The sequence below is a fragment of the Rhodamnia argentea genome, chromosome 9, assembly GCF_020921035.1.
Source record: "Rhodamnia argentea isolate NSW1041297 chromosome 9, ASM2092103v1, whole genome shotgun sequence".
In the NCBI taxonomy this organism is placed as follows: domain Eukaryota; kingdom Viridiplantae; phylum Streptophyta; class Magnoliopsida; order Myrtales; family Myrtaceae; genus Rhodamnia; species Rhodamnia argentea.
Genome location: NC_063158.1, coordinates 15,709,736 through 15,998,093, shown reverse-complemented (window position 1 = coordinate 15,998,093; position 288,358 = coordinate 15,709,736). Strand labels below are relative to the sequence as shown.

The 288,358-nt window shown below is 39.2% G+C and overlaps 9 protein-coding genes and 7 pseudogenes across 12 annotated transcripts; 6 read left to right on the top strand and 10 right to left on the bottom strand.

The window, feature by feature from the left end:
* Window positions 1-30,666: 30,666 nt before the first annotated feature.
* LOC115732040 lies at window positions 30,667-32,139 on the bottom strand (annotated as a pseudogene).
* Window positions 32,140-52,444: 20,305 nt separating this feature from the next.
* Window positions 52,445-58,181, top strand: LOC115731358 (putative E3 ubiquitin-protein ligase LIN). The gene is made up of 8 exons (XM_030662016.2): window positions 52,445-53,241; window positions 53,674-54,755; window positions 54,861-54,996; window positions 55,091-56,052; window positions 56,141-56,288; window positions 56,410-56,661; window positions 57,158-57,467; window positions 57,767-58,181. The coding sequence occupies exons 1-8, from the start codon at window positions 53,101-53,103 to the stop codon at window positions 57,904-57,906; spliced, it is 3,171 nt and encodes a 1,056-aa protein (XP_030517876.2). The 5' UTR covers window positions 52,445-53,100; the 3' UTR covers window positions 57,907-58,181.
* Window positions 58,182-65,842: 7,661 nt separating this feature from the next.
* On the bottom strand, window positions 65,843-81,637 carry LOC115729877 (CBBY-like protein). Of its 3 annotated transcripts, XM_030660501.2 has the most exons (12): window positions 81,282-81,632; window positions 81,152-81,201; window positions 80,967-81,030; window positions 80,544-80,592; window positions 80,354-80,422; window positions 79,861-79,922; window positions 78,174-78,254; window positions 75,765-75,919; window positions 74,319-74,403; window positions 73,608-73,751; window positions 71,718-71,919; window positions 65,843-66,041 (listed from the first exon to the last, which is right to left on the bottom strand). In XM_030660501.2, exons 1-11 carry the CDS (start codon window positions 81,575-81,577, stop codon window positions 71,817-71,819), a joined length of 1,158 nt encoding a protein of 385 aa, XP_030516361.1. In that variant the 5' UTR covers window positions 81,578-81,632; the 3' UTR covers window positions 65,843-66,041; window positions 71,718-71,816. The 3 variants fall into 3 exon arrangements, with proteins under 3 accessions (XP_030516361.1, XP_048141269.1, XP_030516364.2); XM_048285312.1 differs by lacking the exon at window positions 78,174-78,254 and having other exon boundaries at window positions 81,282-81,634; XM_030660504.2 differs by lacking the exons at window positions 65,843-66,041; window positions 71,718-71,919; window positions 73,608-73,751 and adding an exon at window positions 73,758-73,895 and having other exon boundaries at window positions 81,282-81,637.
* Window positions 81,638-84,168: 2,531 nt separating this feature from the next.
* Window positions 84,169-86,217, bottom strand: LOC115729878 (patatin-like protein 7). 2 transcript variants are annotated; one of them, XM_048285775.1, is made up of 5 exons: window positions 85,130-86,217; window positions 84,987-85,049; window positions 84,560-84,889; window positions 84,493-84,503; window positions 84,169-84,407 (listed from the first exon to the last, which is right to left on the bottom strand). In XM_048285775.1, exons 1-3 carry the CDS (start codon window positions 86,036-86,038, stop codon window positions 84,590-84,592), a joined length of 1,272 nt encoding a protein of 423 aa, XP_048141732.1. In that variant the 5' UTR covers window positions 86,039-86,217; the 3' UTR covers window positions 84,169-84,407; window positions 84,493-84,503; window positions 84,560-84,589. The 2 variants fall into 2 exon arrangements, with proteins under 2 accessions (XP_048141732.1, XP_030516365.2); XM_030660505.2 differs by having other exon boundaries at window positions 84,169-84,889; window positions 85,130-86,216.
* Window positions 86,218-98,516: 12,299 nt separating this feature from the next.
* On the top strand, window positions 98,517-104,512 carry LOC115726030 (vacuolar protein sorting-associated protein 2 homolog 2). Its single transcript, XM_030655738.2, has 11 exons — window positions 98,517-98,847; window positions 99,216-99,260; window positions 100,055-100,089; window positions 100,168-100,218; window positions 102,269-102,373; window positions 102,472-102,543; window positions 102,841-102,912; window positions 103,223-103,303; window positions 103,379-103,414; window positions 103,518-103,576; window positions 104,073-104,512. The coding sequence occupies exons 1-11, from the start codon at window positions 98,802-98,804 to the stop codon at window positions 104,131-104,133; spliced, it is 663 nt and encodes a 220-aa protein (XP_030511598.1). The 5' UTR covers window positions 98,517-98,801; the 3' UTR covers window positions 104,134-104,512.
* Window positions 104,513-109,802: 5,290 nt separating this feature from the next.
* Window positions 109,803-281,581, top strand: LOC115726033 (putative F-box protein At1g49610). Its single transcript, XM_048285195.1, has 4 exons — window positions 109,803-110,747; window positions 111,164-111,337; window positions 111,845-112,333; window positions 281,565-281,581. Exons 1-3 carry the CDS (start codon window positions 109,821-109,823, stop codon window positions 112,175-112,177), a joined length of 1,434 nt encoding a protein of 477 aa, XP_048141152.1. The 5' UTR covers window positions 109,803-109,820; the 3' UTR covers window positions 112,178-112,333; window positions 281,565-281,581.
* Window positions 113,760-120,914, top strand: LOC115726036 (guanylate-binding protein 3-like). Its single transcript, XM_030655748.1, has 12 exons — window positions 113,760-113,981; window positions 115,650-115,766; window positions 115,911-115,958; window positions 116,053-116,181; window positions 116,278-116,391; window positions 116,910-117,008; window positions 117,110-117,295; window positions 118,132-118,221; window positions 118,292-118,426; window positions 119,061-119,183; window positions 120,071-120,156; window positions 120,248-120,914. Exons 1-12 carry the CDS (start codon window positions 113,760-113,762, stop codon window positions 120,912-120,914), a joined length of 2,016 nt encoding a protein of 671 aa, XP_030511608.1.
* LOC115726037 lies at window positions 124,419-132,899 on the bottom strand (annotated as a pseudogene).
* On the top strand, window positions 181,456-183,061 carry LOC125316560 (putative protein TIC 214 N-terminal part). Its single transcript, XM_048285193.1, has one exon. It carries the CDS (start codon window positions 181,487-181,489, stop codon window positions 182,594-182,596), a length of 1,110 nt encoding a protein of 369 aa, XP_048141150.1. The 5' UTR covers window positions 181,456-181,486; the 3' UTR covers window positions 182,597-183,061.
* On the bottom strand, window positions 198,787-201,134 carry LOC115730278 (annotated as a pseudogene).
* LOC115730279 (berberine bridge enzyme-like 8) lies at window positions 203,555-204,287 on the bottom strand. Its single transcript, XM_030660904.1, has one exon. It carries the CDS (start codon window positions 204,285-204,287, stop codon window positions 203,673-203,675), a length of 615 nt encoding a protein of 204 aa, XP_030516764.1. The 3' UTR covers window positions 203,555-203,672.
* On the bottom strand, window positions 215,285-216,990 carry LOC115730280 (annotated as a pseudogene).
* LOC115729778 lies at window positions 238,066-239,744 on the bottom strand (annotated as a pseudogene).
* Window positions 245,752-247,452, bottom strand: LOC115729776 (annotated as a pseudogene).
* LOC115729777 lies at window positions 250,762-262,120 on the bottom strand. The gene is given in 7 exon segments (XM_048284791.1): window positions 250,762-251,188; window positions 251,253-251,514; window positions 253,170-254,646; window positions 254,648-254,713; window positions 256,491-256,615; window positions 256,793-256,927; window positions 261,688-262,120. Coding segments are annotated over 7 exon segments (2,925 nt in total).
* LOC115756028 lies at window positions 278,444-280,845 on the top strand (annotated as a pseudogene).
* Window positions 281,582-288,358: the final 6,777 nt, after the last annotated feature.

Below are 288,358 nucleotides of genomic sequence, written 5' to 3'. Positions count from 1 at the left end.
AGGAAAAGAAGTTTGACATACCACGAGACAATTCCTCCTCGTTGGGACAAGATATACTAACTAATAATCCATCTTCTTCCCTGTTCCTAAGGAAAAGAGAATGATGTTGACACATTGCTCGAATGGTTATCTCCATGCTTTTGGTCTAGGGCATTTAAACAGGCCTAGATGACCTTTTCCTGCTAGAGTGTTCGCAAGATGAAATTTATAAGATTGATTTATGAACATCCATTAAATCGTTGCATATAACTATATGATAAGTTGGCTTAGATCAAACGGCCGACATTTGGAAAAGAACTATTATCATGATCCGCAACCAGTTACCAGACCACCGTTTGAGAGATGGCTTCAAAACAAAAAAGAAAGTGCTAAGCTTTTCATTATCGAAAGAAGCACCTGATCTGAGGCCTCAAAATGGCCAAGAGAACAGAAGCACGACAACGCTGAAAGAGGCTCAGTTTCCTTTTTGGACATCATCAATACGTTGTCCCAACCACCCAATGTCCTGAGTTAAATCAATACAAGTAAATTATCCGACAATGACAATTCCACAAATCGTGAGACATCATCTTCTCTTAAAAATTTTTTCAGTCTGCTACAGATGATGACTCCCACGGACTTTCACGTCGTTTTAGGCTCTGCTCGTGCTCAAACCTTTCTCTTTCAGTTTTCCCATCTTTAGGGGCTTATACGTCAGACTGTAGATTGATTACTTAAACAAAACTTTCAGAAAAGACTCCAGTAAGGAAAAAACAAAAAAGGCAAAAGCGACTAGACAATAAAAAAAGAAGATTTAAACATGGCCGAAGCAAGAGATGGTGAATTACCCCAAGGGAAAACCTAAATTATAAAGAAATGGTGAGCTAGGATTCTTCCCAGTCTTTTTGAGGATTGTGATTAGGGATAGAATATCCCATGACGAAACCGTAGTGGGACTCATAATTCCATGTTATTTTGCATTACCATTAGAGTATTTAACGAAATCCGAAAATGATTTTATTAAGAATAACGGATATCATGTCAATTCTTCATAATATTCACTTCAACTTTATCACGCCACATCGTGCCGAATCTGAAGTTTTTCTCAATAAATGCATGTTACATTTGAATTATCATTCATGCTCGTGATTCTCTCTCTTTATAGGTTTTTTTTTAGGGTTTTTCTCAGCTTTTTCCTAGGGCTTAATTGTAGTTTCAATCATTTTTCATTTCGTTTGCAATATCATTCATCTCAAAGAATGCCCTAGTGTCTACTATGATCGCGACATTCTTTAAAAAAAAAAAGGGTGAGAAAACGAGTTTTGCTTAAATTGAGAATCACAAAGAAGAATAAAGAAAATATATAATAATGTGGTAATCAACAAAACGATGCACTTTTGAAATGATCAATAATTTGCCCAATGACCCTTTTGGGGTCCAATGGACTGGTCTTGTAAGTTTCCGATGCATTTTGCAGTTCCGGAAGAAGGAAGAAAGAACCAAGAGAATGGTAATCTTACGGCTTTTTCCGATTCTTAGGAACTGCAGTCCTGATCCCGAGGGTTGGCAATGATAGAGACTTCTTGCTCCAAAGAAGAAAAACAAGTTCAGCTTTTTAGCGTAGGCCACGAAAAGTCCTTGACGGTCTGCTTTCCCTCGTTTAAAACAATAACTATGTTTTCGAAAGATGACACTAATTAATTCACCACTTCTTTGCAGAGAATCCTCTAGAACGACGATTGTGAAATTTTCATAAAGTTGAATACAGTCGAATCCGAGAAAAGCGCGAAAGGGGCCATAAGCCTATGGAATTCATAATTACAACTCCTAAAACTTATCACGAAATTATAATTGAGTCTTCAAATTTATAAAAATGCAATCAAATTTTAAGACTTGTCAAGTCAGTGCAACCGAGCCATTTCATTAAATTTTAAAAAGTGACTAAAATATAAACGAAATTAACGGAAGGACTTGATTACACTAATTTAATAAGTTTTAAAACTTAATTACGCTCTTTATAAGTTTTATAACTCAATTACACTTTCGTGACAAGTTTTAGGATTTCCGGTGCACATATCCATAAATTTGTTGCATTGGTGTTAATTCACTCCTAAATCTTTCAATTGGACCAATTTAATCATCAATCTTTTGCATTTATACCAACTCACTCATTCTTACTAATTTAGGCCTGAAATTGCTAACGTGGACACTAGTCGTTCTATCGACACTAACGTGGACATTTTCTAATAATTTTTGCATGATTTTTTTCTTCTTCTTTTTTTGCCTATTTTCGTCGGCAAGGGTCACTTGCTCAGAGTTGGTGGGGCTACGAAAGACCTGGGCTAGGGCCTTCATGCCCTCCCCCGTGACCGGTAAGGCCACAATGGCCCTATAGGAGGCTATCAGGGCCATGGGCAATGACACGAATGCCCACACCAAAGTGCCTTTGCAGCCCTGCCAGTTGCGGGTGAGACCAGGGCGCTCGACCTTTGCCGGCCAAAATGGAAAGAACAAAAGAAACAAAAAGATTATAAAAAAAATATCCATGTCAACAATAACCTTCTTCTTTTATAATTTTTCTAATCTTCTTCCTGATCACAGCTTTGCCAACTGTGAGCGAGGGCACAAAGGTCCTCGCCTAGGTCCTTCGTGGCACTGCCCTCACTGACCAAACGTGAGGAAAAAAATGATAAAAAAAATTACAAAAATATATATTTTAAAAAAAAAATTTGCATTAGCGGAGGTCATGCCGCGTAGGCCGTTGAGCATCCACGTTAGCGATTTCGGTCAAAATTAGCCAAAAGGACTCAATTGGCAAAAAAAACGTAAGATTTAGAACTTAATTGGTCCAGTTGAAATATTTAGTATTGAGTTTGACACAAATTAATGTTGTCATGACTTGATCAATTTTTGTTGGGGAGTCCTACCAAAAACATAAACACTTTTTAAGTGTTGGCAGAGTACATGTAGAGAGGACTCATTAAAGTAAAGTATTCAAGCGGTGAGATAAAACTCAAAAGTCCATGAGCGCTAAATTGAAGAACAAAGAGTCACGATCACAAAATTAACTCAAGGTATGAAGCATGCAGAACTATACTCTGACAACGTCCCATCCAAGTTCAAGTTATTCGTGTAGGAAAGGACATGCATTTCTACTGTGAATTCTTTTGGAGAATGAATGGATATAAAGTCGAATATTTACTATCTCGGTACAATTAATTTCGGTTTTGGTATTGGTCCTATATAGATTAGTAGCGGGGCCAATATTCGAAATCTAATATATGAAAAATTATCCTGTTTGAAGTCAGATTATACATTTCACAATCCGAAGGACACTAAAAAGGAACCTTACGACTACGACGTCCATGCCTGAGCTCGCATCTGCAACACTAACCTATAGGTGCTCATGGGGTTGTTGAGAGAGAGAGAGAGAGATGATTTAATATAGAGATAATGACACAAATGGTTTCTAAACTTTGATCTAATGTGTAATGTGATTCTTGGACTTTTAATTTGACCATTATGGTCCCTGAACTTTAACCCAATGTTCAATATGGTCCCTAAACTTTTCATCCGACCAATATGGTATTTGAAGTTTTGGAGCATGTTTAACTTAGTTCTTGAATTATAGAAAGATGTTTAATGTAGACCTTTCATTAGTTCAAGTTTAGGGATGATTTTGAATATTTTCTTATAGTTCAGGGACTAAGTTGAACATGCTCCAAAAGTTCACGGACGACATCAAACATATTGAAAGTTCAAGGATCCTATTGCACACTAGGCTAAAGTTCAGGGACTGCATTACATATTGAATTAAAGTTAGGGATAATTTGTGTTATTTTCCCTTTAATGTCCAACGTTATTTTTCTATACGTCTACTTCAGACCTTTTGTGGCCGGAAATCAAGAGAGATAATTGTGACGCGGCATAAAGAAGTTTGGACAGAAGCTCCGGGTCGTTTGATATTAAAAACCAAATGGAAAACAAGGAGAGTAATGCGAAACATTTGATGGCCCAAGATAAGGAAACTAGAAAAAGTGAAAAAGAAAAACTGGCTTGGTAAATGATTATTTATTCTTTTTGGAAGTGATTAGTATTTCTACATAGGGCTGGGCATAATGAATATTCAGGCCAAAATAACGATATTTTAGCCTTAATTTTCTTATTTTAGCTACGTCATCGTGACGCATGAGAGAGAAAATATTTAAAAAGTTACGTAAGCATTTTTCGTTAGTCTAAACAGATAGAATTCGCTTGATGGCTCGATTGCACTAACTTGACAAATTTCAAAATTTGATTGTACTTTTTATAAATCTATTGCTTTGGTGTTAAAAAAAAATTTCTTCTTCTTTGTTGTCCATTTTTGTCGGCGAGGGTCGCTCGCCTAGAGCCGGTGGGGCTGCGAAAGACCTAAGCTAGGACCTTCGTACCCTTGCTTGGGACCGTCAAGGCTACACTGGCCATGTAAAAGGCTATCACGGCCACGGGCAATGACGTGAATGCCCTCACCAAAGTGCCTTTGCAGCCCTGCTAGTTGCGGGCAAGGCTGTAGCGCTTGCCTAGATCTAACGAGGGCCTGGGCAATGAGTGCTATATGAAAAACCAAATGGAAAACAAGGAGAGTAATGTGAAACAATTGATGGCCCTAGATTAAGTAAACTAGCAAAAGTAATAAATTATTTATTCTTTTTGGAAGTGGTTAGTAGTTCTTCGTAGGGCAGAGCATAATGAAAATTCAGGCCAAAATAACGATATTTTAGCCTTAATTTTCTTATTTTAGCCACTCATCGCCACGCAGGAGAGAGAAATATTTAGAAAGTTAGGTAAGCATTTTTCGTTAGTTTAAATGGACATAATTAACGTAATGGCTCGATTGTACTAACATGATAAATTTTAAAATTTGATTGTACTTTTTATAAATCTATTGCATTGGTGTTAAAAAATATTTCTTCTTCTTTTTTGTCCATTTTCGTCGGCGAGGGTCACTCGCCTAGAGCCGGTGGGGCTGCAAAAGACCTGAACTAGGGCCTTCGTACCCTCGATTGCGACCGGCAAGGCCATACTGGCCATGTAGGAGGCTATCACGGCCACGGGCAATGACGTGAATGCCCTCACCAAAGTGCCTCTGCAGCCTCGGCAGCTGCGGGCGAGGCTGCGGCACTTACCCAGATCTAACAAGGGCTTGGGCGAGCAGTGCCGTACCAAAAACCAAATGGAAAACAAGGAGAGTAATGCAAAACAATTGATGGCCCAAGAGTAAGCAAACTAGCAAAAGTAATAAATTATTTATTCTTTTTGAAGTGGTTAGTAGTTCTACGTAGGGTTGAGCGCAACGCAAATTTAGACCCAAATAACGATGTTTTTTAGCCTTAATTTTATATTTTAACCACGTCATCGGGACGCAGGAGGGAGAAAATATTTAAAAAGTTACGTAAGTATTTTTCATTAGTCTAAACGGATTGAGTTAACGGAACGGCTCAATTGCGCAACTTGATAAGTTTAAAATTTGATTGCACTTTTATAAATTTTATAGCTTAATTACACTTTTGTGACAAATTTTAGGATTTTCAGTGCACATATCTATAAATCTATTGCATTTTTGTTAATTCACTCATAAACCTTTCAATTGGACCAATTTAGTCCTAAAACTTTTGCATTTATACCAACTAAGTCATTCTGACTAATTTCAGACTAAAACCGCTAATGTAGACACTAGTCATTCTAAGTTGCACGATCGACACTAACATGGACATTTTCTAATAATTTTTGTATGATTTTTTTCTTGTTCTTTTTTGTCGGGGAGGGTCGCTCGCCCGGAGCCGGTGGGGGCCGCCAAAGACCTGGGCTAGGACCTTTGTGCCCTCGCTCGCGACCATCAAGGCCATAGTGGCCTTGTAGGGGGCTGTCATGACCCCCGGCGACGACGCAAATACACTCACCAAAGTGCCTTCGCAGCCCAGTGAGTTGCAGCCGAGGCCGTAGCGCTCCCCCGGATCTAGCAAGGGCCTAGTCGAGGTGCACAACCCTTGCCGACCAAAATGGAAAGAAGACAAGAAATAAAAAGATTAGAAAAAATATTCACATCAACACTAACCGTCTTTTTTATAATTTTTTATATCTTTTTCTTGATTGTGGCTTCGCCAACTTCGAGCAAGGGCGCGAAGGCCATCACCCAAGTCCTTCATGGTTTCGCCCTCACCAACTAAAATGGGAAGAAAAAAATAAAACAAAAAATAATAAAAATTATAAAAAAAATATTTAAAAATATCTACGTGGCTGTTGAGCATCCACGTCAACGATTTTGGTAAAATTTGGCCAAAAGAACTCAATTGGCATAGAAGTAAAAGGTTGGACTTAATTGGTTCGGTTGAAATATTTGGGACTGAATTGGCACAAATGCGATATGTTTAAAACTTTTTTGGTACTTTCCTTGTCGAATCTGTTAATGCCCGATAAGAAAGAAAGATGAAGAGAAAATAGTATTTATTCTCTTGATAAAGGTGTGTGTAACAATGTACAATAAGAGCCTTTATATAGGCTTAGAAGAGGTGAAGAGTTTAGTACTCTTCCTATGTGGGACCAAAGAAAAAGAAGAAAAGATAAACGGGAAAGAAGAAAAGCCTATAAGTCTATATGTTCTAACACTCCCCTCTCAAACTCAAGGTGGATCAAACAACGAGACTTTGGAAAGAAGAAATAGAAAGTGTTGTGATGTAAGAGCCTTTGTAAAACAATTTGCAAGCTGATTCTCGGTTCCAACAAAGGGAAGAGAAATGGTGTGAGCTTGGAGATGATGACGAGTTAAATGACAGTTGATCTCAATGTCTTTGGTAGGCTCATGAAAGACTGGATTCGTACCAATATAGATGACACTCTCGTTGTCATAGTGTAGAGGAGTGGGATCTGGAATTGAAACACCCATGTCAATGAGTAAGTGGCAAAGCTAAACAATCTCAACAATAGTGTCGGCCACAGCACGATACTCGGACTCCATAGAGGAGCGTGAGATAATATATTGTTTCTTGGCATGCCAAGAAATGAGAGAATCGCCAAGGAAAATGCAATAGTCAATGACAGACCTACGATCGGTCACATTGGAAGCTCAATCAGCATCAGAATAGGCACGTAACTTGAGAGTAGAAGAAGATGGCATAAACAAGAAACGCGTCAAAGTGCCCCGAATATAGCGCGGGATCCTCATAACAGCAGCATAATGAACCGAACGAGGAGTGGCAACAAACCGACCGACAACATGAATAGCATAAGCAATGTCGGGTGGGGAGATAGTAAGATATACAAGACTGCCAACCAAAGTCCGATAGTTGGTCACATAAAAAAGAGGTTCCCTATTGTTCGGGGCAAAGCCTTTGATTCAATTCAATAGGAGTAACAACAGTGCATGAATCCGAGAGAGCAGCCCAGGAGAGAATATCGGCAATATGCTTCTGCTAAGAAATAAGGATTCCATGCGAACTCCGAGCAATCTCGGGCCCAAGAAAATAGCGTAGCAGGCCAAGATCCTTCATGGCAAAATGTTGCTAAAGGTGCCTCTTGGTATGCTCAATATGAGCATGATCATCTCCGATGATAACCATATCATCCACATAAAGAAGAAGAATAGTGCAACCAGCATAAGAGGTATGAACAAACATAACATGATCAGGCTTACTTTGAGCAAAACCAGCAGATCAAATAGCAATAACTTCTCAAACCAAGCACGAGGGGCCTATTTGAGACTACAAAGAAGAGCGCCCCCCCCCCCCCCAATAAAGACCGGTGGCCCGGTCCTCGGGTTTTTGTATGACAAACCCAGACCGGATAATATATAATTATTTATATATAAATATATACAATCAAAAAAATAACAACAATAACAACCCCCCATTTTCCAACCTCCCCCCCCCAAACTTAGTCTTTTCATCTTTTGCATCTTTCCTAGGCTTTTATTGCGTGGTATGTTTTATCATGTATTTTTTGTATTAAACACATTTGTAAGTGCACATAAACAAGTAAATCTATTTTTTACACATAGTTTATTAAGTTCACTACTTTTCAATAAGGAAAGGGGGGGGTTTGACCCCCCCCCCAGAGAATGCCCGGCTCCGGTCCGACGGTCCCAAAACCGGACCACCCGGTCCCGGCCATGCCGTGGAGGTTCGTCCCCCAACAGCGGAAACTGTCTAAAAAAGATGAGGTTCTATAAAGATATTTTGAAGATTCCCATGAAGAAAAGCATTCTTCACATCAAGCTGAAAAAAGGGGCCAATGGTGAATTGAAGCAACAACTAGTAACACTCGGACATATGTTATCTTTGCTATGGGAGCAAAGGTCTCCTCATAATCAAAACCATACTCCCGCCAAAACCCCGGGCAACTAGAGGCGCTTTATAGCTCTCAATGCTGCCATCAAAATAGGTATTTACTTTGTATATCCACCAACGGGATACCAAGGATCGACTTGGAGAAAGAGGCACAAGCTCCCAAGTACTAGTACTTTGCAAAGCCGAGAGTTCCTCAAACATAGCCTGACGCCACTCAGCATGTTGAATTGCCTTGCAATATCTAGGGGGTTCTTGTATAGCATGAACAGCAACCAAAAATGAACCAAGCTCGGTAGAATAAGAAGTAGCAACAACATACCGTGTTGATCCCGAGGAAGATTACGACGTGCCTCTAGATGTGTGGAATTGTTAAGGGCAAGCGGAGTAGGAGGTGCAGCAAAGGGACAGGCAAAGATGGGGAAGGTGGCGATATATCTAGATCCGGGGTGGAAATGGGAATGGGCGGAGATGATGAAGGTGTAGAGATGACTAGATCCATAGTGGAACTAGGACAAGGAGGATCGGGAAAAGGATCAGTGGGAAGTCCATAAATGGAACATGAGATGGCACGGGAGGTGTGCCATTTGTAGGGAAGAAAGGGACATGCTCATGAAACGTAACATTGTGAGAGATACGTATATGTCGCGCATTTGGGTCATAACAAAGATAACCCTTATGCTCAGTGTTATATCCCAAGAATGCACACCGAGATAGAGCGAGCGATGAGCTTCGCACGTTCGGTGGTGGACGAATTACAAAACAAGTGCACCCAAAAACTCGCAAATGAGTACAAGTAGGAGATCGAGAACGAAGAAAGCTGAAAAGGGATGTCCTAATAAAAAAAACGGATGAGGCTAGGCGGTTAATGAGATGAACAGCTGTGAGAAGGGCCTCAACCCAAAACTCAGTAGGAACAAAGGTGGCAAGTAAGAGAGCTCGAGTGGTCTCTAGAATATGGCGGTGCTTGCATTCAGCAACCCCATTCTAAGCTGGAACCCCAAGATAAGATAGTTGAGGAAGCGTGCCATCACTAGCCAATAGAGAACAAAAAACACCCGAAAGATATTCTCCCCCCTAGTTAGACCAAAAAACTTTGATTTTTGTGTTAAACTGCGTGGAAATCATGGCGATAAAAGATTGATAAATGAAAAGGAAATCATTGTCGTTGTTGCATAAAATAGACTCATGTATAATGAGAATAATCATCAATAAAAGCGACATAATATTTGAAACTACTCTTGGAAGAGAGTGGAGCAAGGTCCCATACATCAGAATGACCAAGATCGAAAATAGCACTAGATCTAGAGTTACCGACGGGAAAAGGTTTAGCGGATTGCTTGGCCAAAGGACAAATTGAACAAGGAGGAAGACTACTAGAAGAAACAGGACCCAGAGTACCTTGTTGATGAATGACGGTGAGATGAGAGGAAGGAATATGCCCGAGACGTTGATGCCATTGAGCAAGATCGAGGGTAGCCAACATAGGAACAGGAAGGGAGGAAGACGAAAGATGGAGATGTTGCATATTATAGAGTCCATCCCGTTTACTGCCCCTACCAATCATTTGGCCACTCAAACGATCTTGTACAAAGCAGCAAGAGCTGTCGGTAAAGCTCACAGTACATTCGATATTGGTAAGTTGTCCAACAAATAATAAATTAAGAGCTAGAGAAGGAACATGTAACACATCGGGGACACCGAAATCCCGAGAGATGGTGAGAGTACCCCCGCCGGGTAGCTAGGAGAGGAGAACCATCGGCTGTAAAGAAATGTACTGGATGCTTGAACTCGGATATCCGAGTGAGATAAGCAACTAAAGCAACCATATGTCTAATAGCTCTTGAGTCAAGTATCCAAGTTGCAGAAGTGTCACCCGAAGAAGGAGTAGCTGCATCGGTGCTTCCAATAGATGAAATAGTTGTAGGAAACCCGGAGCTGGGAAAAGAACCAAGCGGAGAAGGACTCAACCAAGCAAGTTGGGCCTCAAGAGTAGCAACACGGTCATCCGTAGAGGAAGAAGCCAAAGTAATAGGCCAAACCAGTAGAGATGAGGTAGAGTCTTGAATAGGACACGGTGGCGCGGAAGGGCGCGAAGCATCCTTCTTCTTTTGCCAACAGTGTGACTCATCATAACCAAGATGGTGATAATATGTACATGGAGGGCGGCGAGAGCCACAAGTAGGTGGAGCACGTGGTGGAGCAACCAAAACAGCAACGAAATTAGAAACTACATAAGAGGAAAGCGGACCCAGACGAGTTTCCTCGGATCGTAATTCCTTGACAGCATCAAGTAGAGATGGTCTAAGAGAGCAATGGAGAAGCTGCCCACGAATACCTTCAAAAGGAGAGCTAAGCTTCATAAGGAAAGCATGCAAACGGTGCCTATCTTGAGTTTGAAGCCGAGTAGACGGGCACCGAGTACAACCCAAGCATGTCCGGTAGGGAGCAGGAGCAAGAATATCCAATTGACTCCGGAGGGAATGCATGTAATTATAGAAATCCCGAATAGAGCGAGACCCTTGAGTAGTACAATAAATCTCTTACTCCAAGCGATAGACTTGAATATCCCTAGTCCGAGTGAACATCTCAACGAGCTGATCCCACAAACACTTCGCTTCCACAATATGAGAAAATTGCAGGTAAAGGGCGGGATCAATGAACCAAAGAGAATAGCCTATGCCTTCCAATCAGTAGTTGTCCATGCCCAAACTTCAACGGCACATTGTTTAACCGCCTCAAAAGATGGTTTGGATGAGTCGGTGTCCTTGAGAGCAACATGGCAAAGATGGAAACCCTCAACATGCTCAAATAAATCGCGGTAAACAAGTGCAGCCATGGCCAATGATTTCCAAAGTGGATGGTTGGAACCATTGAGCTTGATGTCAATGCGAGCATTAGAATCGCCCATGATGATCGTCATGAACCCTAACAATATATTGGCACAAGTACGTGGAAGCTTGACTAGGGCAAGCAAGACCGGCGGCTCAATAGCCCTAAACTCATTATCTTAATTTCTTATGTGGAAGATCCAATTTATGGCAACCGCAGAGCATATCTTTATCACAATGAACTTGGCTATGATACTATGATAAGAAAGAAAGATAAAGAGAAATTAGTAGTTATTCTCTTGATAAAGGTGTGTATAACAATGTACAAGAAGAGCCTTTATATAGACTTAGAAAAGGTGCAGAGTTTAGTACTCTTCCTATGTGGGACCAAAAAGAAAAAAAGAAATGCCTATAAGTCTATATGTTCTAACAATGCCAAAGCTTACTAGTTACCTAAATACTCGGGGAAAAAATAAAACCGAATTGCATATACATTCTGGTTCGGGTTATAATGACAATAAAATGCACCAATTTTCTTCTTGGGATTGAATAGTTGTCTCCATTTCATGGGAAATTGAATAGGTGCAGTGAAGTCAGATTATCATGCAAAACAGTCTTGAAATTTGGGGTAGTACGTAAAGATTCTTGAACTTTGAATGATTGCACGACACTCCCTTCCCTCTTCCCATTCACTAAAGAAGAACCTTACGACTACGACGTCCATGCCTGAGGTCGCATCTGCGACGGTCCACCTTTGTGATAGATGGTTCGGGACCCACACACCTTTTGATCATAATTCGGTTAGGTTCATTTTATTACTATGGCCTGTAGGAGCTCTGGGGGTTGTTGAGTAGAGATGATTTAATACAGCACGTGATTTTTTTAAGGCTAATATCACAAAAAATTTTAAATTTAAATATATAATAAACTTATTTCAGAATTAATTCTTTGACAAAAAAAAATCTCAAATTAATACACATGTGACAAATTTATTTCAAACTAAATTTTTATTACCAAAATATCAAATTGGTACAACTGTGATATATTTATCCTCTATTAGTTTCTATTAAATTTGGTTAATACCACAAAAAAATCTCAAATTAATACACATGTGACAAACGGAGAGTAAAAATCCCAAATTGGTACACCTTTAACTGCCACGTATCATCTAAGTCAGCAATTTAATGGTAAAATCTAATGAAAACTAAGTGAGGAAAAATTAATCACAGATGTATCGGTTTGAAAGTTTTTTGTGATAAAAAATTTAGTTTTGAGTAAATTTGTCATAGGTGTACCAATTTAGAGTTTTCCGTAATATTAACCTATTTTTCTATTTGTCTACTACAGACCTTACGTCGCCGGTAGTCGAGAGATAATTGTAACATGGCATAAAGAAGTTTGATAGAATTAAGCTCACCAAATGGAAAACAAAGAGAGTAATGCAAAACAAATGAAGGCCGAAGACAAGGAAACTAGCAAAAGTAGTAAGGAAAAACCAGCTTGGTAAATGACTATTTGTTCTTTTTGGAAGTGGTTAGTAAGTTCTAGGAATGCCTAGTAAATGAGAAGACGGGTTATTTATGGCTGGGGGTGAAACAGTTAGGATACAATGACACTGTCATGCTATCTGAACAAAGGTTTCATTTGGGTACTTTACCTAGGTTTATTAATGTCGAAGCGATTAAGATAATCACATCATGTTTGAGAAGTGGAATAAGAAAAGCTTATTAACTTTCGAGTTTCGACACATCCTCTTTCTTCTGTGTCTGGTCTGAGATTTTGGGAGTTGCATGCATTTTCATGTTGCGTCTATGTGCCTCTATCGTTGCTGCGCTCTTGTAACGATGATTACGTAAATGACAATTTCTTATGACAATGTCATCCTCGCCCAAGGCCATTGAGGCTCGAGCTTGCCGGATCCCAATGAACCGAGCCGAGCCGAGCCTCGCTAGCCTCAAGTGAGGCTCTACCTTGCCAAATCCGGCGAGGTCTAGCTTGCCCGATTCCAGCGAGCTTGAGCCTCGCCTAGCTCCTCAGCGAGGCTGAGCTTTGCCATATCTGACGAGCTAAGTGAGGATCGAGCTCACTAGAATTTGGCAAAGTCGAGCCTTGCAATCTAGGGATAGCTAGTCCCTCCCACGTGGCCGGTTGAGGAAGAAGCAAAAAGAAAAATATATAAAAGAAAAAAAGAGAAAGTATTCTTTTCATTCTTTAAAAAGAATAAAAATAATTTAAATTTTTCATTTTTTTTGCAGGGCGTTTTTATAAAAATGAACTTTCATTCACCAACGATCCAAGCGAGCATCGATGACCCGCACACGGCCTTTGTGGATCTGAGTGTAAGTGTTGGGGACCAAAGCTTAAGCGTCGTTGAAGACCCGAGCCCGACCTTTATTGATTCGGGCTCCGCTGCCAGGGCATCAGGCACGGGCACCAAAGGGTTCATTGCCTAGCCTTGATGGACTTTGGTGTGGGTACTAGGGGCTCGAGCGCTGGAGACTTGGTCCTGAACACTAGAGACCTAGGAACTAGTGTTAGGATTTTCAGATCCAAGTGCCGATACCTAGTCATGGCTTCAAAGATGTCTTCCACTTTTTCAAAGAAGAAAATATATTTTCTTGAATGTAAATATAGATTTTCCGTTGACTCATTTTCTTAAGCGAATCAAATGATGGAAAATGAGAAAAATGCTTTCTGCAAGACAAATGGAGCCTAAGATCAAATGCAATTTCAGTGAGCAAAACTATTCACTCCGAATTCCCTAATTTGCAGTACAAATTACCCATCTTCGTGAAATTTAAAAGAGGGATTCTACGTGGGATATCCAAACTTCAAGATAATCTTGTGATTTATTTAGCAATTACTCGGATACTAGATCAACTGCGAGACAATGTGATTATGGTAACTCCAGATATTAACAAATTTTCTATTGTCTATTGTAAATCATTTCCTAACACGTGACATTTGGTTCCTCTCCTTACATTAGAAGTGATCGAATAAAAAGTTAATCAAAATGAGAATTTCTATTCATCACCCATTTCCTTTAACGGAGGCACACAAACATTTTTACCTTAGGCGAACTATGGAAAAATTATCAAAAAAGTCTGAAACCTATTACAATTGTGCAAATTTAATCTTAATATTATTATTTTTTGCCAATTGAATCGTAAACCTTTTGCAATTGTACTAATTCGGTTCATTTGGCTTGCCGGCGCCGACATGACAAATTTCTAATAACATTTCAATTTTTTTCAAATTTTTATATTATTATTTTATTTTTTTAATAACGTTTTGGTCTCTCTTTTTTCTCTTTTATAGGGTTTGGGCCGACCGAGGGCCATGAACCCTCGCCGCGGCCGGGCGAGGGTCGCAAACCCTCACCCAAGGGCCGGCAGAAGTCGCAGGCCCAAACCCTAATTAAAAAATTTGTCACATCGGCGTTGACCCGTCAAATGGATGAATTGGCACAATTGTAAAAGGTTTAGAATTTAATTGGCAAATAAAAAATGAGAACTGAATTGACACGGTTGCAATAGGTTTAAGATTTTTTGGTAATTCTTCCGGCGATTTATTCCATCCAAACGTGAATTGAAAAAGATTCTATCCATAGGATAAGGAGTAAATTTCAAGATTAGGGATTATCTATATCTTTTTTCCTTTTCGAGAATTAAGTCCCAATTTTGTTGTAACTAGCAAATGGGCACAAGCGCTGCGAGTAAACAAAAAATTAACGCTTGAAAGACCAAGCAAAATTACTTCTTTATTAAATATTTGACTCATTACGTAATGAAAAAAAAAAAATAATGATAAAACTACACAAAATATGTAGAAACATTCAAACATTAACAAAGATTCGAATTTTTTTTATAGAAAGATCGTTTTTCATTGGTAAAACAAATGGGATTGGGCGACCGGTGCTCACGACTCCTATGAGCATTATCATGTCCCGCACTCATTATGGAATGTTCCATTTGGGCATAGCTTCTCTACAACACCCACTCCGCAAATGTTCGAATTTGGCGCACCCGTTAGCACGGCTTTACTAAGATAATAGCAATCTAAGGCAATACGGCATGAGCTATTCAAAGTATACTTTGGGAAGAAAAGATCGATGTTGTTCAATATTGTTTGATGAGTCTTACATATTTTTTATATAGATGTTATGTTTTTATATAGATGTGGCTTGAGGGACAATATTTTGACGCCATTTCACATGCGCAAGGAATAGCATTGCCTCCGATGCCATGTTAGATTTTATGGAACTACTGTTAATTTCAGTTGACATCTTCTATGCACACATACACACATATTGAGATTGAGGGAATGTTAGAGATCTATGTTAATAATATGTTGGAGATTATGCGCATATATCTCCTTTAATAATATGTTGGATTAAATAGTTATCTTGTAAAGTCTTGTTGACACCTAAATTTTGATTTTTAGGAATTTGTTCATTTAAGCATAAAATGAGAATTAGTCATAATTCTCACAAAAATGATTTCTTATGCATTGCATGTTTATTTTTTGTCAGTCATTACATTTAAAGCCGAGGATAAGTCGGTTGAGCTTAATTTGACAAGCAACTGGACCAGGCTTAGTCTAAAATTTTCGACTAGGACATTGGGAGCGTGCGCCAAACTTTTGTGAGCTAAGTGAACTTATTTTCAAGCTCAATTTTGTTCATTCAAGCCTTAATTAAGCCCGAGAATATGAGACGAGCCCATGATTTGGACTATAAAAGTCGGATGGGTTATGGATATGAGAGTGCCAAAGTTTTATATTAGTTTAGACCTAATTCAAGCTCAAATCAGCCCCATTTTAGCTCTTATAATTGTAAAAGGGCCTTAGTTAATTACCCATTTGATTAGTTAAGGTCCAATTAGGTCCGGAATCATTGAGAAGACGGCCATTTCATCCTCCTCATCCATTTGGATGAAAATTGGTAGAGTCCTAGTGAGATTGGACTCTCAAATTTTCAAATCAGATTCGTAATTTTCATTCGGTTAAAAATTCCTATCTTAAGAGGTGATTTAAGAGATTAAAACCCTATCATTATACTGGAAATAAAAGAGAGTTTTAATGGATTAGGACTCCTCTAAATCCAATTGCTATTATCAAATCATATTCTAGCTAGGATTAGTGATCCAACGGTTTCTAAAGAGTCCTACTCTTATTAGGATTCTTAGGGACGAGCTCTATATAAACATGTCTTCGTCACAAGCTCAAGGGGTTGGCAGTTTGTGAGTCTCATAAAAAAATCAAAGAAATTTCGTGAGATTGAGAGGTGATCAGCTGAAGTGCCATCCCAACGGTAGGCTAAAGCAATTCTGTGCCAATTGACCTTACGTCACCATCCATGCTCCGATGGACTCGTTCCAGGTACCACAATGTTCAGCATTCGACAACCTATCACCAGCCGCTGACGATGCGTCGATCCGACTCCTGGAGCTTCCCGTCCAAGCCTGCAAAGTCACTACTGAATCTGCCCCTCTGTTCTGCCAACCAGCCATTGTTTCGTTTCTGTTCAGCCCCATTCGAGATTGATTGGACCTTGTTTTTTATTTGAATAAAGTCACTAAATTCATTGCTACGTGGTGTTAAGATCCCTTGAAAGTTTAGAGCTTAAATTCGATCAAAAGGGCGCGTTGTCGGACGAAATTGCTAGGTCGCGCACTGCTGGAATTTGCTTGGAAAAGGTACTTTTGTTTTTCACTCTCAATTGCAATTCACACATTGTTTTACTTGGAAAACATGTGTGTATGTTCTATGGTGTTGATGAACAAATTTGATTTCTAATTGGAGTGAAAATTTAGTCCTTTTTATCAAACTTTGCAAGAACCAAAGGTTGATCTTCGTGCCATAAAGTTCTGGTTATTTGCTAAATAATTTAACTTGATCTTGAGATTTGATGAATCAAGTTGAATTGCTCATGGATTGATTGAATCTCTTCTCAAATTAAAATTGGTACAAATGTTTTTCTAAGATCAAATTAAATCATAATTTTTGCACATCAAATCTGGAATATTCAGAATATACTTCTCTTGGCCGAATTGCTTATGGATGATCCATGCTTCGAACTTTATCCATTATTGGTTAAATGACATTATCCTTGATTATTTGATATTATCTCTATGCTATGGATGAGGTTTATTGACCTAAACTTTATCTAAACTTTTTGAGAATATTTGAATTGGATGATATCAAGTCCATTGTAGATAATTTTTGGCTCCGAATGTTTATCTTTAGCATGCAATTTGTTTGATTGAATTTAGGATTGCTATCTTATCTCTTATGAACTTTTATGATAATTTGGATTGTTGGAGATAAGATTGGTGTTTAATTGAATGTTTACTTTTGAGACTTATCTAAAATAAATTTTCCGATCCTTAAAGATAATTTTTCAAATTAAAATTGGATTGAATTTTTGGATGAGGAAAGGTGGATCCCCAATCTCATATTTTTGGCCACCCCTCTTATATTTTCGAAAATCCAAAATAAATTGACTCATTTTTATTTTATTTTTGTCGTGCTTGTTTGTTTTGGTTGTTATAAAGTTTGCATAATTTTAAACAAACATGCCCATAATATATGCTCCCATATGCGCCTAAACCCATCGAAAAAAATAAATCACACGCCTTAGCCACGATCTCATGGAATGAGATGGTGATTTAGTATAGAAATTCATGTTCTGCCCTTTGGCGAAAGGGATGTTGTTTTTTATATACATATCCGCATACCGGCTCGAATTCTCGAGGATGTAGGGGATAAAATCTCGCTCTAGCCCGGATCTTTGAGGAATGAGACGATTTTCGGAAATATCGAAAATTAAAAGGTATATTATGCGTATTTTTGTTTATTTTTATTTAGATTTTTGATTGTTTTTGAATGTTTTCTTTTATTTACCAAAAATACCAAAAATCATCCTCTAGGCGCTTAATATATGGTCTTCATGTCACATTTTTTTTTTCCAATTAATCAAAATCGTTCAACTCACATTGATCAATCGAAGAGGCTTTTTCATGAAATTGATACCGAAAGAGCGTTAATTTTTCAATTAGCGTAACCAAGTCCCCGAAACCATTTTTTCTGGTTCGTAGAGATAAAATAGTTCTTCTACTATTTTATATAGGTTCCTAATCAACCTACCGTAAATAATTAGTGGCGGCTTCGATTAAATATTTTCTCATGAATAAACCTAAGTTGCGAATCGGTAGGGCTTAGGAGGGTCCGAATTAGGTTAGTTGATTTAATTAACCCGATAATCCGTTAGCCTAATTTTAGGTTGCGACAAGTCTATAAATAGGGTTATGTTGTTTTCAGTCTTTACACCCCGTCAAATATGCAGAAATGTTATATTCCGCTTATCCACGTGTTTCTTGTCTAAGAAGGTTGCATCTTCTTCGTTCAAGTCGGAAATCCCACGACAAAATGCTCAAAAGCCAACATTTATTGGTCAAGTTGGGCAATAGAAAAAGGGGCAGTGCTCACAAAACACAATCCGCGTTAATAATTGTTCTAAACAGTCGTTCCACCATAAGTGTTAAAGTAGCAAAAGTGATCGTATAAATGGATTACGGAGAAAGTGTGTACGAGATCGATCGTGATTACATTAAGACTGAATTGAAATAAACGTTGACATTAACACAAAATGGATTAATTCATGATGCATCAGATTTCTACTTAGTGCATGCTTGTTTCAATCACTGTTTTTACATAATTTAATAAGTTAATATGATATTTCTGTTGGAGAAGAGAAATTGAGGTAAGCTAACTACACATACCAACAGGTTAATTCCACAAAAAATCCCAAACTAATACATTAATGACAAATTTACCCTAAACTAAGTTTTCAATCACCAAAAATCACAAACCGATATACCTATGACAAATTTATCATCCGCTAGTTTCCGTTAAATTGGTTAATACCATGGAAAAACCCAAACCAGTACCACATGTGACAAACGAGGGGTAAGAACCTCAAACTAATACACCCATTAATTACCACGTATCATCCAACTCAGCTATTTGATGATAAAATCTAGTGAAAAGTAGCAGAGGGTCACAGGCATATTAGTTTGGGGTTTTTATGGTAAAAAAATTAAATTGAATTAAATTTATCATATGTGTACAAATATAGTATTTTTCGTGATATTAACCTTGCCAAAAAGAGTCAACCTTTTGGAAGGAATTTTCTTCCATTTTCGTGGGCACCTTTTATGAGGGTGTACTTGCGTGTATTGGATGCAAAAGGAAACGCATATGTTGGAGAGAGATGGGTGGGACCATAAGCAATTACTGGGTGGTGATTTTTTGCGAGGTTCCATGAGGCCTAGTCCCACGTAAATAACACTTGATATGTGTAAGATTGTGACTCTGATCACACGCTAAATTGGTGTAAATTCATGTATCGTTCCATTTCTTGTTTGCCTAACCAACATGGATTGATTGATCTCCTTCAAGGACGAAATTTGTGTACCTCACTTATACGAACAGCTGCGCCGTGAAAATGTCGTCTTTCACTCATTATTTCCATCACCAATGTCCTGTTTATAAAACCTAATTTGGTGAAGAAATTCAACATAAGATGTGCTAGGACGGACGGGTAAATTGTGTTAGAGAAGTCTCACATTGTAGAATTAATATGGTGGAGCAATTAATATATCCAAATTGACCTATAACTCATTAACTTAAGCTTTTAAGTAAAAGTGGGTTCAACTAGATATGTTGATAGGTTTTGACTTGGGCTCCCTCTTGACGATCTCCTCGGGAGAAGATATTGGGCTTCTGCTGCACGCTCCCAATAAGATGCATGTGCTATAACATGAGAACGATTGTCACTGTCACCCATTTCTCCAAGTGGTAGCTAATTAACGCATTCACTACAATTTCCAATCCCATTTGGCTCATTGCGTCCTCGCATTAAGGTTGAATATGCCATAGCTTCGGTCATCATATCCTAAGTCCTAGGTACATGCAATGTAATGATACAACAGAATGGACTGTCACCAAAACTCATCCTTGTAATTATCGAAGAATGGCCACAAAGAGTTACTATGTTTTAAGCGTAATTTACAACAGATCGCTTTCGAAAAGGAAGATAAAAAGGCACTGAGAGCATGTGATGAATGGACTTACTGGGACATCATCTTTTGTAGATGGTACTCACACAGATGACGATTTCCCCGGAAATGTCGATAAAATACCTTTCATAACGTCGATAAATTGACGGGGGATTCGACAAAAATTGTGAAGGATCCTTTGTTTATTTTAAATAGAAAAAATAAATGGCAAGAAAAATTAGAGGTACTAAGACTAGAGACAATGTCAATAATGGCTAGCATATAATTTTGGGAAAGTGAAGGTAAAGATAAATTTGTAGAATAATGTCCGTTCTTTGATTGATGGAGATCCTTCTCAAAGAGTACTTTTGAGGTATTTATACCCCGATATCGGCAGTTATAAATTTTGAATTCAAATAAACTTGCTAATCATTTCGGTGGTTACAAGAAGTGACACTATCCACCATCTCCTATTATCTAGTAACACTAATCCACAAGAAGTCATGAAATAACCACCCTATGGATATATTCTTGTGTCGATTCATCATTGCTGCCTTCAAGTTCCAACACTAAGTAATCTCTACAATTGTTGTTGATGACCTCGTTGACTGGTGAACGCTCTCATCAATAACTGGTGATGTCTGTTACAAATAAATCTACTAGCTTGCTGTCTTGTCGATTGTTCAAGTTATCGATTGTCCCGATTAAATTGTCTTTATCAATCAATTAGGCCACTTGACGATAATGAGCAAAAGTTGACCAATTTTTAGTGTCAATAATATTTAAAAGTCAAAACGTTTTGCTAATTGCTAGCAATGTGATCCATGAGATCCTTGGAACTAGGCTTAACTAAAGCTTATAGATCCAAATACTAACCAACAAGAGTTTATTATTCCCTTAAGTGAGTTAAGGGAATTGAGTCTCCAACATGTACATTTGATCGGGCTTGGGCGGGCCAGGATAAGTGGACCAAGCCCAGAAAGGGAATGGTTTGCCCAGGCCTTCCGTTGAGTACATAGTTTAGAAATTTTTTACCAGTGCAAGAATTTTCGTGAACTCTTTTTGAGACATAGCTTCTAACTCGTTGCACCTCTCAAGAGTGTTGATGAAGCTACTAAGTTTCAGATTTTAATGACGAGGAATTAGGTCTATTACTGGAAGCATCATAGTCAAACATAGAAGACAACTCAGTTAAGCCTCTTCCAAAACTGAAGGATGGTGTTTTGGCATTTTTTTTTTTCTTAATTTTGGCCTATCAAAGATGCCATTGCAACATGAAGTGAAACCAGCTTTTTGTGAAGAGGAGCCCAGGAGGCCTTGATGGGGGAGACATGAAGAGTGAGAGATGTGCACGTACGGTATAGGATGAAATAGGTGTTCAAGAATCAACTGGTATCAGAGTTTGTACGGATAATGAATAACGTTTATGCATCAGGACTTAGCAAATAGTAGATAAGGACGTTAGCCATCTTGGAAATAAGGGGAAGGAACATAGCCTCTCTCTCAGCCTGGGGTTCACCTTCATGAGGCTTCGATTTCGCGTCCGCCGCAGCTCAGGATGATGAAATCTGAAGCATGGGCGAAGAAGGGACCCCGTTCTTCAAGCTTGGAGGAGGAAGAGGAGGCCTTGCAACCATCGTTTCTGCTGCCATTCACCACTTCTCATTGTATCGCTCTGTTTCTCAATCAGGAAACTTGTTTCGCTCTGTTTCTCGAACTGCGAACTGATTGCCTTTAACCAAAATAGAGCAAGGCGGTGTTGGCCTCGAATCGGTGTTCAAACTAGAGAGCAAGGATCCTGGAAGTGTGCTCTGGGTTATCGCTTTTGCACAAAGCATAATTCTTTTCCTATGCATGATACTCCTTTTCTCATGCCTCAGAATTCTTATGCGGGGGGCCAAAATGTGGTTGCGCAATTTTGTCCTTTTATATTTGTGTAAAATAAATATATTAGTCCCTCGTACAATTTTCTCAATTTACTAACAAATGTCATTATCAGAGATTCATGGCAGGTTTATTTCACATGGGCATTGATCAATGACAGAATGACTTGAGACAGATGGCAGGATCCTAAACTATTCTTATCCCTTTTGGTTGTTTTCTAGAGTTTGACTTGATAGGCTTGGAGCAGGAATCGTCAGGAATAGCTCGGCCAATTTCCCAACTGTTTCTAATGGGTTCGATTTCGGCTGCGTTTTCTTGACACATGGCAGTCCCTGATTAGGCATTTTCTCCTAACTTGTGGCAGCCTAGTTACCGCGATTTTCCCACGCCAGGATTGGCACATGGAAGGATCTTTTTCGATCAATCCTTTCGACCTTCTCAGTATAAATATCCTATCAGTTCACTTATTATTAGGGAACTTTTGTATCCTGTGTTACTTTTGGCAATACCAACCATTCCGCAAGGCCAATAGATCTCAACATCAAACCTCCTCGACGGTGTTTCAATTGTGAAAGCCAGGTCATGTTTCAATTGTGAAAGCTAGGTCATTTTACTATCAATACAATTGAAATTTCTGCTATTTTTACCTCATAAAATTAAGTAGTAACTCATTTTTGACATGCAATTGTTGCTTTCTATCTATATGAGGATATTGTATAGCGAAGGTTTGTGGATTTTGAATTGAACTTTCGCACTTGCCAACTTATTTGGTATGCAAGTGTATAGCTTGACCAATATGAGAAAAAATAAATGATAATTGAAGAGGAAAGTACAAAGTGTAATATTTCGACATAAATATATTAAATGAAAAAATTAATTGTTTCATCAATAAATGAAGTAAATACAATTAATTACATTTTCTTGAGAAATTAAGTACTGAATGAAAGATAAATCTTTGAACTGAAAGTTTAGATCTATCTCATGGTGAGTAAAAAACTTTTTGGTCAAACATGTTGGGTACTTTCGCCATGAAAGCGAAATACGTGGCCAAAGTCAACCCACAATCACCAAAACAAATTTTTTCGATAATTTAATTGACGACGTATTAATTATTATCATGACCGTATTAACGTGTAATTAAATGTATATTAAGGCATTTCTATAATTATATTTATTTATACTCTTACTATAATTAGCTACTCATATAAATACATATTATACAACCCTAGTTTGGGTTGAGCTACCATAAGCACTCTATCGTTATTTTCTCTCGACTCTAAACATCAACATGGTATCGGAGCAGGAAAACGCATCACGTTCTTCAACTTCTTTGCTCCAAATCAACACTTCATTAGCTCTAATTTCTGCTTCAACAATGTTCAATACATCTGCGAATTTTTCTTCTTCTCTACCATCTCTTTGGCCATCATCTTCTCTTTATGTTAATCCCAATTTCTCATCACCTCTCAATAATATACCACTCACTTTCACCTCTTCTTCTCTTTTCTCTACTGCTCTGATTTCTACTGTTGCTCAAATTACCGCCGTGCAATTAGCCTCGCCATCTCTCATTCTTCCCAACATCACTAATATCGTCTCCATCAAACTTGATGCAAACAATTATCTTTTGTGAAAATCTTAGTTTTAACCGATTTTTATCTATAACAATATGTTGGGATATGTAGGTGGATCTTTTTCGTGTCCGCAGAGGCTTATCAATGATCAGAATATTACTGTTGTGGCCAATCCCTCTTATTCCACTTGGGTCAAAACGGATCAATGCATTCGCAGTTTGATTAACTTAACCTTGAGATTTTCCCATGAAATTCATAATCTTCGGACATCTTGAGAGATTTGGCACGCTCTCGGGTGACGCTTTACCGATCGATGCATGGTCAAGGAAATTGGATTAAAGCTTGATTTTCAGAACACTATTAAGAAACCCGATTAATCAATGTCTAATTATCTTCAGCATCCCAAGTCAATTGCGGATTCTCTCAACACAATCAATTGCTCCGTCTCCGATAAGGACTTGGTGATTCAAGCCCTCAATGGGCTCCCATTAGAGTATGTTGCTTTTGTTACAACGGTCACAAATGGCCCTACTATTCTTTCCTTCAGTGATTTGCGGTCACGCCTCCTCATACAAGAAACCCGATTAGTCAATGTCTGATTATCTTCAGCATCCGAAGTCAATTGCGGATTCTCTCAACACAATCAATTGCTCCGTCTCCGATAAGGACTTGGTGATTCAAGCCCTCAATGGGCTCCCATTAGAGTATGTTGCTTTTGTTACAACGGTCACAAATGGCCCTACTATTCTTTCCTTCAGTGATTTGCGGTCACGCCTCCTCATACAAGAAAAACGATTTCTCCGAAAATCGAATGCTTTGTCTTCATCCGATATTTATCATGTTTTGATTAGTCATTGCGTCACGCCTCCTTATAGTTTTGCTATGAACTTGGTTAGCCAATTCATGCATCAACCCATATTTCCTCATTTACAAGCTGTTAAGAGTATATATCGGTATTTAGATGGCACATCCATCCATAGGTTACTCATTGAGCGGCGTTGTCCCACTTCATTGACAGTTTATGCATTGCAGACTAGGCTGGGTGCTCCGATACTCGACGTTCCACGTTAGGTTTTGTGTATTTCTAGGCACCAATCTTGTTTCATGGTGTGCCAAGAAGCAACCCACTGTGGCTCGTTCTAGTACAGAGGTTGAGTAACGTGATGTCGCTCATTGTGTTGCTGAAACTACTTGGATTCGACATTTACTTTATGAGCTTGAAATCCCACTTTCTACTCCTCTCACTGTTTATTGTGACAACGTCTCTACCACATATCTTGCTCTCAATCCCGTATTTCATGGTCGCACCAAACACATTGAGTTGGACTTTCATTTTGTTCAAGAACGGGTTGCTTCCGGTGATCTACGTGTTCGCTATGTACCTATCATGGATCAACCGCGAGACATATTTACAAAGGGGTTACCTAGTCTGCGTCATGCGTTATTGAGATCCAATATCTCGCTTGTTACACTTACTTCGAATTGAGGGGGAGTATTAACGTGTAATTATATGTATATTAGGATATTTCTGTAATTGTGTATATTTATACCCTTATTGTAATTAGTTACTCAAATAAATACATATTATACAACTTTAGTTTGGGTTCAGCCACCATAAACACTCTGTCGTTATTTTTCTCTAATTCTAAATATCAACAAACCATGTCATCCACTATGGTTTTAGAACAGTATTTTTTAATTTACTTATAACTTCTAATGTAAAGTATTTTATTAAACATATCAAGGTCTAGGGGTGTCAAAAAAGCCCGCGGCATATGGGCCACCCGGCCCAACCTGAAAATTCACTTAATTTTCGAGCCTTTTTTGTCGCTTGATTTTTTTTTAACACCAATGTTTTCTTTTTAATTTATTTTATTTTTATTTTTTATTTTTATATTCTTTCATTTGATAGGTTTGTTAATTGATTTTGATTCCAAAAAAGAAAAAAAAAAAGAATCGGACCAGAATCCGGCCCCACCCGACCCAGCTCGGCCCGTTAACACCCCTATTAGGGTCGATGCTCCACTCCACTTTAACGGTATTGCTTCTATAACTAAAACAAAATTCGTCGCATTCCCCATTTGTAAATGTACCAAATAAACAGGTTTGTTCTATTCTATTTCTTCATATGAAGAATAATACCGGTGAAATTAAATTAGCATTGACATTTTTTCGGATGGTTTAGGGGTGACACATAATCAATTTCATGAAGGACAAAACCAAAGCATACGTGGTGACTGTTTATGTAAAGGAAGGCGAAATTTTGGTTTAGTCATTCAACTCCGTTTTGGCACCCCCAAGGAAAATGCATACACATATGATGCAAAGTAAAATAGAATTATGACATGTGGGCAACGATAATTGATCATGTAGATCACGCCATCACTGTCACGTGACGTATTCATCACATGAAATACTTTCTCGTAGGATACTATTGGAGAGCATTTAGGATGCTCGCAACTCTGCGAGGATAACCATTTGCGAAGAGGAATGTCGGTGGAAAAGGATAAAATGGGACATAATAAAACTCACGTCCCGTAAACATTATACTTTTTTGGAGTGTTTTAGGTTCAGGTTAAATGTACATTTATATTTACACAATAGTTTATCTATTTTAAAACTATAGAAAATAGAAAGATCTTCCTCATGGTATATCCTAATATTGGAATAACTACATAAATGGTTCTTGAACTTTAGTCCAATGTGCAATGTCACCCATGAACTTTTAATTTCTTTATTGTGATTCCCGAACTTTAACCGGATATGCAATGCCGCCCATGCACTTTAGATTTGTTTGATGTGGTCTCCTAAACTTTAGTCTAATGTGCAATGTCATCCCTAAACTTTTGATTTGTTTAATGTAGTCCCTAAAATTTTGATAAATATTCAATATAGTCCCTAAACTATATGAAAATATTGAAAGTTATCATTTCATATATTGACCATTTTCATATAGTCCATGGACTAAACTTAGCATATACCAAAAATTCATAGACTACATTATATATTGGGCTAAAGTTTAAGGATCACACTAAAAACTAAACCATATAGACGACATTTTAAATTCTGTCAATGTTCAGGAATCATTTGTATCATTTTTCCACTAATACTAGAGTTGTTATTTTAGGATTTGGGTCTCGTAACAAACCTTAGTTCCTTTTGCTTCGGGTAACGTTCACCAGTTTTTCTTTTTACATTATCTTAGCATATCACACTATTATTTGATACGTTCTTTTTCGTAGTTTCCACGATGTTAGGTTCACAATACTATCTTATTCGAAACTCGGACACACAATGACTCAAAATAGGATGTCGGTTGTACCTACCTGTTTTAACTCATCAATAAAAGGAGAGAGAGAGAGAACACAAAAAACCATCATCACTTTTCTCAAGGCCTAATACCCTAAAACATCTCAAACCGACTCTCATCCAAATTTTACCTTTTGTCTCAAAAACAACCTCTAACCTTTGAGTCTAATATCAATTTTAGATTTTTTCCCAATTTTACGGTTCAGTCCCAATTTTATCCTACAAGTTTTATAATCTCATAATTAATCATAAAATTTTACTTGAGTAAAAAGTCTGTCTCATTAACCCTCCGTTCAAAATTTCTCGTTGATAGCCCAAAAATGAAAAATTCTCAAGCACGAGCTATTTGAGTGTTTGGAATACGAGCTCTCCAATAGTGAGAGATGGAACATTCCCAAGCACGAAAGATCAAAGACCGAGCGCAAACTCACTAAAGGCGATTTTGACATAGGGTTAATGAAAACAGATTTATGGCTCACATTAAAAGTTGTTGATATTTATGAGACAAAAACAATTTGAGTAATATTGAAATTGAACCTAAAGATGGGATTTTTTTATAAGACGAACAAAATTTAGAATAGAATTAGTACTGGACCTAAAGCCGAGGGTTTGTTATGAGACAAAAAAATGTTTAATGTAGAATTGAGATTTGACCTAAAATCGAGGGTTCTTTATGGGAAAAAAATTATGGTTGAATTGGAACTATATCTAAAATTGCAAGTTTTTTTATGAAATAAAAGATAAAATTGGGATGAATGCTAAAGTTTAACGTTTTTTAAAGGTATTAGACAATTTTCTCGGTAATACCATCCTATTCTACGTGACATCGCTTAGACTTTATTTACGAAATTGTCATTTTTCTTTCCCAAATGCCTCCACCAAAATCGTTATGTCCTTAAACAACCGAAAACAAACAAATCAACCCAACCCCTAAATGAGTAACCAGCGGTACCATCGCCATCGCATCACCCGGCTTGTCGTCGTGAGGCTCCGTCCTCAACTCTTGCATCTCGTACTCATATCCTCCCTCTCGTTCTCTCTCTCTCTCTAAAACAATTTTATGCCACTGCACCGACAAACTCAATGGCGGGGTCTCTAGCAATCGTTGATGACTTTATATCAAGGTTGAGAGCCCCGCCGAGCGAGGTAATCAACTCTCGATCCGATTCGATCCGATACCACTAAAGAATCGCGAATCGGACGGGATGATTTAGAGATCGGTCCAATCGATCCGGTTCAATTTTCAAGCGCTTCAATGGAACCGATGAATTATGAGTAGGGATAAGCAACACGAATTTTAATTTTAATATATTAATTAAAATTAAATCACATTCAAGAAATAAAAAATAATAATGGATGGAATATTAGGTTTACATTTACAAATAAAATAAATAAATAATAATTATCAAGTCCAAACGATCCGATTTTCCCTAAAATCGGGAACCAGTCAATTCGATTGTTTCGTCTTGCTCACCCCTCCTGCTCTTGTGTGTGTGTGTGTGTGTGTGTGTGTGTGTGTAGAGAGAGAGAGAGAGAGAGAGAGAGAGAGAGAGAGAGGCAATGGCGTTGAGATAGTGATAGGAGGTGTTGGGATGACCGCAAAGGCTATGGGTGGTTATGGATGGAGCGAGGTCAGGGTGTACAATGATAGTTTTTGAGAAATTAGGGGTAGAGAATGAATGCAGGGTAATAAAGTCTTTCTAATTTGGGAGGCTTTATCCTAGGATGCCAAGTAATGGTTTGGGGGAAAAAAAAAAGTGTTGTTAAATTTAAAAGTGAGGATGACAATTCATTAGGGGTAGACTAGTCAAACGGATTGGTTGGGTTAGACAACATATGATCCAACTCAAATTGACTCATTTAACTCGTTTGAATCAATTTTCATACAATACAAATTTAGCGACCTAAATACTATCCAAGACATACAAAACATCTACCCGACTCATATTGCTAAAATACTTTCACATTTAACCCAATCCAGAAAAGTTTGTTTCTTTTGAACTTCTAAGACTTATATTGGTTAAAGTATTTTGGATAATTTTTTATAAATTTTTTAAAAGAATTCTTTTTTTGTTTTTTTTTCTTTTCTTTTCCTTTTTTTTTTTTGTTTAAATCAGGCGAGAGCCGACAACCCCTCGCAGGCAACAAAAAGTTTTTAGACCCATTTTACCACCTCTAATTGGAGGGAAGGTCATATATGCAAAAAAATTTTTTGAACCTCATGCATTTGTGTTTGGCCAAATAAAAAATATATATATGCATAACCAACTTGCGGGAGCTTATTTCAGTCCTAATGGATCAAGAGAATTCGAGCAGGGACAATGACTTCCAACTCCATCTTACTTCTATCAAGAAAGGAACTAAATCAAGGTTCCAAACCAACCATACTCTCAAAAATGTAAAGGAAAATTTCAAAAAAAGGGCCCAAAGTCCTTATTTTTTCAAATAAGGGCCCCAAACGAATCATGTTTTAAATAATGGTTCGAAGTAGTATAGTATGTTTTAAATAAATGCATGAAGTGGCCATAATGTTTGAAAAAAGGGTTTGACCTGAAGGATATTTTCGTCATTTCTCATTTTGCTTTTTTTTTTTTTTTCATTTTTTCCCTTTTTTTTTTTTTCTATTTTTTAAAAGTTAAAAAAAATGAGCAGGAAGATACAAGCGGGAGGGGGCTGCCCTCCCGCCTATGGTTGCCTCCCCACCGCCAGCGGGGTCTCCTGCCTACCGACGGTGGGGCGACGGGTCCTCCCACCTTTATTTGTGTCTTTTTTGTCTTTTTAAAAAATTTTGGCTAATTTTTAAGGAAATAGAAAAAAAATAATTCTAATAAAAAAGAAAAAAATCAAATAGGCAAAAAGACGAAAATGTCATTGAAATCAGGCCCTTTTTTTATATTTTGTGGTTACTTCAAACCCTTATTTGAAATAATATTCACTTCAAGTCTTTATTTGAAAAAATAAAGATGCTTCAAGTTCTTTTTTGAAACAAAATTCATTTACAATTCTTATTTGAGAAAACGAAGGGATTTCGAGCCTTTATTTAAAATTTTTCAAAATGTGACACTAGCTAGTAATAATAGTCGGTCCACTGTACTTGGCCCAAAAAAATATTTAAAAAATTGAAGAATTCAGGCCCATGAATTTACCAGAGTACCCACAAAATCCAGGCTGGCTCTCTCCTCTAAGGGGGCAAAATGGGCAAACCGTGGCTCAGCCTTTTGTCAGAAACCACAGAGCCAGGCTACCCAATTAGCCAATAATGACCTCCCCATTTCCTCAGAGAGTAAGAAAAAGGAGGGACCAAGAGCTTTTTGCTCCACCTCCTCCGCCAGACCACAAGCACAAGGGGATGCAAATAACACAACAAGACAACACCCCACCACACAAAAAAAGTAAAAAAATAAATTAGTCAATGGCAATTCGGTAATTACGAGCGAAGGCATCATCAGAGAGTCATTGACCGGTCGCCTTTGACCAGTCCTTTTTGTAAGTGCCATACCTGTTTTTTGCCAGAGTACTCCGTCAGTCCTGCTCAGTAGTAGCAAAATATTTCTCATATTTGCGCGTCATAAATGATGGATGAGCCCCAGCCCTCCCTCCCTCACCCACGCGCCGATGCCGGCGCGTGCCGTGCAATTTAGGGTGTAGGAACTCTAAACCAAGATGCGGAAGCGGATTGATTAACACCGAATCAAATTTCTTGCTCCAAAACTTGCAAAACACCAATATTGCAATCTCTCCAATTGATTCACTCCACTTAGGAAAATAAAAATAAAAATATCTCCCGCTAATGAAACATCATAGGACGCATTCTCGTACGTGGGAGTTCCATTCATATTAGGAAAAAAAAAATGTTACATACGAAACCGGCCGGACTAATCGCGATCAATAATGGAATCGAGTTGGTGGAGATCATCATCATCATCATCGATCACCATCATCATAATCAATGGACGATGATGATCTGAGACATTTTTTGTGAATTTTTCCTTATGTACAGAACCAGATTTGAATGTGGGGGGGCTGGCTCATGAAGAGGATTGGTTCTTACTACTACTGGAAGCTAGAGCGTGGATGGAACTGGCGAGCTTGTTGATGGCGCTCGCGAGGCCGTCGATGCCTTGCCGGCTGATCTCCGTCTTGGACTCCTCCAGCTTGAGCCGCCTCTCGTGGAGGTCGACCAGGTCCCTGTGCCGCCGCTCTTCTCTCTCGTCGCAGGCCTGGAGGGCCTCCGCTATTATGGAGGCGCTCCTCGAGATCGCGGTCCCGACGTCGCCGCGGCGATCCTCGCTCCCGGCTCTCCTCCACCGTGATCTCCGCCTCTCCTCCTCCTCTTAGCGGGCGAGTCCGAATGCTCCTCGCTCGGTTCGGATTCTGCGGCGATTTGGAAAGGAAGAACAATTTATGGTTTGGATAGAGTCTCTGATTATATTTACAGAGAGATACCTGGTGTTGGAAGTGGCTGAGAAGTGGCGGCGGAAGGAAGCTGAGGCGGAGCCTCCGGCGTCTGAGAACGAAGAGGCAATGCGGGCACGATGGGGCCCAGGAAGACATGCTGCTGCTGCTGCTGCTGCGGAGGCAACGGAGGCTGAATGGGCGTTTCCGCCAAATAACCAGTGGTAACAATGATGTCGGGATTCGGGTGGCTGATAGAATAGGCGGCGACGGAGGCGGAAGGAGCGGCAGCGGCCCCCTGAACTCCTCCTCCTCCTCCTCCTCCTGCTTCTGCTCTCCTCTCCACCACATCCACCAGGGCCTCGTATATCTGGGGCATCATGTTGGTGGGCAGGTTCCTGTCCTTCCTCTCGCTCTTCTCCATCTTCCAGTACGAGGCCCCCGCCTCCGCCTCCTCGCCAGCCCTCCGCCGCTCGTACTCCCTCACCTTCTTGTAGTCCCTCATGAGGTTGTCCCACTTGTCGTTGCACTGGTTCTGGCTCCTGAAGCAAGCCCTCCTCCAGCAGTAGTCTTCCACCCACTTCCACCTCGGCTCCGAGGCCCTGGCCCCGCCGCCTCTCCCGGCCCCTCCTTCGCCGCTCTCCTCGGTCCGCTTCGTCCGCCTCTCGTCGTCCATCTTCTTCGCCTCGATCAGTACCATGGTCTCGTTCACGTTCCAGTTCCCTTTCCGGTAGTCCCTCATCATCACATTGCCGCCGCCGCCGCCGCCACACCACTTTGATCGGCCATTTCACCATGCCAGTGCAACTTTGAGAGAGAGAGAGAGAGAGTATTTGCCTGCCCAACAAGTGTTACATGGACATGAGTTCGTTGTTGCTTGCTTCCCCTTTGAAGGGGCTGTGGAGGGTGGGTTGAGACCGGTCAAAATCTTTTCTGGTGCGAGGGAGACTAATAAGTGCTAACTTTGGTGCAACGAGGTCGGGTCGGGTCGGGTCCGGTCGGGTCTGGTCTGGTCTTCCTCGGTCAACAACAGGATCAGGATTTGCAGTAGAGTCGGGAGTGGAGTGGACGGTGGGGCTGTGCCTGCCTCATCCACTGTATGTGCATACCATTCCAACGGAGCACTGTGATAATAAGGTCCCCTTCCTTTGAGGCGCTTTCATTTCTTTTATGCTCCCTTTGGTTTTTTACGGGAAAAAAGGAAGTAATTTTCACGAGAAACAACTTAATTTTTCCATAGAATTTGGCTGTAACGACATATGGTATGGAAGTCATTTTCTCACATTAGTTACGATGGGAATTACGAATCCATATTTGAGAACCGAATCTCGAGCGCAATCTCGGGTATCCGACCACGGGAATCCTCTTTCTAGGTCGGGGTGGGGATGTCCAAGAGACCCCTGCCACCGTCGACCTGGCCGTTAGGGACTCAAGCACAGGTGTTGGATTCTAGTTGCGTGCCGGAAAATGACTATGATAAGACTTTCTATGGCTCCTTTTTCTAAGTGATCGAAAAACAAGAAAATCAGGAAAATATTTCCTAGAAGAAAAATTTTCACCAAACAAACGAACTTATATTGATGTAATGCTTTCTTAATTGAAAAAACTCTTCACTGCATACGACCCTCGCCCGGTAGCCAATGAGGCTTGGCCGGCCCTCGCAAGATGAAGGTTGGCCGGTGACCCTCGTCGGGCTTTGGAGAAAAAAAAGAAAAATATCATAAAAATTTGAAAGTTAAAAAAATAAAAAATAAATGTCCATGTCAACGTTGCCCATGTCACATAGGATGCACAACGTCCACCTCAGCATTTTCCACTTGAAATTCCACGGATTGACTCATTTGGCAAAATGCAAAAAATTTAAAAATGAATTAACCAAATTGAAAAGATTTAGTACCGAATCAGCCAAAATACAATATGTTCGGTACTTTTTGGACAATTTTTCTTTTAAACAACAGCTTATGTTTTGTGGACTAGTTGCCAGCTTGTGTTCTAAATAAGAAATGGACTCAGATAAAAATAAAACTACCCACTCCCGTACGACGGTCTAACAACAGACCTCATCCATGCAAAGGTGGTTAATGGAATCGAGTCTTCTTCCATCTTTACCTGCCAAAAAAAAAAAAAAAAACACTATCCATACCGAAATGAGAAAAATATTGCAAGCTCTTTGAGACTTGTTCATCGAGACCTCATGCCCTAGGAATTCGATACCCATCGTCTTTTGTTGCCTTCTTGAGCTGACGATGGTCTCTACTCGTTCTGTGTTTGGGTCAAAAACCCATTTCATATGTGATGGGATGAGTTGTTATACGAAAAAGTTATAATCAATAAATGGGTCTAAACATAATATGAGTGTCAAATGAATCATAAATATATCGTAAATGAATCATAAATGGATTTGCAATTTACGTAGATCGAACTCACCTCTATGATTCTCTTTTCATTCTTTCTTTATCTCACGCTTACTCACTCCGCACTCTTACCTCAATTTCGATATGGGTTTTCCATAGATTGGATTAAATATGTTATTGTTTTAAAAATATTAGTCAAGTCGGGTATTGGTTTGATATCGGTCAAGTCAAGTGTTGGTCACTAGATTTGCATTGTAAGAAAATAGGTCATAAACGTGTTAAAATGGGTTTATTTGGGTCGGATCACTTATAATCTGTCAAACCCGACCCTACCCACCCATTTGATGTGTCTAGCCATCTCCACTAGTGTATATTATAGTTATTGCCCGAACGATGGTACTCAAGACAGAATCTGTAACGAGTGTTTTCAAGAATTTTTATTGTTACACCTGCTATAGTATTCGTGGTGTTACCTTTGCACAAAGTGCTTATCTTCATTTTGTCCCCTTATGAATGCATTGGCGGGAACGAACATCTGCCTCTGGTGTCGAGAAAGTAGATCCGTCCGACGACAGACCTTTGTTCTCCAATAAGGACCGGAGCACTGAACGGTCGATGAAATGTTATGATCTCAAATAGAAAAGCATGAGACTTGGATCCCATGTACGAGGTATTGGAACTTTAATACATGATTTGTGTGGTCCTGGGCTCCCCCATCTTAATAGCTAACTTAGGTGCCGTAATCCTCTCAAGGTGTCTATGATAACACACTCATAGTGCTATCATGAATTGATTAGTGCCATAAAAGATAAATTAAATCGTAATTCCATACTTCGCAATTCTCGAATAGAAGACTTTCAAGTTTTTCTTCTTATTTTTTTGACAACGAAATCATGAAAACTACGGGTGTGCTTAAGTGAAAGAGGAATTTGCTAAACCGCTCAAAAAAAAAAAAATAAAAAAACTAAAAAATTTAAAAATTTAAACTATTATTTGTAATTGTCAGTCAAAATGTTTACATCAACGATTTCAAGTCAAAATTAGCTAGACGGAGTAATTGACAACACATGAAAAGTTACACCAATTGATAAAATTAAATTTCAGGGTTAATTACAAAATATGTAGACCTTTTTGAACAATTTTCTTGAGTCATAACTATAGTTTTATCTTATATCAACCATTAGTAGAGAAAAGTTTTATGTTTAGTGAGAAAAGTGATCTAATTAATAAATTTCCAAAAAAATTTAAAACTCTTATAATTTAATCCAAACTTTTTGGTCCTGTCTTTTTCTATTCTTAAATTTTTTTTTAGTAATATCTTAATATTTTCCAATTATTTATTTAGTTTTTTTAACTCTTTTAATAAATTTTTTCCTGTCTTTTTTTCTATTCTTTTTTTTTTTTGTTAGGGTAGGTAAGAGGCCACCGGCTGAGGCCCACCAACCTCCGCCGGCCATTGGGCAAGGGCAAGCAAGCCCTCACCCTCTAACAGAAAAAAAAAAAAAAAGAAAATGAAAGACAAGAAAAAATTTATTAAAAAATTCAAAAAATTATATCTAAAAATTATCCACGTCAGCACCGATCATGTCCATCAGCAATTCCCGTCAAAATTGACTAGATGTATCAAATTAACATAAATGTAAAAGGTTTAGGTATGAATTAAAAAAAATCTATAACTAAATTGACATAATTGTAATAAATTTATATAATATATATTGGATTTTTCCAATCATTTTGGCAGAGAAGGTTGTTTGTGGAGAATTTGTCTTCTAGTAACTGGTGTATATAATATAATTAATTAAAATTCATCCACAATTCGATATGTTTTGGGAAAAGAAAGGATGGGTTTTTGCATCTTCGAGGGACTGGCAAATGATGAAATGCAACTGGGAAGGAGGAGGAGGAGCTCAGGAGAAGGAGGAGGATGCTTTCCCCTTCCTCTCTCGCTGCGCTCCACTTTTTCTGTCCTAAAAAACATCAACCCTTTTCGACTTAAAAAAAAGAAAAGAAAAAACACATGTGGAAGCCATATTTTCTTAAAGTCTTCGAAGATCTCCAAAGATTAAAGTCAAATCTAAATCCACTTATTCCAACCACTGCTCCCCCACGGAGGAGCTGCATGTGCGACTGCGACGGAAAGGGAGGGACGAGGGAGTAATCAAGCCCAGCGTCGTTATAAGAAAATGCCAAACGAATCCGCACTGGCAGATTTACAAAACCCTAGAAATTGCAGAGAGAGAGAGAGAGAGAGAGAGAGAGAGAGGGGGGGGGTTTTGAGTACATTCAAACTATTTTGTAGGTATATCTGTACCAAATTCACAAAATGGATCCCGACAAAATAGCTGAAGTTTGGCCCTAGGAGTGTAACGAGCAATCTGAAAACACACTTCTTCTATGAAAGGTAGAGAGCTTAGAGGAAGTAATCTGTTGATCTAGACCAAGACCTCGCAGGAAGAGGAGTATCATCAAGTCTGCTTCTCGTTGCTGCATTAGAGTAATTGTGGAAGCCGGTGAGAAATAAGAGACGATAATACAAAGACGAAAACCAAGCATAATACTCTGCCAACCCAACATCACTAATTTTATCTTCAAATAAAGCCTCCCATATATCGTAAACTCGACTCATATTATTATGTTCGGAGTAGAGTAAAGCACATTTAGTCCACACCTCACGGGTTATTGCGCAATCCATGAAAAGATGGAGAACAAATTCAGCCATACTTCCCCATGAAAGAGTACGCAACGCATCATTAGTGACCTTCCATTCTTCTAGATTAGTTGGATCTGCAGATGGTAATTTTTCAAGCCATCTAGACTGGCAATTAGCATAAATAAAAGTAGAAAGAGCCATTGACCAAGTAGGATAATTGATACCATCCAACTTGACCAAGGCAGTGTGTAAACCTGTTATGCCATAAGTACCACTAAGATAGGTACCAAAAGATTTCGAACTAGGAGTAGCATTAGAGGGAATCACCCTCGAAACAACATACGGAGAGCTAACCGGCTTAGTACACGTATCCACAAACCAATAAACACAGTAAACACAACACTGGATAAAAACTTTTTTTTAGACTACTTAGTCAACTATAAGTGTCTAATCGACTACCTGGAACATAGTCGACTAGTCAGGAACCACAAGACAAAAACCACTACGAACATATACGAATCTCACCTATACCACCACAACTTGTGATCCAATTATCGTATCACCAAAAACAACTCAACACCAATCAAAACACATCTTTAAGAAACAAACTCATGGAATTGATGGCGAAAACCAGAGAAATCGCTTGGGGGCTATGGGCGCAACTGCAAGAGTAGCAGCTGTGGGAGGCAGCACTGTTGGAGACAAAATCATGATGGAGCCAAAATACTCTTTTCTTACTTGCCGGTGATCACATCAAGGGAAGGAACCCTAGAGGCGGTAGTGTGGTTATATATGTCTTCTCTCCCGTAGGAAGGTTGTGCTCCAATACCATGTTATTGGTAAAAGAGAGAATTATATTATGGTGATCAAAAGAAGTATTTATTAGCTTAGGATTAAGCCATGTATAATTACATAAATAATTCCAACTTGCTAGCACTATAGAATAACAAGTGATATACCCAAGAACCTCTTTCTTCAGTATTAATAAGTAACAGTTGGCAGCCTGCAGGACTTCTTGATAATATATACTTATAACAAGGGGAAAATTTCGTGTTTTGTTTAATTTTATTTCGGCAGTTCAGCTTCGTACCTTACAATAATATTTGACATGTGTCGTATTGCAGGACCTTAAAAATCTCCTTTCACGTCCACTGCGACCAAGGACAATCTCACATCGGTTCTTTGGCAGGCTATGCTTTTGTAGATTGATTTATTATTAATTGGATATAATGTCTTTTTTCTGGAAATCTCCGTCCTTCTTCTGTGATGGATAGTAATAGAAAACTAAGATCTAAAAGGAGTTATAAAAATGGATACATAGCTATTCCACAAAACCATAGCCTTGATGGCGAACAACTCGAACGGAAGAGCTACCATTGAATTTTATGAAAATGTGCACGTTTCTTCTCTAAATGAAGCGCAGAAAGGATATTCTTTTGACATGTTAGAATTATTTACGACCCCTTTTGGGGCTGAAATATTACGAGGGGCAATTTGCAACAATTTGAAAGATTGGGTGTGCATGGGTAATTTCAAAGATTAGAAAGTGCAACAGATCCTGTGAGAGGGTTTTTCTGCAACCAACCAATGTTTATGTACGTGGGATCTTATACCAAAGCTATTTTCAACTCTGATCAGATATGTTACTTCTATTTATTGTTATGTTTTTCACCCCTTAGAAACACAAAAATTGAGGACTTACACGAGCTAGAAGGCATTTATTTACCATTTAGGCTGTTTCACCTCTCCTCCAACATCAATTTGAACAAATAGCGGAGGCGAGGTGAGCAGCGACAGCGACGGGTTACTCGAGAGGGGAGGTGTTGGTTGTTGCGGGCGACCAAACTTTTATTTTGTTATGTAAAGGAAAAAAGAAAATATTAAAATTACAGTTTAAAAAAATTCAGAAATTAAAAAATATACAATATAAAATTATTCAAAAGAGATGGGATGATTCAATTAATAACCTTTATAAACTAAATGGATTGTAAATGGGATAAAATGTGAATTTGTCTTTAAACCCATTTACAACCCAAATATAATTAAGTTTACGACCCAAACCCATTAAAAATCCATTTATGAAAACTTAAGGGCCTATATGGCAACTATTTTGATTCTCTGATTCTGTTCTCCAAAATAAAATAAAAAATATGAGAATCATGTTTGATAACGTAAATGATTCTGATTACGTTTCCGAAAACAGTTTTGGAGCAAAAACAAGAACAAAAAAAAAGTTAGTTCTAGAAACAAAATGAAGTCCCACACTCACCTTTTCCTTTCAGTTCTCTAGTCATTTTTTCCTCGACCTAAAATAGAACGAGGTCTCATTGTCAAAGAAAAATATATAAGTTAATAAAAATAAAATTCAAAATTGAAAAAAATTTTAAAAATCTTAAAAATAGAAAAAATTTAGAAAATCCCTAAAAATAAAAGAAGCTTAGATTGGGCTAGTTTGACCTCATTTTCATAAATTTGGACTTAGGATTCCCTAGATTTCATAGATTTTGTTCCTTTTTAGGAAAATCATAAGCACCTTTAAAATTAAACTCAAATCACATTTATCTAAGCCCCTAGGGCTTCGTTATGGTTTTATGATGCGATTTATCAATGCTATGATTCATTGATTGTGCAGTTGATTTTATTGGTTGTGATTTGCCTAGGTTCATGTACTTTAGACTTAGTCTAGTTTTAGAAAATTTTGGAAAAAGACAAAAATAACCGGGGTAAACACTTAGCAAGCTCTCGTTCCTAAGTTTTGGATGAATTAAGACTTAGATTTGATTTCCTATAACCAAAAATGCATACCAATGCAAAGCGGTGCAGGGCCTTTTCCTTGTAGAAACGAAGGTATTGCTCATGTCGGTTGTCCGTTCGCTCAAAAGAGTTGGATGAAATCCCACAATATAAGGCAAAAATGACTCGTAATGATTGTTGATATTTATTTTTATATTTTAATATGCAATATGTTGTATAAAAGAATCAATATGAATTAATCTTCAATTAATTCAAAATGTAGGATGAAATTTCATAAAGTAACTACGTAATTATTTGACTTAAATGGAAAAAATTGGGAAGAGAATTTGTTCTCGAGAATAGAAATTATGTGTAGTTACCGAACGCGTTTCTGTTCTAAGAACAAAAATTTTATACGGTTACCAAATACGTTCTGATTCTCTAAAACTCATATAGAGAACAAAATCAGAAAAAGTTATTTTAATTAAAATCACTTTTTGGGATTAGAATGGTTGTCATATAGACCCTAGCTAACCCATATTCGACCCATCTTATTGAATATGGGTTAAAATGTGGGTCTTCAACCTACACAGAGTAATGCATTCCTTGTCTTCCATCCTGATAGAAAATTGATGATGTTGAGTGGGCATTTTTCTGATTGCTCGTGTGTATCTTGAGCGCAAGTTCGCCATTGTCGCATGCTGATTGAATTTTCTTCTCCTACTTTGTGCCTTCATGGGATTATGCTATCGTTTGGCCATTTGAATGTTCTAAGCTTCTCTCATATTCACATTGATGTGAAGAAGAAGAAGAGAAAAGGCATTGAAACTTGGAAGAGAGAAACTTGTCACGAAAGTGCAATGAAGTCCTAAAACTTGCAAATTTTTTGCCCCTATCTATTGTAGTGGTACCATATGTATCCCAAATCTTTCAATTGTATTATTTTAATCTAAAACCTTTTCATATTGGTACCAATTCAGTTCATTCGGCCAATTTACGTCGAAAATTACTAATGTGGACTCCGTCCATTTTATGTGGCACAATCCACACCGACATAGACAATTTTATAATTTTTTTAAAATTTTTCTGAATTTTTTAAATTTTTTTAGTTTTTTTTCTTTTCTATCCTTTCTTTTTTTTTCTCAACCGTGGGCCGATAGGGCCATGGGGGCCCTCATCCAAACTAGGCGAGGGTCATCGACCCTTGCCTATAGTAGGACCAGAGCGTAAAAAAAAAAGAAAAAAAAAGAAAAAAGAAAAGAAAAAGATTACTAAAATAATAATAATAATAATAATAATAATAGAACATACACTAATTTGTCTACATCGGCTTTGGTCATGCCATGTAGCACGACCAACATTAACGTTAGCAATTTTGGTATTAAATTGGTCGGATGGATTGAATTGGTACCAATGTAAAAATGTTTAGGACTAAATTGGTCCAATTGAAAGGTTTATGAGTGAATTAACATCAATACAATAGATTTATGACTTTTTTTGTACTTGTATCTCATTTTTGGTCTTTTCATGTTAAATAGAAAGGTAATTTTGAAAAAAGGGGGGGGAGGGGGGGCAGGAGACATGATTGGCTCAAGTACATAGATATAGATCGGATCGAATTGTTGAAATGATGAAATCATAATCCGTTCGGAAAAGTATAAAAACCAACTTAAAATATTAAAGCTGAGGGATGAAATTTAACATCGACCAAATGCAGAGGGATCATCGAGGCTTTGTCCCGATCATAAACTATCAAACCCTTAATGACTAATAAACAAATAAATTATAAATGGAAAAAAGATTATATCAACTAATGAAGATTAAATAAAAAGTTAATTTATCAAATTGTTTACATTCTATAATTGTGAATGTTAATGGTTATCAATTTAAAGATAATTATAGTAGGTTGTTATTAAAAAAAATTAAATGCTTTTACTGTCATCTGGGATTATGGACAATTATTATGAATATTGTACTATTTTTAAATTATTATTTTAAGACCCAAATAAACTTAACAAGTTTAAGGATTTGGTTGCACTTTTTGAAATTTTTACAACTCAATTACACTTTCGTGATAAGTTTTAAGACTAGATTTCATTTATTGAAAACTTTTTGACTTAATTGCACTTTGGTGATAACTTTTAGGACTTCCGGTGCACTTATCCATAAAAATAAGATGAATTTTTTTACCGATGTAAAGATCTTACTTTCAAAAATTATTTCTCTCTCTATAATTATGTTTGCTTTTAATGTAAGATATAAACATGCTATCAAAATCTTTGTCTAGGACATGATCAATATGTGAAGTATAAGGCAATTGGATGCCACAAAAAATAATCGAAGATGAAAAGAATTAGCAAACTTAGTCTCTTAATGGTCATGAAACTTCACTCGAGAATGGTTCTCTACTCTGCGTGAGCATGCGTGTTGGAAGGTAGTTTGGGAAAACGATTTCTTCTTTTCGGGAAGGAGAATAGGATAATTTTTATCTCGATTGCGTAACACAGCCTAAGAACTTAGAATCTCTTGCTTCAAATAATGTACAATTATCTTAGTAAAATATACCTTAACCAGTCTATGACTAATGTGATATCAAGTTTTATAATTTCTTAAAAATACTAATGAGACAAGTGATATCCTATTTTAGAAATAAGTTAGAAGAATTGGATTGAATTGATGACAAGCATGCATACACTCTAGAAGAGGAGAGCTGCAAATTTTAGATCATATGTGAAAAATAGCAACAAAATTGAACTAAGTGAATCGCGGGACATCTTACTTTAAGAAAAATACCCTACTTATCTATTTTGGTGACACATAATCATTTATGAGTTTTATTTTCAATTCTTCAGTTGCGTGGCACGAGTACAAAAACTACTTTGATGAAATTTCTTATCGTTGGTAGTAGTCAATAATATAGTTGCTAATATATAGAGAGAGATAGTTGCTAAAAAGTTGGAGAAGGACGACCAGCTGCCTCCTCTAGATGTTACCACTAAAGAGTCACAATGAGCGATGACTAGCTGCACCACTCACTACGTGAAGACTCGTGACTTATTGTTTGACAATTGGCACTATAGATTGTTAAAAAAATGTTTTTGAACAAGACTGCACTAGCTCTTAATTGCAATTTGATTTTTACGAAGAGGGGGGGGGCGCGGAGGCGGAATTTTCCGCAATGGACGAAAGCCTGATGAAGCAATGCGTGCGGCGGAAGACCTATGGCAAGGAGTAAAGTTGGTTGCCGAAGGTCCATTTTTATTTGCCAAGAGCTACTTGTTTGAGCCACGAACCTCCTTCTGGAGGTGAAAAAATAGGCGGGTGCCACTTGGCCCACTCAGGCCTTAGAGATAAGCGAGAGGTACATGGGCCGGGTTGGCTTGAGATAGTCTGATCCGCCCTAGTTTGCTCAGAAGGGCCTAATATTCTTCATGTTATAGACAGATTTGGTCAATACATTTGGCGAAAGACGCTTGGTCCCGCCTGATCTCGCCAATGTTAGGATCAGGCACACAAATTTGACGAAAAAAAAGTAAAAGCGATAAAGACACAATGTTTATCATGGTTCACTTTTAAATTTAGAGTTATGTCCAATAGATGATTTCACTAAAATTAACACCTCCCACCTTTTTGGTACCACTCTCAATTACAAGAAAAAGGAAAGGAAGCAAAGATAAGACTAAACCTAAAATAAGTATGCTATCCCCAACACCAGGCTCTTGGCCAATTTTCATTTAGGGTACTGCCTTTTAGCTTCCAGGCTTAATTTTGAAGCTCAACCCTTAAGGTGCTAGAAATTTCTAATTCACAGGTTCCACCAAGGTGGCAAGTGAAGAGCATGTTGAACCACATTGTACTGTTGAATTAACAAGAGGATTCTAGGAGTCGAGGAACCACGCTTGGATGAGACGAGGAGAGGAAAGTTTAGGGATTCATAGAGAAAACTTCACACCGATATTAGAAGTAGGCACGTTACGCCTCATAACATAACACTAAGGGCCTTATATAGGCAATAAACACACAACATGACAAAGACTTTGGATTCTTAGATCCCATAATACAACATAACAACTTGTGGACCACCATGGGCCAATTGGAAGGAAAATACATGTGACACTAACATAAAAGACTTCACATCTAGAACTTATGGAACCCTTCTTCGGTATTATCAAGTGAGCATTTTGAGCTATCTCTTCCATCCTTTTGCTTTCTCAAAGCTCTCCAAAGGAATTCTTCATCATCCCATGATTTAGTGAAATTATTGTCCTAAGAACTGGAGGAGACATCTTGTAGTGGGGTGAAATTGTTACCTCTAGAACTGGAGGGAACATCAATTATCCTAAGAACTCTGAGCATATGGGTCTTGGAAAAGAGGTCCTCTCCATTGGTCTCGGGAATCTGTGTCCATCGAATATTGACCTTGCTGACCTTGGTCAAAAATCTCCAAAGCTTCTTGGATGACTTCTCTTGAGTGGATGTAGCCAACGTAACGATCCCATGAAACATCATCTGTGTCCCAAGGCCATACTTATCGAGAAATAGTGCGATTTTCCTGGCATAGGATGCTCCGGAGTTCTCTGTATTCACAAGGAATGGATGCAATATAACTTGGAAAAGTCCTATAAACACGAGCAACTTCTAAATTATATTGGGACTTGTATGTGGTTGTACCAAGCAAATTTGGTTCAAATCTCACATCTCTAGCAGAACCGACAAATTTCATGGTCCGTGAAAAAGCATGACAATGTGTCTTTTAGGTCCTCCTGGTCTACCTACACGGTTTTGAATCCAAAACAATTCTTTCCAAGCACCGAACGGTTGGAACCATAGTAACACATCAATTATAATTTTCTAGTTAGAGCAATCTCCTACAAGTACTCTGGACAAAACTTTAACAATCTTCTCAATGGGGAACTCAATGGCAATAGTACATAGATTGAATATATACCAAAACATCCATTTTAGTTCCTCGGGGAAATCTTGGTCATGTGACCATAATAAAGGATGAATGAACGGGTATTCGGGATGAAGGGCACTCGGTTTTAACATCAAGTCACCATAGTCTCTAAAGATTCTTATATGGTATTGCCAAAAGAGATCTTTAAGAATTGGAGTTAGTTTATTAGTACAAATCGGGCTTGGAACTTCTAGAGGATATTTGTTGGTGTTCCAATTGTTTTCTCTCATATCAACCACAAGGTATATATCAAGTAGAGGTTCCTTGCTCATAAACATGTTGATAGAGGCGACTAGCTGCTTTGGCATAGACAGGAAATCTATAAGAATATTTTTGTTTCCCGCAAGATGCTTAGTGTTAAAAGAATATTTTGAAAACCACTATGCCCACCTTAGCAACTGAGGATGAGGAATATGCTTCTGCTTGAATTTCAGCATCTAGGAAAAAGAGGACATGTCCATTTCCATATATGACTCCCTTGACACTTTGCTTGATGGCAAGATTTAGCAAAGTGTTATTTCTTGTTACAAATGTAACATCCGTCAGACTTGGATCTCTTCTTAGAAGAATGAGAGGAATGATGCCTTCATTTGCGGAGAAACTTCCATTTACCTTTGCCTTTTTTCTTCTTGAAGGAAAATTTCTTGAAATGTCTCTTCTTCTTATGATTGGAATAGGAAGGGTCATTACAATCTTTGGAACATTTGATTTGTCATCCCGATTTAACACGGGCTTTATCAAGCTCTTTGTTCTCTCGAAGATAACATCTAAAAAGTTCTTTCCGTTGACATAATTCTTCAAGTCCTATGTGGACCGCCCGCTATATTTCTCCAAGGGTGGCTTGTACTATATACCTCTGCTTTACTTGAAAGTACTTTTCAGCCGCTTAACCGACTTCTTTGAGAATGGAAACCAAGAAGGTTGGTTTAAGATTCCGATCAACACCTAGTAGATAAAAGTGCTTAACCATTTCTTTAAAATATCGAGCAAGGTCTTTTCTGGTTATAGAACAACACTTTCGTTCAAAAAACTCTTTTCTCTTGAGTTCAATAGTACTGTCCGGCTTGATGACAAAGAACAAGTGAATTAGTTGGATAGCAGTATCCAAACTTTGAGTCGGGAATAATATCTGATCTTGTTCTAGGGCAACCTTCCACTAGTCCTTTAAGTCTCATGTGCACCTACTTGAGAACTCAAGAAGCACTTCACAAGTGTTGTGCTTCGTAAGGTGCCTAGTAGTAAGCCAGGCATGAAATTCTCGAAGTCAATCGGACCATTTATTATATGGAATGTCATCCAAGATGAAGTATGCTTTGGATGAAGAAGTACTTGAAGTGTCGGTAGAAGAAGGAGAACCACTTCCGATTCTGAGGCCATTTCTACATCCGGTGCGGATGCTGGTACTAGATCGGCTATCATGACATTGTCAAAATGGGATGTGTCATCAAAAGACTCCGAATCAGATGATGATTCACTCTGGTGAAGATTTGGTGAATTTATAGTGGAAATAGTAGGAATTTGAACTTGGTGCTCGGAGAAAATTCTCCAGGGGGTTTGACACCATGCATGATGAGGATGGATTTTTGGGTGAGGGTGGAGGGGGAGGTACTAAAGGTAGTACTTTTCTTTTCCTCGAGATGCTTTTATCTTTTTCTAGTTTTTTCAAACGTTCTCCGAGAGATAACAAATTAGATTTAGGTGGAGGGGTGGCTAAGTCACGAATAGCTACAAATGAGGAAAATGATCCCGGTTCTGTTCTTGGAACCGAAACAATAGGAGGGAATAGAAAAGATTCGGGAGATGAAAAAGATTTCTAGTTCTCAACAATTTGGATCCGATGCTTGGGTTCTCAATTTCAGGGGTCCGATCTTCTAGATAGTGACTAGGGGGAATATGCTTTGTTTTCAACAGGTGAAGCCTCTTCTGAAAATCTTCTAACATCTTTTTGGACACACTAGTTGTCCGATCTACGGGTTTAAGAATAGTATCAATCGTGCCAAGGACTCCATTTTGAGCAAAGGCATTTTCTATTTGCCAATTCAAGAAGTCTTAAAAGAAGTAGGTCCTTTACGACGTCCATAAGAATCCACATCATTAGGAGCAGGTATCTTTGGTGCATGATAATACTTATGGTGTGGATCTAATAATTTTTCTAACGGAGGGAATTTGACTTCACTAGATTTGGGATTCGAAGTCCGGAGTGGAGGAAAGTCCTCAAGTTAGAACATACAGACACTATGTAAAATCGGAGGTGGTTCCCGCTTGGGAACACATGTGTATGGTCGAGGTAATTCAATGGGATAAGAATTTTTCTTTACCCATTTATGAATTAGCTTATGTAAGGGAGAAGTAATAGACTTCTTTGGTGACGGGGGTGAATGTGGTGGAGGTTTAGGTTCATCTGGACAAGAAGGCTATGGAGAAGAAATATGAGGAGGTTTGGGAGATCATTACTCAACCATGAACTGCCATCTTCCACCATCTTCTCCAAGTGGTCCCACCGTAGGGTCACCATTAAGATATCTCCGGTAAAGAGAATCTTTCTTCTTTTTCTTCTTGGAGGAAGGTTTGTCATCTTTTTCTTCTATTCGAGAACATGACGAACAAGCACGCTCAATGTCCAAAAAGTAGTGTCCTCTAGGACCCTTGAAATAATGAACAAGTTGCCTATTTGAGTCGAAGGATTGAACGAACTCTTTAGGATCAGAACATTCCATACTGACCGGATCAGTTGGACATGGGGTAAAATACATAATGGTAAGGAAAGAAGGAATAACAAAAGGAGAATCTTCTTTTTCTTTTGTGAACTTGATGATAACAATACTATCTTTTTTCTTAGTGAATCGAGGTTCAAAGGATTGGGCTAGTCTAGTATTCTAGTAGAGTTTTTCATAGTTGGTTACCCAACTATCGAGAAGAAGTTTGACAAACCGATCTATGAGAATTTGACAAAACACATGGACGCATAAAGTCCGGTCATGATGAGCAGAGATGAATAGGGCATGTTCCAAGCTAGGAAGGTTAAGGTCAATAGTATGATTTTAACCCTATAAATCATCCGGTAATGTAAAGTAGTAGATATAGATCCAAGAGTCCGAGTAATCGATAACTGTACCTCAAGGGCCGAAAGAATGCTAGAATCGGTAAGGACCACGTTAAAATTTGGAAAAAGGGTGACAAAGATAGTGCCAAGATTCAGAATAGTCCGAATTGTTCCAATGCGAGCATGTTGATAGTCGATGAAGCAAGTGTCGAGTAAGGCCAATCTTGCCACAATAGGCAACCCTTTATGTCCATGAAAAGAGAGAACAAGTTGGACAGCTCCAAAATGGATGTGTGTGTAACCTTGTTGAGCCCACTCAAGAGGGAACTCTTGAGGGATTTGTAGAGTGATGAACTGCTCTTCTTGGGTGGACAGTATAAGATGTTGATCGAATTTGGAGGACTGAATATATTCCTTAACAGTACGAGAAGTATGTTTTATGAGATATGTGATGGATTTGATAGGGGAGAAAGATGAGGGTTTGGAAAAAGCCAGAATAAGGATTCATTGAAGGAAGCTGAGTTTTTGAAATCTTACTTTCTTCAATAAGATAGGCTACTTCATAGAGATAATCCATCTTACTTGCTGTAGATTTTTGGAGTTCGGGAGGAGAGGCGAGGGACATTGGAGAATCTATGCAAATAGGTGAAGATTCTATACGGGTTTCCATGAGAATTGGGTTCTTCCCATCATGGAGGTCCTAACTTAGAATCTTAATCTTAACTCGGTTTCAACAATGAATGGCTCTGATACTAGGAAGGAAGTGGAGACAAGCCTAAACCTAAAGCAAGTATGATATCTCCAACACCAAGCTCTTGGCCAATTTTCATTCTAGGCTATTCATAGCCATAAATTCGAACTACCAATAAAATACGAGCTCAAACTATAAAAGCCTTGAAGCAAGACACGGTGCATTTCTATCGATTGACGGTATGAATCACACCCCAACAGTCAAGTAATCTCTCTAGCTAGCTTAATGACCTCATTGCTAGAGCTTAGTTTTTGGTCACACTAGTTACATGTAGGAAGTGCTTTCCTTCCGTTCAAAAGTGGAGAGGAAGTTATTTTTAAACACTTTGTTGAACAATCTGATTTATTGGGCTAGGTTTAGCCACATGATGGGTGGTCCAACTTAGATTAAAAAAAGGGTTAATACTACAAAAGATTTCAAATTGATACACTTGTGGGAAATTTAACCCAAATTATTCTTTTGACCATTAAAAATCCTAAATTGATACAACTGTAACAAATTTACCCTAAACTAGTATTTTTACCACAAAAAAATCAAACCAATGCGCTTGTGACAAATTTATCATTCATTAAATTGGGTTGGTACCACGAAAAATCCTAAATGGATACATCTGTGACAAACAGGAGGTAAAAACCCTAAACCGATACACTTGTGAATTGCCACGTGCCATCTAACTCGGCAATTTGACGGTTAAATTTAACGAACACTAACGAATGATAAATTTGTCACAAGTGTATCAATTTAAGATTTTTTATGGTCAAAAAAATAATTTGGGATAAATTTATCACAGATGTACCAATTTAGGATTTTTCGTAGTAAGAATAAAAAAGAAAAATTAGTTGTGATGTTCTCACATAGTTTAGTGCTGATAACAAATTTATCATAATTTGGACTTCTACTGTACTATTCCTTAAACTTTCATGTCGAGATAAAATTAACTCATTATTTCCCCCTCACATTACCTTTAGACAAGACTATTTGAAAAGATAGGAAGGGGTCACGCTTATCACTTGGGTTTGCAGAGGTAAGGCATACCTAGCTATTGTCGGTATAGAATAGATAAGCGTTGGCTCTAATCTTGTTCGATCAATAATATATGAGTAACCAAGTTGCGATGCATGGTTAAAAAAAAAAACAATTTGCAATGCGATTAGCGGGGTTTGAGAGAGCCCGTACAAAGTAGGGACGATCAATTTCGGGCTGCTCAATTCCCACCTTGGAATTAGGAACCGGATCGAAAGGACATGATCCCAATTTGTAGAACCGAGAACTTCCCACTTGATCCTCGACCCACCCGTGAATTGAGCCGATCGGTTCGGTTCGGTTCCCAAGTGTGTCTAGGAACGAGTGGTACACTCCCTTCTTCTTTTTTTCCTATTTCTTGTAAGATTGCAAGTGTTGTTGCATATTGTAAACTACTACACCGGCGATGTTGATAGAACAAGCTCATGATAAAGCAAATGATCATCAAGAACTAAGTATGTGTGCTTGCCACAAAGTTCTTAAGCTTCACTTCAAATTAAGAATGGGCAAATTAGGTTTTCGTTGTGGGAGAGTAAAGATGAAGACTGAAGAATTAGTTATTAGAATTTTTATTATTGTAATAATAAAAATTAAAAATTGAAAAAAGGATCCATTGCGGGTGGTCCGAAAACCCCAAATTAATACACTTGTGACAAATTTACCATTCGTTAAATTGGGTTAGCACCCTGAAAAATCCCAAATTGATACACATGTGACAAACAGAGGGTAAAAATCCTAAAGTGATACACTCATGAACCGTCATATGCCATCTAAATCAGCAATTTGATGGTTAAATTTAACGAAAACTAACAAAGGGTAAATTTGTCACAAGTATACCAATTTGATATTTTTTATGATCAAAAAAATAATTTGAGATAAATTTGTCATAGGTGTACTAATTTAGGATTTTTCATGATATTAACCCTTAAAAAAATTATTAATTTTCTTGACCCACGTCTACGAAGTTCAATAGTCAACTCAATTAATTCCTTATACGTTTGTTGCTCTTCTCCCGGGTGATAAGCGTGACCCCTTCTTATCTTTTCAAATAGTCTTGTCTAAAGGTAATGTGAGGGGGAAATAATGAGTTTAATTTTATCTCGAAATGAAAGTTTAAGGAATAGTATAGTAGAAGTCCAAATTATGGTAAATTGTTATCAACACTAAACTATCTGAGAACATCTCAACTAATTTTTCTTTTCTATTCTAGGGTTTGCAGAGGTACGACATACTTAGCTATTGTCGGTATAGAATAGATAAGCGTTAGCTCTAATCTTATTCGATCAATAATATATGAGTAACCAAGTTGCGATGCATGGCCAAAAAAAAAAAAAAACCAAGTTGCGATGTGATTAACGGGGTTTGAGAGAGCCCGTACAAAGGAGGGACGATCAATTTCGAGCTGCTCGATTCCAATCCTTAAACTAGGAACCGGATCATAAGGACATGATCCCAATTTGTAGAACCGAGAACTTCCCACTTGATCCTCGACCCACCCATGAATCAAATCGACCGGTTCGGTTCGGTTCCCAAGTGGGTCTAGGAATCAATGGTACACTCCCTTTTTTTTTTTTTTTCCTATTTCTTGTAAGACTACAAGTGTTGTTGCATATTATAAACTAATACACCAGTGATGTTGATAGAACAACCTAATGATAAAGTAAATGATCATCAAGAATTAAGTCCGTGTGCTTGCCACAAAGTTCTTAAGCTTCACTTCAAATTAAGAATGGGCAAATTAGGTTTTCGTCACGGGAGAGTAAAGATCAAGATTGAAGAATTAGTTATTAGAATTTTTTGTTTTGTAATAATAAGAATTAAAAATTAAAAAAAGGATCCACTAAGGGTGGTCCGAGTGAGTGGGTCCACACTTGAAACCAGGAACCGCATCAATATTCACCGGTTCCAAAGTTTGGGAACCGGATCGGTAACCATGAGAACCACCTAAAATCGGCTAGTTTTGTCTAGGTTTGAATGATACCCGGTTCCACCCGATTCTTTTGCTCACCCCTAGTGCAAAGCATTAGCGCCATCTATGAAGTTATACACGCTCGTCTAGCAAGTTTAAGAGGGAAAGTGGATTGGGTGTAAATGATTGATTTTAATTTAAGGCTAATACCACTAAAAATCCCAAAGAGATATATTTGCAATAGATCTACTTCAAACTAATTTTTCGATCATTAAAAATTCAAAATTGGTATAAATGTGATAAATTTACTTCAAACTGATTTTTCAAGCACCAAAAACCCAAAATCGGCATATTTGTGACAAATTTATCCTACATGAGTATTCGTTAAATGGGATTATTATCACAAAAAACTTCAAACCGATACACCCGAGACAAACGGGGTAAAAATCTCAAAGTGGTACACCCATCAACTATCACGTGTCATCCAACTCATCAATTTGTTGATAAAAATTAACAAATGATAAAAATTTTCATAGCTATATCAATTTGAAATTTTTTGCAGTCAAAAAATTAATTTATGATAAATTTATCATAGTTATATGAGTTTGAAGGAGCCAATGGTTACTTGACTGTCGAGGATGTCTTCCATAAAAAAGGACACTGAAAATGAAAGAGATAACACACAAATAGAATGAAATATATTTTCATCGGTTGATGTGATTTATTTACCAATTGGTCTCCTCGCGCTTTATTTACAGCCTTGTCAGTCGATACTGCTCTTGTACTTTGGAGTTCTTTGCGTAGTGGATCGGTTTCGACTCAATTAGCGAATTCTTAATTCTTTCTTGGGGTGATTATCTGTCCATCGAATACAAGGACTGTGGTGCGTGTCAAGAATTGTTGCTTAGAACAACATGAAATTAAATTCATCTTCGGTCAACAATCTAATCGGGACGATTTTCCCAGTGAACAAGAGATAAGTACATTATAAGCATCAAAAATTTTATACTTTGACGAAACACACTTAATGCCGCTTAACTACTAAGACAATTAACAACAAACTAAATAACATATTTTCTAATTACGCCGAGTCAACAATCAAACCACGTCACCACATGGTTCCCATAACCAACATTACTCAAATTACCACCCCCCACCACCCCCGGTCAGCACATCATACATCTTCCAACCACGACGGGTTGATAACCAGACAACATTATTATAAAGTCATAATATTATTCCTTTATAAAAACACTAATAATCATTTTATTATACACAAATAAAAAAATTTACCACTAAAATAATACGCCAAAATTAAGACTTTAATATTCTCCATATAATAAATTTTTTTTTCTTTTCAAGGAAAGAAATAGGCTAATCAGCCTAGCTGGCAAAACTTTCATGTTTAAGTTTAATTCTCTAAAAAAATTTAGGAATTTTAATTTTGACATTTGTCTATTAAAAAGATAATCATCAACTTTCACTCAAATTCTAAATTGAACACCTTTTACATCTAATTAAGTTTTAAATGGATGACGTGTTAATTTTACTTATTTTTATTTTCCACATCCTCATCGTATATCTTTTTACTATCTTTTCCTTCTTTTTCTTTTTTCCTTTTTTTTTTCCCCCTTTCTTCGTCTTCCTTTCCCTCCGCCGTGGACGACAAACTCGTCGTCAACTCAATCCCGTGACTCGCCTTCGACCACCGCATCACCGCCGTCCCAGGACTCCCTCCGTCCATCACGACCTCGCGGCCTTCCAACCACCTCACCATCCTCACTTTCGCTCTCAACCGCCTATGATCTCTGTTTTCCCCAATCCCTCGCCCACAGATCTCCACCACTAAAGCCTCTGCTCTAGGCCGATGGCCCATCGCCTCCGATCTTCACCAGCTCGGTCGCGGCTATTCGCCGCCGTCGAGCTCGAGCTCGGCCGGCGAACTTGAGCCTCAGGTTTTTTATCTAAGCTCGAGCGAGCCCTAGATTCGACATCATGAGTCCAGCCCGACCTCGGACCTGGGTTGATTCGAGGTCAACCAGGGCCGTCGTCAATCGCTGGTGGGACGAGTTCTTGCGGCAAGGATGAGTTGGAAGAGAGACATGGGGGTTGGGGCGGTCGGGGGCGTGACGGGGACAGCTGCGAGTCGGCCCTCGCTTGGGAGGGGAGCTGTTGGCCAACCGGCGACGTCCTGGCGCTCGGACGGCGGCGGGGCTGCGTCGGCGGAGTGTGGCGGGGCAAGCGACGGCAAACGACGACAAGTCCGGTGGTGGTGGTGGTGGTGGTGGTGACAAGGTGAGAGGCTTCCACAAGCTTCCCAGAGTCCCCAAAATGGATAGCTCTGTGTTCTCTGCTACAAGTGACGGATGCGGTGGGCCTAAACACGGCGGAGGGTCGCTGGATCTTCGACGGTGGCTGGGTTGCGTAGTCGTCACCCATTCATCACCTCCGACTTCATCTCTTCGACCACAGGTATGCCTCTCTCTTACACATCTATTTGTTTCTTCGTTTCTATTTTGTTTTTGTTTTTTTTTTCCTGTATTTAACGTCAGTAAGCCGAAAAAAAAAAAGTTGCAGTCGGAATCGAAATTCAACCTTAAATGGGTGATTTTTTAGGGAGCTGACTCCGTTTTTAACGTCAGGAACTGGCTCAATAAAAGCCAAAATCAACAAGAAACTGCCATGGCTGGCGGCACTGAGGGTGGTCCAGGGGCGGGGGCTTAAATGACAGATGCACAAACAAGAGTTTGTCCTCTTGTCTTTCCTGACCTCATTCTGTGCTTCCCAAGCTGTCTTTTGTTATCTTCTTCCAAGAATGACAGAACCGGAGCTTCCAACCCTCTCTTCCTCTTCTTCACTCCTTCAAATCTGAGTCTCTGTATCCGCAGAATGGCTTCTCTGCAGGAATTGCTGGCGGAAGAAGGATTCGCGGACGGGCAGCTATTGTCCACCGCCTCAGTGAAGTTCCTGGATATGACGCGAAGCAATGAGCTGAAACAATCGCCTTTGCCCTTCTGCCGCGATCGGACAAGCCTCGAGTTTGCAGATCAGAAACCCATCAGGCCCAATAGGTGGAGGAGTAGTTCGTCGGCTTCGATGTCCAAAAGGGCCGCTTCTATATCAGAGAGATTGAATGCTAGTAAGTCACTGGTGTCAGAGATAAGAGATGAGCCTGCCATCGATATGGTGGCTATCAAAGCAGTGATCTCCATACTAAGTGGCTATGCTGGCCAGTACGTGAAGGATGAGAGCTTCAGGATCAGCATCCGCGAGAAACATGCTTCTTGCTTGGCACGGAAGAAAAAGAATGCCGATGATGAGATCCTAAAGAGCATCGAAATGGGCATCGATGGCATAGAGAAGTTGGTGGACGTTCCAGGCATAAAAAGAAAGGAGCTGAGGATGAAGTCCCTGAGAAATTCCATTAGGCTTCTGAATGTTGTCGCATCTTTGAATTCGGAGAAAACAAGGAACGGTTCCACTTGTGGGATACCCAATTCATATCTCTCAGCTTGCGCTCAATTGTACCTCTCCATTAGCTACAAGCTAGAGAAGAATGATAGAATCTCAGCTAGGCACTTGCTTCAGGTTTTCTGCGATTCACCATTTCTTGCTAGGACTCACTTGCTTCCTGACCTGTGGGAGCATCTCTTCCTTCCTCACCTTCTTCACCTCAAGGTTTGGTACACGAGGGAAGTCGAATTCCTTTCAAGCTCGGATGATGTTGAGGGCGAGAGGAAATTGAAAAGCTTAAGCAAGTTGTACAATGACCAACTGGATATGGGCACTGCTCGGTTTGCGCTTTATTACAAACAGTGGCTTAGAGTTGGGGTTGAGGCTCCTTCAGTTCCCGATGTGCCTTTGCCATTAAAACCGAGCCATGAATTTTCAAGGAACGTGAAACCACAAAGAACACATAGCCACAGATCATCTCGAAGGCAATCGCTGGATTCATATACTACACATACCTCAATTAGTGGAGATCTGTAAGTGTATGAAACTCATGCCTAGTAATTTTTCACGCCAACACTTTAGGTGATTAAGATATGCTGTCTTTCTGATACTCTATGTGCTCTTCTATGTCACTCAAGATACCAAGCAGTGTTTGGCCCCCAACTGGATGAACAATCTATGGACCTCGAGCTTAGAAGTAGAAAATTTGGTTCAGTTGATGAAGGGAATCCCTGTACTAGTGAAGAAAACTGTAGTAGCACCAGAATCATTCATGTATGTTACATATCAGCCTCGAATTTTGCACCCTGTGTGCATCCTTTCTTTACGAGTGACAGTTCTGTAATATATTCAATTTGCCTCAATGCAGAACGAGACTCTTCGAATATCATCAAGAAAATATTGCGAGAATCAGAAAGTTGATCTGTGGCCTAAGACGCAGAAATCAAACTACTTCTCATTGTTTAACTGCCAAAGTGTGCCTATCCAGTGCCTGGTTAGCGGAAACCGCATCTTCAGCAATAGCCAGAATAAACTGGAAGCAATTGATCCTCATGTCTCCGATGATCTAGGTAAAGCCATCTCCCGTTTATGTTGCTCCGATATTCTAAGCGAATGTGAAACTGCTGTCCATGTAATAACAAAAGCCTGGTTGAGCTCGCATGGTGATCACACCATTGAAGCATCAATATCGAAAGCCCCGGTCATTGAGGGGATGCTTGAGGTTTTATTTGCATCACAAGATGATGAAGTTCTTGAGCTAGTGATCTCACTGTTAGCAGAAATGGTGGTGCGAAATGGGAGTACCAGCCAGATAGTTTTGAGCTCTGACCCGCAGCTTGAGATCTTCATAAGGCTTCTGAAATGTTCGAGTGTATTCCTAAAAGCTGCCATTCTGCTTTATCACTTGAAACCAAAGGCAAAGCAGATGATATCCACCGAGTGGGTCCTGCTCATCCTTCGAGTCCTCGAGTTTGGCGACCAACTGCAGACCCTTTTCACCGTTCACTGTGCTCCTAAAGTAGCTGCCTTCTACATGCTAAACCAACTTGTTTTCGGTTTTGACGAGGACAAAAACTTGGAAAATGCTAGAGATGTAGTCTCACTTGGGGGATTGAATCTTCTTATGAAGCTGATCGATGTAGGAGAATTTCATGAGAGGATAAATGCTGTGGTTCTCACATCATGTTGCATCCAAGCTGATGGGACATGTCGCAATTATGTCGCTCAAAATATAAACAAGGCTTCTCTGCTCGAATTGATTGTACTTGAATACCAAACGAAATCTACTCGCGCTTTGAATCTACTTATTGAGTTTCTTTGCCTTAGCAGGTACATTTTTTTCTCGTCTCTACAAACATTGTGCTTTAGCTATATTTGCAAGACCAGATTAATAGCCTCAGCCATGTTATTATAACAGAAGGTCACAGATAAACAAGTTCCTGGATGGAGTAAAAAGTGGATGGGGCGGGCTGAATGCTATGCACCTCTTGCTGATCTACCTCCAGAAAGCTTCACTGGAAAAACGCCCGCTGTTTGCCACCATTATACTGCAGCTTGATCTTCTGGTAATTCTAATTCTGTTTATAAGTACTCGAAAAAATCTAATTGCTGAGCTTTTTATTTTCTGTCGAAATCCCGATTCAAGATCCTAGAACAACCTCCATAAGGAACTGCAGTTTCTTGCAGGGAGACTGCGGGATGTGCAGTTTATACAGAGAAGAAGCACTCGAGGCGATCATTGCAGCTTTGGATTGTCAATTAGTCGGTGAAAATATCCAAGAACAAGTGTCGAGAAGTCTCCTGATGCTCGGAGGCCATTTTCTTTTGACAGGAGAGCCAGTGACTGAGCAATGGCTGCTGCAGAAGTTGGGTTTTCCAGAAGATCCAGACATGGCACTCCACGCCAAAGATACAGCTCTCGTTACTACAACGCCCAGGGTAAGTGCATTATTCAAATTCATCCCCAAAGTAGATTATTTGAGATGTTTCCAGGGAAAAGGGAGTCCAAGGAAAGGGGTTTTTAGTTTGTCTTGCAAGGGAACGTCATTTTGAAGTGGAATTATAGAGTCAGAACTGGTCTGCCTAGCACAAGATTCCTCGATAGTGAATTGCATTAGCATAAAGGTTGGGAGTATACTCAGTTAAGCCTTTAATAGCCATAAGAATGGCATAACATCACTGCTATACATGAATCCTCGACACATTGAGAATTCTGAAGCTAATATGGCATTAACAAGTTGACAATTCCACAACACATTATTCAGCTGCTTGTAGTTGGAAGTTGCAACAAGCCTTGCGAATTCCGTGCTCTTTCAAACTAACAACTCTAACAAATAAAATGTACTTCTTGTCTCTCTTTTTGCGAAAAAGTAAGTTGTGCTCTGACTATAACCCAGGACATTTCTGTGTGGCTAATCAATGCTGCAATTTTTAGGACGAAGAGGAAGAGGAAACCGAGAACTGGCTAAGGAAAACAGCACTCGTCTTGCTCAGGAACGGCAGAATGAGGTTCTTGACTGCCCTTGCGGGTGCAATTGAAAATGGTATCCCTGTATTGGTGCGAGCTGGCATCGTCACTGTGTCATGGCTGAGTGGATTTCTCCATTTGGTCGAAGATGGAGGTCTACGGTTGGAGGCGTGCTCAATTTTAATGCCACTGATGCTAAAGTCATTGAAGTTTGATAGAGCCGTGGAGGAGAGAGTCTTGGCATCATCCTCGCTTCTAAATCTCATCAAGGCTTCAGGTATTTGTCCTGTATCAAACTATCACAGAAATACATCTTTTCCATCCGGGATGACAAAAGTGAATGATTCTGGTACCATCTAATTCTTCAGATTCATCATGGCCGTTTGGTGATAAGTCTTCAATAACTCATTCCTTCATTTTAAAGCATTACAGAATGCCAGAACCTGTGTTCTTTAGCTAAATTTAATGAGGAGGGCGTTCCTTACCAAAGATCTACAGTTTTTTTTTTTTTTTTGGGGTAAAAAGATCTACAGTTTGTTCCTGCTTAAATCTTTAATAATCCATTTCTCTCGTCAGGTTGTTTATCGACGCTCTCTGTGCTGAATGAGGAATCGGTGAGCCTTCTGCGCAACCTCTCCCTAGTGACATGGACGGCCGATGAGCTCTTGTCCTTCATCACCACCCACTCAAGGCACCCAAGTGGCCTGGGAGCTTGAAATGCTGAATACGAGAAATCAGGTTGTACAAGTGCAGAATCGGCAATCAAAAGTCATTAGGTGGACTGGCTTTGTAATGTTTTCATCAGTCTCCTCTTCTATGATGTTCTCTGTAACCGAGCTCTGTAGTTACTTCGATATTATACGGTGAAACCGCGATATACTTAAGGCGATGGCCGCAACCAGTTTCACAACAAAGTAGTAGTCATATTATGTACTGTTCTTATACGTGAGCTCTATCCAAGGTAACACATAAACTACTATGTTTGCGGAAATTCCAACGACAATCGTCTAGGTAACACACAACCAGTTTCGGCTCACTCACAATTATACCAAGTAGGCTCGCACTAAACTAGACCTGTCAATCCTAGCCTTGGAGTGGACAAAGCTTGGATGACAACATAGAATTGCCAAATAATTAAAAGGAAAACCTGACCGTTGGTGGTCACATGAGATTTCCTTCCTCTCTCTATCGCACAATCAAACCTGTGGTAGGCTGCAATCCTTCGTGGGGGTCAACAACCACCACCAGGAGGCGGTCACACCTACTAGTCGATGGCGGCGACATGGTCCCCGGTCACGACAGTTCAGGCACTCGATTGCTTCAGATCTGGCTCGGGCCTGCTCAAGGTAGTTCAGATCTAGTTCCGCAGCTCGAGCTTGTTTAAGATCCATCGGTGGTGATCCACCGTGACATTGGCGACTACTGGTGCCTGGTGGTGGTTGCCAACGACGTTCGACCACGTCAAGGTGGTTGCCAACGACAAGGGTAACCTATGTCGTCGCTATAAAACAGGACGTTGTCGCCAGCTGGAACCTAGTGACCCGTATCACTGGGTTTTTTTCTTAATCCATTTTTTTAATTTTTTTTTTTTTGTATTTTGAAATTTTCGAAGTCACTTGTACCATAAAATGTGTCTTATCCGATCTCATATCCTGTAGGACTCCAAACAGATGATTGGCCACAAAGAGATACGGGGAATTTTTCATTCGCCTTGTCCAATCTAAGTTTTGTCTGGACTGCCTGTTTAAACCAAACAATGAGCACAAGATTTTCAGAATGAAAGGAATATTCCCCTCTGGAAAACATTCGTGGGCAGTTATAGGACAACCATTATAAATATAAACGGGGACTTTTTTATTATTATAATTTCGTTGTTTTAAGTATTCTAATTATTTATACTTATAATATTTAGTTTATTTCGTATTTTTTTAACATGTTTATATTTATTTTATTTATATTTTTTTTCTTGGGAAGCTTATCTTTATAACATAATTAGTAATAATTAATATAAAAATTATTAAGATGTATAATTAATAAATAATATTTAATATGTAATTAATTAAAAATATTCATAAAAAAATGTAAGATAATAAATTAAGGACCCCATTCTTAATTCAATATCTTTATAATATAATCAATCAAAACCCATTTAGACGATCTCGAATAGCAAAAATTGTCATTAATAAATCCCAAAAATACTAGAAAAATAAAAACCCATTTAGACGATCCCGAATTGCAAAAATCCATCGTTGATCATTGCCAACGGCCGATTTGTTTGGGGAAAGGGGAAAGAAGGGTTCGTTCGATATCGAAAGTAGCAAAAGGAAAAAATGCAAAATTGACAAGGAAAACGGCGTTTTTGGGGAAAAAGCCGAGGTCAAACCACCTACAAAGCAGCTTTTCCAATGGATTCGTCTCGAAAAATTACGTGAAATAAAAAATGTCTCAAACGGACACCCGAGCGATGAGATATGCTCTTCCAAAGTTTTGCCCTTCTTTACTCGCTTCCACTCTTTTGTTGGTTTTTAACGATTTTTTTAACTCTTTGTGGTTCCCATCTATATATTATCTGGTTTTCAACATGTTCCCCAACTATATTACATTATATCACAACATTATTTTTTTTATTTATATTTTTTAAAATTTTTTACATTAATTATTGCTAATAATGTTATAAATATAAGCTTACAAAAAAAAATTATAAATAAAATAAATATTAAGTATAAAATTAAAAAATAGAAATTTACAATAAAAAGTGGGTCAAGCTCGAACGCCAAGCAAGGGGTTTGGTGGCCCATCCCTGCCTGTGCCGACGGGCCCTCAATTCAAAACCGAAATATTTATTTTTAAAAATATTTTGTAAATATTTTTTAAAAATTATTTTGAAAAAACCCAAAACATTCGTTTACAAGACAACCATTATAAAAACAAACATTAGGACATTAACGCCATACAAACGACCTCCCCATAACTTTCAAAATGTTCACTTAAATGCCATAACTTTTAAAATCATTCACTGCACTTCACATTTATTTCCCCGTGAATTCGCATCGTCATTTTGAATTTAGCACTAAGTGAACAATTTTTAAAAGTTTATCCTTAAGGATGTTTGCATGGTCGACTAGATTCAGACAGTGATTTTCCAAACTACTTTAGTGTTTTATTTCCAAGCTTTTTTTTTTTTTTTTTTTTTTTTTTATGTTGTTCACGGTCGAATTCCGAAGTGATACTTTAGTGTTTTCAAGCTATTCTAAATTGTTTGTATTAGATCCTATGAAAGTTTGTATTTCTCAAGCCATGATGTCGATTAGATTCCACCTTGGTTTGTGGTTAAATAGTCCTGCTGAAATTCACACGCTGATGATTTATCTAGTACTTGCGGATACTTCCTGTATGGAGTCGTCACGGAACTTGTTTCCCTTTGAGTAAAAGCTGAAGAACAACTTTCGGCGAAAGATATTTCATCAAGGGAGAAATTTCCGATCAATTGAGACCTAAACATCTTGCATTTGTACCCATTGAGTCCAACCAATCAATTTTGGCTGGAAATCACTAACTTGGCGCTACCGGTGCCTACGTAGGCCATTTTAAACGAATATTTTTCAAATTTTTATTTATTTATCTAATAATTTTTCCTTATTTTCTTTTCTTTCTCTTTCTTTTTTTTTTTCCTTCCCTTCCTTCTTCCTCCAACTGGTCATCAAGGTACGGTGACCGATCAGAGGAGAGTGCAAGCGACTTAAACTCGATTTCAATTTCCGCAACTCAAAAGTATTTTAGGAACAGCTTAAGATGGAACTCCGTTTAAAGATCACAAAAGTCTTCAATGCATCATCGAAAGCGATTTGGATAAATTGGAGTTACTCTTCGTACTCCTAATATCCCAAAGTGTTCGGTTCCCTGTTTCGGCAAATCGCATTTTACTAAGATGTGCCGTGTACTGTAAATTGACTAATAATGCCTTCTTCAAGGAGCTAAACATAATGGACCCATCACGTGTCTTTCATCTATGTACCTTTCCGGAAATACTCCATCTTTATCTTACCTCATAATTTGTATTTTCTTTGATGTCATGTCTGTGACCTTTGACGGATGGAGTAAATGGTCTGTTTATTCGAACAACCCTCAAGTTCAACTCAGACTTAGCTGATTGATACAAAACAATCCTTAGTATTGCAAACGAAGATCAATTTTGGCTACAATTTGGTTTGAGGAGTCCAATGAAAATGTCAATTCTACAAGCTAGTTGTCGATTTTATGGTTTTCAATCGATTACCTAGATATCGATATGACAAGTTTGTTATCAACTCTAAGGGTGCTAATTGCTTTCCTAGCCACTGGAGGCGGTTGTAGTCGATATCCTTTGCTGTTTGCTGATCTCCTAAAGTGGTTGTTTGGCTTCCAAGACTGATTTACAAAGGTGGAAAAATCAAAGTTCAAGTTTTTTTTGTGTTTTAATGCATTTTCTAGTTTCTAGGTGTTTAATATGTTTTCTAGTTCCTATGTCTTTGTGCCGTTCTCATGTCTTTAAATGTTGGGGAAATTACCAAAACCATCGTAGACCTATTGCAATTGTGCCAATTCAGTCTCAAACCTTTTTTTTTTTTTACCGATTCAGTCCTAGACCTTTTGCAATTGTGCTATTTCAACCCATCCGGCGAATTTTGGCCGGTCGGCAGGCAATTGAATATTTTAAATATTTTTTTGAATTTTTTATAATTTTTATGTTATTTTCTTTTTCCCTTTTTTTTCTGCCCCCTCCCCTCCCCACCTCCAACCGATCGCCGTAGTCCGGCGATTGGCCAAAGGCACGGCCGGAGAGGCCGAGCCCGGCCCGACCATAGCGGGGGCCGACCTTGCCGTCGCCCGGCAAGGCAACGACGGCGAGGTCAAGCCTCGCCCGGCCATGGCGGGGCTCGACCTTGCCATTGCCGGGCGAGGCAACGACAGGAAGGTAGAGCCCCGTCATGGCCGAGCGAGGCTCGACATCACCGACCCGGATCTGGACTTGTGAGGTCGAGCCTCGCCCGACCATGGCGGGGCTCGACCTCACCGTCGCTGCCTCACCCATGAAGGCGCGGTCGACCCCCGCCATAGTCGGGCAAGGCTTTGCCTCTTCGACCGCACCTCTAGCCGGCCATCGAACTATGGCGATCGGCTAGAGGTGGGGAGGGGAGGGGGCAGAAAAAAAAAATAAAAAAAGGGAAAAATTAAAAATATATATTAAATATTCGGTCGTCAGCCGGCCAAAATTCGCCGGATAAACCGAAATAGTACAATTACAAAAGGTTTAGGATTGAATCAGCAAAAAAAAAAAAAAAAAAGTTCAGGGCTGGATTGACACAATTACAATATATTTATGACTTTTTTGGTAATTTCCCTTAAATGGATATTTCCTATACAATAATTCTTTCATAAATAAACGGAAATTCTCAAATGTAACAGGCAGACTAGAGTATTGATGAATATATGAGATTTTTCTCTCTATGAGCGAATTTCTATCACAGTTCATTATTCTTGGAAGATGGATTTTTCCCTATGGTGAACCAAGTGTTGGGCTAATAGCACAACTAGAGAAGAGAGAACAGGTTGTTTTAAAGCTTTTGCAGAAATCATACATATATGATAGTGCTAGTGTGCAAATATCAGTTAAAAACGGAGGTAAAAGATAGTACATGGCAACGGGGCATCTTGCTCGAGTACAAAAATCGGCAGGAACAGATCGTAGAAATCAAGTGCTCGTGCTGCTGTTTATCAGATGGCGATCATAATCGAATAGATGATGCTAATAGTAAAAAGGCAGGAGATATTGCCAAAAGGTCTGTCCATAACAGCATACATCCACGTGCAAAGAGGCCATTGCTGACCCAAATCAACTTTAGAACAAATGCACATCAACACGTAAACACCAAATAACTGAATTATAAGCACAAATAAAAATCGTGTGCTCCACTTGATTTTCAATATTTCAGTGCTGTCGTTAGCGTGAGTTTGAGAACTCTTCCTCACATTGCCGCTCGTCTTCCTTGGTGGCATCACCTTTGTGCAGTCGCTCCCCTACTCCAGCGGAGTCCTCAAGCTGTCGAGGACACTTTGTCCTAAAGCCCCTTAACATCCTGAAGAGTTTGAGAACTCTTCCTCACATTGCCGCTCGTCTTCCTTGGTGGCATCACCTTTGCGCAGTCGCTCCCCTACTCCAGCAGAGTCCCCAAGCTATCGAGGACACTTTATCTTGAAGCCGCTTAACATCACAGAAGGAAGTGTCGGGGTTGAAATAACACCGTAGGCGGGATGAAATAAAGATCGGCGTGAAAGGATGAGACTTGCAACTCTAGTCGACTGGCATGTTTCCATGTCAAAAATTATTATGTTAGCAAAATCCTATGCTATGTGACAATCTCTGCCACGATAGATAGCCTACTGTGTGTTAGGAGACACGGGCCAATCATGGACTCTTGCATGTTTAAGGGTTAGGGAATAGCCAAACCATCCCTTCCGACCACCCCTTAAAGTTTCCTTAGCCAGAAACACTTCGAAGGAAGAAGAGTAATCTAGGTTGCTGCCACTAATCCTCAGTCATTCTTCGCATGGAGCAATGCTCACATGAAATAAACATGCAACAAATTTCCGATAATGACATATGTTAGTAACTTTCCAAAAATAATATAAATAAGTAATATATTTACTTTTCACAAATATGAAAGGACAAAATTACGCATCTACAAACATTTCACGAGACTTTACCTATTCTTCTTGTTTCCACTTCTCTCTTTTCTTTGTTTTCTTTCTATTCTTCTCGATTTTCCTTTTTCTTATCCCATCAACAAAAGCTGCTTTTTTTGACCAAAAAAAACAACAAAAAACAAAAGGTGCTTTTAAAAAAGGGTTAATACCACGAAAAAACTCAAATTGGTACACTTGTGATAAATTTATCCTAAATTATTTTTTTAACCATCAAAAATCCTAAACTGATACAATTTTGACAAATTTATCCCAAACCGATACACCTATGATAAATTTATCATCCATTAGTTTTTGTTAAATTTTATTGTCGAATTGCTGATTTGGATAAGAAAGTCCTGTCATGTTTAGAAAATAGGAGAAAGTGGAGTCTATACATACATTAATAAAATAAAAATAAAAAAGATAAGTGCACTAAAAATCCTAAAACTTATATGAATGTGTAATTAATCCTAAAATTTTCAAAAAGTGCAATTAAGTTATGAAACTTGTCAATTGATTTTTATTTAACATTTTTCTTTTTGAATTTAGCTTATTTTTAAATCTAGTGTAAACAAGATTTGGATTAAAAAACTATACTTGGACCAAAAAGACGTCATTTTAACATGATGTTTTTCATGTTTTAGTCACGTTAGCGCCATATGCAAAAGAGAAAATAACAAAAAGAAATTACCTCGGTTTTTCCGTTAGCCAAGTTGGACGAAGATAACGAAATGACTTGTTTGCACTAATTTGATAAGTTTTATAAATTGATTACACTTTTTGAAAGTTTTAGATTTAATAATACTTATGTGATAAGTTTTAGGATTTTTTATTACGCTTATTCCGTAATAAACATAAGAGACCTAGCTTTGTACTATGTAAACATCTCTTTCTGGATTTTAAGAACTGCATGTGATAAGTTTTGACACGTGATTGCGACCTTGCATGACTCACAGAGCTTGAAATCACATTTTAATAAGTAGCGAAAGACTGCTTTTGATTCTCAGTATAATGATTAAATTAACTAACAGTAAAAAAGAATTACACACGTGAAATCTATGTATAGTGATTTTATTCCTCTTTCAAACTTAGAATGAGTTTGTTCCACAAAAAATGAATAATGTGATAAATATTTTTTTTTAAAATGACCGTTTGTATCACCTACAAAAATAAATAAAGGAAAAAAATTGCATCGTTCATAAAAATATTTAGGCACAAATTGTTATACATAATAGAAATATTTTTTATTGACTAATTATTTCAACCAATATAAATAATTTCAAAATATTTATTTTTCGCCTTAAAATTTGTGCATCTTGACAATGGCATCCCGTGGATAATGTCCTTAGTTTGTGCACCATTGAAGAAAATATTTATTTTGAAGTGAAACCACAAGTATAAGCATTTCCTCGATGTACTAATTTTATCAGATTAGATTTGTGCTTATGTCAATGAATTTCGTCGATGCGAATCAATGTGAAGATGACATTGAATATATTGAGATATTTCATGGGCTTAATTGAACGAATCAAAAGTTAAAAGCCTATGAACAAAAATTCAAGAATTTAATTGGCCAACTGAAGTGACTGTTGAGCGTTCATGCTATTGTTTAATGTTCTTATGTTATGTGCGGGAATTTATACAAACTGGAAATTACCACAAGGAGATGATGGGAAACGGTTCTTTCTAAGAACATCCTGTGAAAGAAGTGAGACGTTGTTGATTAAAAACACAAATGAAATTAGCATGTGAATATAGTATCAAAGCGCTCTTCTTCTTTACCCTAAATTCAAAGATCTTTTTAACAAATCCAAGCCTACGACACGACTAATCCTTACGAAGGCCCAATGAAACGCCCCATCAATGTACATTGGGTAAAGCTCCGCAGGATAGAGCGGCCTCCAATGTTATTGTTAGTAGGCAACACAGTGATTTGAACACCGGATGTGTAAGCTCGAATCCAAGCAATGAACAACTAGACCAATCCAACAACCCTTGGGGGTCAAAATATATTTATCTATGTATAGGCAGACAGCTTATAGAAAGATGGGTAGTGCACCAACTGATGTTATGAATAATAACAGAGAAAATGAAGCATGGCTTCGCACATATATGCCACGTCCTTCTCTTCTGTTGAGAGTATTTGGCCGATGGGGGGCTTATTTGTTTATTTTTTTATTATTTTATGAATAGTAGCAATAAGGGCAATATTGTAATTCTTGACCTTTTGGCTTTATTATAAATAAATAGTTTAGGGTCACATTGACCTAATCAAGCATTCAACTTAGTTTTTTTTTTTTTTCTCTACATGGTATCGAGCAAGGACCGAACCGAAGCCCCAACCCTAGTTTCTTCTACGCACAATCGTTCTTTTCTCTCTCTCTCTCTTTTCTCGCCCCACCGCAATTCCTTCTCACCTTCTTCTTTGCTCTCTTTCACAGCATAGGGCGGCACTAATGAGGTGACTCTTCAAATCTAGTGTCTGCCCTAAATCTCACCTCTATGAGATAAATTAAAGATTCTTTACGGTTTGCGATAGGAGGTTCAACCACTTCACCGATTTTTTGGATCTTCTTGTTTGAGATAGTTTACGCCTTGCTGCTGGCCTTTCCTCTCGTGTGTGAACTAAAGCCCTAACCCTAGTTTCTTCTACACGCAATCGTTCTTCTCTCTCTCTCTCTCTCTCTCTCTCTCTCTCTCTCTCTCTCCACCGCAGTTCCTTCTCACCTTCTTCTTTGCTCTCTTTCACAGCATAGGGCGGCACTAATGAGGTGATTCTTCAAATCTAGTGTCTGCCCTAAATCTCACCTCTATGAGATAAATGAAAGCTTCTTTATAGTTTGCGATAGGAGGTACAACCTCTTCACCGATTTTTTGGATCTTCTTGTTTGAGATAGTTTACGCCTTGCTACTGGCCTTTCCTCTCGTGTGTGAAAACCAAAGTACTGCAGCTTGTGGACCACCATATTTATTTTTTTCAAGTTCTTTGGGAAAAATCAAAATCATTGGATTTTTTTTCAGGTTTTCATAACCCTGGAAAAATCGATTTTTGTCTTCCCTTGATCTTATTTGGCTGCTTTTTGGAGGACAACTTCAACCTACTACCAAAGGACTTCTAAACAATTTTTGGCCTTTTTTTGGCAACGTTTGGCAATTCTATTGCTCTGTTTACACTTTTCAAATCGATTTTTGAGACACAATGTCTAAGGATTCAACCGTGAGCTCTAAACCTACAAGAGATGGCCATATAGATTATTTTAATTTTTTGCAATCCCTATGAAGCTTGACGGCACAAATTATTTGATATGGTCTCGATCGGCATTCTTGACCATTGCGGGCCGGGGGCTTACATGACATATCAACGGCACTTCAGCGAGGCCGGCTACATCAAGTACTACTCATGAAAAGTGGATCTCGAATGACTCTTTGATAATGTCATTTTTGCTTAACTCGATGCGATCACATATTGCAAAAGGATATCTACTTCTCAATATTGCGGCACAGATTTGGTTGGCTACAAGGGATACTTATGGTCAACTCGGGAATGATGCACAAATGTATAAACTTCGAAAAAGGGTTCCCGACACCACTCGGAAGGAAATGACTATATCTCAATATTATGCTAAGCTTCGGAGTTTGTGATAAGAGCTAGATCATTATGCCAATTATCACCCAACCAATGATGCGGACGTTGCTGCCTACAAGAGACGTGTGGACAAGATCGGAGTTTATGATTTCTTGGCGGGATTAAACGTTGAATATGATCATATACGTGTTCAAGTCCTTAGCCGGTCTCCATTCCTACTCTAGAACAGTTTTATGCCCTAGTTCACTATGAAGAAACCCATAGGACAAGAATGCTTCATCCCTCTACTGTTGATCGATCTGCTTTACAAACCAGGTCTGGCACTATTGCCAAATCTGGTTCGTCCTTTCGGTCCGATACCTCTAAGGAGATCGTGAAGTGTGAACATTATCATAGGCCGTATCACACTAAGGTTACCTATTGGAAGTTACATGGAAAACCTGCAAATTTTGAGACAAAAAGAGCACAAAAGAAGGGGAAAAAACAATGCAAACCATACTACAATTGTTCATGATGCACCTACTATTGATATCGATTTATCCTAAGAAGAACTTCAGGCATTTCGATGTCTATTGAAAGCTTCTGTTGTTGTTGCCTTCTCCACGGTTGCCAATTTATCTTCTCATTTTGCTTCAAACCTAGCCACTTCAAGTATCTTCTTTGGGGGGTCTAATACCTCTCTTGTTTCCAGCCCCTGGATCATTGATACGAGGGCTGCGGATCACATGATAAGTTCTTCTAATCTCTTCCAGCAACATGCCTCTACTTCCGGTGGAGACAAAGTTCGCGTAACCGATGGAACCCTCTCTTCCATTACTGGAAAAGGGTTTATCAATTGTTCCCCCACTCTTCCATTATCTTCCGTTTTACATATCCCATCATTCTCTACTAATCTCCTTTCTATCAGTAGTCCGACTCGAAATTTTAATTGTAAAGTAACATTTTTTCCTTCTTATTGTGTTTCTCAAGATCCGGTAACTGATGGAGATTGGATATTGTCGATTGGATGGTGATTTTTATTTGCTCGAGGGTAGTGGGGTTTCTATTTCTACTTTGTCTTCTATGCCTTATCAAGTTAATTCGGCATTGACGAATCTTCATCAATGGCACTGTAGATTAGGTCATCCCCCTTTAGGAACTTTAGAAAAAGTTTTTCTTAATCTCGTTTCGAATTGTAATAAAGATGAGTTTTTTTGTAAAGCCTATGTTTTGGCTAAACAAACTCATTCAACATATCCATCTTCAAATAATAAAAGTGGTTTCTCATTTCTTGCAATTCATACTAATGTGTGGGGTCCTTCTTGGCATACTTCTATTTCCTGTCATCGGTGGTTTGTCACTTTTATCGATTGTCATTCTCGTACAACTAGGGTTTATTTGTTGAAACATAAAAGTGACGTTTTTCACTGTTTTCAAAATTTTCACAAAATGGTCCGGACTCAGTTCAATGCCACTTTAAAAATTCTTCGTAGTGATAATGGCATTGAATACATTGAGGGTCGGTTTCAACAATATCTCTCCGATCATGGCATTATTCATCAGACTAGTTGTATTGATACCCCAGCACAAAATAGTGTTGCCGGAAGAAAAAGAACCGACATTTGTTAGAGGTCGCTAGGTCTCTTATGTTTGCACGTCATGTCCTAGCTCAATATTTGAGTGATGTTATCTTAACCGCTACCTATTTAATAAATCAAATGCCTACAAGAATTCTTGATTTTCACACACCTATTGATGTTTTGCGAGGATCGACTTTTATTCTTACCCCAAAAATTTTTTGTTGTATTTGTTATGCTCGTAACACCACCTCTAAAAGTAAGTTAGAACCCCGTGATCTCCGCTGTATTTTTCTTGGGTATTCAACTACTCAAAAGGGTTATAAGTGTTATCATCCTCCTTCTAGGTGCACTATTGTATCTATGGATATGCTTTTTCAAGAGTCTAATTCCTATTATTCAGAGTCTAATTCCTATTATTCTGATTCACCTCTTCAGGGAGTGTCCTAGTGTAGAGATGTTGCCCACTCTAGATGTTCCTATAGATATTACTTACCCTTCTTCTTCGATAGTCTCCGATGGTTCTCCTCCTTCCCAAGAGTGTTCTCCTCTTGGTAAGACATTACAAGAAGAGAAGAACAATACAACACAAGAAGAGCATAGTACAAGACTACATGGGGAGATAACAAAGCAACCACTTCAGGGGGAGTCTACTCCCACTCCCGTTAAGCAAACTATTGATAGTAGCAAGACATTGAAAACATATCATCGTAGGGAGCCGACTACCAACAAGCGGGTTAAGACCACTTATACATTGCATGTTCAATCATCATCTCGGAATCCGGATTCTACTGCTCCTTCCGGTAAGATTTCTTCTTTTGATCTTCCTATTGCACTTCGAAAGGGTAGTAGAACTTGTACTCAACACCCTATATCCCAATTTGTCTCAAATGACTCTTTGTCTAGCTCTTGTCGTACTTTTGTGTCTTCGCTATCTTCCGTTTCTATACCACAAAATTGGCGGGAAGCTTTTGCGGATGAAAAGTGAAAGACAGCAATGGTGGAGGAGATGTATGCTTTGAAGAAAATGACACGTAGGATCTTGTTGTTCTTCCTCCCGAGAAACAACCAATAGGATGTGAGTGAGTGTTTGTAGTCAAACAAAAGATGGATGGTGTTGTAGAAACAGATCTAAAGTATGGTTAGTGGCAAAAGAATTTACTCAGACTTTTGGGATTGACTATCAAGAAACATTTGCTCCTATTGTCAAGTTGAATACTGTTCGAGTACTACTTTCGTGTGCTATTAACTAGGGATGGGATCTTCCACAGTTAGATGTGAAGAATGCCTTTCCTTCATGGAGAGCTAAAAGAGGATGTGTACATGGAGATTCCTCTAGGCTTTTCTTGTAACAAAACTCAAGGTAAAGTGTGCAAGCTGAAACATGCACTTTATGGTTTAAAGCAATCACCTCGAGCTTGGTTTGGTAGGTTTCAGAGAGCTATGGTCTCTGTTTGGTATAAATAGAGCAATGATGATCACACTTCGTTTGTGAAAAAATTAGATGCTAAAATTATTATTCTCATTGTCTATGTAGATAACATTGTTGTCACAGGAAATGATAGTGATGAGATCGGCCAATTGAAGAAGTTTCTCGAATAATAGTTCGAAATAAAAGATCTTGGAAAGCTTCGGTATTTTATTGGGATTGAAGTTGCCCGATCTTCAAAGGGTATATTTCTATCCCAAAGGAAGTATGTCCTTAATCTTTTGATAGAAGTTGGATTATTTGGATGTCATCCCTCCGATACGCCTATTGAAGCTAATACTCGTCTTGGAGAAAAAGATGGTGATCCAATGGATAAAAGTCATTATCAACGGTTAATACGCAAGTTGATTTATTTGTCCCACACCCGACCTAATATTGCTTTTGCTATGAGCCTGGTGAGTCGGTTTATGCATGATCCATACTCTACTCGTATGAATGTTGTTCTTTGGATCCTTCGGTATTTGAAATCTACTCCTGGGAAAAGGATTCTTTTGTCTCCTCATGATGGCTTGAAGGTTGAAGCTTTATACAAATGCTAATTGGGTTGGATCTCTAGACCGGAAGTCCATTTTTGGGTATTGTACTTTCTTAGGAGAGAATATTGTGACTTGGCATAGGAAAAAGCAGAATGTGGTTGCTTGGTGTAGTGCTAAAGCAGAGTTTTATGCGATGGCACAAGGAGTTTGTGAACTATTATGGCTTAAAAGATTACTTGAAAATCTTGGTATATCCATTTATCTTCCTATGATGTTATATTGTGATAATAAGGCCGCCATTAATATTGCTCACAATCCAATACAACATAGCCGTATAAAACATGTGAAGATTGATAGACACTTTATCTAAGGAGAAATTGAAGAGTGGATTAATTTGTATGCCCTTTGTTCAATCCGGTGATCAACTTGCTAATGGGTTCACTAAAGGACTATGGAGTAAATCGTTTCATCCCGTTTTAGTCAAATTGGACGTGTGATATTTATGCTCCAACTTGAGGGGAAGTGTCAAGAGTATTTGGCTGATGAGGGCTTATTTGTCTATTTTTTTATATTTTTTATGAATAGTAGCAATAAGGGCAATATTGTAATCCTTGACTTTTTGGCTTTATTATAAATAGATAACTTGGGGTCACATTGAACTAACCAAGCATTCACTACAATTTTTTTCTTTGAACACTTTCCTACTAAAGTGGCAAGTATCAATGTATGAACCACCACTAACTCAATAAACTCAAAGCGTTCTAATGTTGATTAGCAAGAAAACCTTGGTGAACCTTCATGACCAATTTCTGCCCGTCAACTTAGAGATGGTCAGATCTGCACCTCCAAAGCCGTCCATAACTGCCTTAGCTGATGGAAACTCCGCTCTGGAAGTAAAACTGTGAGGGAGGAAAACATAAAGATTAGGACTAGCAAAGACAGCTTCCTTTGAGAACTCAAAACAAGGTGGGCTTTTTGAAAATGTAAGTCCACCTCTGGGCGTGCCTGGGCATTCATTAGAGAAAAACGTCTAGCAATGGACTTGAAATCAAAGAACCAAGGACTCTTTTTTCCATATCAAACTGAAATTCTAACCGGTTTGAGGAAGTAACCAAACATCACTATTGCACAGCTATTCCCAGCATCAACCTAGTCCTACTGGGCCCTTGATTCCTTTGGTTTTCAAGCATCCGCCACTACACTTCCAAAGTAAATAGACAACTTATCTATGGCGTCTTATGTCCTCCCTGAGTGCCAAATTTTTTTTCTTATGGTCCCAATTTTCCAGTGACATGTAAATGTCATCTGAAGGAATCAACAGAGATGAAGGCTCAATACAGCCTAGGAAAAGAGCAAAAACAAACGGCCAAAAGTCTTATCTTTGCAGCCCCGCATATGCATCTTAGCATTCAGAATCAACCACCCTCTAAAATGTTATAAGAGTACCCATGTATGTCTAAACTCTCACACTAAATTATTTTTAATTCACCACTATTAGTTTGTGGCAGAAAAAGGTTTTTCATTGATGGCCATTGGTCTGGAAGAAATCAATGAACGGAAGGGAATCATTGTTAAGACAGCCCGCGATGTTTACTTCATCTGCACACTTTAAGATATATCTAGCAAGATCGGAGTTGGCAAAGCTGTCAACTTACAAAGGTAAAAGATAGATGTAAAAAGTCCAGCCTTTTGGGGGTGCGATTGTGAGAGAGAGAGAGAGAGGTATATACGGTGCGTCAAATGAAGTTGAGTGCAAGTTGAAACACAAGCCAATGAGACTGTCCTGAGTTGTGTGCCAATTGGGCACTCTGAGGGCACGCACATATGAAAGTGAAGAGCGAAAAACGATATGTTGGAGTAAGGGAGTGCACTTAATACTGTTGTCTTAGAATGCTCCCACCATTCTTTTAATTAGACAATAAGGATGAGGTGTTCCGATCTTCATGGTATCAACTGGAGGGACATAAACACATTAGAAAAAGAAGGGGAAAATTGCAAGTTTCTCCCGAAAAGAATTGCCACAAGTTCCATGAGTCAAATAAAAGAAAGACTACTTGTCACTTTAAACTTCCACCAGAAAAGCCCAGGTCATGAAGTTCGCATTTGCAGTTTGTCAAAGTCAAAATTCAGTACAGTATTGGGCACATCTACACGATACACTAATACTCACGATAATTACAATATATTGACACCAAGGTTAAAATTTAGAAGAATTGAGATTGTACTGAAAATAGTGTCCTAGGGTTTAGTAAAGCACTGATGTTAATTAAGAAGGAAGACAACTGATGAGAAGGTGACTGGAAAGGCCTATCTATACCCCAGAAATAACAAGATCTCAACCTTGGATTAGACATAAAATTTCTAATCTCAGCCATCCGACCCCATTAAGGGTCACATGCATATCACATGACTAGCTTTATTATATAACAGCATATAAGAAAAGACTAGAAAAGAAGAGACACTTAAACTCCTAAATAAAACTATGCTCCTGCGTCAGATACACAATGTACCAAGTGCATCTGCAGTAATTCTATTGACAGACAACTTGAAGTGCACATAAGAAATCTGGGCAACACGAGGTGATTACCTGCTCCGTACAACGACACATGGCATCCCGATTCTCTCAGCTGCAGCCACACCAGATTGACTTCCTGCTACAAGGATACATCTGCAGACAGGAACCCCCGCAAATTCGGCACCAGCACGCAATGCAACTACAATCTTCTCTAAGCTGAATCCCAAAGGTGCGACGAAATTAAAAATCAGAAAACCACTGGTTCACGCCAATCATTTTGACTCAGTGAAAAATTCCACAGCAATTCAAGTAACTTGATATTTCCCGAGCTTCCTACATCTGAAGTTTACTGGCATAGATCTGTGAAAACTCAGAAATCATGAATGTATCCCTCGACTTCTTCACATAAAAGCATATCATAGCAAAGGGTAGGCCCAGAACACAATGGTCAAACTCAGATTGTTGCCAAGGACCCAGATAAATCACAAACTGATGGAATACTACTGTGTAAAGAGAGAAATGTCTAAGTTCGAAACATTTATGCACTTTCTTCACAGATTGAGTGATGAAACTACTGCATAAAGTTAGCAATTTCTAAGTTGGAAACATTTATGCACTTTCTTCACAGATTGAAGCAACTTAAAAATTGTACAGCTGCAAATGATAAATAGATATCTCAACATTTTGAGCCACAGGAATGCAAAACCAAGAAATTTGACCATCCATCATTATTCATTGGGAAATACAAGCTTGGGAGAAAAAAAGGTATGCGCACCATATTACCTTTCAGATGAGGTGGTATCAATCTCTACACTCACTTTTAGCATGGAAGCAACCTCCTTTGCTATTCTTTGTTTCTCTGCAGAAGCTGGTCCGAGAAAAGGAGTCTTTTAGAAGCCAGGTTCTTAACTCTAAGGTTCCGTATGTCTCACAGAAAATGAATGATTCAGAAAATATTTTCCTAAAAATAATCGCTTGCATTGCTTATAAAAATGAATGAATGAAAGAAATATGTTCTTATTGTATTGACGTCGGTAATGCATATGTTATTGATTAATTATTTTAAGCGATGCAAGCAATAATTTTTAGGAAAATATTTTTCAAATCATTTATTTTCTGCGAAACGAACAGAGTCTAAGATAAAACAGTAGAACATGATGAAAAACAGTATCTAAAAGCACAGTAATATTCTTTCTCAGACAATTCTTTTCTATTATCCATGTCAATTAGAGAGTAAGAACTTGTTCATGAAGATTGCATGGCGTAATGTACCCTTTTTATAGGGCCGTCAGTACCCAACCAACACTCCTAAACAACTGTTAACAACAGCAAACTACTACTAAAGAGTCAATCGTTACTCAAAACATTCAAATGCTTCAGATATTTAAGTATAAAATACAAGCAAAATGCAATATATACACGTCACAAACTCCACTGCATAAGGAATTCAAAAATGGCAATCTTTACACTCCATCATGCCAATAGATTAATCAAAAGGATGTTCCAATTACGTTTACTATATATCTAGCCGCATCAATGTAGAAGTTGAAAGGAGAAGGAAAAGACCAAAGTGGATAAAGCTTCCCTTGCACTCAAGTAAATAGAAATTACACGGAGAATTGTAGTGTTCACGGACATTTGTCCATGGTTTGGTATTATGTCATAAGAGTAAATCAAACTAGTGTAGGTGAAAATGAGGATACTGGCTTTTTTGTCAGGTTAACCTTTTAGTAAAGTTAACAACAAAGCTGCGAGTTTACTAATGTCAAAGTCAATAGAAATTTAACAAAACTCTTTCAAAATTTACCAGTTGCGTCAAAATTTTCACAGTAAAATTAGTAACTTACATGGAAATTTAGCTCACTGTGGTCAATTACTAACTAGCGTAAGAGTCAACAAATATCTTATTGGGTAAATTACTAATCTTCATTTGAGTAGGTTAAATAGTATTTCGGAACCATTAATTTGAGTGTGAAGCCAATAGATTAACCTACTAAAATGAAGACTAGTAATTTACTCAATGATTCAATCTGATCGTTTTCTCCATCATTGGTGCTGTATGTGAACATAAAGCTCTACATTAGATGATCGTTTGTTGACCTTACATGCATAATTTAAGGATAAAAAAAAAGAATGAGAAGAATTTAAGGAGGAAATCACAAGAAATAGCTGAAAAGCAATAACACAGGAAATAAAATGTTGCAAACTAACATTAAGTGGCAAGTCTACCTGCCTTGGCCACTTCCTTAGCCAGCACCTCATCCAACCCTGAAGACACTCCTTTGCCAAGCACTAGTTGCCCATAGAGACTCTGTTCAACCTCTGCTGGGCCTATAATCTTGACTTTGGAAATCCTTTCTTGGCCAAGCTTTTCAGCAACTGACCTAAAATTTTTTGTACCAAAAGAATTGAAAGGATCCTTACAAACAGTAATGAGTCATTGATCAAGTGATATTGAGCTTGCTAAACTTAAGCTAAAACAGAATATGATTGAGTGACTAATGGGTATTGCATCTTTAATTAGATGGACTTTCCACATGGAAGATATGCTATTTCTTTATCTTTATATAGATCACAATGTGATTGTTGAAGCATAGATCATTTCCATCAGCCAACAATTGTAAATCTTTCACAAGATTATGTTCAAGCCTGAGAGAACATGTGGCAATAAACATCACCAAAGAAAATGAATTTCTCATTCCTGAAGCACAATGACAATGAGTACACTAGTACATAAAAAAAAATCTGAAAAACACTACAAAAAAATCAAAATCTTCTGCAATCTAAGAAACCATGATGACGTGGACATGAATAAGAAAGCCAAGGTTGACAGCATTCATGACGTAATCATTCCTATCACACAATTTGTTTATTTAAAGAGCTTTGGTAGACTAAAAAGCTTACTAAAACCCTCCAAAAAACTCATTTAGAAACAGCATCTCCCTTCTACTGATAAAAGATTTTAAAAAAATCAGCACATCAACGCTAAAGTTTCTAATGGCAATTTGATGATTTTTACAATCATCCATGGAACCACACAAAAATCGTCATCAAAGGAAGACTGAAAGTTTGTAATTTTTCACATTAAATATAAGTGAAATTATGACACAGGAAGTCCTTAAATTTTTTCTCAATGTTCAAAGTGGTCTTTGGATTTTTTTTTTTTTCCAGTCCACTCCTTAAACTTTTGAAAAATTGGCTCAATTTTGTCCTTTTATTAAAATTCCAGATGGTGTTAGCCGACGTGGACGATGATGTCATCAATTTGCACAAGCTAGCATCCACAGTCTGATGTGTCGTCCATGTCACACTGCTCTCTCTCCACAAAAAATAAATAACACCAGCAAACCCCATGACTGCCAGTGCTACCACCAACACCAAACTCACCTCCAAAGCCACCAAACTCGGCACTGCCACTGCTGCCGCCCCAACCAGACTCAGCCGCCGCCGCTGCCGCCACCACTAGGACCCTAAAGTCGGCCACTATCCATACTAGCAATTAACATGACCTGCCTAATTACCTCCATTGAAGAAGCAAGAAGCACGATTTTGGGGAAAGAAAGAACAAAAAAAGATCTCTACAAACAATGCAGAGGGAGCAGCCCATGTTGTATAACTCCTAGTTGCCCTCAAAACACATATTCTAGCTAAGAAATCCATACTCAAATTCACTTGTAAGTTCTTTAGGGTTCTAAAACTGAAGCATTGCGAGGATTGGGCAATTGTAGTTAAAATTCCTTTCTTTAAGGTCCAGTTAAGAGTTGCTACAGCTGAGAAGCAGTCCAAGATACTGGAGATCATGTCTATCTCCAATTTGGTGAAATTGCCGAGCTCAAAGTTGCTTTTCAACTGAGAGAGAGGCAACGAGGGTGGTGATTACAGAGAGAGTACCGATCCAGAGCTTATATTGATTATTAGAGAGAGGGTGGTGCAGCGGGATAAGTTCGACAAAAAGACAGAGGTGTAAGGTCCGCATCAGTGGGGCAAGAAGAAAAAGAAAAACAAGCAAAACAAAAAGAAAAATGAAAAAAAGGCCGAGTTAAAAAAAAGTGGCGTGGCACTCCGTATCCATTATTTTGGTCCAATCACTGCTGAGTTGGCAGTCCATGCAAAAGAAAATACACATGACCTTATGCTCAAACTAAAAGAAGGATGACGTTGAGCTGATTTTGAAAAATTCAAGGACCACATTGAACAAATGGACCACATTGAGAAAAAAAAAATGTTCAAAGACCACATGGAACAATGAGAAAAAAAACGAGAAAAAGTTCATGGACTTGCTTCGTCATTACCCCAATACATGTCAAGAACTGCATTACGTGAGTTACACAAAGCAACGTCAGAATGCTAAAAAGGCCTAGATGATTTATACATGTTTGAGAACTGTATTATGTGGGTTACACAAAGCAATGTCAGAATGCTCAAAAGGCCTAGATGATTTTACTGTGGATAAATAACTTCCTATCACAGTAAAGTACTATGATACTAGGTCAGGTTAAGTGCATATCCCCACTTGTACTATAAGCAGTCCATAAGAAGAAGAAGCAATAGCTTACTGCTCAAGGATGATCAATTGAACATGGAATGTAAATTTAACAAAATTGCAAGACTCCGTAAAGTTTGGTTAGATAAGTGTACCTGGCGATTTTATCCCCACTTTTACTGTATGCAGTCATGATGAGCACTGGTATACCTTCATCCCATGCATTATCAATAAAACTGCAAAATAAATTGGCAGAAGGCATAATTTTTAGGTAAAAGTAGAGAGCAATCATTTTGCAAAATATGCACTGCATAATAGTTTTCAGGAAGAACAACAAAATACTTGAAACTTAGATCTGGCGTGAAGTTCTTAAATGTTCAAAGATAGAAAGACACCGCATGTATGCGTGGATTTAGCTTCAGTCAGATGCATGGAAAGAAGCAGACCCAAGTGCACTTATGGAGCGACGGCAATGGGTTCTTCCCAGTGCAGTATCTTCATTGAATTTCTGCCTCAGAAGTTTGCATTTATGACATTCTTTCCTTTAAATTTGCCCCTAAGGCTGTCTGTACAAAACAGAAGCTATCAATTTCCATGCTAAAGGGAAGATGTCCATCAAAACCTCCCATAAGGAGTTCCAACCACATGCCAAACATGTGCTGAAGCCAACCTTCTATTGGCAGCTAGGAAGAGGAATTACACCACTACATCAAAATGCTAAGAGGACCGTCTACCCATGAGATCAGCATAGGAATAGGTGCCAACAAACACATATTTCCTTGTCACCTCCTCATCTGATGTCAAACAGACTACATTACTTATGAGTGATGACATATAAAACGCATTTGCTTTTCAGTTAGAAAAAAAGATGCAGAAGAAGTGGACCATTCACTAATGCATTAGGATCATGTGGAATTGAGGATGCCACCAAAGAACAAGGACATCTTATGTCACGTAACATGAACTGACATTTTTAGACTTGGCTACTAGGCCTTGACTTATTATGCATACTGTTAGGACTTCAGCACAAGCTAACTGATCCTTTTTTCTATAAAAGGATAACAGTAATCCATTCCAATGAGGGCCAACATTCTGCAGGACATGCAGTTCCAGACTAAAGTGCCCTTCTGTACCGAACTCTAAAAAATACAATAAGACATGAAGCATGTAAATATACCAATTCCTCAGTAGTTTATCACTCAGAAATAAATTAAGTCGCGGAAGTAAATGGCCCTTCATGGACCACATAATTCTCCTACTCCAATTGTAAGGAAATTAAACCCAAAACTTAGGTCTTGCTCGGATAAAACTATACAATAAATAGTCAAAATCCCAACATTGACTTTTTAACTGTTGACAACCTTAAGTGCTCAAGTATGGAAGAGAAATTTGTGCGTTGATGTCTCAAAATCAAATATCGAATGTTATTTATTTTACCCTTACCAAACATGCAATTGCGGATACTGTTGGTAAATTTCAGTAAGATAATTGATAATATGGTTATGTTCTTTGAAACAAAGAATCAAGAAAGATCTAAGCAGTATTGATCAGATCTAAGTAGTATTGATTTTCTTTCTATAACTAAAAGTAAGAGAAGCTTTTCACTTTCTACAACTACAGAATTCAAAGAGCAAGCAAAAATAATATCTCTAATTGAAAGGACAGCCATGTTCATAGAGATACATTTAACAAGCTGTGAGAAAAAGGGTGATTTTGACCGACTATCGTAAAAAGACAAGTGATAAAAAAGAAGGTTTTTTTTTTTATCATACATATAAAGGAAATTATATGCTCAGAAACAACAGATAATTTACTGGCATATCGTTAGATGGAAGAACTTACTCTTGAATTCCAGGTCGTAAAGGTAAATCTTTTGACATCATAAGTTCATCCATCGCATTTTTCTGCAGCAACCAGCTAGGATGATAAGTATCTTATAAGAAAGTTATCTAAGTGTAAGGAAGAGGAAAAATTCCCACCAATAACGTTATAAAATGAAGTACATTAGATGGAATAGACAAAGGATGTGAAGCACAATAGACAAGGACAGCAAAGTCAGGTTCTGGTCCTGACAAGGACGCAGAGCGATAAGCAAATAACAATGGTTGCTCATGTCACAAAGTGAACTTCTACCAACAAATTTCACAGAAATGCAAGGCGTCTGAGGTTTTCCCTAGCTTTTAGCATTCATCGCAAAAAAATGCATATTTTCAGCGAATGAGAATACTTGTCTTGCTCATGGCTTCTAGTAAGGGGACACTTGGAGCATTGCATACTTGTTTTGTACATCTAATGCCAAAGAAGATTGAGCTCAAGAACAAATAAGTCAACTTACCTTCTCTCGCAAGACACTTTTCACAAACGAACTCTTCTCGCTAGTGGGCAATGAAGTAGGCCAACCAATCTATATTTAGAAATAACATCAGGTAAGAAGTAAAACAGGAAGAATATGAAACATGGAAACAGATACACAAGCTCTATTATATTTCCGTAAATGAACAGGAAAGAGAGGAAAAAGAGCTTACACGGTTAAAATATAGAATCAGCATCCTTTCCTCACCAGCGGCACTCTTCCTGGAAGTCATGACAGAATCAATCACAGCAGCCTTAATTTCAGGACAAGATGCTTCACCATTCAATTTCAAACTACTTAAGATGCAAGAATATTCACTGCATCAAGACATTTGAAGTGCATACAATACAGTTCTGAAAGCAATGCAGTTGGAGATAGAAAGGAGAGACTCTGATTGGCTGTAAAACGTGGCCCACTTGCTTCAGGTCTTCCATCTCACTTTATGTACCAGTTTTGCATGCCAGTCTTGATATAGCTATCATTACTCAAGAAGAATATCGACTTTTACAGATAGCCAATGTGTACGAACCCGACATGGGAATATAATTACAGACCAGATGAGAAATGAATGCATGAGTGACTAATTTTTCCAAACCTTACGAGGTCTAGGTAGACAGGCTGAGTCCAATTTGCGCAGTCAAGCCCAAGCTTTCTAAATGCTGAACATACCCAGAACGGAAATAGAGAGTTTAGCGGCATCGCTACATAAAAACATTTTCAAACTAAAAGGAACGACGCTGCGATGTTGTTGACAGACGAGCTCCCTGAAATTGAACTTACCCAAATTGAAGGCCTGGCGATTGGCCTTCCGGTAGGCATCCACAAGGACCCTAGGGAAATCCGAACACAAGAAAAAGATGAGGAGAGAAAAACCCAAAACAGCAGAAAGAAAATGGGAAAATCAGCCCACCCTTCAACTTCAAGAAGGAGAGCGAGCTCTTGAGGTGGGTCTTGCCCAGAAAGCGAGCTCAAAGCGATGAAGTCGCAGGCACGCGAGTTCTTCCGGAAGAAGTTGGAGTAGATGAAGAGAGGGAGAGAGAGGGACGAAGGGAAGGTGCGAAGGAGACGAGGATTCTTCGGCGGAGGAGGAAGACGGAACTTGGACTTCCGGCGGCCCGTTGCACCTGCAGGGGCGTTGGAACAGCAGAAATGGTGGGGAGAGACAGGAGAGAGAGATTCCATCCGCACAGTAGACAGGCTCCGCATTGCCGGTTGTTGGCAAATTCCTCATGCACGCGGGCTAGATAGGCTACTTAGCTAGTCGTCTTGGGCGGGCCGGGCATTTCACGGACCTTGGTCCGGCCCGAACACTTTGGGAAAGTTTGAAGGTCGTGAAAGGCATGCCGTCAATGAACATCAAACTCCATTAAAGATAATCTAATGTTTATGCATGCAAAGAGAGGTTATTTCCTAATTTGAGTTGTTTTGTTCCCTACTTTCCAATTTTAAGGTTTCCTATTTTAATGTTTCGTATTTTGATATTTCCTAGTCTTTTGGTTTTTTCATCAAAGACATTTCCTATTTGCAAGCTTTCCTATTTTGATGTTTCCTAGCTAACTGTCCTAGTCCTTCTATAAATAAGAGGGTGTTTCCCAAGTGAGTGATTCTTTTTTATCATTTATCCAATTCACTTTAATGGTGAACCTTAAAATCCTTCGGTTCTTTATCCAATTCACATTGGTGGTGAACCTTCGATTTTTTATTTTATTTTTATCTTTGGTTGGTCATTGGTGGTGGTCTTTGAGTTGTTTATCTTTGGCTGACGAAGTAATCCTTTATGCTTGGTGTTGAACTCTTCTATCCCAAAGTTCTTTCTTCGTAAACACATCAAACACTTTCATTCCGTTGAACACATTCAGCAATCTCATCCAATCTCACCACGCATCGAATTAGTATCACAACTTCAAGGTCTAACTAGTTGGGTGAGTTTTGCCATTTGTTGGTTCATATTTTCGTTCCGAAAAGATGAGTGATCCAAGCCCTAGAGTGGGTCAATTGATTGGAAACATTGTTGATCAAAGTCGGTCCAGAATTGAATAAGTGGTCTTCATAGCTCTTGTTGATTCTGAAGGTCAATTGGCCTAACTGCATGCTTAATTAAGCTTTGCATTTGATTGCTACATGTGTGATTAAGCTTGTGAGGCATGTTGATCGGCGAGTAGATTAGTGAGGAATGATTAGAGTTAATCGGTGATTGGTGGTATTAGCATATCGCTTTGTGAACACAAGTAAAGGTTAGTTATCACTAATCTTAGTCAATAAACCCTTAGTTATTTAGTAGGTTAAGTTGGGAAAATTGATACGCATGAGTAATCCAAAAGCCGATCCCGAGGCATTTGAATGCCAAATTTTGGGAGCTTTGCTAATCGTTTACCTCGATTGGATACATGTAATGAATTGAATGAATGAATGAATGAATTTGGATCAGATCATTTATGACCCGACCCAAAACCGACCCAATCCACCCCGTTGAACAGGTCAACATGCATATAACATATTTGACTATAATTCCAATTTAAATCATATGTATACATGCAAGTCATCAATCAATCAATCAACGGATCGAGCTCAACACATTCCATGTAACATGTATGACAAACAAGGAAAGTTGAGTTACTGCATCTGCAGAACTAACTTCCTTACACAAAAGCACATTCCCATCCTTCTCGGAAAAGCTTATGACCACCAGTTCACCTCCTCCTGATTGTTGTACTAGTCATTTCAGGAACAATATGTGAAGGTGGGGAGACAGTTAAAAAAAAAAAAATTCTACTTAATGATACTCAATTAATTTACTGTGCATAAAAAGAAAAGTTGCTGCTGTTCGTATCATTATTTTCCAGAACCCCTGATATCATTTTTTTAGTTTAAGAGAGTTACGCTAGCATGTTTTTGTTACTTCCTGTGAAATTTTCATCGGAAACGCGACAAAGGAGACTCAGTTCTTCTACTGTAATTCAAGACTAGTTATAATAATCACCGATGTGACAGCACGTCTGGATGAGGTAATACACTCTCAATTAGTTTCCTTTTGGCGAGTTAGAGGTTTAGATCTTGCGAGAGCCTAAGAGCGTGAACTTTGAGTCAAAGTCAATCCACAACGAAATAGGCTCATGTCTAGCTAGGTCGGCGGGGGTCATATTGACCAATTTGGCCCATCTCAAGAAGACCTCTCCCGAGGGGAGTCTACGACTTTAGAGCATGGGGATCCGGTCAACGCTCACCCATGGCCGTGGTCGGTGTTGTTGGGCCATGCTATTGATTCCCTGGGAGGGATTCTTTTTGAAAGATCTCGCTGGTCAGCTATGGACGACTGGCTCGCGAGCGACGTCTATGCTCACCTATTGTCACCATCAGCATTGTCATCATCTTTGTCATTTTCAATTACGTTGCGATTGCTTGAGACCAGCGGGCTCACGGCTCATCCATGACTGTCGTCCATGTCATTTAGGTAGATCCGGTCGACTTGGTCAACGCCTGCGACGCCGCCGGTGGAGGAGGTCACAGAGGTCGGTCTCAGGTGAGGGAGAGGGCAGATGAACTTCGATGCCCTGTGCAGGTGAAGGAGAGATGGGGGTAACAGAGGAGGAGAGAGAAAAGATTCGAAAAGCGGGCCTTCGAGGCCAGGTGGCGATCAATGGGCGAATTTATGCATGGTCCACGTGGCAAAACAGGTGTAATTAATATTTTCTCGTGGAGTGGAGTGACTACCGGAGGATATAATTACATGATTGTCCCCGCTTACCTATTTTTCTAGAAGTAAAAAAAGAATAGAAAAGGAAGCTTCATACATCTCTGTGGCACGATTACTATCTTGCTGCTTCTCATTTACGAGGATTATAAGAAAGATATCATAGGCTAACACGAATTAATACTAGTGCTTCTAAATTTGCTTGGAACATCGCCCGTAAGTCAAAAGTTCAATGCCAGGATCCATATCGACTGTCCCATTACAAGGTTGGGGACAAAACACTAGGAAGAAAAACTAATCTCCTTGGCCCCTGAACTCATAAAACCAAGCCTTCACCTGATTAATTTAGTTAAAACCAAACCAAGTTGATCGGATGCCAAAGTGACCCCCTTCTTAACGAATTTGCTTCAGCTCGAACTCGGGTCGCGATTTCTGTTCAACCGCGACCAAATGGATCGGTTCGACAAACCAAAATTCCACCAAAAAACCATGTCCAGGAGCGCATTTCTTAGCTTCTCCTTCTCGATCTACACCGAAGACGAAACAGAGAGAGAAGTGGCGGACGACGTTCTTGTCGAATGCGGGGAGCTCCGCTTCAGAACGACGGTCGGCAGTATGCTGGTTTTCCTCCTCTCTTCCTCCTTGAGGATTTCCCCGGAAAACAGCTCCAGTCTGTCTATGTTGGTCCTCTCGCCCATCTTCTTCCCCTGGAACAGTACCGAATCTACGTGCTTCTGCGCTAACATCTCCTCGGCGCTTTCCAATATGTCTCTGGTCTTCTTCTTATGCTTGGCGAGGCCTTGCCTTGCTCCGGCGAAACCGTTCGCCTGCAACGACATGCGCCCCAGAAATCGTCAGACACCGAACGATTATGGAAACGTGAAATTGGAGAAGGGAGATGGACAGAAGAAAGAAAGAACCCACCTGAATGCGGACGTAATTGTGCTTTCCTGATTCACCAAATGCCATGGACACAGCTTGATCCACCTGATCATGGCAGAAGCTCCATCCTATTACATTGTGTATGAATCGAGAAGGGAAAAAATTCGAACATGGGTCAAACGTACCATGGCAGAAGCTCCATCTTCAGTGATCCGGGCGAGCCCGGACCGGCCCGGATCTTCAAAATCCGACCCGCCATTCCCCAAGGAGAGCACCAGCAGGTCCTCCAGGCCGTTGCAGAACGGGAACTCCTGCTTGTTATTCAGCACGTGCGTGATGGCCGCGGCCGTCGGGTTATTCATCGCCACCCGCCCGTCGACTCCCACGATTCTCGTCCTCCCGTCGACGGACCTCAGCTCCATCGGCCTCTCCGCCACCGTCGCCGCGCACACGTCCCTCAGCTTGAAGTCGTAGCCGTCCATCTCGAGCGCGTCCGCGCGCGAGAACACAAAGGGCGCGCGGGACTCGAGGTCGTAGCAAGGGATCAGGACCGGCTTGACCGTGTCTCGCATCGTGAGCTCGTCCGCGAACGCCCTTCTCAGCAGCTTCTTCTCCGCCCCGCCCCCCGGCCACCGACGCCGGAACATTCGCCGCCCCCGGGACGCCTTCCGGCAGCGGGCGAGGAACCTCAGGGCCTCCTCCGCCGCGATCGTGGGAGGGCCGCCTTCTCCGGCGTCCTTCCGGCGCGTGAAGAGCAGCGCGGCCAGGATCCCGCCGGAGCCGGAGCCGGCGGCGACGTCGAAGAAGTCGGCGATGCGAGCATTCGGATCGCCGGACCTCAGGCGGAGAGACGCCTCGAGGTGGACGAGGGACTTGGCGGCGAGGACCCCGTCGGTGGCGCCGCCGCCGTCGATGGAGAGGATCCTGACTTTGCCGGCGGCGAGCTTGCCAGGTTGGTGGGTTTTTGGGGCGGCGAAGTTGGGGGAGTCGTAGCCGAAGAGGAACTTGTTCTCGAGGATGGAGAAGATTTCGTTGGTAAGCTTGTCGACCTCGAAAGCCGAGTCGCGCAGTGGAGATTTTGGAAGTGCCGCCATTTTTTTTTTCGGTGCTCTTGTGCTGGAAGCTATTTTAGAGAGAGAGAGAGAGAGAGAGTTGTCGACGAGGCGAAGAAGTGAGAATGGGTGGCGATTTAAAGAGGCGGGCTGGCGAAACGACAAGAGAGCGACCCACGATCATTTCGTCTGGCGATTAATCGGCGATTCCGCCTGCTCATTTTGTAACTTCCTCCCGCCCATGATGTAACTGCTTTTTTTGACAATTCCCCGGTTTCTTATTTTTCATATGATTCTCTTGCAAACTTTAAAGAAACAAAAATTACAATCTGCCCAACGGTACCAGCACCGATGACGATGATGGTTATTCTCTTTGAAACGGCCAACATTCCGAGGGTTGCTTTCTCGGCCATTGTCTTGCCTTTCCCTATTTCATTTGATTTTTTTTTCTATCGAAAAAAAAAAGATTTCATTAGTTACAAAGAAAAGCTTTCAAGCCTTGTAACTCCCCAAATAACTGCGGAACAAAGCATATCCCGAAAAGTAAATGACAAAACACACTCTGCAACTAAAAGCACGCTCTCATCTCTCAATGATAAGCACACGCCGAGATCTCCCACGCTATTTGTAACGGCTTGCGGCGCACTTCTTGATTGGACACGTGCCTATCACCATCGTGTGAATAAATTTTTGCAAATGATCTTAGGTGAACGTGGAAATAAGTTCGACCATTCGTCCAATCGATAGCCATCGAAGAATATGTTCATGACGTGGCTCCACAACCATTCCGAGATTAGGCCGCTCTCCTCTCCCGATTTAGATTTAGGTTTAGATCCGGAGTTTCGCCATCACAAACTATATCTAGATATGGATATGGGAGTTCCTTACAAATATTTGATATGTGTTCTTTTAATAATTTGATGTTGATGTTACTGTACTTCATTTGGTTCACTTAATGATATCTCGGTTAGTTTGCAATCACCTTTGACCGAAGTGACCACAAAAAAGTTGGGGTCAATTGTCCTACTTATGGTTCACCTTCATGATATATCTACGCCGTTTGCATGTCGGTGACTCGTTTTGATACTTGTTCGAGCGGTGATGGTACGTGATCGATATAGCGTACGATGTTGCGAATCGATGATGACTTACCTCTACTGTTGAGATGCGAGATGAGACCAAACGGGGAAAATTCTAGTAGGACTGGACAAACCAAGGACTTATGTTGTACAACAAGATCTTGGGATTCAAACTTCAATTCATATGCAGGAAACTATGTCCCAATTCAGCTTTTATCATCTTCCCTAAGTTCACTGGGCCCTACGCCAGTCACTATGATTGTACCCATATTTTTTTTTATCATTTTTAGTGATGACATTGCACATCGAGTTAAAGTTCGTGAATCACATTGAATATATTAAAAATTGGCGGCCCACGTTACTTACTAGGTCAAAGTTCTTAGACCATTTGTGTTGTTTTTCCTATTCGCTCGGGCGATATCTTGGTCAATTTCAATTACCATCAACCAAAGTGACCGCAAAAAAAGGTTGTGGCAAGTTGCTCTTGTTGCGAGACTAAATCATGAAATCACCTTTGCCGCTGTCTCCTCTGACCATGCATGACATGATGACGTGAACAACGGCGTCATCTTTTTTTTTTTTTTTTTTGGCACGGTAGAGGTAAAATTCCCATGGACTTTGCGATTCCGACCGACTTGATTCCCACTCTGCAATCCGAACCCGACCCGGCAAACGATGCCATTGTTTCGGCCTGTGGAGTTACTGGTCTTAATTATACGGTTCACCTTCGTGCATATCCCTGCCATCTGCGTGTCGGCAACTCGTTCCGATACTTGTTTGAGGCGAAGGATGTGCATTATCTGTTCGGTATGGTGTTACAACGAATCAATTGAGATCTGAGATGAGACCAAACGGGGAAAATCCTAGTAGGGCAGGGCAAATCAAGGACTTATGTCGTACAAGAAGATCTGGTGGTTCGAACTTCAATCCAAATGTAGGACATAACATTTTTCTTTTTTCCCCCCAATTCAGCTTTTATCATCTTCCCTAAGTTCACCGGGCCCTATGTCCGGTCACTATGGTCGTACCCACATTTTGTATCTACCTATTATGTGTCTTGCCTCTCTCTAAGTAAGAGGAGCCACAACGAGGGACATAATGACATGTTCCCATGCAGTGAGCTCGACTAGACAGAAACCCTTAGATGGGATGGGGCCATGTAGGTCCCGCCTCATCGGACGGTGCAAGTGAACCGGGCTCACGTGCAACCCGAAGCAAGCAATCCGGATGCTTTTTTATTTTTTTGAGGAACGACCGGATGCTATTAATGAGTGGATTTTTCAGGTTTCTTATTTTGCGAGGACAAAGACTAAGATATTGTGCAACACACTCCCAGTTGTACTAGGTCCGTGCAATGTCGTGCTTATTAGCTGATTTAGGAATCATGTCTTTAGATTTGAAGCGTTTCGCAAAAGGATCAAGATTCTCCAAATTTAGGGAATAATTGTAAAAAAAAAAAATCTTGAATTTGTTATTCGAAGGTTAATTCAATCCTAAACTTTTCAATTGTGTCAATTTAATCTTAAATCTTTTGACGATTTTTCATTGTAACCCTTTCGGCCAATTTTGACCGAATATTGCCGACATGGCGCACGATCAGAGGACGCGGTGGATGATTTTTCTGGTTTTTTTTTTTTTTTGGGATTTTCTATTTTTTTCGCTCTTCTTTTCCTTTATGCTTCTCGCCGATATCGGTGATGGCCGTGACGTCCTCACTAGGCCCTCATCGGATCCGGACGAGCATAGCCCTCGCCTGTGGCCGAATTGTTGGCCATAATCGAGATCAACTATGGGCAAAAAGGAAAAAAAAAAAAAAATGAAATAGAAGAAAATGAAAAAAAAAGGAAAAAAATTATAAAGATTGCAAAAACTGTCCACGTCAACCTTGATTGCGCACCACTTGTCGGCAATTTTTGGCTCAAATAGGACTAGATTGGCCGGATTGAAAAGTTTTTTTTTATTGAATTAACCACCAAACAACATGTTTACGATTTTTTAGACAATTTTATACCTAATTTAGTACGCTTTAATTCGAGATGAAGTTACCGCCGAGATCAAATACTTTGCTTTCCTTTTTTCCCTCCACGGTACAACTTTTGCACGAGCACAGCATCTTTGCGAAAAACATCACCGGTCACGCTCTGCGTATGCACCCCCCCCAACTTTTCTCGCATGATTCTTTTTCCTTTGGGAACTTTCGCGCGTAAGGAAGTTGGTGTGGTGCCGGGGGGTCTCCGAGCTTTTAGGTGGGAGGGGAGGCATTTCGTCGAGCAATTAATGGGCAACACTCGATTAAAGCTTGAGAGGGAAGGATGGACCCTTGTCCTTTTCGTGATAATTTCATGCTACGAAGGATGTCATCATTGTTCATGCCCTGGTCCAAATATGTTATCGCGCTTTCGTTTCAAATATTTATGGCGCCCCCACGCGGGAAGTGGGCCCCCCCGGGTTAAATAAATTATCCTCACCTTTTCAAAAGAGAAAAATATATAAACATAGATAAATAAATATATATATATCGTATGCATATAAATAAAGGCGATAAGAAGAAGAAAGTTACACAGCTTAATTCCCTAAAAAATCTCTAACTTTAGATTTAATCTCAAACTTGTTATAATTTTCTTTTGTTTAAAAAAAAATTCCAAACTTTGAATACAGATCAAATTCTAGCCCGAACTTTCTTTTTGTCCGAGAAAAAAAAATGCCAATTTTCATTTTAATATCAGTCCCCGTTAACCCTCTGTTCGAGAATGGCCGTTAGTCGTCCGTGATTTTCATATTTTAGAACGGTTTCATTTTGGAGAATTTCAATACTTTTTTATTGTGTTGAATTTGTTGTCCACGTGGAAATGTCACGTTAATTTGGGATCATATCACGGGGATAGATTTGAGACTAGATTGAATTTTTTTTTTTGTAGACAAAATAAAATTCGGGACAAATTTAAGATTGTCTAAAATTGAAGGGATTTTTTTCTTTTTTTTTTAGACGAGCGGTAGGTTTGAGATTGGACCTAATATGCCTTGCCAATTGTGAGTACAACTCGCCCATTTAAACGCAATTCAGTCCAAGTCAACGAACTTTCTCCTCTCTCCCTGTCTGATACGGATCACCGACGCCTCCAAAGTGCACGTGGCGTATTTTCCTTCAACTCTTGTGCTTTTTGTCGCCGAAGAGATATGAGGAACATAAATAATGTGGGTTTAATTTATCATGTCTTGACGAGTACATTGTACATGTACATGCCATTATCAGTTTAAATAGGACATTGACACCTTAATTTGCTTTCCTTAGAAGCTGTCACATTATGTAGGGACAGACCGAATGATTAAGGACGGAAGAATTAGTTAATTTCTCATAAATATAAGCAAAATCATCCAATGATTAAGGCGCGAATGGACCACGACCGGCGTATATCCACTGTTCATTGACAATTTTTTTTTTTAAATCATCTCATTTTGCATTTACTTCCTAAATCGAAAGGCATACTAGAGAAGAAGAATGGAGATGAACCATCGATTACAATCGCTCCGTAAACATATCAATATCGGCTAGATGATATTACAAACGCGATATTGATCTTCCATCATGTAATAAAACCATGGAGTAGGAATGTGGAAATTGAAGTCTATATCGAATTAATTGATTCTCTCGTCCGAATAAAGCAATTAGGGAATGGTAATTCAAATTTGCAGTCAATGTACGTCACCCGAGAGTGGGGGGGACACCGACCGATTGAAGCGTTAGGTGAAGGGGAAAAGGCCAAAAGAGCCAAAGAGGACTTGCGACTCAAGACATGGCCTCCACGCACTCCATGTCGAGACCACGTCGGTCGTTGAGCAGCATTAATTAGCATAATGATATGGTTTTTCTTCAATCTCTTGTTTAACGGCCAATTTTAAAAGAGATAGATGTATTGGAAGTTCTAAAACTGGTCACGAAAGTACAATCGAGTCCTAAAACTTATCACCAAAATGCAATTGAATCCTAAAATTTGGCAATCCAGTTTTAAAACTTACCAAATCGATTGAGTCAAGTCCTTCCGCCGATTACATTTTCGTGACAAGTTTTCGGGCTTGATTATAATTTTTGAAAATTGTAGAACTCAATTACACCTGCGCGACAAGTTTTGAGAATCCTAATCTACTCATCCCAATTTAAAATCCAAATTGTTCATCCGACAGAAGAATGGTCTCCTTAATCATGGGGTTTATGAGGTTTAATCATTAAAGTTGGGTTTTATTAGTTTAATGTGGGCGGTGTCAAGATGTGTTGGGTGGGTACTAATGTTACTTTGATCCTCCTGTCCGGGGAGGGTTCTTATAAAAGAACATGCGACATCGGTTGGTCTTTGCCGGTGAAAAAGGACGAAGGGGTTGAGTTCTGTCGTTTGCGTTGGAGTGGATGGCGACGGTGGGCTTAACTTCGTCCCAAACCAAAATAAATAAATAAATAAAAATTTGTCCAAATTAAAAATTGGAAAACACGTGTGCGAACCAGACAGGAAGTCAGAAAGAATTGGCTTATTCCCCGAAAGAAGAAAAAATTGTAAACTGGCCACGTGGCCCGTTTTGGGAAATTTCCACGATGGTTGCGTTTGAGGAGAGATCCCCGGTTCGGATCTTTCGGGACCCGCGACCCGCGACCAGCGTTCGTTTTCCTGTCACGGTTTTTTTTTTTTTTTCACATTTTGATCAAAATTTTTGTTTGCATGTCGGGAGTAGTATGATAGTATCGGTAATACTGAAATCACACCTTCGGCCAGCTTTTCGGCATTTCAGTTTGGACAATTTGACACGATGTCGGAAGTTCGAGAATTCATATCCTAATTCTCTCCTTCCAAGCTCGTTGTTTGTGGCGGGTGCACAAATTTGCTAGCTTAAAATAAGGGTCTTCGCCCAATTCACGTCACCGCACCGTGCCTTGCGCGTGTGGGGAATCAATTTACATGTAAGGGGAGTATTGAACATAATATGTATTGCTTAGGGCTCTATTTACTTCGTGAAAATGGATAATTAAAAAAATGTATTTTTAAAAAATCGATTGTTTGTATCGCTTGAAATAATTAGTTACTTTAAAAAGTTTTATTTATTTATAAAATCCAAAAATTTTACATATATTTCTAGGTAATATAGACCATCGTTTATAGGAAATCTTTTTTAAATCACTCAATTTTCACAAAAAAAAAAAAGCCTAAATAATAATTACAATTTGTCCTCCGTACCTCCATTCTCTTTGGGAGAAGAGTTTCAAAATCTCAATTGTGTTCGCACTCTGTAAATTATAAGATGGGGGGAGCCACCCATGATGGGCTTTCCGACCCGGCCCATGATCAATTGTCACGTAGGAAAAGCAATAGACCCGGACGTTTTGTTATACATAATGCAAAACACTCGTTTTTTAGAAGCGAAATAGACGGAAAAATTATCTAAAAAGTCCTAAACCTATTGTACTTTTGCTAATTCACTCTTAAAACTTTTGATTTTGCCAATTGAGTCATACACCTTTTCATGCTTCGCCAATTGAGTTCATTTAGTCAATTTTTGATTGGAAATTGCTAACGTGGACGTTAGCCATCCTACGTGACTACGATCGGATTCTGACGTGGATAATTTTAATAATATTATATCTTTTATTTGACTTTTAAATAATTATTTATTTATTTATTCTTTTCTTTTTTTTCATTATCGTAGCCGGCGAGGGTCGTAGGGTCCTCGCCTAGATTTGGGTAGGGCTGCCTCGCCCGTGGTGGCGAGGGCTCGGCAACTATCGCCGGTCATAGTAAGGAAAAAACCAGAAAAGAAAAAGTGAAACTCAATAAAAGATCGAAAGTATATTAAAATATTATTAAAAAATTTTCCACTTGAGTGATTTTCAATCAAAATTGATCGGATATTCTTAATTGATAAAGGGTGAAAACGATCCAATTTTACGGTGAGAACTTTTCTCATGTGTAATATAATTCATATAAGGTCATTGATAACATCATTTTCAGATTTAATAACCACAAGCCGTTGAATGATGCAGAAAAGACGGGAAAGAGGCGAGTCGTAGAGTTGGCCGCGTACAGCTGGGCGGTGGTTGAATGATGGCGACCATCCGTGCAGATGGACGGTGTATGGTGTATGGTGGCAGCAGACCGTATCCTAAAGAGAATGAGGTTTGCTTTCCAGCCTATTCTGCGGTTAGATTTGATCTTTAATTTATAGTGCTTAGTCTTAATTTGGAAAGTTGCTCGTCAAAGTAGGACAAAACGAAAAAAAGGGCTCAAAACTAAGGGATCAACCTTAGTTATGCTGGATATTTCAAGCTTTAAGATAATTATAAATTATCCACGTCAGGCCGGCCGTTTGGTTGTGCCACGTATGCTATTTTCGATCAAAACTGACCGAATAGACTTAGTTGGTAAAACGTGAAAAATTTTATTATTCAATTAGCAAAATTAAAAAGATTTATGACTAAATTGATAAAAATATAAAAGGTTTATGATTTTTTGAACAATTTTCCCATCATCCCGATGTACATTCTTTTCAAGTTCTCAATTGGGCATCGCATGGAGTTGTCACGTTGGAAGAAGAAAGTAAACATGGATGGAGATACCATTGAGTGTCTCTTTCAACTTCGATATGGGAAAACTCTTTTCAACTCACATTTATGGTCGGTGGATCGCATGTAATGAACATCTCCTGCGTGCAATCCCAACGAAAATTAAGTGGGACTCTTATGGTAATGCTTCGAAAGGCTGCCACATAAAGCATCGTTGTCCTTCCATTAATTCAAGTTGATGGGGGCAATATTGAACACCTTTATACAGTTCAAAGACTAAATTAAACAAAATAAAATAGAAGTTTATATACCACGTTACACATTGGGTCAAAATTCAGATATCATATTGGACAAACTAAAAGTTAAATTTAAAATTCACACGTTCATCCGACAAGAGAATGGTCTTCTTAATCATGGGATTTAGGAGATGCTCATCGTTAACGTTGGGTTTATTAGTTTAATGTGGCTGGTGTCTATATTTTGTTGGGTGGTGCTGACGATACTTTGATTCTCCTGTCTGTGGATAGAAGCGAGTCGTATGAAAAGGACAAAAGGGTTGAGTTTTGTCGTTTGGGTTGGAGAGAATGGCGACGGGGCTTAACCAGGCAGGAAGTCAGAAAGAGACGACTTATTCCCGCGAACCAAAAATTTGTAAACTGGAAAGAAGAGACGTGGGAATTCCAAACCCCTTTTCCCGTTTGAGGTTCTTTCCAAGTTCTTAAACTAGCCGGCTTATGGAGTCGTTGCCGGGAAAAGAAACTAAGCATGGATCGAGATATTATTATCGACCCGACAGTGTCTTCTTTCAAATTGGTCGGAAAAAAAAAAAAAACTCTTTCCAATCACGTTGCTGACAGGTGGATTGCACTTAATACACATCTTCCGCATCTAAAATTAACGAAAATTAACACATTCGTGAAGGGAGGCCCGTGTTGTAAGTATAAACTTAAAATCAAATGGGTATGTCCGTACTTGTAATACACCAATCGGACGTATGGTTGGACGAAGCTTTCTTTAACCCGAACCGGAAAAGGGAATGACCCTCGTCGAACCGGAAAAAAGGGGTTGTTATTAGAACAGTTTTCCGGGTGCTTGTATTATTAAAATCAAACGTTTTGCCTAGAAAGACAAAATGAATTAGAATCCTAGTTACTAGTTAGACAGTGGGCCTTGAAAGTGTGGCTTTGTTTTTGCTCATAATTTAGGCCCATTGCAAAAGGCCCAATAATGCTTAGCTCATTTTTTATTTTTATTTTTTGTTGGGGTCGAACAATGCTTTGTTCATAAGACTAGTGGCAAAATGCTCACGACATGATTTTGATATTCAAAAGTTCTGTGAGACCGAAAAATGGAAAAAGAAGAAGAAACTTGATATTTCATAACTCTTGGGATTTCGCCACCTGCCTCATTCATGCTCTTAGCATGTCCCGTAGGGGTGATCGCTTCCCGATCCGGTCGGGTTCACCTCAAGAATCGAAAACCGGACCCGTAATCCCAGTTTTCAATTTTTCAAAACCGGTTCGGTTTGGTTCATGGGCGGTTCCATTGGATTGGACACGTGCCAAAAAAAAAAAATGCACCATTCCCGGATGGTCCCTGGTCCAAAGAAATATAGAGGCTGGACATAAAAAAATTTCGAATTCATTTCTTGAAACAGGTCTTTCAAGGCAAAGTTGAGAGCTTTTTGCAAGATTGTTTCCAAAATGCATATGGGATTCAAGCGGAATCCATCTTCTTTCGGGTAAAAAACGGACCCGTAATCCCAGTTTTCAATTTTTCAAAACCGGTTCGGTTTGGTTCATGGGCGGTTCCATTGGATTGGACACGTGCCAAAAAAAAAAATGCACCATTCCTGGATGGTCCTGGTCCAGCAAATATAGAGGCTGGACATAAAAAAATTTCGAATTCATTTCTTGAAACAGGTCTTTCAAGGCAAAGTTGAGAGCTTTTTGCAAGATTGTTTCCAAAATGCATATGGGATTCAAGCAGAATCCATCTTCTTTCGGGTAAAAAACGGACCGGTAATCCCAGTTTTCAATTTTTCAAAACCGGTTCGGTTTGGTTCATGGGCGGTTCCATTGGATTGGACACGTGCCAAAAAAAAAATGCACCATTCCTGGATGGTCCCGGTCCAGCAAATATAGAGGCTGGACATAAAAAAATTTCGAATTCATTTCTTGAAACAGGTCTTTCAAGGCAAAGTTGAGAGCTTTTTGCAAGATTGTTTCCAAAATGCATATGGGATTCAAGCGTAATCCATCTTCTTTCGGGTAAAAAACGGACCAAGAATCCCGGGTTTTCAATTTTTCAAAACCGGTTCGGTTTGGTTCATGGGCGGTTCCATTGGATTGGACACGTGCCAAAAAAAAAAATGCACCATTCCTGGATGGTCCTGGTCCAAAAAATATAGAGGCTGGACATAAAAAAATTTCGAATTCATTTCTTGAAACAGGTCTTTCAAGGCAAAGTTGAGAGCTTTTTGCAAGATTGTTTCCAAAATGCATATGGGATTCAAGCGTAATCCATCTTCTTTCGGGTAAAAAACGGACCCGTAATCCCGAGTTTTCAATTTTTCAAAACCGGTTCGGTTTGGTTCATGGGCGGTTCCATTGGATTGGACACGTGCCAAAAAAAAAAATGCACCATTCCCCGGATGGTCCCGGTCCAAAGAAATATAGAGGCTGGACATAAAAAATATTCGAATTCATTTCTTGAAACAGGTCTTTCAAGGCAAAGTTGAGAGCTTTTTGCAAGATTGTTTCCAAAATGCATATGGGATTCAAGCAGAATCCATCTTCTTTCGGGTAAAAAACGGACCCGTAATCCCAGTTTTCAATTTTTCAAAACCGGTTCGGTTTGGTTCATGGGCGGTTCCATTGGATTGGACACGTGCCAAAAAAAAAAATGCACCATTCCTGGATGGTCCCGGTCCAGCAAATATAGAGGCTGGACATAAAAAAAATTCGAATTCATTTCTTGAAACAGGTCTTTCAAGGCAAAGTTGAGAGCTTTTTGCAAGATTGTTTCCAAAATGCATATGGGATTCAAGCGGAATCCATCTTCTTTCGGGTAAAAAACGGCCTAGGAACTAGTTGAGGCAAGATCGAGATGGGGATTTCGTTTGGGGACTAAAAAGTCAAGATCGAGAAAACTCCATGCGCATGGAGTTTTCTTGATTAAAAAAAAAAAATTCGATCGATCCGCATGGAGTTTTCTTGATCAAAATAAATAAATAAAAATTCGATCGATCCGGTCTTGGCGGTCCAGTCCTGACGGATTCTAGGACCAAGAACCGGACCGCACCCTCTAGAATCGGGAATTGGACCACCGGTCCAAGTCTAGTTCGGGCGGTCCAATTTGCTCATCATCCCTAATGTCCCGAGACATTCGCTGTATGTGATTGTGCAGCCTCCTCCTACTAGATACGATGACACGTACGAAGTCTCTTTAAATCCAGGGGCGGGGAGAAGCGTACCGGTACCTGAAACCCTTCTCTTTATCTAACAAAGTCCATTTGTCCAAGCCTCCAAGGGACGGATTTGACTAAGAAATCCAAGAAAAAAGAGTTCCTTCGGTTCATTCACTTTTACAAAGCTTACATAAAGACCGTCACTGAGTATTCGAATAGTGCACAATGACCGCGTGTTGTTACTCCTGATGATTTTGTGGGACGCACGTTGTTTGAAGAAAGACTTAGGTTCCATTTGTGTTTACGGAAAATGTATGATTTGAAAAATATTTTCTTGAAAATGATCATTTATATGTTTTACAAGAATGGATGAATGAAAAATATTCTCATTCGCTTATTTGGACATAAATTATTGAAGATAATGAAAATATTTTTTATTGGTAAATTATTTTAAGCAATATAAGAGATTACTTTTAAGAGAATATTTTTCGAATCACTCATTTTTTTCGAAAGAAACGCACCCATGAAATGAGAAAATCGACAGACATAGTCCTAACTCGGATTAAATATCCGAAGGAAAAGTGATGAGCGGTGGTTGTCCTTTGTTGGCCATAAGTGATCAGCCATTCAAAATAAAGCATTTCCATTTTAGCCGCACATGAAAATTTTTCAATGTAAATTTTTCTTTGAAGGATGTAGGGCTGTGTTTGGCCGTCAGAGTAAGGATTTGAATTTGATAGGATAAGATGAGATTTAAAAAATCTCTGGGTTAGTGAGGGACAAATAATTCTACCTAGTATAGGGTACACTTTCAACATAAGGTTATAAACGAATAACCAAGCGTCGATAATAGTGCCGAACTTCACAAGTAGCAAGCAATATCTTGTTATTCTCGCGTTCTCGTTGATTTATTTCTTTTCTTTACTTTTCCAATCCGCATTTGACTGGCTTTTGCCTCGGATTTGCTAATATTATTATTCACATATTCAATGAATTGCTTTTATGAATGATCAATGTCTAGAATGATTCTTGGGCCCTATACTCGTAACTTGTAAGTACTATGAGTACTAATTTTATAAAATCTTTCGAGTGGAGCTTGTCAACTAGTGGCTCGAGGCATTGACTAACCATACTGTTGAAGGAAAAATTTTGATGTTTTCATTAATTTGATTACGCACCTCATTATAACAATTGGGAGTTGTTATTTGATAGCCTGATAGTTCCATTATTATTTCCGACCCTACGATTTTTCAATTAATGAGTGCTTTATGCAGAATACGTGGTGATATTGTGTGGATTTATGGTAAAAAATAACCGACAATCTTGTCAGATTGATAGGGAAGTATTTTTTTTATAACAATTAATGCATAAACATTCTCAGATGTTTCTTTAATTAATCACGTATACAATATTGGGCACTTAGACCAATAATAATAATAAATAATAATAATATTGGGCACACGAGCAACGGCTAGTCGGCGTGATTACCGTTGGACGCTCGTTCAAGCAGGAGCAGGCTCTCCGAGGGAAAAGTCTCTCTCTCTCTCTTCCCTCTCTCTGGCTTCCCTTCTCCATTATTGCATCAGCCAGCGAGCGTGCGAGCGAGAGACCCACGATCAGCTCAAGACCGCCGTCATTTCTCACTTGCTGGGCATCGCCAGATCGTGTCGGTGGAGAGAACAGGGACAACATCCCGGGGGGGGGAAGCATCGACTGGTGTCCTCTCTTTTCGCGTGTCCGTGCGTGTTCCCTGAAGCGATTTGGGAAGAAGAAATGTCGAAGATCGTCAGCATCTTCAAGAAGAAAACGTCCCCCAAAGGTAGCATTTTTGAGTTTTCCTTCTATTTTCCTCTGCTTTTGGACTAGGGTTTTCTTCTTTTAGGATGAGGGTTTTTGATCGATGGATCTGATCCTCAAATGGTACGTTCGGAACTGTCCCTGATTTCTCGTCCGAGAAGTTGTTCTTGAACTGTCTCTGCTTTTGTTGAAATTTTCATCTGCTTTTGTGGATTTTTCATCATGGGTTATGTGTATAATTGCTAATTTCGCTGCTAGGAACTTGAAAATTCTAGACTTCCGTTATCTACTTGTGTGTGTGTGTCTTTTCCCCCTCTCTGCTCTGTTTTTTCGTGTGAATGTTCAATGCTATAGTGACTTCTGCTTCTTCGTCCTTGCCTACTTTGACAGAAGCCCTCAGGACCAGCAAGAGAGAAATGGCAGTTGCCACGCGAGGTATCACTCTTTGTTCTTTGTAGTTTCTCTTGCACCCAGTGTTGCACATTCAAATTTAGTAGATCAATACAGGATATGTCGTATATGCTAGATTTACTAGTGTGATTGGTGCACTTCTGTTGATATGGAAAATTGTTAAAAAAAAAAAATAGGGTCTTTGCTGTTCCGCCCAAGACTGAACCGACTCGATTTGATCTAGGCCAATTCATCGCTGTTCTGGCCAGGCCTGGTTTTTTCAGAAACTTGGCCTATGAATATTTAACATACAAGCGGGAAGCAAGAATCAACAAATTGAAACTAGAAATCAAAAACTCGTAAATGGCTGAAAGCAGGTCTTCATCATTGAAAGTGCTTACCGAACTTCACTAAGGATATAGAAATTATTTCTCCTTTTTCGTGTTGTGAAATAGTGTATTGTGAGTTATCTGGACAAAACAAAAAGGAAAATAAAAGGAAAAGACAACTATTCAGCTGTGATGGGTACATGGACTTGCTTCTGCGGCCTATTAGATGCCAGTTGATTTCTCACAGACCAAGTTTTATTATGGGCAATAATCCACGTATAGATCTGCCTTGCCTACCCACATTCTTCTAACATGATAAAATAGGAGCAAGCATGCTCTTGTCAATCCTCAGTTGTCTCAGTCACAAGGAGTTTTGCCGGTAGAGTGAGAATATTAGATCAATTCATTTGGTAGTTCCACTTTTGCCTAGAAATTTCCATAATAACTACCGTCGTCTTCTCGCTCATGTTCTTCTCTACATATCCTTAGCCATCTTTTTCTATTTATCAGGTATTGAACGAGAGATAGCATCCCTTCAATTGGAGGTATATTCCTGCTACTTGCAATTGTGAATTGCCATGGTATTCTCTTGCTGAATTTTTTAACTGCTAATGAGCTGTCAGGAGAAAAAGTTGGTGGCAGAGATTAAGAAAACAGCCAAGACTGGCAACGAGGTAAGTTTTTTGCTAATTTAACTATCTGCTCATATATCGGTATTTCTTAATTCAATTATTTTGACTTAAGTGAACTTTTTATGATGGATTATGAGCTGACATTTGACTATATAAACGCGATTACACTGCACCATTTCTGCCCATTAATAGTATACTAGATAAACTCAGGATAGATAGCTGGATCTCCTGAATATTGAGTCATAAGATCAATTTGGACATACTTACTAATATTATTCAGGCTGTAAGTATCATGACTACTTAGCTCAATTTGTATATATTTATTAATATTGTTTGGTCCTTTTCCTATTAGTTATTGAATTTCTTAATTCAATTACTTCGACTTAAGTGAACTTGTTACGATGGATTATGAGCTGACATTCGACTGTATAAACATGATTACGCTACAGCAGTTCTGCCCATTAATGCTATATTAGATATACTTACGATAGACAGCTGGATCTCCTGATTTTTGAGTTAATAAATCAATTTGCACATACTTTCTAATATTGTCCAGGCTGTAAGTATCATGACTACTTAGCTCCAAAATTATATGCAGGAAGTACGACTCACAATACACCAACTGCACTCAACAAGAGGGATTGGTGTTTGATGTTCATGCTTTTAGTGGTCAAACTGCTTGCATGGAGTACTTTCCACTATTTACTTGAGAGGGTAGTTTCTGTTTTTAGGCATCCTGCAAATTTGAAAGGTCAAACTGCTTGCATGGTATACTTTCCTCTCTTTACTTGAGAGGATAGTTTCTGTATTTACACATTCTGCAATTCCGAAAAAAAAAATGAACTGTTAGTTGGTACTCAAAGAGCTGGGGTCCTTTAGTGGTCAAACTGCTTGCATGGAGTACTTTCCACTATTTACTTGAGAGGGTAGTTTCTGTTTTTATGCATCCTGCAGTTTTGAATGGTCAAACGGCTTGCATGGAGTACTTCCCACTCTTTATTTGAGAGGGTAGTTTCCGTGTACGCATTCTGCAATTTCGAATATAATGAAACTGTAAGTTGGTACTCATAGAGCTGATTTCTCCTTTGACCAGTCCGGATTTCTCATTGCACAAATTAAATCACTTCATTTTTCCAAGGGAATAAATGACCCATGTTGTTCTTGAAATATTGCTATTCCAGAGATCTATTTGAACAGCGTTCACTGTAGGACTGTGATATCGATATACATCTTGATCGAACACTACCTTTTGCCTTATCTGTTTCTTGTAGTGTTCGAAATTTGATTTTAATCAATGTAAACTTTCCAAGTATTTCAAAAACAAACAATTATTGACAAATATGCGTGGAATGAGAAGTTTTTCATTTAGACTGAATAATGGCCATCAACTTGTGCTCCAAACCTTTTGAAGCTCTAAAAGAGTAAAATTAAATGATTTGAAAGATCCTAAAAGGACAAGATGTAGCATTACGTAATTTCAATTTACTTTGGTTCCTTACTTAAAATTTCTACCAGTTCACATTGATAATGTCTTTGACAAACATTTCCTTGAGCATTTAGCAATTCAATATGATGAGAGAGAAAAGGAAATATCAAATGTTTAGATTAGTTTTCTTGTATAATTAGGAATTTTAATGATTGATGAGATTATCAACAACTGATCAAATGATTTTTTTCTACAATGGTCAGTTAGAATTTTCTTTGTGGCCATAGATTACAATGAAACAAATTGTTGATCAATTTGTATGACCATCGAGGATAAGTGTATGCAATCCTTATTCAAGCTATGCAGGCCGCAGCTTATGTGAAATGCAAAGCATTTTCACCGTTCCTTCTTTACAACTTTCCTCTTTTATTGCGGCTATCAAATTAATTATAAATCCTAGCTATGGGTTTCAATAGAGAAATTAATTTGGAATGCAAAGCAAATCCTTTGATTTGCTGTCAAGTTCTCCTCATGCTAGCTTTCTAGAGTCCACAGAGCTGCCCATCAGCTAATCCTTTGTTGCATAAAGTTGTTATCTAACGGCACAGTCATCTTGTTTATACTTTTATTGTCTATTTTGGTGAACAATCAACTCCATGTAACCAGGCAGCAACTAGAATTTTAGCTCGTCAACTTGTGCGTCTACGACAACAGATAACTAATCTGCAAGGAAGTCGTGCTCAAATCAGAGGGGTGGCGACTCATACTCAGGTAATAACTCTTGTCTATCTCTTTACATAAATATTACAACTGTTGATGAGAATTTTCATTTTAACATTTTAATTCTCTCTTGCTTTCACGTCTTTTAGGCATTACATGCCAGCACATCTATTTCTAATGGAATGAAAGGTGCAACAAAAGCAATGGTTGCAATGAACAAGGTATGCATATTAGCTGTCGAATTAATGGTTCCATAATGCTACTAGAAGGTCCAACTAGAAGATGTATGGGCTATCTATACTGGCATTTCTTTAATGAAAAACGTGTTGAATTTTGACTGTGATTGATCGTTCGAGAAGCCTTGACTTTTGAAATTTCTCTCAAAAAAGAAACTATGTATAAGTTAGTACATATACTTTTAGTTTTGCAATATCATTTAATCTTTGTTTGCTCAAAACAAAAAAGCAAGTGCCTACTTGTTTGGACTGGTATTGAAATCTCCTGCTTGTACCTTCCAGGAAATGGTTCCTGCAAAACAAGCCAAAGTGATCAAAGAATTTCAGAAACAGTCTGCACAACTGGATATGACGGTAATGCTTTTGTTTGTTTTGCCTATTATTTCTTGTTTCCTTTAACTTGAGGATGTTTTCTGTCCTGAACTGTACATAATTTACTGGCAATTAAATGTGCTACAGCAGAGTAATTCTAAGGAATTTGGCACGGATTTGTGCATTGATGTCATTTGTTGGAGTAACTGTGGGATTTAACTCCCAGTATGGATTTTGAATGAGTAATATGTAGGCTTTTCAATTGATGATTTTTGGATTTCTTTCCCTAACATCTTAGCTTGTGTCCATATATTTCACAATAACTTGTTCGTTCTCATCTCTTTCCCAATAGATTGAGATGATGTCAGAGTCTATAGATGAGGCCTTAGACAAGGATGAGGCTGAAGAGGAAACAGAGGAGCTGACTAATCAGGTAGGTCATGTTTGTTTCCCTATCACTCCTCTCAAAGCCTTTTGGTTGTCACTAATTTAAATTCTTTGCTTGTAGGTGCTTGATGAAATCGGTGTTGATATCGCTTCACAGGTTGGTCTCCTAGACAATGCCCACAAACCTCTAAGCTCCTGATATATCGTTGTTTGGATATTGAAAAGAACTCACTTTCTTCCCTCTTTTTTGTTCCTAACAGCTATCTTCAGCTCCCAAGGGTCGCATCTCATCGAAGAAAGTGGAGACTGTTGTGACTAGGTTAGTATATCTTTCCACGAAACTGTTTATTATGAACACACTGACCTTGAAAGTACTAAGAAGCTGAAGCTTTGCATTGGAATGGTGTATTTTCTTTTTCTTTTTTCTTTTAGTCTTTCCTCCCTTTTGGAGCTAATGGGTACTCAAATTTGAAGACACAAGTATTTCTCCGTAGTTTTCTCCTTGTTCTTTTTAAATGCTTGGTGTGCGCCAATGCCGGCACAAGCCAAACAAGAACACATAAATATAATAAAAAGACGCTGATTTTTCATAATCAGTTATGCTATCAAGTAATAATCAAATTAGTACACTGATTAGTATAAAGTGATGTGCCTGATTTCCTCTGAACCGTAAGATGCATTCTAATCAATTAAGCTAGTTTTCAGTATGATAATCAACATGTTCTTATCCATCAGGCTGCCAAAGAAAAGAAAGAATCAACATCCTTACTGTAATCACTTAATTTCTCTGACTACTTTATTTTACTGCAATGTAGTTCTGAATCTCCAGATGTGGAGGATCTGGAGAAGAGGTTGGCTTCTCTTCGGCGTATTTGATCCATGCAATCGACCCTGCACAAAGTTTCTGCAAAGGTTCTCAAGACAAATCGTGAGTCTTCAAATCGTCGTGGAGATGATCGTAATAAAAACTAGATACTATGATCTGACTTCCCACGATCGGAAACTTTCCTGTGGGGTGTAATTCATTCTAGAGATACAACAATGTGAGGTTTTACAAGAGTTCACTGCCTCAATACTGTAAGATTGCTATTCAGCCTGGGACTGGCAGTCTTCCTGCAACATCTCTAGCATTTCCTCCAGCATGTGGAGCTCTGTTGATATGCATTAGAAGTATCATGGTTTATAATAATGTTGAAGCGCTTGATATAATTGACAATGTCAGAAAAGGAAAAGATGTGATGTGCAAATTGTATTAATTTGTTGTATCTGTCCATGAAGTATCATTTCAGCTTGGTTAAAATTACACCAAATATTTCACATGCGAGCATTGATAAGATTTGATTTGGCCTCGTGTAATTAGCATGATTAATTTCAAAATTTTAATATTGTACATGACTTTATGTTTATTCTCGTTCATATTCCCACCAGAACTAAATATTGTTCCTTTCGTGCTGGTGGGGCCTCCAACCTCTTATTTCTTCATCCAAAAATATTGTTTTCTCCTCAAAGTGGAAGATCTACAGACCCCATGAGGAGGATAATCTAAAGGCCATTCAAAAGAAGCTAATCATGGCCAGACCAGATTAAACCCTGACAAGATAATACAGAGAGCATCAGAAATCGAACAAGCGAACATTTTCGCATAGTTTGAACACATGAAATTAGACAATTGGAATGACACTCGTTCCAGACTGTCTCAATTCTACCATAAGAGAAACAACTAATTTGATAGAACGGCTAAGACCACCAGTACGGAAAAATGCCTCCATGTTTCCTTTCCTTCCGGTCACAAGCTTCAAATGGAAAAAAGCAAAACTCACTCTGTAGAGCTTTCCTCCATCACTTGTGTTACCACACAACCAAACGATGAATCTACTAGACTATTCAAATAGATTTCTTGAAGTCAACCACAAATTGGAGAAACTTTCTTAATACCGGAAAATACAGAGCAATCAAGTAGAACTTGAACAACAACAGCTCATGCCTCTTATCTTTATTCAAATATACAAGATACAAAAAACACAGTCCTTCAATAAAATCTAACTCTTTTTTAACTCTTTACAGAAATCTATGTAACAAAAGGTAAGAACTAGAAGGACACGATAACAGAAAGAAGCCTGATTCGCCTATGCATCATTTGAAAACCAAACCTTGGCCACAAAACACACGCCATACTTCATGTCAACCTCCCCAAAAGCATCCACAAATTTACCATCTCGAATGATTATCTCACAGAACAATTGGAATCTCCCTAAAGAAGCTGAACCCAAGCCGGCGGCATCTGTCCTAATCTTCGCATTATCATCCTCCAGCAACCAAATGCACATCTCCAAACCCGCCTCCTCACTTCCACTCGAATTCTCTCACTATGACAACAGAGCGAATGTAGAGTCAGCAGTGCACATTGAATTGAGAGCGCCATCCTGGCCTCCTCCTTCTTCGTGCCATTCCCATCCCATAGAAGCGAAATGAGAGCACAAATCGCAAGAGGGTACCCACCCATCGTGGCCTCGTTGACTTCCCCGACCGCCAAGCTGGTCATTATCGCTCCGGCGAGGGCCCCGTAATCGGCCGAATCCGCCCTTAACGCGCCGACTACTATCGAAATCGCCCCTTCGGCCACCAATCCCACCTTGCTATCATCGTCCAAGCTGAGATTCAGCAGCAAGCTCAGAGCCCTTTCGCGCAATCACCCATTATCCGAGTCAACGCAGTTGAGAACCACCGATATGGTGCCGGACTCAGCGTAAAGCCGGGTTGCGATTAGAGAGCCTGGTCAAATGGGTTAAAGCTTCGAGCTTGGCGATGATGGGAGCTTGGTGATGGGGCAGGTGCGGTGGCTGCAGCCGAGCCTGGAGCGGTCGAAGGTGGGGACAGAGGAGAGGATCACTAGGCAGCGAAATCGGGCCACCGAAAGTCGTCTGGCACTTGGGTCGTCACTTCGTCGAAAAATTTTAAATAAGAACATAAAATGTCTTTACTTTTAAAATAAAGTTTAAAATGTAATTTTTTTATAAATAAGGGTTTAAAGTCTCCCCATTCTATTTAAAGAAGAGCTTAACTGACGGGTATTTTCGTCTTTTTACTTTTTTGAATTTTATTTTTTTATTTTTCTCTTTTCCTTTTCTTTTCTCTCTTTTTTTTTTCCTCTCCCTTTCTCACCATCTCTTTGGGTCGAACAAGGGTTGCCCGACGCGGGGTGACGCAGGCTCAAGCGAGGGCCACCCTTTCCCCGAGCCTAAGGCTGGCGATGATCGAGGGAGGTGAGGAAAAAGAAAAATAAAAAGAAAAAGAAAAAGAAAAGGGAAAGGGAAAGGGAAAGGGAAAGGAAAAGAAAAAAAAAAGAGAAAGGAAAAAGACAAAAAAAAAAATACAAAAAAAGTAAAAGAAGAAAATACCCTTCGGCTAGGCCATTATTTGTGAAGATTTGAGTACTTCATGTCCTTAATTAATATAAGGTCAACTTCATGCCCTTATTTTAAAAAAATGAGGATATTTTAGATCTTTATTTGAAAATTCTCCAAGACTTAAAGCAAAAGCCTTTGTTTTTTAACTTTCTTTTTGGCCCAATACAGGAAGAAAGCATATTAACAAACGAGTTCGGCTTCTGGCTACTATTTCGATAAACGTTTGAAATGCCCAAATTGCACTTCCTAGCATTAGATTTGTCAATGAGCATTTTGGAGCACGCGCAGGTTGTAACTATGCGATTATATGTTACGACACGGGCGTTTAGCAAAGTTAGGTCATCAAGTTGCTGCAGCATGTTAGAGCTCGGTGGAATAAGGTCGTATTCATTTTCCTTTCACGAATGTAAAAAATGTAAGGTAGTTCATGATTTCGCACTTGTCTAAGAGTAGGTTTATCTCCGCAATTCAAATCTCGGTGTGCGCAGTGAGCGCAGTGAGAACGATTATGCGAAGTGATACGTAATGGCAACTCGCCTATAAAGTTCGGTAGATGGAGCTTGATCCACGTGGATCTAAACCAATTTGTTTTTAAATGCAATGAAAAAAAAGTAATATCAATTTCCATAGCGTGAAGGCTACTTGATAAGGCGTTATATATGTTCCATACAATGTGTGGTATCTTGAGATATGCTAGGTTATCGACTCGCTCGAATGATTAGAACTACCGATGTATGCATGAACAATGCAGTAGTACATGCTAGGTTATAACGCATCAATAAGCTCGAATTCGTTTATCAAGACTACAGTCGTAGGGGCGGTCGGCCCATCACCCCATCACATCTCCTGGTTTTTTCGAGAGCGACAACATTAAATCGTTATCATCGACATTCGTCGTACGGACACAGTCCTTCATCTTCAATAACTGCCCATCTTTGCCGCGAGGGATCTCAACCTTTGGGGAGCAAAACAAGAGAAGAAAACATTAGCAAACCCCACTCTCACTTCCTTGGAAGTACTATCGTGGTTGGCATGGCCTCCCTCATCACTCCAGTGTTTTTTTTTTTTTTGGTCAGAGTCATCACTCTAGTTAAGGAACAAGGAAAAGGACGAAATTGAGGAGAGTTTTCTCGATTTCTTCTTCCAAAACAGTCTCATGAGTCGATCATCAGTCGGTGCTTGTCGGTTACTTTGCCGGAAACAAAGGGAAGGGAAACGAAACGAAACGAAAGTCCTTATCTTTCTCTCAACTTTTTCATTGATGACAAACCAGCAAAAGGACCCAAAAAAATAAATAAATAAATAAAAAGAAGGAAAATAAAATGATGAAGGGAGATGGAGGGACAAAACAGTCATTTCGGTTTGCACTTTCAGTTCATTATGGAAAAAAAGAGTAAGGAAATACTTTATTAACGAAAGTGAAAGTAGGGCCCGCGGCTGTCACAGAGAATAGTCTACAGTCCCAACCGATGAGGAAACGGGACGATCAGAATGCCGGTTTCCCATGAATGACGAGTTTTCTTTTGCGGGGTGGTTCACAAAAACAGCGTCGTTTGAAAATTATGAATCGCTCGTATCACACAAATTCCCTAATTTTTTTTTTGTGAAAGAAAGTAATTGCTTGTATTATTTCGAATGTACTTATAATAGTGAGATTCGATGGGATAAAATCCTAATTTTCCTAAAAGCTTGAGCTCTTAGCCTATTAGATAAAAAGGTTTTTTTTAAAATATTCAATTAACGACATGCTTTTCGATATTTTTCATTGCATACAATATGATCCTTATACATGAAATACGTATAGCGATTCTGTGGTCTAGAAGCCAATCTTTCAAAAAAAAAAAATGCAAATTTATAAAAGGAAAGTTATTTTCTAATGATAAAATGTTCAATTAGTATTGTATCGATATTATTTTCCCCTTGTCTATAAAGGAGTTTCCATTCCACGGCTCCTTCTTGGTGCCTTTACCTCGAGCTACACGCTTCTTCTCTAGTTAATTTAATTTCCTTCTGCCCCATTTTCTTCAAATTGGCTAAATCGCCGACTTAAAGAAATGGGCAAACGAAAATGACATTTGGAGGAAATAAAAGAAAAGAAATTATTTAAGATTGTTGGGTTAATTAGTTCCGTTTGTTTATCAAAAAATGAACGATTTTGAAAACACGTTTTTTTTAAGAATGATCGCTTGAAATAACTAATCAATTAAAAATATTTTTATTATCGATTATAATTTATGCCTAAATATCTTCATTGACCACGAAAATATTTCTCAGCTCGTTCAATTTTTATAAGCGATACAAGCGATGAATGTGTTTTTCAAATCATTTATTTTTTACGAAACCAAACACATGCGAGATAAATGCACTGCTCTTGAAAGTGTCAAAGCTAAAATTAAGATGGAAATAGCGCGACCCATCGACAATCGATCACTTATTAGGGGACGGAACAAAATTTACGTCAAAATAAGTAATTTTTGGTCGGTAAAAACTCATTCCATTCAACTTACAAAAAAATGATAAATACATCAAGTGATGTTGGGTTGGCAACTCAGTTGAGAGGGGTGGTTTTGGGTTTTCACAACCCAATCGGCGGCAACTTTTGTTATGGGCTCGTGAGCAGTGGGCCAACCGGAGGCCTTCCATCTCGATGATAAATATCCCAAGCTGCCGGGTCAAAAGCTCCATTTCCCACTTTTCCCAAACTCAGATTCAAGAACGACGACCGTTCAGTCGACCACCGCTACGGTTTCCTCGACCTTCATCGAGCGACCTCGCAGCTCCGTCGATTAGCTTCCTACCTAATTGATTCCCGGCACACCCAGCTCGGGGAACCCTAGAATTTCCAAATCCATGGCGGCGACCTCCTCCGTCGACCGGCCGAATCTCACCAAACGAAAACGTTCTCCCCCTCCTTCGCAACGAAGCATAAGCCCTAGGGATCGAATCAGCGCCTTGCTGGACGACGTGATCCCCAGCTCGGGGAACCCTAGAATTTCCAAATCCATGGCGGCGACCTCCTCCGTCGACCGGCCGAATCTCACCAAACGAAAACGTTCTCTCCCTCCTTGGCAACGAAGCATAAGCCCTAGGGATCGAATCAGCGCCTTGCTGGACGACGTGATCCCCAGCTCGGGGAACCCTAGAATTTCCAAATCCATGGCGGCGACCTCCTCCGTCGACCGGCCGAATCTCACCAAACGAAAACGTTCTCCCTCTCCTTCGCAACGAAGCATAAGCCCTGGGGATCGAATCAGCGCCTTGCCGGACGACGTGATCCCCATCATCTTCCAATCTCTGCCATTCGAGGACGTTGTCAAGACCAGCGTCCTCTCCAAGAGCTGGCGGTCCGCTTGGACCACCACCACCCACCTCGCCTTCGATGAGCAGTTTCGGGATTTCTTTGACTTCATGTCCTTCGTCAACAGCATCCGGAAGCGTTTCACCTCGCCCACGGTGAAGAGGTTGCACGTCACCAACTTAAGCTACAATGAGGGCGTCCGCTCCGTGCTCGACTCCTGTCTCCGCTTCGTCAAGGAGCGCCACGTAGAGGAGATCTGCCTGTCGTTTTGCCCGTTCTTCCTGTATTGGCTGCCGACGTCCTTGTTTTGCTCGAGTTCGTTGGTGAGGCTGGAAGTCACTTCGTGCCGCTTCTCCTTGGATGGGACTACTGTTAGCTGGCCTCGTCTCAAGGTCTTGTCGGTCAAAAATGCGGACTTGAGTGACGATGTCCTCAAGGAAATTCTTAGGGGAAGCCCTCTTTTAGAGTCCCTTAAGCTGTGCGGGTGCTCGTGGCTGAAGAACATTACAATAGATGCGACAGGTTTGAAAGAGTTGGTGCTCGTCGGCATTAATTACTTGAGCGCCCAGAAAATCTGGGCTCCGCATTTGCTGTCATTGCGGGTATCTGGTAACTTGTGGCCTAATTCCAAGTTCAGACTTGAAAATGTATCTTCTTTGGTGGAAGCCCAGCTGGATCTTGTCTTTGAAGCTGATGACACGAGGATACTCCGCGACTTTGTGGAGGAACTTTTCGAGAAGCTGCTTGGAGTTCGTACAATCACCATTAATGGTTGGTGTTTGCAGGTACAAGCTTGATCTTTTCACCACTTGAATGTTGTTTGTCATTAGCACCGTTTATTGGTATCTGTCTCTCTGTGGCATACTCGTGTTTCCACGCGGGATCCGGAATTCATGCATCATTTATTACTGGCAGACACGAAGATTCAAAACGTTTTGTTCCAACTCATGAGATAAGAACATATAGTGAACAAACGAATGCCACTAGATGTTGCAAATCATTATGGATCATATGTAAATAGTCTCTAGTCTTAAAGTCATTCACTTGTTCATTTCTAAACTTGTCGGTCTTTTCCTGGCTGGGAGACGGGGTTAAAGGATATTGCATCTGGATGGATTGTAATTTTGTTATTCTTTAATCATGTTAAACAGGGAAAGAAATATTAATTAACTTTTCTATGTTGCTTGCTGAATGTGCTTAGGCTCTGTACGTCCTGGAGATGGAAGAAGCGCCATCTCTGTTGTCAAAATGTCAAAATCTGATACTACATGCTGGTGTTAGTCAATGGGACCTTCCCGGGATAGCATACATGCTACGAAGTTCACAGTGCCTGGAAAAATTAGATATACTCCTGACTGGTGACGGCCATTTGAAGGTTTGTTCCGTTGCTATGATATTTTCAGTTTGCTTCTTGTGCTGAGTTATCTTTCGCGTGAATGTTTAAACAATGAGTTAAAACTCCTGAAGCACCTAAAGATGATCAATCTCCAGCTCTTATTTGTTCCAGCAGTGGAAAGTTGCCCTTGGATCTGTCAGTCGACTCAAAATTTGTGCAGGGCGATTTTAAGCTTTTTTGTTCATGCCGTAAACTAACTGCAGTGTTGTACTGGAGGGAGGTTCTTTTGCTGCCATGTAGCGTTAGGATCTTGAGCTGAGAGTTTAGCGATGAGCACTTACGAAGGGAACATGTTTTATATGCGTGGTTGAGTTTGAGTGCTTAAATTGATTCAGACTCGATATGAAGTAAACCTAACTAGCATCTGCAGTGGGCATATGACAGTTAGTTGTTTGGAATTTTGGCAAGGAAATTATTTTTCATGTTATACCAGTGGATCTGCATTTAATGCGAAGTAAGTTTCTTAAATGAGGTATATATGTGCAGCTTGAGCTTGACGAACAATCTGAAGGATATTTTGACTTTGACGAAGAAGATTTTCTGTGGACACGGAAGGGATGTTTCTTGAAACATCTCAAGAGAGTTGAGATCGCCGGTTTGGAAGCCCATAGTTTTGGGTTGAAATCTCTGCTTGCCCTGATTGGGTTTATTCTTGGCAATGCACTTGCACTGGAGAAGATGACTATCAAGGTTGATCAGCGCAGGCGAGATAGACAAGAATGTCTTCAAGCCGATGTTCCTTCGGAACTACTTGGTGTGAGCCAAAATATACTCAACTATCGAAGAGCTTCGAGAAATGCCGAAGTTATTATTATATAGGTGTTTTGTTAATCTTATGGCAGGGGTATGTTGCCCTGGGCACTACTTTGCTCATTCTTATTCGCTCTCTTTTGACAGTAAAGTTGCATCAACTGTGACATTATTAGGTTTGTAACCGGTATCTAATTTACACTTTCAAGTTTAGTTAAATTGTGAGTATCTATGTTGCACGGACACGCTCTCTGGAGTTTTTCGCGTGTCGGTGGCGGACAAGCGTTGGACATGGTCGGAAACGCTCAGACACTCGGTCAACGCGTGTCCAAAAACGTGAGCCCCAAATCGCTAGCCTAATTTGTCGTCCTCTGTCTCTGTGCTCTCGGCTCATCTTCTCGCTTCGCCTCTGTTTTTCATCGTAATTAGAGAGAGAGAGAGAGAGAGAGAGAGAGAGGCGTGTTTGGAGGAGAAATAGAGCATTCTTACCATTGATTGAACTAGGAGCGCAACAATTAAATTATTGCTGGGCCAGATGCATTTTCGGGGATTGGACAAGGGCCTATAGTTACTTGTGAGGTGTACATCGTAAGTGAGGGACACACCTTTTTGTCTTTCTTTTTCTTTTATAACAAATACAACCTAGAAAGAAAGCTCAAGAAGAAGAAAAAAAAGACAGTTTTAAATTGGCCAGCAAATAGAAAATGACTTGAACCGAAATTATTGGGTTCGGGATAAAGTTAATATCACATATTAAACAATCGACATAAAGTTTCTTAGAAGTGTCGCATTCATCCGAGAAAAAGACGAAATTCCCACAATTCAACTTTGATAGAGCATAACTTTTAATCCAAATATAGTGACGACCTCGTAAGAATAATGTGGAAAGCTCGTTTATGAGCCTCCTCTCGCCATGGGGCCAAATGTTGAATGCCACTTTCGGCATAAAAATCACTCTTTTTGACATGTTTCGAGCAATATTTTCAAGCGCACACCAAATTTTTTTGTCTCAGTTTAATACTTTAATCAACTAATAAATTCAGTTTAAGAATTAAATATTTTTTCTTTGGAATAAATATCAAAATATTTGGCATTAGACTGCGCCATTGGGAAGCCCGAAATTCTGGCCCGGCCTAAAACATAGACATAGAAAGACCTCCCACAGATCGAACGAGCTCACCCAGGCTGGCCGGTCCTTGATCCGGGTGCCCAATTTGGGACCGTTCGTTAATCACCTCTATCTAATCAAGAGAAAAGTCTAGGGGAGAAATTAACATAAATTGAAATGACAAACAATAAATAAATAAATAAGCAACTAAATTTAACGCAACAAAACCGGCTGAGTACGAGCATTTCATAATTTCACCCTTTTTATGAAACATGAAAAAAATTGGCCCCTCAATCTCCTAAATTTAGTTCTTACAGTTACACCATCTATGAACTTAAGAGATTGTTGAAGCTTTGGAAGGTAGAATGGGCCGGAAAAGATCATCAATAAATATCAAAATATATGTTTGACGCCGCCACCGAAACCCAGATTAGCTCCAGTACCAGTCAAACCGTATTTCACTTCCCGCTCGAAAAAATCGCGTCTCTGCTCCCTTCCCGCCCAACCAAAAGAGTATCTCCCTCTAAAAAAGACGCGAGCGCGATGATCGGCGCAACGAAGGACGCCTCCGCTCCTTCCCCGTCGTCCTCGCCGGCGTCGGTCACCGGAGCTGCATGGCCGATCTGTTTCTTACTTTGCGATGGGCAGGGGAAGCCTAAGATGGATCCGAGGGCCGCGGAGGTAATACGGCTCGTGAAAACGCCCATTGCTGTCCTCTTTGGCTGGGGCCGTGCGAGAAAAGAGTCGAGCTCGACTCTGATGCCGGTAACCAATTCGCGTTTCTTCTTTTCTTCATTCCGCCGGAGTTGATTTTTCATTAGTTCAGTTTGGGTTTGAATCTATAGGAACTCATAGAGATAGAGACCACTAACGGAAAGAGTTTTCTAAAACACTAGGGTTTCTTGCATAAGATTTAGCGAGAAGTCCGAGTAATCAAAGGAATCTGAGCGTCGGTTCGATAGCTAGCTTCAAAAGCCTAGTCATGTTGAAGATGAACTTAAATTGTTCCTGCATGCAAGCGGACAGTGTGATGATTATTTGCTACTATATACCACGCACTGTGCATATTGTTTTGAAGGCAATAGAGAAGCATAAAGCAACTGTGAATTGGTTAATCTCAATGCATTGGGCTCCTCCCTTTTCATACTATCAGTGTTCTTTTGTTATGTTCGCTGAGCCAAGTTGGCAGAAGCATGCAACTTATATCATTCCTTACAAGAGGAAGTTAGTGGAGGCCTGAGATTTTATTCTAGCGCTTAGTGTGATGATTATTTGCTACTATATACCACGCACTGTGCATATTGTTTTGAAGGCAATAGAGAAGCATAAAGCAACTGTAAATTGGTTAATCTCAATGCATTGGGCTCCTCCCTTTTCATACTATTAGTGTTCTTTTGTTATGTTCGCTGAGCCAAGTTGGCAGAAGCATGCAACTTATATCATTCCTTACAAGAGGAAGTTAGTGGAGGCCTGAGATTTTATTCTAGCGCTTAGTGTGATGATTATTTGCTACTATATACCACGCACTGTGCATATTGTTTTGAAGGCAATAGAGAAGCATAAAGCAACTGTAAATTGGTTAATCTCAATGCATTGGGCTCCTCCCTTTTCATACTATTAGTGTTCTTTTGTTATGTTCGCTGAGCCAAGTTGGCAGAAGCATGCAACTTATATCATTCCTTACAAGAGGAAGTTAGTGGAGGCCTGAGATTTTATTCTAGCGCTTAGTGTGATGATTATTTGCTACTATATACCACGCACTGTGCATATTGTTTTGAAGGCAATAGAGAAGCATAAAGCAACTGTAAATTGGTTAATCTCAATGCATTGGGCTCCTCCCTTTTCATACTATTAGTGTTCTTTTGTTATGTTCGCTGAGCCAAGTTGGCAGAAGCATGCAACTTATATCATTCCTTACAAGAGGAAGTTAGTGGAGGCCTTAGATTTTATGCTTTTCTTGTTATCTTACGCTTGATTATCTCTACCAGATATTTGAGGGAGAATCTGGCTTCCATGGCTTCCTTATGAAAACATCAATTTTTTTTTTTGGGTATAGATGGTATCTCTTTATTCTTCGTGATATTGACCGCATTTCTGATCCCTATTTGCATTTTAGTGGGTTGGTCTGGTATGAGAAGTTATGGGAAAGAGTATATTACAGCATCTCTAATTTGTGCGATTTTCATTGGACAACATTAAAGGCAATGGCATTGAGGCGAAAAACACGGGCTTTCCATTAGGAGATGGGACGGGAACCTTAACCATCGACTTATGTCCCAAAAGGGATCATTTCAGACGCAATAAGCGTGTTCTAGCGCTTGGTGTGCGAAGTTGAAAAATATTTTAGTTAGGTTCTCTGTTTGATAGTGGTTTATCAGAACTATTATGATGTTCGTTTTTCTTTTCTTTTCTTTTTTTTTTTTTGCCCTGTAGCCACTCACTAAAGGGCTTTGGTTGATGAGTGCACCGATGAAGAGAAGTGCTGTTGATGGAACTGAATACACAATCTTACATTTGGACAGTGACGGGACGGTTGGTTATGATCAAAAGGTAGGCCAACTTCAATGAACTGAGTATTGCTTGCTGATTGCTGATTTGATTGTTTGTAAAATGACGAGATTGTCCCACTAGGCATATTTTTTCCAAACAATACTTCTTATGGTTGTCCTTGCACTCCTTTTTTTGTGAATACAGATATTTTCTCTGGCCGTGCTCTTGTCCAGCGTCTTCGTCTACAACCAGGTTGGTAAAGTCGCGCAAAGTTGTAGTCTTTATTACTACTTTAAGTTTTATGCGTTCTGACTATTCATTTTGCTTGTGTATAACTCGTATTCAGTTTGGGGGGATTGATGCAGCTGCATTGCATCAATTGTCTGTTCTTACTCAGACGACTGAGCCTATCAGAGTGATAGGATCTAATTCTGGGTTGGGACAGTACACCCCTACATTCGTTTGGCTGCTTAAAGTAATTTCCCCAAACTATTCTGCTACTTTTACGGTGGTTATAAATATGGACTAGCTGAATTGTTTGGGTACTGAACTATTGTTTTTGTTGTTACAGGACTTCAGTTTTGATTTACTGGGAGATAATAAGAGTATGACACCGCAAGACTACCTGGAGCTTGCTTTGAGGCCAATTCAAGGCACTGGAAGCGATATAGCCGCTAAAAACGAGGTATTATCTGCTTTCTTGTTTTGCCCTTTTAGTGTGGGATCCATGAATAGGAGCTCTTGTAAATATTTTCTCTGACTTTATTTAACCCTGGTTTATGTGAGGCGAATATCCATCTATGATAGTGGCATGTTTGCATATACAATTGTGTTTGTCTCATCCTAAATATAAGTACTACTCGAACTTGTTTCGTCGCAACTAATTGTGTGCTGCTATAGGTTTGGGTCGTCAAACATATATTGGGGCTACGATGATTGTTAAATAAAAAATTTCTTCATTCTTTAGGCCACTTGCTTAAGAGCTGATTCATTATAATGGTTGGGCTAAAAGCTCCCTTTGTCATGTCCTAGTGTTAAAGGAACGTAATGTAATGCTCCAGTGCGTCATCAGTTTTTTATTTGCTTGGTTCCTCGTTGCGTCTGTGCATGCATCTTTGCTGTAGTTGTACTTCCTGCTACTACTTTTTCGAGCGTTTCTTTCTGTTGTTAGAGGTTGTAATCTTTTAAAGAAATACTTTCCAGATTCGGGAATCTATTCGAGCACTATTTCCAGATAGGCATTGTTTCACCCTTGTGCGGCCTTTGAATACTGCAGATGATCAGCTGCTCAATCAAATATTAGTGAGTATCTTGTCTTTCTTAGATGCGCTTTTATCTACTTCAGCAAATACTCTTCACTCTGTAGTTCTTATTTGATGATTTGTATGAGATGTTGGATGCAGATGGATAAGCTGAGCCCCGAGTTGTGGTCTGGGTTGGAGACCTTGAGAGAGTTCGTTTTTGAGAGAACAAGGCCCAAGCAAGTCGGGGACACTATCTTGACTGGCCCTGTTCTAGTAGCTCTGGCAGAGTCTTGCTTGGAAGCCTTGGATAGGGGTGTAGTGCCTACAGTGCCATCTTCATGGAAGGTTGGTAACATCTTGCATTTCTTGATTGGGTTGTGACCCAAACTGGGTTGGATCTGACTAGGCGTGATAATGTTATTCAATGATTGGCTTGTGAAGTGTTAAATGAAACCACCTAGTGCCCCTATGCCTGTCTGTTTTCTTTTCATTTTTCCTGAGAGTTGCTGAGGCTGAGGATTTTTGTGACAAGTTGACTCATGACTAAATGGGTGTCTGCGATGAAGGGCTCATTTGATAACATTAAAAAATAAGTGCTGAAAATCTAAGTACTAAATATTAAGTGCTAAAGTCTTTAATTACTGAAAATGAACATAACAATTAATTTGATAATAGAGAACAAAACCAAACATGGTATAGTGAGCATTATTGGAAGGTTTGGTTATAAGGTTGCTAAGGTTTAAATTTTTATGGAACATTTTCACTTAACCAACGCAAAATGATAGTTCTGAGGTTAAATGTTATCAAACACACTTAATGACATTAAGCATTGAAAAGATTTAACTCTCAGAGATTTGATGTCGTTATTAAAACACACCCTAAGAGAGAGGATCCTTTATATTTTGAGGCCTCTCTCTCTCTCTCTCTCTCTCTCTCTCTCTTTTAAATTCTCGGGATCTTTTTCATCTTGCAAAATGACATGTCTGTCCCAAATCTGTGCTTTCTGTTTATCTGTACAATGCGTTGAGTTTAGTTTTAAATGGTTTTATCATCTTTTGATAAATTTTTAACAAGGGCAAATCTAAAGAACTGTGTGGTGCTGATTATCACTTGTCATTGCTATCTATTGAAATGTGAAGTAGTTATGTTTTCATCCTTACTTTAATCTCTTACTTTTGCAGACTGTTGAAGAAAAAGAATGCCGTATAGCTTATGATAGAGCCACTAAGGTTTACATGTCTAGTTTGTACCGATCTGACCCACTGGAGCAAGTAAGCAACACTTTGCCATAGAAATGAATGCTCTATTGTTTTGGTATTTTCCTAATTTCAGTAAATGTAGGCTGGCATGAGCCTCGCCCACGAGGAAGCGAAGCAAAAATCGTTAGCCGCATTCAACGCAAGTGCTGTTGGTGCCGGTTCAGCAAGGAAGAGACATGAGGGGTGTCTCCATAAGTTTTTTAGAAAGGCTTTTGAGGTGACGCCTAACTTACAAAATGCTGACACATTTTTCTGCTGCATTGAAGTAGAATTTGCAATGCTATTTTTTATCATGTGTGGCTCCCAACGGTTTGGTTCTGTGATGGTTATTACATTGGGGAAATTAAGTCTCTATGAACTCTGTTTACTCCTTTCTTTTGTTCCAGTGATTAGGTGGTTGCATTTGGTTTGGCTTTGATACTGTTAGTTTTCTTTTTGGGTCAACACTTTATTTGATTTTCTCCCTTTAATGTCCATTGTCATGTCAGATTATGCAGATCCATATTACACTAGACCTTTTTTCTCACATTATGAGACAACTGGTCTAAAAATTTGATCTATGGTGCAGAAAGCGCAATAACCGAGTGATCAACATACCTCAAAATCTTGTTTAGTGGGATTTTGAAAATATTAGTCTCAAGTTCTTGAATAGGGAGTTTGATGCGGTTAAAAGATGACGCTGACATTGTTAGATAAGGTTTAATTGTAATATTTCCTTTTCATAAAAGAAACCGTGGCATGTTGACTAATTATGGTTAATGAAGATTGTCTATTTTTGTTAGGTTACTTTGATTTCGCTGTATTCAGACCAATAACTTAAGCAATCCTCTCGACTAAATTGGTCCATGCAGGAAGGCAAGATGAATGCATTTATGGAGGCAGACTCGAGGTGTTCACTTGCTATACAAAGCATGGAAAACAAGCTGAGAGCAGCTTGTCATACACCTGATGCTGATGTTTTTACTGTTGGTGAGGTTAGTAGTCATGTTTGATGCTACCCATAGAGGATATTGCTTTTTCTCTTTTTCACTTTTTTCTCGGTATACCTTATATTGCGAGCTTGAATATGTTGTTTTGTTTGTTTATGAGACTTGGATATTATTAACTCATCTTGCATTGATGTCTCGTTAGATCAAATTGCTTCCGACAACCAGAGACTATCTTATTTTCATAGCATTTGGGCTGTGTTTGAATAATGCAGATGCAAAGTTGTCTTTTTCTAGTGAAACAAGCAAAATAGGAGTACAAAGGGCCACTTTGTATAAAATTGCGCAGATCTTTGGTAGAACAATGTCTTAGCTCTTGTTATGTGATAAGAGTTGCCCATTCCAGATCAGAAACCCCATAATGCCAAGAGTGTACAAGATCATTGTCAAAATTCCACTCTTGAATAGACATTGCATGGGAATACAAAGTGCAAAATTATGTGAACACTGCCGAGAGTTCTAAAAACTTTATTAGACGAAGGTGCGGTTTGATATTTGAATGGTTTGAAACTCCCCTCACCTAAAGATTGGTCTTTTGCTTAAGCTTAAAGCGTGGAGATGATACATGGGGAGGCACATAAAGAGTGTACAAATATTCGAACTCATGAGTCTTTAAGTACTATGTAAAGTTTTGTGGAACCACTTCCAACTTTTCTAAACCACATAGTGATCTTGCTCATCCTCACTTCTTTCCTGAAGTTACATTGCCCAGCATTTAATGAGAAAAGAACAAATCAATCCTGTCACAAGTCGAAATTTGAGGTCTAAAATAAATGCTGCAATTATTTATGCTTGTTGTACCCACCATATTATGGAGAGGCATGGATCTATGTCATTTTGGGAATCATTCAGTGTGCTCTATGGATATTTTGCAGGTTCTTAACGATCTTTTGTCAGAATATGAAGCATCATCTCATGGTCCATCGAAATGGCAAAAGCTTGCCGTGTTCTTGAGGGAAAGGTTTTGCCTTTTTCTTTCAACATTTCCTTCCCGTTTCCCGAATTTGTTATCTCGATCTCTATCCTTGACTTACTGCTTTCTATCTACCCAGCTGGGAAGGCCCAATACACGACCTAGCCAACAGGGCAGTTGAACAGGTCCGACCTAGGAGGAGTTCATCCATGCAGACATGTCGGGAAATTGAAGATCATTTGGGGTTGCTTAAGGAGCAACTGGAAGCCAGTGAGAATGAAAAATCTCAGTATCTGAAGCAACAGAAAGATGGCATCAGTGACAAGAACAAGCTTGATACCCAGATTATATCCCTGAAGGAAAAAATCAGAGAATCGAGCAAGACATTAGAAGAAGCAAATGTTGTAGCCCGATCACTTCAAACAAGAGAGTCCAAGCTTGACAAGGTCATCAGGGATGGTTTGTCAGTTCCATTGATTAAAGACCTAGCTGCAAGGGGCGTTTGGCCGGTGCCAACTCGCTTTAGTTACCTTCCAGAAACTGTGAAGCTGCATATATTGAAATGGCTTCCAGCCACGGACCTGGCAAGCATAGCTTGTGTAAATAAGGGACTTCGAACTTTGGCATCGGATAATAGTTTGTGGAAGTTGAAGTTCGAAGACAAGTTTGGAGTGTGGTCACCAGGCAACGAGGTGGATTGGCAGCAGAGCTTCCGGCGGACAATGAAGAAGCAGAAGGAGGACCCATCAGATGGGTTCGATGCCGTCCTGGTCGAAATGAAGGATCCTCCAGGAAATGGGGCTTGAAGCTGCTGTTGCTATAAGCGCCAAGAAGATGTGAAAGGCTTGTACAGATAGATGGCCCCACGATATAATCTTTGATTCATTAGAGTGGAAGTGAGAGAAACAAATGCTGTAAATGACGACAGATATAGAGGCAAAATTCTTAGAGAAACATGCACATATGATGAGGGAATCAACCCCAACAAGAAAAAAAATAATGACACTTACTTTCTTCTATTGCTACCCTGACTTGCAAATATATGAAAACCGTGTATGCGTGTGTACCTGCACAAATTTTGCCTTCATGTTCTTTTCATTTGTGTCCATTATTAACTGTGGAAGAATGCTGTTCTGCGAAAGGGAAGGATAGATTCAACGACAAAAGTAATTAGACTAGCATATAAGTGATTTTAGTGTTGAAGGGGCGAACCACAAAGTTGTAAAATCACTAAAAAATGTGTGGGCAATGAGCGTTATACAACATCGGTTTCATCTTTCTACTCGTGAGATCAAAGTCTATAAATCGAAAGTATCCTTGTGGGACCATATAAATGCAGCTCCTAGCCGACATGAAGATACTCAGTCATTGCATGATTAAACCCAGCTCAAGAAGCATAGTAGAAGATGGCTCAGTCTGTTGAAGTCGAAGCTCTCAGCAGAGCCTTTTTAGGTAACACCTCTTTCCTCTCTCTCGGGCTTTTTTCTGGGAAGAATCCTTAGATTCCTAATTCTTCAGTTTGTTTCTCTGACTCTGTAAGTCGGGAACTTTGGTGTCCGTTTTCAGCAAATATCCAAAGGATCAATCGATGAAGCCATCGCATTCTCTTGATTGAATCATCTATCAGCAACAGTGGATGAGGATTCTATAATTTCTTTTGGGGGTAACTGGACTTGTGATTTGATTGTTGTTTGGTGGGTGTTGTTACTAATGTTGAGTGTTCTTCCATTTTCAGGACATGGAGTTGATGACAAAGTCATTGATCACGGGATTGGAGAAGTCGCATTCCCAGAAAGACGAAATCCGCACATGTTCAAAGAGGATCTAACTCCTCAAGCATGAATTCGTGCAATTCAACTTCTTCCCCGACTCGGCTTACTCTGTCATTACAGGCCTCAACCGCGATGAGATTCATTTGTTCAAATAATTGAATGCTTGTTAACGATGACACGATAGATGGGAACTCCGTGAAAGAACCTCAATTATCGGATCACTGAGAGATTGGAGTCCATTGAGAACGTCAGAGAGGAAAAGAACACGATAGTGGCAATTTCACAATTAGACATGTGCTCTAGCAATTTTTGCCCAAATGCAGCAGCAAGATATATATATATATATATATATATATATATATATATAGGCATGGCTTGCTCTTGCCATAACGTCCGATTCATTTTCAGGTTACTTCGATGAATCTCAAAAAAGCCTGCAAAATGCGAGTCTTGGCAATGGACATCGTGCTTGATAGTTTATACTTTTGATAGGATACGAAATTTCACGCCAATTTGTGTCATATAATGATAGAGGTATTAAGGTTCGATCATGACGTGGGTAGCCGCCTCTTGATAAATCAACGCAATTTCTAATTTCATCTATATTGTAATTGTTCTTTTTAGAATCCTTCTTTGTACAGGAAGAAGTTAGCATGTCTTTTTCCTCCAAAATAGAAAAAGAAATCATGCAGTTGGTTGATAGGGGCGACCGGAAGCCGGTTCGAGTTTATCGGGGTAGTCCTCCCGTATCTCATTTGATGTTCGCAGATGAACTCTTTTTGTTTGCTGAAGCTACGGTTGAGCAAATACAAGTTATTAAAAAGTGCCTGAAATCATTTTGTGATGCTTCTGATCAAAAGTTAAAATACCACTAAGGTTCCGTTGGTTTTGCGAATAAAAAAATATTTTTTGGATTTTTCGATGTTTGTTTCACGGAAAATAAAATGAGTCAAGGAAAGCATTTTCCGTCAATAGAAAAAACAGCTTCAAAAGTAGGAAAAATAATTTTCTCTTTTTGAGAAGAGGGAATCATTTTCCATGGAAATCAATCTCTCTCCCTCGCTCTCTACTCCTTCGAATTTTTGATAATTTTTTATTTTCTTCTTTTCTTTCTTTTTTTTTTTTCCTTCCTCGGGGTCACCGGGCCTCCGCCACAGCCGGCAGCTCGGGGATCGACCACGGACGAACCACCAAGCCTCGAGCTTCCTCGAGGCCGGCGGGCTTGAGTGTCGCCAAATCCCACCGAGGTCGAGCTCGCCTGCGGTTGGTCTCTGTGGCTAGCAATTGGCCGAAAAAGAAAAAGAAAAAGAAAAAAGTTTAAAAATTTGATTTTTTAAAAATAAAATAAAAATTAAAAAGAACATAAAACTAAAAATAAAAAATTGTTAAAAAGAGTGCACAGAGGAAGATCACACCAATTTTTCCATACCAAACGGACTTGACGAGCCCGGCTGACCCTCATCCCACCATCGCTGGTGGCAACAAGGGCCCTTGGGCTCTCGTTGGTTTTGCTTTTATCATTATCATTATTTGGTTTATTTTTAATTTAATTTAATTAATATTTTCATTAAACATTGAATTTGGACTAAAACGACATCGTTTTGGACTTATCTTTTTTATTTCAGCCATGTCAGCATCATGTAGGAGAGAGAAAGTGATACAAAAAATGTTACATCAGCATTTTTTGTTAGGCAAATCGAACAGAATTAACGAAATGACTTGATTGCATTTTCTAAAGTTTTAAGACTTCTAGTGGACATATCATCTTTTATTATTATTATTATTATTATTAATGTACAAGAAGGCGTAGCTCTTGATCATGTGTTATTTAGGGTTCAATTTATCGTATAACAACCCCATTTTTTCAATTGTACCCTCCACAATTACTTTCACATGAAACGTTTTTGTTGAACCAACCATCTAAAACCATATAGCGTACCCATTTTGCGCTTTTATAGTAGCTTTAAAATGTAGGAACTGGCATGCGACGTAAAATTGGTACATAATAAAGGAAGTCTAAGCAGGAAAACAAGCAAAGCGTATGCGTGCTGGGCAGAAGACGCAACATAGGGGAAGAGGGCAATATGCACAAAAGGCAAAATATACCATAAACTTTTAAGTGATGCAAAGAATTCAATGATCCACAAAAGCGCTTGTCCATTGGCATCCTACATTTGTACTCAAGTCAAGGCAACGGCACTCTGAAAAAACCGTGCACATCTCACATTTGCGGTGAGCTCCTATTATCCCTACTGCCAACTAAAAAGTACATGCCTAGAGATAAGCATGTGAGTGAAAACAAAGCCTAGCGTTAATGAAATTTTCCTAGATGAATGTCGTCACTTATTGCGAAACATCTTATTCCCTACTTCGGTTCTTCTGTGATGGCCTCTCCCTAACAAGCCTTACAGGATCTGTCATGTTGTCGACAGGAAGAAAAGCCTTCATTAGCTGAATTCCTCTGCTCCGGTTTTTACCAATATACAACCAAAATTCTCTGCAACTATTACTCTATGACTTGAACCGAGATTGCGCTCATCAAAGCCATCCAATGTCACCGATAGATGCAGTCTCGTTGCACTTGTTATTCCCGTGTTCTCCACATAGATGATCTGGGTCCAGAGCCTCAATAGCCTGAGAAGGGTAAAATACCACCACAAATTTAGCCATCATTATCACAATACTTAACACATGGCTCATATTCCTCTTTCCATTAAATCCAATAAAACATGGCTGATATACTCTATAAGAAGCCTGTGTATGGTGCATTGGTAGTGGCGGGGGTTGTAGGCTCTATTTCTTTCTTACGCGTTAGATGAGGATCCAATATAGGAAACCATTTTCCCCATTTGATACATAAGCAGGGGCAGATGATGGAGAGACTCAACCCAAGTCCAACATCTACGGGAAATTGGTTTCCACCTCATCAAAACCCTTTGTCTTAGATTGGAGAGTTTTTTCTCAGCTGTTTCTCCAAAAATATCTCTCCGCATTTAAATAACATGTTCAACATTGACCTGTTAAAACTAGAGAGAGACCTTCCGGCAAGTACAACAAACTCCAAGAGTTCACAAATTAAATGTCGACAATTCATCCTCTAGCAAAAGCAACATAAAGACAAAAAGTATTTCTTCATTCATTCTCGCGCGTACCTTTTTGCAATAAATCAAAAGCTTCAAATTTTCCCCTTCCCAGGAGAAAGAGGAAGAATGATTTGCAGTGAAGCCCATGTAAACAGATGTCTCCAGCTGCCCATGTTATCTAGGCCCAAAACTTTGAAAATCTGTTGCTCTAATTATGATAGAAATAAGCAGGTCAATAGGGCTCCATGCAGGGTTATGTCATAGATGAGTAAATTAGGTGCTTTGAATATTGTCCACATTCATTTGACCATACGAACTCAAATGCTTCTGACTCTCTTTAGCATTGCCTTCCTTTTCATCATTATACTAACATAAACGAAATCGGAAAGTTAGTACATGTTGTACAAGAAAATAGTATTATTAACGAGTGCCCCAACTTTTCCTTGATAAGAAATTTTTTGATTTAAAAGTATTGGTTCCAAATAACATGAGGTATGCAAAACATTACCTTTTTGCCTCATTAACAAGCATCCCAAGGGCAGCCGATATCCTAAGAGAGAAATGACTAATGATATGACTAGCAAGAGAATTAAGCTACTGCGTCACAAGTTAAACTTTGCCTATTTAAGTACCACAAACTAATGGCCCATAAATTACAGCCGTGAATACGAAGTATGAGCATACTCAGAAATATGACTGCAAAAATGTTCAATTTTTGCTGCCATAAAATAAGAGAGGCCCCATGAAGGACAGCTGCTTGTTGCAACCATAATGCTTATCCTCAAGCTAGGTGGTCTTATAATGAATGGTTCAAGCATCATGTTCTGTCACAGAAAATCCTAATTGGCAGATAGAGCGAGCACAAGATACCAAAGGTCAAGCGGATCACTTATGGAGTTCTAAGTCTTCCCACAAGAAAAACTGAATTGTTGGAGATTTCATTTAGATTGTCTTACCTGGATGATATTTGGGGAAAGAAACCCATGCATTTCAAGGCCATTGACACTCTGCATGTGAAAAGGAGGAAGCTGTCCTTGCACCCCTAAGCTGCTCTGTCGAAGAATTTCTTGGTTTAGCCATTGTACTACCAATTCCCAGCACTGAAATTTACAGAAAAAGACAGAGGATACAGACATTTAATAAAAGGAATGCAAAAGTGCTTAGACCATGATATCGGTTGCTTTGTATTAAGGAGATGCTATTTTCTAACGTACAATAATGATCTAAGTAAACATGTGATTCATCAGGAAATATTTGCAAGTTTGATTTCTTATGAAAAGTTCCTTAACCCCCACTTGGGATGCCCAACAAAGTACTCCTTTCAGTGTTATTCTAGTAACCGATTTGATTTCCAATTAGAGCAACTTTAGTGAGATATCCTAAAAAAGGGGCTACCACTTGGAGAAAAAGCAAAACCACTTTCTTGCTTCGACCAAAAAGTATTCTAATACATCATAAGTAGAAAATTTTCAGCTGCTCATTAAAGAACATTGTCATTGTAAGCGAGAAAAGGTCCGAAACACATCTTCTACTTTTTATTTAGTAGATATAGACAGAAGAATTTCCAACAGGCGCATCTATGTGGTATTTTCCATCAATCATCCCTTGCAACAGATTGACAGTAGGTAAAGAACAAGTGGCAATGGTAAAATTCTCCTTTCCAAAAGTCCAGGGAAAACAAACCTTAAAAATAGGGCCAAGTAGCCCTGCATCCACAACTTCTGATATATAGCCACAAATCTTTCCAAGGTTTAGCACACTGAAGAAATCAACACAACTTTTATACCCTGCAAAAAAAGTTAACGATTGAGGGCTATTAAAAATAAGTCATTTAACAAAAAATAAAAAAAAGTAGTCATGTTTTCTTGGAACTTTTCAAAATGTAGTGTACCTCTGAGGAAAATGGCCCGTTTTGAGCACCGACATTTTCCAGCCATAATGGAACCGAAATGAATGGGCTCAAAACAAGCCGTGAACTCCTTAATGGGAAAATTAGATCGCTTCACTCCAGAACTATTCACACGTTTAGTTTTGAGCAAATTGCTGGAGAGAACAGCAGGATGTTGATCGGGAAACAAAAGATCAACCCCAAATAATTTATAATCACCATGTGAGCTCGTATTCCAATTATTCATGGCAGACATAGTAAGACCGCTCTTAGAAATTGCACATGCTACTGACGACTTGGAATCTCTAACAAGCTGCACATCCAAAGATCTTTTGATTGAATGCGGGATGGCTTTTCTCTCCTCCCAACAAACCGATGCACAAGTATCCTCCAAACTTCTAATACCCCCAGTGATTTCCAGAACGTTGTTCTCTCCTTCATCAGGCTTCATGCCAATGTTCAAATCAATGCTGTAATTGCATTTATCATCATCATTCCTCGAGACAACTTTACTGTGGTTATCACTATCTTCGCATTTCATGCGAGATGCTCTTAGTTTCGGACTATCTTGCTGGGACTCCAATAATACTACTTTCATGGAACAGAGTGAACTTTCCTCGGGTTCAGAGCTCTTAATTCCACTTACATGCTTACCGATACCCACATTAGCTCTAGTACCAGTCAAACATACCCATTCATGGTCTTTTCCTGCCCATTCTTCCACAGCATCTGATCCACCTTCCAAAGCTTCAACAATCCCTTAAGTTCATAGATGGTACAATGGAGGAGGACAAACTTATCATCTCCTTCACAAGAGCATGAAAAATCTGCATGCCTGGGACACGCATATCGTTCAGGGGAGCACTTGCAGCTGATGGCAGATAAATGCAAGTCACAGAAGCATGTAATTCTCTCTCATCATTCAAATCAAAGTCTGTCCCCATTTTCCGCAAAGTCACACAATTTGGAAGGGACTTCACTCGTTCTTCCACCATCTCCACTCTTGTCTGTGAAAAGAGAAAAACAAGGGAAACAAGCTAGCACATGAGAATCGATCCACCTATAAGGACACATCCACAACTTAATCGAAGAATAAAAGGCGGGATAAAGTATTGCAAAAACAGAAGAGGCCCTAAGCAGCCAATCCAGAGAGGGAGCACCTCTATAGCTCTGGTAAGAACCCCTTCTTTCCCACATACAGCCACTTCAAATTCATTGGAGTCTCCTTTAAGACTGATCGTTCCCAAAGAGCTTGCACAGCTGCCTTAGCTGATCTAAACAGTAGTTTGTCATGAAATATTGATGTTTTCCTATGCTGTTTGCTATAGAGCTCCACTGCATTATGTCCATGCCCTAACCAGTCAACAGGAGCAACATTCACTGCTTCTGCGCAGTTAAACCCACAAGTAAACGCTGCATGGTAAGCTCTCGGAAAAGTAAGAACGAACTCCCCAGCTTGCTGAATGACATGATATACTGGTATCCCTTCATCCTTTAAAATGGACGGAGATAGCTGAGTGACCTGCATAGGCATAAAAATCAGAACATGCAATGAATAGGGTGAAAACCGATCAAAAAATGAAATATACTTTCAGAAAAGCTTTCTGCACTACCGCTGTCAGTAGAGGGAAGGTAACACAAAATGAGCAAGAGTATTTCAACGCTAGCAAGTGCTTAAACATATTCTTAAATGAAATAAAAAGATAAAAGCAAGAGATAACCCGTATGTTTTACTTGTGGCACATACAAAACCGCTACAGTTGACAACAAATCAAATAGAAAAGAAAAGAACTGCTTACCAATTCATTCAGTAAATCTGGTTGCTCTTCTTCGACCAAAAAAAAAAAAAAAATCTGGTTGCTCTTCAAACAAATCTGGTAGATGCGTCTCCAAAGTTTTCTCCAGCATGGAAGCACTGCTTCTAGGTACTCCATACCGTACTTTTGCATCACCAAAGTGGAGGCAGTTAAGAGAATTGAGGTGGTGGTCTTCTACATGCTGTTCGGTAAAAAAATTAGGAGAAAGAGATATCAATGACACCGTCAGATAGTATGAACTGGAAAAAGGCAGCAATTATGCAGTAGTCATCCTTTAAAAAGAATAATTAAATGAAACAAGAAACAAGAATCTATACAGGTCAGCCAGGATCAGGACAAGCATCAAAAACATCAGATTCTGTAATTCCAATCTAGCACAAAAAGAAGGTGCTACCATATAAAGCAAAAAAGAATAATTTCTTGATCAGAACAAGTACAAATCAGTCCATTCTCTATTCCACCATTAGCAGTCTGTCTAAGATTATATATGTAATATTATCGTTCAATTGCTCGACAGAATGGCGAATCTCTGATAAAATGAAGCCCTTCTCTCGAGAGACTTTCAAAAGTCCCACAAAAAGTTCCTCTTTTCAATGAGGGAAGCAGCTTCTTAAGTTTCTCACCAAAAGATCGGCAGTACACTTCAATATCAAAATATTTTACATAGTGAAGCCAGATATAATTGACAGAGAAAGCCTTATGAAAAAGTAATAAGGCCAAGGATGTTCCAACAGAACAACTACCAACATCTTCCCACTCAGAATGGTCAGCAACATGGATTCTCTTATGATATTGTAGTTATTTAGTAAAAGAGTCTACAACAAGATAAGGATCGCAGGACAAAAAACAACTTTCTTTGATTTTTCTGCCAAATTCTGGTCAAGTATTCCATTAGCCTACGCTCTCTTAACGTAAAATCTTTCAACAAAGCCACTTAAAGTTGCTTGCTCATGTATTTAAACCAACTCAGAAGAGTTTTTTCAGTCTCATTTTATCCTCAATTTGGGTTTACACCAGCTTTTCCTCAAATAGATCCCAACCTTCAAAAACAACAATCAATTTGATAGACAATCATTTTATTTTCAGTAAGAATTGCTGATCAACCAGACTCTGCACATTGTCAAGTTTTAATTCCTAGATACATTATTGCCCAGTTTCATGATTTTATCAGTTTGTAAAAGAGAGTACAAGTCACGTTCATGCTTCGATTTCCTTAAAAAAAGAAAAACAGGGGCCTCTTAACGGGAGAAATATCCAATGAAAAAACCGACCAATTAAATTCAACGAGCTCTGGGTGTAAATTCAATCATTACACCATAGAAGGATATGGATGGCTTCGCAAAATATACGAGAAATAGATCTTTCTCAGGCAGAAAAAACTCCACCTCACTCTTCAGTAAAGATAGTGTGGTGACCACTGAAATGACATTCTTGTAATGCTTCAATATAAAGATCAGACATTTCATGATGTCTGAGATTATGCTTGTTTTTTTTTTTTTTTTTTTTTGATAACCGAGGTTTCCCACATGCAATGGACTATTCCTCGGAGTGGTGGGGGTATGCCAATGCCACCGGGTAAGTCCCCAAGACGTGGTCGTTGGGAGTCGAACCTGGGACCTCATAAGTTTAACTGTCTAAGGCCTAGGAAGCTCAACCAACTCGTCCAATGTCCCATTGGCCTGAGATTATGCGAGTTCATGGCTGCATAAATGTCAAAACCACTTCATAAAACAATTGCACTTTCCAAGGAAGTTAAACAATGTGGCACACAGCTAATAACAAGATAAAAACCAAAGAAGAAAGAAAAGAGTATATATAGCACTGACCAATTGAAGATCTACAAATATCTTTCTACACAAGATTATTGGATGGGGCATCAGGACATACCGAACAAAATGACGAAAAAGCACATTCCAACATAGACCCATGGCACTAAACTCCTGATATGTCACTTTCCTCAAAAGATAGCACTGAGCCCAACAAGCGTGGGAAGTTATTCAGGTTCCATCCTGACTTTACATACTGATCTGAGCTGTACTTCCAAATGCACCCGCTTCTAAATCGGTCCCATATTCTATCTGCGGCACAATAAATGATAACACCAACATCAGTTCTTATCTCAAGAAAATCCATGATTAAGCCATAAAAGGAAGTGATGAAAATCTCAATTCATACCTCAGCCTCATCTGTCGGTTGCTTTGCTATACACCAGTATTCACCCTCATCTTTGATCACTCTTAGCATCCTTAAATCCAAAATAACATTCTTTGAAGTCAGCAGCATGTCTTTCGAAATCTGCTAGTGTGAAATCGGTTCCAGTCTGGAAGCCAAACTTATCGTCACAGTCTGAAGTAGAATTAGGTTCTAACTCAGAGTTGACATTCGCTTTGCCAGTCCGTCTTCTGGAACGCCTCTTCCTCTTCCTCTTAAGGCCTCTTTTCTTTCTCATGGGCTCCCTATTTTGGAGCAAATCAATTTGCTGGATTCAAGTGAAGTTTGAATGTTCCCATATGTCTTTCTCTTTAAGATGGCAGGGGGGAATCCAGGAAGCTGGTGGGACTATACGGCATATGCCAAATGATTCTGCTTGATGATGTATCTTTGATATGTATGCAAGTGTATCTTCAAATTCCTGGTGATCATTTATAAACAAAGTTTTCACGCTTTTAACAACGCTCAGAGCATGCCACTGTGATCACCAATGCGAAACACATAGACGTGATGCTCAAATGGCCAAGATAAATAAAGGGCTATCTCTGCAGTTGGGTAAAATACAGGAGCATCATCAATGATAGGTCGGCATGCTTCAGCAGGATCCCACCTCGCTGACATCTGCAATAATTTGCAGAATGGTCATGCAAACCCTTTTTATCTCAATAATCCAGAACTTTGAAGAAAAAAATAGTTCATAGGCTCACTCATCATAAATGGATTTGCTCTAAAATCCAAGACAAGATGACCTATTTGAAGATTACTGAATCTATAAATATTTTTTATGCAGTTATGGATGTTCAATATTACTTATCATCACTGTAAGGTCTCAAATTGAAATTGTGATCTTTAAGACCATCACAGTAAAATATGTTCAGACTAAGAGGTCATATTGAATATGCTAGACAAGATGCATTGGCAGGTCGAAATTTATTGAAATGATCCAGGGAAAGATTTAGAGAACTCGAAGAAGAGATACTTAGAAGTTGATCGCAAACATAGAGTAGCAACAGATAAACTGAGGAAGACAATCAAGAAACAAATCTAAATAATCAACTAACAAAGACACTATAATGACAGAGTTGAAACAGTGTTGAATCCCCTGATAACATATATCGAATTCCAAGGGCTTCAGAAGTTAGGGTTACAAGGATCTATTAAGGACCGCAAAACATGGGATAGTGGTTAAATTGGAAAGATTAATGGTAAAGAAATGCTAAACTGGCTAATTTATCAGAGAGGACCAGCAAAAATCAAATCTTGATGTACAGTACATGAATCACGAATAAGCCCACTGACAAATATTGTGAAATCTGACCACTTTAGGATGATATTCTGCTGTAGGCTCGAACTGTGCCATTGGCTCACAACAGCCCTAGATCTTCAACAATCGTTCCAGCAGGAGAGAATCTTGTTGCTCACTCCAGGTCTAATTAAGGATCTTTACCAAAAGAAACAGTGCAAACAATTCATCTCAAAACTGTTCCTTCCCCGACTGACAAAAATCAGACCTCGGAGGACACGAAACCCTAGAATCAAAACAGAATACAGGAGTCAGAACATTCTAAATCAAAAAAAGGTAAGCAAACAATCAAATTCACAGACAACAAAAGGAGTGATTATTCTTAATAATATGGGGAGATATTGAACGTAAAAACGTTTGATTAGTACCCAATTGAACTGGCAACCCCACATGAATTGAATTCCGATGTTGATAAAAGAAAAAACCTAAACAGAACCTGAAATTGGCAGATATTGGAGACAAGAACAACAGGAACAGATTGAGCAACGCAAACGATGAGACCAAAAGATTTCATCAATCAATCAAAACCACATAGAGCAAAAGGGAGTACCTTCAAGAAAGGCGTAGATCCTAGGGAAGCACACAAACTTGTTGAGCCCTTGTCTTGTTATCTGCCCTTTATTTCCTTCTTTTCTCCCTAATAAAAGCCTCCTTTTTTTCCTCGTTTTGAAACTTGCAATGACTTTGACCCCAAAAAAAAAAAAAAAAACCTTCAAAAGACAACAACCTGTCTGTGATCTCTTGTTTGCAAGTGGGTAATCCGGAAAAGGAAAGGAGGAGTAGTAGCAGAATGAATGTTGGTAGGACAAGGACTCCTTCCTCTAAACAGGGGAAGTTTTGAATCTTGGCTTTCTTCAGATTTTATCAGTTACGCTCCTTGAAGCCACAGAAAGTGATTGAGTGAAGGGAAGGGTCAAGGGAAGAGGAAGACACCCGCCAAAACGCACGCAGTTTTAACGGAAATGTACGAAGAGACCAACCAACCAAAGTCAGAAGTAGAGAGACCCGACCACCGAAGCTCTCCCTCTGAACACAACACAAAACCTTAAACGACTTCCCTGTCATCTCTACTCTTCGTTTTATGTCACTTTGGGCCAATTCGACGCTGTCGTGCCCGTGAAAACTGGCTGGGACCAATTCCTCTGATGGATCTTTGGAAATACTTACTCTGTCGTGTGAAAGCTCATCGAGATAAAAAGACATATTCCAAATAGATTGAAAGTTACCATTTACGTCACTAAACATATGAAAAGTTTTTTCGACGTATTCGAAAAAAAGATGCTAAGGCAGGGGCATCGTTAATCCTTGTGAATAAAGGATGCCTTTGTTACCACAAATTATCTTTCGAATAAAATGACAACCGGATAAATAGACATGGAGCGAATTTGAAAAAGAATCTTGATACAAAATTGCTAGTCATTGGCCAATATTTCTATTTTCGAAATAGAAAATGAAACCAACAAGAAGGAGGCATAATACTTAAATGTAAAACTCAATTTTACTGCAGCATACTCACGAAAACATATTCACCTATAACAATTAAGAAAGCAAGCCAAATCAGTAATCCATACATGTAGTTTTATCCAACGGGTAAAAATACGTGCACTGCATTAAGTTTCTTTCTGGCCTTCGTTGAACTTAGACACAATACATACTAGTTATATTATTTTGTATTGTCCGACAAAAACAAAACTTAAATGGAATTGAAAGTCAGCTAGCATGGTGAAAAGGTAGGGTTGTACAAAAAAAAAAAAATTGTGAGGCAAAAATTTAATAAAACGAATTCAATATACTCTAAATCTGAAAATAAATTTCTTTCTTTTTTTGGCCAGTCATGAGATGATTATTTGGATTTTCGACTTTAGTGCAACTCCTATGGCTTACGCTGAATATATCGATGCTTTAAGTTGTGTAGATTAGGTGTTGCTGCTATTACTAAAACAAACAGCCTAGAATTAAATCAGAAGTCATGGTAGAAACATTTAAAGTTAGTAAGTGCGTAATTTGTCAAGGGTTTGTACTTTTAAGTTGGGTAAGACATCAGGATTGACAAATTTGAGGAGTGAATAGAAACTCTACTAGAACTTTTTTCCGTGATTAAGTTTGTGATCTATGGCAAGGAATGGAATTAAGTTTGCGATTCTTTTCTTAGTTATTGCTATAATCCTAGAAAGTAGAAACCAATCAAAGAAGTGACCCACTTCCCAGTTTTAAACGAGTGGTTGATGCAGCTTCGTCGCTCTTGGGAGACAGAGCCGTCATCCACTCATTTCGCCAATCGAAAATTAGTATACTATGCTAACAATTACTAAGCCTTTTGAAAGCTACGTCGAGTTTTAAAAAAAATGACTAATAAGAGATGCCTATTATTGATAAAAGACAAGCTACTAACCTCATATGATTTGCTAGTAAAGATCCAAATTTTGCAAAGTTTTTTTAGAATCAAAATGAACACAATTGTAATTAAATTGGAAGATTTATAGTTGTAAGCCTAACAAAGTTATGCGTTTGACCTAGTTGCAGCTAAACTTTATTGTAATTAAAAGTTTTTGTTTTAGATGAACTATGACCCTCAATGTGTGCTCCAAACTCTGAGATGTTTTTTAGAATGAAAATGATATAATTATAATTTAATTAGAAGATTTGAAAGCTTAAAAAGTCACAAAATCAAGCATTTGGCGGCCTAATACCCAAAAAAACTTCAACTTTAGCATTTGTGGCAATTATATCCAAAACTTTCTTTTATCTCATAAAAACCCTCGACTTTTACTTTCGTCCCAATTCTGCCGGTCTAATGCCCAAAAAATTCCCAACTTTAGCATATGTCCCAATTATATCCAAAATTATTTTATCTCATAAAAAATCACAAACTTTTACTTTTATCTCAATTTTACCATCGTCGACTTTTCGTTCATAATCATCATTGGTTAATTCTACATGGCTCGAATTTTCTCGCCGAACTCACCAATGAATCTTCAAAATTTAGAAACAAGAGGTTTCAAGTGTTAGATATATTGTATATATTAGGACTAGGGTTTTTCCTTTAGTATATGTATTTACGTTTATTCCCTTTTTATATGTATACTTATATCGGCCTTGTGCCTAATTGTAAATCAAACATTCCATTATTTACTTCTCCAAATCTATCATGATATTAGAGCTAGGGTTTGCTTTCTTGTGAGTACTGTACACTAATCCACGACTACGGCGGTTCCGCTCGCCGTGAGCAGGCCGGAGGGTTCGGAGGCACCGCCCTCGAGAAATTTTTTTTCGCTCGTCTTCTTCATTGCGCCTTCGTTTTCACGCCGGCCGCCCGACGTTGTCTTCGTCGGTTTGACTTTACGATTGTCCAAATTTGTCTCACCCGATCTTCTTTGTCTTTCACCTTGTTCTCGCGATCGACCTCGGGTTCTATCTTCTTCACTCATATATATATTTGCTTCCACTTTGATTTATTGATCTCGGAATCAATGGCTGATAGTGATCAGATTGACCGCATTGATGTTAAGTTGGATGGCTCTAATTATGTTATTTGGAAACCCTCGGTGATGGCTGCTCTTGTTTATCATGATTTATATAAGCATGTTGATGGTACTCGTTCTTGTCCTACATTTTTGTCCGATATTGCTGATCCTAAACCTAGTACTGATCAAATTACATGATGAGAATCTAAAATTAGGGCTTGGCATGTTGCTGATCGGAAAGCATGAGCAATATTATTTGGTTCTATTAGCCCTAATCTTCCCCCCCAATTTACTCAAATTGTTGGTGCAAAATAGTTATGGGATCAAATTGCTGAGATGTTTACGCAAACAGGTTCTGTTCGTGTTTATCGCCTTATGCAGGAACTTCGTCGTGCCACTCGGGGTGCACAATCAATTCGTGAATTTTATAATTATATGACATCTCTTTGGTCTCAACTTGATGTATTGGCTCGCCCAGCATGTCCCACGTGTGCTGGTTGAGTTACTTGTACTGCATTTAAACTTGAAGATCGTAGCAAGAATTGTCTTTACAAATTCTTAATGCAACTCTCACCAGAATTTGAGGGAGTTCGAAGTCAGATTCTCTATCGTTATCCCGCACCATCTCTTTCTGATGCAATCAATGAACTTCAAGCTGAAGAAACCAGACGAGGAATTCTTGGTGCTCCTCCATCTCTAGATCCCTCAGCAGATCTGGCTACCCCACAACTTGATTTCTAGTCCGGCTCCTCTCGGTGTGGTTTTCAATCCGCCTCCTCTCAACGTGGTTTTCAATTTGGCTATTCTCGGCGTAGTTCTCAACGTAAGTCTCAGCATGGTTACGTGCGTGGCTCCCAATGTGCCTCTTCTCGGCGAGGTTCACATTTTTATTGTAACTTCAGTAAACAAAATGGACATACCGAAGATCGATGTTTTCATAAGATGCGCGATCTTCCCGATGCACCCTCGCGCTCGGTTGCACCTGTCTTTTCTCCATCCGCGGATCGTGCCACTCCATCCTCATCTTCGGATGATCGTCTTGCTAATATTGAGGCTCGGCTTTCTCCTTTAGCTCGGCTTCATCTTGGTTCTTTTGGTGCATCCTCTATTGTTGTTACTGCAGCTGCTGGGCAATCCTCGGGTGATAGTTCTTCTTGGACTCTTGACTTTGGGGCTGCTCATCACATGATCGCCTCTGCTCATCATCTCATTCAGCAGACTACACTAAAAAATCCAGAAGGGTTTTTTTTACAGCTGATGGATCCTCTATTACTACTACTATGCAATGCCATCTTACTATCCCCGGCGGCTTTAATGTGCCTAATGTGTTGCATATACCGAATTTAGCCCCGAATCTTTTATCCGTTGGGCAACTTGCTGATATGGGTTATTTAGTGACATTTACTGTTGATTCTTGTGTTGTACAGGATCGTACGAGTGGTCGGATGATATGCGGGGGTAGTAGGCATGGAGGATTGTATATGATACAACATCTTCAGCTTCCCTCACCTCAACATGTTCTCGCTATCTTCGACCTTGATTGTTGGCACTAGCGTTTGGGTCATATTTTTGCTTCTCATTTGTCTTTTATGCGTCGGCCAGGTGTACTTGGGCATATTTCATCTACTGTTATTCGTCCTTGTACTAGCTGTCCTTTAGCTAAACAATCTGCACCTCCTTTTCCTATTAGTTTTTTTGTTTCCACTTCTTGTTTTGATTTAGTACATTCGGATGTTTGGGGTCCCGCCCCCCAAATTTCTAAAAGTGGTTTCAAGTATTATGTATCGTTTATTGATAATTATTCTCGTTATACCCGGGTTTATTTCATGCGCTCTCATTATGAATTTCTCTCTATCTATAAAAAATTTATAGCTATGATCTCTACTCAATTCTCTAAAACTATTAAATTTTTTCGTTCTGATTCGGGTGGGGAGTATCTTTTTATAGCTTTTCGTACTTTCTTAACTTCTCAAGAAACCTTACCTCGGTTGTCTTGTCCCGGTGTTCCCGCTCAAAATGGTCTTGCTGAGCGAAAACATCGTCATATTCTAGATACTACTTGTGCTCTCTTGTTGTCCAATTCTGTTCCTACTGAATTTTGGGCTGAAGCACTTTCTACTACTGTCTATCTCATAAATCGACTTCCTTCTCTTGTCCTCTCCAAAGCCACCCCTTACCAACGTCTTTTCTCGAAACCACCAACTTATCACCAACTTCGTGTTTTTGGCTGTACGTGTTATGTGCTTCTTCCACCCCATGAGGGTACCAAACTCTCTATAAGGTCGGTTCGGTGTGCTTTCCCGGGCTAAAGCATAGAACATAAAGGCTATAGGTGCTATGATCCTTCTTCACGGCGTATTCGTATCTCTCCTAGTGTTCAATTCTTTGAGCACCTACCATTCTTTTCCGTTGCCTCTATTGCTTCACAGTTCTCTCCATCTGTTTTTATGGATTTTCCTCTTGATTCATGTCTTGTTCCTCCTATTATATCTTCTCCGTCGACCCAGGTGCCACCACCTTCTCCCGTTATGCCTCCTTCCTCGTCCACTTCACCCGCCACTTCGATGCCTCTTGACAATTCTCGCCCACCGTCCCCTCAGCGGAATTCTCCTCGAGATCGCCGTCTTCTTGCTAGGTACGTGGCCGCTACAAGTTATTCCGATGAGTTTGGTTCCTTTATGGCTGCTGTTCACACTTTGTAGGAACCATCACATTAGCGTATAGCCGTACAACATGCCGAATGGCGTGATGCTATGTCCGAGGAATTGTCTACTCTTGAACGCACCGGTACATGGGATCTTGTGCCTCTTTCACCGGGGAAGTCCTTGATATCTTGTCGTTGGATCTATAAAATCAAGATTCACTCTGATGGTAGTATAGAGCGCTATAAAGCGCGTCTTTTCGCACGTGATTTTGATCGGGAGTATGGGATTGATTATGAGGAAACATTTGCTCCTGTTGCCAAAATGGCTTCTGTTCGTACTCTTCTTGCGATCGCATCTATTCGTAATTGATTTGAACGTTTTACGGATGTTGTTCGGTCAGCTGGTTTTGTTCAGAGTGAGAATGATCATGCTATGTTCACTCATGCTTCTCCTGCTGATTGTACTATTCTTCTACTCTATGTTGATGATATGATTATTATTGGGGATGACTCTGCTCATATTGCTTATACTAAGTGACATCTTCACCGTCGGTTTGCTATGAAGGATCTAGGTTTCTTACGTTATTTTCTCGGTATTGAGGTTGCCCGCAATCGACGGGGTATTCTTCTCTCCCAACAGAAGTACATCAACGATATTCTGGCTCGTGCTGAGTTATCCGATACTCATCCTGCGGCTACTCCTATTGAACTTCATTTACAGCTTTGTCCCGATGATGGTGAGCCTCTGTCCGATGTCACTCGCTACCGGGCTCTTGTTGGCGGTCTTGTATATCTTACGACTACTCGTCCCGATATTGCCTATGCTGTTAATCTTGTTAGTCGGTTTATAGTGGCTCCTCGTACAGTTCATTATGCGGTTGTACTCTGGATTCGACGATATCTTCGTGGTACTCTGACACGCTCGCTTTTTCTCCCATCAATTTCTTCACTTGCTCTTCGTGCTTACTCTAATGCTGATTGGGCTTCGGATGTTACCGATGGCAAGTCCATTATGGGATTTTGTGTCTTTCTGGGTGATTCTCTAATTTCTTGGCTTGCCAAGAAGCAGCCTGTCGTGTCTCGCTCTTCTACCGAGTTTGAGTATCGTGCTATGGGCGACACTACGGTTGAGATTATTTGGCTTCGTCGTCTCCTTGCTGATCTTGGTATTGCCTCCTCTAATCCCATTCCTCTTCATTGTGATAACAAGAGTGCTATTCACATTGCTACAAATCCGTTCTTTCATGAGCGTACCAAGAACATTGACATTGATTGTCACATCATGCGTTATCAACTTCAAGCACGTATCATTTCTCTTCCTTTTGTAGCATCTGCAGCCCAGCTTACCGACTTATTCACCAAATCTCTTACATCACAACGATTTGCTGCTCTTCTTTCCAAACTCTCGTTGGTTGACCCACATTGAGTTTGAGGGGGGGTGTTAGATATATTGTATATATTAGGACTAGGGTTTTTCCTTTAGTGTATGTGTTTACGTTTATACCCTTCTTTGTATGTATACTTATATCGGCCTTGTGCCTAATTGTAAATCAAGCATTCCATTATTCACTTCTCCAAATCTATCATCAGGGACGATGAAATTTTAGTTAGTTCGTTTGAATATCTTCTTGTCTAGCCGTTCTTTGGGTTATTGAGTGCTAAAGAGATTACGAAACGTGCCCATCTTGAGTGACTATGTATCTCCCGGCAATATATACAAGAAGCAAGCCACAGAAGAGAAATTCAGGATTTTTTAATGTCGGCTTTGCTGAGATGTAATTCATTAATGATATGAAATGCGACATAAGATTAACTAATGATGATTATAGATGGAAGGCTAATAGTGGTAGAATTGAGATAAAGTAAAAGTTGAAGGTTTTTTATGGGACAAAAAAAGTTTTGGATATAATATGGGATATATGCTAAAGTTGAGGTTTTTTTTTTTTTTTTTGTATTAGGCCGGCAAAATTGGGACAAAAGTAAAAGTTTGGTTTATAATTGGGACAAAAGTAAAAGTTGAAGTTTTTTTATGAGATAAAAAAAACTTTTGGATAGAATTGTCATGAATGCTAAAGTTTGGGGTTTTTTTTTTTTTCCAGATATTGGGGCAGCATTTGGCCCAACCGAATCTTCGAATTTCCTTTATCTTATCATTTGCATCGTTGTTTGGTCAACAATAGTCATGTCATCTATTTCTATGATTCTACTCATCCTCAAACTGCTATCAATTATTAGATTTAAATTCGAAAATAAATAAAGAGAAAGCGAATTTGTCAATTATGTGTATTAAATTGACGTTTACCCGAGTCCAATTTAAAATGGATTGGATTTGTTTAAATTTTAGATTATTGATTGCAAATCTTAAATAAGCTAGTGCTTACTGCATGGCATTTAACTTTACCAAAACGCCACGTGGCATAATTATGTTTCACTTGTGTCAATTATTAAATTCAAATTTCAATATGGATAAAGAGGAAGCCTTTTTAAATTTATTCTTAACTTATATTCGACAAGTTAAATGGATAAAGGTAAAGCATATCTTATTCATTCCAAATTTGAAACATTTATCTCATTGGACCTATCTTATTCATTCCAAATTGGAAAATAAAGATATAGTTAAAGTATCTTTGAATGTATCCATGTATCCGTTTGATTTGAGATTGATTAAAAAAGAGAAATATATTTTGTTAAACGACTAATACTCATAATTTGAAGTATAGTTTCTGTTAATTACGTCAATGTATCCATTAATCATCCATTCAATTTCAAATTACATTAAAGCAATTTGAAAGATAAATTATTTTGTTGCTTGAATAACTTTCACTTTTTTAAATAAAGAAAATGGGCGGGAAGGGGAGACCAACCCTAGATTCTTGGTGGGCATTACAAGTCTTCCATTGGCCACCAAGTGTCCGGTTTGAAACATCACAATGTAACATTAATTATTGCAAACCATTCCAAACATGCATGTTTCCGTTTCATTAGGTTTTATTTCCCTCCTTTAGAAGCCACTTATTTTAAATACAGCCTATACCATATGAAGCAAATTTGATTAGAAAAAAATGAACATGAAAATAATGTTGTCCAAAATTTACTTAATTTGAAATTGAGATATTTCAGAAAAAAAAAATAAGATAAGAGATAATAAGTACATGAGTTTTAAATTATTAGTTCATTATTCGACCATTAGCCAATTAAATGACCAAATTGACATTTAACCAATTCAAATTTGAAATAGGTGGTATATTCGTTTACATTCATAATCCAAGCGAATGATGGTCTGTGGCATTGTGCTTTTTCAAGAACGCCTTCCAGACCGTAGATATGAGTTATCATGATGTTTTAGAAGATATAGTAGATAAGATAATTAGGAAATCATCAAGAGACAAGCTTTGAGAAACAATATGAAACATGTTTGAAAACATTATAAAAAAGCGGGAAAAGTACACTAGAAATGCCATAATTTGTGTATGGTATTCACTTGAGTGCCATAACTTTCAAAATGTTTACTTAATTGCCATAACTTAAAAAAATTGTTCACTTGAGTACAACTTCGGAGTAAAATCGTTCATTTGAGTACTACAAGAACTTTTCCGACGTGCCACGTTAGTTTTTCGACGTGCTACGGTAACTTTCCGAAGTGCCACTCAGCTTTCCGGCGTGCTACGGTAACTTTTCCGGCGTCCCACGTCGCCTTTCCGGCTGCCACGTCAACTTTTCCGGAGTCCATGTCAACATGGCACTCAAGTGAACGATTTTTGAAAGTTATGGCACTTAAGTGAACGTTTTGAAAGTTATGGCTCTTAAGTAAATGCCGTATAAAAGTTATGGCACTTCTAGTGTACTTTTCCCTCAAAAAGCGCTTATAACTCCTTTTCTCTTTATACATTTTAATTGTATTACATCTTATAATATCATATAATATCAATATCGCTCCCTTTTTTTGTCGTCAATAAAAAAAAATTCACAAAAGAGCATCAATTTGCGATTGGAAATTGCATTAAGTCATACGCTTGAGAGTAGATCAAACATCCACAGACGTAAACAGGACCAGAAAAGACGCAACTTTCTAAATGGTACGGGTGCGCTTTCTGTTTATTCTGGTACGGGTGCGCTAGGTGGAGACAAGAGGTTCATAATGTTATGCTGGTCATTATTTATTCTGTTTCCTTAGCACTTCATTATCAACATTGGTAGTTTCCGCCTTCCTTTCCAGGGAAAATTACGGAAAAAGTCCTAAATTTATTGTAATTATACCAATTGAGTTATAACTTTTTTCATCAATTGAGTCATAATTCTTTTGCAATTTTATCAATTCAGTTCATTTGGCCAATCGGAGTTGACGTGGAAAATTTTTAATAATTTTTTGATATTATTTCGAATTTTTTAATTAACAAATTTCAATAAATTTTTTATGCCTTTTCTTTTCTTTTCTTCTTCTGCTTTGGGCTGGCAGAAGGATACCGATCGCTAGGCGAGGGTTGCGAGCCATTGCCCAGCATCCAGCGAGGGTTGCGGCCTTCTCTGGTTGCGACCCTCGCTAGTGGCCGTCGAGGGCTTGCAAGCCCTCGCCCAAAGGCGAGCAGCCTCCTCCAGACAAAAAAAATTATCAAGATAATTAATAAATTCGAAGAATATCAAAATATTGTTAACCACGTCGGCACAGGCCGGCCCCATGGACTGAATTGGTACAATTGTAAAAGGTTTATGACTCAATTGGCCAAAAAAAAAATCGTTTAGGACTGAATTGACACGATTGCAATAGGTTTAGGACTTCTTTGGTAATTCTCCCCCTTTTTTAGGCATTTAAGGTCTGTATTTTTGTGTCTTGCCTTTTTCTAACGGTTCTTATACTTCATTCTTGTCACACCCGGAACTCATCGGAACGCCAACATCCCATCCTTAGTCATTAAGTTGTGACATCCCAGGAAGCGTCACCAATTCATTTAAAATTTTATCTTTTAATTAAACACATGCGGAAGCGGTTCACTTCCCCAAACAAATATACAAGTAGGGATAGTCGAAGTAAAACAACCAACAGCAGATAGCAAACGCTCTTTTTATTTAATTACTGTTAACCCCGGGAGGACTACAATATGTACAGGCCTATCACTAGACCACTTCCTATGAAACCACATACTCAAAAAGGGGTGGGGTGGTTGGGTTAACCTATCTCTGCTAAACAAAAGGACCGCCCAAAAAGATAAGCCTTCAGAGCTCATCACCACGGCTGACCATAACCCGGGGGAGGCTTTGGGTTAGACTCATCTTCTTCTTCATCCGAACCAAGAACCGGATCGGTAACAGCTCCATCGGGAGGGTCGAGTTTCAATGGACACGATCGTAAGAGATTGGCTTAGGGTCATTTGCAATCCATACAATGGTCAAGCGGAATCACCCACGATCCGATTGTATACTATTGTTGAAACATTCTATAGTCGTTCCTTGATCGGTCTTTCATGGCTCAAAATTGTCCCTTGTCAATCCTTATGGTCGAATTATGGATCCACGGTTGAGTTCTTAGGTCAAGCGTACTTGAATCCTTAATAGCCTTTCCCTTTTGGTTAGTCTCTCATGAGTGATCAATTCAGAGCGAGAATTACTAACGGTGCATCGATTAAAATCGTCATTTCATTACATTCTGAATATGGTTGAATTTGAGGATGCTACAATTACTTTTGCTGGAGTGCTTCTCAAATAAAAAGTACGACTTTGCCGAAAATCTTCTATTCATATCTATCTGAATGAAGTTCTCTTTTCTGGAAATATCGCCAAGCCAAAATGCTGTTCAAAAGGAATTGACTGAGGAAATATTCTTTCAATGCGTGTCCCATCTTATCACTATTGGAGTACTTTAATCCCCCTTCCTGAGTGTTTAACAAATAACTAGAGGTTCATTTTGGACCTCAATTTATAAAAATGTTAAAAAGGTTGATAAGCTATTTTGGAGTAATATCGAGTCCGAGGAATTGGATATTGCTCCTTTTGCTTCGTGTTCACGCGTCTTTTATCATGCCAGTAAAGGATGAACTTCCTTCCTTTGTGATTGAAAGTAAAGATTGAAAGTAAAGATAAGGGAAGAAGTTTGTTTACGTTTTACTGATTGCCATGTCGTCGTCTGAACGACATCGTGGTTCTAACCCATATTTCCACCCATTTATGTTTCCAAAAGTTCACAAAGACCGAAAGCACGGATGCTAGGGGGTCTGTTTCACAACTCTAATTCTTTGATTTTATTCCCCGGAACAAAAAAGATGAAAACATGTCTGGTAACGTTAATGATTCTAATTCTGATTCTGTTTCCGAGAATAGTTTTAGAGCGAAAATAAGGATTAAAAAAAAGTTAATTATGAAAAAATAATCACTTTTGAAAATCACAAAAAAGAACGAAATCTCAGATCTTTTAAAAAGATTAAGTCCAAGTAGATTTCTAAACTTTAAAAAAATTAAAATTAGATTTGAAAATTTACTAACAACTAATTTTTTAAATTTATTTCTTTAAATTTAAATTTAAAATAAGCTTTAAAATTTAACAAAAAAAAAGTTAACTATTTAAAAGAAGGGCGTATTAAAAATTAAAAAAATTACAAAAATTTCAAAAAATAAAAAGGATGGAAATTTAAAATTTTTTTGAAAATTTAGGAATTAAAAAAAATTAAAGGAAGATTGTAAAAATTATTTAAAAAATATGAAAATTATAAAAAAAAGAATTATCGGCACCTGGTTGTTCCCGGGAACAGAAATTTTGTGTAATTACTAAACGCGTTCTGATTTTTTAAAAATCATCTCGGGAACAGAATCGGAAAATATGATTCTAATCAGAATAACTTTTTTGGATCAAAATAGTTGTCAAACAGGCCCTACCTTATAAAAGGTTGAGATCTGTGGTTATCTCCACTACTTGGTCCCCGAACTTTAGTCAATATGCAATATAGTATCTAAACTTCTAATTTGTTCAATATGGTTCCTAGACTTTTGGTGCATATTTAATGTAGTCCTTGAATTATAAAAGAATGCTTAATATTGTCCTCCCATTAATCCTATATGAGAGTCAATATTGTATATTTTCATATAATCTCGGGACTAAATTAGTTTAGAGACTACATTGAACAATTAAAAGTTTGAGGACGATATTGCACATCGAGCTAAAGTTGATTGATCACATAAACAAATTAAAAGTTCAACGATCACATTACATATTGAGTTAAAATTTAGGATTTATTTATGTTACTTTTGCTCTTTATGTTTTTATTGTTGTTCAAATTCAATCGAATTGACAAGATAAGAGGACACGAATTCTCCTCGCGATTAATTGAAAAAACAATTGAATTGACAAGGCTCTTCCCCTAAATCATGTTGTAACTATTCTTTGAAATGCTGTCTCGAGATTTGCTTTGATTTGCCTCTGGAGACTTGCCATGTCTAAGGACATGGGCAAAGGGTTTTTCTAGTTTCTAAGCCAAAAGATGCTTCCTTGCACGGCTGCACCTGATCGGATTGTTTCTTCTTAACATGTAGTCTGTGACACAAATATCCCTAACTTTTTTTGTGTCACTAAAAATCCTAAGCTTATCCTTTATGACATTTATACTCCTAATTTTTGCATGTTATGAAAAGACCCAAACTTATAAATGCGCATTATATACCATCTGTTTCATTCCATCTAGCATATATTTATCAAATTAGTGTAAGTTCTGAGTTTTTTACGACACAAAAATATTTGTTTGGGCTATTTGTATCACAATGGGCCAGTTTAGGATTTTTAATGACACAAAGAAGAGTTTGGGCTATTTATGTCACAGTCGGCATAATTTGAGATTTTTGTGATATTAACCCATATGAATTACTAATTGGCCCTCATGCATGTGCAAGGTGTCCGCGACTGCTTTGCATTCTATTTTTCATTCTGTATGATTTATCTATGTCTATTATAACGTTTATACTTCTTATATGATGACCTGAACAGAGAATTAAAATATTGGTACTCACCCGTTATTACTATTATACCCTCATGTCTATCTAAAGTTGACCCTAATTAAATGAAGCAATGGAGGGACCATATTAACTTTTGCAAGTTTACAATAACTATCCCATCAATTTCAAGCTGCTGAGGTCAACAAAATTTAGTTGTTGCGCTCCTAGTTCAATCAGTGGTAACAATGCTCTATTTCTCCCCCAACAATAATTTCATTCACAATGCATTTTAGACTTGTCACAGTAGAAAAACCGAGAGAAAGCACGTTGATTATCACGTGAGCTTTTGTATCCCACCAGTAGCCATTGTTTATAAACCGTTATGTATTTTAAAGTATTTACAGTTATAGATAAGCAGTTATGCTTTTCAAGGTTCTAGATTGTCCTCAAGAAGTTAGAAATCTCGAGATTGTGGACATAACCCTCTAGCAATTGCATGACAATCTTTCGATTGATGTTTTGACAAACCTTTGTTTTGTTCACTGATGACATAGCCTCAACACGTGGCCAAAATTTGCATTTGTTTGCTCTCAATGACTGTCGGTCTATTTCCTTCAAATTATCTACTGATGAAGAATTCTTTTCCGATAATCTCTGTCCTAATCTCATCATCTAGTTACATCGGCATCTCGCACTATCAATGAGTCCTATAGCTCACCGATTGTTGTGCTCACAGATGATTTCTGCTTTGATTAAACTTCGGTCTTAGTCGATGTTAATCAACAGTTAGTCATTTTTTAGAGTAAAACATGTAGTAGCAAAATACAACAATTCCTGGGATTTCTGCTTTAATTTCCCCGCGCTGTCTTGCCCTTGGTCGTCCACTATCTACTAATTAGCTAATGCTCAAGTTTGTCTCATTTAATGAAGCCTTTGTGATAAGAAACAACAAAAGAATTTTCTATACCAGTTTGCAAATGTATCATGCCTTTAAGATCCTTCCGTTTGATGCAGAGCAGGGGAAACATACTGAGGCTTGATTCGGCTTAATGGATGTCGAATGGAACAAATCTGTACTACCATCATTTGCGACAAATTCTAATCAAACTAAAGCAAATTATGTTTCAAATTGAACGGAGACTAATGGAAACAAACATGGCTTGATTTCAGTTTGTTTTGGTCTTCAAAAAGTTGAACCAAATCGGACCGTGAAATACAGTTTAATTATTCTTGTTGGGAAAGAAATGCCCCTTGCACCAAATTAAACTACAAAAAAGGTACCGGTTGAAAGTGTACATTAGGTGCACGTTGGAAACCTAACAGTGTCACAGTTAAAGCAACTTTACTGTCAAAAGAGATTTCTTGAAGTCACTTAATCACAAATTGGAGAAAATTTCTTAATACCAGAAATACGGAGCAATCAAGTAGAACTTGAGCAACAGCTCATGCCTGTTATCTTTATTGAAATTTATAAGATACAGAAAACACGTCCTTCAATAAAATCTAACACTTTTTTTTTTAACTCCGTACAGAAATCTATGCAACAAAAGGTAAGAACTAGAAGGACATAATAACAAAAAAACTTGACTCGCCTATGCATCATTTGAAAACCGAACCTTGGCCACAAAAGCACACTCCTGACTTCATGTCAACCTCTCCAACAACAACCCCAAATTTGCCATCTCGAATTATCATCTCACAGAACAATTGGAATCTCCCCGAAGAAGCTGAACCAAGCCCGCAAGCCGGCAACATCTCTCCCAATTTCTCATTATCATCCTCCAGCAACCTAATGCACATCTCCAATACTCCCTGCCTCCTCACTTCCACTCGAGTTCTCTCACAATAACAACAAAGCGAATACAGAGTCATCACTTTGCAGTGCACATTGAACTCCCTCAAAATGCCCATTCCTCACCACCTTCGCCAAAACCCTCACACACCGATCATACCTTCCCATCACTTCCCTCCCTTCCCTGGCACTTGGCTAACATCGCCAACACCTCGACCGCCCTTTGAAGCCTTGAATCCGTAGCCCTAATCAGCAACGGTACTGACCCGTTCACAGCCGCCCACTTCCAGTTCGCAGGGAATGAGCATATGGCGAAGAGCGCTGTCACGGTCTCCTCCTTCTCCGTGCCATTCCCATCCTTCATAAGCGAAATGAGAGCACTAATCGGAAAAGGATACGCACCAGCCGTGGCCTTGTTGACATCCACGACCACCAAGCTGGTGATTATCATGCCGGCGAGGGCCCTGCAGCTGGCCAAATCCGCCCTTAACGCGCCTCGTATTTATGAAATCGCCCATTTGGCCACCAACCCCACCTTGTTATCATCGTCCAAGCTGATATTTACCAGCATGCTCAGAGCCATCTCACGCAAAACCCATTATCCGAGTTTACACAGTTGAGAACCACCGACATGGTGTCGGACCCGACGAGCCGCCGGCGGAAAGCCGGGTCGCGATTGGAGAGCCTGGTCAAACGGGTTAAAGCTTTGAGCTTTGACTTGAGAGGGGACGAACAGGAGGTGTGATGGATACTAAATCCTTTCGTCTAAACATCGAATTTGTGGAAACATGTCCAAAATATAACTTGCATCACTAATCAGGAAACAAATATATCACGAGGACATACCGTAATTGCCACAAACTAGATGTCGCCTTTGCAGTCTTGAGAGTCCCTTCGCTTCGGATGCGACGCAGCAGTAGAGAGGGACTGAGCGTCGTTCAGTGTTTTTCTAGAATACAGAGAGAAGGGAGAGGAGAGAATTACGTCTTCCAAAAGACGTGATTTTTTACTCACGTTCAAAAAAGAAATAGCAACTAATTGCTTTTACAGTTATCTATAGTGGGCAGGTTTGATTGCTTGCATGGGGCACACCGTAAGACCTATGTTTCAACATCTCCCATTCGCCTATGTAGGGAAAACAACACTCTCTTTATCTTTGTAAAGTTCATATTGACAAATAATTCGTGCGACCACCATACACCGAGCTCATTGTCATACATCCGTTGGGAGTATATGACAACTTAAAATGGACATAATCAAAGGTAGATTTTTGTATATTGTACCCTAGTCGATCGGTTACATTCATATCTCTCTCGATCTCATTTAAGTATGATACGTTATATTCATAGTTATGACCATGATACGTTATATTAACAGTTATGATCACACTAAATAATCATAACCGATTGGTCTGTGAATACAAATCTATAATCTGACTTAAAACTCTAAATCGATCTTTCTCTTCCATTAGACCTCTCAATCTCGGTTCAGCTCGCTTTTCTAGAAGTGTCCTTTTAGATCGAATCAATTTCATGACCATAGGCAACACTCTAAGATAGCAAATACTGAATAAAAATCTTGAAAATAATGAAGAGTCATGAGGGCACCAAATGAGGAATTCTTATTGTAACGGCCCGGGCCCCATGCACTTCCGCTGCGCCACTTTGCAAGATATTGTCCGCTTTGGACACAAAGTCCTCACTGTTTTATTCCTCCGAGCGTCGCCCATACAACGCCCGGAAAACGCGTCTTGCAAGTTAAGAGGGCCCATTGCCATATAAACAAGCCTAAGACTCCCCTCCTAAATAATGTGGGACAAGGGGATGTCACATAATCCTCCCCTTAGCGGACGCTGTGCCCTTAGCGGCACCAGCGAGCGCCCACCGTGGTCCACACATGTTGTCGGAAGTCGGCTTTGATACTAATGTAACGGCCTGGGCCCCACGCGCTTCCGCTGCGCCACTTTGCAAGATATTGTCCGCTTTGGACACACGGTCTTCACGGTTTTGTTCCTCCGAGCGTCGCCCATACAACGCCCGGATAACGCGTCTTGCAAGTTAAGAGAGCCCATTGCCATATAAACAAGCCCAAGACTCCCCTCCTAAGCAATGTGGGACAAGGGGATGTTACACTTATCCTCGAGATTTTCACACGGCTTAAAAAAGTTGAGATCTAAATTTTTACCTACTCTCATTGGTTGACTTATGCATACGTAATATGGAATACGTATTCTTGTATTTTCTTCTTCCCCATGGAACGTATGTCTTTCTATTCAATATAGTACATATGATAGCTTGACACACTTAATGTCTAACTTTAGTTCACGTAACTACTCTACTCAAAAGTATTCATCAGAACTCACGTCAAGCAATAAAGACAGATAAAGAGACATATAATAAATATTAAGTCATCATCTCAACATTTCTGTCAAGGCAGTATTAGTATTTTAAGCTTGAGCTCTCAATTATCACCTAGATAAGCTTAACATTGCCTCATCTCTATTCATCACGCAATAAATAGAGGTGATTACCCGTGTGAATGGGCTAATCTCTCATATGTCCGACATACCTTCTTAATATAATGTACCAAACATTGTCATACATAAATATCAAATAGACTTATAGACATCCGTATTGATAAACAACATTATCAATTGTGAACATTCAGGGAAAATATAAATATTCAGTACATCAACCTCTACGCAATCTTAGAGTCTTTACATGACTAAGAAAAACATCTTTAAGAATCAGCTTCGTCATAGGATCTGCTAACATTCTATGTGTAGATATATATTGTAGGTTCACATCTTTTCATGCTACCATGTCTTTGACATAGTTATACTTAATTTCTATATGTTTGGTCTTGCAGTGAAACTTAGGATCTTTAGGGTAAGCCATTGCTGCCCGACTATCACAATAAATCGATGCAAAATTTGCAGTATCTCTAGTAATACCCAAATAATCCAGAAATCTTCTAAGCCAAACACTCTCTTGTGCTGCCGTTGACAATGCTACGAACTCGGATTCCATGGTAAACAAGGCTATACACTGTTGATTCTTACTGCTCAACGATATGGTGTCATTATTAAGTAAAAATACATTTCTTAAAATGGATTTCTTCTCATTCAAATCTTCTCTTCGATCAGCATCGGTATAGCCCTCAAGGTGTATATCACTTTCTTGATATGTCGGCGAGTAATCAACCGTTGCTTTCAGATACCTTAGGATTCTCTTAACGACAGGTCAATGTGATGGACCTGGGTTGGATTGATATCTACTAATCAGTCCAACTGCATAATAAACATCAGGTCTGGTACACATCATAGCATACATCGGACTTCCAACAAGACCGACATATGGAAGTTTTTCATTTGCTCTTGTTCATGTGGAGTTTTAGGGCACATTCTGCAGCTCAATCCTTCACCTTTTGCAATAGGCAAGGTTATACACTGTTGCTTCTTGCTACACCACGATATGGCGCCATTATTCAGTAAAAATATATTTCTAGAAGTGGATTTCCTCTCATCCAAATCTCCTCTCCGGTCTGCATCGGGATAGCCCTCAAGGTGCATATCACTTTCTTGATATGTCGGCGAGTAATCGGTCGTTGCCTTCAGATACCTTAGGATTCTCTTAACGGTAGTCCAATGTACTGGACCTGGGTTGGATTAGTATCTCCTAACCAATTCAACTGCATAACAAATATCGGGTTTGGTACACATTATAGCATACATCAGACTTCCAACAACACCGGCATATGGAAGTTTTTCATTTGTTCTTGTTCATGTGGCGTTTTAGGATATATTCCGCAACTCAATCCTTCACCTTTTGTAATGGGCAAGGCTATACACTATTGCTTCTTACTATTCCACGATATAGCGCCATTATTCAGTAAGAATATATTTCCAAAAGTGGATTTCCTTTCATCCAAATCTTTTCCCAAGTAGCATCGGTAGAGCCCTTAAGGTGCATATCACTTTCTTGATATGTCAGCGAGTAATCAGCCATTGCCTTCGGGTACCTTAGGATTCTCTTAACGGGAGTCCAATGTGCTAGACTTGGGTTGGAGTGGTATCTGCTAACCAGTTCAACCGCATAACAAATATCGAGTCCGGTACACATCATAGCGTACATCAAACTTCCAACAAGACTGGCATATGGAAGTTTTTTAATTGCTCTTGTTCATGTGGAGTTTTAGGACACATTCTGTGACTCAATCCTTCATCTTTTGCCATAGGCAAGGCTATGCACTATTGCTTCTTACTACTTCACGATATGGTGCCATTAATCGATACGAATATATTTCCGGAAGTGGATTTCCTCTCATCCAAATCTCCTCTCCAATCAGCATCAGTATAGCCCTCAATGTGCATATCACTTTCTTGATATGTCGGCTAGTAATCAGCCGTTGCCTTCAGATACCTTAGGATTCTTTTAACGACAGGTCAATGTCTTGGACCTGGGTTGGATTAGCATCTGCTAACTAGTCTAACTGCATAACAAATATCGGGTTTGGTACAGGTCATAGCATACATCAGACTTCCAACAGCACTGGCATATGGAAGTTTTTCATTTGCTCTTGTTCATGTAAAGTTTTAGGACACATTCTGTAGCTCAATCCTTCACCTTTTGCAATATGAGTATCAATAGGTTCACAATCTTGCATATGGAATCATTCAAGGACTTTATTTATGTATGTCTCTTGAGAAAGAGATGACAATATTTTAGAACAGTATCTTGAAATCTTAACTCCAAGAATGTATGCAGCTTCACCCATGTCCTTCATTTCAAAATTAGAAGCCGGCCAACTTTTGACTATATTGACAAACTCCATATTACTTTCGGCAATTAGTATATCGTCAACATATAATGACAGGATCACAAATTGATCTTTGGATCTCTTGATATATGCGCAATTATCTTCATTAATTATATCAAAGTCATATGCCATTATGGCATTATAAAAGTGTATATATACCATTGTCTCGAAGACTGCTTAAGGCTATATATCGATATCAAAAGTCGACATACTTTTTGTTCTTGGCCTTTGGTAACAAACCCAATGGGTTGCTCTATATAAATTTTTTCTTCTAATTCTCCATTAGGAAGATCAGTCTTTACATCCATTTAATGTAGTTTTAGATCCAAACTTGCTACTATTGCCAAGATAAGGCGAATTGAAATAAATTTAATCACGGGAGAAAAAGTTTTCTCATAATTAATACCTTCATGTTGGTTGTACCCTTTCGCAATAAGGCTAGCCTTATACCTCTCAAGGAGCCATGTGACATCCCGCATTCCAACTCATTTTCGAAGCTTTGAATGAATGAAATGTCTCATTAATGTATTTCAGTTGAATCTCACTCAGAATTGATCCCTCTTGAGAAGACTAACCAAATGGGAATGGCTAGCTAGGAAGATCAAGTATGTGAACCTAAGAACTTGATACTGGATTGACCCTTCAGCCATGAAAATTGTCGAGGGAATATTTTGGACCATTATAGGCCGATCCTAGAACGGTTAAGGAACGATTTGGGTAATACCCTACGCTTGGATCACGGGTGTTTCCGTTTGACCTCATGTGGGTTTCGAAAGTCCCTAAATCATTTTCTAATGATCGTGTCCATCGGGACTAGTGATTGACCCTCACAATTATGTGATAACCAAAGTCTCCGGGACTCGAGTAATTCTTAAACGTGATTTTAATTACGGGTCAATACGCGTAACTCCTAAAAGTCGCTCGTTAGTTTGAGATACGCTAAAATTTCAATTAATCGAGATTGATCGCGAATCGGACTTCGAAATTTGACGTCGGACCTTCAGCGGTTCCAATAATTAAATTTTGGACGTTGCCTCACCCGGAGTCTTGTTACTTCACGGTTCGACCCAAAGTGTTCGGGAAAATGAAATTAGGACTGAAAATGGGAAAAAACCCATTTACCCTTGGAAATACCCATTTCTCTACTTTGGTCAAGGGACATTTTGGTCATTTTCCCCCTCATGGCCGAAATTGACTAGTCATTGTAGAAGGAAATTACCAACTTGCCCTTCTTGCATTTCAAAACCAAAATATCTACCCTAAAAATATTCTAACCTATTAAATTGAATATTTCCACCATCTTCTTCATAAATTGCATAAAACTTTCTCTCACCTCACTTTGTCTCTCTACTTGGCTGAATTTCATCACCATCACCACCACCACCGCCGGAAATTTACCAAGCCATCACCGGCCTCACCTTGAATCACCAAAGCTAGACCGCCACCGTGAGCCTCCCGGAACCGACGGATTTCTTTGGGTTAAAGCCGGCCGAGAGAGGACCGCCGGAGCCACCACTTGGATAAAAAAATTTCTCAACTTTTCACCGAAGATATTTGCTCTATTTTAAGGCGAGTAAGTTTCTAATCCTTGGTTAGGTAACTAGGATGCTAATGGAGTATAGAATTGAGTAGTTTTGGTGAAAAAATTGTTGGGTTGTTCTTGAAGCATGCCTTGGCCGAAATTTGAGGGGGAGAGAGAGAGAAATTATGATGCTTGATGTGATGAAATTTTTCATGATTGGAATTGGATGGCTAGGATTGGATCTTGCTTTGTGATGCTTTAATTGGATGGCCTAGATTGGATCTTGCTTTGTGATGCTTTAATTGGATGGCCTAGATTGAATCTTGCTTTATGAAGATTGATCGTATGGCTAAGATTAATTGTGACTTTACTATGCTTTAATCATGTGGTGGAGATTAATTGCACGTTTGATAATTTAATCGTACGGTCCCGATTAATTGCTACGTTAGCTTGATTTAATCGTGTGGTACGTATTCATTGCATGTTAACATAATTTAATTGTACGGTATATATTAATTGCTACGTTAGTATAATTTTAATCGTATGGTGTAGATTAATTATTGCATTGGTATAAATTAATCGTGTGGTTGCAATTGGCCAATGGCTTAATGTGATTTAATCGGGTGGTCCCAATTTATTAATTATTCAACGTGAGTGAATCACGTGGTACCGATTGAATATTTCTTCAGTATAATTAAATCGAGTGGTCTTGATTGAGCGGTTAGGAAGAATTAGAAAGATCGTGTGGTCCCGATCTTTTATTAGAAAAAATTTGTGAGATCGTGTGGTCTTGATTTGCTAATCGGGAAGTTTAGCGAGATCGTGTGGTTTGGATTGATTGATCGGGAGGTTTTATGTGATCATGTGGTATCGGACGAGCGATCGAGGGATTATTATTATATTATTATTATTTTATGGTCTTTATGAGGAATAATTGAGCGTGAGTGCAGAATTTTACCTTGAAGCGTTATTACACAGGGTTTGTATTTATAAGACCATATTTTACCCCGAGGCGTTAAACGCGGGGTTCTGTTTATTGTATCATCCTGAGGCATTAAACGCGGGATACTAACCCGAGGTGTTATTACGCGGGTTATATTGACCTGAAGCATTATTACGCGGGTCCGGACTATATAATGGCCTGAGGCATTATTACGCGGGTCTACCCATTTATATTATAGCCCGATGCGTTAAACGCGTGCTTCTGAGTAACGTGGTATTTTTTTTTAAAGTGTAGCAAGCTGGGAAAAAGATCGGCGGTTATTTTTGGAATTTATTTTCTGGGTTCCATTGACTGAGTGAGGATTGGTTGAGAACTGCTCATTTATGATGTGTCCCGAGGCACTAGTACCTTGATCTAGGATTACGGACTTTCTTACCGAGATTTATTCTCACCCCGTTGTGGGTTACCCTTTTTCAAACCCTCCGCCTCGATAATAAATGATCCGCTGCAGAGATTTGGAATTCCCCGGGATATGGAGACCGTAGTTACGGGATATCCGGTGGGAGAAGACAAAGTATACTATAGGCATACTACTACGATCCGGGTAGATGTAGGGGAGAATTTTTGGAAACCCCATACACATTTGGTGTGGACGTCTTGCCGTGGGGATATGCTAGTAGGACCGTTGAGGGGCTTTGATATCCCCCGTGACGGAGTTGAGGAATGGGACCCCACTCAGATCGCACCTCCCAACGCCGTGGTGACGAACCCTATTGCTAGTCCTAAAGGCTTGGAGTCCGACCCGGAGGTCTTGGTGCCGAAAGAGGATGTAGAGATCTTAGAGCTATCGGATGTGGAGCTGCCATCTAAGATAGATGAGGATGAGGAGGAAGCTTTAGGGTCCGAGACCGATGATAGTGAGGACGGGGCCTAGGGTAGTTGGCCTCTTGACTTTTTGATGAGTGTGTTTCTTTTAGACGAAAGTTAGGCTTCGACCACTAGATCTTTTTGTGGCAGGTGGTCATAAGCTTGTACAGTGGCCTCTGAAGCCTTATGTTTGAAAGTTGTAACGGATATGTGTATATGTATATAAGTTTCTTTTTTTTTTCCATCCCAAGTTATCGTAGTGTTACTGGTTTTTGTACGGGGTTAGTTTCTACTTCCGCATGTGCTTATCATTCATGTTGAGTTCGAATTTCGTTGGCCTTTGGATCCTAGAGAACTGTACAATAACGTGGCCGGAGGGGATGTTGGCGAGCTCGTAGGGTTCGGGTCGTGACAAGTCATTAGGTTTATGTTTTGTTTTGAGAACCCACTTATTCCCAATAGCCTGACGTCCTTTTGAAAGATCAACCAATTCCCAAACTTGGTTTGATTCCATTGACTTCATTTCTTCTTTCATCACATCCATCAATTTTTCCTTATCAAGACGAAATAGAGCTTCATTTACATTTCTTGGTTCATCCTCTTCTTGTGGGACAACCATGAAAGCTTTCCCTTCGATGTCAAAATGTCGTCGAGGAATGCTTTTATGATATGATCGCCGCGGAGAATATTGTACTCTTGGTACCTCATTCTCTATCATGGTCCCATTCATATTAGATAACAACAGTGTCTCATCAAGTGATCGCAATTGAGACCGATCTAAAACTAATTCCCTACTTCTCACATTGCTTTCACTTGGAAGAGACACCCTAACCATGTTGTTATCACTTTCCGTAGTTTCGTATAAAGGATAGTTTTCACCTATCTTGCCCTTCTTTGGAAATTCATTCTCCAAGAATGTTACATCTTGTGATTCAAATTCAGTTACGCTCCTACTATTTTGGTCACCTTTAAATACATACCCTTTTGAGTGTTCTAAGTATCTTATGAAGATACTCTTTTTTCCTTTCGGACCCAATTTTTCATACTTAGGGAAAGACTCGTATGTATAGGCAGTACATCCCCAAGGTTTAAGAAAACCTAAATCAGAATTTCGACCTGTCCATAACTCATATGGAGTGGAAGTAACTGATTTGGAAGGCACACGGTTAAGTACATAGATAGTAGTCAACAAAGCATCACCCCAAAAAGCGAATGGTAAATTAGCTTGCGTCATTATGGACCTAAACATTTCAACTAACATTCCGTTTCTCCTCTCTGCTACTCCATTTTGTTGAGGAGTATATGGAATAGATAATTGTCTATCTATCCTCTTTTCATCACACAAATATCCGAACCGATGAGACAGATACTCTCGGCCTCGATTGGATTTCAATGCTTTTATTTTTTTGTCTAACTAATTTTCTACTAAGATCATAAATTTCTTGAAGCAACTCAATGGCTATGATTTATGAGAAATCAAATAGATATACCCAAATCGAGTATAATCATCAATAAATATGATGAAATAAACAGCACCATGTCTTGCTCTTACATTCATTGGGCCACAGATGTCCGCATGGATTAGTTACAAAGGAAACTCAGCTCTTGTGCTCTCTCCAAATGGTTTTCGCATAGTTTTCCCTACTAGGAAACGCTCACAAATAGGCAAATTCACTTTTTCAATATCGCTCAATAAGCCATCTTTGGCTAATTTATTCATTTTCTGTTGACCAATATAACCAAGCCTAGCATGCCATACATTCACATTATTCTCATAAGAATCAGCAAATGTGAAAAGGTAATAACTCACATTAACATTATCATAGTCAATATCTAGTACAATGAAACAATCAAGAAAATAACCATACCCATAATAACTAGTTCCGAGAGACAAGTCCATACCACGCTTATGAAAGTTAACATTAAAACCAAACTTGACCAACACTAAAACGGACACCGGATTTCGACGAATCTCGGGAGTGTACAATACATCATGTAGGAATAAAGTGCGTTCACCACGCATGTTTAATTGACAGGTGCCAATCTCTTTTACTTTCACTTTGAAATTGTTCTTGACATAGATCCACTTCGCTCCACGTGGAATCCGTCGAAACTCCACGAAAGCTCCTCCATCCTTCACTACATAGTCGGTGGCTCCCGAGTCTACTGTCCACAAATGATTAGATTCAGTTAAGAAAATTGAGCTTGACACATAAGTAGAACTTTTAAGGGTACTAAGGATATCTACCTTTTTGGGCTCAGCATAGTTGCGAGTATAACGACCCTTCTAACTACGGTTACAATATTTCACTCTTCAAATGTTCTTCTTGAAAGGACGCTTTCCCTTTGCCTGTTGATTGGTCCTTGATTTCTTTCCCGAGGAGCTCACTTCCTTGCCTTCTCCACTTCTTGAATCCACCAGGATGCTTACGCTTGGAGCCGAAAGCTCCATACGAGCTAGCACTAACAAAATAGATTTCAGTTTGAGGCTTCGCCGCCGAAAACGGTCCTCCTCTAGCTCGAGATGGCGCAATGCATCCTCAAAAGTCTTGATGTTCTCATTGTGGGTCAAGTGGATTTTCATGTATTCCTAACTTTGGGCAAGGAACGAATCACTACTTGCACTTGCTGCTCATCGGTGAGTACATGGCCAGCATCTTTCAACTCACTGATCATATTGTCCATACGCCTCAGATGTTGCTTCATGTTCTGACCATGAGGCATTTTGTATGAGTCAAAGCAGATAGCGAGTTGCCTTAGCTTGGCGACCGACATTTGACCAAATATGATCTTCAGAGCATCCCACATATCCTTGGCATTCTCATAACGTCCAAACTCACGCATGATGTCATTCTCCATGCTGCTTAGCAACGTGATGCGAGCAAGTGAGTTCTTTCTTTTTCAGGCAGCAAATGCCACTTTACCTCTTCTATGTTGGGCAGTGGTCCCATCCTTAGGCTCTTCCATAACTTGGTTAAGAGTTTCAAGAGCCTCTTGCTCTTCCAGTACATATTGCACTTTCATTTTTCATATTTCATAATTCTCATCGTTCAGCTTCTTACCCTTATTCAGCTCAGCTACTATATTCTTAGATGCAGAAGTCGTTGTATCTGAACATTTTAGACATTTTGCACAAATTATTAAAGTTTATTTGAATGCAACAAATGCATTATATTCATGCATTTTAATTATATTAACATATATTTTCATAAAAGATCCTAAAATCAACAGTTCATTAAGTTCCCTATTATCTTCTAAGAATTCTAATCTGAAACTAACATTAATATAATTACTCAACTGTGTTATTCATAAAGTTACTAAAACTTACGAACACTTGTACTCAAATCATAAAACAAATATATATAAAACATTGCATTAACTAAGCAAATGCCATCATTGTTTAAAAAGAACATCAAATAACCATAGTATCTACAAAGAACATCAATTCAAAATGCATAAGTTCATAAAAGCCTTCCAGACATCTATAGAAATAAAACTATTAAAGGTAATGTTCAAATATAATCACAAGTTGTCAGCCTAATTTTACTTCAAAGATTAACCCATGTACGTTTCATAATACAAGGAAGGAAATCCTCAAAGTCTTTAGGAGGATCTTCAATCAAATTAGGAATCCATATCGGTGCTTTTGAAAAACCCTTTAGAAAACCTTTGGTATTAAGCCTATGACCACTAAAACAAAAAGATTACGTGGTCGAAGCCTACTATACATCCCAAATAAAACAACCAGCAAAAGTCAAGAGGCCAACTACCCTAGGCCTCGTTCTCGCTATCCGGTACTATATCATCTCTCGCCTCCAGCTCATCCTCGTCAAGCTCGGGTGGCTGTTCCGCATCCGATGGCTCTACAACCTCCCCATCTTCTCCCGGTACCATGACATCAGGGAATACCGAATCTCCCGGGCGGAAAACTCATGGCTGAGGCGGGTGGTCTGAAAAACAACGAACCCACGACGGGGTGAGATAAAATCTCAGTAAGCTAGCCCCTAATCCTAGATTAGGGCTCTAGTGCCTCCAGACACATTTTTCAGTGAACAATTTCCAATAATTCTTCTTTCTTCCCAAAAATTTCATAATTTAATTCCAGAAAATTCCGTTCTTTCTCCGAAAATTCTCACACCTTCTCCAATATTCTACGTTACTCCCGTTTCGGCGTTCCACGCCTCGGTCTAACAATAAAATATTCTACGTGCTCCCGGGGCCCGTTTTTAGCACACCAAGCCATAATATAAATGTCCACCTTACTCCAAAAATTTCCACGTTACCCCGAAAATATTCCACGGCACTCCGAAAATATTCCACGTTACTCCGAAAGTATTTCACGTTGCTCCAGAATATTCCACGTTACTCCGGAAATATTCCACGTTACACCAGAATATTCCACGTTACTCCAGAAATATTTCACGTTACTCCACCGCCATCAAATAAGTTCATAACATTGAGCCTCGGACTTTTATGGAACACGGCTCTATATATATACCAGGGTCTCAGACACATAGGAATACGACCCACGGATCTCGGTCTCGGACACATAGGAACACGACCGGATCAAGTCTCGGACAATTAGTCGAACACGACTCACTTTGGTCTCGGATGACTTAATTGAACACGACTTTCTTACTTTCTCGGTCTCAGACAATCAGACGAATACGGCTCACTTTGGCCTCGACGACTTGATTGAATACGACCCTCACATTTCCTCGGTCTCGACAATCGAGACGAATACGGCTCACTTTGGCCTCAGACGACTTGATTGAATACGACCCTCACATTTCCTCGGTCTCAGACAATCAGACGAATACGGCTCACTTTGGCCTCAGACGACTTGATTGAATACGACCTTATCATTTTCTTAGAATAGTTCGGGACCACGTGATTTACTACGTTAGAGAATTAATAATTCGGGATCACCCGATTAATCCACACTAAACCAAATATTAATTCATACTACCCGATCAATTAACACTACCATGGTATCCAATCCACGTCATGCGACCATATTACGCTAACGTAGCAATTTATAAATCACGTGCCACTAAAATTATACTAACGTGGAAATTCATCTCGGCCGAACGATAATAATTTTCTAACATTCAAAATAATTCTACTATAGTACTAAACTATAGTACTAATGCCACATTTATTTAGTACCATGGCATAACAACTTTATGTCACATAAAAGTAACCCTAGTTAATATATTAACTAACCATGGTTCAAAAATTAACTAGAGTCAAATACTAACCTAACCATGGTTAAACAATAGCATAAAGTAACTCTAGTTAAGGCATAAAGTAACCATAGTTAAACTTTGACCACTATTATCTTCTTGACTTTACTATTCATGCAAGAACAAGCTTTCTCTCTCCTCCAAATATTCATTCTCGGCCAAGGCATAAAAATGGCCAAAAACAACCAATTTTTCACCCAAATCTACCAAATCTCAAGTCCATTAGCATCCTAGATACCTAATATAAGATTAGGGACCAACTTACCACTATTTTAGCAAGTTTTCTGGCGAGAAACCGAGAAAAATTTGATTCCAATCCGGCGGCTCCGGCGGCTCCGGCGACTCCTCTTGGTCGGCCAAAGCTCAAGCTACTCCGGTGATTCTAGGCGGTTCACGGTAGAGAATAGAGCTCCGGCGGTTCAAGGCGACACCGACGGAAGCTTAGAAAAATTTTCGGTGAGAGAGAGAGAGAGACAACAATGGTGGTTCGGCCAAGAGAGGGAGTGAGCAAGAGAGAGAGTGGGTTCTTGAAAAAAATGAAGAAGAAGGCTAAATAATAATTAATATAAGTTAAGAATAATTAATTATGTCCACAAAGTCAAGAGGGACAAATAATTTTCTCCCCACATTGACTAGTCAAACTCGGCCAAAGGGAAAAATGACCAAAATACCCTTCGGTCCAAGTGAAAAATGGGGTATTTTTCGAGGGCAAATGGGTCCTTTCCCATATCCAGTCCAAATCTACTTTTCCTGAACCTCTTTGGGGCAAACCGCGAAGGAATTGCACATAGGATGAGGAAACGTCCAAAATTTTTATTTATTGAAACCCCTGAAGGTTTGACGTCAAATTCCGAAGCTCGATTCGCGATCAATCTTGATCGATAGAATTTTCAGCGTATCTCAAACTAACGGGCGGCTTTTAGGAGTTACGCGTATCGACCCGTGATTAAAAATCACGTTTAAGAATTACTCGAGCCATGGCGACCTTGGTTGTCATTCAATTGTGAGGGTCAATCACTAGTCCCAATGGTCGCGATCGTTCGAAAATAATTTAGGGACGTTTGGAACCCATACGAGGTCAAACGGAATCACCCGTGATCCAAGTATAGGGCATTACCCAAATCGTTCCTTAATTATTCTAGGATCGGCCTATATTGGTTCAAAATATTCCCTCGACAATTTTCATGGCTAAAGAATCAATCCAGGATCAAGTTCTTAGGTCCACGTACTTGATTTTCCTAGCTAGTCATTCCCATTTGGTTAGTCTGCTCGAGAGGGATCAACTCCGAGTGAGATTCGACTGAAATACATCAATGAGACCTTTCATTTATTCAAGGCTTCGAAAGTGAGTCGGAATTCAGGATGTCACAAGCATGAAACTGCGTTCATTAGTCCCTCGTAACAAAAAAAAAAACGGCCAATAAAAAACAAACAAATCACATCAATAACTACACAATTGTACTGTAATAGCCAATAAAGACAAAAGCTGATATATCACTTTTTGTTGATCACCAATAAAAGTCCAACTTTTGCTTGTGCCCACGGTTAGGTCGGTGAATAAGAGGGTGAGAAACCAAGTCCAAAATACCTCGAGACTCAACTTCGCAACTACCAAAGCTATTGGAAACATTTGATTATTTCCATCTCGTCCTACAACACATGACAACATACCCTTCAATCCAGTCTTAAGAAAGCACCCATCTAAGCCAATGACTTGCCTACATCATGCTAAAAAGCCCTTTTTCAACTCATTAAAACTCACATAAAATCTCTCAAATACTTTGGTTGTTGGGTTGACTTCTATGACAAATGTTCCCTCCTTGCTGACTCTCTTGAGCTCCACCAAATAAGATCTCAACATATCATATTGATTCTCTATTGGATCCCTTATATCACTAAGAGTTTTCCATATAGCTCTATAAAATTTTTTCTTGTTAAGTGTTAGGGCAAACCTTTCTCTTGCATCTACCTGGATTTCTGCAACTAAGTAAGTCTAGCTCTAGTCTTGAGCATGTACTCTTGAGCAAGCCATGTAGTAGTGGCTTGCCTATTTGTTAGACTTCTATTACAATGATGGGGCAATCCAACTCTCTTTATGACAAAAGTCTTCCCATTTTGAATCCAACTGCCATACAATCTCCAATCACATCCTTTTACACACCTTGCTTCCATTCTTTTATATTCACTCCTTTTCCAAGAAATATCAAATCCATTAATCACGGCATACCTTTTCATGGTATTCTTGAATTGTTCATGAGATTCAAATCTCATGCATATACTAAACATTTCCTTGTTATGGTCATACGTAGGATCATACCTATTAACCATTAGGCTAGATATGCCATTGGTTTCTTCGAAATCATCAATATCAAGTCCACTTAGACATTTACTATCAGAATCTACATCTTCATTAGCTGCCTCATCTTCGTATAAAACAACATCGGTGGAACCCGCAACTAAATCTCGACCATTATCTGCCTCCTCTTCCATTCCCGCTTCTTCGAATTCTGTCATGATCTCCCTTGTTGCTGACTTTTCATCATCTAATATATTTGGTTCTTTATCACTCCAATCTAATGAGCTACAATCGTTGTTACTTTCATTTTGTTAAAAAACACACAAAGTTATAAATTGATAACTAAAACAAGTTCGAACATAAAGAGTCAACAATTGAATGAACTCACAATTGCTTCTAATTCAACCTAGTAACACTCCAATTTTGGACGAGCAAAAATTGCTAGAAAATCGAGGTCAACCTGCAAGTTCAATATCGCACACATCACATTGATTGAAGTGAACTATAAACAACATAATTCACATCTTGGGAACAATTGACTATCACAACATCAACCAACATTCTTCTAAGATTGATATTGAAGGTGCTAACTAATAGACAGCAGTGAAACAACAAGAAGCCCCAAACATCGAGCATCTAACCAAAATCATAGATGTAACAAGAATAGTAAAAATTGAAAAATACAAGATAAGTGTACTCGTACTTCAACAAAAATTATGGAAGTCAAATTTAGGGGAAAAAGAACAAAAAAATAAATAAATAAAAGAAAAATAGATACATGGTTGTCGCGAGGATTTTTTTGCAGTTTTCTCCACTCATGTTTATCGTAATCAACAAAAATCAACTCAAATCTTAGCACATTCAGAGAGACAATGTACAAGGAATGATTCAATTTCTTGCAAAGGACTCTCGGATAAGTTCTAAGATATGCCAAACCAAATTGAGTGCAAATTGAAGATGAAGAAGAGGTATACCCTAACTCTCCCAAGGCGAGGGGAGTAGAGAAGCTCGGTGGCTCTAGCTCTTGCTCTGGCTCTAGCTTGGTTGCGTCAAGCAAACATGATCAAGGGAGCAACCATTGGCTCTGGCTCTGGAATCGTAGTGTCGGGGCGAATCCAATGGAGGAGTGACCGCCACTACCTCTAGCTTCGTCGCGTCGAGCGAACTTGATGGAGGGAGTGACCGCTACCTCTGGATCTGGAATCGTTGCGTCTAGCTGATGGAGGGAGCGCCCATGTTCTCGAATTGAAGAAGAAAAGCAAGCCCTAAATCCCTCAATATTCAGAGCATGGACAATGTTTTTGTGGTGTTTTCCCACGTCAATTTTTGACATGAATTTTATGCTGACGTGGAATTGCCACTTAATGGTGATTTTAAACGAAGGAATAGCTAGGGTAGATTTGGGACTAGAATAAAAGTTGGAGATTTTTTACGAGACAAAAAATTGTTGAGGGCAAATTTGGGACAAAACCTAAACTTTAGGGTTTTTTTTTTAATGGAATTCGGCCTAAAAACTTGATGTTCAATATAATCTTTTTGTTGAATTATAGTCAACATAATTGAGTTTATTTTAATTGAGTCATATACTTTTATCATCATGTATAATGTTTTAGGACAAACACCACAAAAATCTCAAAATGTGTTCGACGTTACACAAATAGCCCAAACTGTTTGTCAAAAACCGTAAAACTATGTCACTGTAATACAAATACCCCTGCTTTTTTTTTTTGTCACGAAAAAACTTAAATTTGTATATGTGTGATTCCATTCAGGACATATTTATTGCACTGACATAAGTTCGAGATTTTTTGTAACAGAAAATTTTTGGGGTTTTTGCCACAATGGGTAAGTTTAGGGCTTTTAGTAACATAAAAAAATTCTAGGTATTTATATCACAATGAATATGTTTTGATTTTTTTTTTTTGTGGCATTAATCCAATACTTTATGGAAATAGTTAGAATAAATTTCTTATATCGAACGCGTGACGGAAAAAGGTGATAGAATGGGAGGGACCCGAGAGAATAAAAGTTATAGTCAAACTAACGAGATTGGTAAAACCGTATATGCAGTCTCAAAAATCGAGATTGCTTCACATAATTCTTGTATATTCACGGCGGTAGAAAGTGAAGTTACGCACTTAAAGTAACACTTTTATATTAAGAACCAAATATTCCCTTGATCCACAAAAAAAAATGGCTGGAATGTTTAATATCCACTGGTTTTTTTTTGGTTTATCAGGATCAATTTTATTCACTCACTTCTTTCAAGTTTCACGTCCCGTGCAAGCCCATAAAGACAAGGAAGAAGTTTTCTTCCTTCTCAACTGTTCCCCTACAGGGAGCTTTGAAACAGTGTGGGCTGGGTTGGATCAGCCCATCAAGGGCGGCCCAACGCAATAATCTCATTGTAACCAAATTGCAATTTATGACATTAATTCAACACATTTGAAGGGGGCGATAGCCAAGATAAAGATATCTCTGGAAGAGGCAGGATAAAGGTGGATATGATTTGTTATATCCATGATATAAGGGCTATTTTTATCAAATAGCAAACTTGTTAAGTTAATGAAATAAAATAATAATCCAATATAACTAAAACTTGAACTTTTACATAAGAAAAGAAAATTTCAAAATAATGAACAAGATAACAACAATATACGTGTTTATTTATTTCTATTTTTATTTCCATATTAGAATTACTTTCTATTGTACATAACATATTCCGCAGACACACATATATGCACATATGTATGTGTGGGTGTGTGTATTATGTATCTATTTTATTTTACATTTTAGTTATATCAGTATAGTTTTCATTTAATGAACCTTTTATTAAGGAATCATTGATGGGTCTTAGAAAGATATAGAAAAAGAAAAGAAATAATAAAGAGTGGGAAAAATAATAAAACTTAAGTAGAACAACCAAATTTGGTGGATACAATGGGGAGATAGCCCGTATAAAGATATTTCGAAAAAACGGTGGGATAAAGTTGGATATGATTTGTTAGATCCAAAATATAAAAGCTATTTTTATCAAATAACAAACATCGTCCCGGAAATGTTCGTCAGAATTTTGACTTTCGTTGACCTTGCTTATTTCCCAGATGAAAGAGGAAGAAGAGGGGCTTATGTCCAGTGGACATCACTTTGAACAGCAAGAACTTGGATGCCAGGGTCGGCGGCAACGCGATCCCAGCCCAAAGCTCCCTCAGCTGAACGAGTCGTGGAAGATCAGATCTGGGTTTGAGCCATTGCGACCGATGGCTGGAGCAAGATCGAGAACACTAACGGAGCTAGCGACTTCAAAGGGTTCAACTACTGGTGGAAGATGGGGAACCCGATTTCAATGCTTTCAAGTCAGGGCACACGTTGACAAAAAAACATGATCTTGTAAGGTTTGAACATGTAGAGTTATGAAATGGGTGTATTAGATAGAGTTTGGATCATTGTGCTCTGTCTGACCTAAATTAACACATTTATATTCAACATAAATTCAGCGGCCTATATTACCAAAACATATCCATATTTAATCTAACCTATAAAAATCCATAACCAACTATTGAATTCACTCTAAGCTATTTTATGTGTATGTTACTTGCATAAAAATTTCGTATCAAATTAAAAAAAACATAATCACAACAATAAAAAGATGTCAGTAACTCCAAATCGAAAAGCTCTGAGTCCTTGCACAGGGGCCCACACGACCACCGGGATGCTCATAACTCCAAACAAAAGAGGGGATGCTACTACCATTTCTCAATTAAAAGAAGGGTCCTTTTCAGCTATTCATGTATAAAAGGGGTATTAAAAAAAACCCAGATGAGCAAGGATAAGACACGACAAGCAAAAGATAGATAAAAGATGGGACCAGACAATTTAATTCCCTCATCCACAAAGGGAGCGAGTCCCTGGGATCACTTCAGAGACACTGTGCGTGTGTATCTCACAAGAAGAAGAAGACAACAGTGAAAAGTGGAGAAAGTGAAAAGAGGGGAGGGGGGGGTGTGTAAATTGGGGATAAAGTAGCGGTGAAGAAAGGTTAACATAGTGAACAAATTAAGATCAATAGTGACCCTTAGTTTGCCACGTGGAGAATTTTGAATGGACTGGCTTAGAGATTTCCTTGTGCTTCAGGAGCACCTAATATTTTCTCCCAAACAACAAGCTCAAAGATGTTCACCACGTCTCGAGTAATTACCACATCAGAGTCAGCATTTTGCCCTGGACAAAGGCCCTATTTGGTTCAGCATTAGAAATGAGCATTGGGGTTTCAAAGTCCTTTGGCCAAATGTAATTGGTGTTTGGCTACTTTTTTAATTCATTTTTGCGAGATTCAATTGCATCTCAAATGCTTTCTAAAATCCTTTAGCGAGGTACTTCGGGGTAAAAGACTTTTGTGAAATGCAATTAATTTTTTTTTATTTTAACTTTGTTACCTTCGCTTGTTGCCGCCCCGCCTATAGCTGCCGTTGCCGCCGGCTCGCCCCCTCCCCCTCTCCCCCCAATCGCTCGCCGGCCGACCGCCCCCCGTCTCCAGCCGACCGACCGCCGCCCCCCGCCACCGACAACCGCCCGCCGTTGCCGCCTACCACCCCCTTTTTTTTTTTTTTTCAAAAAGTAAAAATACTTGTTGACACCTAAATTTTGGTTTTCCTTAAATCAGTCATAGTTCATAAAAATAAAAATTAACTTTAGTTCTCGCCAAAAATAATTTTCATGCATAACATATTTAATGTTTCTCATTCACACATTTGCATTAGCATTTATCTGCATCAGTGGCACGAGATTGATTTGATTTGACAGACAATTTGGACTTAAGCTAATGGGCAAACATTTTGCAATTCCTGAATATATGTGCTGGAAAATCAATGGGGTTTGGACCTAATTCTGAATTCATTGGCCTATTTTTAGCACATTTAAATGTTCAAGGCTTCCATTTAATTAGTTCTTAATTGATTAAAGCCCATTTGAGTTCGCTTTTGTGCGATTGAGCCCAAACGTCTATGAAACTTAGCTAGCCCATGCTCCCCCTGTTGTGGTCGAAAATTTGAAGTGTTTTCATAGTTTAGGACTCTTAATTATCACATTTTTTTTTAATCCTACGGCAGCGAGTTGATCCTATTAGGGTTCCTAATCTGATGGCCTAGATTGAGTCCTAGTCATATTAAGTTTAGGAGACCATAAGTTCTATAAATGTAACACTACGCCTAGGGTTGCTCGAGGGGAGGGGGGGTGTAGGGGGCAAAAAAAGAAACATACTCTGCTCACAATCTTGGCATTCGCGTGAAAAGGGAGAGAGTTCAGCAGCTTCTAAAGACCAAGACCATGTTGCTGTGACATTGTTCCCTTTGGTCCATCCTCTGCTCCCCGACGTGGCTGATCTTTTCGCATCACCACTCAGTTGCTTGCCCGTGCTATTTTTACCGCTATTTTGCCTCTGTTTGGAGCTGCTCTACTACTGGATCGGTGCCCAAAATTCTCTGCGGTTCAATCTAAAAAATTTTGCTGCCGTGCAAGCCACAAAAGGGGAGGCACGAACAGATCTTATTGTGCTTTGGTTGCTGATTTGATCCTGAAGCTTTAGCTCGTGCAATTTTCACCAATTGGTCCCAAAATTTACATTTGGTCCGCATTTTTCCTTCGAGTTCAAAGGAGGAGAGTACAAGTTTTTGCAATCAAGCTAAATTATCAAGCTTGGATACTCTAGTTTTTTGTTTGCATATTTCTGATGGATTAGGCTGTTTTCGCTGAATTGATGCTCGCGTTGCCATGAAATCGCTCGTTTAATTTCTGAATTGGTTTGCATGATTCAAAAGTTAATTGGATAATTTTGAGCTTGGACAAAATAACGCTCAATTAGAAAGATGCATTGCGTTCTTCCGAAATTCGTGAATAAATTGCTAGATTTGATATGTTCATAGACTAGATTGGGATTTATCCTAGTCTTTTGAAATCTCCATGAGATAAAGCTGCTCATCCAAAAAGGAAATTAAATTTTGACACATTAGGCGAGATAATCTCTTTGAAATCCTTGAATATAGTCTCATGATTTTCGAAATTTTTGAGATAACTCTCCGATAGATCTTGTCTTATTGACTTTGTGGATAATTGCATATATCTTGAGTATATCTTTGGACTTGTGGCACATCTTTGGATATTTTCGACCATATCAAATAAGTCTATAAATTGTTTGAATCATATCTTTTAAGTTTGGATAGTGATCTAAAAATATATATTTTTTTTTCAAATCTCAAGAGATAATTTTCTAAGTTTAAAAGATATGTGAATCCTTTGCGGATAGGGGCCTATCCCCTTTAAAATTTCGGCACCTATCCCTAGTTGGTCGAGAAATTAATTTTTTTATACCTTAGTCTAATTCAAATATTTTTATAATCTACCTTGAGTATAATACATGCTCCCTTGTGCCTTGCCCCTCGGAATATGTGCATTGTGGATGACTATCCGACTTCACCTCCGAAGTATGACGTCATCCGCACATGAATTTGTTTAACCTATCCCATAACTTTGGGACCGGATTGACAAATTTCAAAATATATAAATTCACTATTTGACCCTACCCCTAGGGTACGACATGAATAAATTACCTTTTGACCCCACCTCCCGGGTACGAAGTGAATTCATCAGAAAAATTCGGATTATAAGGTGTATTATGCTCAAGATTTGTTATATTCTTATTTGATTCATTTTTTCATTAAAAAGGTCATAAAATCATAAAAAAATCATCATGTCTTGGCTTTAAATGAATTTTTTCGGAAATTACATCTTAAGGTGACTCTTAATATAAGTTGAAGCAATTTGTGTTAATTGTCAGACCAATTCATCATAAAAAAAAATAAAAAATTCATGGAAAGTGATGACATCTCATTCGCATACCATATAGTTTAATTTTTCATGCATTATTTTCTTGCCATCCATGCATTCCATGTCATTAGCATATTCCACGTAGGTTACATATCATGAAATTTGGCTCATATTTGTCTTTGCATCAAAATCTTTTTTTTTTTTTTTATCATGAATTGTTCTTTCACGATATTTAGGCTAGGGCATTTCATCAAATTTTCACTTGTCATGTATATCCCTATCACTTATGCCATGTCATATAGTTTAGATTTCACATTGTGTGTCACAGATTAGAATTCACATTTTTTTTTGCATTAAAATTTGATTTTTTTTTTGAAGTCATCATGCATAATCGTTTTCATCATATAATGTTTTGTCATACCATCGTGTAGCTAGACTTTGCATATGGTTACATTGCATATCATCTAGTTGCATTTTCATAACATGCACTTAATAAAAATCCAAACAAAAATAAATTGCACCTTAATTCATTCATTGAAATCAATTGGATTTGCCAATCAAGAAAATTTTCACAATAATGGTACCGAAAGGGTGTTAATTGAAAGATTACCATAATCAAGTCCCCGAACCTAAATATCTGGTTAGCAAAAAGTAAAGTATTCTCCCATACTTTATTTAGGTATCTAATCTACCTTCCAAAAAGATTAGTGGCGACTCCGAAAATTGAAAATCTTTCGATTAAAATCACATGAAACTAAGTTGCGAATTGATAGAGCTTGGGAGAGCTCGGGTTAGGTTAGTTAACTCATTTAATTAATCTAATAATCCATTAACCCGGAATTCAATCTGAATTTTAGGTTGCGACAGCTTGGCGACTCTATTGGGGAGAGAATACTTGAAATTTTTTGAAAAAATTGATCTTATTGTTAACTTTTGAATTTTCAAAAATTTCATTGTATTTCAAGAGGACTTAGGCCGAATTCTTGCGATGATTTTCCTTTGATCGGCTTTGTTTCCTTGGTTATTTAGGTGTTATATGGGTTCACATGATAAATTTAAATGTTACTAACCTCTGTTTTGCGGGGTAGTTTAATTTAATTTTATTCCTGATTTGTGTAATATAGCATATGTCTGCATTCCATTTGCATTGCATTGTCACCGCGATCGGACTCGGATTGCTAGTAACTAGGAAGGTATCGCACGGGTATCTCCTTGACCTCACCGCCGAGGTACGGGCGACCCCGTCCCCGATCTCGACAATTTCTTTCGTGTTGGAGATTTCTCCCTTGGCTATACCCCCATAGCACGGGTAGAATCTCGACCACAGCCGAAATTTTGGAAATTAGACTTGACTAAACCCTATTGGTATGGTCCGTTTTCGGAATCTCATTTTGTAAACACCATTAATCAATTAACTTGCATCCATGTGCATGTGGTTGTGATTGTGGTCCCTCATGGTAAATTCTTAGGTTTCATCTTGTAATTTACTCATTTTTCATTTATTATTTTGGGTTGGTTCATGGCAATTAGGGTTGTCGAGTCTCTATCTTGATCATGGGAAGCAAGGATAATCCTAAGAATATCCGGATTCTGGATGCACCGAAGTCGATTTTGAGCGAGTAGCTGACTCGACTCGACCGCACCGCTCGCTCATATGTCGAATCCGGGGTTGGGCGATTGATGCTGATATTGGGTATCAAGACTCGTGGGGGGATAGTTCATGCATTCACTCACTTCTGGAGTCCCGATACCTCAACGTTTATCTTCGGTAAGCATGAGCTTACCCCTATTCTAGAAGAATATAGCATGCTTATCGGAAAACCTGTGGATGCGGAGTTGATTAGTCCGCCTATTGGGCTAGATCCTGCTATAGCACTAGCCGATTTTTTGACAATCAAAGTAGAAGAAATTCGCAAGATTTTGAAAGGTGGTCGTGGGAATGGCCCATTTTCTTTCATAAAAAAATGCTTCAATGAGGCATCTCCTATTCAAAAGGGCAGGATTTTTCTATTGGCTTTCTTTGGAATGGTCATTTTCCCATATTTTCAGAACTTCCTCAATCCTCATGTGGCTTTTGTTGTTCAGCAAATATGTGATGGGAGAAACTTAGTCCATGCTGTCTTAGCTGAGACTTTTATCTCCCTCACGAAATTCAAACAAAAAAAAAGGGAACATTTTGCAAGCATCGGCCGATCTCTTGCTTATTTGGTTTTTATCACATATTAGGCCATGTAAGGATCTTGTCTCAGTCGAGAAAATCAGAAAATTTTCCCACCCCATTACTGTTTTTAAAAACAAACAAGAGGAGATTCCGGATTATCATTTTTCTGATTGGGTATTGCTTTTAACTGATCTGCGTCCAAGGGGGTTCCGATGGCAAGCTAGTTGGTTCCAAGTAGAGAATGCTAGATTGGCGAGCGGGGGGAAAAAGCCCATCCCTTTACTCGGATTTACCGGAGCAACCGAGTATCAACCCCTTCGTGTGGCCCGCTAGTATGGAGTGGTTCAGACATTGCCACCACCTCTTGATGCCGACCGGGTCTAGTTCGATTTTACTCAGAGTGTCTCGGAACATGAGCAGACAGTGATTACCGTCCATTCCCTATGGGACTTTTGTTGACCGACCAAGTTCAAGCTACCGACGAAAGTCTTATTAGGCAACGAGAAAGCATATCACGCTACGGCCCTTTACATCAAGAAGCACGTGATTCCCAAGGCAATCCAACCGAAGATTCCTACAGTGTCAGTCACAACCTCTCATCGGGCCGAGAATGAGGAGCTTAAGCGGAAGTTGAAGCAAGCCGAGGGCACTATCTCAAAGCTGACCCCTGCAAATAAACGGTTGAAGGATAGACTTGCTTCCCTGAAGTCATAGATCGAGATCGTCTTGTCGTCGAGTTATTCGATTATTGGTCTTGCATTTAGTTATTTTCTTTCCGATGTCTTGTCATGTTCTTAATTTTCCTAGGTTTTATGTTAGGGGAATCTCGTCAGATGTCAGTCTTGTTATCCTTTGATTACACTCTTAGATTAATAAAACAGTTTTGTTCTCATTCTGACCTTACTGAGTTGTACGAATTTTTATACCCCTTTCAAGTCAGATTCAATTTCTGTACTTCAAATGAAAAATGTTTGTAAGATCTTGAACCATCTATTCAAAAAATTTCGTGATGATACATTTTGTTTTCTATTTTTTATGGAACTAATGGCCGGAGTTAGGCAGGCTGGAGTTTGACACGTTCTCAGACTACAGATTCATTTTGCGATTTACTACTAGTAAACGTGCCGTATTGTTAAATTTCCAAACATGAAAGTTGTTGATCTATGTTTCAAATAACAGCCTGAAAAATTTCAGAATTAAATTCACAATTTAAAGGGGTCCTTCGTTCTTTTAACAGTAGGTGGATGAAACAGTTTTCTGAACGTAATTTTTCGTAAAGACACATTAAACTGATTTGATCTGCTTAGATCTGGCTCGATAGTCCAACAAGAAAGTTGTTTATCAGCCTCTTGGCTATAAGTTGTTAAATTTTCACACCATTTTCACTATCGAATGATTTTTCATGAATAATTTCCCGAAACCCGAAGAGGCTGGCACCTGCAGGTCAGGGTCACGAGTCAAGTGCTCATGAGTCTAGTATAGGCATGGATCGACTCGATGTTTCTCATGCAATATACTCATCATATGACCCTCCTTTGCAGGTAATCTATCATGGGTTCCTCACGAGTTACCCGATCTCTGGCTAAGAAAATGGCAGACAAGGCTGAAATCAACAACACGGTCCAGGAAGCTCTACGGGAGTAATTCGAGGCTATGAACCAGAGGTTTGAGGGTATGATGAGCGAGATGATGGAACGTATGATGGCCGCTACTGTTGTTTGTACTAAGCACCCGACCGGTCCAACACCTCAGAACGTCGCCTCTCCGACCCCTCCCGCAAGTAATCTTGAGAAGGCTTCCGAGCATGTCCCTGGTTACACCATGCCGCTAGAGGATGTTGTCATTACTGGCCCTAGCTCAAGCGCCCCATTACCAGCTCTCTTGGAAGTTGGTAGTGGAGATGTAATCTCGCCCATTTGATCAAGAAAGAATGAACGATTGTAATGAAATGGACTTCTATATAAATAGAGGAGCTCTCTCATTTGTATCCATCGAAACTCAAGCAATACAAAACATTCTCTCCATAAAGATAAATGTACCGTATTCTACAGCATTCTCATCTTTAATGTTAAGATATTTAGACATAAGTAGTGATCATTTCCTTATTAAACCCTTTTTGCTAGTCGATTTTTTTAGTACTCTTCGTCATTTTTTACTTAATGTAACATGCCCAAGCCCCTTTCTTTTGCTATGCCATCTCTGATTTTCCAAGTAGGAGTTTGTGTTAGCTCTATCTAACTACATTAGCTATGGTTGTCATTTGCGCCTTTTATTTTCTTTTCCCACTTTGGAAGGAACTTATTTTTTTTTATAATCAAAATCTGGTTTTGATACATTGATTACCATGAATCGAGTCTCTTCAAATACTTTTCATGAGCCAACTATGATGAATCAATCTCTTCAAATCCTTTTCATGAGCCAGATACCACGAATCGAATATCTCCAAATCCTTTTTATGAGCCACATACCTTAAATCGAGTCTCTTCAAATCATTTTCATGAGCCAAGTACAATGAATCGAGCCTCTTCAAATCCTTTTCATGAGCTAGATACCATAAATCGAGTGTCCTCAAATCCTTTTCATGAGTCATATACCATGAATGCAGTCTCTTCAAATCCTTTTTATGAGCCGGATACCATGAATTGTCTCTTCAAATCCTTTTTATGAGTCAGATACCATGAATCCAGTCTTTTCCTCATTAGACCCTTTTTGTTAGTCGATCTTTTTAGTAACTCTTCATCATTTTACTTAATGTCACATGTTTTGGCCATGCCATATCTGATTTTACATGTAGGCATTTGTGTTGGATTTATCTAACTGCATTGGTTATGGCTGTCGTTTGTGCCTTTTATTTTCTCTTGCCTTTCTCGAAGGATTTTGTGTTTTTGTCAAAATCTGGTTATGAACATTGATTACCATGAATCGAGCCAAATACCACCAATCCAATCTCTTTGAATCCTTTTCATGCACCAATTTCGTGAATCAAGTCTCTTCAAATCCTTTTCATGAGCCAATTACCATTAATCGAGTCTTTTCAAATCCTTTTCATGAGCCAGATGCCATGAATCGAGTATCTCTAAATCATTTTTTTGAGCAAGATACTATGAATCGAGTCTCCTCAAATCCTTTTCAAAAGTTGGATACCATGAATGGAGACTTCAAATCGCCCAAAGTATTCCTTGCCTCCTACTCAGCTTTATGACGTTCAATTCCCATGTTTTCTTATCTTTCTAGAGTGAGTTTATTTCCACAACCAGCGAAATGACTATCTGGGTTGCTGGCCATAAGCTTCAGTGCAAACGAGAATGTCACTTTAACTTCATTTTTTGGAGTGCTCTTGAATATTTTTTGGGACGAGGTAAATGCACCGTGTTCTATAGCATTCTCTTGAAAGTTGGTAGTGGAGATGTAATCCCGACCAATAGATCAAGAAAGAATGAACGATTATAACGAAATGGACTCCTAGATAAATGGAGGAACCCTATCACTTGTATCCAACCAAACTCAAGCAATACAAAACATTCTCTCCATAAAGATAAATGTACCGTATTCTGCAACATTCTCATCTCTAACGTTAATATATTTAGACATAAGTAGTTATCATATCCTTATTAAACCCTTTTCGTTAGTAGATCTTTTTAGCACTCTTTGTCAATTTTTACTTAATGTAACATGCCCAAGCTCCTTTCTTTGGCCAAACCATCTCTGATTTTCCATGTAGGAGTTTGTGTTAGCTCTACCTAACTGCATTAGCAGTGCCTGTCATTTGTGCCTTCTATTTTCTTTTGGCACTTTGGAAGGATTTTTTTTTTATAATCAAAATTTGTTTTTGATACATTGATTACCATGAATCGAGTCTCTTCAAATACTTTTCATGAGCCAACTATGATGAATCAATCTCTTCAAATCCTTTTCATGAGCTAATTACAATGAATAGATTATCTTCAAATCCTTTTCATGAGCCCCAAACCATGAATCGAATCTCTTCAATTCCTTTTCTTAAGCCACATACCATGAATAGAGTGTTTTCCTCATTAAACCCTTTTCGTTAATTGGTCCTTTTAGTATTCTTTGTAATTTTTTACTTGATGTCACCAGCCTAAGCTCCTTTCTTTGGCTTCACCATCTCTGAGTTCCATGTAAGCGTTTGTGTTGGCTATATTTAACTGCATTGGCAGCGGCTATTGTTTGTGCCTTTTATTTTCTTTTGCCCCTCTAGAAGATTTTTCTTTTTTTGTCAAAATCTGGTTTTGATAAATTGATTACCATGAATTTCTTCAAATCCTTTTCATGAGTCAAATACCATATATCGATCTCTTCAAATCCTTTTCATGATCCAATTATCATGAATCGATTCTCTTGAAATCCTTTTCATGAGCCAATTACTATGAATCAACACTCTTCAAATCATTTTCACAAGCCAAATACCATGAATCGAATATCTCCAAATCCCTTTTACGAGCCACGTACCTTGAGTCGAGTCTCTTCCAATCATTTTCAAGAGCCGAGTACCATGAATCGAATATCTCCAAATCCTTTTTATGGCCACATACCTTCAATCAAGTCTCTTCAAATCATTTTCATGAGCCAATGACCATCAATCAAGTCTCTTCAAATCCTTTTCATGAGCCAATTATCATTAATCGAGTCTTTTCAAATCCTTGTCACGAGCCGGATGCCACGAATTGAGTATCTCTAAATCCTTTTTATGAGTAAGATTCCATGAATCGAGTCTCTTCAAATACTTTTCATAAGTGGGATACCAAGAATCGAGTCATTAAATACCCCAAAGTATTTCTTGCCTCATGCTCAGCTTTATGAAGTTTAATTCCCATGTTTTCTTATCTTTCTAGAGTGAGTTTATTTGCACAGCCAGCGAAATGACTATCTGGGTTGCTGGCCTTAAGCTTCAATGCAAATGAGAATGTCACTTTAACTTCATTTTTCGGGGTCCTCTTGAATATTTTTTGGGATGAACGATACGGTAAATGCACCGTGTTCTATAGCATTCTCTTGGATGTTGGTTGTGGAAATGTAATCTCGACCATTGGATCAAGAAAGAATGAATGATTGGAATGAAATGGACTCCTATATAAATAGAGGAGCTCTCTCATTAGTATTCATCCAAACGCAAGCAATATAAAACACGCACTCCATAAAGATAAATGTACCGTATTCTACAGCATTGCCATCTTTAATGTTAAGATATTTAGACATAAGTAGTTTTCATTTCCTTATTAAACCCTTTTCGTTAGTTGATCTTTTTAGTACTCTTCATCATTTTTTCCTTAATGTAACATGCCCAAGCTTCTTTCTTTGGCCAAGCCATCTGTGACTTTCCAAGTAGGAGTTTGTGTTAGCTTTATCTAATTGCATTAGCTGTGGCTGTCATTTGCGCCGTCTATCTTCTTTTGCCACTTTGGGAAGATTTTTTTTTTATAATAAAAATCTGTTTTTGATACATTGATTTCCACGAATCGAGTCTCTTCAAATACTTTTCACGAGCCAACTATGATGAATCAATCTCTTCAAATCCCTTTCATGAGCCAATTACAATGAATCAATTAGCGTCAAATCCTTTTCATGAGCCCTAAACCATGAATTGAGTCTCTTCAATTCCTTTTCTTATGCCACATACCATGAATAGAGAGTTTTCCTCATTAAACCCTTTTCGTTAATTGGTCTTTTTAGTATTCTTTGTCATTTTTTACTTGATGTCACCAGCCTAAGCTCCTTTCTTTGGCTTCGCCATCTCTGAGTTCCATGTAAGCATTTGTGTTGGCTATATTTAACTGCATTGGCAGCGGCTATTGTTTGTGCCTTTTATTTTCTTTTGCCCCTCTAGAAGATTTTTCTTTTTTTGTCAAAATCTTGTTTTGATAAATTGATTACCATGAATTTCTTCAAATCCTTTTCATGAGTCAAATACCATATATTGATCTCTTCAAATCCTTTTCATGAGCCAATTATCATGAATCGATTCTCTTGAAATCCTTTTCATGAGCCAATTACTATGAATCAAATCTCTTCAAATCATTTTCATGAGCCATATACCATGAATCGAATATCTCCAAATCCCTTTTATGGGCCACGTACCTTCAATCGAGTCTCTTCAAATCATTTTCAAGAGCCGAGTACCATGAATCGAATATCTCCGAATCCTTTTTATGAGCCACATACCTTCAATCGAGTCTCTTCAAATCATTTTCATGAGCCAATGACAATGAATCAAGTCTCTTCAAATCCATTTCATGAGCCAATTATCATTAATCGAGGGTTTTCAAATCCTTTTCATGAGCCAAATGCCAAGAATCGAGTCTCTTCAAATCCTTTTCATAAGGCGGATACCAAGAATTGAGTCTTTAAATACCCCAAAGTATTTCTTGCCTCCTACTTAGCTTTATGAAGTTTAATTCTCATGTTTCCTTTTCTTTCTAGAGTGCGTTCATTTCCACAGCCAGCAAAATGACTATCTGGGTTGCTGGCCTTGAGCTTCAATGCAAACGAGAATGTCACTTTAACTTCATTTTTCGGAGTGCTCTTGAATATTTTTTGGGACGAATGATACGGTAAATGCACCGTGTTCCATAGCATTCTCTTGGATGTTGGTAGTGGAGATGTAATCTTGACCATTGGATCAAGAAAGAATGAACGATTATAATGGAGTGGACTCCTATATAAACAAAGGAGCTCTCTCATTTGTATCCATCCAAACTTAACCAATACAAAACACTCACTCCATAAAGATAAATGTACCGCATTCTACAGCATTCTCATCTTTAATGTTAAGATATTTAGACATAAGTAGTTTTCATTTCCTTATTAAACCCTTTTCGTTAGTCGATCTTTTTAGCACCCTTCGCCAATTTTTCCTTAATGTAACATGCTCAAGCTTCTTTCTTTGGCCAAGCCATCTCTGATTTTCCAAGTAGGAGTTTGTGTTAGCTCTATCTAACTGCATTAGCTGTGTCTGTCATTTGCTCCTTTTATTTTCTTTTGCCATTTTAGGAGGATTTTTTTTTTATAATCAATATCTGTTGTTGATACATTGATTACCATGAATCGAGTCTCTTCAAATACTTTTCATGAGCTAACTATGATGAATCAATCTCTTCAAATCCCTTTCATGAGCCAATTACAATGAATCAGTTATCGTCAAATCCTTTTCATGAGCCCCAAACCATGAATCGAGTCTCTTCAATTCCTTTTCTTAAGCCACATACCAAGAATACAGTATTTTACTCCTTAAACCCTATTTGTTAATTGGTCTTTTTAGTATTCCTTGTTATTTTTTACTTGATGTCACCCGCCTAAGCTCCTTTCCTTTGCTTTGCCATCTCTGACTTCCATGTAAGCATTTGTGTTGGCTATATTTAATTGCATTAGTAGTGGCTATTGTTTGTGCCTTTTATTTTCTTTTTCCCCTCTTGAAGAATTTTTTTTTTTTCAAAATCTGCTTTTGATAAATTGATTACTATGAATTTCTTGAAATCCTTTTCTTGAGCCAAATACCATATATTGAACTCTTCAAATCCTTTTCATGAGCCAATTATCGTGAATTGATTCTCTTGAAATCCTGTTCATTAGCCAATTACTACGAATCAACTCTCTTCAAATCATTTTCAAGAGACGGATACCATGAATCGAATATCTCCAAATCCTTTTTATGAGCCACACACCTTCAATCGAGTCTCTTCAAATCATTTTCATGAGCCAATGACAATGAATCAAGTCTCTTCAAATCCTTTCCTTGAGCCAATTATCATTAATCGAGCCTTTTCAAATACTTTTCATGAGCCGGATGAATTGAGTATCTCTAAATCCTTTTTATGAGCAAGATACCATAAATCGAGTCTCTTCAAATCCTTTTCATAAGTCGGAAACCAAGAATCAAGTCTTTAAATTCCCCAAAGTATTTCTTGCCTCCTACTCAGCTTTATGAAGTTTAATTCCCATGTTTTCTAATCTTTCTAGAGTGATTTTATTTCCACAGCTAGCGAAATGACTATCCGGGTTGTTGGCCTTAAGCTTCAATGCAAATGAGAATGTCACTTTAACTTCATTTTTCAGAGTGCTCTTGAATATTTTTTGGGATGAACGATACGGTAAATACAGCGTGTTCTATAGCATTCTCTTGGATGTTGGTAGCGGAGATGTAATCTCGACCATTGGATCAAGAAAGAATGAACGATTGTAATGTACTGGACTCCTATATAAATAGAGGAGCTCTATCATTTGTATCCTCCCAAACTCAAGCAATACAAAACGTTCACTCCATAAAGATAAATGTACCGTATTCTACAGCATTCTCATCTTTAATGTTAAGATATTTTGACATAAGTAGTTTTCATTTCCTTATTAAACCCTTTTCGTTAGTCGATCTTTTTAGTACCCTTCGTCAATTTTTCATTAATGTAACATGCCCAAGCTTCTTTTTTTGGCCAAGCCATCTATGATTTTCCAAGTAGGAGTTTATGTTAGCTCTATCTAACTGCATTAGCTGTGGCTGTCATTTGCCCCTTTTATTTTCTTTTGACAGTTTAGGAGGAATTTTTTTTTATAATCAATATCTGTTTTTGATACATTGATTACCATGAATCGAGTCTCTTCAAATACTTTTCATGAGCCAACTTTGATGAATCAATCTCTTCAAATCCCTTTCTTGAGCCAATTACAATGTATCGATTATCGTCAAATCGTTTTCATGAGCCCCAAACCATGAATCTTTCGATTTCTATATATGGAAAGTTAAAAAATCATTATATAATAATCCAGAAAAGAAATCGAAACAGAAAAAGAAAAAGGGAGGTTTGTGATGATTTTGAAATCTTTTCTACTAGGTAATCCAGTATCCTTATGCATGAAGATAATAAATTCGGTCGTTATGGTCGGACTCTATTATGGATTTCTGACCACATTCTCCATAGGGCCCTCTTATCTCTTCCTTCTCCGAGCTCGGGTTATGGAAGAAGGAGAAGAAGGAACCGAGAAGAAGGTATCAGCAACAACGGGTTTTATTGCGGGACAGCTCATGATGTTCATATCGATCTATTATGCGCCTCTGCATCTAGCATTGGATAGACCTCATACAATAACTGTCCTAGCTCTACCGTATCTTTTGTTTCATTTCTTCCGGAACAATCACAAACACTTTTTTGATTATGGATCTACTACCAGAAATTCAATGCGTAATCTTAGCATTCAATGTGTATTCCTGAATAATCTCATTTTTCAATTATTCAACCATTTCATTTTACCAAGTTCAATGTTAGCCAGATTAGTCAACATTTATATGTTTCGATGCAACAACAAGATGTTATTTGTAACAAGTAGTTTTGTTGGTTGGTTAATTGGTCACATTTTTTTCATGAAATGGGTTGAATTGGTATTAGTCTGGATACAGCAAAAGAATTCTATTCGATCGAATAAGTACCTTGTGTCAGAATTGAGAAATTCTATGGCTCGAATCTTTAGTATTCTCTTATTTATTACCTGTGTTTACTATTTAGGCAGAATACCGTCACCCATTGTTACTAAAAAATTCAAAGAAACCTCAGAAACGGAAGAAAGGGGGGAAAGCGAGGAAGAAACAGATGTAGAAATAGAAACAACTTTCGAAACGAAGGGGACGAAACAGGAACAAGAGGGATCCACCGAAGAAGATCCTTCTCCTTCCCTTTTTTCGGAAGAAAAGGAGGATCCGGACAAAATCGATGAAAGGGAAGAGATCCGAGTGAATGGAAAGGAAAAAACAAGGGATGCATTCAACTTTCAAGAGACATTCTATAAAGATAGCCAAGTTTATAAAACTTCTTATATGGATAGGAAAAAAATTAAAGAGAATTCGAAGTTAGAAATATTTAAAGAAGAACCATTTTTATTATGGTTTGAAAAAATAAGAAAGGTATTTATTAATTATTATTAAATAGAAATAGAATAAGTAAATAGAATTAAGAATTCATTTTTTTGTTGAAATAAATGAAACTTAAAAAAAATTCAAATTAAAAAAATACAAAAAGGAATAAATTAATAAAAAGATTAATACAAACAATAAATACAATAAGAGATAAGAAGAGATGCGACCGCACCCTACATATTTGATACCTTCTCCAAAAAAGAAACTTGTAAGACCAAAACCATTCGTAATTCCATCAATTACTCGTCTATCAAAAAAATGAATTAGTTCAGCTAGTCCTCTTATACCCCGAGTTAAGGATATTGTATAAAAAGCATCTATGTAACCACGATTATATGACCAATCATATATCACATTTATTATTTTGTCTCCTAAAATTCTATTAATACCTCTTTTAGAAAACGAATTTAGTAAGTTCAAATTTTGTAAAGATGAATAAATAGGCTTATATAAAAAAGACGATATAAATATTCCGAAAAAAGCTATACTGACAGAAAAACTTGCATTTGTCACAAATTCATACCAATCCACAGAATTATTTGAATTCTGATGTAAAAGGTTTATAGACGGATTTAACAATTTGGATAATATATCCAAATGAATTCCTTCTTGATTAAAAGAAAAGGGAATTCCTACGACTCCAACAAACAAAGTAAATAGAACTAATATAACCATGGAAAATAGCATAGTATTGTCCGATTCATGAGGATAAGAGAAAATATTTTGAGTACCAAAATGAGTAATAGTAATAAAGGGGTGCATCCTGTTTTTTCCATTACCACCAATTTGATATGTCTTATTCCAAAAAAAAGAAGCCCTTTGATTATTATTCATTGTTAATAAACTTAATAAACGAAAATTGTTTTTAATCGTTTTTGGTACTTCTTTTCCCCATAGAGATATTGAATGGTAGGAACTACTTTTTTGACCACTGTAATTTTGAAAATGAACATTGAAATGTCCCTCAAAAGTAAGTAAATAGATCCGAAACATATAAAATGCGGTTAATCCTGCTGTAGAACAAGCTATTATTGCGAAAATAGGTGAATACAACCAACTATCATTAAGAATTTCATCTTTGGACCAAAAACAAGCAAGTGGAGGAATACCACAAAGAGAAAGTGTACCTACTAAAAAAGCAGTTTTTGTAATTGGTACATGCTTTTTTAAACCTCCCATAAGAACCATATTCTGACTTTTATCTGGAGAATATCCAACAATAGCTTCCATTGAATGAATAATTGATCCGGATCCTAAAAACAACAATGCTTTCGAATAAGCATGAGTAATCAAATGAAATAAAGCGACTCGATAAGACCCCATACCTAGAGCTAACATCATATAACCCAATTGAGACATTGTAGAATAAGCTAAACCTCTTTTAATATCTTTTTGAGCAAGAGCTAAAGTAGCCCCTAATAATACTGTTATTATACCTATTAAGGATATGAAATTCATTATGTAAGGTATGATTATAAAAAGAGGAAGAAGTCGAGCTACAAGAAAAATGCCCGCTGCTACCATAGTAGCGGCATGGATAAGAGCCGAAATAGGAGTAGGACCTTCCATGGCATCAGGTAACCATACATGAAGGGGGAATTGTGCCGATTTAGCAACTGCACCGGCAAATAAAAGAAAGGCACACAAAGTAAGAAATAAAAAAGGAACCTCATTATTCGAAATCAAGTTATTGAATATTTGGAACAAATCCCGAAATTCAAAAGTACCGGTTATCCAATAAAGACCTAAAATTCCTAATAATAAACCAAAATCGCCTACACGATTCGTTACAAAGGCTTTTTGACAAGCAGTCGCCGCACTAGGTCGTGTGAACCAAAAACCTATTAATAGATAAGAACACATTCCAACTAATTCCCAAAAAATATAAATTTGTATCAAATTCGAACTAGTAACTAATCCCAACATGGAAGTATTGAAAAAACTCATATAAGCAAAAAATCTCAAATATCCTTGATCATGAGACATATAATTGTCACTATAAAAAAGAACCAAAATTCCAACAGTAGTAATTAATATTAACATAATAGAAGTAAGTGGATCTATTAAGTGACCGAACTCTAAAGAAAAATCATTATTAATGGTCCAAGACCATACATATTGATAGATAAAACTTCTATTTATTTCCTGAATAGATAGATAGACCGAAAGTATCATAACTATACTTAACAATAAAATACTAGGAAAAGCCCACATACGGCGAAGATTTTTTGTTGCCATTGGAAAAAGTAGAAGTCCCATTCCTATTAACATAGGAACTGGAAGTGGAATGAAGGGGATAATCCATGAATATTGATATGTATATTCCATAAAAAAACCTTTTTATTTTTAATTAATTCTTTCTAATTCACCGACTCTTATATCTTTTTATAGGTTCAATAAAAATCAAGATATGGAAAACTTAAATAGAATTTGGATTCCTAATTATTCTGAATCTTTCTTCTTTACCCAATACTTCAAAGATTCAAATCAAAAAGTTAGAATTGGTCAAATGATATGAATATGATCAAGTTACTATTTTAAAATGAAATAACACACTAATTCATTTTATTAATATTGAATATTAAGTATAAGTAAGATTTTTATGAAAATGCAGAAAAAAAATTCAATTATTATTACGATACGTATTCCGATAATTTATATCCATAGAGCAAATAATTACACCAAAATAGAGTAGTTATTACATTACTTTATTTTGATAGAAATAATAGGATGGTGCATACCAAAACTGGCCCAATAAAAAAAAAAAAAATTAGTTCGTTTATTCATAATCATTAACTAATTCATGGTAGAACTGATTATCTTTCATTCGAATAAAAGACATTTATTTTTCTTTGTAGAAAACGCTAGCATATCCCACACTTTTCTTTCAATACCAGGGAGAAGAAATAGACTTAAAAGAAAAGACAAAATTACTAAGATGACTTTTATAAAATCATATATCCTTTGATTAACTACTAGTTTAATTCGAAATTTAAAAGAAAAAAAATGTGTACTCCTTCTTTTTCTTTTGAGCTTGACCAACTAATAAAAAACTAAAGTAATTTGAGTAATTCGGAATTTTTTAGATAAGGATTGGTTTTTAAAACTTTTCGGTGTATTTTTTTACATGGATAAATATAGCACGACGAAAATAGACAGAGATATAAAAAAAAGAAAAAATGGAATTGTTTGACCAATAGATGTCTTTCACATTCAACTAGAGAAATGAATAACTTTTTCAAATTTTTCATGGCCGTTCCAAAAAAGCGTACTTCTATATCAAAAAAACGTATTCGTAAAAACATTTGGAAAAAGAAGGGATATTGGGCAGCGTTGAAAGCTTTTTCCTTAGCGAAGTCTCTTTCTACCGGGAATTCAAAAAGTTTTTTTGTGCGATAATGAAATAGTCAAACACTAGATTAAATAATCTTAATCTTAAAATGGTACTTCAAAAAAAAAAAAAAAAACGAGACAAGGTTTCACTTTTTTTTTAATATGTTTTATCCGGTGGGGATTCTTATTTTCCTCATCGGTACACTTATCCGTCATATCATAATAAATAAGAAAATAAAAAAAAATTCTTAAACAAGATGTTCAGTTCAGGCCAATATCGAATTAGTTTTATAAATCCTAAATCAAATTCTTTACAGGACGAAAAACCAACCTAAGGTCTAAGGGTTAATATAAAGCTCTACAAATAGTTAAATAAAAAAATTTGGAATGGCACACTGTACTGTGATCCATAAAAAGACTTTTTTGTTCATTGATAAAAAAGTCCATCTTAGATTCATAAAATCAGATAAATGATAAATGAATTTTAAAATTCAAAAATGAAAAACAACTTTTTTTTTGAGTTATATCTTTATCCTTGAATTGAAGTCATAACTATTTAGTTGCAAGATCTCCATTTTAGGAGAGCATAAACTACGAAAACGTCTCTGTTAAATAAAAAAGGAAACCTTCCATTTTCATTCAAAAATGAAATAAAATGATAATAAAGATTTTTATAGGAAACGCTTCAATCCATATTGAAACAAAACGAGTTCTTTCTCATCACTTTGAATGAAAAAAAAATATTGAATTGACTCCTTTAATCTCGACGATTAAAATGAAATAATAATATACTATTATTTCGAATATGCCGCTATGGTGAAATCGGTAGACACGCTGCTCTTAGGAAGCAGTGCTAGAGCATCTCGGTTCGAGTCCGAGTGGCGGCATGGCATCTTCTAAAATAAATAGAATAAGTCCTATAATAAATTTCAATTCCGTAGAATTGGTTTACCCCACTTTTTTATTTTAATTAAATTAAAACAATTTTATGATATTTTCCACTTTAGAACATATATTAAGTCATATATCCTTTTCGATCGTTTCAATTGTAATTACAATTTTTTTTATAAGCTTATCAGTCGATGAAATCGTAGGACTCTATGATTCGTCAGAAAAAGGCATGATAGCTACTTTTTTTTGTATAACAGGATTATTAGTCATTCGTTGGATTTATTCGGGACATTTCCCATTAAGTGATTTATATGAATCATTCATTTTTCTTTCATGGAGTTTCTCCATTATTCATATGGTTCCGTATTTAAAAAAACATAAAAATTATTTAAGCGCAATAACCGCGCCAAGTACTTTTTTTACCCAAGGCTTTGCTACTTCAGGTCTTTTAACTGAAATGCATCAATCCGAAATAGTAGTACCCGCTCTCCAATCCCAATGGTTAATGATGCATGTAAGTATGATGATATTGAGCTACGCAGCTCTTTTATGTGGATCATTATTATCAGTATCTTTCTTAGTCATTACATTGCGAAAAGCCATAAGGATTTTTAGTAAAAAAAACAATTTTTTAAATGAGTCATTTTCCTTTGTGGAGACCCAATACATGAATGAAAAAAGCAATGTTTTACTAAACACTTCTTTTTTTCTTCTCGAAATTATTACAGGGCTCAACCGATTCAACAATTAGATCAGTGGAGTTATCGTATTATTAGTCTCGGGTTTATCTTTTTAACCATAGGTATTCTTTCGGGAGCAGTATGGGCTAATGAGGCATGGGGGTCATATTGGAATTGGGACCCAAAGGAAACTTGGGCATTTATTACTTGGACCCTATTTGCGATTTATTTACATACTCGAACAAATAAAAATTGGGAAAGTTTCAATTGCGCAATTGTGGCTTCTATAGGCTTTCTTATAATTTGGATATGCTATTTGGGGGTCAATTTATTAGGAATAGGATTACACAGTTATGGTTCATTTAATTTACATTAAGATCGAATTAAATAAAAAAAAAAAATACCGACAAATACAAACATAGAACAAGCCTATATAAAAATAGAATATAAAAATGAGTAAAAATAGAAGATAAGAAAACTTCCTAATTCATGTAGGCTGTCGAGAACCATTTGAATCACTACAATACTTGATTCAAAAGGTTCTCATAAAGACCAAAAATATCTGTTTACAAGTCCAATTTTTTTTTTTACTTAAGAGAAAAAGACTTTTTTTTCATTGTACAACGAACAATATTAAAAATAATAATAGGATTACCTTTTTATTTTTTCTTTTATTGATGAAAACTATTGATAAAAATAATTAGATAGAATAGCTTCGACCTTGTCAACGGATAGTGAGAGAACGAAATCCGGATAAATACCAATAGCTATTATTGGTAGAAGGATCGAGATGGAAACAAATAACTCTCGCGGCCCGGAATCAAAAAAATAAGAGTTTGGAACATTAAATAACTTGTATCCATAGAACATTTGGCGTAACATAGATAATAAATAAATAGGAGTTAATATCATTCCAATTGCCATTACAAAAGTAATTAGTATTTTTGGCATTAAAAGATATTGTTGGCTGGTAATTATTCCAAAAAATACTATCAATTCTGCAAGAAAACCACTCATAACCGGTAATGCAAGGGAAGCCATTGATAAGATACTGAACATCGTGAATATTTTTGGAAGGTGGATAGCCATTCCACCCATTTCGTCGAGATAAACAAGACGTATTCTATCATAACTCGTTCCTGCCAAGAAAAAAAGAGCAGCGCCAATAAATCCATGAGAGATTATTTGTAAAATGGCTCCATTGAGTCCCGTATCAGTTATCGAGCCAATTCCAATAATTATGAAACCCATATGAGATACAGAGGAATAGGCTATTCTTTTTTTTAAATTACGTTGACCAAGAGATGTTAAAGCTGCATAGATTATTTGGATTGCGCCTACTATAATCAACCAGGGAGAAAATATAGAATGAGCATGAGGTAATAATTCCATATTGATCCGAACCAACCCATATGCTCCCATTTTTAATAAAATTCCGGCTAGAAGCATACAAGTACTATAATGTGCCTCTCCATGGGTGTCTGGTAACCATGTATGTAAGGGTATAATCGGTAATTTAACAGCAAAAGCAATAAGAAATCCAATATAGAATAGTATTTCCAGTGCCACCGGATACGATTGATTAGCTAATGTTTCCAAATTTAATGTTGGTTCGTTGGAACCATATAAACCAATACCCAGAACCCCTATTAATAGAAAAATGGAACCTCCCGCAGTGTACAAAATAAATTTTGTAGCGGAATATAGACGTTTCTTTCCCCCCCACATCGATAGAAGTAGATAAACGGGAATTAATTTTCTTTTTTTTGTCAAAATCTGGTTTTGATAAATTGATTACCATTAATTTCTTGAAATCCTTTTCTTGAGCCAAATACCATATATCGATCTCTTCAAATCCTTTTCATAAGCCAATTATCATGAATCGATTCTCTTGAAATCCTTTTCATGAGCCAATTACTATGAATCAACTCTCTTCAAATCATTTTCATTAGCCAAATACCATGAATCAAATATCTCAAAATCCCTTTTATGAGCCACGTATCTTGAATCGAGTTTCTTCAAATCATTTTCAAGAGCCAGATACCATGAATTGAATATCTCCAAATCCTTTTTATGAGCCACATACCTTCAATCGAGTCTCTTCAAATCCTTTTCATGAGCCAATGACAATGAATCAAGTCTCTTCAAATACTTTTCATGAGCCAATTCTCATTAATTGAGTCTCTTCAAATCCTTTTCATGAGCCGGATGCCAAGAATCGAGTATCTCTAAAACCTTTTTATGAGCAAGATACCATGAATCGAGTCTCTTCAATTCTTTTTCTTAAGCCACATACCATGAATAAAGTATTTTCCTCCCTAAACCCTTTTTGTTAATTGGTCCTTTTAGTATTGCTTGTTATGTTTTACTTGATGTCACCCGCCTAAGCTCCTTTCTTTGGTTTTGCCATCTCTGAGTTCCATGTAAACGTTTGTGTTGGCTATATTTAACTGCATTGGTAGTGGCTATTGTTTGTGCCTTTTATTTTCTTTTGTCCCTCTAGAAGAATTTTCTTTTTTTTGTCAAAATCTGGTTTTGATAAATTGATTACCATTAATTTCTTGAAATCCTTTTCTTGAGCCAAATACCATATATCGATCTCTTCAAATCCTTTTCATAAGCCAATTATCATGAATCGATTCTCTTGAAATCCTTTTCATGAGCCAATTACTATGAATCAACTCTCTTCAAATCATTTTCATTAGCCAAATACCATGAATCAAATATCTCAAAATCCCTTTTATGAGCCACGTATCTTGAATCGAGTTTCTTCAAATCATTTTCAAGAGCCAGATACCATGAATTGAATATCTCCAAATCCTTTTTATGAGCCACATACCTTCAATCGAGTCTCTTCAAATCCTTTTCATGAGCCAATGACAATGAATCAAGTCTCTTCAAATACTTTTCATGAGCCAATTCTCATTAATTGAGTCTCTTCAAATCCTTTTCATGAGCCAGATGCCAAGAATCGAGTATCTCTAAAACCTTTTTATGAGCAAGATACCATGAATCGAGTCTCTTCAAATCATTTTCATAAGTCGGATACCATGAATCGAGTCTCTTCAAAACGAGAATGTCACTTTAACTTCATTTTTTGGAGTGCTCTTGAATATTTTTTGGGACGAGGTAAATGCACCGTGTTCTATAGCATTCTCTTGGATGTTGGTAGTGGAGATGTAATCTCGACCATTAAATCAAGAAAGAATGAACGATTGTAATGAAATGGACTCCAATATAAATAGAGGAGCTCTCTCATTTGTATCCATCCAAACTCAAGCAATACAAAACATTCTCTCCATAAAGACAAATGTACGTATTCTACAGCATTCTCATTGTTAATGTTAAGATATTTAGACATAAGTAATTATCAATTCCTTATTAAACCCTTTTTTTTAGTCGATCTTTTTAGTACTCTTCGTCCTTTTTTACTTATTGTAACATGCCCGAGAACCTTTCTTTCTCCAAGCCATCTCTAATTTTCCATGTAAGGGTTTATGTTAGTTCTATCTAACTGCATTAGCTGTGGCTATCGATTGCGCCTTTTATTTTGTTTTGCCACTTTGGAAGGATTTTTTTTTTTCATAACCATAATCTGTTTTTGATACATTGATTAGCATGAATCGAGTCTCTTCAAATACTTAGCATGAGCCAACTATGGTGAATGAATCTCTTCAAATCCTTTTCGTGAGCCAATTACAATGAGTCAATTATCTTCAAATCCTTTTCATGAGCCCCAAACCATGAATCGAGTCTCTTCAATTCCTTTTCTTAAGCCACATACCATGAATAAAGTATTTTCCTCATTAAACCTTTTTTGTTAATTGGTCCTTGTAGTATTCTTTGTCATTTTTTACTTGATGTCATCCGCCAAAGCTCCTTTCTTTGGCTTTGCCATCTGTGAGTTCCATGTAAGTGTCAGTGATGGCTACATTTAGCTGCATTGGCTGTGGCTATTGTTTGTGCCTTTTATTTTCTTTTACTCCTCTAGAAGAATTTTCTTTTTTTTGTCAAAATCTGGTTTTGATAAATTGATTACCCTGAATTTCTTCAAATCCTTTTCATGAGTCGAATACCATATATCGATCTTTTCAAATCCTTTTCATGAGCCAATTATCATGAATCGATTCTCTAGATATCCTCTTCATGAGCCAATTACTATGAATCAACTCTCTTCAAATCATTTTCATGTGCCAAATACCATGAATCGAATATCTCCAAATCCTTTTTATGAGCCACCTACCATGAATCAAGTCTCCTCAAATCATTTTCCTAAGCCAGATGCCATGAATCGAGTATCTCCAAATCCTTTCAATGGGCCACAAACCTTGAATCGACTCTCTTCAAAACCTTTTCATGAGCCAGATACCATGAATTGAATATCTCCAAATCCTTTTTATGAGCCATATACCTTCAATCAAGTCTGTTCAAATCATTTTCATGAGCCAATTGCAATGAATCGAGTCTCTTCAAATCTTTTTCTTGAGCCAATTATCATTAATCGAGTCTTTTCAAATCCTTTTCATGAGCAAGATGCCATGAATCGAGTATCTCTAAATCCTTTTCATGAGCGAGATACCATGAATCAAGTCTCTTCAAATCCTTTTCACAAGTCGGATACCAAGGATCGAGTCTTTAAATCCCGCAAAGTATTTCTTGCCTCCTACTTAGCTTCATGAAGTTTGATTCCCACGTTTTCTTATCTTTCTAGAGTGTGTTTATTTCCACAGCCAGCGAAATGACTATCCGGGTTGCCAGCCTTAAGCTTCAATGTAAATGAGATTGTCTCTTTCACTTCATTTTTAGGAGTGCTCTTGAATATTTTTTGGGACGAACGATACGGTAAATGCACCGTGTTCTATAGCATTCTCTTGGATGTTGGTTGTGGAGATGTAATCTCGACCATTAGATCAAGAAAGAATGAACGATTGTAATGAAATGGACTCCAATATAAATAGAGGAGCTCTCTCATTTGTATCCATCCAAACTCAAGCAATACAAAACATTGTCTCCATAAAGACAAATGTACCGTATTCTACAGCATTCTCATTGTTAATGTTAAGATATTTAGACATAAGTAATTATCAATTCCTTATTAAACCCTTTTTGTTAGTTGATCTTTTTAGTACTCTTTGTCCTTTTTTACTTATTGTAACATGCCGAAGCACCTTTCTTTGTCTAAGCCATCTCTAATTTTCCATGTAGGGGTTTGGAAGGATTTTTTTTTTCATATCCAAAATCTGTTTTTGATACATTGATTACCGTGAATCGAGTCTCTTCAAATACTTTTCATGAGCCAACTATGATGAATCAATGTCTTCAAATCCTTTTCATGAGCCATTTACAATGAGTCAATTATCTTCAAATCCTTTTCATGAGCCCCAAATCCTGAATTGAGTCTCTTCAACTCCTTTACTTAAGCCCCATACCATGAATGAAGTATTTTCCTCGTTAAACCCTTTTTGTTAATTGGTCTTTTTAGTATTTTTTGTCATTTTTAACTTGATGTCACCCGCCTAAGCTCCTTTCTTTGGCTTTGCCATCTGTGAGTTCCATGTAAGCATCGGTGTTGGCTACATTTAACTGCATTGGTTATGGCTATTGTTTGTGCCTTTTATTTTCTTTTGCCCCTTTAGAGGAATTTTCTTTTTTTTTTTTGTCAAAATCAGGTCTTGATAAATTGATTACCTTGAATTTCTTCAAATCCTTTTCATGACCCGAATACCATATATCAATCTTTTCAAATCCTTTTCATGAGCCAATTATCATGAATAGATTCTCTAGAAATCCTTTTGATGAGCCAATTACTATTAATCAACTCTCTTCAAATCATTTTCATGTGCCAAATACCATGAATCAAATATCTCCAAATCCTTTTTATGAGCTACCTACCATGAATCGAGTCTCTTCAAATCATTTTCACGAGCCAGATGCCATGAATCGAGTATCTCCAAATCCTTTTAATGAGCCACATACCTTGAATCGAGTCTCTTCAAATCCTTTTCATGAGCCAAATACTATGAATTGAATATCTCCAAATCCTTTTTATGAGCCACATACCTTCAATCGAGTCTCTTCAAATCATTTTCATGAGCCAATTGCAATGAATCAAGTCTCTTCAAATCCTTTTCATGAGCCAATTATCATTAATCGAGTCTTTTCAAATCCTTTTCATGAGCAAGATGCCATGAATTGAGTATCTCTAAATCCTTTTTATGAGCGAGATGGCATGAATCGAGTCTCTTCAAATCCTTTTCATAAGTCGGATACCAAGGATCGAGTCTTTAAATCCCCCAAAGTATTTCTTGCCTCCTACTTAGCTTTATGAAGTTTAATTCCCATGTTTTCTTATCTTTCTAGAGTGCATTTGTTTCCATAGCCAGTGAAATGACTATCCGGGCTGTCGGCTTCAATGCAAATGAGAATGTCACTTTGACTTCATTTTTAGGTGTGCTCTTGAATATTTTTTGGGACGAACGATACGGTAAATGCACTGTGTTCTATAGCATTCTCTTGGATGTTGGTAGTGGAGATCTAATCTCGACCATTAGATCAAGAAAGAATGAACGATTGTAATGAAATGGACTCCAATATAAATAGAGGAGCTCTCTCATTTGTATCCATCCAAACTCAAGCAACACAAAACATTCTCTCCATAAAGACAAATGTATCGTATTCTATAGTATTCTCATTGTTAATGTTAAGATATTTAGACATAAGTAATTATCAATTCCTTATTGAACCCTTTTTGTTAGTCGATCTTTTTAGTACTCTTCGTCCTTTTTTACTTATTGTAACATGCCCAAGCACCTTTCTTTGTCCAAGCCATCTCGGATTTTCCATGTAGGGGTTTGTGTTAGTTCTATCTAACTGCATTAGCTGTGGCTCATAAAAAGGATTTGGAGATGTTCGATTCAAGGTATCCGGCTCATGAAAATGATTTGAAGAGACTCGATTCATGGTATGTGGCTCATAAAAAGGATTTGGAGATATTCTATTAATGGTATCCGGCTCATGAAAATGATTTGAAGAGAGTTGATTCATTGTAATTGGCATTATGTAAAACGATGAAGAGTTACTAAAAAGATTGACTAACAAAAGGGGTCTAATGAGGAAAAGACTCGATTCATGGTATCCGACTCATAAAAAGGATTTGAAGAGACAATTCATGGTATCCGGCTCATAAAAAGGATTTGAAGATACTGGATTCATGGTAGATGAATCATGAAAAGGATTTGAGGACACTCGATTCATGGTATATGGCTCATGAAAAGGATTTGAAGAGAGTGGATTCATTGTAATTGGCTCATGAAAATGATTTGAAGAGACTTGATTCAAGGTATCCGACTCATAAAAAGGATTTGGAGATATTCGATTCATGGTATCTGGCTCACAAAAATGATTTGAAGAGTCTCAATTCAAGGTATGTGGCTCATAAAAAGGATTTGGATATATTCGATTCACGGTATCCGGCTCGTGAAAATGATTTGAAGAGAGTTGATTCATAGTAATTGGCTCATGAAAAGGATTTCAAGAGAATCGATTCATGATAATTGGCTCATGAAAAGGATTTGAAGAGTTCGATATATGGTATTTGGCTCATGAAAAGGATTTGAAGAAATTCATGGTAATCAATTTATCAAAACTAGATTTTGACCAAAAAAAAAAAAGAAAATTCTTCTAGAGGGGCAAAAGAAAATAGAAGGCACAAACAATACCCACAGCCAATGCAGTTAAATATAGCCAACTTAAACGCTTACATGGAACTCGGAGATGGCAAAGCCAAAGAAAGGAGCTTAGGCGGGTGACATCAAGTTAAAAATGACAAAGAATACTAAAAAGACCAATTAACAAGAGGGGTTTAATGAGGAAAATACTCTATTCATGGTATGTGGCTTAAGAAAAGGAATTGAAGAGACTCGATTCATGGTTTGGGGCTCATGAAAAGGACTTGAAGAGACTCGATTCATGGTATCCGGCTCATGAAAATGATTTGAAGAGATTAGATTCATGATAATTGGCTCATGAAAAGGATTTGAAGATAATTGATTCATCGTAATTGACTCATGAGAAGGATTTGAAGAGATTGATTCATCATAGTTGGCTCATGAAAAGTATTTGAAGAGACTCGATTCATGGTAATCAATGTATCAAAACCAGATTTTGATTATAAAAAAAAATCGTTCTATAGGGGCAAAAGAAAATAAAAGGCGCAAATGACAGTCACAGCTAATGCAGTTAGATAGAGCTAACACAAACTCCTACATGGAAAATCAGAGATGGCTTGGCCAAAGAAAGGAGCTTGGGCATGTTACATTAAGTAAAAAATGACGAAGAGTACTAAAAAGATCGACTAACAAAAAGGGTTTAATAAGGAAATGATAACAACTTATGTCTAAATATCTTAACATTAAAGATGAGAATGTTGTAGAATACGATACATTTATCTTTATGGAGAGAATGTTTTGTATTGCTTGAATTTGGATGGATACAAATGGGAGAGCTCCTCTATTTATATAGGAGTCCATTTCATTACAATCGTTCATTCTTTCTTGATCTAATGGTAGAGATTACATCTCCACTACCAACTTCTAAGAGAATACTATAGAACAAGGTGCATTTACCATATCGTTCATCCCAAAAAATATTCAAGAGCACTCCGAAAAATGAAGTTAAAGTGACGTTCTCATTTGCATTGAAGCTTAAGGCCAGCAACCCAGATAGTCATTTCGCTGGCTGTGGAAACAAACTCACTCTAGAAAGATAAGAAAACATGGGAATTAAACTTCATAAAGCTGAGTAGGAGACAGGAAATACTTTGGGGGATTAAGTTGTTGTAGGATGTCTTTCTGAGAAAAGTCTTAGCAATACCTTATATTTGGACGCAAATCTACTTTGTGGAGAAAACAAAATTTTTGGATGAAGAATACAATAGGTTGTGGAGGCACAACATTTGGTTCTGGTGGGAATATGAGTGAGAATAAACATAAAGTCCTATACAACACTTTAATCATGCTAATTACACGTGGCCAAAGCAAGTCTTATCAATGTTCGCATGTGAAATATTTGGTGCAATTTTTCTTGAATAGAATATAAATTACTTAAAATTTGATATTAAAAATGTTGTGTCTAAACTATCGAATAAAGACATTAGAAATTTCGAAAGTACTTTATCAAGTGCATTTTAGTGCCACAATTCTTGAATAATCAGTAATTTTTCATGGGAAGATCTTACATTAGGAGTGAGCAACAATCTGGTTCGATCCGGAAATCTGGTCGAATCAATCTGGAAGACTGGTTCGTTTCTCAATTCTACGCATTGAACCAATCAACTCTACTTGAAAGCCAGCTAGACACATCTCTCCATTAAAGGCTGGTCACTCAAGAAGAAAATGTCAAATGAATCATGAGAGGCGAATGGCTATAAATTAAAGATGAGACCGACGTGTTTTGGGAGGTAAAAGTCTCGGCTTCTTGGTCCTATCACTCCATCAACCTCTACTTGCTAATCCTTGTGAGATCTATCTGTGGACTGATGCTTTTTAATTCTTTAAGTGCATTATTAATGCGTCTCTCCATACGTCGTTATAAGATAATCGGATTTTCTCTTGGATTAAAACCTTCTATGTCCTACCTAATGTGATAATTTTGCTAAGACTTTTGACCCTCTAATGGACTTTTCGCTCCTATAACAATAAAAAAAAAATGTTAAAAATAGAAACTAAGGAAAAAAAGAAAATTGACTTGAGTTTTGATCATCCACCCCGACCAGATCAATCTCACCATTCTTTTAATGTGATGTCTGTGAAGATTAGTTTGCTTACATATATCACCCAGTCGAAAAAACCTCTGAGTTTCCACGCATGTTTGTTCATGGGTCTTCCTTCTCTATGCCGGACAGCGAGGAAGAGTAGATCAATTTTTGAAAACGATCCGTTATGTCAATTAGATCGGTCTTGTATAATCCAAGTTCGCATGTGCTTTCAGTACAAGCACTTGTGCTGCTGTTCCTGCATCATCTTTAATAGAGAAAGCATGTTCTCATTGACGGGGAGAGTCATGGAAGATATCCAAGACACTAGCAGGAAAGATCTCCTTCTCACATGTAAAATGTTGCTCGTGGTTGAAGCTATTTTGTTAATCACTCGAAGAGTTGGTTCGGTTCTCGTGTCACATCGAGTTAGTTAAATAGGTGATCCATACATGTCTACTTGATCGAATTAGGGAAAAAAGTCAATTGAAGCATGATATGATAATTGTTGGATAACCCAAATGTATCCATATGAGTAATTCATCTATATGAACCAGGTTAAGCTGGACCAACACAAACATGAATTAGACAACCTGATAGTCTTTTTGAAGTAAAATTTGATTTTTATCACTTTTTATTCATGAAAATGACATGCTTAATATGATTATCATCACAAGACAAAATATTTCTAGGAGAAAAACATAGAATAATATAGAAGACTCGATCATTTATTTTATGGATACTATACTCAAAGTCAATTCTAAGTCATTAGAAGAAAAAAACTTCGTAATGATTTACCAAAGTAAAGTATGATGATGGTTAATACTTTTTTACTTGTCATATAGTCGATAGTAGTAAACAATGACAAAAAGCTAGTACGTTTTGGATCGAATGGGTCGAACTCGACCCGAACACAACTTATCAATTTGTTATTTGGAATTTCTCATGAAGCCACGTTACCGATTTATTTTTCATACGACCCTTTTCATCTTTATATATATATATATATATATATATAAAACTCCCCCTCGGTTCTCTTGAAAGTCTTGTGAATTATTAGGATCAAGATTCTCTTCATTAGAAGTAAATCAAAGGGAAATTACCATATATAAAAGAAATTTCCTATCCATCTTAAATTTGAGGATTTTAATCACTCTCACATGGTGAATTAAAGGAGAAAAAAATTATACGCCGACTATGTATGCTATAAGTATTCCAACTTAAAAAAAACTCTACTTGAATGGATGCCATCTTATTGAGAAGGTAAATTGAAATACTCCATTCAGAAGATAGAGTGTACGTGGTGCTAAGATTCATGGTATGTAACTCATGAAAAGGATTTTGAAGAGACTCGATTATCTGGCTAATGAAAAGGATTTGAAGAGACTCAATTCATGGTATAAAAGATTTGAAGAGACTCGATTCATGGTAATTGGCTCATGAAAAGGATTTAAAGAGACTCAATTCATGGTATTTGACTCATAAAAGGGATTTTAGATTTTATCAAGCATGCCAAACTAGAGATACTGGTGAGGAGTTTGACTTTAATATTTAGTTTTCACTGAAGGGGAAATATCACTTATCACTGACTTGATAGAACTAGTGAGATCCAATGCGTGTCGAGAGCGAACGAAGTAGACTGTGGCTCTACCTATACAAGGTTACTCTCCATTTAGGCCTAACCCTAGAGATATGCATGCACTTTACGAAGCATCTAATTGAATATGATCGTCATACCTCTGCACCTTCTATAAGCGGTAATTTGAAGAAAATAGATTGCAAGGACTCGGTTGTCTTGGAAATTGCTAGGGAGTGTTGCCTTTCCATGTCTCCCCAAGTTTTCAGGGGTCTAATCTACAAAAAGTGATGTACTTTAGTCAGACTCACTTAATTCATATAGATAAATAGTAAGAAGGTTCTATCGGGAACTTTTGTGTGAGATTACCACAAGATTCCACACTGAATTGGAATGGAGTATCAGGTTCATTTGGAGCTTTTCTTTCACCATCTCTAATTTCTTCTTGAGCACAGAATGTTGCATTTTGTGAGGCTGTTCCAAGCACATACTAAATTTCTCTAAAAGGCTGAACTTAGCTACAAATCAGTACAAGACTTCCATCACATACCTATTGGTCCAGCCCATAAGATATGACATATATACTCCTAACTTCATATTTATAATCAATAGAGAGATAACGATTCATGTCCCAATCCTTACGTGTATGCAGATGCCACAGACTTACGTCTAGTCAGCTCTCTAAATATTAATCATAGAAGAATAAGTTATCCTTATTTTCAGTGTGATTAACATAATCTCGAAAGTCTTATTGTCGGAATGAATTAACAATATGCAGCTTTAACTTTGAGACTTTCGATGAATTGATAGATTATGCTTTAGTGCCACACACCTCAGTCTGGTTAGTGATCTTTGAGTTTGCACCGTCAGCTTTAGCATTCACATATTGCCATTGAATCAACCGATTATGAAGTAAGCGAAGTTGATGAATGTTTTCCGCACCCGCATGACCCAGAGAAGATGAATGAGATAAGGTTTTCTTGCTCTTGAACAAGTCGAGTCCCATAGTAAGCAACTTCTCCACACCATTATGCCTTGGAGGGACTCGAGGGTGGCTTCAAGCTGGAAAATGACAACAACCTTGTTGTTGCCTATAGATGTTCGTATAAGTAGAATAACGTTAATCAATAAACCTGAATCGAAACAAAAATGAGTAATCTGAATGTAGAGGAATGATCCGAGCCCAACGAAATAACGTTGTGTCCTTAAGACAAATTTGTTCCCTCAATCGGTACCCACGGTTCTTGGACAATTGGCTCCCAGGATAGAACGAATCGCCTTTTCCTCTAAAGCGGTAATTCTTCAGAGGAAACCTTTGAACGCACTTTGTAGAATAATTGCACAATTGATAAATAATGAAGCATGAATGACGAAAAATGGCGGTTATTTCTAATGCGACGGTCAATGCTCTATTTATAGACAATGATGTGAAGAGTCACGAACAAAAGGTTGAGAACGAAGAGTCACTAATCCGAATCGTTCTCTTTCAAACGAATGAAGAGTTATAAAACCGAATGGACATCTTTCAATGGAATGAAGAGTCACGAAATCGAAAAGACATCTTCCAATAGAATGAAGAGTCACAAAATCGAAGACATCTTTTAAAAGAATGAAGAGTCATGAAATCGAATAGACATCTTCCAAAAGAATATGTTTGTTCAAAGAAAAAATCAGACCAATATGTTTGTTCGGATTTTGCTCCATCCTTCACTTCTCATTTATCTTCTTATGGGATTTGGAGACTAAAGTCCCAACAAACCTCTCTTTATTTTCTACAGACATCGGAGATGGACCTGACTTGCCAGATGACACAGCCCATTGCGACATTGCACCCCCGTACTCAGTGAGCGAACTAGTCCTTTTGATCATGCCTTTCACTGTAAACTTGTTCGACCGAGCTGTTTTATCGAACGACTAAGGATGCTGGGCATTCGAATCTGAAGTCGATCTACTAGACCTTCCTGTTACATCATTCACGTACTTGGATGAAGCCTCTACACCAGCTTTCCCCATGGTTGTCATCAACGATAAATTGGATCTCAAAGAGGATACATCGCTGCATTCGGATTCAGATTCAAGAGAAAGGTCTGTGGAAAGAATCAGATTTCCTTCTGGAAGATCTCTTGAAAGAGCATTTTCATCAACTGAGAATCTTAAAGACCCTTGTTCGAAAACGACGACGATCTTTTTGCCGGGAAATAACAAATTAACGATGTAACTCATGGAACCGCCGAGGATAGGCTTGTGGTTCTCTTTACTGCTACCTTTCACATTCTCGATTCTACTAATCTGGATGTCGCTCCTCTGCCTGCTCATATGCACACAAATCTCAGCCCTTGCAGCCTTATTTCCGCTTTTTGGCTTTTGCAGTCGAATAGGCTCTTGCTAATTTCCAAGTTGTGTATGTTAGAACGTCTAACCCAAGAGCTTTTGATTGGACTTTCTAATATGGTATCAGAACCAGTGTTGTTTGCATATGTGAGTTCACCCCCATTAGTTAAATTTCACGTGCAAGCCAAATTACGAGTGACACATCGAAATTGACTAATGAGAGTAGGCCCACGTATGCAGAAAGGAATAATACTGGCTTTTGGGTTGGACTTTCTAACATGGTATAAGAGCCAATGTTGTTGAAAAATGTGCGTCCACCCCCCGTTAGTCAATTTCCACGTGCCGCTCGTATTCCGACTGACACGTGAGTGGTCTTGAAGTTGTTGTTTCATAGTCCCACATCGGTCGTGAATGGGTCTCGTATACTCTTTATATTTATGTAGTCTCCCTCTACTTATAAGCTTAAGCTTTTGAGTTGAACTTCGTAATAGTATACATGCTAAAAGAGCACATTACAACTTGGTAGGGGTTCGACAAAAAAAAAAAATTGTGTTTCAAACCATGATTTTCTTCTGACCTATTCAATGTACTAACGCTAACATTCTAGTGGATTATAGCATGCTACATTGACCAGACTCTAACATGAAAGGTCCACACTTCACACACGCACAGAAGACAATCCTGTCCAAATCCTAATAAAAATACAAGAACTTTGAGCTTTTGTTTTAGTCGATATTTTTGTTTTATAGTTAAGATCTTTTCTGGATAAGTATGACTCTTTAAATCAATCAGGATGTACACAGAAGAGGAGGCTTCAATAATCGCGTCATTATGTTATTCATGCACATCCCAACTAGTTTTATTATCGTTCTCCAGATACGCGGGAACTCTTTCATTATGCCTTGTAGTCTGTGGGAAACGAAGGCACTAATTTTTTTTTTTTTTTTGGTAAGGTGAAACGAAGGCACTAATTAATCACTAATGAATCTGAAAAACGAACACCCTGATTAATCATGTTTCAAGATGCCGTATTTTACATACTCCTTCAACTGTTCCAATCCAATATCAAGATCAAGTGATCGCATCAGATTTTTCCAGCATGAGTTCGAACGTTGCCAGACTTCTAAATCTCGTCAGTCGTCTGGCGACATGGTGCTGGAATTATCTCGCGATGAAAGCCGAATCTTTTCGATGCTAATGAAACTAAAATGCAGGAGTCATGCTGGTAATTGAACTGATATATCAGAATCATTTCCTATCAAATTCTCTTAGGTAAGAGCCTTCAGGATTTCACACAGTGGAGTGTACGCGCAAAACGTGCCTATTGAACGAGAAGAATGGCCAATCCAGTGGTTATATTCCTCGATTTTCAAGATAATGGTTTCCAGATTTTAAGAAAAGAACGTCTAGAATCTATTTCACATTAATCTCACTTCGAAAAATAGAGAAATCCACACTTCACTCCACTTATTGGAAAAATAAATAAATAAGAAGAGAGTCAGTTTTCGCATGTTGTTTTTGCCAAATTGTTGACTTGACTATACCCTTACCATAGTGATGCTTTACAAATTTTTCTAAGATGGAATATAATTGCCAGCCAAATTAGAGCTAATTGATTGAGAGACTTTAATATAAATGTGTTGGTAGAGTCCCGTTCACATGTGCCCATTTCCAAAAATCATTAGCTCAAAGACGGGCCTAAATATTTCAAGTACTTGCTTGCTAAGGTCAAGCCCATAATGTATAGGCCTGGCCATCAAGCCATGCTAATAAGTCCATTTTGTTTGGCCCAAAGTCTACCGTTACGTCTGAAAGTTATATTTAAGAAGAAATTACCCCCCGTAATCCTTAAACTTGGACCATTTTGTTGCATTTTAGTCCCTTACTTTTGTATGATTGTGACCTTCGACACTTTGTTCGCATCTAGTCATTTCTGTGTAGTTGTCAAGGTTGGCGCAGTCAGCGCATTTCCATCTCGTGAATTGAATGTGTATTTATGAATCTCACCAATTACGTGTAAAACGCTTTGGGTCAAGGCCACATGTACATGTCAATGGTCTGGACCTAAGCATTTCATGGATGATTTGCCAATGAGATTATTACATCTTTTTGGGTTGAGGAAACACAAAGCTGGGCGACGCTAACCTAGGCAGGCTTGGGCGAGGCTTGGCATTGCCTAGATCGGGGCGGGCCTCGCCCAATCCTAGTGAGGATCGCCGGCCCAAGCCTCGGGCCAGCGAGGGTCCGGCGACCTCCATCGGCCCCTCCGAGAGTGGGCCAACTCTTATCTTTTACATGTGAGTTTGAAGCCCGCAAACTTTGAAGGAACCTTAGCTTCACGTATGACTTCAATAGCTGCTCATCTCCACCTTTAATTCGAGGACCCATTGTTAATCTCTTTATTCTCATTCACAAATTCTGCTTTATTCGCCAATACAAACTTACAAATCTCTGAACTAATGAAGTGTCTAAAGGATCAGCAGAAATGCAATTATTATTTATTGGGCGCTTCCACTTTCTTTTTCACCGGGGAAGAACCGGAATGCTCTGCTCGTTTCTGAAGAAATTACCAGGATCGACTTTGGTCTTTATCTCCACCAACCTGTTGAAATTGCCCTTGAAGTACTTCACCCCGTACACTTTCCCTTCCTCGTAGCTCTCGTCTCCATTGTGGTTAATCCCCAGATCAAGGTCCCTATAATTCAAGAACGCTTCTCTCGGGTTCTTCGACACAAAGGGCGTCATGTAACGATAGAGCTTCCTCGTCAGCTCGATGTAGTGCCGTGCCGCCTCGTCCCCATCCTCGTCCCAATTTGTCGCGTACTGTATCTTCCATAGGTTCCCGGCCCTATGCGGAAATGGGGTGTTGGTCGCGGGAATCTCGCCCATCTTGCCTCCGTAAGGGTTGAAGGTCAACACCGGCCTTTCGAGCTCGATCATCCTCCTCCAAATCAGCTCCAATCCATCCTTCGGTATGATCTGCTTCACGTAGTCGGACCTTCTCTTCAAATGTGTCAAGACTTGCGGCGTGCGCGAAAGCAAAGCATCCACTGGAGTCCCGATCGGGAAACTGGTCCAGTAGAGCGTGGACTCGACCCAACTCATCAATCGGATGCCGTCCAAGGTCACTAATCGCATCTCCCCTTTTCAAATGGTTTATAATCACCCTCTGGATTATTCCTTCTTAAAAATCTTTGGGTGTCGTTGTTTTCCATATCTACGTCCTTATAACTCCCATAAGATGGATTTCCGTTCTCTTCCTTGTATTTTCTTGGGATACAGTCCCTCTCATACAGGGTATCGCTGCCTTGACCCCGTCAGCAGTCATTTATATATTGTCCGAGATGTTCGTTTTGATGAAACATGCTTTCCCTTTGTAACTCCTTCTATTCTCGGTCCAGCACCTACCTCTTTCCTTCCTGCACCTACTCTAGTACCATGGGCTTCGGCTCCGATTGGCGTTCCTTCCAACACAACAGTAGGAACACAGGCTCCTACACCGGCTCCCGCGGTATCGTCTAATGTTGATTCATCCACCTCCCCCACCCTAAGAACTAGACCCCTCCATGATCTTTATCATTCCACCTCTACATCAACCTCTCCACCACCACCACTGCCACCACCTAAACCAACACGCACCCACACCATGCAACTTCGCTCTCGTCCACCTCAAATTAATACCGTCACCGTCCCCATCACAGAACCAACCTCATTCACCCAAGCCAACAAAATCCTTGAGTGGCGTGCAGCTATGAACGATGAATTTAATGCGTTGTTGAAAAATGGAACATGGTCTTTGGTCCCTCGCACTTCTTCCATGAATCTCATTGGGTGTAAGTGGGTTTACAGAGTTAAGCGCAAAGCGGATGGTAGTCTTGAGCGTTATAAAGCTCGCCTAGTTGCTAAGGGTTTTCATCAGCAACAAGGCTTGGATTATACAGAAACCTTCAGTCCAGTTGTGAAAATTACCACTGTTCGTTCTATTTTGTCTCTTGCTGTCTCTCAAGGGTGGCAAGTGCGACAACCGGATGTGCATAATGCCTTCTTACATGGAGTTCTTTACGAAGAGGTGTACATGGACCAGCCCCCCGGGTTTGTGGACACAACTCGTCGTGATTATGTTTGCAAGTTGCATCGTTCGCTATATGGTCTCAAGCAAGCTCCGAGAGCTTGGTTCCAACGACTTTCTCAAATTTTGCTTCATCCGGGATTCTCGGCATCACAAACGGATCCATCATTATTTATCTATCGAAGAGGCACCGATGTCATTTATTTTTTGATCTATGTTGATGACATTCTAGTTACGGGTAATGCACCTTTTACCATCAGTTCAATATTAAAGAAATTGTCTCGAGAATTCTCTATTAAGGATCTCGGCCGATCGCATTTCTTCCTTGGAATAGAAGCTATCCCCCACTCTGAAGGGCTGCTTCTCTCTCAAGGACGTTATATTGATGATCTTCTTCATCGGGCTGGGATGTCCGAGTGCAAGCTTGTCCGAACTCCTATGGCCACAACTACAAATCCATCTGCGCGCCGGGGGTGCTCGATGTCCGATGCTACTCTATATCGGTCAACAGTTGGCGCTCTTCAATACGTGACATTGACAAGACCAGATATCTCCTATTCCGTTAATAAAGCATGTCAATTCATGCATGCACCAACCGAAGACCACCGGCAGATGGTAAAACGCATTTTGCGCTATCTCAAACACACAAGGTCGTATGGTTTACTTCTTTCTCCATGCAATGATACTCGCTTGCAAGCCTTTTCCGATGCGGATTGGGCTGGTAGCTCTGACGACAGGAAGTCAACTGGAGGGTATGCTATTTTTCCGGGTTCTAACTTAATCTCCTGGAGCTCCAAGAAACAACGAACCGTAGCGCGCTCTTCCACGTAGTCCGAGTATAAAGCCCTTGCCGATGCTGCAGCTGAACTCATTTGGCTTGAGTCACTCTTTCGAGAGCTTGGGTTCCCTCTTCAAGGACCCCCTATCCTTTGGTGCGATAATATTGGTGCCACTTATTTGTCTGCAAATCCGGTTTTTCATGCTCGTACCAAACATGTTGAAATCGACTTCCATTTTGTCCGTGATCGTGTCGCCAAACGACAGCTCAATGTGCGCTTTATCTCCACAACCGACCAATTGGCCGATGCTCTCACAAAAGCTCTTCCTACAGCGCGTTTTGAATTTTTACGAGACAAGTTGAAGATTCGCCGTCTCGACTCTTCCACTTGAGGGGGTGTATCAACCAAATATTGCGCTCTCGATTGTGGAAGATTTGGGATATTGCGCTATCGATTTTTGAAGATTTGGAATCATATCTTTAGAAGGAGGAAAGTTTTGTATTTTATTCCTTGCTAGTAAATCCTTTGGATTGTACTCTTGGGTATATAAATACTCCTTTAAAGCTTAATGAAATATATAACGATTCCTGTTTCAATAGATGCAATCTGATTTCAGCAAGCCTAGCTCGGGAAAGCTATTGCTCATCAATGCAAGAAGCCTTTGAGCGTCTCCAAGGAAAAGCGCGAAAAACGTGGCTCTTATTGTTTTTGGGCTTTTTTTCAAATTGCATAAAAAAAAATTTTATTTACCAAATAAGGGGAAAAAAAATTTAATTACCGGTTTGGGGTCTGCTCGGCGATCATAACGCCGATCGGATATCCGATCGGCACTTAAACTGCCGAGCCACACAGCCGCTCGGCGGTTCAACTGCCGAGCCCCACACCCGCTCGGCAAGATAACCGCTGAGCGGCCGGCCACCCCCCCGGCCGGCCCTCCCCACCACCGGCCCCGACCCCGGCTCGGCGATTTCGTCCTCGTAGGAAATTATCTTCCAAAATAAGTATAAAAGCTCGCAAAAATTAGTAAATGGTAACAATCAACTAGCCATGGACAATTCGGGGTATTTTTGCCGACGACTTTTGAAAATGACTATTTTGCCCTTCTGGCAAATTGTCTTCGAAAGAAATTGTAAAAAATGTCAAAATTGACCATAATGAACATGTTATGCACGATTCAGGGTATTTTGACCAAAGACTTTTAGAAAATAACAGGTTTACCATTCTGGAAAATTGTCTACGTAAAAATTGTAAAAAATCTCAAAAATTAATAAATGGCCACAATCAACTGGCCATAGATGATGCGGGGTATTTTGGCCGATGACTTTTAGAAAATGACGGTTTTGCCGTTGTGGCAATTTGTATCCCAAAAAAATTGTAAAAAATTTTAAAAATTAGTAAATGGCCACAATCAACTGGCCATAGACGATTTATGGTAATTTGGCCGAGGTATTTTGAAAATGACAATTTTGTACTTCTGGCAAATTGTCTTGCAAAAAAATTATAAAAAATCTCAAAAATTAGTAAATGACCATAATCAACTGGCCATGGACGATTCAAGGTATTTTGGCCGATGACTTTTAGAAAATGACGGTTTTGCCCTTCGGCAAAATGTCTTTCAAAAAAAATTGTAAAAGTTCTCAAGAATTAGTAAATGACCATAATCAACTGGCCATGGACGATTCGGGGTATTTTGGTAGACGATTTTTAGAAAATGACGATTTTGCCCTTCTAGCAAATTGTCTCCCAAAAAAACTGTAAAAAGAAAATTGCCACAATCAACTGGCCATGGACGATTCAGGGCGTTTTGTTCTACTCGGCGTATTTTTAAAAAGGAAATCATTTTTTTTTTGTTAAGTTTATAATAATTATTATTTGATTTATAAATTTTTTCTTTTGAAGCTTATTTTATTAGTGTAATTAATTAAGAATATTGATAAAATAAAAGTGCTGAGATATATGAAAAACATGTTATTTTCATAATAAATAATAATCGGACTGTCGCAATTACATGTACTAACGATGTCGTCTTCCTACATGACCTCTTGTTCCGCAACGTGGTTCTCTTCGGTGCTCGGCGGCTCTAGTATTGTACGGACGAGGAGGAGGCCGAGGAGGAGGATCCGACTTAGGAGGATGTGTAGATGATGAAGGCATATCTTGTGAAAATACGCTCTGTCCGGATGGTACATATCCTTCTGCAGAGAAGCTCGAATAAAAAGGAGGGAAATCGGGTACACACGAAGTAGGAGAAGGAGCTGGAGTCTGCGGATCGGGAAATGCAAAAGTAGATCCCTCGGGAAATGGGGCGGCAAAAGGGGCGAATCCAGCATTGAAACCTATCCGGTCTAATCCTGAAGTGAAACCCGGAGCGAAACTCGGAGCGAAATCCGTCGTATGATACTCGAAGGTGTAAGGGACGGCATCGCCAACTACATGAGCTCGAGGAGTCTTCCGGGTCGACCGAACAGGCTCGGGCGGATCGTCATCGTGAGGGCCAACGGTTGCCGCCGTAGTTGCTGGTTAGGGTGGTGGCATCATCGTGATACGCCTCTCCTTATGCTGGGCGTATAGCATTGCCTTAGCTATCCTCCCTACATCTCCCCAAGTCCGACGAGATGGACGTGAATTTAATATACGTAAGATCCGTTCCACGCCATCACCCTAGTAATGATATGACAAGCAACAAATGTTATAAAATTACAGGGCACAATATGTTAGTAAAATGAATTAAATTGAAAGTATTTGCACGAACCATTGAACCCATTGCAGCTCCCGTAATAGAAATCCACTTCCGTGTATGTCAGCGGAACCACTCCATATATCCCGAGTGAAAGTGGAGTTCCTCCGTGGCGGGATCAGCATGGACTACATATTCGGTACGTCTGTCCCACATAGCGATCCATCGTCCGTGCTTAGCTGCCCAATCCTTCCCGGGTGGCCTATTGTCACTATCATGCAAGCCTGTGTGATCGCGGGGAGAAGTAGGTATCGGCTGTTGCATACCAAACCGGCGAAGTACCCGATCTGGAGAATGCCACTCAACTATCCAAAAACATATGAGTGGCACACGAGTCCTCCAAATATCCCGTCCCCGCAAGCAGTAAGCCGGTACATTCTCCCGAATGTCGCCACCATAGGGCTCCCAAATAATCTGTTATCATAATAAAACATATGAAATTAAATGAAGAATTAATTTAAAAGCTAACATTATATTAAACTCATTCGTTGCTATCATTACTTACATCTTCGGATGCCAATCTATCAAGTTGGTAGCGCAGATGTACCAACGTATGCGTGGGGATCTCCGTCGTACTTCGACCGTGACTCCAACTGCGTAAACAAAAAACATTCAATTTTCCTATATTATACGCACTAAAAGGAATTAATGACGCACGAACTAAAAATATAATAGATCACATACCGACTACCGAAAGGTGCAAGTCCTAAAGGAAGCTCAACCGTCGGGGATGGGGAGACACATCTCAAGCGCTCCCACGCCCAAATCTGCAGTATATGTAAGGCACCGCCCATTTGCTTCGTCTCCGGGTCGGTTGCACGACATAACTCTCGATACAATCATGCAAGTGCTGCTGAACCCCAACTATACTGCGTAGGGACGTTAAGGTTCGCCAATAATGGAAGAAACAGCAAACTAACTCGGGCACCTGATTTGTCCGAGAAAATAGATCCTCCTAGCGGACGGAGAATGAAAGCCCGGGAATGCTGCACTATGGCGACGTCATCGGCGTCTGGCGGAAGCTCTTCAAAGCGCCGTCTCAACCAGCTCAAACCGATCTGTGTAACCCGCAACCGGGCCGGGTGAGCACCGAGTAGATCGTCACATACAGTGGCCCAATTCACAATACAGGGGCGAGTGGCTGCACGTCCATCTATAGGAAGGTGTGTCAGCACCGCAATATCTTGCGGCGTGATAGTGCATTCACCTTCCGGCATATGGAAGGTGTGGGTCTCGGGCCTCCACCGCTCGACCAATGCAGTAATTAAGTGCCAATCCAGCTGCACGAATCCCATCAAATAAACGCCAAAAAATCCCGAAACTTGCAGATACGGGACTATCCGAGGATCAAGATCACCTACGTGTAGCATCGCTCGTTGACATCGAAGGGCTTCGGTCGGAGGTATCTGTGACATGTAACATGAACAGTTAGTGGCAATTTTGATGATATTGTTACAAAGTACAGATCAACCGAAAAATCTTCAATTACCTTAGCGTCCCATATAGCTTGAGATCTATGTCGGGCTTGCCCAATAAGTAGTGAATCATCCTCCGGGCCCGGCTGAATATAAGTACTCTATGCCATATCTACACAATTGTGATACTATAACATTACAACAAATTCACATATGTATATATAACATGGAACACATAAACTGAATAAATATCGTGCAATTGTGATATTATAACATTACAAAAATTCATGATACTTGTCACGCCCCGTGTCCTTTTTACGCGCCAACATCCATTATTCGTTTATGAAATTATTTCACGATACAATTTTTTTCCCATATGAAGATATTCATTTGATAACTTCAGAAGACAAAGAGATTTTATAACATAGAAATACGATCATCCTTACAACGCATAGGAAAGAAATACATAAGGATCGAGCAAGTATGATCTACTCTCCGGCCGATCTGTGTGCACAAGTTTTCCTATTATGCCCTGATTTTCCACAGTGTGTGCAATGATTTCGCGAAGAGCTACTGCTCGCACTTCTCCGATCCATCTCATTCCGGATCCGTGATGTACGGGGCCTTCCTTTCTTCCGAATACGACTCGGATCCGGCACTAATGGCAGCTCGTCGGGTTCAAGCTCGTAATGAAGATGCCCCAACGGATGAAACATATACCGATAGCACCGAAGGGTTTTCTCTAAAGTATAGAATTCATCTACGTATGGTTCGTAATCAATGCCATACGCTTGACATGCCGCCATTACGTGTGAACATGGGATTTTCAATCCTTCAAATTTCCCACATGGGCACGTTCTCAAGTGTAGGCGCACTATGTGTTTGTGGCCCCCTGAACCTCTGGATCTATCACGTCCAGTTGTCACTTCGAAAACGCCTCTATCAGAGTCGAAACACGTGACGACATGCCTATTTGCTTTTTGGTCGTTCTTCCGGAGCGTGACACCGGCAAATTCTGTATATTTCCATTGGTTGTCTTTCTACATCCTATACATTGTTCTTCTCGTATCAAAATAGTGCACCAACCGATAGAATATCTTGTCGACCATGGCTGCTATTGGTAGACCACGGAAACCCTTCAGCATCCCGTTGACCGATTCGACTAAATTTGTCGTCATCGATCCATATCTCCTCCCTTCATCATAAGCCTTTGTCCATTTTTCTCTTGGAATCTGATCGCACCATGCAGCTGTGGCTGGATCAAACTCTCTAATTTGGCTCATGAATTGGTCGAACTTCCGCCGTTGGTTCGCGTAAGCTGTACATGACAACATTAATTAGTACTTTGTACTCAAATTTTTCCATACGTATTTTCTTAAAATTTACAAATTCGAGAATTTACTCGCCGTCCGAATAAGTTTTTTCCCTTCGGCATTTTTGAAATGTTTGTTGTAGTTGTAGCAATGTGCCGAATGCAATATCTATGGTGGGCATATGGAGGACGCCACCATGCTGTCTCCATTGCTCGTTGGATACCGATATGTCTGTCCGATATTACATAAATATCATCTCTCCTAGTGACATATCTCCGCAATGCATTCATAAACCAAGTCCAATTATCAACATTTTCTCGATGGACTACAGCAAATGCCAGCGGGAAAATATGATTATTTCCATCAAGGGAGGCCGCACAAAGGAGGGTTCCTTCGTATTTTCCGTACAAAAATGTATCATCAACAAAAATCACGGGACGACAACTTGCGAAGCCTTCAATTGTCTGCTTGAAAGTCCAAAACATCCGGTTCAAAATTGTGCAGCCCTGATCTAGGTTGATATGATCATCGATCACAAAATGTGAACCTGGATTCCGGCTCTTCATTTCGATCATCCACGTCCTCAACCTACCGTATGATTCATCCCAATCTCCAAATTGTCCGGCGATCGCCATTTGTTTGGCCTTCCAGGTTTTACGGTAAGTAGGTTCGAATTGCAGCTTATCTTGAATCTCCGCCATCGGTGGCTTGATTTTAATATCTGGTTGGGCAACGACCATTGCTTCTATTTGGCTGCAGAGGTACTTTTGGTCAAGGTGCCGATGATCCCGTGACATTTGCGGAGAACCGCATATATGTGGCCCATTATATTTACTTATTTTCCAAAACATGCCACCCGATTTAGCAATCGCGCGAAGCCTCCAACCACACGGTCCATTTGAATTGCCACACCTTATCACATATTCGTCTTTCTTTGTCAAATAACTGCGAAAATTTTGATTTCTCCTAAGGGAGTACTCTTTCGCAGCCAACCGCACCGCGTCCCGTGATGGAAACAACATGCCAACACCAAATTCTTTTGATGGATCAAATAGCATACGACCCGGCTTGGCTCTTGTGTCGTCTTGCATCATGTCAAAGTCGATCTCCGAATAAGGCGGTGGATGTACCAACGGCAAAATGGGATTGCTGTCTACTGCGTATTATAGTAAGCCTCCATATTGTCACATCCGACATCTTCTTCGTCATTGTCATCGGAGTCCATCCAAGGATCATCTTCTTCATCACCATCATCATCATCATCGGCAGCAGAAGCATTATCAGCATTGTCATCATCATCGCCAGCAGCATTATCAGCATTATCATCATCATCGCCAGCAGCATTATCAACATTATCATCGGCCTGCACGTGCTGATTATGCAGACCATCATCATCTTCACCAACATTCGAAGCTTCCTCCGCGAAATCATCTCTCAATTGATGTTCTGCTACGATTGCATAAAACCGCAAGAACCCCGTACCACCAGCCTGAAGTGCAAATTGCTGAATCATCGTAATCGTGGCATCATCATGCACCTCCGTAATGTCATATGTAACACAATTGTGTGTTACATACGGATATCTATACACCACCGTTTGAATATACTGGTTTCCTGTTATATTCAAAGCGCTCTCAATCGACATACGTAACTCATCAAATGTCGATATATTTGCCATCCCGAACATGGTAGATTGTCCGCCTTCGTAATCAATTTCATATTCGGTTCGTACTATTGTGCCTCCCAGTAGCACAATCGCAAAAAATGTAGACGACATTCTGAGATTTAAATAAATTACAAATTATTTCTAAACTACAATTCCGTAAATATTGTCCCATATACGTTATCAAATTAACATACCCACTATCAATATATCAAATAAAATAAATGTCTTAGTATAGGCCAAAGGGCCGATTGCTAGAAGGGCAAAATCGTCATTTTGGGAGACAATTTGGGAGACAATTTGCCGGATCAATATATCAAATGTTTTTTGGGAGACAATTTGTCAGAACGGCAAAATCGTCATTTTTCAAAATTCGTCGGCCAAAATGCCGTCAATCGTCCATGGCCGATTGATTGTGGCCATTTCCTAATTTTTGAGATTTTTTTTGAATTTTTTGGGAGACAATTTGCCGGAAGGGCAAAATCGATTTTTCAAAATTCGTCGGCCAAAATGCCATCAATCGTCCATGGCCGATTGATTGTGGCCATTTCCTAATTTTTGAGATTTTTTTTGAATTTTTTGGGAGACAATTTGCCAGAAGGGCAAAATCGTCATTTTTCAAAATTCGTCGGCCAAAATGCCGTCAATCGTCCATGGCCGATTGATTGTGGCCATTTCCTAATTTTTGAGATTTTTTTTGAATTTTTTGGAGACGATTTGCCAGAAGGGCAAAATCGTCATTTTTCAAAATTCGTCGGCCAAAATATCGTCAATCGTCCATGGCCAGTTGATTGTGGCCATTCCCTAATTTTTGAGATTTTTTTTTGAATTTTTTGGGAGACGATTTGCCAGAAGGGCAAAATCGTCATTTTTCAAAATTCGTCGGCCAAAATATCGTCAATCGTCCATGGCCGATTAATTGTGGCCATTTCCTAATTTTTGAGATTTTTTTTTGAATTTTTTGAGAGACGATTTGCCGAAGGGGCAAAATCGTCATTTTTCAAATGTTATCGGCCAAAATATCGTCAATCGTCCATGGCCGATTGATTGTGGCCATTTCCTAATTTTTGAGATTTTTTTTTGAATTTTTTGGGAGACGATTTGCCGGAAGGGCAAAATCGTCATTTTTCAAATGTTATCGGCCAAAATATCGTCAATCGTCCATGGCCGATTGATTGTGGCCATTTCCTAATTTTGATGATTTCTTACAATTTTTTTGGGATATAATTTTCCAAAAGGACAAAATCGTCATTTTTTTAAGTTACGGGCCAAAATAATCTATGGCCACTTCATTGTGGCTATTTTCCCATTTTCTCAAATTTCGTAGTATTTTTTTCCTTCATTTTTTTGAAAGTCTTTATAATTTTTCTTTATTTTTAATCCATTTTGTATTTTGTAATTTTCTATTATCCGAATTTTGAAATTATTAAACAATTATTTTTCGGACCGGGTCAAACCCCGCCCCCGCTTCTCGGTCCGAAAAAATATTTTTCGGACCGGCACCTAGACTGCCGAGCATACCCCTAAAAGGTAATTAAGTTTTTTTTCCCCTTATTTGGTAAATAATTTTTTTTTATGCAATCTTAAAAAAAGCCCCAAAAAGAAGCCAATCTCTAACTATGTAATCTGTTTCGAATAAAGAATGTTAGAGGCCCCTCTTGGGCAGCGAATCCATACTGCTCATGACTTAAATAAACAAAGACAAACCACGTTATACAAAAATATATTGGCGGACGATTTTTCTCAAGCCTTCAATTGCCGGGAAAGAGGGAGCTTAGATCGATTACAACTATTCGGTCTACAAATAATAATTAAATAAATAAAACAATACTTACGAAACCGTAAAAAAATAACTATAACAAGGTTTATCTCAAACTAGTAAGAAGGTCGGTTTTGCTTTTCTCTCAACTTCTGCAAAAATAAAAAAATCCCAATTTAATTTAAACATGACAAAAATATTTGCAATAAAATAAAACCCTAATATCAATAAAGGCACCCGAGGAGAGGGGGATATGAGAAAATCTTCGTGAGCTATATAGAAGAAAACAAGAAATGACGTCTTAGAGAATCCGATTAAAACTTGGTCGGGATATTAAGAACAAATCTCGCCGAAGTTAATCAAAGCGAGGGGAGGGCTCCCAGCGGACTCCACACTCTGTTCACTTAATATCCAGATCACTTAAAATCGTAGATTCAGTGAAGAAGGCTTCAACAAAGGAGGGATGAGGTTCCGAGAGTTGAGCTTCAGTAGAGAGGCGAAATGCAGAGGAGAGATGAGTTTCTGAGAGGAGGCGATTTGTAGAAAGGGATGAGCTTCTGAGAGGCGAAATGCAAAAATGCAAACGAGCGATGAACTTGCTTCGAGGAGCGAAATGCGAGAGAACGAAGTTTCGTGGATGAGCTTATCAAGGAAGAGCCTTCGGCTTTGCTTTAAGCAGAGCCGAAGGCTCAGTAGCACTCGTGAAAGGTGCTGTAGCACCTTTCACGTCGTCTACCAGCGCCTGATTAAAGGCGCCGGCGACGTAGGGGCCCCTACCCACTCGGCTATTACTGCCGAGCGGGTAGGGGCCAACATGCAGAGAGAGCAGAGTCCGCTCCGTCCGCATGCATTATCTCTTGCTCGGCACTGTGAGTGCCGAGCAAGACCGAATATGGAGAGAGAGAGCAGAATTCTGCTCTCTCTCTCTCTCCAAGTGCTCTGCACGCTTTAGTGCAGAGAGAGAGCAGAAAGCAGAATTCTGCTCTGCACTAAAGCGTGGAGAGAGAGAGCAGAATTCTGCTCTCTCTCTCTGCACTAAAGCTGTCTTGCTCGGCACTCACAAAGCCGAGCGGACCCCTAAACGGTAATTAAATTTTTTTTCCCCTTATTTGGTAAATAAAATTTTTTTTTATGCAATTTGAAAAAAAGCCCATTGTTTTCTCTCCCGCGTTTGTTCCATTGACCACGTCCATGATCAGCCTTTTGAAGAGATCCTCGTGCAGTTTGGGCGCCACTTGTTCCCACTTGTACACCACCTCGGTCGCGTTTTGCTCCCACATCCTTGGGACCCGGAAGACCGTCACCGTCTCTGGGACTCGGACAAGGTTGATCTTGTAAGCAAGGACAACGCCAAAGCTCGCACCGCCTCCGCCTCTTATGGCCCAAAATAGGTCTTCGCCCATGGATTCCCTATCCAGTATTTCCCCATTGATGTCGATCATGCGCGCATCAACTATGTTGTCGACGGAAAGCCCATGACGGAAAGCCCATACTTCCTCATCATGTTGCCATAGCCGCCGCCGCCACTGAAGTGGCCACCAAAGCCCACTGTGGGGCAAACCCCGGCGGGAAAGCCATGGACCTTGCTCTTCGCTGCAATCCCATAGTAGACCTCGCCAAGGGTGGCCCCTGCCTGGACCCATGCCGTCTCAGCCTCAATGTCGACATTGACGGAGCGGAAATTGAGCATGTCAAGGATGAAGAAAGGCAAGGAGATGGAGACGTAGGATATGCCCTCGTAGTCGTGGCCTCCACTTCGGATCTTCATCTCAACCGAGAGCTTCCGGGCGCAAACGATGGCGGCTTGCACATGAGACTCATGGAGCGCGGTGAGGATGAGAGTGGGTTTCGGCGTGTCAGAGGTGTTGAAGCGGAGGTTTCGTATGTAAGATTGAAGAACGAACGAGAAAGAAGAGTTGGTGGGCGTGTATATGGATGAGGTTATCGGGTGCGAAGGTTGGGAGTGGTCGATGAGGCATTGGGTTAGGGTTTCGTTTGCAAAGGCTTGAGAATGTGAAGAAAATGAAGCTATGAACAACGCCAGGAATGAGAAGAGGTAAAGAGTTTTGGAGTTTGGAAATGAAGTTCCCATTTTAGGGTTTGATTCAAATATTTTTGCTGGGTGAGATAATTAGTTTTGCATGAAGGCCTTTTATAGGAAATGGGATTGGCTAAGAATTCAAAAAAAAAAAAAAAATAGAGTCAATGATAATCGAAATGAGAAGATCTTACAAGCCACCTCCAATGTTGACCGGAAAATCCTAAGTACAAATCTTGAAAAACAAAATCCGACATAGACTAAATGAAGAGGGTTGACATTCTTAGTTGATGATTCTGGTGATCTCGTTTCAGTTACCTCATAAATGCTTGAGCATGGACATGCAATTTTGGAGCTCTTATCCTTACAATTCCAGGTCCAAACTTGGAAAAGCCAACTTACGAAAAGTAAGAGGGTCAGCTGTCTTACTTGATGATAATTGTGATCTCGTTCACGCAGAAATTGCCTTTGTTTTATTTCGTGCAAGTTGTTAAATTTCTGTCTCGCGTTTGAATCCGTATATTAAACTCGATACCCATTTAATGAGGAGCGATGGCACTATCGTATATATCCAAGTTTGATTTGGGTCAGTATTGGATTTCACCCATTGAAGAAATAAAACGATAAGCAGTTTGACTTGGGCTGTACGTGTGGGGCCAAGAAGAGAAAAAAGTAAAATAAAATAAAGAAACAAAAGAAAGAAAAGGTTTCTTGTTTTTAGGTTCTTATCCTGACATGAGCCACAAAAAGGGTTTCGGGTCTCTCTATCTTTTCTGACGAGCCAAACAAAAAGGGTAAAAAAAAAAGAGTTGCACAAGAAAAAGACGAGACAGAGAGGACAAGAGCCGCATCGCAGGTTCGCGCCGCGAGGAAAGAGGACGACGCTCTTCTTTGGGTTCTCTCTTTGGTTGCGAGCAGTTCTGAACGCGATTCAGTTTTATGCTTCGTGAGTTTTTTATTATATCCGATTGAATTGTTTTATTTGTAAACATTTTGGGTTTAGGTATAATATAGGTGCGGGAAACACGAGCGTATTGAGCGATTGTAATTCCGATTCTCCGATTATAGTGGATTGTTTTTGCTGGCTCTCCCGTGGATGTAGGTACCGATATTCGGACCGAACCACGTAATCTCCGGTGTCCTTTATTGTTCCTTGTTATTTCTCGTGGCTTTTCGCATTGATTTATTTGCAAGATCTGGTTAGCTTCCGCGTTATATTTCAACAATTGGTATCGGAGCGCCAGGTTCGGATATTCTAGATTGTGATTTGGGGCTTTTGCTTGTCCGATTATTATCTGGATATCCTGTTATTGCAATTATGTCTGGAGTGAAAGCTGAAATTGAGAAGTTTAACGGGAGGAACAACTTTGGGTTATGGAGCCTCAAGATGGAGATGTTATTGACAACTCAAGGTTTAGCAGAAGCATTGGAGGGCAAGGCTGAGTTGCCCGAAACGATGACAGATGCTGAAAAGGATGTGGTAATGAAGAAAGCTAGAAGTTTAATCCTATTGAATTTATCGGATGAAGTGTTAATAGAGGTTGGTGAGGAGAAGGATACCGCAACATTGTGGGCAAAACTTCAGGCGCTCTATGTAACGAAGGGTTTGAACAATCGTTTATATATGTTGAAGAGGATGTTCCGGTTCGGATATATCGAAGGTACGTCTATCGAAACCCATCTAGATGAATTTAATAAACTCATGATGGATTTGAAGAACGTCGGTAAGACACTTGATGATGAAGAGCGGGGCATGATGTTGTTAGCTTCCCTACCGCAGTCATGGGAGCACTTTACTGATTCATCATTGCAGGGGCGTACTACGATTACCTCGGAAGAGGTAAAGTCCGCCTTATTTTCTAAAGAGTGGCAGAGAAAGTTGCGAGATGACAGTCTAGCGCAAGATGTAGCGCGAGGACTAGTGATTCGGGGTAGAGAGCAACAACGAGGGTCCAAAGAGAGCAGAGGTAAAAGCGGATCTAAGTCGCGCCATAGAAAGTCCAAGGGACGCGTGAGGTGCTTTGAGTGTCATGAGGAGGGGCACATCGGGAGAGATTGTCCTAAGTTGAGAAATAGAGGTGATAAGCAGAAAGCCACAACCAGTGTGGCGAACGTTGCTGAAGAGAGCACTAGTGATGCAGAGGCTGTCTTGTGTGTGACCGCAGGTTCGTCGGGAGATGAATGGGTGTTAGATTCGGGGTGTTCTTATCATATGACGCCTCATAGGAACTGGTTTACTACTTACCGGACTACGGATGGTGGTAGAGTTCCGTTGGGGAATAACGCAGCTTGTAAGGTTGTGGGGATAGGGACAGTTCGGATTCGGATGCACGATGGCGTGGTTCGCACATTGACAGACATGAGGCATGTACCGGAGCTCAAGAAGAATCTTATTTCTCCGGGGACACTCGATGATATCGGGTGTAAGTACACTTCTGAAGGTGGAGTGCTGAAGATCTCTCGAGGTGCCATGACAGTGATGAAAGGGAAGAAAGTGAGTTCTCTCTATCATCTACTGGGAGAGACCGTGACAGGAGCTGCTGCAGTTTCATCGGGTGAGTCAGATTCTGATCTAACTCGTTTATGGCATATGCGTCTAGGGCACATGAGTGAGGCGGGTATGACGATGTTGAGTGATAGAGGGTTGTTAAAGGGTCAGAAGACAAGTAAGTTAGACTTATGTGAGCACCGCATCTTTGGGAAGCAACGCAGGATTAAGTTTGCTACAGGTATTCATTCAACCAAGCAACCGGTAGAATATATTCATTCGGACGTCCGGGGCCCGTCTCCGGTTCCTTCGAAAGGAGGTGCTCGTTATATGTTGACATTTATCGACGATTATTCCAGGAAGGTATGGGTATACTTTCCGAAGCACAAATCCGATGTGTTTGATCGGTTCAAGAAGTTTAAGGCATTGATTGAGAAGCAATCAGACAAACAAATCAAGTGCCCGAGAACCGATAACGGCATGGAGTTCCGTGGTAAAGATTTTACCGAGTTCTGCGATAGAGAAGGGATTGTAAGACACCGCACAGTACCTAGGACACCACAGTAGAATGGCGTGGCAGAACGAAAGAACAGAACTTTACTTGAGCGGGCTCGGAGCATGCTTTCGCATGCCGGAATAGGCAAGGAATTTTGGGTCGAAGCAGTGAACATGGCATGTTACCCGATTAATAGATCTCCATCATCTGCTATCGAGTGGAAAACTCCCGAGGAAGTATGGTCGGGGAAACCCGTTGATTATTCCGGATTACGAATATTCGGATGTCCTGCGTATGCTCATGCGAGTGATGGTAAGCTTGAGCCGAGGTCGAAGAAGTGCATATTTCCGGGTTATGCACATGGGGTGAAAGGCTACCGGCCGTGGTGCACCGATCCCAGTTCACCCGGTTTTCTAATCAGCAGAGATGTGATCTTCGACGAGACCGTAATGCTTCAACAAAGGAGTTCGGAGACACAACCAAGAGAGCGGACAGATCATGGTGTTAGTAGTGAGGTGGAGCTTCAGGTGGAGACTCCGGAGACCTCGGAGGTAACGGATGTTGAGACTGCAGATGAGGCCGCAATTCCCGAAATCGGTGATAATGAACAACCAGTACAGCCGCAGCATAGTATAGCCGCAGAGAGACAAAGAAGGCAAATTAAACCACCGGTACGTTATGGTTATACGGATATTGCTTATGCTTTGACCGTAGGTGATGAAGTGGAGACAGATGAGCCTTCGTCTTACTCCGAGGCGATGGCTAGTTCCGAGTCGTCGCAGTGGCTAGGGGCTATGAGTGAAGAGATGGAATCACTCCATCGAAATCAGACGTGGGAGTTAGTTAAAGTACCCAAGAGCCAGAAGATTGTCGGAAGTAAATGGGTCTACAAACGAAAAGAGGGCATTCCCGGTGTCGAGACAACGAGATACAAGGCGAGGCTTGTTGCGAAGGGGTATACCCAGCGAGAGGGCATTGACTACAATGAGGTGTTTTCTCCCGTGGTAAGGCATACTTCTATTCGTGTTTTACTTGCCTTAGTTGCTGCACAGGATCTCGAGTTGGAGCAACTTGATGTAAAAACGGCGTTTCTTCACGGTGAGTTGGAGGAGCAGATTTACATGAGGCAACTAGAGGGATTTGCTATTCCGGGTAAGGAAGATCATGTTTGCTTGTTAAAGAAATCATTATATGGGCTGAAACAATCTCCTAGGCAAGGGTATAAGCGTTTTGATGCTTTCATGGCTAGTCAAAACTATTCAAAAAGTCAGATGGATAGCTGTGTTTATTTTAGGAGATTGGAGGACGGGTCTTTGATATATTTGCTGTTATACGTTGATGATATGTTGATAGCAATGAAAAATATGTCCGATATTGATGTGCTGAAGAGGCAGCTAAGTGCTGAGTTTGAGATGAAAGATTTAGGTGCTGCGAAGAAAATATTGGGTATGGAGATTTTGCGTGACAGGACTGCAAGATTATTACGTCTGTCTCAAAAGAAATATATTGAGAAGATTGTAGCACGTTTTAATATGCAATCAATGAAGTCTCTGAGTACTCCATTAGCGAAGCATTTTAAACTTTCGCTTAAGTTATCGCCGCAGACCGAGGAGGAGGAGGAACATATGTCTCGTGTTCCTTATTCTAGTGCTGTGGGTAGTATTATGTATGCTATGGTATGCACTAGGCCCGATATTTCACAAGCTGTCGGTGTAGTTAGTCGTTATATGAAGCGTCCAGGTAAAACTCATTGGGAAGTCATGAAATAGATCCTCAGATATTTGAAGGGGACAGCAGACGTTGGTATAGTATACCGAAGGGACAGTTATGGCAGTGAGACCACGGGGTATGTGGATTCCGATCACGCAGGTGACTTGGATGAGTGCAGATCATTAGCGGGGTACGTGTTTACGCTTGCAGGTGGTGCGATTAGTTGGAAGGCGTCCTTACAGGACCACGTGGCCTTGTCATCGACCGAGGCGGAGTACATGGCACTAACCTTTGTAGCGAAAGAGGCGATATGGTTGCAAGGTTTGCTCTTGGACTTTGGGTTAGAACAGAAAAGTGTTGATATACACTGTGATAACCAAGGTGCGATTTATCCGGCATATAATCCAGTTTATCACGAGCGAACGAAGCATATCAATATCGTGTACCACTTCATCCGAGATGTCTTAGCGAAGGGTAAAATTGTTGTGAAAAAGATAGCGACAAATGAGAATCCTGCGGACATGATGACTAAGCCTATTCCTTTGGCGAAGCTCAAGCTTTGCTTGAGCACTATTGGCGTCTCTAGAGAGTGATCGCCCGTGGGGGCGTTGAGAGAGCAGCATGGATAATAAGCACTATGAGTTGGCTTCAAACATCGAGCCAAGGTGGAGAATTGTTAAATTTCTGTCTCGCGTTTGAATCCGTATATTAAACTCGATACCCATTTAATGAGGAGAGATGGCACTATCGTATATATCCAAGTTTGATTTGGGTCAGTATTGGATTTCACCCATTGAAGAAATAAAACGATAAGCAGTTTGACTTGGGCTGTACGTGTGGGGCCAAGAAGAGAAAAAAGTAAAATAAAATAAAGAAACAAAAGAAAGAAAAGGTTTCTTGTTTTTAGGTTCTTATCCTGACATGAGCCACAAAAAGGGTTTCGGGTCTCTCTATCTTTTCTGACGAGCCAAACAAAAAGGGTAAAAAAAAAAAAAAAAAGAGCTGCACAAGAAAAAGACGAGACAGAGAGGACAAGAGCCGCATCGCAGGTTCGCGCCGCGAGGAAAGAGGACGACGCTCTTCTTTGGGTTCTCTCTTTGGTTGCGAGCAGTTCTGAACGCGATTCAGTTTTATGCTTCGTGAGTTTTTTATTATATCCGATTGAATTGTTTTATTTGTAAACACTTTGGGTTTGGGTATAATCTAGGTGCGGGAAACACGAGCGTATTGAGCGATTGTAATTCCGATTCTCCGATTAAGTGGATTGTTCTTGCTGGCTCTCCCGTGGATGTAGGTACCGATATTCGGACCGAACCACGTAATCTCCGGTGTCCTTTATTGTTCCTCGTTATTTCTCGTGGCTTTTCGCATTGATTTATTTGCAAGATCTGGTTAGCTTCCGCGTTATATTTCAACACAAGTACTTCCACAATGACATGCGCTTCTGGAACTCTTATCCTTACAATTTTCGGTGAAAACCTTGAAAATATATTTCGGGACTTTACTAGCATAACAATTTTTCTAGTGACTGAGAGAATAACAGCATGTTGTGAGTCACAAATTTTTGAAAAAAGTAGACCCTAGGACCCTATAATAATTTTAATTATTTGTTATCTATTTTTTTGTAATTCACAAAATGCTATCAATCTCACAGTAAAAAAAAAAAAAAAGCAAGCAAGCTCTCATGTAAGCATATTCCTATATTTCGCACTAGCTATGCGGGTTGCTCAATTCTGACTTTCGCCTATGTTTTATATGGGTTTTTCCACGCTCTTTCAAGGACCAATTTCCTATCATGCCCCAATTCATTTTATCGTAATTTCTATACAAAATGACCTACCACACAAATAACTGTTCATTTGAAAATCCTCACGTATCTTTGGTACCACATTTTGCATAGGAACTACGACAAAATGAATTCGGGTATAATATGATACAATGGGGAATTGAACTATGGAGCGTCCTTAGATGGATCACTCGTCCCATGCGCATACAGATTGGTTTTCCTTTTCTACTCGAATCTCTCCATTTGAACTTAGCTGGTTTCTTGACATTTCCTTAAGGCCACATCGTTCTTGACTAGAGAAAACATGCTCTACTAGCAGTCGGTGGATCAAGATTTCGAAATACGGCGGAAGGTCTTAAGGGTACTATATTTGGTGCGTTTGAGAGAGCTTTCGAAGAATTGCTTTGCATCTAGACAAAATGACTTTCTCATTAATGTATTTTACTTAATGCAAATATTTTTGGGTAATACACTTTCAAAAGCAACTTTGGCCACACGATCCCCACCATCCGAACTTCCTCTTGTCCGCTGTCGCCACCCTTGCCACCTCCTCGACCCCGTCCCGCAACGCCCCTTGTCGCGCGATCATCGTCAACCCTTGGCCCAAGGTTAGAAAGGATTTCATCTGGGCGAAGCTTGTCTGCGTTGGGCGAACCTTGACGAAGCTCGACGTTGTGCAACCCTCGACGAGCTAGATATGGGAGACACTGCCGCCTCTGTCTGAGGGAGGCGATGAACATTGTGTCTAGAGTAATAGCAAGGGCAAAACACGAATATCAAACATTAGTGACGGTAAGAATGGATAAAAAAGCAATTCATTAAACCCTTGAAGTAGCATTTTTAGAATGCTTAAAGCTCAAAACTCGGACTAAAGGCGTCTGAGATTGTGTTACCAAACACTGAAAACTTTGTCTCTAAGGGCCTTTGAAGATCCAAATCTCTTTGAAAATGCTACGCCAAAGGCGGCTCAAGTGATTTTTATTAGGGGTGATTGGTTTTCGAACCGGTCCGGTTCTCCTCAAGAATCGAGAACTAGACCCGTGGTCCCGGTTCCCATTTTCCGGAACCGAAGACTGGACCGGCCACTCGGGGACCGAGAACCAGACCGGACCGACGGTCCCATCCGATTCCCAGGCAGTTCTAAAGAGCCAATAAACCCAGCTTTCGGACCTCTTGGACCATGGCGCACTAAAGTAGAAACTTCAGATGGAGGTTTTCCTTGCGCACTCGTGGTAGCTTGAGAAAATGGCTGCCGAATATTTTGAATTGGCAAGTCACTGTATTTCTGCTTTTCCCTGGATGCAGCTACCCCAGGTTTCTGACCTCTTGGACCATAGCCAATTGAAGTAGAAACTTTACATGGAGGTTTCACTTGCACGGTCGTGGAAGCCGGAGAACATGGCTGCGGAATATTTTGAATTAACAAGTCATTATAGTTCTGCTTTTCTGTGAACATAGATAAGCCAGCTTCCCAGTATCCATACGTTGAGCTATGATGTCTGTCAGGCCTCATCATAACCCTAAATCTGTTTAGGATTACTTTTAAAAATTAAAAAAAAAAATTCAACCTGTCCGGTCCGATCCCTAAAACCGGGAACCTGACCGCCCGGCTATTGGTTCTAATTTTAATAACCGCGAACCGGACTGCCGCCTTCTAGAACTGGAAACCGGACCACCAATCCCGATTCAGGCAGTCCAATTTGCTCGCCCCTAGGTTTTATAGCCTTTGGGATTTCACACAGAGGAGTGTACACATCAATTATAGTGTTAGTTGCAATGCGTACATAAGGACTGTAAATACCTCTGCTAGTCATCATCATTTGACTAACTCAAAATCTCAGAGGAAGACATTCTCAATTTTTATTCCATTATATCAGGTGTATATGTTTTTTCTTTTCTGGCCTACTACTGAAATCGTGAATTTTTAGGATACCCACGTCGAAAAATGTTGATTGATATCACATCAATTGACCTCCATCTCATTCTTACATCTAGGTGACTCACAAATTGTTGTTAATCATAATCTCTCCCTATGATCTTTTAGAGCTCAAGAGTCTCATTTCCATACGTGTCACCACTAGTACTAGATGCAATTAGCCGTGTGAGAAAGCAATCTCAAGCAAACCTATCTGCCATTCCTATCATTCACATTTCATATGTCTACGCGTGACACCATTCGCGTCTTTGATGATTACAGCACATCCTGTTGAATGGGTCCACCTTTTTGTGGGGCGAAGGTAAAACAATATGAAAAAGAAAAGTCAAAAAGCATGTGGAGAGGAAAAAAGAAGAGGGGAAAGAGGGCTACATCGTCCGACGAAAATTCGATGGTTAAATAATGTCGAAATTAGCTCGAATTACAAGATAATGTTCGTGTGACCGAGGTCCATGAGTTGATCGGTTTTGTTCGTTGAAAATATTTTTCAAGCTATCTCTTGTAATCTCAGATTGTGATTAGATTTTCTTGCTCAATTTGTGTAAATCCACCTTCGACGTGATGAAATACTATTGTATTATTAATGTTGTAGCTAAAGAAGAACCTTTGTGATGCGTGTGCGGGATGGGAAATGCTTTTTGAGTGATCAAGGAAGGAATTGAGGGCTGAACATAGTACGTGGGGATGGATGTCGATGATTGAATGCAAATGTAGGATAACTTCGATCGCCATCAAGGCATAAAGGACACACTACTAGCCAAGGATACAGATCGGGATCGACGAAGTTTACCACAAAGGTTTAAAAGAATAATCACCCGACAAGGATATAGGACTTCGGGATAAAAAAGCTCATCAATAAGGCCTAAAGGATTACCACCAATCGAGGATATAGGGCTTTTTGACTCACCACCGAGGAGTAATCCACTTTTCAATGATAAAGAAGCCAATATATGAGTTATCCACTCTCAAAATATATTCCTTCAAATAAAAGAAAATCTCATATGTTCCCATTTATCAAATCTTCACTACTTACAAATGAGGATTCGCCTTTTCTTATAGAGAGACCAATACATAGGAATAGACTAAACATTAAAGACACCGGAATTACCCATCTAATAAAGACATAGGAACTAGAAAACACATTAAATTCCTAGGAACCAGAAATTGCAATAAAATACCTAGAAACTACAACTTTTACCCTTGAAACCTATGGCACAATTAAGACTCATGAAGACCTAGGAACTAAGAATGCAACAATCACATAAAGACTTGAAAATCTGACTATCCAACATTGTTCACCTTCCAAAATTCATCCACCAACCTTGACTAGTAAATAACCATTTATGGAGTTCAACAAATATCCAAGGAAAATTGCTAAGAATAGCCCACCATTGGTTAGCTTCGAAATGGCAACTAGACTGGTGAACTGGCAACCGATTAATTGATCGGCAAGTGAAGAATTACTAATACCTTATTTGACAGTTTGGTAGTCCATCGACAACCATTCTTGCATATACATAACTTTTCTGCATAATTGGCAACTTCAACCTTGACACATCGAAGCAAGTTGTAAGCGACAAGGCCATTCATTTCCATGACCGAATCAAAGATGAAATGCCAGAATAATAAGGTCAGCTTCTTCTTTTTCGTCATCTTCTTTCCCCCTTGATGCAATTAGTTGGACCCCTGTCTTCCGAAGATATACTAAATGATATCATTTCCAAATCTGATATTTGGTCAGAGAACAGTATTTTTCAACTAAAGTCGCTTTCGCGAAATTGTGTCGTATACCCTAAATTCGTATTAGAGTTCACGTGCAAGTTAAGCCCTTTGTATTTCTTTCTATGCATAAACAGCCTTTACGAAAAGCAAAATTTAAACTAAAATAGACGTCAATGTAAGATGCTACTTAATTTGTGATATAAGTTTGCCAATGTCAGTACTATGAAACAGTACACTTATCCTCTGCGGAAATCAAAATCACAGGTGTATTTCTGCTAGTAGTTTAACCCTGGTTGTAAAACTATATTTTCTTAACTCTTTTTAGGTCCACTGAGAATAAACATGATCAGCGAACGGTTGGGCGTTGCTAGGGCTTCTAATGGTTTGGTCTCGAGGTAGACTTAGTGACACAGTGCTTAGCACGTGAATTCTAGCAAATATTGCTTAGGAAAAAATCTCAAAATTCAATAATCAATCATTATTCTAAAAAACGTTATAATAACACCTTTTATAGGGTGTTAACCCTAAACCTAACCCTAGTAGGATTCTAAACATCAAAATCCAAAATTACAAAACTACCATTAATAGTAAAATAAATCCCGAATATACTAGGAAAAATAGGAAAACCCATCCGGACGATCCCAAATTGCTAAAATCCATCGTTAATCATGGCCAAAGGCTGAAGATTACGCTTCAGCTGACCGAATTTGAGCCCGATTCGATGTCGTCGACCCGGTCCGCCGGTTCTTGACAGATCACCGTTTCGCCTTCCGATTGGATTTCTACCTATCCAATCAATCTAGAAACGCACTACTAATACATTCTGCATCACTTGGCCCAACCCATCAATTATCAGGCTTGCCATCGGTGTCAAATATTACAAACATGGTTGATTTGCGAAAGAATTTCGTTGCCCAAATATCTATAACACACATCACTCATCTAAAGGTTAATATGTACGGATATTGTTACACCAACTATAAACCCGAATATTATATTTATTCTTTTTCACCACTAATGTACCAAACAAAAGAAAGATAGACCATATTCTCTTCGCAGAAAAGAAATTTTCGATAAGCCGCCTTATTCATCTTTGATTTGAAGAATATAACCATACAGTGGTCTCAAAATCAATGATGTATGCAGCCATCCGTGTAAAGTTTCTTTTAGACGCTCAATCTCTCACTCTCACTTTGGTCTTTTGGTCTCAGTCTCCCATCTTCGTCTCTCGACTCATATCGATTCATAGCCTCAACTCCCATCCATTCATGGTCATGCCTCCGGTCATTCATCACCTTCCTCTCTCCCTCTCAATAATCTCCATTTGCTATAAGTTTGAATACCTAATCTTCAATCTACTCACCAAATCTTCAACAACAACAAAAAGAAAAAAAATCTACCCACCAAATCCATAATTTTCAATCTCCATTTGGTCGGTGAAGCTTGGTGGGACCGGTTTCATGGACCCACCAAGAAACCAAATTGGACCAGCGGTCTAGTTCCCGAGTGGATCCATGGAATTTACAGGTAGTTCTTGATTTCAATTTTTCAAAATCGGTTCTTAATGGGCGGTTCCCTATTCTAGGGTGGGAACCGCCCACCAATACCATACTCACCCCTACTACTAGCAAATAAAAAAAGCCCAAGAAACAAGAATGAAGACCCATTTTCACTTTTATTCTCATTCGCAAATTCTACTTTGTTCACCATACAAACTTAAAATCCTCTCAGCTAATGAAGTGTCTGTTGTGAAGGACCAACAGAAATGCAATTTTTATTTGTTGGGCACTTCACTACCTTTTTAGCTAGGAAGAACCGGGATGCTCTATTCACTTTTGAAGAAATTACTGGGATCGATTTTGGTCTTTATCTTCACCAACCTTTGAAGTAATAGATCCCATACGCTTTCTCGGGCTTTTTTTCAAAATAGGATAAGAAAAATTACCAAAATAGGTTTTTTTTTTTTTTGCCATTTTAGGTGTAGCTCAACAGTTCGATCGCCCAGCAAGGCACGGTCGGTAGTTGCACTGCGGAGCCAAACTTTTTTTTAAAAAAAAATTCATATTTTTTTACGTTTTTTTATAACATTTATTTTATTTATAATTTTTTTTTATTTTTTTGTAAAGAAATAAATTTTTTCTTTTGAAGCTTTTTTTTTGTTTTGGTAAAGGTAAGATATATATTGAGTAAAGCGCAGATTACAAAACAAACCTCCGCCGCACACCACCGGAGTGTCGCTAAAAGCGTAAGGACAGCTCGGGTAGAAAAAGTCTAACAAGACAAGAGCCACAGAGAGGCCATCAACCGAGACCAAACTGTGGGGACTATACAAGAACCTGTACAAGAGTGACGCAAGTAGCTATATAAGATAAAGCGGACCAAGCACAGTGGTCCAAAATAATAACAGGAAGGACAAAACTTCCCAAAAATCAATCAAAAATCGCGGAGGAGATGCCCCAAGAAATCTGCATTCTTCGATTTCTGGGGGTGTCGTCAACACGCCTAAAGGTGGTAGCCTTATCCTTGACCACCTTCTGAAGACATTCCTTGATGGCAGTCAAATTAAGTTGCTTGTTGCGGAATAGGATGTGATTCCATTCCGTCCAAATCACGTGGCAAAGAGCGCCAAATGAGAATCTTGCAATGCATTGATAAAAAAGGTGGCCCCGAAAGTGCTTCATCACCCACCTAAGGTTGTCTTGCCAAGAAGCATTATGCCAAGCAAAGTTGCACTTAGCCGACCAAAACAGAGCAAGAGCATTTGTAATACTACAACCAAAAAATAAATGGCCAATAGAGTCAGGGCGATAATTACAAAAACCACATAGACCTTCTACAATACGATGATAGGCAAGGAGGATGACCCGGGTGGGTAGTCTGTTAAGGGTAATAAGCCATAGAATGAAGGAATACCATGGAGCAAGATGACGATCCTATATGAACGAGTGCCATTGAACGACCTGTCCCTTGCGCCGAAAAAGATCCCAAGCCGAAGCCGAGGAGAAGACACCGGAGGAATGTCCGAGCGAGATTAGGGTATCCTATTGGCTCTCGAGGGTGATGGACGGCATAGGGTCAAACCAAGCTCCCATGACGGTGTTCACCCTCGAGGGGAAGTGAGTTGTAGTTAGGAAATCCCGAACCGTGGCCTTTCGAGATATACCGGACCGATATATATCCAGGTCAGAGAACAATTTGTACAAAGGACCCTTCGTATGCCATGAATCAAACCAGAATGATAAATTACCTCTGCTAACTCGCCAATGGAAGAGATGCTCACTATCCTTTCTAAGATCAAGGATCTTTTTCCAAGACCAAGAGCATAGAGTCGGTCTCGTAATAACCCAAAAGCTCTTATACTTGAGGAAGTTCGAGTGTATCCACTTACACCAAATGGATTCTTTATCCGTGAAAAGGATCCATATATGTTTAAGCATTGCCGCTTTGTTACAATCCGAGAGCCTCCGGATGCCAAGGCCTCCCTCCTCTTTAGGTAAACACGCCTTATCCCATGATACCTTCACCCCTCCGGTGCCTAGCTCCGGGTCTTTCCAGAGGAATTGCCTTAGAATTTGCTCAATACGAAGCAAAACAGACTTTGAAAGAATAAAGACACTAGCCCAAAAAACCTAGGTTGCATGAAGTACAGTCTTTACTAGCAAGAGACGTCCCGCAAAGGAGAGGAATCGCTGCGTCCACGAATGAGCTCTAGCTGTGATAGTATTAACCAGAGAAATGCAATCTCCTTTGCTAAGTCGGTTGGATATGAGTGGAACTCCCCGATAACGGATGGGCAAAACTCCTTCCCGAAAACCCAGCAGAGAAAGTAAGTGGTACCGAAGTTGGGGCGAGCCACCCGAGCAGAAAAGTTCACTTTTACTCATGTTCGGTCTAAGTCCGGACCAATCGGAAAACCTATCCAGTCCCGCTTTAATAAGAGCAACCGAGTTACTATTAGCTTCGATGAAGACAAGTACATCATCTGCGAAGAAGAGGTGGGAAAGTCGAGTGGCTTTACATCTCCAATAGAACTTGAAGTCGGGTTGTCGAGTTTGGAGGTTGATAATTCCAGTGAAGATCTCCATTACAAGTGTGAACAAGTAAGCCGACATTGGGTCCCCTTGGCGCAGTCCTCTACCACTAGCGAAAAATCCATGAAGCTCTCCGTTGATGGAGATGGAGAACTTAGGAGTCGTGACACAAGTCATAATAAGGTTGATAAAGCCAACCGGGAACCCAAAAGTGTGCAAGACTAGTCGGAGGAATTCCCAATCGACGGTGTCATACGCTTTTCTGAAATCCACCTTAATAGCACATTTTGGCAAGTAAGGGTCGTGATGGAAGCCACTAAACAGCTCCCGTACCAAAAAGGGTGTTGTCACCGATACGATCGCCTTTGACGAAAGCATTTTGCATCGGACTAATAACAGAAGAAAGAACCCCACGGATCCTATTAGCCATAATCTTGGTGATGCATTTGTAGATTATGTTGCAGCAAGCAATGGGTCTGAAATCAGTCATAACACTAGCATTTGGGACTTTAGGAACCAACGAAAGAATGGTGGCATTGACTTCCCGAAGTAGGCAACCCGTGTTGAAGAAGTCCTGGATTGCGAGGACAACCGATTGACCAATAATGTCCCACACAGCCTTAAAGAATTCCACATTAAACCCGTCTGGTCCCGGGGCTTTGCCGGTAGCTCGAGAAAATAGCGTAGCACGAATCTCACTAGCGAAAACAGGGCGAGCTAAAGAGGAAATCTGATCGTGACTCAAGGGGTGTTCAATCACCGACTCGATATCTTGGATAGAAGGCCGAGATGCAGAACTTGAGGAGGACAATAGCTCCTTATAGTAGGCGACAATGTGAGCATGCACCCGTGATGGTTCGGTTATAACAGTTCCAGAGCTATCCGTAATAGAAAGCAATCTGTTGAAGCTTATTTTTATAACATAATTATCAATAATTAATTAAGATATATAATTAATAAATAATATTGTATTTATGTAATTAATTAAAAATATTAATAAAATAATAGTGGTAAGATATATGAAAAACATGGAATTTTTATAATAGATAACAATCGTTAACCGCGATTACATCTACTAATGATGTCGTCTTCCTACATAACCTCATGTTCCACAATCAAGTTGTCTCCATTGTTTAGCAAGTCTAGTATTGTACCGATGAGGACGAGGATCCGGATGAGTAGCATGTGTAGATGATGAAGGCATATCTTGTAATCCGGATGTATCATCAAAGTGAGAAAATATGCCACGGTCGGACGGTACATATCCTACTGTAGGAATATATGAGAAAGGAGGATGAAAATCGAATTCGTATGCGGCTGAAGAAATATCCGGAGTCTACAGTTGTTGAAAAGTGAATCCCCCGTGAAATGGGCCAACAAACCGAGTGAACCCCGCAGTGAAATCTGCCCGGCCGAACCCTAGAGTGAACCCCAGCTTGAAATCTATCTTATGATATTCTAAGGGGTAGGGGACGACATCACCAATTGGATGAGCTCGAGTAGTCCCCTAGGTCGGCTGAATAGTCCCAAGTGGATCATCATCGTGCGGCCCAATGGATGCTGCTGTAATTGGTGGTTGGGGTGGCGGCATCAACGTTAGCCGTCTCTCCTCATCCTAGTCATATAGCATTGCCTTAGCCATCTTCCCCCTAGCTGCCCAACACTGACGAGATAGAACGACCGAATCTATCATATGTAAGATTTGTTCGTAATAAAATATATCAAATTAAACAAAGAATTAATTTAAAATTTGACTCGTTGTCTATCGGCCTCAACTCCAGCTTCATATATTATACGCACTAAAAAGAATTAATGACGCGCGAACCGAAATGGCAATATAGCACATACGGACTATCGAGAGATGCATCCGGTAAAGGATCGGGATCCAAATTAAGCACTCTCTTGGGAGAACACACCACATACCTAACCACATTTGTAATATGCACAACATAATCATGTACCTCGGTCAAACCATCTCTTGCAATCAAGTTTACCATATGAGCCATGTTACTCATATGAAAAAAAAAAATCACTATTTAAGGCAAAAATATTCAGGGGTTTGCGACTTCCATATCAGTAATGATGTGGTGAATATTGTTTTTTACGTCCACTTAAAAATTGACTAGTGTATTGAATTAAATTAAAATTAAATTATGTGGAATTTCTTGTCTGGTTTAGTCTTCCTCCTTTGTCCATGGCCAGCTACTTGACCTCGGATGAGTGGCCACGGCTGACGAAGCTGCTGGCCGTCCAATTGTTTGGTGTCGCTCGTCCCAGTGACCGTACTGTTTTTCATATTTGGTGGTCCATGGCTGTTGGCGTCAGCTCATGAGCATTCCTCCGCCATGGTCATTGATGCTCGCCATCCATGACCGAAATCATCGGCCCTTGTCCATGGCCGTCGTTAGCATTGTTTATCTATGATTGATGGGGACGACCACGAGCCAAATGTAAGGGACGACATATCTTGATATTTGAGCTTTGTCCATGGCCTTCAAGATTTTACCCTCACCCATCGACATGTCTGACCACGAGCCAACTTCAAGGGATGATTGCAAGAAGATGGCTTCCTCTGCTATTCTTCTTGATTTTGAGCTATGTCCAAGCTTTATCCATGGCCTTAGAGATCTCTTCTTCGCCTGTGGCGTGGCAAGACTAGATCTGGAGGCACGATTCCAGTCTTGATGTGGACGAAAAACGATTGCGCTCCACTATGATGATGGAGGCGGTGGCTCGGCCGTCAACGAGGTCAACCACGAGGGGACAATGGAGGAAGATAGGGTCGCCCATGGTGACACCGACGGCTGTTGACGGCCAAATCTGGATAACCCCCAAGCGTCCTGGCCATGGCGAAGCGGACAAACGAAGAAGATGAAGCCGGAGAAAGGAAATCTAGAAATTTCGCGTCAATTTTTTAAATTTTAATTCAAGACCTATGTCAATTTTTAAGTGGATATGAAAGAAAAATTAATGCCACATCAATAATTGACGTGGCGGTAACAAACCATTGAATATTTTCTCCTATTTAAGGGGTACTAGCAAACATATTGAATAAAGTATTATGTGGACAAGCAATATAGTAAATCATGAATCGCACAAGGTGGCATGGCAAGTAATTTGCTCACCTAAAAAGGAAAGGGGATTATGATTGTTCAATTTAAACATATGGAATAAAGTATTGTTAGCTCGAATGTTGTGGAGCCTCATCAATCACCCGTCCTCTTCTCTTTGGAGTATATGGGTTCACAACACCAATGCAGAGTCACTCCAATTATGTAGATCAACATTAGGGGTAGTATAGTTTGGAGTCGGCATAGTCTTCTTAAATTTCGACCGATTTTAACCTCTATTATCCATAACTCAGGGTACTATTGTTGAGAAATCTATGATGAACTCAAACATGTGAGACAGGTTGTGGAGTGGTATAACCTAATTTGGACTAATAGCAATAGCAAACATAATTTTATTAGCTAGCTTGTTTGCAGAAAAAGACTACCAACAGCAGAGATCGTCGGCTAATGGATGGCTTTGGTTGATATCCGGCGTAACTTTTGTAGGATTAGTATATAAGAAAGAAGACATTTATTCTTCCAATGTGAGTGGATAGGCAGCATATATGGCCTAGGAAGCACCAAAACTCTTGGGGGGTCTTCGTATCGTGTTCGACACTCCCACACTCTCACATGCAACCGACACATCATTGGCGATCCAGACATGCTAGCTATACACAAGTCCAAGATCCCGAAGAGACATTTCGACACGCACAAGGTCAATTTTAAGCATTTTCAATAAATTAGGAATCAAATATAAATTTATCAAAAAAATCTATAATTAAGTCATATATCCAGCCACCTCAAAATTAATATATTCAACCAGCAAAAAAAAAATTAATCGTTAATTCGTAAAAAGAAGAAGAAGAAGAAGAAGAAGAATAAACTCACCGCCACATGATAATTTATCATGTCTATACAAAAGTATATATTTAATATACAACGTATCCCAACATGTCGAAATTCTTTATTTTTTGATAAATGACATGTCGGCGTATCGTGTCGTGTCATGTTGCATGTCATGTGTGAGTGTCGGTACTACTTAGCATACGGTGCAGTATCCTTATACAAGGATGGAATGAGGAACTTCAATGGATGGTTAGAGCAACAAATGGAAAAGACATGGTGGCAAGACTCCTCAAGGTATCCTTTCTAGCAACAACATATGGCATTTGGATAGAGTGCAACCGTAGGCAGTTTCAAAACAAGTCGATAGACATCCATATTATTTTGGCTAACGTGCGTAAATATAAAAGAGGTAGAACTTCACCCTACCGAAAAATTAGTCCTTCTTAGACAAATATTGTTTTAGTTACTATGTGGAGACTTTCTAACTCCATCTTTTTAAACTATTAGCTCTATTTACATCTTACACACAAAAAAATCACTATTTAAGGTCCATAACCTTTCTTTTAAAAAAATTTCTTTCAAAGGACCAATGGTAACTTCATTCAAACTAAAATTATCTACGGTGATTGTTGACACTTTTTTTTTTTCTACTACCAAATCGTAGATGCAATTCTCAACCATATCCCCTCCTTACCCTTGTGACTAAACATCATCACAAAGTTGATGTTCTTCTATGCAACTTCACCTGGGCAAGGACCATGTTCCTCATCTTGAGGAGCATGCTTCTAAAGGTGCTTATACATAGTATTCTTGGGGTCGTGTCTCGAGCATCCAATGCCCCGTTTACGTGATATCTACGTAATAAAACTTGTAATGAGTGCTTTCTGATGAGATCAATATTAATGGACTGAATTGAAAAATCAAGGATCGGATATTTTGGCTAAAGCGGGGCAATACACTTGGGTCTAGGGAAAATTATCCAAAAAACCTAGACATATTGCAGCTTTGTCAATTGAGTCCTAAATTATTTAATTTTATTAATTGAGTTCTAAACCTTTTTATATTTACAAATTTAGTGCATCGTCCAATTTTGGCAAGAAATTGCTAATATGGACTCTAGCTGTCTTATATGGCACTGCTGATGTTGACATAGATAATTTTTAACAAATATCATTTTTTCAACTTATTAATTTATTCATTTATTTTCTTATGTCTCCCTTTTTTATTTTTTTATTCTTTTTTTTTATTTCTTTCCATTTTTCCCTCCGTAGGCCTCAAACAATGGCCCTCATTGGATCAAGTGAGGCTCGTCAAATCGACAAGGGCAAGAGTTGCCCTTGCCAGCCCAAGTAAGGGCAGCCCACACCCGCCCGTGCAAAGGCTGCCCTCGGTTGATCCAACGAGCGTGGCCCTTGCCAACCCAAGCTCGAGTGTCCCTCAAGGCCAATGAGGGCAACCTTTGCCTAAGGCCAATGACCTCCACCAGCTATTAACAACGCCTAGCGATGACTTGCCCGGGGGGGAGGGGGGGAGAGAAAAAAAAAAGAAGGAAAAGAGAAAAAAAGAATAAATAAAAGAATTAGACAAAAAATGTTAAATACTATTAGCAATTGTCTTTGTCATGATCGGCCATACCATATAGGACCGTTGGCATCTACGTTTCCGTCAAAATTGAGCGGATGAATTCAATTGGCAAAATATGAAAAAGTTTAAGACTCATTGGCAAAATCGAATTATTTAAGGCTAAATTAACAAAAGTGCAATATGTTTATGACTTCTTAAACAATTTTCCCTCGAGTCTATGAAATGGATATAATCTTAACCATCTCAAACCATAAACAATTCGTTATTTACCATAATTAAGAGATGTGAAAATTTTCACGCAATTTCAAGAAAGCTAAGTATTGTTGTGGGCATCAATACCTAATAGAATTGTCGACATATTTGACCATATATCGACCAAAGATTACTCTGTTGTTGTCCAAATAACTTGATATTTGTTGCGTGGAAAAACTTGCAATCCCTAAATTCAAATCACATATACAATCAAATTTTTGGAACCACAAACTTCTCGATAGAGCCTAAAAGTCAAAAACAGCCATCGATATCAAAGGATCAAGAATGTTGGAATATATAAATATTAAACCATGCATTCTTCTAAAAGCTTTAAGCTTTTAAAACCGTTGACTGTGGTTTCATAAAATCTTTCATGGTATCAGAATAGGAGGTCTTGAGTTCAAATCTTTCCAAGCCTATATTTGCCTCCCCAATGAATATTTTCATGCCTAATACTAGGTAAAAAAACCAGACTAAGTGTGAGGGAGAGTGTTAGAATATATAAATATTAAACCACGTTTTTTTTTGTAAAAACTTAAGCTTTTAGAACAGTTGACTATGGTTCCATAAAATCTTTCAAAGAAGAACCTTTGAAATTATGAGACGAAAATGAAAGAGGATTCCATTTGTGGAACCTTTTCTTAAGGTGAAAACGCGATTCACTCTTCACTCCTAGCTACTTGGTCATGGGTCAAGCTCTTGACAATCATTTTCCTAACAAATACCCCAGAACACGATAAAAACTATCCACACAAAGTTCAAACGTAGTCATAGTCAAATATTCCATTTATTACAAAGTAGGGAAAATGACACAAATAGGCCCCGATCTTTGGTCTAATGTGCAATGTGGTCCATGAACTTTTAATTTGTTCAATGTAGTCCTTGAACTTTAGCTTAATGTGCAATATGGTCTCTAAACTTTGACTTGTTTAATGGAGTCTCTGAACTTTTCGTACATGTTCAATTTAGTCCCTAGACTATATGAAAATGTTCATTATTGTCCCTAATCTTAAATTAATGGAAGGACTACATTGAACATTTTCATATAGTTCAGGGACTATATTGAACATATAGCAAAAGTCTAGGGACCACATTGAACAAACTAAAAGTTCAGGGATCATATTGAACATTAAGCTAAAGTTCAAAGACCTTATTGAACAAATTTAAAGTTCAGGGATCATAATGCACATTAGATCAAAGTTTAGAGACCATTTATGTCATTGGCCCTACAAAGTATCATCTTATTATTGCGAGGAGTACACCTAAATTAAAATGAAAACGGAGGAATACTTTGTTCGTGCCGGAAAAAGTTGCCCGGATCGACGGCGGTCTTCACATGCACCAACCTGTCGAAGTTGTTCTTGAAGTACTTCTTTCCCCAAACGCTTGCTTGCTTGTAATCCGTGTTGCCTATCACGTTGTTCATTCCTATGTCGAGATCTCTGTAGTTGATATAAGCCTCTCGAGGCGATTTCGACACGTACTGCACCATATAACTATAGAAGCTTCGTATCCAACTCACGTGCTTTGGAGCAGCATCGTTGCCTCCCTCGGCATCTGTCCATGACGTAAGGTGCTGGATCTTGTACAAAACCCCAGCTCTGTGAGGGAAGGGAAGGGAAGGGCAGATTCGGAAATTTCACCCATTTTCCCGCCATAGTGGTTCTAAATCATAAGAGGCACCCCTTCATCTTCCTCAAAGAACCTCTCCCACATCCCCTCTAAGCCACTCTCCGGGATTGGCTCCCTCACATAATCCGATTTGTTCTTAAAGAATGCTTTGGTGTTGGAGCTCTTGTTGAGCAAGATTTCCAACGGCTCTCCGCTGAACCCTGCGAAGTAGAGGACCGACTCAATCCAGCTCATCTCGGTGCAGTCCTCTCTCGTGAGTTGAGCTCCAGGAAGCTGCTCCTCGTCACCTCGAGAAGCACGTCGACACCACCGAGGTAAAGGGTGTTGAACGACGCTTGCATCGTCCTCGTCCCGTTGGGGCCAGAGTTGAGGCTCTGCAAGATCACCCGGATGAATAGGTCGTCGGGGAGCTTGTTCCCGAGAAGTTGCCATTGATGCAAGAGCTTCGTCGCGTGTTGCTCCAACGTCCTCGAGAGCGTGAACACGGTGACAGTTGGTGGCACCGGGACGAGCTTGACTTTCCAGGACACTACCACCCCGAAGCTGCTGCCTCCTCCGCCTCAGATCGTCCAGAAGAGATCTTCCCCCATGGATTCTCTATCAAGGAGCTGCCCTTGCACGTCGACCAACTGGGCATCGATTACGTTATCGGCAGCAAGGCCATATTTGTGCATCATTGTGCCATAGCCTCCACCACTGAAGTGACCGCCAACACCGATCGTGGGGCAGACGCCAGCCGGAAAGCCGAGGGCTTTGCTCTTCTCAGCGATCCTATAGTAAAGCTCGCCCAACGTTGCACCCGATTGGACCCACGCTGTTTCGTCCTCCGCATCTACAGTGATCGATCGGAGATTCACCATGTCAACCATGATGAACGGGACTTCAGACAAGTAGGAAAGGCCCTCGTAGTTGTGACCGCCGCTTCGGATCCTCATTTGGAGTCCGTACCGCCGGGCACAGACGATGGCGGCTTGGATGTGGGAGACATGGAGCGGTGTCACGATGAGTAAAGGTTTGGGAGCGGAAGGAGTCAAGAAGCGCAGGTTCTGTATGGTAATGTCCAAGACAGAAGAATACGAAGAGTTGATTGGAGTATAAACGAGTGTGGAGATGGAGGTTGCGTTCTCGGAGTGAAGAGAGAGGCATTGCAGGAAATTCATGGGAGTGCGCATAGCAAGAGCTACCAAAGGAGCTGAAAAGAGGAGGAGACATGCCAAGTGAAGATGCATAGTGAAGTTTTGCATCTTCATTTGTTATTTTTGTTCCTTCCAAGCTTGCATTACCAACTATATGGAGGGTGCCTTATTTATAGTTCCATGCGAGTGAGGGCACAAACGGCGAGTGGCGAAACCATATTTTTTATTTCACACTCCCCTTCCAATTTGGTGATAAACGAATGGACGAAATTAGCCGATTATTTCTATCCTTGAGAACGACGGGCATGAAAGTTTACACGAACATGCAGGGTTTGACTTTCTATCACCTTCCAGATTAGCACGGCGTTGATTCAATTGATCATGAATTGTGTGACAAGTTTCCCTCCTATTCTTTTTTTTTAAATAATTTTTCATTCGCTTTCTCGGGATACAAGGAATACCATATTAGCACGGCATTGATTCATTTGATCATGAATTGTTGTGTGACAAGTTTTCCTCCTATTCTTTTTTTTTTTTTTTTGAAATAACATTTCATTCACTTTCTTGGGATACAAGGGATACCAAATTAGCACGATATTGATTCATTTGATCATGAATTGCGTGACAAGTTTTCCTCCTATTATTCTTTTTTTTTAAACAACATTTCATTCGTTTTCTCGGGATACAAGGGATATACACTGCAGATCAACTACAAAGCAAAACAAATCTCAGACAACTTCAAAACAAAACAAGCTTCGGATAATAAGAGAAATCATCGTAACAAGGTTATGGGTCACATGCTCAAAGTGCACATCTATGACTTCTTCATACCAAAATCAGCAGCAGATCACCGAACCCGTCTTTAGTGATGAGTACACATCGAGATCTCCATCTACCGACATGGTTTTGCCTTTCGGTGATACATGCCTAGATTTAGCGTCCACAACACCATCACCGAACAAAGATAAAAGGTTGAACGAGCACGGATTTGACGCCTGTGAGAGCGAAACCTTCACTAAACTCCTCTGATCTCCTTCAAAACTGGACTTGTACACCAATAAAACCCGAGAAAAGCGTAACCCCGAAAATATACACGCAGAAACCCCAAATCCAAACTAGATCGGGATAGAATCTCCCTAAAAATGGGAGAGAAAAAAACTCTCAAACGAGAGAAAAACAAAAGAAAAAATTAAATGGAGAATCAAAACGGCTTAAGAAAAGGGGGAGGGGAAGGGGAAGGAGAGATCAAGCTCGAACCCTCCCCTCTATTGAGGTTGAAGAAAAAAGTTGTCCTATTCATTTGATCAAGAATGATCTAGGGGAATTATTGGATTGAAAAGTAGCTGGTGTGAAAGTGAAGGCATTGAAATGCGGGTATCAGAATTTTAAGGTCGCCGAAAACGTGAAGGGTACGAGAATTTGAAATGTCGGAAGAACCGACGTTCTGATACTTGATTGTGTGTTATTCCATATGAATTTTAGGCGAGAATTTGACAAGGCCTGCATAGTGCATACTAATACAAATGTAATTAAATTTCAGAAAAAGTACACTAGAAGTGCCATAACTTGTGTACGGCGTTCACTTGAATGCCATAACTTTCAAAATATTCACTTAAGTGCCATAACTTTCAAAAATCATTCACTTGAGTACTACGTCGGAGAAAAATCGTTTACTTGAGTGCTACAAGAACTTTTTCGGCATGCCACGTCATCTTTCCGGCGTCTACAATAACTTTTCCGGCGTGTTACGGTAACTTTTCCTCGCGTCTACGTAACTTTTCCGGCTACCACGTCAACATAGCACTCAAGTGAACGATTTTTAAAAGTTATGACACTTAAGTAAATGTTTTAAAAGTTATGGCACTCAAGTGAACGCCGTACAAAAGTTATGGCACTTCTAGTGTACTTTTCCCATTAATTTCCTTACCACTTTCCTATTTGGGTTCGAGATTATGGTTCCAGGAAACTTTCTTATCCATCTTAAATTTATTATACGATTGCTAACTCGATCCTAAAACTTTTAATATTGCCAAATCAATATTGCACATTTGCATAAAGTTTCAATCTAGTCCTTTTGGCCAAATTTTCCTTGACAATCACCGAAGTTGTGGTGTGCCATGTAACTCGACTAGCAATTTTCCAATGAAAATTAGCCGAAATGACTATAATGAAATTTCTCACAAAGATTTAGGATGAAGATTGCCAAATTTTCCAATGAAAATTGCCAAATTTTTTTTGTTATTAGATGAAGATATTATTTGATAATTGCTTTCTAGAATCACGTTATCCACCGACTTGGCCTCTATGGACCCGGGGCCGGTCTTGATAGACCCATATCCGAGCGCCTTTGACTTGGACGTGAGAGCCGGGTACCCAGCATGGCCACCGGAGACCCAACCGATAGACTCGAGCACTAGCACTAGGGTCTTGGGCCCGACTTCGATGGATCCGGGTCGAATCCGGGCCGAGGTGTTAATGATTTGCGCGCAAGAACAAGAACTAGGACAAGGCCGCAAGGGATCTAAGCACGGACATTAGGGTCCAGCTTGAGTGCCTATGACTTGTGCACAAGAGCCACATACTTAGGCATGCCCACGGAATACCTTGGGATAAGCACTAGTGTCTCGGTCTCGGCCTCTGTGGCCCCGCGCCCACGTGCTCGATAACTAGGCAATTGTCACCAGGGGTCGCGTGACCCCGGATGGCCTCGGGCGATGGCAGCCGGCGCCAGATTTGGCTCACCGGCGGCCCGAGCCCTACGAAGGGTTTTGACTTTTTTTAAATAAATAAATAAAAAGAGATAAATAAATATGCAGCCAAAAAACCCTTTGATCAAATTTCTTTTTGCCAAACGCTACATAATCCAAAATAGCATTTCAAATTAATTTTTACCAAACGCTGCTTGCATTTTCCCAAAGCCACTTTGGCTAAAGACTTGTATTTGCACAAAACTCATTTCCAAATCCAAGCCAAGCACACCCTTAGCATGTTTATCAACCTTCCTTAATGATTGCTTATATACGTAAGCATTGGTGAGAGATAAATTGAAGTCCTAAGTCCTTAATGTGTGCTACTGAAGCAATGTATGCGTGGAGATAATGTAACAAGGACTCCGGGGACAAACAAATAGCTATCGCCCTGATATAAGTGTAAAAGAAACCTCATAGAAGGTTTGATATCTTTTACGTTGAGTGTCGGGAATTCTGCCATGGTAGAGTGTCGTAAGTCTCGGATTCACGCCAGGTTACGAATTTGATGATCAACGCCTGAAAATCATGACTGCAAAATTGGTAGTGCAACAGGGTGCAAAACCGCCTTGGAATGTTTTGCCCCAATGGTCACAACCAGATATGCCATTGATCTGCACAAAACTTGCTTGCAGATCATTGCTCGTTGCCCTCTCGTTTTTCGTTTCTTCTCGGTGACAATTCCACACGCACGAGCACTTTTTCCACTCACTTTGTAACTTGCATGTACCATGCTTCCCTTTCTTAACGGGAGGGTAAGAGAAGTTATTGGACTTCTTTGCTTGTTCCCTCCAAGGGAACTTTCAAATAGAAATGGCTTAGGCCTACGTCAAGCTCATTATAGGCGGCCCAAATCTAAAACCTAATCAGCATACTATGTAGACAAGTTATGGGCGCAATGTTTCGATTTGGTTCGTAAGATAACTTCCGTCTTTCGTGTTACCTTCCTAATCCGACACTAGCGAAATTCCTTGTCACATCATAAAAATTGGTAGTATTTTTATTTTCAGCTTCGGAAGATAACCTTTCATCTTTTAAATGACCATTTTGTTGCTGAAAAAGTAACGGTCCTTGTCTTGTTGTAAAGAGCAATTACGTGCAAAAGTCTTTCTTTCGGTTCATAACAACATATCTTTCATTTTCTTAAATTATCATTTTGCTACTATTGCAGCAAAACACATCACCTAATCGTAAATAACCATTGATGATAAGGGTTCACAAGATCACTTTGAATTCTGTAAATTGTCATTCCATTTCTTAAATGATAAAGTATCATATCTTGTGGTAAGGAATGTATACCTTACGTATATTCTCATTTCATTCGTAACTGAACCTTTACTTTTGTGAAACCTTTCTTATTCATATTATGCCTTCCGGTTCCTATTATACATGCTCGGTTCCTATTTGGGGCCCTTTTTTTGAAAATTTCCCCCCACATTGCTTTCAAGGGAGAGACAGAGAGGGAGCGAGTGAGCGATGGATTTGCCTCTTTTTTGTCTTATATAAAGCTCGAGCAAAGCCCGCCTCTTCATCAGTGAGACATTCACATGTAACGCAAGGGTCCCGATTCTCTATCTTGCAGAGAAAATGCCACCATAATCATCTTTGCAGTCCTATTTTCCTTCCTTCTCATCCCACCTTTCAACATGTTTCTCTCTTTCTATATATTGTAGAGAAAATGCCACCACGACGATCTCCACAAAAGCACAAAACTCAATCGAATGATGTTTTCTCGTTCTAATTGGTGGTTGTGCAACATATGGAAGCCTTTCTCTATTCAAAACCAACCCAATATATTATAGAGGAGGGATCCAACCATACTTTTCATTACCATCAATAGACTTACTAGCTAATATGTGAAAATGCATTTGGCATGCCCACTGATTTTTCACTTTCTCAAGAACCAAAAACAAAATGGTAAAAAGTTTCAATTAACATATTGAAACGAAAACAAAACTGAAATTTCTTGGAAAAAACCCTTCATCATTTACTGACTCCGAACAATAATTAGAGCAATATTGTGGGAAGATATCAAAATATGCATCTTGAAATCATTTCGCTAAATAGATTGCAGAAAAGAAAGAGATCGATGGAAACCAATCTGAAGAAAATTTCAATGAGAAGACTATGGAAAATTTACTAAAAAAATAAAATGCATGCTCTATCTCAATAGGGTCAAAGAAATTAGTAAGTTCAATAGTTAGAAGTTAATGGGATGATAAACCTTTTTTTCACTTGGTGAAAGCAAAACTCTTTGGGAACGGACACGACTCGCTTTTCTTCTTTCAACTCTTCCTCACAAAATTACGAAAACTCCAATTAACAGAATTGGCAGAAGGAGACAAACTCAGCAATGCCATGAAAGAAGAAAACCCACTTTTCCCATACATGAAAAAAAAAAAAGATGAAAGAAGAAAAAGCACCTTCAAACTCCATTGATGCGAACCCATCATAAGGAAAGTTTTCACATGACTCAACATTCACCAACTCTCTGAATTCGATCAATCCACTATCCACCACGAAAAAACCATCCCAAACCTCGAAAAAAAGAAAGTAAAAGGAGAGAAAAAGACAGAAGGATGAATATGAAGGACCCGCAACAGAAGGAACTTAAAAAAGGACACTAAGAGAATGCAGAGGATGCTGAGTGGTGGGACCCACAATGGGTAAAATGGTTCCAACACTTTGTTGGGGCTGTTTTAGCCAAACTAGGAGTGGAAAAGGCACAGCTCTTGATGTGAGAAGTCTTTTCCCAAATAAAAATTCAAGGTTTTGCTGAGGAAAATAATAGTACAAAGAAATCTTGTGAAACGTTAACAAAAATACAATTGTCTAATCATAGGAAAATCAGCTACATATGGAGTGTAGACATAGTTAAATATTTTTAAGTATCTTGATGTATCCTGATGCATATAAATCCTTTTAGTAAAACTCACTCAACTACGCACATGCAAATAGTACGTATCGATATGATAACAAGTTAAGTGTGTAAGAGTGACAAGAACTTTTTCGTTAATTAAGTGAAACTTTAAAAAATGCCGTGAAAATCCATGCAAAGCATGCTTACAAGTACCAGCATTACGGTAAACTTGACCTTTCTTTTTTGGTTCCGTTGGTTTTTTCCCCTCGTGCATCCCATCATGTCATTAACAAAATTGAAGGGGGTTTTTGGGAAATAAACCCGCTATTTTTTCGAAACATTAAACATAACTGAAAGACCTAATTCATTATTATGATTATTATTAGAAAAAAATACCACATTAATTAACAATACATAGAGAACATTATGCCCTATTTATTATAAATAATTTTTTTACTCATTTTACTATTTAATAATTCGTAATCATATTTTAGTAATTGAATACTCGATAGTAAAAATCAAAATATAATTAAATACTGTTTAACAAATAACCCGCACAAAGTTCAAACATCCACATTGTCAAATGTTTCACTAATTACAAAGTATCATATTGTTATTACGATGAAGACATCTAAAGTCAAGAATTCTTCTTTTCCTTTTAAGATGAGAACGGAGGAATACTTTGCTCGTGCCGGAAAAAGTTTTCAGGATCGACCGCGGTCTTCACAAGCACCAACCTGTCGAAATTGTTTTTGAAGTATTTCTTTCCCCAAGCGCTCGCTTGCTTATAACTCGTGTCGCCTTTCACGTTGTTCATTCCTATGTCGAGATCCCTGTAGCTGATGTAGGCCTCTCGAGGCGATTTCGACACATACTGCGCTATATAACTGTAGAAGCTTCGTATCCAACTCACATGCTTTGGAGCAACCTCGTTGCCTCCAGTGGTCCAGGCCGTTATGTGCTGGATCTTGTACAAAACTCCCGCTCTATGAGGGAAGGGAATGGCGGATTCGGAAATTTCTGCCATTTTCCCGCCATAGGGGTTCCAAATCATAAGAGGCACCCCTTCATCTTCCTCAAAGAACTTCTCCCACATCCCCTCTAAGCCACTCTCGGGGATTGGCTCCTTCACGTAATCCGATTTGTTCTTGAAGAATGTTTTGGTGTTGGAGCTCCTGTTGAGCAAGATTTCCAAAGGCTCTCCGGTTGGAAATCCTGCGAAGTAGGCAACGGACTCAATCCAGCTCATCTCGGTGCAGTCCTGCCTCGTGACGTTGAGCTCCGGGAAGCTGTTCCTTGTCACCTTGAGGAGTGAGTCGACCCCACCGAGGTAAAGGGTGTTGAAAATGGCTTGCATCGTCCTCGTCCCGTTGGGGCCGGAGTTGTAGCTCTGCAAGATCACTCGTATGAATAGGTCCTCGGGGAGCTTGTTTGCGACAAGTTGCCACTGGTGCACGAACTTCGTCGCACTTTGTTCCAACGTCCTTAGGAGCGTGAACACGGTCACGGTCGATGGCACTGGGACCAGCTTGACTTTCCAGGACACTACCACGCCGAAGCTGCCGCCTCCTCCTCCTCGGATTGCCCAGAAGAGATCTTCCCCCATTGATTCTCTATCCAGGAGCTGACCTTGGGCGTCGATCAACTGCGCATCGATTACATTATCGGCAGCAAGGCCATATTAGCTTCCACCGCTAAAGTGCCCGCCAACCCCGACCGTGGGGCAGAGGCCAGCCGGGAAGCCTACGGTTTTGCTCTTCTCAGTGATCCTATAGTACAACTCGCCGACCGTCGCCCCCGATTGCACCCATGCTGTTTTTTCCTCCACATCCATGGAGATCGATTGGAGATTCCCCATGTCGACAATGACGAACGGGACTACAGACAAATACAAAAGGCCCTCGTAGTCGTGACCGCCGCTTCGGGTCCTCATTTGGAGGCCGTACTGTCGAGAACAGATGATGGCGGCTTGGATGTGGGAGACGTGGAGCGGCGTCACGATGAATAAAGGTTTCGGAGCAGAAGGAGTCAAGAAGCGCAGGTTCTGTAAGGTAACGTCCAAGACAGAAGAGTACGAAGAGTTGATTGGAGTATAAACAAGTTTAGAGATTGCGGTCGCGTTATCGGAGTGAAGAGAGAGGCATTGCATGAAATTCTCAGGAGCGCTAGTAGAAAAGGCTACCAAAGGAGCAGCAAAGAGAAGGAGACATGCCAAGTGATGGCGCAAAGTGAAGTTGGCCATCTTCATTTGTGATTTTTCTCTCTTGAGTTTGCATTGCCGACCCTATTAAGCATGCCTTATTTATAGTGCATGCGAGGGCACTTACGGCGAAACTTCTGATCGTAGAATTCCACCCTTCCCTTCCAGTTGGTGATAATCGAAATGGACGAAATTAGCTGAATTTTCTTGTATTCATGTACACGAAAGTTGGCACGATACTAGGGTTAAACTTTCTCATATTCCCGGCCATTGAAGACTTTGAATTCCATAGACTGTCTGGCACATTGCTTTTAAAGATTATATTTGTCGTCGTGGGAGAATGATTAAGACCTTTTACAGATAATTATGCACGTAGTTATCTTGCAAGTGACATATAAACCAAAGAAAAAGTCAAAACTTGGTTCGGTAATGCCCTTTTATATAGCAAAAGTGACGTGATTCAATTGTTATATTCTCGTCAAACGCCAATGTTTTGTTGATATAGATTTGTCTCCTCTTGGTCAAAGTTTGCATCTGCCTAAGAACATAACCTGTCGACCGACTTATGCGAATCTTCAACAATTAGACAATTTTCAATCTTGCCAAGCTGTCTCTGTTATCACATGGAGATATGATTCCATTTCCATATATTGCTTTCCTGGAAAATCATAGTTATTAAATTAAGTTTAAAAAAAAAATATACGATTGTTGACCTTCTTCCGGTCAATTAATCAGGTGCTATGCCACTGATTTTTCTTACTTTTCTATGTAGTTACGTCGTGTATTTTCAATATGTGCTGCTATTGAACATCTTCTTCAATCAATACTTCCCAAAATTCAAACACCTAGAAGATTTTGTATATGTTTGACCCCAGTAACTTGATTATGTTTGGCAAACTATCCATGGATTCATATTGAACCTTCTTCATGGACATGATGCTTGGTTGCGTGGTCCTTCGTTTCTTTGCTCTTATCTTCTTGGCTTAAAATCAAATGATCCATGTCAATGCTTTACCAACTGCATACATGTGATGAAGAAATTTTTTTGTTTCTCTCAACACGTTTCAGCAACCCGTGCATTGCACGGGCAGATATACCGAATTAATTAGTCGAGAGCAAATTATCGAAAAGAAAGTAAACATAAGCCTTACAAATTGAGATGAGAAGTACTAATTAGATGTACTCATCCTTGATTAGTATTTAATACTCACTGGGAAAAATTCAAAATGCCCTATGAAGTGAGGCCGCTTTCTTGAAAGAGCCTTCTAGAGTGGTGTTTGTCCAAAAAAAAAAACAACTCTCGAAGTTAACGATTTTGTCACAACTGACTGCCCAATTAACCGGCGGCTCAAACCTTCGCTGGTCGGCTGGCATATGCATCTCACATACCATTTTCCTTGCCATGGCCAGGTGTATCTAGGGCACAAGGACTTTGTTTCCTTTTTGTTTTGTCCACAAGACAGCGACAACATCCTCCGTGGCGGCTTTGACACATTCATTAGCCTCCCCATCAGTGATCTCATGAGCCTCGCATCCTCACTCATTGCCCACCTCCCTTCCGCTGAGCATCGATACCATTTGTGTCAATCTCAATCACGCCCCGACTCTCGAGCTCGCGACATCCCTACCTTACTCGCCTCAGGTCATAAATAATAGCGTCCCAGGCAGGCTACCGACCTATGAATTTACGGCACATGCAGAACGTGCAACTCCCAAACAAACAAGACCAGGAGGGATAGTTTAGTAGGAAAAACACCACGGTCAAATCACAAGAGTAGTTTCATTCAAACAATCAGAGCATATGAAATTTGACCCTACTGAGCTACGATAAATAAGTACAACCCCATACTTCGGGGCGGCTCACTAGGACCTCAAAAAGACACTAGGTCGGGTAAGGTTAATCCCTCGTCTACTCCCAAAAATCCTACCACACTCCTCCAAGTTCAAGATCCACGGCCTCCATCACCGCCTGAAAATTGTTAACCACGACAGGATGAGAAATTAATCTCGGTGAGCCAACGCCTAAGCCCGATTAGGACGTTGATTCGCTCGAATACCCTAAAAAGCAATCACCTCAACAAACAACAGGTATTTCAAACACATGCAAGCTTACCCTCCAGGCCACACGTAATGCAATGCGGGCTCGACTCAACAATCAACCAACCAAATCAAATCCACCCACTGCAAAGCATCACAGCACTTGCATGTATAGGACACCACACGTAGTTCATTTATTATCAGATTCGACCCATAGGTCTAGCACACTAGTCGGTTGGTGCTCAGCACACTAGTCGGTTGGTGCTCTCCTAGCAGAAACGGGCATCGTCCCTTACTTCCGGCGACGACGTCCGATAGTCCATGTGATCGCGCTCGACCAACCGTAAGACAATGATTGTCGATACGGCACGGAGCTAACAGGAATCCTAAAAAGGCTTCGGCTCATCACAAGTCGCGACCGGTAAACGGACAACCGGAAGACAATGATCGACCCGCATCCAGCAACCGTAAAACAATGATTGCTAGGATCAAACGACCGTAAGACAATGATCGTCGTAATTATCCTATTTTGTGACTACTCGGGCACTTCGACAACCAAACAGTTCATTTTTTGGATTTAGGTCAAATGCTCACGCTCGCATGTTTAAATACTTGGCCCAAGGCCGTTTTCGTGCAAAAACATGCAATTTTACCTCATACGTGGTCACATGAATTTGCAAATAAATGGACTAACACACCGTGCAATTTGGGGCGATTAACCTTTAATCGGGCCCCCACGGCAATCAACAACCAAACCGGCACTCACGGCTAATAATTCAATAATCCAATTAATCAATTGCAGCCCGTCAATTATTAATCCCAATTTCAATTCCAATTGCGCACTCGTCTCTGACCTATCGCTTGCTCGCAATCAAGCAATTCAATCATTCAAATCAATCAATTCTAATCAATCAATCTCATCTAATTAGGCATAGAATCCTAACTAATTAGACTAACTTAACCAATTAGGGTCATTGAACCTAAACCAAATTTCTAACTTAAACCAGCCCTAATCGAGCTATCTAAATATCTAATTAAACTAATCCGAACGCAATTAGCGCCCTAACCAAGAGTTAGGGGCTAACTCACAATTTAAAAATAGCTCGGACAGTTTTAGCTCGAGCGGGGGCAACACGAACTCGGTCCGGCCCGACGACGACGATCCTCAAAAAATCTTCTACGTGAACGGTGGTTCCGATCGGTTTGCGAGTCCAAATTAGTCCAATAACCGGCCCAATCTCCTAATTCATTTGGCCCATGGACCTAAAACTAAGCTCAAACACTTGGCCCAACCCAATATTTTTCGCCCCAAATTAGTTTGGGCTATAGCCCAACTCGCAGGCCATGGATTAGGCCCAACAGAAACTGCCCAGGCCCAAAAACAGGGGAATTGGTGGCTGGCCGGGGCTGTTCTTGGCTCCTTGGAGCGATGAATGGTAGAGGCGTTGACCGGGAAGGCTGGTGGGGGGTCTGAGGGGGTATCGGGGGACGTCGCCGGTGGCTCGTGGTGGCCGGAGAGGGGCTGAACAGCAGCGGACAGAAGCTGCAGCTGGCGTGGGCAGAAAGCAGGGGAGCAGGGCAGAAAACAGAGCAGATGCCGATTGTGGTTTTGGCTGCTACTTGGGACTCCACTGACGTCGAGGCTTCGTGAGGTCGATGGTGGAGATCTAAGGAGGCCTGAGGGCCGTCGGAGACCGACTGAGCTGGCCGGTAGGGGACGGAATAGCGAGCAACAGCAGCAGAGACAGAACTGGCGTGAAACAGGGAAAACAGAGTAGAAACTTGGATTTGAGGCTGTTCAAGCTCTCCGGCACTTTTGCGGCGACTTCCGGCGGTCAAGGGTGGTGGCTGGAAGTTGGTGGAGGCCTGAGGTAGTGGCTAAAGTGGTGCTGTTGGTCCAGAACCGCAGCAACAGCAGAAATCCGAACAGAACCGTAGTAGATGCAAAAACAGGGGACTCCGGCTGTAAGGCTATCTCGCGGCCTTTCTGTGCTGCTGCGGCGACGGCGACGGTGGTGGTGATGGTCTTGGGCGACGGATCAAATGGTGGCTGATAGCTAGAGGTGATGGCGGTGGCTGTGGTCGTGCGAAAGTGAAGACCGAAGAAGAAAGAAGAAGAAAAACGAAGAAAAAGGGAGGGGGAGGCAGAGTCTGTCGTGAGAAGAGAGGGAGGAGAGAGAGAGAAATGTTGACTGGGCTTTGACTGAGGGGGGGCTGATTGGACTGAGGTGGGGCCCACTGGTCTCTTCAAATTAAATGATTTTGTCTCATACGAATAATTTCTAAGGGCGGTTTCGTAATTTGACAAATCGGGACTGATTGGATTTTTGGCTCAACCGGTTCGGAATAAAATTTGGATTTTCACGGGCTAGGTTTGGTCCGGAAAAAGTCTAGGCGCGATGATTAAAAATCCTAAGTCGCAGCTATCACGATTTCGAGACCCAATCGAAATCTAACGACATTTCGGGACTCATCCAAAATTCGTCACTTAATTCCTTACGGTCCAAAATTTGCACCGACTAAAATTCAATTTTCTTCCTTTTTATTGAATTCGGGCAATATATAGACTTCGAATTTCCCGAGCGTCACAATCTCAAAGCCCTTTCAATGGTTGGACCAATGGAGTCTGGATTGGAGATGAAACCAGTCAAAAAATTGGACAAGATGATCTTTCACTTTGTTTCTTACAAATATTGAAAGTACAAGAGAGCTAATGAGTTTTTGGAAGACATTAGCTAGAATAATTGTAATGTAATAACTTTTGTAGCTATGGCTTTTACACATAGAAAGAAAACATTCTATATGCAAAATTAGATAGAATGACTTTGTCAATTTTGAAAACTCTCACTACACTTGCCAAGAGTATAAGAATTGATTGACTGGTCTTGATATGATTAGAGAGCAAGTTTTGTAGTTGTTTTGCTGTTGAGTGATGTTAATACGCCCCCATAAGAGAGGCATTCCATCACGAATGCCGATCTTGGTCCATTAAATGGAGAAACCATTGTCGTCCAGGAGGCTTTGTTAGTGCATCCACAAGTTGATTATGAGTAGACACGTGACTCACTCGCAATGCACCTTTGGTAACCATATTGCGAATAAAGTGATAATCAATGGCAATGTTGTTTCATCTTGAAGTGAAAAACAAGATTAGCGGTCACATATGTAGTACCAATATTATCGTAATAGATGCTAGGTATGGTAAAAAAAGACACTCCAAGTTCATGCATGAGAGATATAAAGTAAAATTACATATTGTTTAACAAATAACCTGCACAAAGCTCAAAATCGACATTGTCAAATGTTCCATTAATTACAAAGTATCATCTTGTTATTGCGATGAACACACCTAAATTCAACTATTCTTCCTTTCCATTTTGTTGGGGTGTTGCTTATACTTCCCAATGACAGAAAAGTACGTGCGTCCAACTCCACTCTAAGTGGGCGGAGGTCAGGGGGAGCCGTCTCGGCGGGGTCTCAAGGGGGCATTGCCACCGAACACCATTGAACTTTTACGATTTAAGCTCGTAATTTTTCAGTAGTAGTTTGGGGTTGGATTAAAAAAAAACAAACGTTATATATACTTTTTTTCTCTTGTAATTGAGTGATATACCGAGAGGTACAAGGTGCTAACTATAGTGGAATCCTCCGTTGGACCTAGCCCCTAGTTTAAGGGTGAATTAAGATAAAATCTCGTGTCTCGATTTTTCTTTCTCACTTTTACGCTTTACTTCGTTGTAATTGTGCACCAAATCCTAACACTTTTAAGATGAAAAATGGAGGAATACTTTGCTGGTGCCGGAAAAAGTTGTCGGGATCGATCGCGGTCTTCACACACACCAACCTTTCGAAATTGTTCTTGAAGTATTTCTTTCCCCAAGCGCTCGCTTGCTTATAACTCGTGTCGCCTTTCACGTTGTTCATTCCTATGTCGAGATCCCTGGAGATGATGTAGGCCTCTCGAGGCGATTTCGACACATACTGCGCCATACAACTATAGAAGCTTAGTACCCAACTCACATGCTTTGGAGCAACCTCGTTGCCTCCAGTGGTCCAGGCCGTTCTGTGCTGGATCTTGTACAAAACCCCAGCTCTATGAGGGAAGGGAATGGCAGATTCGGAAATTTCTGCCATTTTCCCGCCATAGGGATTCCAAATCATTATAGGCACCCCTTCATCTTCCTCAAAGAACTTCTCCCACATAACCTCTAAGCCACTCTCGGGGATTGGCTCCTTCACATAATCCGATTTGTTCTTGAAGAATGCTTTGGTGTTGGAGCTCCTGTTGAGCAACACTTCCAAGGGCTCTCCGCTTGGGAACCCCGCGAAGTAGAGGATCGACTCAATCCAGCTCATCTCGGTGCAGTCCTCTCTCATGACGTTGAGCTCCGGGAAGCTGCTCCTTGTCACCTCCAGGAGCGAGTCGACCCCACCCAGGTAAAGGGTATTGAAAATGGCTTGCATCGTCCTCGTCCCATTGGGACCGGAGTTGTAGCTCTGCAAGATCACCCGTATGAATAGGTCTTCAAGGAGCTTGTTCGCGACAAGTTGCCACTGGTGTACGAGCTTCGTCGCATTTTGTTCCAACGTCCTCAGGAGAGTGAACACGGTCACGGTCGACGGTACAGGGATGAGCTTGACCTTCCAGGACACTAGCACCCCAAAGCTGCCGCCTCCTCCGCCTCGGATCGCCCCGAAGAGATCTTCCCCCATTGATTCTCGATCCAAGAGCTGACCTTGGGCATCGACCAACTGGGCGTCGATTACATTATCGGCAGCGAGGCCGTATTTGCGCATCATCATGCCATAGCCTCCACCGCTGAAGTGCCCGCCTACACCGACCATGGGGCAGACACCAGCTGGGAAGCCTAGGGTTTTGCTCTTCTCAGTGATCCTGTAATAAAGCTCGCCGACCGTTGCCCCCGATTGGACCCATGCAGTTTTAGCCTCCGCATTCACGGAGATCGATCGGAGATTCCCCATGTCAACAATGACAAACGGAACTTTGGACAAATATGAAAGGCCCTCATAGTTGTGACTGCCGCTTCGGGTCCTCATGTGGAGTCCGTACCGTCGGGAGCAAACGATGGCGGCTTGGACGTGGGAGATGTGGAGAGGCGTCACGATGAATAAAGGTTTCGGAGCGGAAGGAGTCAAGAAGCGCAGGTTCTGTATGGTAATGTCCAACACAGAAGAATACGAAGAGTAGATTATTTTTGGAGTGACGAGATAGGCATTGCTTGAAATTCTCAGGAGTGCTGACAGCAAAAGCTACCTAAGGAGCTGAAAAAAGAACGAGACATGCCAGAGTGAAGTTTTGCATCATCATTTGTAATTTTGTTCTCTTGAGCTTGCGTTACCAGCTCTCTCTTGGGTGCCTTATTTTATAGTGCATGCGAGGGCACAAACAGCGAAACTCCTTGGTGATTTTCTCACTTGCCTTCCAATTGGTGATAAACGAAAGAAAATTTACTATGTAATAATATTTGGATGACTATAAGACTAACGGTCCGTTTTGGACCACAAAAAAATAAATGACAATTAAGTGAAAATCATTGTACGGTCCACTCTTTTAAGAAGTTAATGGCTTACAACATATTGTTATTCTTACAATCACTCAAAAACTATTGTATTAACAAAACCTAAATGATTAGCATGAAAGCTGGCACAACAATAGGGTTGGACCCGTGAGAAGCGTAATCTGCTTCATTTTTCATATATGTTTGACATAGAATACATATACATATATAACATATTGCTAAACTAGAAAAAAGGGGAAAGAGAAGATCTACAAAATGTCTCCAGCTAATTACAAAAGATATACTAGATAATATGCTAAGAAAAAAGCAAAAGGTAAATCCTAGAGATACACTAAACAGAATGTAATCTTTAGCAATCTTCCATAATATAGCAATCTTCCATAATACTCCCCCTCAAGATGGCGCATGGAGGTTACGAATGCCCAGCTTGCTAACAAGAAATTCAAATCGATTTCGACTCGGTGCCTTCGTAAAAATGTCCGCCAATTCAAGTCCAGTGGGTACGTACTCGGTTCTAATACCGCCCGATTGTACATATTCGCGAACAAAGTGACAATCAATCTCGATGTGCTTTGTTCTTTCATGAAACACCGGGTTTGCCGCGATGTGTAAAGCTGCTTGATTATCGCAAAAAAGACTCATCGATTTGTCATGCAATACTCCAAGGGAGACAAGTAAAGTGCGTAACCAAATTAGTTCACTGGTCGCAACCGCCATAGAGCGATATTCAGCTTCAACAGAGGACCGAGAAACCATGGTCCGCTTCTTTGTTCTCCAAGATAAGGGACAACCACCGAGCATGACAAAGTAACCACTAACCGATCGCCGAGTGATCGGGCAACTTGCCCAATCAGAGTCACAAAAGGCGGTCAAGTGAAGTGAATTTGGGATTGATAATAAAATTCGTTGTCCCGGGTTTTGCTTAAGATATCGAAGAACTCGTGTAGCTACTTCCCGGTCTTGCTCCTTTGGTTCCCGCATGAACCGGGAAAGTACGTGGACAGAATAACATAATTCAGGCCGAGTGATAGTGAGATAGAGTAGACGTCCCACTAATCGCCGATAGCGACTTGGATCTATCAAGGCGGGTCCAACAGCTGTAGCTAACCGGTGTTGTTGTTCCATCGAGGTAGTCGCCGGTTTAGGCGCTAGCATGCCGCATTCCGATAGGATGTCAAGAACATACTTTCTCTGGCATAAAAATAACCCCGAAGTCGTCCGCGTTACTTCAATTCCTAGAAAATACTTTAATTGTCCTAGGTCCTTGATATGAAAACACTTGTCAAGGTACCGTTTCAGCGCTGCGCACTATATTGAATTATTTTCTGCCAAGATTAGATCATCAACATATACTAGCACAATGAGAAAAGTGTCACCATGAGAATATGTGAACAACGAGTAATCTGCTAATGATTGAGTAAAACCATACTCCTTCAATGCATTAGAAAATTTTGAAAACCGGTTTCGACATGCCCGTCGAAGACCATATAAGGACTTTTGCGATCGACAAACGCGATCTATGCCCCTTTTCGTGAAACCTGGTGGAAGCTTCATATAAACTTCCTCATCCAAGTCACCATGGAGAAATGCATTGTTAACGTCCATCCGATGTAACTCCCAATTACGAGCCAATGCAACTGCAAGAAGACAACGTACAGTGACTAGTTTAGCCACCGGCGCAAAGGTTTTATGGAAGTCCACGCCCTCTATCTAGGTGAATCCCTTTGCAACTAGACGAGCTTTATATCGCTCAATGTTGCCATTAGCTCGACGCTTGATTTTGTAAACCCACTTGCATCCTATGGGTTTCATACCTTCCGGTAAAGTTGCTAAAGTCCAAGTTTTGTTATCTTCTAACGCTTTAATTTCTACAGCCATTGCTTCTCTCCACAAAGGATTTTTAATAGCTTCAGTATAACTCTTAGGCTCTATATCAGAATCAACGGCAGCTAAAAAAAGCGATGAGGCTCGATAAATTGTTCATAAGAAATAAACTTCTCGATAGGATAGACCGTACCTGAAGATATCGATGGAGTGGGCTGAGGAGTTGGGGCCTTCGTGTGGAGCATATGGCACACATAATCTTGCAGATGAGCTGGCTGTCTTTTACGTCGTACAGGACAAATTGGGACCGAAATATGGTCATCTAGCAACTCACCGGGTTGTTCTTCAACTTGGACTGCATTATCACAATCTTGTATCACCTGTTTGCCCAGTTTTTTACAAACTTGACTTGGAACCTTGCCTTCCTCCCCCTGAGGTTGATTCCACCTATACACGGCCGGTTCGGTTGAACCGCCGGTTCCGGTCGAGGAACCGGCCGTGCATTTTTCCGGTTCCGGTTCCGAACCGGAACTGGCGGTTCCGGTCCGGTTCCGGTTCCGCTTCGGAACCGCCGGTTCATTCCGATTCCTTTTTATTTTTTAATAATAATTTTTAAAATAATAAATAATAAAATAAATATAATAAATTATAAATTATAAAATACAATTAAATTGTACATTGTAATAAAATATGGGGGAAAAAAAAAGGAATGGGCTTGAACTTAATGAATTATCATTAAGCGCCTACATATCTTCTTGGGGATAGAAGAATCAAAGCCCATGTAGTTCTTTTACCTTTGAGAACCCCAACTTACCTCATCGTCAATCGTCGCTACCCGTTGTGGTACCCGTGGCGGTGGTATCTCCAACATCATCGCTAAAAAATTCGTGTTCACGATCTAACTCTTGGTGTCGATATTTCGCCCTCGTCCAATCGCCGACACAAGCTTGAGCTTCCACAGAGTCCGGACTTAATCTTGAACGGCAAGAGTCCAAAATTAATCCTCCAGCACTAAATGCTTGTTCAACCGCAACCGTTGAAGAAGGGGTTGCTAATATTTGACGAGCGATGAGAGCGAGAACTGGATACTCGATTTGGTGACTCTTCCACCACTCCAGGATTTCGAAATCTGTACTATGTTCTGCATCACGAAACTCAAATTGAGTGGTTAAATATTTTTCTAATTCGGAAATACTACCTGTTGCCCCTTTTTATTTTTTTTGCCTACTCTTAAGCATATTATACCCTCTACTAAGTGAACTACCACCTTCGCTACGTGAGGCAGTAGATTGTAAAGATCCGTAATCACTTAAACCATATCTACTACAAAATTCTCCATATAATGCTACTATAGGTTCTTTAACATGTTCTAATATATTTGAAATATCTATTGAATCTTCCAAATGTAAACAATCATGATAATACACATTCAAATAATCTTGTAAACCGTCTAATTTAATATGTGGATCAAAAACAATACCAACTAAATAGACAAGAGGAATTTGTAAATAATAATGCAATCGTTTTTCTCGCATTACTAAAATAGTTCGACCTAATTCGGTATCATTTTCATATTCACTAAAAACACTACCAATATTAACACACTCTATTAAAAATAAATGCGTTGTAGGATAATAAATACCGGATAAAGTCTTAGTAGCATCATTAAAAATTTTCAAAATATCTAAAATTTTCTTGCAAACGTCCCAATGTTGAGGAAGTAAAGTAATTTCGGGAATATTTTGTGAAATAAACATACATAATAAATCTTTATATTCAAAAGTTTGTCGAAGCAACTCGTACGTAGAATTCCAACGAGTCGGAATATCTTTTGGAAATCTTCTTGCCCTTCTCCCATTTTGTTTACAAAATTTTCCCCATGATTTCATACATTGGGGACGACTCCATAAAAATTTAATTGCACTTTTTATTGGGGCGAGAGAAGTGTCAATAGTTCGTAAACCATCTTGTACACATAAATTTAAAACATGACAAGCACATCTAATGTGAAAAAATTGTCCGCCAAAAGTGGGTTTGCAAATATTTTCTAATTCGGGAATAGAAGCGGTATTTGCGGCGGCATTATCAAAACCAATTGAAAATACTTTATTTATTAAATTATATTTTTCTAAAACTTGCCTAATTATTCTATAAATATTATAAGCCGAATGTCTTTCATCAAAAACTCGGAATGCAATAAGTCTTTTTTGAATCATCCAATCGTCACCTATCCAATGACACGTGACACCCATATAAGAATGAATTTGCCAAGGATCACTCCAAATATCGCTACCTATATGCACACGTCCATTGAATTCTGCAAAAAATTTTGCTAAAGATTTTTTTCCTTTCTTATAAAGATGAAAAACTTCGCGTTTAAGAGTATTCTTTGGAATAGTTGGCGCTTGCGGAACCAACGCAGTATTTATCAAATATTTCATATTAAAATTTTCACCAGTATTAAACGGAGCATGATCAAGGGCAACATATTCACCTAATATTTGTTTATAAAGTGCTTCAGTGAAACGAAATAAAGGATGAGGATTAGAAGTGGCGTACCCGGAAATTTATTGTTGCGTATTGTCGATCCCCGCTTGCGTTGGATGTTTTTTCTTCAAATGCCGACGGAATGTTCCGTAGCCGTCTCCTTTCGTAAATTTATATGTTTGCGAACAATATTTACATTTTACATTATACTTACCTTCGACTTCATCACGTACCTTGTCAAAGTGTAGCCATAAGTCCGATGTATTATCTCGGCCCTTCCGTTCCGGCTCATTTGCCGTTCACGTTTCTTCGACACCGGTGGGAGGATGAAGACTTTCTTGTGTTGGGATGTGCTCGACGTTCGGAATCGGGACATAGTTGATATTATCGTCGTCGTCTTCCCAACATGCATACTCACGAGGATCATATTCAGGAATGGGATACTCGGAATCTCCCATAGTCATCTTGCCCTTGTCGGCATTTCCGCTTCCACTTGCCATTTTTGAGAGAATTGATCGGAAATCCGATTGAGAGAATTGAGTCGGGATTGAGAGAATTGGGAGAATTTGAGCGATTTGAGAGAATTTCAGAAAGAATTCGAGAGATTGTTCGGAGAATTTGTGACAAAAATGAAAGGGGAACATATGTATTTATAGGTAAGAATTATTTTTAATTCATTTTTTTTTGGGTTGGCAACGGCCAAAATGGCCGTTGCTTTGTTGGCAACGGCCCACAGAGGCCCGCGGGGGGGAGGGAGGGAGGGGGGGGCGGGGCCAGAGAGCGCAACGGCTCTCGCGCCCCGGGCCCGCCCTTTTTTTTTTTTTTTTTTGGGGGAGGGCCGGTTCCGGTTCCGGGTTGGAACCGTGAGCCCGGTCAACAGGCCGGTTCCGGGCCCACGAGCCCAAATGGCCCCCTCTAATTCCACCCCTCATCAATATGACCCACCACATGAGTTGGTGTCAAAAGAGGAAGAGAGTCTTGATCCTCGTGCACAGGTTTATGAGCAAATGGGAAATTTTCTTCATAGAAAACAACGTCACGAGATACCGATAATTCTTCCGTTTCCAAATCGAAAACCTTCCAACCCTTCGTGCTGTACGGATATCCCAAAAATATGCATTTTCTTGCCCTTTCTTCAAATTTGTCTCTGCCCTTTGATGGCTTGTGAGCATAGCATAGTGCACTGAAAACTCGCAAATGACTATAATCAGGAGGTTTCCCAAACAAAATTTCAAAAGGAGTTTTTCCGGATAATAATGTAGTTGGAGTATAATTGATTAAATAAGCAGATGTTAATATGCATTCACCCCAAAAACGAATTGGTAAATTCGCTTGAAGCATAGTGCCCATGCTACATTGAGGATGTGTTGGTGTTTTCTTTCAACTCTCCCATTCTGTTGTGGTGTGTAGGGACATGATGTTTGATGTATAACTCCACTTTTGAAAAAAAAATCTTTCATGGAATTAGAAAGAAATTCACGGCCATTGTCACTCCGCACCATTTTAACTGCTCGACCAAATTGGGTTTTTACCATATGATAAAAATTAACAAAAACTCTGCATGTCTCTGATTTTTCCTTCATTAAATATACCCATACTGCTCGACTATAATCATCGACAATGGTTAAAAAATAATGTGCACCGGAGAGAGATCCTGTCCGATATGGCCCCCAAATATCACAATGCAATAAATCAAAACATCCACTGGCCTTATTATCACTTAAAGGAAATGTAGAATGAGTTTGTTTTGCACGACAACATACATCACACAAATCAGCCCCTTCTTTATTTATTTCAATACCGGTGATCAAATTCAAAGCTTGCCGTGATGGATGCCCCATTCTTTGATGCCGGATGTCAATACTCTGTCCCTTGACCGTTGGAAAAGCCGAATGAGTGCCCATACGTCCAAGATAATAAACCCCTTCTCGAAGATTACCCATTCCAATCGATCTCTTCGAGGGTAGGTCCCGTATGTCACATCGAGAAGAGAAGAACGTTATCGAACAATTCATATCCGAACTCAATTTTCCGACGTAAATAAGATTGCACTTAAAGTTTGGGACATATAGAACATCCCGCAAAATAAAATTAGGGCTTAAATAAACATCGCCTCTCTTGATGGCGTGAGTAACTTTTCCGTCATGAGTTCGTATAGGATATCCATCCGTGATATTTCTCGATTGATTTAGAAGGAAAAGCTGCCCTATCATATGTTCAGAAGCGCCACTATCGATAATCCAATTTGTGGAAATATCATTGGGCCAATAGACCTTACCGGTAAGTTGGTCATTCAAAGTGGGCGGTTTAATTGCCGCAAGCAGACTAACCAAATGCTGATATTGATCGTTGCTAATTGTTGCTGTCTGAGTTCCCTTCGGATCTCCTCGATAAGTACCTGCAATAGGGTTAGAAGTGCTAGCCTGTGTAGAATGTATAGCAGCGGGAGGATTTGCTTTGTGTCCCTTTCCACCTCGCCTTGGCTCCCAATTCGGAGGATATCCAATCAACTCCCAGCAATGACTCTTCTCGTGCCCAATCTTCCCACAGTGGTCACATTTCAGTTTTCCGAACAGTACTTTCTTTGGGCCTACTTTTCCAACCGAGAAAGCAGCACCCTCGATCTTCTCTTCCCTCCCTCGAACAATTAATCGTTGACGCTCCTCCTGCGTGATCATAGAATAAATCTTACCGAGGGATGGGAATGGCTCGAGATTGAGAATTTGAGAGCGAACATTTCCATAGGTCTCAGCATTAAGACCCATAAGGAACTGGTGGATCTTCTCCACCTCCTTCTTTTTGCATACATCGTGGCTGCAGCACAGGTACATTCCGGGATGTCATCATAGTCATCAAGCTCGTCCCATAAGACCTTCAGTTTGGTGTAATATTCCACCACCGAGAGTCCTCGTTGTTGTAGGAGTCCAATCTCAGTTTTGATCTCGTGTATGCGAGGTCCGTTACCTTAAGAGAATCTCTCCTTCAACTCGTCCCACATTACCTTTGCTTCTTCTATATACGCCATGCTTCCTTGTAAATTCTTGTCGAGGGAGTTGAAAATCCATGAAATTATCATGGAATTACAAATGTCCCAGGCATTAAATTCAGGTGCCGATGGATTCGGCTTCTCTAGCGATCCATCAATAAATCCGAGTTTATTTTTCGCCCGCAATGCGTGTCTCGTCGCCTTCGACCATGTTGCATAGTTATCCCGGGTCAGCACACATGAAACAAGTGTGCTTCCGGGGTTGTCGGAGGTGTTGAGATAATATGGTGAGGAAGGGTCAATCACATTCTTTGTAGAAGCTTCTGAAGCCATATCGTAAATAATGCGGGTATGGTGTGTTTAAGCTCTTGTGCTCTGATACCATGTGAGAAGCGTAATTTGCTTCATTTTTCATATATGTGACATAGAATACATATACATATATAACATATTGCTAAACTAGAAAAAAGGGGAAAGAGAAGATCTACAAAATTTCTCCAGTTAATTACAAAAGATATACTAGATAATATGCTAACAAAAAAAGTAAAAGGTAAATCCTAGAGATACACTAAACAGAATGTAATCTTTAGCAATCTTCCATAATATAGCAGTCTTCCATAACAGGACCTCCTCATATTCTCGGCCATCCATTGAAGACTTTGAATTCCTTGGGGACTATACTTACAATGTACCCAACAGACTATCTGGCACGGTGTTTTTTTAAATATTATACTTATGATCGTGAGAGAATGATTAAGAACATGTTCGTACAATTATGCATGATGTGGCTATCTGCACTACAAATATAAACCAAAGAAAACGTCGCAACTATGTCAGACAATGCCTTTAAAAGCTGTTGTTTTATATAGCATATAATCGCATCATTCAATTATTTTACTCAACGCCGATCTGTAATTGGAATAGTTTACGTCCGCGCGTCAGAACAATACCTGTCGATCGACTTATCGTAATCTTGAACGATTAGACAATTTCGATCTTGCCAGGTTGTTTCATTTATTACAAGAATATGTCATTTGATAATTTGCTTTCTTGAATCACGTTATCCATGGATACGTATAACATAAGCATCCTACAACATCGGGGCAAGTACCAGAGAGAGATGAGACATCCTCAAGATTTTGCATATATTTTGCCGTGATAACCAATTTTTTTTTTGAAAAGAATATATCTCCAAGGATTCATATTGAACATTTTTCAAAGTTCATGTTTAAACTAGACATAGATGAATGGTTGGGTGGCCTGTCGGCACAGCCAAGCCTCCTATATAAACACTACAAAAAAAATTAGAATTTAGCCACAAAAAATTAGCGACGAAAAAAATTCGTCACTAATTTACGACGAAAATAGCAACGAAAACAAAATTCATAGCTATTTGTGACGAAAATAGCGACGAAAAAATTTGTCGCTAATTAGCGACGAAAATAACAATGAAACTATATTTGTAGCTAATTGGCGGCGAAAATAGTGACGAAAATATATTCGTCACTAAATTGGCGACGAAAATAGAGACTAAAACAAATCCGTTGCTAATTTGCGACGAAATTAGAGACGAACGACTTTTTCGTTGCTGAATTAGCGACGAAACAGTGATTCATCGCTAATTTAGTGACGAAAAATTGATTTGTCGGTAAACTAACTTCTGTAATTTAGCGACGAAAAACTAGGTCATCGCTAAATTAGCGACAAAAATCAATTTCGTCGCAAAATTCGTTGCAAAATTTGCGACGAAAGAAATTTTCGTGCTAAATTACAGATTTTTTTTGTCGCTAAAGTCCACTAACATCTTTTCTTCATTAATTTATACAATTAACGATAAAACTCATCAGATTAACCACGTTCTACTATAAATAATTCAAGCAAATACTTTGGTAAGTGTTTTTGACATGGTTATTTTTTTTCAATTTCAAAGTAATTGTCTTGTCACATAAATAATTTAATTTTTAGAATTTTGTGGTCTTAATTAAGAGTATTAAGCATTAGATATGATATTTTTAATATTTTATAAATCTTTAATTAGTATGTAGGCACAATGCAAAAAGATAGGGCTTGAATAATAATAAGAACTTATCTAAACATTGAGGATTGGCCGATGAGTTTCGTGTTGGGTTGAAATAGTTTCTAGACTTTGCTCCCAATTACAAATCATTTTCAATTACATTACTGTTATTGATCTTAATTACAAATCATTATTTATTTCCAATTATCTTGGTCGATTTCTATATTGTTGTATAATAAGATAGTGCTTGTGCTTATTTCTATTTCTATGCTGATGGTCACTGGCGATACATTTTATAAAGCTTTAGATGGTGACATCTACTTTTGATGCATTCCGGAGGCCGATCTTTGTTGTTTTGTTCTTGGTGAGATGGAGCATGAATAATTTGTTAGTGAATGAGATCTTTTTCCGAGGCAAGGATGAGGTCTTTAAAAAGCTTCGGATTGTTTCCATCTTTCGTTGTTCATTTAGCGACGAAATTTCCAATAGGATAGAATTCCAAATTCAAATTATTTTGAATTCTATTTTTTTAAAAAAAATAAGAATTGAAAGAAAATATTTAATAATAAATAGAATAAATAAAAATTCAATTAATTAAGAGATTGAAAATATATGAAAAAAAGAATATGAATAAAAATAAAAAAAGAAAATATTCAAATTAGTGATGAAAAATAGGGTTCGTCGCTAAATTAGCGACGAAAGAAAAATTCGTAGCTAATAGAATATGAATAAAAATAAAAAAGAATAGCGACAAATAAACTATTTCGTCGCTAAATTAACAAAGAAAAAAAGGGTTCGTCGCTAAATTAGCGACAAAACAATTATTCGTCGCTATTTTGGCGACGAAAGAAATATTCGTCACTAATTGAGTATGAATAAAAATAAAAAAGAAAATATTCAAATTACCGACGAAAGAGTAATTCTTCGCTAATATAATATGAAAAAATAAAAAATAAAATATTTAATTTAGCGACGAAAAAGTGCTTCGTCGCTACTTTAGAGACGGAAAGTTTATTCATCACTAATGGAATATAAATAATAATAAAAAAGAAAATATTTAATTTAGAGATTAATTCATTTTTTGTCGCTAAATTAGCGGCGAAAGAAAAATTCATAGCTAATAGAAGATGAATAAAAATAAAAAAGAATAGCGATGAATAAACTATTTCGTCACTAAATTAGAGACAAAACAATCATTCGTCGCCAATTTAGCGACGGAAATCGAGTTTGTCGCTAAATTAGCAATGAAGGAAATTATTCGTCGCTAAATTAGCGACGAAATACATATTCGTCACTAATTGAATATGAATAAAAATAAAAAAGAAAATATTCAAATTAGTGACGAATTTGTTCTTTCGTCGCTAAATTAGCGACGAAAGAATAGTTTGTCGCTAAATTAGCGACGAAAGAATAGTTCGTCGCTAATATAATATGAAAAAAAAGAAAATATTCAATTTAGCGACGAAAAATCTAGTTCATCGCTAAATTAGCAATGAAGGAAATTATTCGTCGCTAAATTAGCGACGAAAGACGTATTCGTCACTAATTGAATATAAATAAAAATAAAAAAGAAAATATTCGAATTAGCGATGAATTAGCTTAGCGATGAAAGACTAGTTTCGTCGCTAATATAATATGAAAAAAAAAGAAAATATTCAATTTAGCGATGAAAAAGTGGTTCGTCGCTAATTTAACGACGGAAAATGTATTCGTCGCTAATAGAATATGAACAAAAATAAAAAAAGAAAATATTCAAATTAGCGACGAATCCATTTATTTGTCGCTAATTTAGCGACGAAAGATGTTATTCGTCGCTAATTAGCGATGAATTGTTAATTTCGTCGCTAATTAGCGACAAAAAGTAATTCATCGCAAAATATGTCGCTAATTAGCAACAAAACCCACCCACCAAATCTTCCACAATTTTCATTTTCCTAACTTCTTGCTAGGTTTCTTCATTCGAAAAACCCTCTTGCCCTCACCTCGCCCTCTCGTGGCCTGCGACTCGCGTTCCCATCGCCCTATTGCTCTTCATTCACCTTCACGCCACCCTCCCTTCACCCTCGCACCACTCTCTCGTCGCGAAAGTCGCTTCACTCGGCCAGCGACCTGCTCGTCCATCCCCTCTTGTTGTTCGGCGGGCTCGATAGGATGTTGGACACTCAAATCGTTCTTGCCACTGTGAGCGTTCTGGAGGCCATTGCTCTCTCTATTCCTCGGTCTCAAGGTAATGTGGTGTGGCATGTCGTGGTTGGTTTTTGGAAAGCGTTAGGGTTCTAATGGATTGCGTTGAAACCGATTTGATGATGATGATGATGATGATGATGATGCAGGGCGATCCTGTCCCTTGTGATTGCTGCGCTGGCAATATACAATCTTTCTTTATTTGTTGTGCTTGGTTTGTCAGGAAATTCTTCTTAACGGGATCGAATTGGACTTGAATTGCTTTGAATGATTGAAATAGTTGGTTCATTGATTTGTGGCTTCCCCCTCTAACGTCTGATGTTGAAAGCACTATGGCTAACAATTTCAATTCCATGTTTTGCACTTGCCCTGTGATTGCCTCAACATACCTATGGCGAATGGAAGGGGAAGCAATGATCTTCTTTTTGCTATTTGGTGCTTGGTTATACCTATGTAAGCCTGAGGTTTTACGGGTTGAATATGTCAGGAAGCTACGAATAACCTTTAGTTTGTTAAGCTGCAAAGGGAAAAGGGTTGAAATGATTTATGTTCACTGATATGTGCAGGTGGCACAAAATGTGTTTTTTGCAAGAGTGGAAAGATGAAGCAAGAAATAGGCTTGGTTGATTGCAAAGTGTGCAAGGGAGCAGGTATCATTATAACTAAAGCATTCTTAGCCAAGATCATATGCGTGTCTGAGCATGTTGCTCGAGCTGATTCACATCTTTCATGCAGTTGTTTGTCGCGTGTCCATATCCGTTGCGGGAATCAATTCCAATTTGCAGCTAGAACAAGCTCTTCGCAACCCTTTGCTCTCTATTCTTCTCCTCCACAAGCTAGAACAAGCTCTTCAGCTTGCCCTCTCGCTCGGCTCGCTTTAGCTCGACTCGGTATCAGTTCATGGTAATAGTTTCATGTTTTTTGGGGGTTCTTGTTCTTTTGGTCAATTTTTATTTTAACTTGGTAATTCTGAGGTGTTAGTCTGCTTTAGTATTGAGAAATTGGATAAATCGTGATGTTCCCTGTGAATAGAATCTGTATTGACTGAATTTATTGGTTCTTTGCATCAAATTATCCAGGAATTCTTTCGATTGGAATTGAGAAAATTCTGTTGCTGTTGTTACAAATATACGATTCACGGGGAGATAAAGAAATAATAAAATGTCAAAAAGGTGGCAAGCGGGCCCGGTCTCGCTTGCGTGGGCTCGGAAAAATTGTCAAAAAAGTTTTAAACCTTTTACATTTTTGTCAATTTTGTCTTAAACCTTTTAAGTTTGTCTATTCAGTCCTAAACGTTTCACCTTTTACCAATTCAGTCGTCCTCTTGGGCGTAAATCGCCGACCTGGATAATTTTTAATAATATTTTAATATTTTGCCTAATATTTTTTTCCTTTTATTATTTTTTCTTTTTTCCTTTTTTCTTCCTTTTTTCCTTTCTTTTTTCCATGCCAAGTGATGGACGCCCTTGCTTGGGCGGGCAAGGGCCACCCCCGCCCGCCCCCGGTGGGGGTCGCCCTCGATACCCTCGCTAAATCTGGCGAGGACCACCCTCACCGACCCCTAGTGAGGGCCACCCTCGCCACAATGATTTTTACAAATCATTGTGAAGCTTCGTATAATCAATCACATAATATACGTTATCGCATAATTACTTTCATTTATAAGTTTCTTGCAAATTTACCTTTCCAGTACCTTTTAATTTCTCATACTCTTTTATCTTTCTTACAACCTTTAATTTGGAGTACCTGCATTTTTTTAATTTTACAAGCAATTTACATTCCCTTTGAAAAAAGGGCCTAAGAGTCACATACATGGGTAACCTTCAAATTCCATAAGTAACGTATTCAAGGCAGAATAATCTCCTAGTCTTTCAAAGTCCAAAAGCAGTTCACTAAAGTATTCGTTCATTCATAGCTATCTAAATAAATATATAATAACGGATTATATCTTATGATGACACGTAACATTCTAAATGGCAAGAAACCCTCATTTTTATTGCGAAGTTTGGCTTGACTGCGTTGTCCCAAAAAAAAAAAAAAACCATGTAACCTAAGCACTGCCTAATCCTATATTTGAACGGTTGCCCTCTCTTAACTCAAGAGTGCAAGAGAAGGTAGTAACTTCTTCGGGCCCGTTATGTCAAAACATGTCCCAAATTTAAACTCGTGAACGAAATTCATCTCGGATTAATTGTGTTTTGGCGGAAGTCCACGACTATGTGCCATTGAAATTCATATTTCCTGTTTGGTGTCAGAGTCCAAGCTGGATATTTCTCATATTATCTTGATATCAAGTTAGTGTGCAAAAGTTGCCAGCCAAGGAAAGTTGACTTGTGGTGACCGAATTCCACTTGGACTCCTCGGCCAAGTGGACTCCCCGCTTTTTACATGTGTTTTTTACTCAAGGATTGTCATGTGTGCCATGCATGTACGCTGCCGGTCACGTGCTTTACTATACAAAAGGCGACTTCATCGCGGGTTTTGTGGCATTGCGCTTAATTGCATCAAGAAGTTTCGCTAATTGCATCCTAGTGAAGATCTGCTAGTGTTTCATAGCCGATTAAATCTTACGAGTAAGATTTTGTTATAGTTCTTTCACATGATCTAGGCGACGCGACCTTAGGCGAGGCTAGCCAGTAGCCAAATCTAGCATGGCCTATGGTCTGAACCCTCACCGATGTCGTCGCATGAGGTGGAGATATTTCCGGAAAATGAAAACTTAGCAAGGGCAAAGTTGGAAGAAAAAACTATTATTTGCATTCCGAAAAAGCTCCAAGCTCAAAGAACCTCTGAACGTGTTTTGGGCTAAAGGCCTTTAGAGGGATTTGAAAATGCAATTGCATCTATCGAGATCTCTCCAAAAAATTTGCCAAATAATATTTGCATTTGCTCAAGTGACTTTGGAGCCCAAAGCCCCTAAGCGAAGCGGTTTCCAAACGAATCCTACATCATTAACAAATTGACAGGAGTTTTTAAGAAATAAATCTGCTATTTTTATAGACAATAAACATTACTGAAAGACCCGATTCATAATTATTATTAGAAGCAAAATGTACTTGACATTGATTAAAATACCATAAAGAAAAAGGAAAAAGAAATCCATGCCAAGCATGGGTAAGAGCAACGGTTTACCTAACAATTCGTATAGGAAACCATTAATCCCTATGTAGATATCTCTCCCCATTGCTTAAATACCACATTAATGAACAAAAACCAAGAAATTAATGCCGTATTTACCGTATACTATATTATGTGAAATTTTATAGGCCATGCTTTTTTGACTCCTAATTTGACTTAAACACTCCCTTTCATAGCGTAGTAACGATATTACCCTCGCTTTTTCCTCCTTTACAATGATGCACATGCCAACATCCAAATGTGGGGCCCATTTGGGATTTTTTTTATTGGTTTCCTCTTTTTTTTTTCTCCTTCCTTTTTCTTCTTGTTAGTTTTGTTGATTAGGGACTCATGAATCTAATGATGACGCCGCCTCCCATGATGGTTCTTTGATAAGAGTGTCGAGCTTCTTATCCTCTCGGATGGCCAATTGCGGATGCATTAAGATTATCCTCTTCACGTTCAAGTCTTTGCTAGCATTGCTCGGGAGCTCAAGCGGCTCAGCCAATCTGTTTTGATTCTCATAAATCGTTGCGAGAATCAAATGACCACCAGAGAGAATTACAGCCCCATATGCAATTGGTAAATCTCGTGAACCGTGCCGGACAAAAAGCTAAGGGACGAGATCAATCTGTCCATTTCACAAAAGGCCGTGCCAACATAGGGTGGTTCTACCATATGCACTAAGGGTTTACGAGGGGCAACGACGAGGTGGAGAGGAAGCTCGTGAGGTTTTGAGAGGCCGCTCGGTTGATGTGCACGAAGGTCTTGGAGGAGGAAGATGAAGAAGGGTCGCCATAAGCTTCAACACAAGTGAGAACAAGAAGAAGGAAAGTGGAAGACAAAGGAGAAACAAATAACAAAAGACCCCAAATGGGCCCCAAATTGAGGAATCATATGGTCAGTAGTACACTGCAAAGGGGAGTGTTTGAGCCATGTGAAAAGGGAAAATAGCGCCGCCCATTTTTTATTCATTTTACCTTTCAATAACTCGTAATCCTATTTTCCTTACCCAGAAAAAAAAAACTTGTAATCCTATTTTAATAATTGCATATTCAATATTTAAAATTTAAAAATTCGGATAATTAAATATTATTTGTAAGTAACCCGCACAAAGCTCATACATCAACATTGTCAAGTGTTCCATTTATTACAAAGTATCATCTTGCTGTTGCGATGGACACATCTAAATTCAACTATTCTTCCTTTCCTTTTAAGATGAAAGCGGGAGGAATACTTTGCTCGTGCCGGAAAAAGTTGTCGGGGTCAACCGTGGTCTTCACACGCACCAATCTTTCGAAATTGTTCTTGAAGTATTTCTTTTCCCAAGCACTCGCTTACTTATAACTCGTATCGCTAGGGGTGTCAAAAAGGCCGGGGCGGACCCGACTCAGCCCGGTCCGGCCCGACCTAACCCTCAAATTTAGAGTACTTTGGAGCCGGGCCTTGGTACCAAGCCCACATGTCATTTCGGATAAGGGTCGGTATCATTAGCTTTTAGGCGATAGCCCGAAAAAACCAAGCCCACGATGCTAGGTCGTTCACTACACTGCTCGGTGCTCACATTTTTAAAACCCTAGTTTGATAGAGAGAGAGAGAGAGAGAGAGAGAGAGAGAGAGAACGAAATGGAGAAGGAGATCGGTCTGCAAGTGCGAGTGTGAGTGCGATGTCGACGATGAGGTATCACTTATCTTTGATCGCCGACTTTCTTTTGATGACATTTCTTCTTCTTCACCGTCTTCGCCGGTGAAGATCTCGAGCAACAACTCTTGAAATCGCGAGGTATGCCGCATGCATGACAGGCTGAACAGGTTCCACTCCGACCTTCTCGTCTTCACCCGCCTTTCCAACTACTTCCTTTATAAACCTTCGTTCATGGTATTCATGAGAACTTCTCTGTTTCTCACACACAGGCATACAGAGGGGCCGAGAGAGAGTCGGGTCCGAGATTTGAGTGAGGGCTATCATGGCTTCAACTGCAAAAGGGAGAAAAGCCGCTAGGAAGAAGAAGAAGGAACTAGAGAGTCAAATCGCCAAGAACCTTCGCGATGATCTCTCTCGCTCAATTATCAATTGCATTGTTCACCTCTCACCTCCTCTTCCCCGTCAATGTTGCTTGTTGGGTATATGTCAATGTCGTTTGGTTTGCTAGGTGTTTGTTCATTGGGCTGCGTGTGGGCGATCTAATGGATTATCTTTAAAAAAATTCCCAATCTTGATTTAGCTCATAGCCCTTTAAACCCGTATGCTGATTTTTGTTTGTTGTCTTCCGTTTTTGTTTTGTGGTTGGATGTTCAGTGAATTCTTTCATTAATTCGTTTCCTTTTCTTTGGGTACTTTCCGAATTAGAAAATGGTGATCCGATAAGCGAAAACGAGAAATGTATTTTCATTTAGAGTTATGACTTTTAGAGAGTGGATGTTGCACCGAGTTTAAGTAGCTTTACGGATGTACTGAGATTGATTTTTTCGTTCAAGCTAATCCTCATGGTTAAAATTTAAGTGGCCTTGTTTCATGCAGTGCTTCCAAAAACTCGAAATCAGCCAATTTGCTGCTTCGATCAGACCCATTTTTAGCGACTCCTCGAGAAGTTCAATCTATTCGTCTTCATCTTCGAAGGGTTCCAATCCTTGTATTCTTAATGGATGAGGTAATTTCTATGAACGGTTTTAGGAAGGACTAAACAAGTTAAATTGGCAAGCCGGTCATAATACTCCAAATGCAGAAACTTAGAATGACAACCACAAAATTCGTGGCACGAATTGCTGAAAACTCTAAAGGGAACATATATTTCTTAGTACCAGAACAATTGCATAACGGAGATCGCGTTGGCAAATTTCACTAGTGATATGAATCAGCCATTTGCATTAAACAAAGCCACTCATTTGTTGAACAATGATTGATATAGTTGCAAAATCCTTTTCATGTAGTAGTTTAACAGCATTGTTTCACCGGTTGTTTGTGACTTGAGAGCTTTTAGTAATTAATGTTGAATATTTAATTTGTTAGATGTCCGAAACCAGTGCTTCAAGTACCACGAACAAAAAGAGGAGATCTACCGTGTAGGAACATTTCAAACAGATTCTTGATAAAGATAAAGCTGAATGTTTATATTGTGGGGCTAATATAGGTTGTGCTAGTGGTCAAGGCACCGGTTCAATGCATCGTCATTTATCAAGGTGTAAGGAATACCCTTGTGCAAATGTCAATAAAAAGCAAAGAAGTGCCTTGGCTCGATTTGGTGGGGTTGGTAGTTCATCCGGACCTTGAAAATTTGACCTAGATGTTAGTCGAATGGACCTAACAACCATGTTTATCATTGGTGAGTGCCCTTTTAAGTTCGTAGAAAACGAAGGATTTTGGCTGTTTGTGAATAGACTCCAGCCGAACTTTGTAATCCCTACGAGGAACACATTAAGGCATGACTGTTACAAGTTGTACTTGGAAGAAAAAAGTAAATTGAAGAAATATTTCTCCGAGACATCTCCAAGAGTCTATCTTATGACCGACACATGGACGTCATGTCAAAATTTGAGTTATATGTGTCTCACTGCGCATTTTATTGATGATGATTGGAAGTTGAACAAGAAAATATTAAATTTTTGTCAAATCTCGGGTCATTACGGCAAGATTATAGGAAAAGCGATTGAGAAATGTTTAATTGACTGGGGGATTCAAAATATATTTTATGTCACCGTGGACAATGCGAGCTCCAATGACTTAGGAATTCAGCATATAAAAGATAAACTTAGCTCTTGGAACTCTCTAGTGTTGAGAGATGAGTTACTCCACGTGAGGTGTTGTGCCCATATACCGAGTTTGATTGTGAGAGATGGGTTGAAAGACATGAATGATTCCATCATTAGAATACGATTAGCTGTGCGTTATGTGGTCTTCTCCTGGGAGATTGAGACGATTTAAAGAGTGTATTGAGCTTGAGAATATTGAGTCCAAGAGTCTTATATGTTTGGATGTGGAGACTCATTGGAACTCAACATATATGATGTTGGAAGCAGCTCTAAAGTTCCAAATGGCTTTTAGCTCATTGGCATTTCGAGATCGCAAATTTGCTCAAGAGCTTTCCAAGGCGAAAGAGTTGCTTACTAGTGATGATTGGGAGTATGCCCGTAATTTTCTTCCTTTCCTGAAGTTGTTCTATGATACAACTTTAAAAGTTTTGGGTTCTTCTTATGTCACTAGTAACGATATGGGGAAGAGTGTATATGGGATCCATGGAATCATTGACAAGTATTGTCATGGTGAGGATATGAGTTTGCAAGAAATGGCTAAGAGAATGAAGATTAAGTTCGATAAGTATTTTGGCAATGTGAACAATATCAATCTTATCTTATTCATTGCTTGCATACTTGACTCACCGCATAAGTGGGGATATGTGAAGTGGATGATTAATGATGTATATGAAAGTAAGGACGCGAAAAATACACATCTCTAAAACCCCCCGCCTCCTCACTTCCCCCCTAATTCTCTCACTATGACAACAGAGCGAATGTAGAGTCAGCAGTGCACATTGAACTGAGAGCGCCATCTTAGCCTCGTCCTTCTTCGTGCCATTCCCATCCCATAGAAGCAAAATGAGAGCACTAATCGCAAAAGGGTACCCACCGATCGTGGCCTCGTTGACTTCCCCGACCGCCAAGCTGGTCATTATCGCTCCGGTGATGGCCTTGCGGTCGGCCAAATCCGCCCTCAACGCACCGACTACCATTGAAATCGCCCCTTCGGCCACCAATCCCACCTTGCTATCATCGTCCAAGCTGAGATTCAGCGGCAAGCTTAGAGCCCTTTCGCGCAATCACCCATTATCCAAGTCAACGCAGTTGAGAACCACCGACATGGTGCCGGACTTGGCGTAAAGCCGGGTTGCGATTAGATAGCCTGGTCAAATGGGTTAAAGCTTTGAGCTTGGTGATGGGGCAGGTGCGGTGCCTGCAGCCGAGCCTGGAGCAGTCAAAGGTGGGGTCAGAGGAGAGGATCACCGGGCAGCGAAATCGGGCCATCGAAAGTCGTCTGGCACTTGGGTCGTCATCTTCTCACTCCCTCTCCTTCTCCCTCTCTCTAGTGCTCGCCTCGGCCTTCACTCTCTATGGGAAAAAGAAAATGAATTGGATATTTGTCACTGGCGTTTCGCTTTGCTGTTGCGAGCTTACGAGATTTTTGAGAGAGAGGTAACGACTTCGCCGAAAAATTTTAAATAAGAAAATAAAATGTCTTTATTTTTAAAATGAAAGTTTAAAATGTAATTTTTTTTAAATAAGGGTTTAATGTCTCCCCATTATGTTTAAAGAAGAGCTTAGCTTATGGCTATTTTCGTCTTTTTACTTTTTTGAATTTTATTTTTTTATTTTTCTCTTTTCCTTTTCTTTTCTCTCTTTTTTCCCCTCTCCCTTTCTCACCATCTCTTTGGGTCGAACGAGGGTCGCTCGACGCGGGGTGACGCAGGCTCAAGCGAGGGCCACCTTTCCCCGAGCTTAAGGCTGGCGATGATCTAGGGAGGTGAGGAAAAAGAAAAAGAAAAAGAAAAAGAAAAAGAAAAAGAAAAGGGAAAGGAAAAGAAAAGAAAAGAAAAGAGAAAGGAAAAACAGAAAAAAAAAATACAAAAAAAGTAAAAGAACAAAATGCCCTTCGGCTAGGCCATTATTTGAGAAGATTTGAGTACTTCATGTCCTTAATTAATATAAGGTCAACTTCATGCCCTTACTTAAAAAAATGAGGATATTTTAGATCTTTATTTGAAAATTTTGCAAGACTTAAAGCAGAAGCCTTTGTTTTTTAATTTTCTTTTTGGCCCAATACAGGAAGAAAGCATATTAACAAACGAGTTCGGCTTTTGGCTACTATTTCGATAAACGTTTGAAATGCCCAAATTGCACTTCCTAGCATTAGATTTGTCAATGAGCATTTTGGAGCACGCGCAGGTTGTAACTATGCGGTTATATGTTACGACACGGGCATTTGGCAAAGTCGGGTCATCAAGTTGCTGCAGCATGTTAGAGCTTGGTGGAATAAGGTCGTATTCATTTTCCTTTCACGAATGTAAAAAATGTAAGATAGTTCATGATTTCGTACTTGTCCGAGAGTGGGTTTATCTCGGCAATTCAAATCTCGGTGTGCGTAGTGAGAATGATTATACGAAGTGATACGTAATGGCAACTCGCCTATAAAGTTCAAGATATGGAGCTTGATCCACATGGATCTAAACCAATTTGTTTTTAAATGCAATGAAAAAAAGTAACATCAATTTCCATAGCGTGAAGGCTACTTGATAAGGCGTTATATGTTCCATACAATGTGTGGTATCTTGAGGGGCTTGCTCGAATGATTAGAACTACCGTTGAATGCGTGAACAATGCAGTAGTACATGCTAGGTTATAACGCATCAATAAGCTCGAATTCGTTTATCAAGACTACAGAAGCGGGGCCGGTCGGCCCATCACCCCATCACATCTCCTGGTTTTTTAAGTCGCGAGATCCGCCAAATATTTCGAGAGCGACAACATTAAATCGTTATCATCGACATTCGTCATACGGACACAGTCCTTCATCTTCAACAACTGCCCATCTTTGCTACGAGCGATCTCAATCTTTGGGGAGCAAAACAAGAGAAGAAAACATTAGCAAACCCCACTCTCACTTCCTTGGAAGTACTATCGTGGTTGGCACGGCCTCCCTCATCACTCCAGTGTTTTTTTTTTTTTGGTCAGAGTCATCACTCTAGTTGAGGAATAAGGAAAAGGACGAAATTGAGGAGAGTTTTCTCGATTTCTTCTTCCAAAACAGTCTCATGAGTCGATCATCAATCGGTGCTTGTCGGTTACTTTGCCGGAAACAAAGGGAAGGGAAACGAAACGAAACGAAACGAAACGAAAGTCCTTATCTTTCTCTTGACTTTTTCATTGATGAAAAACCAACAAAAGGACCCAAAAAAATAAATAAAGAAATAAAGAAAAAGAAGGAAAATAAAAGCCCAGTTTTCAGCAAATGATGAAGGGAGATGGAGGGACAAAACAGTCATTTCGGTTTGCACTTTCAGTTCATTATGGAAGCACTTTCAGTTCATTATGGAAAAAAAGAGTAAGGAAATACTTTATTAACAAAAGTGAAAGTAGGGCCCGCGGCTGTCATAGAGAATAGTCTGCAGTCCCAACTAATCGGGAAACGGGACGATCGGAATGCCGGTTTCCCGTGAATGACGAGTTTTCATTTTCGGGGTGGTTCACAAAAACAGCGTCGTTTGAAAATTATGAATCGCTCGTATCACACAAATTTCCTAATTTTTTTTTTTTGGTGAAAGAAAGCAATTGCTTGTATTATTTCGAATGTACTTATAATAGTGAGATTCGATGGGATAAAATCCTAATTTTCCTAAAAGCTTGAGCTCTTAGCCTGTTAGATAAAAAGGTTTTTTTTTAAAATATTCAATTAGCGACATGCTTTTCGATATTTTTCATTGCATACAATATGATCCTTATACATGAAATACGTATAGCGATTCTGTGGTCTAGAAGCCAATCTTTCGGAAAAAAAAATGCAAATTTATAAAAGGAAAGTTATTTTCTAATGATAAAATGTTCAATTAGTATTGTATTGATATTATTTTCCCCTTGTCTATAAAGGAGTTTCCATTCCATGGCTCCTTCTTCGTGCCTTTACCTCGAGCTACACGCTTCTTCTCTAGTTAATTTAATATCCTTCTGCCCCATTTTCTTCAAATTGGCTAAATCGCCGACTTAAAGAAATGGGCAAACGAAAATGACATTTGGAGGAAATAAAAGAAAAGAAATTATTTAAGATTGTTGGGTTCATTAGTTCCGTTTGTTTATCAAAAAATGAACGATTTTGAAAACACGTTTTTTCTAAGAATGATCGTTTGAAATAACTAATCAATTAAAAATATTTTCGTTATCGATTATAATTTATGTCTAAATATCTTCGTTGACCACGAAAATATTTTTCAGCTCGTTCAATTTTTATAAGCGATACAAGCGATCCGTTAAGGGAATGTGTCTTTCAAATCATTTATTTTTTACGAAACCAAACACATGCGAGATAAATGCGCCGCTCTCGAAAGTGTCAAAGCTAAAATTAAGATAGAAATAGCGCGACCCATCGACAATCGATCACTTATTAGGGAACGGAACAAAATTTACGTCAAAATAAGTAATTTTTGGTCGGTAAAAACTCATTCCATTCAACTTACAAAAAAATGATAAATACATCAAGTGATGTTGGGTTGGCAACTCAGTTGAGAGGGGTGGTTTTGGGTTTTCACAACCCAATCGGCGGCAACTTTTGTTATGGGCTCGTGAGCAGTGGGCCAACCGGAGGCCTTCCATCTCGATGATAAATATCCCAAGCTGCCGGGTCAAAAGCTCCATTTCCCACTTTTCCCAAACTCAGATTCAAGAACGACGACCGTTCAGTCGACCACCGCTACGGTTTCCTCGACCTTCATCGAGCGACCTCGCAGCTCCGTCGATTAGCTTCCTACCTAATTGATTCCCGGCACACCCAGCTCGGGGAACCCTAGAATTTCCAAATCCATGGCGGCGACCTCCTCCGTCGACCGGCCGAATCTCACCAAACGAAAACGTTCTCCCCCTCCTTCGCAACGAAGCATAAGCCCTAGGGATCGAATCAGCGCCTTGCTGGACGACGTGATCCCCAGCTCGGGGAACCCTAGAATTTCCAAATCCATGGCGGCGACCTCCTCCGTCGACCGGCCGAATCTCACCAAACGAAAACGTTCTCTCCCTCCTTGGCAACGAAGCATAAGCCCTAGGGATCGAATCAGCGCCTTGCTGGACGACGTGATCCCCAGCTCGGGGAACCCTAGAATTTCCAAATCCATGGCGGCGACCTCCTCCGTCGACCGGCCGAATCTCACCAAACGAAAACGTTCTCCCTCTCCTTCGCAACGAAGCATAAGCCCTGGGGATCGAATCAGCGCCTTGCCGGACGACGTGATCCCCATCATCTTCCAATCTCTGCCATTCGAGGACGTTGTCAAGACCAGCGTCCTCTCCAAGAGCTGGCGGTCCGCTTGGACCACCACCACCCACCTCGCCTTCGATGAGCAGTTTCGGGATTTCTTTGACTTCATGTCCTTCGTCAACAGCATCCGGAAGCGTTTCACCTCGCCCACGGTGAAGAGGTTGCACGTCACCAACTTAAGCTACAATGAGGGCGTCCGCTCCGTGCTCGACTCCTGTCTCCGCTTCGTCAAGGAGCGCCACGTAGAGGAGATCTGCCTGTCGTTTTGCCCGTTCTTCCTGTATTGGCTGCCGACGTCCTTGTTTTGCTCGAGTTCGTTGGTGAGGCTGGAAGTCACTTCGTGCCGCTTCTCCTTGGATGGGACTACTGTTAGCTGGCCTCGTCTCAAGGTCTTGTCGGTCAAAAATGCGGACTTGAGTGACGATGTCCTCAAGGGAATTCTTAGGGGAAGCCCTCTTTTAGAGTCCCTTAAGCTGTGCGAGTGCTTGTGGCTGGAGAACATTACAATAGATGCGACAGGTTTGAAAGAGTTGGTGCTCGTTGGCATTAATTACTTGAGCGCCCAGAAAATCTGGGCTCCGCATTTGCTGTCGTTGCGGGTATCTGGTAACTTGTGACCTAATTCCAAGTTCAGACTTGAAAATGTATCTTCTTTGGTGGAAGCCCAGTTGGATCTTGTCTTTGAAGCTGATGACACGAGGATACTCCGCGACTTTGTGGAGGAACTTTTCGAGAAGCTGCTTGGAGTTCGTACAATCACCATTAATGGTTGGTGTTTGCAGGTACAAGCTTGATCTTTTCACCATTTGAATGTTGTTTGTCATTAGCACCGTTTATTGGTGTCTGTCTCTCTGTGGCATACTTGTGTTTCCACGCGGGATCCGGAATTCATGCATCATTTATTACTGGCAGACACGAAGATTCAAAACGTTTTGTTCCAACTCATGAGATAAGAACATATAGTGACCAAACGAATGCCTCTAGATGTTGCTAATCATTATGGATCATATGTAAATAGTCTCTAGTCTTAAAGTCATTCACTTGTTCATTTCAATCCTTATCGGTCTTTTCCTGGCTGGGAGACAGGGTTAAAGGATATTGCATCTGGATGGATTGTAATTTTGTTATTCTTTAATCACGTTAAACAGGGAAAGAAATATTAATTAACTTTTCTATGTTGCTTACTGAATGTGCTTAGGCTCTGTACGTCCTGGAGATGGAAGAAGCGCCATCTCTGTTGTCAAAATGTCAAAATCTGATACTACATGCAGGTGTTAGTCAATGGGACCTTCCCGGGATAGCATACATGCTACGAAGTTCACAGTGCCTGGAAAAATTAGATATACTCCTGACTGGTGACCGCCATTTGAAGGTTTGTTCCATTGCTATGATATTTTCAGTTTGCTTCTTGTGCTGAGTTATCTTTCGCGTGAATGTTTAAACAATGAGTTAAAACTCCTGAAGCACCTAAAGATGATCAATCTCCAGCTCTTATTTGTTCCAGCAGTGGAAAGTTGCCCTTGAATCTGTCAGTCGACTCAAAATTTGTGCAGGGCGATTTTAAGCTTTTTTTGTTCATGCCGTAAACTAACTGCAGTGTTGTACTGGAGGGAGGTTCTTTTGCTGCCATGTAGCGTTAGGATCTTGACCTGAGAGTTTAGCGATGAGCACTTACAAAGGGAACATGTTTTATATGCGTGGTTGAGTTTGAGTGCTTAAATTGATTCAGACTTGATATGAAGTAAAACTAACTAGCATCTGCAGTGGGCATATGACAGTTAGTTGTTTGGAATTCTGGCGAGGAAATTATTTTTCATTTTATACCCGTGGATCTGCATTTAATGCGAAGTAAGTTTCTTAAATGGGGTATATATGTGCAGCTTGAGCTTGACGAAGGATCTGAAGAATATTTTAACTTTGACGAAGAAGATTTTCTGTGGACACGGAAGGGATGTTTCTTGAAACATCTCAAGAGAGTTGAGATCGCCGGTTTGGAAGCCCATAGTTTTGGGTTGAAATATCTGCTTGCCCTGATTGAGTTTATTCTTGGCAATGCACTTGCACTGGAGAAGATGACTGTCAAGGTTGATCAGTGCAGGCAAGATAGACAAGAGTGTCTTCAAGCCGATGTTCCTTCGGAACTACTTGGTGTGAGCCAAAATATACTCAACTATCGAAGAGCTTCCAGAAATGCCGAAGTTATTATTATATAGGTGTTTTGTTAATCTCATGGCAGGGGTATGTTTTGTTAATCAACTGTGACACTGTTAGGTTTCTAACCTGTATCTAATTTACACTTTCAAGTTTAGTTAAATTGTGAGTATCTATGTTGCACGGACTCGCTCTCTGGAGTTCTTCGCGTGTCGGTGGCGGACAAGCGTCGGACACGCTCAGACACTCGGTCAACGCGTGTCCGTGGGAAAATTTCAACCTTTCAGGACCAAAAACGTGAGCCCCAAATCGCTAGCCTAATTTGTCATCCTCTGTCTCTCTGCTCTCGGCTCGTCTCCTCGCTTCGCCTCTGTTTTTCACTGTAATTACAGAGAGACAGAGAGAGACAGAGAGAGGCGGGTTTGGAGGTGTATCTTTTGTCTCGACTCTTTGAGAGAGCACTTAAGAGTTGTCTCGGGGAAAGCGAAGGCTTTATGTATGACAGGGAGAGAGATAATGATAATTGGTTCTTGTAGAAGAGGAGAGAGAAAGTAGTAGTTGTTCTTATCTGCTCCAAGTCTACAACCGAACCTAAGTCAGAGCCGGTTTAATTTCAATCTTATCCGTGGAATCATAAAAATATTTTGGGGTTTTTTTTTTAATTTATAAAATTATAAAAATAATAATTTATTATGCATATATTAAAATATATATTTAATATATGATATGTCTTAACGTGTCGGAATCTTTTATTTTTTGAGAAATCACGTGTCGTATCGGGTCCCGTATCGGTGCAACATAGGCGAGTTATGTATCTCTTAAGGAATGAGGTTAATGTCAGGGTTTTGAATTATCAGCATATGAAACGGTGTTTGGTCAAGGTACTGCTCAGCTGTCTCTTCCTTCTCTGGCAAAATAGAAAACGTAAGAGGTATTTTATTCATTTGCACTCTTTGGAAAATTTATCTACGTCTTGAGTATTATGATAAGCATTGTGGAAATTTCCATGTATTTGTGCGTAATAGCATGGACATCATGACAAATTGACTTTAGTTTTAGCACAACCCTTTGTTTCCAAGCGAAGCAATTACTTGCAGTGTTTGGAAAATTTATAATCAAACGCTTTGGTTTCAAAGATGCAAATATGGAAGTACTTCTTTGCTGCCCAAAGGAAGAGGAAATCGAATTTTCACATTACCTTTTTTTGTAGTTTAATTTGCTGCAATCCCGACAAGAATAATTAAACTGTAATACACGGTCCGATTTGGTTCGACTTTTTGAAAACCGAAACAAACTGTAAAATCAAGCCATGCTTGTTTCCATTAGTCTCCGTTCAATTCGAAACATAATTTGCTTTAGTTTGATTAGAATTTGTGGCAAATGATGGTAGTAGTACAGATTTGTTCCATTCGACATCCATGAAGCCGAATCAAGCCTCATTATGTTTTCCCCTACTCTGCCTGAAACGGAAGGATCTTAAAGGCATACATAATACATTTGCAAACAGGTATAGAAGATTCTTCACAAAGACTTGGTCAAATGAGACAAACTTGAGCATTAGCTAATTAGTGGACAGAGGACGACCAAGGGCAAGATAGAGCGGGGAAAATTAAAGTAGAAATCCCAGGAATTGTTGTGTTTTGCTATTACATGTTTGACTCTAAAAAAACGACTTAACTATTGATTTAATATCGACCAAGAGCAAAGTTTGATCGAAGCAGAAATCATCTATGAGCGCAACAAATCGGCGAGCTACAAGACTTGTCGATAGTGCGAGATGTCGACATAACTAGATGGTGAGATTAGGACAGAGATTAAAAGAAAAGAATTCTTCATCAATCGATTATTTGAAGGAAATAGTCCGACAGTCATTAGAGCAAACAAATGCAAATATTGGCCACGTGTTGAGGCTGTGTCATCAGTGAAACAAAACAAAGGCTTGTCAAAACATCAATCGAAAGAGTGTCATGCAATATGCCTACAATCTCGAGATTTGTAACTTCTTGAGGACAATCTAGAACCTTGAAAAGCATAACTGCTTTATCTATAACTGTAAAATAGTTCAAAGATGTTATTCGTAGATTCAGAATCCATAGCGGTTTATAAACAACGGCTACTAGTGGGATATAAAAGCCCAAGTGATTATCAATATAAACCATGATCAATTAATCACGGAACCATCTATTCGGGTGCACTTACTTTCTCTCGGTCTTTTCTACTATGACAAGTCTAAAATGCATTGAGCATGAAATTATTTTGGGGAGAAATAAAGCTTTGTTTGTTACCATTGGTTGAGCTGGGAGTGCAACAACTAAAATATCGTTCGGCCAGATGCATTTTCGGGGATTGGAAAAAGGCCTATAATTATAAGTCCCTCCCTAACCCGATTAGGCTCGAACCACACTCCTCGTCAGAATACATCACAAGTGAGGGATATATATGCAATTATTGGATTCGGTGTAAAGCTAATATCACCTATTAAACAATCAACATAAAATTTCTTAGAAGTGTCAAACTCATCAAAAAAAAAAAAAAAGATGAAATTCACACAATCCACATTTGATAGAGAATAACTCTTTATCCGAATCTCTCACCACGGGGCCAAATGTGGGATGCCGCTTTTGGCTTAAAAATCACTTTTTCGACGTGTTTCGGGCAATTCAAGCTCATGCCATTTTTTTTTTATCATTTTAATATTTTAATCAACTAATAAGTGCAAATTGAAGAATTAGAACATTTTTTTTTCTGTGAAATAAATATCAAAATATTTGGCGCTGGACGAGCAATTTTCGGGCTCATTCAGGTTGGCCGTTCCAAGTTTTGGGCCCTCAGCTTTTCTCATTTGAAATTTTACTGGGTGGGCCTAAGCTATGATTTTGCCTGGATCCGAGGGCCCAACTTGGGACCGTTCATTAATCACCTAAATTTTGTTAGCCTCAGCTGCTTGAAATTGATGGGATACTAAATGTAAACTTGGACAGGAGAAGAGTTCGATTTTGACGCCGGTGAGTTCAATGCGCCAATGTTTCGCGTCGCTTGTTGGCGATGGCTAGGGTTTGAGCTCTTTAGCGGGGTTAGTATTAGAAGTGATGAAGTTTCTAGTGTTCTAGAGGAGAAAATAATATCATTGACGTGGCAGTGCACATTTATCCAATAACATTCACATCTCACTTAGAATAAAGAAATAAAAATAAAATGTGGGGGGGAAACCAAATAAGGATCCGAAGTGCCTTCGTTTTTCTAAGTAAGAGCTTGAAGTTAACCATTTTTCAAATAAAGGCCTAAAGTAATCTTATTTTCTAAAAAAAAAGGATCTAAAGTGCCCATGGAATCTAAAAAAAGGCATGGTTTGAAGGGCATTTTCGTCATTTCACTTTATTTGATTTTTTTTCTTTTTTATTTGTCTTTTCCTTTTTCTACTTTTTTAAAAATTAAAAAAAAAAACCCATACATATAGGCATGAGGGGGCTGCCGCCCTACCACCGGAGGGGAGGGGGGGAGGGCCCGATCCTCCCTCGCGTCTAGTTGGCGGCGTCGCCGGTCTTTGCCGCTCCCTCCCCTCGGTGATGGGGGCGGTGGCCTCAAGTCCTCCCCGTCTGTGCTCGTGGGGTTTATTTTTTTATTTTTAATTTAAAAAATAGAAAAAGGGAAAATGCAAATAAAAAATTTTAAAAAATAAAAATGACGATATGGCCATCTCAAACCTTTATTTGAAATCTGTTATGCCACTTCAAGTCCTCATTTGAAACAATATTTACTTCGGGCCTTAATTTGAGAAAATGACAAGACTTCGGGCTTTTATTTGGAGTTTTCACCTAACAAGTAGCAGGTTTTGGGAAAATTTTAAGCACCCGCCAATCCCTTTCTTCAACTTTTGTTCACAACTTCAGAAGAAGCCTTCGTTGTTTCTTTCTCTCAGATCTTCTGTTTCAGACCAGAAAAAATCCTTCTTCTCCTTCTTTTTTTTGTCCAACTCTAATGTTGGATACTACCACTCGACCCCACGCTTAGATGACCGCGATTTTCGCTTTGTAGGACCTCCATCTTCGCTTTGGATGCAAGCAAACCAGAGAGAAGAGTGGCTTCCACCACAGCTCGTCGTGCCCTAACTTAGCTCCTCCCCTCGCCACTCCTCTCCTCCATTTTCACTTGGAAGAACCGATTTTTGTTCCTAATTCAAGCTGAGTTTGCTCTGCTTATTTGTTTTATTTGTCTTCTGGTGGTGATTTGGATGTTGTTTGAGCTTTCACTTAGAAGATTCCGATTCCGATTTTGTTTTTTGTTTTTTTAAAAATTTAAATTCATCGCAGATAGCAAATTTGCTACGGCCGAGAAGGCAATGGTTCTCAAGACAATTGAATGGCTGTTGTTCTTGGCCTACTATCATGTGCCCCCCATGAATTGAATGTAATAGAAAATGCTTCATCTTAATTTGGAGCTTTACAAGGCTGAAGAAATATCTCATGGGCAGACACTACTTGGATGTTGATTTCGGGAAGAATGTGTCTTTCTGTGCATAGTGTCTCAGTAACTTATACCAAAACAGGTGACATCTTACTAAAAATTGCTGGGAAAGTTCAACATGGAGTGGTTGATTTAGAGGATTTTTTTTTTAGGCAGATGTGCGAAAGCATTTCAGTACAACAATATTAAATTTAAGGCATTTGAAACATTTCCTCAATTTATTTAATTTTTCTTTTTTGGTTCAAATCGCTCAGCTTATTGAATTGACGATGTTTTTTATGTTTTCGGTAACATTTCAAACTGAGAGAGGCACGTTGGAGCACAATATTGATCTCGCCCCGTTCTGACATCCTGCAAATCTCAAAGTTATATGGAGGTCTTCGGAGCATGGCGATTGAGCAGCGGTCTTCCGAGCAAAAACTGAAGATCTTCGATGCAACGGCCTTCAAAGTGAAAATGGGGGTCTTAGAAGCATGGTGGTTGAGCGGCGAACTTCGAAGCGAAGATGGAGGTCTTAGCAGCGGCGACCTTCAAAGCGAAAATGGCTATCATCTAGTCGCAGGGTCATCTAAGTACAGGATCTAACTGGATAAGTGTATGTCACGTCAGCCTATGACGTGGCACTTTGATACCACTGAATATTTTCTCCAATTGGAGGCATTCCTGAAAAAGCACAATGCCACGAATCTTCGGTATGTCTCATGTGAGGGATGTCGAACTAAATAGAGGAGTTTCAAATTTATAGAGGAGGAGAGGAGCCTTTAAACCCTTATAATTGTCTTATTTGGCTTATTTAAGATTCTTCTATCTATGATTATGAATGTAAACGAATATACAACCTATTTCAAATTTGACTTGGTTAAATGTCAATTTAGTCTATTTAATTGGCCAATTGTCAAATAACGAACTAATAATTTAAAACTCATGTACTTATCTTTTATCATATTTGATTTTCTAAAATATCTCAATTTCAAATTAGGTAAAACTTGGACAGCATTATATTCATGTTCATTTTGTGCTAACCAAATTTGCTTCATATGGTACAGGCTGTACTTAAAATAAGTTTGATTCTGAAAGACGGAAATAAAACCTAATGAAACGTGAACATGACAGATTCCCAGGAATCTTAGTGTTGGTCTCCACATCCCACCCTTTTTCTTTGTTTTTTTTTTAAAGTGAAATGTATTCAAGCAACAAAATAATTTACCTTGCAAATTATTTTAATGTGATTTGAAATTGAATGGATAATTAATGGATACATTGACGTAATTAACAGAAACTATACTTCAAATTATGAGTATTAGTCATTTAACAAAATATATTCTTCTTTTTTAATCAATCTCAAATCAAATGGATACATTCAAATATACTTTAACTATATTTTTGTTTTCCAATTTGGAATGAATAAGATAGGTCCAATGAAATAAATGTTTAAAAGGACAGTACCAATTTATTTCAAGATGCTCTATCTTTATCCATCTAGCTTGTAGAATATAAGTTAAGAATAGATTTGAGAAGGCTTTCTCTTTATCCATATTTAAATTTGAATTTAATAATTGACACAAGTGAGAGATAATTATACCACGTGGCTTGTCACGTGGCGTTTCGGTAAAGTTAAATGACATGTGGTAAGCACTAGCTTATTTAAGATTTGCAATCAATAATCTAGAATTAAAACAAATATCGAATCAACTTCAAATCTGACTATGGTAAATGTCAATTTAATACACATAATCAATTAATTCGATTTTCCTTTATTTATTTTCTAATTTAAATCTAATAATTGACGGCAGTTTTTTTTGTTTGTCAGAATAGATAATGACTGGAATTGACCAGACAAGGATGTAAATTTTGATAAGATAACGGAAATTTGGAGATTCAGTTGGGCCAAATGCTTGATTTTGTGACTTTTTAAGCTTTCAAATCTTCTACTTTACTTATAATTATATCATTTTCATTCTAAAAAACGTCTCAGAGTTTGGAACACAAGTTGACGGTCATAGTTCATCTAAAACAAAAACTTTTAATTATAATAAAGTTTAGCTGCAACTAGGTCAAAATGCATAACTTTGTGAGTCTTACAACTATAAATCTTCCAATTTAATTACAATTGTGTTCATTTTGGTTGTAAAAAAACATCGCAAAATTTGGATCTTCACTAGCAAATTATATGAGGTTAGTAGCTTGTATTTTATCAATAATAGGCGTCTCTTATTAGTCTTTTTTTTTTTTTAACTCAAAGTAACTTTCAAAAGGCTTAGTAATTGTTACCATAGTAAAGTACAGTAATTTTCGATTGGAGAAATGAGTGGATGGCGGCTCTGTCTCCTAATAGCGACGGAGCTGCATCAGCCACTCGTTTAAAACTGGAAAGTGGGTCACTTCTTTGATTGGTTTCTACTTCCAAGGATTATAGCAATAACTAAGAAACTTAATCACAAAAAAGTTCTAGTAGAGCTGCTATTCACTCCTCAAATTTGTCAATTCTAATGTCTTACCCAACTTAAAACTCATAGAAGTCCAACCCCTTAAAAAAATTACATACTTACTAATTATAAATGTTTCTACTATGACTTCTGATTTAATTTTAGGCTGTTTGTTTTGGTCATAGCAGCAGCACCTAATCTACACAACTTAAAGCATCGATAAATTCAGCTTAAGCCATTGGAGTTGCACTAAACTCGAAAATCCAAATAATCATCTTGTAACTGGCCAAAAAAAGAAAGAAATTTATTTTCAGATTTAGAGTATACTAAATTCGTCTTATTAAAATTTTCGCCCCACAATTTTTATTTTTTTTTTGGGTACAACTCTACTTTTTCACCATGCTAGCCGACTTTCAATTGGATAAAAGTTTTGTTTTGTCAGACAACACAAAATAATTTAACTAGTAATTATTGTGTCTAAGTTCAAGAAAGACTAGAAAGATACTTAACGCAGTGTACTTATTTTTACTAGTTGGGTAAAAATACATGTATGGATTACTAATTTGGCTTTCTTTTTTAATTATCACAGGTGTATACGTTTTCGCGAGTATGTTACAATAAAATTGAGTTTTATATTTACGTATTATGTTTCCTTCTTGTGGGTTTCGTTTTCTATTTGAAAATAGAAATATTGTCCAATAACTAGCAATT

Excerpts from the sequence above, each read along its gene's own strand:
- LOC115731358 (XM_030662016.2), top strand. The coding sequence starts at position 53,101 with ATGGATAGCTCTGTGTTCTCTGCTACAAGTGACGGATGCGGTGGGCCT. Across the intron at positions 56,289-56,409 it reads TACTGCAGCTTGATCTTCTG|GGAGACTGCGGGATGTGCAG; the intron begins GTAATTCTAATT and ends AGTTTCTTGCAG. Across the intron at positions 56,662-57,157 it reads TCGTTACTACAACGCCCAGG|GACGAAGAGGAAGAGGAAAC; the intron begins GTAAGTGCATTA and ends TGCAATTTTTAG.
- LOC115730279 (XM_030660904.1), bottom strand. The coding sequence starts at position 204,287 with ATGCGATTAGTGACCTTGGACGGCATCCGATTGATGAGTTGGGTCGAG.
- LOC115726036 (XM_030655748.1), top strand. The coding sequence starts at position 113,760 with ATGATCGGCGCAACGAAGGACGCCTCCGCTCCTTCCCCGTCGTCCTCG. Across the intron at positions 113,982-115,649 it reads CGAGCTCGACTCTGATGCCG|CCACTCACTAAAGGGCTTTG; the intron begins GTAACCAATTCG and ends TTTGCCCTGTAG. Across the intron at positions 116,392-116,909 it reads ATATAGCCGCTAAAAACGAG|ATTCGGGAATCTATTCGAGC; the intron begins GTATTATCTGCT and ends AATACTTTCCAG.
- LOC115726033 (XM_048285195.1), top strand. The coding sequence starts at position 109,821 with ATGGCGGCGACCTCCTCCGTCGACCGGCCGAATCTCACCAAACGAAAA. Across the intron at positions 110,748-111,163 it reads TTAATGGTTGGTGTTTGCAG|GCTCTGTACGTCCTGGAGAT; the intron begins GTACAAGCTTGA and ends GAATGTGCTTAG. Across the intron at positions 111,338-111,844 it reads CTGGTGACGGCCATTTGAAG|CTTGAGCTTGACGAACAATC; the intron begins GTTTGTTCCGTT and ends ATATATGTGCAG.
- LOC125316560 (XM_048285193.1), top strand. The coding sequence starts at position 181,487 with ATGATTTTGAAATCTTTTCTACTAGGTAATCCAGTATCCTTATGCATG.
- LOC115726030 (XM_030655738.2), top strand. The coding sequence starts at position 98,802 with ATGTCGAAGATCGTCAGCATCTTCAAGAAGAAAACGTCCCCCAAAG. Across the intron at positions 98,848-99,215 it reads GAAGAAAACGTCCCCCAAAG|AAGCCCTCAGGACCAGCAAG; the intron begins GTAGCATTTTTG and ends CTACTTTGACAG. Across the intron at positions 103,304-103,378 it reads CAGAGGAGCTGACTAATCAG|GTGCTTGATGAAATCGGTGT; the intron begins GTAGGTCATGTT and ends CTTTGCTTGTAG.
- LOC115729878 (XM_048285775.1), bottom strand. The coding sequence starts at position 86,038 with ATGGCGGCACTTCCAAAATCTCCACTGCGCGACTCGGCTTTCGAGGTC. Across the intron at positions 85,050-85,129 it reads AAGATGGAGCTTCTGCCATG|GTGGATCAAGCTGTGTCCAT; the intron begins GTACGTTTGACC and ends TGCCATGATCAG. Across the intron at positions 84,890-84,986 it reads ACAATTACGTCCGCATTCAG|GCGAACGGTTTCGCCGGAGC; the intron begins GTGGGTTCTTTC and ends ATGTCGTTGCAG.
- LOC115729877 (XM_030660501.2), bottom strand. The coding sequence starts at position 81,577 with ATGCGGAGCCTGTCTACTGTGCGGATGGAATCTCTCTCTCCTGTCTCT. Across the intron at positions 80,423-80,543 it reads TGATTCTATATTTTAACCGT|ATTGGTTGGCCTACTTCATT; the intron begins GTAAGCTCTTTT and ends TTCTAAATATAG. Across the intron at positions 79,923-80,353 it reads AAAGTGTCTTGCGAGAGAAG|AAAAATGCGATGGATGAACT; the intron begins GTAAGTTGACTT and ends TGGTTGCTGCAG.